The 288,358-nt window shown below is 44.5% G+C and overlaps 1 protein-coding gene and 1 pseudogene across 1 annotated transcript; both read left to right on the top strand.

Annotated features, from left to right (window-relative positions):
- Positions 1-116,672: 116,672 nt before the first annotated feature.
- LOC124622023 (RNA-binding protein MEX3B) lies at positions 116,673-260,205 on the top strand. The gene is made up of 3 exons (XM_047147576.1): positions 116,673-116,788; positions 244,170-244,423; positions 252,805-260,205. Exons 1-3 carry the CDS (start codon positions 116,728-116,730, stop codon positions 253,909-253,911), a joined length of 1,422 nt encoding a protein of 473 aa, XP_047003532.1. The 5' UTR covers positions 116,673-116,727; the 3' UTR covers positions 253,912-260,205.
- On the top strand, positions 230,414-230,531 carry LOC124623207 (annotated as a pseudogene).
- Positions 260,206-288,358: the final 28,153 nt, after the last annotated feature.

Below are 288,358 nucleotides of genomic sequence, written 5' to 3'. Positions count from 1 at the left end.
TATTTCCCACACAGACCATGCTGGTCGACGTTTTTGGAACTGTTGATGTGTGATGCCACACGATGTCTTTCGAACAGGTAATAACTTGTCGTAAGGTTGCGCCTTGAAATCCCTCTTAGCGCTGTGCAGCAGAGGTTTGGGGGCGTGGCTTCCTCGGAGTAGAGCTCCTATTGGCGTCCCGAAGGCTCTGATGGTTCAGCCTTCGGGTTTCTACCAACCTGCACACAATTTTCACGTTCCACTCTTTACATCAAAAGGGAACCAACAGAGATGCTGAAACTTCGCTATCGAATCCCTGTCTCTGTATATCACTATTACGCTTTCATGCGTCTTTAATCGAGAATTAGTATTATTGTTTTGACAGTGTTTTTGTTTGTGCCACTGGCTGTTCTCTCTACGGCCGGAATAAGTTTGCAAATGTCCCACCAGAGTGCACTACAATACGGTAACGTAAGCATCACAACCTAGCGAGAGTTTCACGAATGATATAGGAAAAAGCGTGCGAAATATACCCCTTGCGCGAAATAGTCCCATTACTTCAATTTCCTTGCATGCTGACTACAGGTTAAGTGCAGTATTAGCAAGTTTCTTTTTGCGAATGTTTTATGCATGATTTTAGTGAGTTTTACTACCTTGCGAATAGCAGCAGCATATCACTAGTTCGAAAACAAAACAATACGAATTCAGTGTGCAATTTATCAGATAAAATTTTGGAACATGCGGTTAGGATGAAAGTGAAGGGACTTGGTGCGCCCGTGTTCCATGTAAGCATGAGTCAAGAACAAAAACTGTGTAAATCCGGGTGAGAATATACACAATTTTAACAGAGGTATGTTCAAAGCAGCTGAGTGGTTTTGTGCGCTATATCACTTAAAATTCACATATTTGTAAAACACAAGCAAAAATTCGACAATTAAGGTCTGTATATTTCCACGGCGGTTGCTCAGGCTGTTCATGCAGCAGTACAAGGTCTGTGGCGAAACAGCAGTTTGAGTGCACGAAACATTAAATCTCTGAAGTTTAGAAATTAAAATGTCGAAAACTATAAGCATGCAATTAAACTAACATACACTGCAACAAAGATTTCTTCAAAACGCGGCCTTTAGTAAAATTTGTTGAGATAAGCTACTGGGAAATGTGATGTTGAGGGATAATGAAATACTTATAGATTTTATCTTGGATTTAGCTTTGATGTTATTTAGTATTTAGCCCCCCCCCCTCTCACCGCCCCCCCCCCCTCCCTCTCTCCTGAAATCGTGGTTTTGTTAGCAGCCCGATCTATAGGTTAGCCTGAGGTCTAGGTCAGTTGCGATCGATAAATGTCGCAGCCTTCCCTGGTACAGAAGCCACGAGCCGCGCCTAGGTAGAAACGATGCAATAAGGTGGACATAGTTCGTTGGAAGTGTTTAGGTTTGGAGACCAGAATGTCGTATACCGTCATACGCTTTTTCACTGCCATACATCTTTCCCGAGTTTTAATTCAGTCGCACCTTCTTGCAAAGCGTTTCTTTTCTTTTATTGAGATTTCACTCTGACCACTTCCGTAGCCAAAAGGTTAGCGCCTCTGCCTGGTGCGGAAGGACCCGGGTTCGATACTGAATACCTGAGGTAAGGAGATGCAGAACGGGGCCCACTAAGCCCCGTCAGGCCTCATCAGGATTCATTTACTGGCAAACTATCGCAGATCGCTCCTCGTTCTGCCTCGTAGGTAGCCGTCGGAACAAGACTAAGGCCTAAGCCATGAGTGGTGTTTACGTTTTACATCATTCCGTAGCCCAACAGCGAGGGTGGGCTGGAAGCAAGATCGAAGACATGGTCCTGAATGTGAAAGAACAGCTACTTAAAAGACTGAAAATATCTCCATTTTTTGCCTCGCATTGTGAATATTCTACTGTTAGAACTCAACAATGTCAGTTAACAGTAGACACTAATTTGGAAACAACAGCAAAAGGTTCTGATGTATTAACTGCCATTAATGAATTTTTGGTTCAAAATGGTTTATCTTGAGACAGAGTTTTGGGACTTTGTATTGAGGGAGAGCCACCCACGTCAGGTTCGCTTCCTAGCTGTAGCTAAAGAAAAAAAATCCTAACATTATTGGCTATCACTGTGTGATCCACAGATAAACTTCCAAACCTTTACCTGAGAGACTGAACATTGCACTGACCGTGGATATCAGTGTAGTTAATAAGCGTTATTTATGGATTCTTCCGTTACTTCTTGGTAGAACAGTTCCATACTTAGGCTGAATAACAAGTACCATGTTTTTGATCTACTGATTTTTGTTCACTTCTGACTAGTTTCCAGCGTATTGGGCCATCTTCAGGAATCAACTGACTAGCGTTTATAGTTAACACAATTAAGTCAAGTGCTGTGAATTCTCGTTTTCTCCGAGTCCTACGAATGAACTCAGTGCTGATCACTAATCTTTAGGCCGGCCGAAGTGGCCGTGCGGTTAAAGGCGCTGCAGTCTGGAACCGCAAGACCGCTACGGTCGCAGGTTCGAATCCTGCCTCGGGCATGGATGTGTGTGATGTCCTTAGGTTAGTTAGGTTTAACTAGTTCTAAGTTCTACGGGACTAATGACCTCAGCAGTTGAGTCCCATAGTGCTCAGAGCCATTTGAACCATTTTTGAACTAATCTTTAATCTCTCATACACTCAAAGCGCAGTATGCTGTCAGCCTGTATGAATTAAAATGAGAGGTTAAAGGCTTTCCCTTGAGCCAAGGGAAGGTTGAGCTTCATCATTCATTCACTGATGACAGCTTTATATTTTCTCTAGCATACCTTACAGAGAGCTGTGAATAATCTGAATTTGAAACCACAGGGTAGAAACACCATAATAAAGGAGGCCAAGGATGAAATTTGGGACTTCTCTGAATCGTCGTCTGGATGCTCCCATTACTAGCTTTTCGTCATCCCCTCGATTCAATTAATTTCTGGACAGGCAACAGTGCGGTGTCGACGAGTGGAAAATTATCATGAGTGAACACTTGGAACGCCTTCAAGAAGAGTTCAGACTTTATTTTCCTCGTTTTCATAAGACTGGCAGCGCAAATCAGCAAGCTTGCCCTTCAAATTTAATGTGCATGCACTTCCTAATGAAATACAAGAGGACGGCATTGAATTGGAATGTGATTCGAGTGTTAAAGAACAGTTTCAACAAATGGGGTTGGAAGAATTTTGGCCCAGTTTCCTTCCTATTTATCCACGGTTGGTAAAGGAAGCCTTAAAAGTGCTTGTAGAACATACCTACGTGAGGCTGGGCCATGAAAACAAATGCTGCAGTCGCCTGAACGTGCGGAGAGGCCTTTGGTGTGCTTTAACTACTACCCGACCACCATACTGTTGCACTTGCCTCCCGTGGTCGTTCTGGGAAACATGCAGGCTGACGTTCCACTAAACAAGTACTGTGGTGACTGAGGAAAGGGCGTCGCACTGTCAATGACTGCTACAGAGTTGCGCATATACTATCAGGTGTTTTTTTTCCTTTATTGTTATTTTAACACCTTAAGGTGCAGCTTTCTACACTGCTCTTCAACCACAAGTTTGACAACGAGAATAAAAGAAGACATGTAAGATACTGAACAAAGTGGCGGGCAAAAGACAGTAGACACAGAAACAAATAACACGAGGCCGTTCACACTCGACGAAAAACACACTAAAAAATTGTCGGCAGTGCGCACAAACACTGACGACGTAGACAGAACAGGTGAACGAAGGATCGTGACGGCGAGGAACACTAAGCCACAAGCACGATGGCGCACACACGAGAAACTGATGGCGATGATCTCCGGCAAGCGAATGTCCACTTAACGTGTGCGAGTCCGGGGACCTGCCAAGAGGTGAAGAAGGGGGTGGAGGGGGAGAGGGGAGAACAAAGATGCCAATGGCAGAGGAGATGGTAGGAGAAATGGAGGTATGGGGGTAGGGAAAGCCTGGGGGAGGAGTGGGGAGAAAGGGAGGAGGGAGGGAAGGGGGAGAGAAGGGAGAGAGGGTGCCCTAAGGAAAAAGCACAGGAAGTGGGAGGGGAGGATCAAAGTTGATAGGAGGGGTAGATGGACGGGAGGAGGACATCATCAGGGAGGGGGAGCTGGTGTAAGCCACCTCGGGAGAGGGTAAGGAGGGTGGAGAGATGGAGAGCAGGTGGGACGTGGATATACAGGCGCGGCAGCGGACGAGGGTGGGAGAGGATGTGAGAGACAAGCGGGTGAGGGGGATCTAGTTTACGGGAGGTGTATAGGATCCGTATCCGTTCGAGAAAGAGGAGGAGGTGGGGGAACGGAATAAGATCGTACAGGATCCGTGTGGGGGAGGGGAGACGGATATGATAGATGAGGCGGAGAGCATGGTGTTCAAGGATTTGAAGGGATTTGTAAAAGGTAGGAGGGACGGAGATCCAGGCAGGATGGGCGTAGCAGAGGATAGGGCAGATGAGGGATTTATAGGTGTGGAGGATGGCCAGAAAGGAGCTTGAGGAGTCGGAGCTGGGAGCGTGCCTTGGCTCGGATTGTCCAGAGATGGGGGGGTCCAGAAGAGACGATGGTCGAGGGTGACGCCAAGGTACATAAGGGTGGGGATGAGGGCGATAGGAGGTCATAGATGGTGATACAGAAATCGAGGACGCGGAAGGAACAGGTGGTTTTGCCTACAATGATCGCCTGGGTTTTGGAAGGACTGACCTTAAGCAACCACTGGTTGCATCAAGTGGTGAACCGGTCAAGATGGGATTGGAGACGGTGTTGGGAGCGCTGCAGGGTGGGGGCAAGGGCAAGGAAGGTGGTGTCATCGGGATACTGGAGAAGGTGGATGGGGGGTAAAGGCGGCGGCATGTCCGCACTATACAAAAGGTACAGAAGGGGGGAGAGGACGGAACCTTGGGGCACACCGGCGGAGGGGAAAAAGGTGTAGGAATCCGTGTTGTGGATGGTGACGTAGGAAGGACGTTGGGAAAGAAAGGAGCCGATCAGACGGACGTAGTTAATAGGAAGGGCGAAGGTTTGGAGCTTGAAGAGGAGATCAGAATGCCATACGCGGTCATAGGCTCGTTCAAGGTCAAGGGAGAGGAAGATTGCGGAGCGACGGGAATTAAGCTGGTCGGAAAGGAGATGAGTGAGGTGAAGGAGAAGGTCGTCGGAAGAGAAGGACGGCCTAAAGCCACACTGGGTAACGGGAAGGAGGTGGTGCTGGCGGAGATGCTGGTAGATGCGTCAGGTGAGGATGGATTCCAGTATCAGGTGTTTCAACGTGTCCTTGTTGAATATTACGAGAAAAAGTCGCGATATGCCGACCGAAGCGCCCTCACTCCCAGCTGCAACAATGTTGAGGTCGAGTAATAGTTTGAAACCAAACATTCAGGAGCTGCTTAAAGAAAACAAAATTCAAGGGTGTCACTGATGTTCTGAATTTTTCTTTCGACTTTAATCACACAAAAATGTTAGACGTGAAATGTGTTATTCAAGTGAAAACATTAAGTATTTAAATAAGACACAAAGACATTTCTGTTTCGTAAGTAAGATTCCAGTATCTCTACTTTACACATTTATTGATTATTACGGCACTTGTTTCGGAAGCTTTGCAATTTCAAGTACGTCTTCATTTTCCTGACATTTGTACATCTGGTATGACTGTATCTGTTAATTATTCTCGTTAATTTCAAGTGAAATTCTAAAATTTCGATTTCACATCGATTTTGTGCTGTTTTACACAGTGTGGCGTAATATTCTGATATAATGAAACGAAGTCCCATGTTTCTTGACAGAGCATAGGGGAACGATGCGGGAGACGCATCGCCGTGCTGGACAAGGTCCGAATGGAGGTGGTTTGCCGTTGCCTTCCTCCGACCGTAATGGGGATGAATGGTTATGATGATGAAGACGACACAACAACACCCAGTCATGTCGGGGCAGGTGAAAATGCCTGATCCCGTAGGGAATCGAACCCGCGCCCCTGTGCTCGGGAAGCGAGAACGCTACCGCGAGGCAACGAGCTGTGGACTTTGTTACAATATTGTAATATGTAGGTGTTCTATATTTATATAAAATAAAAAACATCTGTGATGTGAACTGCCAAAAAATTTCGGGAAATTATATCAAAATATTACGCCACACTGTGTAAAATAGCACAAAATCAACGTGAAACCGATATTTTAGAATTTCACTTGAAATATAAAGAAAACAGTCACCAGATACAGTTACACCAAGTGTTGTATATACGTCAGGGCAACATAGACGTATCTGAAAATAAAAATCTTCCGAACCAGCTGTCGTAATAATCAACAAATGTTTTAAGCAGTGATATTGGAACGTTACTTACAATTGTGAATGTATGCTTTCCCGGCGTGTACAGCTGGCGAAGAGTTCTCGGGCTTCCAGCCGGGTGGCGATGTCTTCAAACTGCGACGTTTCGACGAGTGACATACTCATCATTTTCTGGCGGAGTGCCGAGACATTGCGGATGCCGGTCCCCTTTATACCTGCGGTGTGCCCCCCACCACCTGGCCGCGGGAGGCTGGGTCCAGCAGAGCCGGCGGGCGCGGTGGAGGGGGAAGCGGGTGCGCCGTTCGTGTCTCCGTCAGAGCATTCTGATCGCGTCTCGTGAGCTGGACGGTTCTTGTTGCGTTCCTGGCGTACTGCGGCTAATGCTGGATTCCAGGCCGCGCTCAGTTGATAGCCTTCGTCCCTGTTCACAAGATTCTCGTGGACCCGTATTTCTATTGATTCTTTAATGACGCTATCCCAATAGCTCCCGGCTCGGCACAGCACCCTGGTGTTTTCGAAAGCAAAGGTGTGGTTTTCTTTGATGCTATGTTCAGCAATAGCAGATTTCTCTATCTGTCCAAGTCGAACATGCCTGATATGTTCCTCGCACCTTTTAGAGATGCAGCGCTGCGTTTGACCAATGTACTGCACACCACATTCGCAGGCAATGCTGTATATACCAGGTGTGTTTAGTTTGAGTGGGTCTTTAGCTGAGCCCAGCAGCTCTTTCGTCTTCGGCAGTGGTCGGAAGACGGTATTTATGTTCGATTTTCTTAATAGCCTCCCGATTTTGGCTGATGTGGGCCCCAAATGTGGAAGAAAGGCGAGTCTCTTGTTAACTTCCTCTTCCTCTTCCTGGGGCCCACATCAGCCAAAATCGGGAGGCTATTAAGAAAATCGAACATAAATACCGTCTTCCGACCACCGCCGAAGACGAAAGAGCTGCTGGGCTCAGCTAAAGACCCACTCAAACTAAACACACCTGGTATATACAGCATTGCCTGCGAATGTGGTGTGCAGTACTTTGGTCAAACGCAGCGCTGCATCTCTACAAGGTGCGAGGAACATATCAGGCATGTTCGACTTGGACAGATAGATAAATCTGCTATAGCTGAACATAGCATCAAAGAAAACCACACCTTTGATTTCGAAAACACCAGGGTGCTGTGCCGAGCCGGGAGCTATTGGGATAGCGTCATTAAAGAATCAATAGAAACACGGGTCCACGAGAATCTTGTGAACAGGGACGAAGGCTATCAACTGAGCGCGGCCTGGAATCCAGCATTAGCCACAGTACGCCAGGAACGCAACAAGAACCGTCCAGCTCACGATACGCGATCAGAATGCTCTGACGGAGACACGAACGGCGCACCCGCTTCCCCCTCCACCGCGCCCGCCGGCTCCACTGGACCCAGCCTCCCGCGGCCAGGTGGTGGGGGGCACACCGCAGGTATAAAGGGACCGGCATCCGCAAAGTCTCGGCACTTCGCCAGGAGATGATGAGTATGTCACTCGTCGAAACGTCGCAGTTTGAAGACATCGCCACCCGGCTGGAAGCCCGAGAACTCTTCGCCAGTTACTTACAATGTCCTTTCAAGACATATATTTCATTGCAGGCCCAATCATCAAAAAAATTTCTACCTCGGCTACTAAGTACTTTGAAATGCTGTAGTTTTGTATTACTCAACATTGGGTAACCCACTTTTACTTAAGTGTGAGTTGCAGATTATTGAGATTATTATCAAATAACGTTTTCCGAAAGAAGCAAAAAAGCTAAAAAATAAGTAAAAAAGTAAAATAAACAAAGGGGACATGAGATATTGTGTGGTTGCAAAGGAGAGCACTATGCAGAGAAGGTTGGAAACCACTGATTTCAAATAACTAATCGGGAGAGGGAAGGTGGAATGGTCCTTTGGGGTAGTTTAAGTGTTTATGGAGCTACTTTGTTCGTGAGGGTTTGGTTTTGGGGATAGATACAATGTGGGAGTATGGTTGGTACGAAAATGTGATTCAGGAAGCACATACCTTAGATGGGGGCCGGACCAAGGCCAGTTGGAGGAAAGAAAAGGTAGGGATGGTAGGAGAGAGAGCCCTGAAATCGGAAAAGGATAGGGAGCAGTGGATAAAATCTAAGAAGAGGGATAGATGTCAGGGCGAATTTCGTTGTCATGGTGTTGAAGTCTGTTAACACTGGACTGCCAGAGGATACTGAGTGTGTGTAAACGTAGAATGAATGGGGTGTGTTGACGTTCGCCGGAGAGCACATCAGGATGTGTGCTTAGTGGGGAAGCAAGAGGATTGTTCGAGACGAGTTTATGAGAAGTGTAGGATATACAGATGTCTCCAGTGTGTGTGTGAGGGTCCGAGGAAAAGAGACGAGCTGGTGGTGGAGGGTAAGCGGATGCGGAAAGCAAGGCGAAGCACAGAGCATTCGAGGACTTGGAGGAACTGATAGAATGTTGATGGTGAAGATATGCAGGCGACATCTGCGTAGGAAAGGAGAGGTTGGATCAAGACTTTGTACGTGTGGAGTGTGTTGGAGGGTTGCATTATATATATAGGCACCTTTTATTCGGTCCTCTTGTGGAGAACAATGAGCTGCTCTAGAACGTGGTGGGATGGTGGCTCTATTCTGGAATTTTGGCTCTGAGCACTATGGGACTTAACATCTGTGGTCATCAGTCCCCTAGAACTTAGAACTACTTAAACCTAACTAACCTAAGGATATCACACACATCCATGCCCGAGGCAGGATTCGAACCTCCGACCGTAGCAGTCGCGCGGTTCCGGACTGCGCGCCTAGTATTCTGGAATTTTATTCTGACTTGTATCTTTATTATTGGTTTCACTTTATCAATATTTTTCTTAAATTGTGTTTTATCCCCCTTGGCGCACAAGAACTGTCACTGGTACTATCAACCCACAGTCCACCCAAATGATGTATAACATTCATGAACACGGCTAACAGTAAATTAAAATACGAGATTTTTACAAATGGTGTGAAAATTTGTAGAGGAACAGCCAAATGTGTCTTCTCGAAATTTTAATGGAGATTCCGTTTGTAGTGTGTTCAGAACATCAATCAGCAAAAAAAGCATCATCATCTTATGGCTTGGACCTTCTAGCTGGAAGGCAGGTCATGAAAGGCGCTCCATAGAAAACTGGAAAAGAACTGCTTGTTTCTGAGGTTGCGAACAAGTGCACAGTGTCTACCGTTAAGGTACGTCCAATAACCTAGTTCTGATTCCTCATCGGGGCCAAAAAGGTAGCGGCCAGTATGACGGTGGACCCAATTCAAAGCGTTAGTTTTTGTTGCGGGGTAATGAATTACATCTGGGAATAAAAGCGTCAGGAAAGTGATCTGAGCAGGTGTGTGTCAGGTAAGGAAAGCCAAGGTACGCTGCACGAGCCTCCAGGCGTCAGACGACGAACCAAATGAGAATCGATGAGCGTCTGTGTCCTCTACCCCACAGTGAACTCAGAGGGGCGTCTCAGCGAGGCGGATTCGGTGCAAACGAAACCGGTTGACCTGTTTGCCACTGACGGTGATATACCAGGTGGACTGAACCCTGGTGTCGAGATAACCAGCACGCACCGCTTTCCACATACGACGCCATATGATCTGGGGAAACTTGTGTTCGATGGGGTTGGGGGTTCAACACGTTTGTAATGTGACATGTACAGTCTTTGTCTGGAGTTTACGTGGAAGGGATAAGGAGTGGAGGATGTAACTTAATTCAAGAAAGATGTGCCGAAAGTGATGAAAGGGGGGTGGTTAACATGACTGGGGCTGACATGGGGACTGGCGCATATTCGTGAAAAAGCAGTGCGGTCAGGCTCATTGTGCAGCCATGCCAAGCTTTCAGTTGGGAGCTAACAAAAAGTGCCCTAACTCTATCTGGCACATGGAATAAGCCCACTCCACCACGCTCCCGCAGGAGGACAACGGAGGAATATTGAACTTTAAATAACATCCCAATGAAGACAAAGGATCCCATCGCCATCAACAAACGACGCGCGACGATAATCGGAACCGGAAACACTTGTGCCACACGGAGGATGCGAGACGTGTGGTTGACATTCACGTATTGCGCACGCTGTACAATGTCGAAGGATCTAAGCCGGTGGTCCACAAGGCCAGCCCTGATCGTTTGGAGGAGACGTCTACTGTCGGTTGCCGCTGAACGCGGAGGTCATTCGTAAAATCAATGCCCAAAGAGCGGACGCTCGTGGCCACACTTAAAGGGGCGACATATCTCTCAGGTAGACCCTCACCGATGGGCAGAACCTTCGATTTGGAAATGTTAAAGAGAACTGCCCGATGCCTCCCCATATGTCGCCACCCAAGTCGGAGCCGCGCGAGCACCGTCTTCATTGCGGAGGTAGAGGACCAGATCGTCAGCATAGGCTGTAAAACAGAAGCGGTGCCCATGCAATGTCAGGCCCACCAGGCGTTGGCGAAGCCCCTGGAGTAGGGGCTCTAATGCCAAAGCATACAGTATCGTGGAAAGTGGGCAACCCTGTCGGACAGAGCGCTCGATTGCTAGAGATGCGGTGAGGCGACCATTACAGAGTATTCTTGAAGTCGTCCCGCTCAAGAGCCGCATTACCACTGTTACTATACGAGCCGGAAAACCCATGTATTGGAGGACCGCTTTCAGAAAGGTACGGTCGACACGGTCGAATGCCTGACTGAAGTCAAGCGATGCTAACGCGCCAGGTAGATGTTGCGACTGCGCGAGCGCCATCTTGCCCCTGTAATGGCAAAGAGCCGTAACAATGTTGTTGTCACCTCCCAGTGAAGTCTGATCAAGGGAGGTGACGTAACTTGCTGCTTTCTTGAGTCGTGAGGCCAACAAAAGGGTGAAAGTTTTCATGTCACTGTTGAGTACATGATCGCCCATGAGGCTTAGGGACCAGGATGATGACCCCATCAAGGAAGGTGGCTGGGATCGTCGTCGTGGGTGAGATGAGTTCACGACAGATGGACGTCCAAGTAGGTACCAAAAGATAACTAAAACACATGTAAAATTCGAGGGGGAGACCGTCAGGTCGAGGGGCTTGTTGGCAGCGCCCACCTTGATAGCATCTAGGACTTCATCAGAAGTCACTTGTTCCTGAAGTTCTTGAGCCACATCCTCTGGCTTGTTGACAGTCAGTGCTGCTACCTCTTCAATTAAGGTCGGGGGACGTGGGACGGCAGCGTACAGCCAGCGGAAATGAGAATAGAAAGCGTGACCAATGCCGCATTGCGTAGTGTATCGTCGTTCTTCCGCATCGGTGAAGTCGTGGATGAGAGCTCGACGACGACGTCGGCGTTCTGTGAGGAGGTGGTACATCGATTGCATTTCGTGAGGCATATGGTCACAGGTGCAGAATCTGACAAGGGTCCCTTCCAAGCGTCGTCGCACGACTGAAGTGATCTGCGCTTTAGCGCGATGCACTATCGTCTGATGGACAAGAGAGAATACCATCAAAGTGTAGTCACGAAGCACCGCATAATAAAAGTCCACGGTGCACTCTTGCCACGCTTCGAAGTCTTTGTCATATGTCATCAGTGCCTTGTGTAGAGCTGGTTTCATTCAGGATAGCCACGAGGACAGAGGGTCCACTCATTCTCAACGATCCGTTGGCAATAAGGGACAGTCAGGTGGGAAATGTTTAATTTCCACAGGCTGCGGCTGTGTCACACCTGTTGGCGGGCGAGGACGACATCGCAGATGTAGGCGTCGTGGTCAGAGAAAGGCAGAGGCCATACTTTGGCATGACAAGTGTCGGCAGCAAGGGAACGTCTGAGGTATATAGGGTCGAGGCGGCTGGACGAATGCGCCGTATAGTGTGTGAAACCAGCACAGGTGACATGAAACTTTGTCCGTGTCAACAAGCTGAAGTCTGTCGATGATGACGGAGAGAGCCGCACAAGGGGAATGATGTGGAAGTTGGCCAGCAGGCCCTCGTGTGGAGTTGACCGAGGACCATTTCATCCGGGGGACCCTCAAAAAGTGACGTTACCCCTTCATCAAAGAAGGTGTGTCGGTCACGACGTCGACTGGAGCCGGACTGATACGCTGAGGATGCAGACTCCGAACAGCGTGAGAGCCATACCTCTAGCATTAGGAAGGTACGCTACATCTTCAGCAGGCAGTCCAGAACGGAGGAAAATGGCGACTCCACTATTGTTGTCAGAAGCATGGGAGATGTGTGCCGTGTAGGTGGTGGGGGCGTAGAAATCAGCAACGATCACTTCTTAGAGGAGGGCAATGTCGACATCAGCAACATAAATTGTCTCTCGGAACATTGCCAGTTTGTGGGAAGCCCGAATGGTGGCCAGATTCATCGTTGCGATGAGGTAGTGTTGTGGCCGTGCTCCCACCATTTGCACAGATGCTCCAGCAGAGATGTCAGGCTGGTGCGTAACACCCGACGTAGTCACTGTAGCCTCAATCAAACGGTGGTAGGTGGGTCAGGCACCTCCAAGGGGCACTGCCTGACGGGAGGGCCACCGTAGCGATCTGCTCCATCGTCGATATCATCAGCCCAAGAGATTGGAACAAGTGGGAAGCTACTGTCGCACTCACCGAGGGCGAGTTGTGGTGAGACTGCTGTAGTGGGGTCCAGGAACTCTCCCTCCACGGAATCCATCATTGTCGGGTGGGATTGTTCCTCAGATGGGACATCAGGAGCGGCCACTCCTATCGGCAGGGCGCTCGATAGGAGATCACTGTCTTGTATCTGCTCCACTGCCTGTGATGCCACACGAAGAAGTGTGTCGTCGGATGGCGTTTGACTTCAATTCTTCCGTTTTCGGGGTGACAGCTGCTTTCGGAGGTGCTGTACTGTATCAGAATGTAGACGTTCAATGTCCGAGGTCGCGCCCGTCTGAAGAAAAGCAGAGGTAGGGACCGCACTCCTATCGATGTCCATCGCAGCGGACGAGCTGGTCGTCGGGCTTTGTGGTGTGGTAGGCGTAGGAGGAGATGGTGCCGGTCAGGCAGTGGCAGCACCGTGGGGAGGGCGGGGGGGGGGGGGGGGGGAGGGAGAACAGGCGCTTCATGAAGTGACGCATCGGGGCTGCGCACAGCTGTGGCGTAGCTGTCTGGCAAAGAGGTGACCGTCGCTTCGGGAGCTGAGTCACCGGTCGGGACCCGGAGCAAACGTCGGCGGAGACAGTCTCACCGAACGTGGCTCTCGGTGTCAGCAACCGGCACACGTCCGCGGCTGGCCATCATACACAGCGTTGGTTCGCACGCCATCTATCAGCAGATAGGATGGTACCTGTTCGGAGAGTTCGATTTTGATTTGGCGGACACCATTCAATACGTGGTGTGTCGTGAGCGTCTGCCATTTTTCCGCGATGTGCGCCACAACATTGCCGTAGGGTCGGAAAGCTTCGACGACTGCGTCTAGTGGCACTTCGAAAGGGAGCTCGAAGACCCGAATTGTTCGAAGACCGAAACCAGCGTGATCTATCGTTACCTCTCCAATATGCCCGTCAGAATGCTTGAACTTGAGTCCGTGTGCTTGTCGAACTACACTGCTGGCCACCGTAAATGCAACACCCTGAAGGAAGCATCCGAATCAAGTGAAATTTACACCATGGGTTAGCAGCGATGAGATATGCAACTGATTTGAATTTCAGCGCAGACGCACATCACGCGCGCCTGTGGCGCCACCTCATAGCGCCATTTAAGGCTTGGCGATTTCGACGAGTGTACGTTCGGCACGTGTGTTTACCTTGTGGTTGTTTCACAAGACGATCAGTTATGCCTCGTAGACAACAGCGAACATCGTTTGATCAAGTATCCGAGTTGGACAGAGGAAGGATAGTGGCTTACCGAGATTGTGAATTATCATACAGAGAAATCGCTAGTCCTGTTGGACGAAACCAAACAACTGTAATGCGGATATGTGACCGTTGGATGCGGGAGGGTACGACGGACCGACGTGGTCGATCACATTCACCTCGGTGCACCACTGCACGTGCTGATAGGCAAATTGTGCGCATGGCAGTGACGGATCGCTCAGTGTCATCCCGAACCATAGCACAGCACATTGCGTCTGTAACGCATCATCCAGTGTCTGCGCATACCATTCGACGCCGTCTACAGCAGAGTGGTCTGTCCGCAAGACGTCCATTGCTTCGTCTACCATTGACGCAGAACCACAGACGTCTCCGTCGCCAATGGTGTGATGACAGACGGATGTGGACGGCAGAATGGAATGACGTTGTCTTTACTGACGAGGCACGCTTCTGTCTGCAGCACCACGATGGTCGGATTCGAGTGTGGAGACACCGTGGAGAGAGGATGCTGGACAGCTGCATTATGCACCACCACACTGGTCTTGCACCGGGTATTATGGTATGGGGCGGTATTGGATATTACTCTCGCATGCCTCTAGTACGCACTGCCGGTACTTTAAATAGCCGGCGCTACATATCCGAGGTGCTGGAACCAGTTGTCCTTCCTTACCTTCAGGGATCGGCCACAGCCATATTTCAACAGGATAATGCGCGACCACACGAAGGTTCTTCGTCAATAACCAGATTGAATTGCTTCCCTGGCCGGCTCGGTCTCCGGATCTTTCGCCGATAGAAAACATGTGGTCCATGGTTGCTCAACGAGTGACCCAGATTACATCCCCAACTGGCACACCAGATGATCTTTGGCAACGTGTGGAAGCTGCTTGGGCTGCTGTACCCCAGGAACACATCCAACGTCTCTTTGACTCAATGCCGAGACGTGTGGCAGCGGTGATCTCCAACAATGGCGGCTACTCTGGCTACTGATTCTGGCAGGAACCACATGTCACAGACGTCTGTAAACGTAATCATTTGATACTTGGTCAACATGTTATCTACAAAATAAATTTTGTTGTGCTACCTCTTGTCTTTCTTGATGTTGCATTTACGGTGGCCAGCAGTGTACCTCAGCACATGCTTCCTCCGTCGCCATCTTAATATAGACGATACTGCCAGTGATAGAGAAGTGAATACCTATCACCTCCTGGGGGTCCAGACGTAGCTCTTCGCGAATGAATTGTTCAATTTCATAAGCGCGTGGTCGTGCAAGTTCGGCTTGGAGTGTTACTTTAAGAGTCGCTCGCCGGTAACAGTGCGCCATGAGGTGCAGTAGCAATGGACGCTACACAACACAACACGAAATACCGCGACGCGGAAGTAAACAACTGCGGTGCGCTGCCTGGCGCGAGGAGGCGGTCCGCACGTGACCACCGCCGAAAGCCGACTGACCGCTCAGCTACCGAGGGGGACGACAAGTGTAATGAAGATATTATATTACATAAAAAGATTTTATTCAGTATTTAAAAATAGAAAGGAAAATGAAAGGTAGAATGGCAGCAATAAGAATGCATTTAAAACACCATATAAAACTGTTATCTTAGGAAATAAGCCACTGCACTTCACGAAACATCGAAAGACCTGCCCTAGGAAGAATGGTCTGTTATTGGAGGAGAAATGGTTACGTGCTAAACAGGGAAGGAGGGTGTGGGTATAAATATGGAGACTGATTGGTAATATCAATGGAGAAGGAGTTAATGTCGTGAAGCTAGGAAGGGAGAGAAGTTGCTGTCCGTGCATCATCAAGGCTTTAGATAGCATCTCTCCTGCGAAACGCAACTCGTCCTTTTTTCACATGATATTTTCTGAACCAGGGATGAAGGGTATCAGACGGATACCATATTCCTTGACTTCCGGAAAACTTTTGACTCGGTGCCCCACTGCAGACTCCTAACTAAGGTACGAGCATATGGGATTGGTTCCCAAATATGTGACTGGCTCGAAGACTTCTTAAGTAATAGAACCCAGTACGTTGCCCTCGATGGTGAGTGTTCGTCGGAAGTGAGGGTATCATCTGGAGTGCCCCAGGGAAGTGTGGTGGGTCCGCTGTTGTTTTCTGTCTACATAAATGATCTTTTGGATAGGGTGGATAGCAATGTGCGGCTGTTTGCTGATGATGCTGTGCTGTACGGGAAGGTGTCGTTGAGTGACTGTGGGAGGATACAAGATGACTTGGACAGGATTTATGATTGGTGTAAAGAATGGCAGCTAACTCTAAATATAGATAAATGTAAATTAATGCAGATGAATAGGAAAAAGAATCCTGTAATGTTTGAATACTCCATTAGTAGTGTAGCGCTTGACACAGTCACGTCGATTAAATATTTGGGCGTAACATTGCAGAGCGATATGAAGTGCGACAAGCATGTAATGGCAGTTGTGGGGAAGGCGGATAGTCGTCTTCTGTTCATTGGTAGAATTTTGGGAAGATGTGGTTCATCTGTAAAGGAGACCACTTATAAAACACTAATACGACCTATTCTTGAGTACTGCTCGAGCGTTTGGGATCCCTATCAGGTCGGATTGAGGGAGGACATAGAAGCAATTAAGAGATGGGCTGCTAGATTTGTTACTGGTAGGTTTGATCATCACGCGAGTGTTACGGAAATGCTTCAGGAACTCAGGTGGGAGTCTCTAGAGGAAAGGAGGCGTTCTTTTCGTGAATCGCTACTGAGGAACTTTAGAGAACCAGCATTTGAGGCTGGCTGCAGTACAATTTTACTGCCGCCAATTTATATTTCGCGGAAAGACCACAAAGATAAGTTAAGAGAGATTAGTGCTCGTACAGAGGCATATAGGCAGTCATTCTGTTTGGGAGTGGAACAGGGAGAGAAGATGCTAGTTGTGGTACGAGGTACCCTCCGCCACGCACCGTATGGTGGATTGCGGAGTATGTATGTAGATATAGATTGGTTTGGGGTGTCGGTGAAGCCATAATGCGAAGGAGAAAAAGTGGTAGGAAAAGACAGGTGGGGAAGGAGGAGAAGGGGAAAAGGGGTAGGGAAAGATGGGGGAGGAGAGGTAAAGGGCGTAAGCTGTGATGAGTTGGGATGTCACTGTCTGAGAGAGGGACATGGCTAATATTTCGTTGGGAGACTTTGTGGAGAGTGTGTAGGTGTAGGGTTGGTCAACTGCTTCGGTATAGGCGATAGGCGCAGCAGCCTATCACAAATGAAGATTAGAGGGGAGACAAGAGGATTGTTGGAGTCGAGTTTGCGGATAGTGTGGTTTGTTCGAAGGTTTTCAGTGTGAGTGAGGATAGAAGGGAATGCGGTAAGTGTATGAGGAAAGGGAGAGCTGAGTTCATGGCATTCAAGGATTTGGCGGGACTGATAGAACTTAAGTGGAGCAGATATCTTTGTTAACATTTTCAGAGCGGAGGATAGATAAGATAATGGTTTTATAGGTGGGATTCAATTGATCAGAGATTTTACTAGGGTTACATGTATCGTTGATATGACTACCTAGCATGAGATACTTGTTGGATACTCAACTGTACTAGCGATATGCATATCTGACGTTAGTGTCATCAGTCTTCGGACTGGTTTGCTGCAGCCTGCCACAAATTCCTCTGCTGCACTAACCTCTTCATCTCGTAGCAGCACTTGCAACATACGTCCTCAGTTATTTGTTGGATATATTCCAATCTCTGCCTGTAGCACCACCACTCAAGTGCTTCGAATCTCTTCTGTTCCGGTTTTCCAGTCGTCCATGATTCACTACAACACAATGGTGTGCTTCAAATGTACATTCTCAGAAATTTTTTCCACTAGTTAAGGCCTGTACTTATTACCGGTAGACTTCTGTTGGCCAGGCATACCGTCTTGGACCGTGCTATTCCGCTTTCTGTGTCCTCTTTGCTTCGTCCGTCATGAATTACTTAGCTTCCAAGGTAGCGGAATTCCTTAACTTCGTCTACTTTGTGATCATCAATTTTGATGCTGAGTTTGTCGCTATTCTCATTTCTGCTACTTTTCATTACTTCTGTTTTTGTCTTTTCCCGGTTTTCTTACAATCCATATTCTGTACAAATTAGACTGTTCATTCCACCCAACAGATTGTAAAGGCAATAATGATGAAATCTAAATGGAATTTTTATATTTTATGAAGTTGCCAAGACCCTTAATAGTTATAGTTCATTACTGATAACATGATGTAATATCTTTAAAAAAAATTTGTTTATTCTTTGGTAGCAAAGATGTGATGATTCTGGGACAGCTGCTAAGTAAAGTCAATAAAGAAGTCTTAAGCAGGCCAAGTGGCGTGTGTTCTTGGTGATTTAAAATTACACTAAGTATCATCAAGCAACATCTTTTGGCAACTGCCGCAAATATTACGTTACAGGAGTTATATTTGGTGACGCCGACGTGATAATAAGAAGATATGACGACAAACGGGAGCGTTTCCGAAGATCGCCTGGAAGCAAACAAGGTTAGCATCAAAATTCCACCTTTTTGGAGTGAAAACCCCGAAATTTGGTTCTATCAAGTAGAACCACAGTTCAGCATTTGCAAAATTGTCACAGAAGAAACTAAATTTAACCACCTAGTGTTACAATTAGAACCAAAATACATCGAGAATATTAGAGACATTATTTGCGGCACAGATATTCGTTGGCTAAGGAACGTCTAAAATGGCTCTGAGCACTATGGGACTTAACAGCTATGGTCATCAGTTCCCTAGAACTTAGAACTACTTAAACTTAACTAACCTAAGGACAGCACACAACACCCAGCCATCACGAGGCAGAGAAAATCCCTGACCCCGCCGGGAATCGAACCCGGGAACCCGGGCGTGGGAAGCGAGAACGCTACCGCACGACCACGAGATCCGGGCTAGGAACGTCTACTCAATATTTTCAAAGAAAGTGAAGATAAGCGTATTAAGAGATTAGTTACTGGATTTGGGAGACCAAAAACCAGTCAATTATTACGCAAAATGCAAGCCTTGGCAGGTGTAGATGTGTCAGAAAAAGTCCTAAAGACACTTTGGCTAGAAAAACTTCCGGATTCTATAAGGAACATTTTAATTGTCAGTGACGATGGATTCGAAAAGGTGGCTATAATGGCTGACAGAATAAGAGAAATAAATCCCCGTAACGAATTGTTCGTCACAAAAAGTGGTTCTTGTAGCCAACTGGATGTTTCGATAACAGTGAGTGACTTGATGACAAGAATTTCGGGGTTAGAGCAACAAATGACCGCGCTGTCAACTGGTTATCGAGGCAGGTCTCGTAACAGAAGCTGTGAGGGTCAATGTAAAAGAAGTAGTAGTACGTCTCGAAATAAATACACTCCTGGAAATGGAAAAAAGAACACATTGACACCGGTGTGTCAGACCCACCATACTTGCTCCGGACACTGCGAGAGAGCTGTACAAGCAATGATCACACGCACGGCACAGCGGACACACCAGGAACCGCGGTGTTGGCCGTCGAATGGCGCTAGCTGCACAGCATTTGTGCACCGCCGCCGTCAGTGTCAGCCAGTTTGCCGTGGCATACGGAGCTCCATCGCAGTCTTTAACACTGGTAGCATGCCGCGACAGCGTGGACGTGAACCGTATGTGCAGTTGGCCGACTTTGAGCGAGGGCGTATAGTGGGCATGCGGGAGGCCGGGTGGACGTACCGCCGAATTGCTCAACACGTGGGGCGTGAGGTCTCCACAGTACATCGATGTTGTCGCCAGTGGTCGGCGGAAGGTGCACGTGCCCGTCGACCTGGGACCGGACCGCAGCGACGCACGGATGCACGCCAAGACCGTAGGATCCTACGCAGTGCCGTAGGGGACCGCACCGCCACTTCCCAGCAAGTTAGGGACACTGTTGCTCCTGGGGTATCGGCGAGGACCATTCGCAACCGTCTCCATGAAGCTGGGCTACGGTCCCGCACACCGTTAGGCCGTCTTCCGCTCACGCCCCAACATCGCGCAGCCCGCCTCCAGTGGTGTCGCGACAGGCGTGAATGGAGGGACGAATGGAGACGTGTCGTCTTCAGCGATGAGAGTCGCTTGTGCCTTGGTGCCAATGATGGTCGTATGCGTGTTTGGCGCCGTGCAGGTGAGCGCCACAATCAGGACTGCATACGACCGAGGCACACAGGGCCAACACCCGGCATCATGGTGTGGGGAGCGATCTCCTACACTGGCCGTACACCACTGGTGATCGTCGAGGGGACACTGAATAGTGCACGGTACATCCAAACCGTCATCGAACCCATCGTTCTACCATTCCTAGTCCGGCAAGGGAACTTGCTGTTCCAACAGGACAATGCACGTCCGCATGTATCCCGTGCCACCCAACGTGCTCTAGAAGGTGTAAGTCAACTACCCTGGCCAGCAAGATCTCCGGATCTGTCCCCCATTGAGCATGTTTGGGACTGGATGAAGCGTCGTCTCACGCGGTCTGCACGTCCAGCACGAACGCTGGTCCAACTGAGGCGCCAGGTGGAAATGGCATGGCAAGCCGTTCCACAGGACTACATCCAGCATCTCTACGATCGTCTCCATGGGAGAATAGCAGCCTGCATTGCTGCGAAAGGTGGATATACACTGTACTAGTGCCGACATTGTGCATGCTCTGTTGCCTGTGTCTATGTGCCTGTGGTTCTGTCAGTGTGATCATGTGATGTATCTGACCCCAGGAATGTGTCAATAAAGTTTCCCCTTCCTGGGACAATGAATTCACGGTGTTCTTATTTCAATTTCCAGGAGTGTACAACCCCAAGGGCAAGTACTGTTATTATCACTTTCGGTGTGGGCAGAAATGCAAGCGTGAAAAATGCACACCTCCATGTAGCTGGACTGAAAAGGGAAACGCGACCCAGCAGCTGAATTAGCAGCAAGTTCTGCTGCCCAAGTCCATTGCCCCAAAACCCGCTTATTTGTAACCGACAAAAAAAACGGGGTTGCAATTTTTAGTCGACAGTGGGGCGGATGTTTCTGTAATTCCCGCTCACGCAAATGTTAATGGTGAGTCACCACATAAATTGTATGCTGCAAATGGTACCGAAATTCCTACATACGGATTCGAACGTCGTACTATTGATCTGGGACTGCGACGTCAATTTCAATGGCCATTTATAGTTGCGAAGATCAATAAAGCTATATTGGGTGCCGATTTTTTAAATAAATTTCAATTATTAGTAGATGTCCATAACAAAAGATTAATAGATGATGTAACGAAACTCAATGCTGAGGGTAAAGTTATGTCAATCTCAGAGGAAAACGTTCTGAGCACCATGAGCCAAAACACAAAATTTACAGATCTACTGTTATAGTATCCAGACATAACTAAACCTAATTTGGTACCTAGCGAAATTAAACATGATGTCAAACACTATATTACCTCTGGAGGCCCGCCTGTGTTTTCTAGGGCAAGACAATTAGACCCAAAGCGCATGGCGATGGCAAAACAAGAATTTGAATTCATGTTAGACAATGGGATCATTAGACCATCTAAATCTGCGTGGGCAAGTCCTCTCCACATTGCACCTAAGAAGGATGGCTCAATACGTCCGTGTGGAGATTATAGACGGTTAAATGAAAGAACAATTCCAGACCGTTATCCTGTACCCAGAATAGAAGATTTCCATTGTATTCTTCAAGGCAAAAACATATTTTCTAAAATCGATCTCTTTAAGGCCTATTATCAAATACTGATTGCTGAAGAAGATAAGCACAAAACAGCTGTAATCACACCAATTGGACTGCATGAATTTAATGTCATGAGCTTTGGCCTACGGTATGCACCTTCAACATTCCAGTGATTCATTAATGAAGTTATGTTTGGGCTAGATTTTGTGTTTCCTTACCTCGATGACATTTTAATCGCCTCATCCAGTATTGAAGAACGCCGAGCACATCTGAAACTAGTCCTGGAGCGATTGTCTAATTATGTACTTCGAATCAACATATCAAAATCAACCTTTGGAGTAAATGAAATTGAATTCCTGGGGGATCCCGTCCACTACCTGAGCAAGTGCAAGCAATTTTAGAGTATAAGTTACCTGACAAACTGCATGAGCTCCGCAGATTTCTTGGCATTGTCAACTACTACCGTCGCTTCCTTAAAGATGCGGCACAGACTCAAGCTGTTTTGCATGACTATCTTAAGGGAGCAAGAAAGAAGGATAATAGACAAATTCAGTGCACTGAAGAAGCAAAGAAAATGTTTGAGAAATCTAAACAAGATATAGTAAATGCTGCATTATTGGCTTTTCCTAACTCGGAGTTACCCCTAGCATTATGTACAGACGCATCAGATATTGCTGTTGGTTCTGTGCTCCAGCAACTGCAAAATGGAAATTGGAGACCTGTTGCATTCTTTTCACAGAACTGAGTAAATCACAGAAGGGTTACAGTACCTATAACCGAGAATTATTGGGAATTTACCTTTCTGTAAAAAAGTTTAAGCATTTACTGGAAGGAAGAGACTTCACAATCTTCACTGATCATAAGCCACTCACATTTTCTTTCAAGCAGAACAATGATAAGGCATCTCCTCGACAGATGAGACAGTTGCAGTACATTTCACAATTTCCGACCGATATTCGTCGTGTCAGTGGCAATGACAATATTGTTGCAGATGCCCTATCCAGAGTTGATGAAGTAGTAATACTGGACTATGATGAAATTGCCAAAAACTAGCAACGAGGTCAAGAACTCCAGCAACTCCGAACAGGGAACAACTCCTTAAACTTCAAGTCATATCAACTTCCATCAGGGAAAACATTGTGGTGTGACACATCCACTGCAAATATCAGACCTAATATTCCTCAACCTTTTCGTTATCAAATATTTCTTCATTTTCATGGTTTAGCTCATCCTGGCATAAAGATATCAGTGAAACTGTTTGAGTAGCAGAGCTATTTGGTCAAACATCAAAAGTGATGTGCGACAGTGGACTAAATCCTGTGTCAGTTGTCAGAAAACCAAGGTCACACGCCACACAAAATCACCGCTAGAGAAGTTTGAAGAACCTGACGAACGTTTCAGTGTTGTACACATTGACCCCATCGGACATTTTTCCTCCTTTTAATGGCATGACTTATTGTTTAACTTGCATTGACCGTTTCACATCTTGGATGTAAGTCATACCACTTGAAGATATTTCAGCTGAAAAAGTGGCAACGGCCTTCTACCAGCACTGGATTGCAAGATTTGGTATACCATCACAGGTAATCACCGACCAAGGAACACAGTTTAGATCGAAATTGTTTAATAATTTCGGTCTAGTATGTGGAATGAAAATTCAGCACACAACGCCACATCATCCTCAATGTAATGGTAAAATTGAGCGACTACACAGAACTCTGAACTCTGCAATCTAGGCCCATAACGGTTCTAGTTGGACAGAAATTCTGCCTACTGTTCTATTGGGGTTGCACACTGCAGTGCGAGAAACATCGAACCATTCCATTGCACAAATGGTATATGGAAAAACTATAAGACTACCTGGTGAATTTTTTGAAGAGCCCACTACAAAGATTGACCTTGATTCATTTGCATCTAATTTGCAAAAGCAAATGCTTCATCTGAAACCTAGTATGCCTACACAAAGCAAATCAAGATCAGTATTTGTTCCAAAAGATCTGCAAACCTGTTCCCATGTCTTCCTGAGATGTGACATGGTTAGAAAACCATTAGAACCTACATATGATGGTCCCTTTTCTGTCATTTCAAGACATGGAAAATATTTCACTATTAAAAGGAAGTGCAAACACATAAATGGATCAGTGGACAGACTTAAACCAGCGTATCTCCTGCAAGGAAAATAGGAATCAGAGAGGGAACTTCCAAACTTTCCCAAGGACACTGAACCACAACATCCCACAGAGGAACCATCTCCAAATATCAGAGTATCGAAGTCAGGACGGATTATAAGGTTCCCACCTCGATTCTTGAGCAGTTCTCTCTGTGAAGAATTAATCAAATATCATACGAGACATTGTAAAAAGTTTTTGTAATTATTTTGTATCATATCTTTTGTCATTCCAATATGTTTTTTGTTTTGTTTTATGTTAATGTTGTGCTGATTTCTTTTTTTAAAGAAAATACCTTCACCACCATGTATTAATTCGTAACCATGTTACTGGTGAGTGAGTAGTGTAAAGGCAACAGTGATGAAATCTAAATGGAATTCTTATAGTTTATGAAATTGCCAAGACCGTTAATAGTTATAGTTAATTACTGATAACTTGATGTAAAATCTTAAATTTTTTTTTGTTTATTCTTTGGTAGCAAAGATGTGATGATTCTGGGATAGCTGCTAAGTAAAGTCAATAAAGCAGGCCAAGTAGCGTGTGTTCTTTGTGATTTAAAATTAGACTAAATATCGTTAAGCAACATCTTTTGGCAACTGCCGCAAATATTACGTTACAGCAGTCAGTTATAAGGTCCTATAATTCTTCTTCACTTTCACTGAGGGTAGCAGTGCCTTAAGCGAATCTTATCACTGATATCCTTTCACCCTCAATTTTAGTTCCACACTGTTACCTTTCTTTTATTTTCGTCGTTGCTTCTTCGATGCATACATAGGTTGCACAGTAAGGGTGAAAGAATGTTCTTTACACAAGCTCTCTAACGAGATAGTACAACGAGGGCACTCTAGCGGCGGTCTGCGGAAGCATCTGGTCCCCGTGAGAAGTGGGGCCAACTGCCATCTGGCAGTGCGGTCGCTCGCTATCAGGCTGCGCTAACGATGACAGGTCCATACGACATTCACTATCGATACCTCGATAACATCTCAACAAAGGTATATATAACAATAGTACCCCAAAGTACTTGCTGATTTAATTTTTAGTTTTGAGCTTCCATTGAACTCAAGTGCACGTATTTACAATCCAAGACGAAGTACTGAAATTACACAGTTTGAATATATGGTAAACAGCGGCGGCTGTTGTTTGAGAGCACAAGAACACTCAAACGTTTGACACCTTGCGGATTAGTTGGTACTAAATCTACCGCGCTATTCTACATTGCTACTCCTGTAGACGCCGTGAAACTTGGCGTCAGTGTCGCGAGGAAACCTTCATTCAGTTGTGAATGTTGTAAGGAGCTTTTGTGCACGCACAAGTGGCGTGACGTAGTTGCCTTGCGGACCAAATAAATGGGGATTTGATAAACAATGTGCGCAGTTCACGTCTTGCACAAGCTGGCCCGTATTAGTCAACTACAAGTTTAAATCAATGCCACCAGGTGGTAGCACACTGCAGCTGATTTCCATCCCCCTTCGCTTGTCAGTAATCCAGCTAGAAGATAGCAGACCCCTCAGATATGCCAATTCACTCACTATATAGTAAAAGTAGATTGGACGTATTTTATGTTATAGTTACACTGGTAGAGAAACCTATTTTGTGGGATTCTGAATGAGATATAGTATATTAAGTTTTGGATTTTATCATACTGTAATCCATTTGTGGCGCTCAGAACCACAAAGCACGTCATTCTCTATTGTGAGACTGCAGCATTTATTCTTGCTTCTGACATCTGTTGAGCTTATGGTGGGTCAGTTTTATATGTGCAGTGCGTCCACATTGTGTATATCAACATTCACAAAAAGCTGGTTTCTCTTATGTTCATTTAAATGTGGGGTCGACGACGGCGTGCTTTTGGCCCTTATGGTTTTCAGAGCCTCATTTGTGTTCTAGTCAAGAGATCATGTTGATAAAGACAATATTATTTGAATTTAATCATTTCCACAAACGACAGTTTGTGTTTGGAGTTGGTTATTTACAGCGCAGGCTTCGTGTACACTGTCAGCTTGAACTTTGTTAAATCCGTTAAGTGCTAACAGAAAAGAAAATTACCAGGGCCTCTCAGAACAGATCCATTGACTGAGAAAGTGACGAAATGAAGCAAGCGTGACTACAACGAACATTTTACAAAGAAGTCATAATAAGCGTAAGCTGTGTGGCTGCAACGTAAGAATGATTTTCAGCCTGGAAGTTAATTCGTTAACTAATACTTGTCTTAGGGGTCTTGAACGTCTGTCAGGAATAGAGAAAGCACTAAACCTCGCACTTACACACAAATGCGAAACGGAGAGTAGCGAAAGCTTGAACATTATATCACTCTTGTTGTTGTTGTTGTTGTTGTTGGGATGTTTAAGGGGGACTAAACAGCTAAGGTCACTCTTGCCCTAAGCTCTAATTAATTATGTGCAAAACAACAAAATTCCACAAAAACAGTTCTTTCTTTTTTCAGACAAGTTATGCATATTATTATTATTATTGGCAGAGGATAACTGTTATACAGTAGATGCTATTAATTTCACACTCTCATATTTATCTGAACCTGAAAATTTTTGCACGCCCAGAATGCATACTCACGAGCCGCCACTGTTGGTGAACATTAAATAGTGTACTGGACTCACGAGCAGAAGAGCGTTTTTCACAAATAAAACACAGAAATGATCCGCATGAACCACAGTTTAGTTTAGTTCTGTTAGTTTAGTTCAGTTTTTGCATGTTCCGTCAATCAAATTCGCGACAGCCCACCATCACGTGGAACATATCAGTAGGTTCACAAAAAAGAAAATCTTTCTCGGCGAAAACATGATTCCATGCTGGACATTTACTCAGGTGGATGTTTTGTTTCAGTCTTAGTCTACAACACAATTTCTTCACCAACCACATAATAATACACAGAAATTCATCTCTGAAGTAGAAGAAATTGTCAAGGAGACACCTCTTCCCATTTTTTAAAACGCTTCCCGATTACTTGCATCTAATCTTATTGTTCCTGTATCAGTAAACAATAATCGCTCTTAATGACAAAAATCTAGTGAGTCGTTAGGCCCCTGTCCCAACTCGTTCGTTGTTCGATGTTTCGATTACTCTGCTGGAATGTCATTCAGCACTCCACTGGCGTCTCTGGATGGCTGAACACTGTCCAAAAACAGTGTCGCGTTCACTTACAAAAGGCTGCTTTCTTGTGCTTGGTGGTGTTATTGGGTAAAAACCTTCAGTGCTGATGTGCCGTCGCCATTGGATAATATTGAAGTAGAGAGGGAATCCAAAATGTTATTTAACGGAAGAAAGCTTTGTCCTATGGTCTGCACAATTTTCAGTTTACTTACTATTGATCAATTTCGACTTTTTATTCATCATTTAGCTACATTCAGATAACCTCTATGCAACATGTCGTAACAAATGTGATATACAAATAAATCCAGGAGCCCACATTTGGAACCACTTGCGAACATTAAGGGGCTCCGGAAAGGCTCAAAATCATGAAAAGTTCAATTGTTACTTTTTTGCGTTTTCTGAATCTGCAGACTATTACCTTTTAATAGATATATAATTTATTCAATTCCGAAGACTACAACTATTTTTAAATTTTTTTTGAAATGTGTTCTACATGGGCGTGACCCACTGTGGCGCTGTTAAACTGCTGTCAAATGGTGTTATTATTAACGTCCGTGTTCATCAGGTACGTTTTAGTGATGTGAGATAAAGTATGTGTTGTGGCTAACCTGTGATGGTTCAATATATATCGCTGGTGTGATTGTCGATTGTTTCATGTTTATTTACTCTGTCGTTATCTCGAAAATATTCATAATTAATTCTGTTTCTTGAGTCTCTGTTTTGTTGAAGTATAATAATGAGTAAAAGTAAAGTTATTAGAAATCCTCTGAAGGCTTTTAAGAAAAGGAGAAATGTTGGAAAGCCAAAGGTATGTGTTATTACTGTAAACAATAAAGACGATAACCAAGTGAGTGAACCTAACCTCTCAAGTACACCTGCCCATAGCAGTCAAAGTGGGAAAGAAAATACTTCACAGAAGAAGCTTGGTTCAATGAGTGAAAACTATGAATGTTTTATGGGCGAATCGGATGTGAATGAAATATTTGATATGTCGGTTCTCAAAGGAATTTTTTCAAACTGTGTAAGATGTATTCATTGTAGTGAAGTTGGTCTGGAACTCTCCATAATAAAGCACGTAGGACTTGCTAGTGAAATACAACTGAAATGTGATAATTGTTCATACATGACCACCTTTTGGAACAGTGTTGCAGTAACTGCAACTGAAGAAAATGGTAGCAAAATCTACGAACACAACAACGAGCGATGCTTGCTTTAGACAAGGAACGCCTTCGGGCTGCAGACAGGGCTGTAAAGAGTCTAGAAATACAAGCAAGAGTAAAGAGGAGGAGGAACAAGAGGAAGCTGGAGGAGGAGTTTGCAGAGGATGAAGATAATCCATCCTATGGACCTGGAATGCACTAAAAAGTTAATCCAATCTTTGTCGCTCGATTCCCAAAACTTTTATTTTCTCATACTAATTACATGTTTTCTAAGGATCTTCCAAACATATTTGTTTCAAACTTTCAGTAAATGTTACACAATACCTTCTGCATAATTTAACACAGCCTTTTTCCAAAAAACTGTATATTTTTGAATATATAAATAAAAAATTGCAAAAAAATGTTGTGAATTTTCATTACAATTGAAAAAAAATCATCTTTAATAACTGAACTAAAATTTTGTAAAATCCTTCTGTTTAGTTGTAGCCCATATTCCATAAATAATCTGTAAAAAGTTCAACTTCCTACCTCAAATACTTTGTGAGGAAAGATGTAATTTATAAGCGTTATCTTAACATTGCAAGTATAGGGCGTTCCGGAGCCCCTTAACCTGGTCTGTTTTCAATAGCAACACAGTGCTTATAAAACATGTGGTGGAACCACGTACAATATAACTTAAATATACATTTAACATCCAACATCTGAGAAGCCTCATCATCCCATACATGACCATCAACTCATTCTCCCGGCATGTCCACATTCAGAGTCTGCATGTCGAGAGGATGAGTCTGGATGTGAGCATATCGAGAGCATAAGTTGTTATTTGTGTATGGAATGAAGCGCATGTATTTTCAGAGGTTTCTAGTTCTGTACGTACTTAAGAAAATTCTGGTCCTACGTAAAATCTCTAAGCGCATCTGAGCCTTCCACACAGTCCCTGGTTGACTAGTCTGGTGTGGCGGCTGAAGATAGCGAAACTAAAGCCGAGTTTTAAATTTCATGTTCAAGAAATCGTTCAGACGGAAGTATCCTACAAACATACCATCATTTGACCAGTGGACAGATTCCCGCATAAACGACACAGTAATAAGCATCCCTGGCGTAGAGAAACAACTGGAAAGTTTGAAAGCAAATAAGTCACAAGGTCCTGATGGAATCCCAAATCGGTTTTAAAAAAGAGTACTCTACGATATTGGCCCCTTACCAAGCTTAAATTTATTGCGAATCTCTCGCCCAGCACAAAGCTCCAAGCTACTGGAAAAAGTGCAGGAAATCCTATATACAAGAAGGTTAAAAGAAAGGGCCCGCAAAGTTACAGACCAGTATCCCTAACTTCGGTTTGCTGCAGAATGTAATACATTTCCACAGATCAGAATGGTTTCAGAAAGCATCACTCGTGTCAAGCTCAGCTTGCCCTTTTCTCACATGATATACTGGCAACTATGGATGATGGGTAACAGGTGGGTATTATATGAAGTGCATTCAAGTTCTAAGGCCTCCAATTTTTTTTCTAATTAACTATTTACGCGAAATCGATGAAACTGGCGTTACTTCTCGACGTAATCGCCCTGCAGACATACACATTTTTCACAACGCTGACGCCAAGATTCCATGGCAGCGGCGAAGGCTTCTTTAGGAGTCTGTTTTGACCAGTGGAAAATCGCTGAGGCAATAGCAGCACGGCTGGTGAATGTGCGGCCACAGAGAGTGTCTTTCATTGGTGGAAAAAGCCAAGTCACTAGGAGCCAGGTCAGGTGAGTAGGGAGCATGAGGAATCACTTCAAAGTTGTTAATCACGAAGAAACTGTTGCGTAACGTTAGCTCGATGTGGGGGTGCGTTGTCTTGGTGAAACAGCACACGCGCAGCCCTTCCCGGACGTTTTTGTTGCAGTGCAGGAAGGAATTTGTTCCAAAACATTTTCGTAGGATGCACCTGTTACCGTAGTGCCCTTTGGAACGCAATGGGTAAGGATTACGCCCTCGCTGTCCCAGAACATGGACACCATCATTTTTTCTGCACTGGCGGTTACCCGAAATTTTTTTGGTGGCGGTGAATCTGTGTGCTTCCATTGATCTGACTGGCACTTTGTTTCTGGGTTGAAAAATGGCATCCACGTCTCATCCATTGTCACAACCGACGAAAAGAAAGTCCCATTCATGCTGTCGTTGCGTGTCAACATTGCCCGGCAACATGCCACACGGGCAGCCGTGTGGTCGTCCGTCAGCATTCGTGGCACCCACCTGGATGACACTTTTCGCATTTTCAGGTCGTCATGCAGGATTCTGTGCACAGGACCCACAGAAATGCCAACTCTGGAGGCGATCTGTTCAACAGTCATTCAGCGATCCCCCAAAACAATTCTCTCCACTTTCTCGATCGTGTCGTCAGACCGGCTTGTGCGAGCCCGAGGTCGTTTCGGTTTGTTGTCACACGATGTTCTGCCTTCATTAAACTGTCGCACCCACGAACACACTTTCGACACATCCATAACTACATCACCACATGTCTCCTTCAACTGTCGATGAATTTCAGTTGGTTTCACACCAAGCAAATTCAGAAAACTAATGATTGCACGCAGTTCAAGTAAGGAAAACGTCGCCATTTTAAGTATTTAAAACAGTTCTCATTCTCGCCGCTGGCAGTAAAATTCCATCTGCCGTACGGTGCTGCCATCTCTGGGACGTATTGACAATGAACGCGGCCTCATTTTAAAACAATGCGCATGTTTCTATCTCTTTCCAGTCCGGAGAAAAAAATCGGAGGCCTTAGAACTTGAATGCATCTTGTATTTCTAGATTCCCGGAAAGCATTGCACACAGTGCCTCATTGCAGGCTATTAACGAAGGTACGAGCATATGGAATAAGTTCACAGATATGTGAGTGGCTCGAACACGTCTTTGCTAATAGAACCCAGTTTGTTGCCCCGACGGCGAGTGTTAATGAGAGGCAAGGGTATCGCCAAGAGTGCCCCAGGGAAAGTGTGGCAGAACTGCTGAGAAGCTGAGTGACTATAGGAAAATACAAGACGACTTAGACAAAATTTCTAGTTGGTGTGACGAACAGCAGCTAGCTCTAATTGTGGGAAAATGTAAGTTAAAGCGGATGAGTAGGAAAAACAAACCTGTAATGCTCGGTTACGGCATTAGTAGTATCGTGCTTGACACACGTCGTTTGAATGTCTGGTCGTGACACTGGAAAGTGATATGAAATGGAGCAAGCATGTGGGGACAGTGGTAGGGAATGCGACCTGTTCTCGATTACTGTTCTCGTGTTTGGGATCCGTTTCAGTTCGGACTGAAAGAAGACTTCGAAGCATTTTCAGAGGCGAGCTGCTAGATTTGTTACCGGTAGGTTTGATCAGCCTGCAAGTATTACAGATATGCTTCGGGAGCTCAAGTTGGAATCCTTAGAGGGAAGAAGACTTTCATTTCGAATAACACTGCTGAGAGAGCTTAGAGAAGTGGCGTTTGAAGATGGATGCAAAATGATCCTACTGCCGCCAACATACATTGCGCGTAAGTACCACGAATACAAGATACGGAGGCGTATAGATAGTCGTTTTTCCCTCGTTCTATTTACGAATGTAACAGGAAAGGAAATGACTAGTATTGGTACAGGGTAGCTTTCGCCACGCACCGCACGGTCGCTTACGGTGTTCAAAAAATGGCTCTGAGCACTATGGGACTTAACATCTATGGTCATCAGTCCCCTAGATCTTAGAACTACTTAAACCTAACTAACCTAAGGACATCACACAACACCCAGCCCTGCTAGATAATGACTAAAAGTAGTAATTAGCCAACAGCAAATATACTGAAAATTGTACACGCTATAAGGGACAACCTCTTCTTCTGAAAAATCTACCGAGGCTGAGGACCCTTGTGTAAACAAAGTTATGGAAATATTATAGCCGTTGTGCCGCCTCAGTTATTTCCTTTATATCCCGCTGTTTACTTCCGTAATAATGAATAGCTACGAAGATGGAAGCCTGTAGACGCCATTTCCATTTAACGTGTGCAAGTTCTTCGATTTTTCAACTGCTTCGCGAGCTTTCCTTCTATAAATATTAATTTGTTTGACTGGCAGTCGTATGTTCTTAAAATCTATAACCTGGTCACGTTCTTCTAGGTGCTCTGCTACCGCTGATTTTACATTTGATCATAAACACAAGCGACGATCGTGTCCTTTAACGCGCTCTCATATTGTCTTTCCAGTTTCGAGGATGTATACTTTGCTGCAACGAAACGTCACCTCAAATATTCACGCAGTGTGCAGGCGGAATGGCGCGTCCGCTGTAGGCCGGAAGAAGTCTTTTGTCTCGTGTTGACAAACAACAACAACAAAAAATGGCTCTGAGCACTATGGGACTTAACATCTGTGGTCATCAGTCCCCTAGAACTTAGAACTACTTAAACCTAACTAACCTAAGGACATCACATACATCCACGCCCGAGGCAGGACTCGAACCTGCGACCGTAGCAGTCACGCGGTTCCAGACTGAAGCGCCTAGAACCGCACGGCCACACCGGCCGGCCTGACAAACAAAGTGGTGCATTCTTCCGAAGGATTCTGGCTGTGCGGTCGGTACTCTGTTAAAAAACGGTAACCTTGTAGGAACTGCGGGACGTTCCTGAGTCTTCTTCATTGCATTACTGCTGTTACCGCTATGTCCGCGAGGAAACTCGCCTCTGATCGCGAGTTCTGGACCGGAATGGCGCGGAGGGCGATTTGCTTCTGGGCAACGTGGTGGTGGTGCGAAGCGGCTTCTGGGCACCTGTTTGCGTTGCTAGGTTTCCAATAAACTCTCTGCCGTAGAGTATTGTCTCGTCTTCTGCGGATCAACACTTAGAATGGAGGCTGACCTCACTCTACGTCTCCACTGTGAAGCTAATTTTCGAATAAATATTGTTCGCAGAATTGTGGAATTTTTGTAGTTCTTCCCTGTCGTGTGGCTATAAGTCAAACGTCTCACTCACATAGCGGAAGCAGCAATATAATTATAGTTCCCCACAATTTAGTCTCTGTCATTCAAAATGACCCACAAAATTTTCAGCAGCTACACGCAACAAAGATGAGGCATAGTAACCCCGTCACATTAGCCATAAAATTCACTTAGTATTTAAAACTAGCTTAGCTCCCTCTGCTTCGCACGCGTAACCTCTACGGTTCGTACAGATTTTATTGTACTTCTTTAATCAAACTTTTATGTTGAAACTTCCTGGCAGATTAAAACTATATGTCGGACCGATACTCGAACTCGGAACTTTTGCGTTTTGAGGGGCAAGTGCTCTACCGACTGAGCTCTCAAGCACGACTCACGACCCGTTCTCACAGTTTTACTTCCGCCAGTACCTCGTCTCCCACTTCCCAAACTTCGGAGAAGCTCTCCTGCGAACCTTGCAGAACTAGCACACCTGGAAAAAAGGATATTGCGGAGACGTGGCTTAGTCACAGCCTGGGCGATGTTTCCAGAATCAAATTTTCACTTTTCAGCGGGGTGTGCGCTGATATGAAACTTCCTGGCAGATTAAAACTAAGTGCCGGGCCGATAACCGAATTCGGAACAGAGTTCGAGTCTCGGTCCGGCACATCGTCTTAATCTGCCAGGAAGTTTCATATCAGCGCACACTCCGCTGCAGAGTGAAAATTTCATTCTGGAAACTTTTATGTTATTCACAAATTGCAACACTTTCTAAGTTTGTCACTCTAATTGAGGCCATAGAAGCATGGACTTTTCCGAATGTGCTTCCAACCAAGAAACTGTAGTCGAAGGTTTTTCTTAATCATGCTCTTTGCCTTTTTTGTGGTGATATCTGAACAGAAGCTTTCATTCCTTCAAACTTACTTCTTTAAATCTGACAGAAGAAAAATACCAGTTTTCATAGATACAGTTAGTTACCTTTGAGTCTGGTCGTGGTGACTTGATGTTAGTCAACAATGCCTTTAAGGCGACAAAGATGCCATTATAAACATCTCACTGAGTTTGAACGAGGTCGTGTAATAGGCTACGAGGAGCTGGATGTTCCTTTGCGATACTGCAGAAAGACTTGGCAGGAACGTTCCGGCTGTACATGATTGATGTCAGCGGTGATGACGTGATGACGGCACAAGAAATCCGAGCTCCGGACGGCCACGTGGTACTACAGAGAAAGAAGACCACCCGTCCGCCCTATGGTTCTAGCGCATCGCACTGCATTTGCAGCAGCAATTTGAGCAGCAGTTTGCACCGTAGTGACACAAATAACTAAAATGCAGACTTTCACGGCCGGATATATCATGTCCATTATAATTATCCGGGCTGTTATGCCGTGGTCGGTTGATGAATTCTGTGTCAATTCCAAACGTTTCGTCTCCGACTGCGGGAGACATCTTCAAGGGGGTCCGTAGCTCGATGGAAGGTCCAACACACCCACTGGCTCGCTACTGACTGCCGCTAAATTCCGTGTCCGCGCGCTCCCGCGCCGCGGCGTGACGTCACGTGTTTTGAAAACGTCAGTGCAATTGGCCGCTGTCCGTCGCCGTCGATCGCCGTTGCCATCACCCAGTAGTGGACGGGTGGTACACATCTTCTTTAACACCGGCATCCATATACCGTTTAATTTCACACCCACCTCCTTTCGATTGAAATTATTAGGGGGTTTAGCGATTTCGATTGCCTCCCTGTAGAGCCTTTCGTAACATCCGCTTGTGGCCGCTAGTACTTGCGTCTCCTCGAAACGAATATTGTGGATCCCTGGCTGGAAAGCATGCTCCGCAACAGCTGATCGTTCCGTTTCTCCTCTTATACAATTGCCCTTGTGCTCTGCCAAACGTTTAGAAACAGTTCTTTTAGTGGTACCCACATAATGCACTAATGAAGAACGGATATTCGTCCGCCGAAATAAAACGTGCGTTGAGGCAGCCACGCAGAAATCATAGTGACGTACAGGCTACTGCAAAATCTAAGGTTTTCCTGCCGTTTGTTAAAAATGTAACGGAAAGAATAGGGAGGATCTTGACGAAGCGGAATATTACCGCAATTTACAAGCCCAACAGGAAGATACAGGAATACCTTAAGCCTGCCAAGGACGCTCGCAAACCATTGGAAAAAGCTGGAGTGTATAGGATCCCATGCAGCTGTGGAGATGTTTATGTGGGTACCACTAAAAGAACTGTTTCTAAACGTTTGGAAGAGCACAAGGGCAATTGTATAAGAGGAGAAACGGAACGATCAGCTGTTGCGGAGCATGTTTTCCAGCCAGGGAACCACAATATTCGTTTCGAAGAGACGCAAGTACTAGCGTCCACAAGCGGGTATTACGAAAGGCTCTACAGGGAGGCAATCGAAATCGCTAAACACCCAAATAATTTCAACCGAAAGGAGGAGGGCGTGAAATTAAACGGTATATGAATGTCGGTGTTAAAGAAGATGTGTACCACCCGTCCACCACTGGATGATGGCAACGGCGATCGACGGCGACGGACAGCGGCCAATTGCACTGACGTTTTCAAAACACGTGACGTCACACCACGTCGTGGGAGCGCGCGGACACGGAATTTAGCGGCAGTCAGTAGCGAGCCAGTGGGTGTGTTGGACCTTCCATCGAGCTACGGACCCCCTTGAAGATGTCTCCCGCAGTCGGAGACTAAACGTTGGGAATTGACACACAATTCATCAACCGACCACGGTATAACAGCCCGAATAATTATAATGGACATGACACAACTGACTGTTACAAATACGTAGCTTACTTCAAGGACACCTACAAGCCTACTCCCTGTAGCGTGCATTCCACTGACCTCAAATCACCGCAATTTGCTACTTTCGTGCCGACCGCTGTGGCCAAGCGGTTCTAGCCGCTTCAGTCCGGAACCGCGATGCTGCTGCTGCGGTCGCAGGTTCGAATCCTGCCTCGGGTATAGATGTGTGTGATGTCCTTAGGTTAGTTAGGTTTAAATACACTCCTGGAAATTGAAATAAGAACACCGTGAATTCATTTTCCCAGGAAGGGGAAACTTTATTGACACATTCCTGGCGTCAGATACATCACATGATCACACTGACAGAACCACAGGCACATAGACACAGGCAACAGAGCATGCACAATGTCGGCACTAGTACAGTGTATATCCACCTTTCGCAGCAATACAGGCTGCTATTCTCCCATGGAGACGATCGTAGAGATGCTGGATGTAGTCCTGTGGAACGGCTTGCCATGCCATTTCCACCTGGCGCCTCAGTTGGACCAGCGTTCGTGCTGGACGTGCAGACCGCGTGAGACGACGCTTCATCCAGTCCCAAACATGCTCAATGGGGGACAGATCCGGAGATCTTGCTGGCCAGGGTAGTTGACTTACACCTTCTAGAGCACGTTGGGTGGCACGGGATACATGCGGACGTGCATTGTCCTGTTGGAACAGCAAGTTCCCTTGCCGGTCTAGGAATGGTAGAACGATGGGTTCGATGACGGTTTGGGTGTACCGTGCACTATTCAGTGTCCCCTCGACGATCACCAGTGGTGTACGGCCAGTATAGGAGATCGCTCCCCACACCATGATGCCGGGTGTTGGCCCTGTGTGCCTCGGTCGTATGCAGTCCTGCTTGTGGCGCTCACCTGCACAGCGCCAAACACGCATACGACCATCATTGGCACCAAGGCAGAAGCGACTCTCATCGCTGAAGACGACACGTCTCCATTCGTCCCTCCATTCACGCCTGTCGCGACACCACTGGAGACGGGCTGCACGATGTTGGGGCGTGAGCGGAAGACGGCCTAACGGTGTGCGGGACCGTAGCCCAGCTTCATGGAGACGGTTGCGAATGGTCCTCGCCGATACCCCAGGAGCAACAGTGTCCCTAATTTGCTGGGAAGTGGCGGTGCGGTCCCCTACGCCACTGCGTAGGATCCTACGGTCTTGGCGTGCATCCGTGCGTCGCTGCGGTCCGGTCCCAGGTCGACGGGCACGTGCACCTTCCGCCGACCACTGGCGACAACATCGATGTACTGTGGAGACCTCACGCCCCACGTGTTGAGCAATTCGGCGGTACGTCCACCCGGCCTCCCGCATGCCCACTATACGCCCTCGCTCAAAGTCCGTCAACTGCACATACGGTTCACGTCCACGCTGTCGCGGCATGCTACCAGTGTTAAAGACTGCGATGGAGCTCCGTATGCCACGGCAAACTGGCAGACACTGACGGCGGCGGTACACAAATGCTGCGCAGCTAGCGCCATTCGACGGCCAACACCGCGGTTCCTGGTGTGTCCGCTGTGCCGTGCGTGTGATCATTGCTTCTACAGCCCTCTCGCAGTGTTCGGAGCAAGTATGGTGGGTCTGACACACCGGTGTCAATGTGTTCTTTTTTCCATTTCCAGGAGTGTAGTTCTAAGTCTAGGGGACTGATGACCCCAGATGTTAAGTCCCACAGTGCTTAGAGCCATTTGAACCATTTGCGACTTTAGTGGAGTCAAGCAAGAGTTCATCGGAGGTCAGGTTGGAGGTCTGTTGTGTTGTCTGATGAATGCTGGTTTTGCCCGGCGCGGCGACGGTCACGTTTTGGCTAGGAGAAGGGCAGTGGGGCCCTGCAATCAACCTGTCTGCACGCTGGACACATTAGTTGTCCCTGCACTTTACGGTCTGGGGTGCGTATTTGTATGACAGCAGGAGAAATCTCGTGGTTATCTCACGCTCACTGACTAAAAATTTGTACGTCAGTTCGGTGATTCATCCTGTTCTGCTGGCATTCATGAACAGCATTCCAGGGGGTGCTTTCCAACACGATAACGCTCGCCCACAATCCGCTGTTGTAACCCAGCATGCTCTACATAGTGTCGACATGTTGGCTTGGCGTCCTCGATCAACAGATCTGTCTCCAGTCGAGTACATATGGGACACAATCGAGCGAGAACTCCAGCGTCATCCACAAACAGCATTAACCGTTCTTGTGACCTGCATTGGCCGGCCGAGTGCAAATGGCATGCAGCTCCATCCCACAAACTGACATGCGGCGCCTGCACAACACAAATCATGCACATTGCATATTTCTGGCCGCTACAACGGTTATTACCGTAGCTGCATTTCAGATTTTCAATGGCTTACCTAGCGCTTACATTAACCTGTGATCTTGTTATCTTACTCGCTTAAATATGTTACCTGAACAAATATATTCCCGAAATTTAATCGCTCTACATTACTTATTTTTTGGTGTTACGATTTTTTTCCTTCAGTGTATTTACAGTCATACAGGGACCCTAGTGGAATCCTGAAGAAGACGTCTTCAGAAGTATCGAAACGCCGAGCATTGGATAAATTTGAACGACTCAGAGGATTTTACAATCAGTGCCAACGTCTACGAAAGTCTTCACAATTATGCTAATATATCCACTCTCGTTTACTTTCTACGAAATGCTACTGAACGCGAATTCGTAATTACGAAATAAATCCTAAAAAAAATGGTTCAAATGGCTCTGAGCACTATGGGACTTAACTACTGAGGTCATCAGTCCCCTAGAACTTAGAACTACTTAAACCTAACTAACCTAAGGACATCACAAACATCCATGCCCGAGGCAGGATTCGAACCTGCGACCGTAGCGGTCACGCGGTTCCAAACTGACGCGCTTAGAACCGCACGGCCACACTGGCCGGCATAAATCCTATGTGCTTTGAGTGCGAATATTACTAGAGTTTCCAATCGCACTCTGCGTTCTGTTGATCGCCAGTTTCAACTGTATTGGTAAGCTTTCTCGAAAATTAGTCTGAAACTGCAATGCAATGAACTGAGAGCTCGGTGGATGTTAGGGTCCGCAGTTACCGGGCAATCAAACTACCCAACAAACTATACAATCGACAAATGGCGCACACGAAACCACAAGACCCACAACTGTGAACTATCGACGGTAGTTAATCCCTGGAAAGTGCTCGGTGGAGCGTGCTAACGTGTCCGACAAGTTGGAAACATTCGCTAAGCTCCCCTCCGGTGGCCAGCAGAATTAACCCGTGGAGCTCTCCGAGTGCTGCAGAGCCACGATTTGCTGTTTGCACGCGCGCAGACGTACTTTCTGCAGGAGTTGAAACCGGTGGGCGACGGTACCTGTAACCAGTTTCACCGACAGATTCTGCACCGAACGGACAAACACGTCTCCCCAATAACGGTTTCGTTCTACAGTGGACTACAGAACACGTACATGGTGCAGGCGAGAGCCGTAACGTTCAGATTTCTGTCCTGCTGTGTCCTGGAACGTGTATCAGCGTACACTGACCTAAAAGTTTTGGGCGGTTATCTAGTTTGCTTGTTACACATTCCACAGATCATTCAACACTTCTTTGTAATCGAAACGATTGGAACGAGCCAGTTTACAGGTTATGTGTACCTGATTAGTTTTAACATTCCGAGCATATTTTTTTCAGACCTGCTCATGTAGTTACGCTTAAGCCTGGTCTACACATACCGTTTCATCGTCAGTCTTGCATAATCATGCTGACACAAATCGCACAGCTACACCCTTCAAACTTCCGCTCAGTTTTCTTTTTTTTTCTTTTTTTTTTTTTTTTTTTGCTTAGACGTTCCGAAATCAATCATCATCCTATCATGGAGGAAACACTGTGTAACGTCGCGAGTCAATCCGCGGTGGTGTTTCAGTGCAGTACGGGCTCGTAGCTTTGGAGCCGGTGGCGGTGACAGCCGCTTGTATCTCGGCGTGATTCACTCGCACCTGTCGCTAGCACGGCCGTGGGAGGTGCTGCTTGTGTCAGTTCCAGCAACAGAATATTCAAGCCCCTAAGAATCTAAATAAACTATACTAAATATTATTCAATTTTGATAAAACTTAATATGTAGCCTTTTGTTACCAAAAAGTAGCTGGCTGCAAAATCTCAGCTTTCTGGCTGGGGTATTTTCAAAATTAGAGAAAATTACCTAAAATGCCAAAAACCGAGACTTAGGGAATTAAATTCAGTTAGGAACTATAATAGTTTATATTCTGGTATTATTTTAAAACATAAACAGAACTCTCAGTGTGCAAAATTAATTAATTGAGACTTTCATATTAAAACTTTAATTTTCATTTTCGTAATATAAAAGTCAGACAAAATTATTATTTGTGTCTTATGTCGTTGTGGGAATAAATGAGAGTGAGTGAGAGTGTGTATGTGGGACATACGTTAAATCTCAAGATAAATTTCATGTAATACATTACGCAATCATAGCGTGGGAAAGATGTTTGTACCCACATTGCTGATGACGTATATCCAAGCGTACGTGTTTTTGTAAGAAGGCAGCCAGAATGGTTATTTGTAGGGTAATGTTTTCCTAAAGTTATCTCAAGATTAATTTTCGTTTAGTTTCAATTAATAAACGTTATAGAAATAATTTGCTTGTCGAAGTGACGCCAATGAATCTGATGTAGTGATTGGCTCAGAATAGTTTAGGCGCGAATATGATCTTGAAAGACTGATCTGACTGACTGTTCATTTGATCAACCAACCAGAGCGAAATCTTTCTCGCGCTCTATCAAGTAGTATATGCGCTGTGAGCAACGGCACTGAGAGAGTCGTGGACTATCTTTTCAGACGCGAAGGTTATGTTAAATGTGGCCGTCCGTAAAATGTGTAAGATGAAGAAAAGTTCGGTCCTTCACGTTCAGATGGATTTGTAATGGTAGCTTTTGTTGCTACGAACATTTTGTAAAAGTTTGAGAGTCGTGGGATATTTTGTTCGGGAGATATACGCGTGTGACTTGTTGGACTTGGAAAACTCCGCGTAGCGATGTTCTGTGTTCTACTACTGAATATATTTGGCGAGCAATCTTTGTGAAAGAAATCCACTGAATGACTTATGTAAGAAATCAACGTCATGTGCGGAAAGTGACTGTATATTCGCTTGATTATTCTCGGTATGGACGTAGGAGAATTCTGCCTGCTTTACGTGCGACATAAACTGGGAACTTGTAATAGCAGTTTTGCATACTAAATGTGGCCTGATGGCACATGTTTTTGCAAAGAAAATAAAACCTACTTTTACCAGATTTCCGAACTTTCAATGAAGATCAGGACTCCGTTCTCCGCCAGAAAAGTTATTATGAATATTTACAGGAACAATCATAACGAGATTTACGCGGCCTTAGTAATTATAGATATTAGGTGCTGTTTTCATCAACGCTGCTTTTTCATCACCTTGTAAGTATTTACGTTGCAGAGTGAAGGAACACTGAGCAGGCGGCGATCTGAAGTAGGTGAATATCAATTTGCAGCTTGCTTCAATGACAGTGAAACTCAGTTAGCTCGCAACTGCTATTGATGACTGCTGCACTACGTGTTCTTAAACGGAACAAGAAGAAAGTCTGCACGTCGTTCATGATGGTCCTAAGATTGATTATTAAAGAGAGGGACATTCACCCACGTGATTCTTCTCCGAGAACTACGGCAGGAACCAGAAGACAAAAATGGTTCAAATGGCTCTGAGCATTATGGGACTTAACCTCTGTGGTCATTAGTCCCCTAGAACTTAGAACTACATAAACCTAACTAACCTAAGGACACCATACACATCCATGCCCGAGGCAGGATTCGAACCTGCGACCGTAGCAGTCGCGCGGTTCCGGACTGAGCGCCTAGAACCGCTAGACCACCGCGGCCGGCCCAGAAGACAGGCACAATTACTTACGTATGGACATACACTGAAGCGTCAAGAAAAGTGGTACAGGCAAGCGTATTCAAATACAGAGATATGTAAACAGGCAGAATACGGCGCTACGGTTAGCAACGCCTATATAAGACAAGTGTTTGGAGCAGTTTTTAGATCGGCTAGTGCTGCTACAATGGCAGGTTATCAAGACTTGAATGAGTTTGAACTTGGTGTTGTAGTCGGTGCACGAGCAATGGGACCTAGCATCTCCGAGGTAGCTATGAAGTGGAGATTTTCCCGTACGACCATTTGACGAGTGTACCTTGAATATCAGGAATCCGGTAAAACATCAAATCTCCGACATCGCTGCAAGAACGGGACCAACGACGACTTAAGAGAATCGTTCAACGTGACAGAAGTGCAACCCTTCCGCAAATTGCTGCAGACTTCAGTGTTGGGCCATCAACAAATGTCAGCTGCGAATCATTCAACGGAACATCAGCGATATGGGGTTTCGGAGCCGAACGCCCACTCGTGTACCCTTGATGACTGCACGACACGAAGCTTTACGCCTCGCGTGGGCCCGTCAACACCGACATTGGGCTGGATGATGACTGGAAAAATGTTGCCTGGTCGGACAAGTTTCGTTTCAAATAGTATCGAGCGGATGGACGTGTACGGGTATGGAGACAACCTCACGAATCCACAGAGCCTGCATGTCAGCAGAGGACTGTTCAAACTGGTGGAGGCTCTGTAATGGTGTGGGGCACATACAGTTGGAGTGATATGGGACCCCTGACACGTGTAGATACGACTCTGACTGGTGACACGTACATAAGCATCCTGTCCGAACACTTGCATCCATTCACGTCAATTGTGCATTCCCACGGACTTGGGTAATTCCAGCAGAACAGTGCAACACCCCACACGTCCAGCATTGCTACAGTGTGGCACCAGGAACACACTTCCGAGTTGAAACATTTCCGCTGCCACCAGGTTGCCAAGAAATGAATATTATTGATCATATCTGGGATGCTTTGGAACGTACTGTTCAGAAGAGATCTTCACTCTTACGGATTTATGGAGAGTCTTGCAGGATTCATGGTGTCAGTTCCCTCCAGCAGTACTTTAGATATTAGTCGAGTCCATGCCACGTCGTGTTGCGGCACATCTGCGTGCTTGCGGCGGCCCTACACGACATTAGGCAGGTATACCAGTTTCTTTTTGTTTTCAGTGTAGATGCGTACTGTAAACTGTGAGCGCTCGTAACCCCAGAAATTGAAAAAGATGACATGTCATGAGGGTGGCTATCACCCCCCCCCCCCCCCCTTTGGGGGATAAGACTGACGTGCGTCTAAATGTGCAGATTTGTCGGCAGTCTTGCATGTAGACGGAGCTCCAGCCCATCAGCCTTTCAAACTTCATTCACGTCACGGAAGACTGTCAGACTTCCGTCCACACTTGGCGTTTTATTTGGCAAAACTGGCACGATCATGAAAGACTGACGACAAAACAGAGCGTTCGACCAGGCTAAAAAACTACTTTTTTCAGGCAACTAATTTTAAAATAAAAGTCTGTTTATGGAAGCGTTGGAACTATGCACAATAAATGACATTAAGTTCGATTTAAAACCTACTTTGCTACCTGCCAGACATTTTATGTTATTGAAAACAACGAACAAACATTTGTACTGAGCCACACTGAACTACACTACTGGCCATTAAAATTGCTACACCACTAAGAAGACATGCTACAGACGCGAAATTTAATCGACAGGAAGAAGGTGCTGTGATATGCAAACGAATAGCTTTTCAAAGTATTCACAAAAGGCTGGCGCTGGTGGCGACACCTACAACGTGCTCACATGAGGAAAGTTTCCAACCGATTTCTCATACACAAAAAGCAGCTGACCAGGGTTGCCTGGTGAAACGTTGTTGTGATGCCTCGTCTAAGGATGAGAAATGAGTAGATACCATCACATTTCCGACTTTGATAAAGGTCGGATTGTAGCCTGTCGCGATTGCGCTTTATCGTATCGCGACATTGGTGCTCGCGTTGGTCGAGATCCAATGCCTGTTAGCAGAATATGGAATCGGTGGGTTCAGGAGGGTCATACGGAACGCCGTGCAGGATCCCAACGGCCTCGTATCACTAGCAGTCGAGATGACAGGCATCTTATCAGCATGGCTGTAACGGATCGTGCAGCCACGTCTCGATCCCTGAGTCAACAGATGGGGACGTTCGCAAGACAACAACCATCTGCACGAACAGTTAGACGACGTTTGTAGCAGCATGGACTATGAGCTCGGAGACTACGGCTGTGGCTACCCTTGACGCTGCATCACAGACAGGAGCGCCTGCGATGGTGTACTCAACGACGAACCTGGGTGCACGAATGGCAAAACGTCATTTTTTCGGATAAATCCAGGTTCTGTTTACAGCATCATGATGGTGGCATCCGTGTTTGGCGACATCGCGGTGAACGCACATTGGAAGCGTGTATTCGTCATCGCCATACTGGCGTATCACCTCGCGTGATGGTATGGCGTGCCATTTGTTACACGTATCGGTCACCTCTTATTCGCATTGACGGCACTTTGAACAATGGACATTACATTTCAGATGTGTTACGACCCGTGGCTCTACCCTTCAATCGATCCCTGCGAAACCCTACATTTCAGCAGGATAATGCACGACCGCATGTTGCAGGTCCTGTACGGGCCTTTCTGAATACAGAAAATGTTCGACTGCTGCCCTGGCCAGCACATTCTCCAGATCTCTCACCAATTGAAAACGTCTGGTCAATGGTGGCGGAGCAACTGGCTCGTAACAAGATGCCAGTCACTACTCTTGATGAACTGTGGTATTGTGTTAAAGCTGCATGGGCAGCTGTACCTGTACACTCCATCCAGGCTCTGTTTAACTCAATGCCCAGGCGTATCGAGGCGGTTATTACGGCCAGAGGTGGTTGTTCTGGGTACTGATTCCTCAGGATCTATGCACCCAAATTGCGTGAAAATGTAATCACATGTCAGTTGTAGTATAATATATTTGTCCAATGAATACCCGTTTATCATGTGCATTTCTTCTTAGTGTAGCAAATTTAATGGTCAGTAGTGTACTTCCTCAGCCACTGACAGCTTTGATCGTGGGTAACAAAGACAATTTTCCCTTTTGGAGTTGCAGGTATAGACATCAAATTCTTATCAAGTGCAGTTGAACGTGACATGTTATTTTTACCGCTCGCTTTTGTGCAATCGGTGCTTTCTTTCTGCGTGGCAAGCTACACCAGAAAATTATTCCATAAAACATTATCGAGTGGAAATACACAGAAAATGTCAGATTCGAATGGTGTAACTAGGCTCAGCAACATGGACATTGTCCCGGGAGCTTCGAATATGAGGGGCCTCGGCGTTCGAGGAGATTACAAAGAAAAATTAAAATGTAAAGAAAGAAGCTGGCCAGGTATGGGTAGGACTCGCACACTGGGGATTTCGTAAACACTTAATTACGCACGTAGACAGTTCATCCATTTCGCGTATCGAGGATATTGACGATGTCTGTCAGTTTTCGACGTTTACACTGGCAAGATATCGGTCCCACATACTTCAAGACTTTCAAGAATGTTTCTGTTTCACGTATGACGTCGGATAACAAATGCCAAATGAAATGTTTTTTGTGATAATAACAAATTAACAATTTCGGATTTTTCCCTTTATTTGTAGTGTGAAACCTTGCTTCTTGCCAAAATTTATGATTCTAGGTCAATGGGAAGTGCCCTATAAGCTTTTATGAGTTAGTTTTCCAGCATCAAAATATGTGACATAAATGGTCGTATCTTTTCATTGAATTGACTTAGAATTTTTACACCGTCAATGCATCGTACAGCTTAACACGTGAAATAAATTGTAACCTGATAAGTCAACTCGTTCCTGAGCAAAAGGGTTCTTAACAGCTGGACCAAAAGGCAGACACGCAGACATCGTAGCGACGCTGTAAAGGTTCCACTTTCTACAGATTGATGCACAGAACCAACTTCAGAGGTAAAGACATATATATCACATACGGCCTTCTCAAAGATTGATTTGCATTAAGACTCTAACATCAGTGAATTAGATTTATAGAGCGAAGGGGATCAGTTGGAGTACATGATACTGCCGAGGCTTCGAAATGTGTTTGCGAAATACACACTGAAAGGATCTCCACAATACATTTGGTATGAATGAAAACTATAGTATATAACTTAGACACAAGCTTCTTATTTTTGAAAAGAGTTGTCCTAAGTATTAACCTGTGCAACTAGATTAAATGCTACTAAAAGCCGGCCGGCGTGGGCGAGAGGTTGTAGGCGCTTCGGCCTCGAACCGCGCGACCGCTACGGTCCCAGGTTCGAATCCTGCCTCGGTCATGGATGTGTGTGATATACTTAGGTAACCAGAATGAGATTTTCACTCTGCAGCGGAGTGTGCGCTGATATGAAACTTCCTGGCAGATTAAAACTGTGTGTCGGACCGAGACTCGAACTCGGGACCTTTGCCTTTCGCTGGCAAGTGCTCTACCAACTGAGTTACCCAAGCACGACTCACGCCCCCTCCTCACAGCTTTACTTCTGCCAGTATAGCACTTGCCCGCGAAAGGCAAATGTCCCGAGTTCGAGTCTCGGTCTGGCACACAGTTTTAATCTGCCACGAAGTTTCATCCTTAGGTTAGTTAGGTTTAATTAGTAAGTTCTAGGGGACTGATGACCTTAGATGTTAAGTCCCATAGTGCTCAGAGCCATTTGAACCATTTTGCTACTAAATCCCAGACTGCATATAGAATTAAGCAACCATGAATAATAAGCATCTAAAGACTTGCACGATTGCAGTGTTTAGTCACTTTACAGATTGAACTGCAAACTTCGAAACAAAATTGTCATTGAAACAACCTTCATGCATTTTCAAACAAGCAAGAAAGTTTATGATTTAACGTCCGATAGACGACGAGTTCGTTAGAGACGGAGAATAATCTGGGACTGGGGACAGACAAGGAAGAAAATCGGCGTCGTCATTTTCAAGGGAAGCATCCCAGCATTCGTCTTAAGCGACTTTGAGGAAGCAAATAAAATCTAAATCTGGAGGATACAATGGCGATTCGAACCGCCGTCATCCTGAATAGGAGTCCTTTGTGTTACACCCACGTACTTTCATGAAAAAATAAATTCGTTCAGTAACAACATAAAGATTATTTAGAATGTAATACAAAAGTGAGGCAGGAAAACAAAGAACAGGAACGCGAGGAAAAATTTTAAGGCCAACAACAAAGTGATCAAAGGAAGTCCCAGAACTTTGGACATTTTCAGTAAGTTTTTTTTTTATTGTAAACATTAGATAGTGTGAGTCCGAGAACTTCCTTAGACAATAAACTACAGTTTCGAATTAAAAACATTCCAAAATACATTTAATGCCTTCAAGTTCTAGTTTTCAACGAGTATTAGCCAACATACGCAATTTTGCTATAGACAGCAGACAACTGTCGATAAATGAACCTTCCGACGTTACAGCGTTCGGAGTATTGGTTGAGGTAGCTTGGTAAAACCCACGTAAGTTATCGATTTCAGGCGATATTGCCCACGAGATTGCCAGCAATATATCGTTCGAGTTTGGGGAGCTTAATGAGTTCGTCGCCGATGGAACTACACTGACGGGAAAAAAAGCTCATCAAGAAGTCGCGCGAAATAAACGAAAGTTGGTAGGCGCGTTTCTCCATCTGAAAGATGGTCTCTGCTCAAATTTCACTCCAGTGGGATAAGAGTGACGCCAATAGCGCCACCATAAGTACGCAAATCAGGTTTGCCTTAAATGCACGCTTTGAGGTTGAAACTTCCCCCTAGAAAACTTAATGAATTACTGTGCTGATAAACCTCTTACATTATTTGATTTTCAAACAGCTGAGCAGAACTGAACGTACTCAGACATTTCGCTCTTTACCTATTCTGATCAACACTAAACTGACACACAATATTTTTAGCGCAACGCAATCTGACTTTCAATAACCCATACAAAAGAATGGCCCTGACTAACATTAACCTATACCTTTCACAAATCACTTACCTCACAAAAATTTTCGTTACTCGAACTACTGCAATACAGCGAGCACCACTGCTGCCAGCTAAATAAAAGATTCAAACTACTTAAGGCACTAACTACTGATAGGCATAGTTAGCAAATGAAAGATTTTGATAGAGAACAAACAATGTATTTACCTTAACAGTGTTCAAAAGTCATAATATATATAGCAGTTCATGACATCCAGTCTTACAAATTTACTGTCTCTGATGGACACACGTCCAGATCATCCGCTCTCAAAACTCCGCCATTTCTCTCCCCACATCCACCACTGCTGGCGGCTCACCTCCAACTGCGCAACGCTACGCGGTGTTAACAGCCAACTGCCCAACACTACAATAGCGAATATTACAACAATGCCAACCAGCCACAGACTTCACACAGCACAGCCAGTGATTTTCATATAGAGCGCTACATGGCGTTACCAACATAACTACCTAAACAGCCTATTTACAGTGTGTAAACTTTTAGATGGCAGACCTCTCCCTAGTCCTGAATCGGTAGAAGTCGGTAAACGTCGGCAGGCTTCGGTAGGCACCCAGTATCGACTGCTGCCAACATTACGTAGCTGACTGTGTTGTACAAGGTAGCCATTGTCGTCTGCTTCGTTATTGTTTTGCGCTGTACTGTTCTGCGTGTTTTTATTGTGCAGGTGTGCTAAACATAATCAAAATGAGTGAAGAGGCAGTTGCTGGCCCATCTCGGGAGTCGCCAACAACCCCTACCGGTAGCCCTACGGTTAGAAGGTAACCAGTATTACGTAGCGATGCTCGCAAAATTACCGGATGAATGGTTTGTGAGCGCATAGTAGACAAACATGCATACATTCATTTATATATATACTTACTTACTTATCGCGAATGGACCCAGAAGGATCACGCAAAGCTTTCTGACGTCGTTTCTTCCATACTTCTTTCATTCGTTCTCCATGTTTTCTTTTTCTTTCTTCTGTCCATTTTGTTCCTGGTCTCTTTAGTGCTTCCTTCTCCGACAATACAATCCACTTTTCCACCTTATTTCTAAAAGTTTTTCTATCTTTGACATCTTTAAGTTCAATATTTGCTTTTTGTAAATCTAATTTTACTTGGCTAATCCATGGTGTTGTTGATTTGACTTTTTCTATGTAAGTGAGAATTCTGTTGGTGAGTCGTGTGGGGGGAAGTCTAGTGACATGTCCATAAAATTTTAATCTTCGCCTTCTTATGTCTGCTGCCAGGTTTGATATAGTTTCTGTGGTTCTTCTTGATTGTATCCGGTATCCTTCTTCTGTTAATTTTGGACCTAAAATCTTTCTCATAATTTTGCGTTCTTCTTTTAGTATTTTTTCTAAATCACATTTTGTGTGGAGTGTGAGCGTTTCACTAGCATATAGTGCTGCTGGCTTAATTACTGCGCAGTAGTGTCTGATTTTTGTGTTCGAGGAGATGCATTTTTTATTGTATATTTCATGTGTCATACCATATGCTCTCTTCATTTTCTGTTGTCTGATCTTCTGTGCAACTTTCTCTCCTCCGGTTGGCTCCAAAATTTCACCTAGGTATTTAAAATGTTTTACTCTATTTATTTTTCCATATTTTGTATTCAAACTGTGTATATGGAATTTCGTACAGAAAAATTCTGTCTTTTGAAACGAAATTTGTAAACCTACTTTATCCGCGCATTCCTTAAGGATCTCTATTTGTTTGGTGGCGATTTCTTCATCATCTGCAAGTATGGCCAAGTCGTCCGCGAATGCTAAACAAGATATCTCCACGTTGACTTTGGTTCTACCAAGATGGATTGGTTTCCAGTAGGATTGATTTTTTAATTCTTTTTCCCATTCCTTAATGACTTTATCCAGGACTATATTAAACAGAAGTGGAGATAGCCCATCACCTTGACGTACTCCAGTTTTTATGAGAAAAGGTTCAGAGATTTCTCCCCTGAATTTAACTTTAGATACAGTGTCTGTCAGTGATTCTTTGATAAGCCTTAGTGTTTTGGAGTCAAGTCCAAGTTCCTCTAAAATGTTAAACAAAGATTGCCGGTCAATTGAGTCATAGGCTTTCTTAAAATCTACAAATGTACAAATTATGGGGGCATTTCTAATTGCTTTGTGTTTTAATATTGTCTTTAAATTAAATATTTGTTCTATGCATGAGCGACCGGCGCGGAAGCCTGCTTGATAATCACCAATTTAGCGTTCCAGCTGCTCTTGTGTTCTTTTCAGCAGGCATGTTGAGATAACTTTGTAGGTGACTTGTAAAAGTGAGATTCCCCTGTAGTTATTGACATTTGTTCTGTCTCCTTTTTTATGTAACGGGTGAATAAGGGCACATTTCCAATCCTCTGGTAATTTTTCTGTTTCCCATATTTTTGTTATTATTTTTGTGAGCTCTTGCGTCTTTGGTCCTAGGTTTTTTAATAGCTCTGCAACAATGCCATCTTCGCCAGATGTTCTATTATTTTTTAAGTTTTTAATGTGACATTTGATTTCTTCCTGTGTTGGTGGTAATGAATCCGGTTGAGCGTTGGCACTGATTTCTTTGGGAAACCTTAAACTAGGTTCAGGGCAATTTAGTAGGTTAGAAAAATATTGAGCCAATACTTGACAGTTTTCCTGGTTTGTTAGGGCTAATTTACCATCTGGTTTTCTGAAACATAAATTTTGAGGGATATATCCTCGTATTTTATCTGCGAAAGTTCTATAGAAGTCTCTTGTATTATAGTTTTGGAAATTTTCTTCTATGGCATCCAATTGTGCCTTTGTGTACTTTCTTTTTGCTTGCCTAATAGATTTTGAAACCTGTTTTCTAACCTCGTTAAATAAATGTAGACTTTCTTGTGATTTTTTACTGTTATATTCTTGAAATGCCTTTTTTCTCCTTTCCAATGCATTTTCACAGTCTGAATCCCACCAAGGGTGTTTGAATATCTTTTTCAAGGGAATAGTTTCCTTAGCTATTCGCGTGATTTTAGAATGAAATTCTTCCCATGTGTTTGCCTTTTCCTTCTCCCATTCTTCTTTTACTTTAGATTCTTTAATCTTCTTGGTGTCATATTTCTGTATTTCTGTTTTCTTCTGATGACTTCTTCGTGCTGTAAACTTGATTTTAATTCTAGTTAGGTAATGGTCTGAATCAATGTTTGCTCCTCTGTGTACTTGGACGTCGTAAATTTCTTTTTGTACTGGGTATGAAATCGCCACATGATCTATTTGAAACTCGCCAATTTGTTGTATAGGAGATCTCCATGTCTTTTGTTTTCTTGGACATTTTCTTAGAGATGTTGACATTATCTTCAGGTTATTCTGCTTACATAGTTCGACGAGCCTTGTACCATTTTTATTGGTAAATTTATGTGCAGGATATTTGCCTACGGTTTTTTGGTGGATTTTCTCTCTACCAATTTGGGCATTAAAATCGCCGAGTAGAACTTTTGTATCATCTTTTGGAATCTTGGCCATTATATTCTCCAAATTTTCCCAGAACTTTTCTGTTTCTATGGGGTTTTTCTTGTTGTCTCCGTTTGTGGGAGCATGAACATTAGCCACTGTGTATGTTTTGTTGGCACATTGTAAGCGCATCGTCATTATCCTATTATTTACGGGAGTAACTTCCTTGATGGAGCTGAGCACGCTCTTGTGTATGATAAACGCCATCCCGAGATGGGGGGGCTCCTCTTCCGATTCGTTTATCCGTCTTGCTCTTAAAGATGCGATAGTTGCCATAATCTGATGTTTCTTCATCTGTAAAACGTGTCTCCTGTAAAGCTAGTATTACTATCTTTTGCTTTTCAAGTTCTGTTGTAAGGTTTAGAAGTTTTCCTGGTTGGATTAATGTATTTATGTTAAAGGTTCCAATGTATGTAGGTGTTTTAAGTGGAAGTGTGCCAGAGAGCTCCGACTTTCTCTGATGTAATCGTGTAAGTCCAGGTTCCCCAGAATCCGAATTCCTGGTTGCCATCTGTTGATGGGTGGATTGGTTACCACCTGGGGTAATGTTGTTATTACTTGCACGAGTCATACTTGCTTGTAATCAAGTTGGTCCAGTGTTTCCACTGGGTGTTTAGAACCAGGGATTGTTAGTTCCTGGCGCATTATGACCAGCCGCACATTGTGTGAACAGACGCTGACCAGGATGCCGATGGTTCCCACTTCAGACGCGTCCTGGATTTGGGTGTTGACAGTGCTTATTGTAATAGCGGCACTTACTCGCCATGACACAGCAACGTCTTCGGGTTCTGTGGTTTTTGAATGAGTGTGACCCTTGCCAAAAGTCACCCTCCCACACCCTCGTGATGCTGCCGCCTCGGTCCGGGACTGCTTATTTGGGTTTCCCCTTATTCGCAGCTGTCCACCATATCTGATGGATCGTTCGCTATCCGCCACCTGCGACCCGCCCTGTACCTGAGGCTATATATATATATATATATATAGATTTTAATGTACATGACGATTTCAGTTTCGTTTACGAACAACATTTAAAGCGAGTTTTACTTCCAAGCCTTTCGTCTGCTTTCGTGTAAGCATGACGCGCAATTTGTAGTGCCAGCACTGCAACTAGAGATGGGGGATGCACTCTTGAACTAATTCATAGAGTTGAATCTTTCAAAGGAGTGAACAATCAGTGATTCAGAAAAAAAGAACGGTAGCTCCAAACGTTTCCCACGGCAGAGAGAGAGAGAGAGAGAGAGAGAGAGAGAGAGAGAGAGAGACGGAGCATATCAGCGGCGCCTCTGCTGGTCACAGCACAGTGCACGCCACACAACACAGCCAGCGCCGGCCTCTGCCCTGCTTCTACCTTGGCTGCCTCCATTGTGCAGTGCCCCATTGGATTTAGTGTTTCACATATGCCGTGCCGTCTCTGTGCGTCGTCTGCCGCGCGCAGTGTCTGGCGCAGCTTGACTTCGCATCGCACTCTGTCGGCGATCGTTTCAGTCGCACGTCCTGCCCTCTGGGCAGTTGATGCGAGCAACAGGACAGAGAGCCACCTAGCGGATAACATAGGAACTACTTGCAACAACCTGCTCGCAAGAGAACAGACGATTTGTCTCGGAGCGGGTGAGTTCACCGCTCCCCCCACCCTCGGAACTCGCCCGCTCAACGCTCACCCCACCGTCTCGACTCTAGCCAGAGCGTTGAGCAAAGCGACTCAGGTGTCACTCTGGTCTCTGCGGTCTCGGCTCACGCAGTAATACAGCTCGCGGCTCGACCTGCTCGACTCAGCGGCTCGGCATCGGAGTTCGTCTCTACTGGATATTGTTCTTCGTAGTAATACCGCTACGTATATTACATTATTATGTTATGTATACATCATTTGTTTTTATTTTATTTTTATTTGTTTAAACTGATTAGATTAGGTTCCTGACGACTCCTCTTACTATAGGATTTTTATTATGGACACTCGAATTTACGCTTTAATTACGAGCGAACCGATAAACGTATCGCAAAATGTGATACACCAATATTTTCCTTGTTTTATTCTGCGTAAGGCTATATGCAGCACTTTCGTTTTACAGTCAAATTTATAGTTTTTTTCTTATTCTGGTACGGATTTTGCGATTTTAGGCGTCTTCGGAAGGAAACGTTCACTTTAAAAATATATGGCTTGCGATGTATTTGTATGAGGTTAATGAAATGTTAATACATTGTAGCCAAATATATTGTTAATGTAAATCTCAAGTTACAACATTTTCCGATCACCCAAAAAACCACGATAGTGCAAAATAAATCAATAATCAAAAACTTTGTCATATCGTGGAAATTTCAATAAACAATACAAAATTCTTACTCATTATCTGTGTTACTTCAAAATAGGATCAAATAAGATCAAAATACAGGTATAGTACTGGAATAAACCAAGTTTAAAGGGCAATGTGCCTTCCATTTATTTTTTATTGTAAATGAGTGGTGAGTCATGAAAAAGAGCTAATTCATTTCAGGGAGTGAACAGTTCTGATCCGATCTCTGAAAAGAACAGTTTTGCCCATCTCTAACTGCAACTGGTAGGCCTGCCTAGCCCCCCCCCCCCACCCCCCTCCACCCAATGGCTCCACTCCCCTCTCCAGACAATGCTTGCTTCCTCCTCTCCCCGCACTCCCCTCGTCACTCTGCCGTCTTTCAGTTAACACACCGTACAACGTTCGTGAGCGTTAGTTACCTTTGAGACTGGACGCGGTGAGATGATAGTCAAGAATGCGCTTAAGGCGAGAAAGAGACCGTTATGAACTCCTCACTGAGTTTGAACGGGTTCGTGTAATAGGGCTGCGAGAAGCTGGATGTTCCTTCTGCGATACTTCAGAAAGATTTGGCAGGAATGTAACCACTGTACAAGACTGCCGTCAACGGTAATCACGAGGATGTACAGTCGCAAGAAGACCGGGCTTCGAACGGCCACGTGGCTCTGTCGACAGGGAAGACGGCCGTGTTAGGCGTATGGCTGTGGCGCATCGTATACTGCAGCAACGTGGGCAGCAGTTGGCGCCACAGTGACATAATAAACTGTTGCAAATCGGTTACTTCAAGGGCAGCTCCGAGCTAGACTCCCTGTAGCTTGTCTTCCACTGACCCGAAACCACCGCCATTTGCGACTTTAGTGGTGTCAAGCGAGAGCACATTGGAGGGCAGGGTGGAGGTCAGTTGTGTTTTCTGATGAAAGCTCGGTGCCGGTGATGGCCGTCTGTTGGTTATGGCGAGGCCAGTTGAGGGCCTGCAACCAACCTGTCTACATGCTGGATGCACTGGACCTGAGGCTGGAGTTAGGGTCTCGGGTGCGATTTTGTATGACAGCAGGAGCAATCTCGTGTTTATCTCACACACCCTGACTGTAAATTTGTACGTCAGTTGGGTGATCCGACCTGTAGTACTGCCATTCATGAACAGCATTCCACGGCGTGTTTTCCAACACGATAGCGCTCACCCACATACCGCTGTTGTAACCCAATATGCTCTACAGAGTGTCGATATATTGCCTCGGCATCCTCGATCGACAGATCAGTCGAGCACATGTGGGACATAACCGTACGATGACTCCAGCGTTATCGACAAACAGCATTCGTCTCTGTGGCCTATACTGACCGACCAAGTGCAAATGGCATGCAACTCCATCTCACAGACTGACATTCCGCACCTGTGCGGGTCAGTGCATGCGTGTTTGCAGGCTCGCATCCAATATTCTGGCGGTTACAACGGTTATTACTGTAACAGCATTTCAGAATTTCAATGGTGTATCTCGCTCTTACATTGCCACGTTAACCACTTAAATATGTTACCTACACAAATGTATTCCCGAAATTTCATTACTCTACATTAATTATTTTCTGGTGCTGCAATTTTGTTCCGTCAGTGTGTTTGTAGTGTCATATCAGGCGGAACACAATGGTACATCATGTACAGATGCTGCTTACCGTTACAGATCACTCATCACTGCACTGAAGCAGCGCTAAGGAATGGTGACTTTAATTTCGGGGCAATTGCGCATAGTATCACTCGATCGCAACACAGTGTAAAATAAATGTCGTGTGACTAGGGGCGCCGGCCGGGGTGGCCGAGCAGTTCTAGGCGCTACAGTCTGGAACCGCGCGACCGCTACCGTCGCAGGTTCGAATCCTGCCTCGGGCATGGATGTGTGTGATGTCCTTAGGTTAGTTAGGTTTAAGTAGTTCTATATTCTAGGGGACTGATGACCTCAGAAGTTAAGTCCCATAGTGCTCAGAGCCATTTGAACCATCTGATTTGACTAGGGTCCTCCCGTCGGGTAGACCGTTCGCCGGGTGCAAGTCTTTCGATTTGACGCCACTTCGGCGACTTGCGAGTCGATGGGGATGAAATGATGATGATTACGCTAACACATCACCCAGTCCCTGAGCGGATAAAATCTCCGACCCAGCCGGGAATCGAACCCGGGCCCTTAAGATTGACATTCTGTCGCGCTGACCACTTTTTTTTAATCTCACTTTGTACGTTTCCATTCGTTGTATCTGCTCTTGGCGGACGTCGAGACACTCGTTTCAGTTCGTTGTTGATCCATTAACTCAGTTTTTTTTATTACAGAGGGCAGGTAGCCCTCTGACCGAACACGCTGAGTGAGCTACCTTGCCGGCCGGCCGTTTTTTTTTTTTTTTTTTTTTTTGTTCGTTTTCGTTCGTTGCATCTGGTCAGGGCGGACGTCGTAAGGCACCCTTTTAAGTTCGTTGTTGATCTATTAACTCAATTTTTTATTACAGAGGGGGGCTAACCCTCTGATCGGGCACGCTGAGCTATCGTGCCTTCCAAACAACGTGAAACTTCCTGGCAGATTAAAACTGTGTGCCGGACCGAGACTCGAACTCGGGACCTTTGCCTTTCGTGGGCAAGTGCTACCCAAGCGTGCTGACCACTCAGTTATCGGGGGCGGACATCGCAACACCATGATACGTACGTATGGCATTTTTGCCGGCAGTCGCCGTCTGGGGAGTTTGACTGCCTAGTCCACGACTTTTTTTTTATTTCACGCCACTTTTAGTTTATTCATTCAATACGACCCCTATGATACGAGGACTGCCCAGAAAGTAATGCACCGCATTTTTTTTTTCTGAGCCGAAAACAATGCTACGAGTGCGAAACATTACGTATGCAGTACTTGAGTCACCTGAGTTTCCGTCACTTCCGACAGATAGCGTAGCTGCAGGACGGTTTCAAAATGGCGTCTGTAGGTGACGCACGTTACAAGCAACGAGCCGTCATTGGATTTGTCACTGCAGAGAAAGAAACTGTGGAGAATATTCACAAACGCTTGTGCAAAGTCTATGGAGCATCTGCTATCGATAGAAATACAGTTAGTCGCTGGGCACGGAGAGTGGGTTCATCAGAAGGCGGTTCGGCGGAGCTGCACGATTTGCAGCTGTCGGGGAGACCATTCACGGCTGTTACACCTGACCTGTTGCAGCGAGCTGATCTCACTGCTGAGGAAAGACACATTACGACTCGGCAGTTGGTGATGCACCTGTCAATCAGCAATGGAAGTGTGGATGCAATTATCCGCACTCTTGGATATCCAGAAGTGTGTGCAAGATGGATCCCGTGGTAAATATAAATGTCGTGATTCCGCGGTGTGCAACGGTGGATCACAAATCGCACACAATAGACATTTGTTTTGATTTGTTGCTACGTTTTGAAGCTGAGGGGTGGGGGAGGGGGGCATTCTTGTCCCGGATGGTGACAGGTGATTAAACCTGGGTTCATCATTTTGAGCCCGAAACAAAACGACAGTCGATGGAATGGCACCATCCCCATCCCGACACAAAAAAAATTCAAAGAACTGCTTCCGCCGGTAAGTTCATCATCGCCGTGTTCTGGGACTGTGAAGGTGTGATTCTCATTGATATGATGCCAAGAGGCAGTACCATTAATTCGGAAGCAAAAAAATGGTTCAAATGGCTCTGAGCACTGTGGGACTCAACTGCTGAGGTCATTAGTCCCCTAGAACTTAGAGCTAGTTAAACCTAACTAACCTAAGGACATCACAAACATCCATGCCCAAGGCAGGATTCGAACCTGCGACCATAGCGGTCTTGCGGTTCCAGACTGTAGCGCCTTTAACCGCACGGCCACTTCGGCTGGCTATTCGGAAGCAAATGCAACGCATTAACCCTTTCGTGAGCTGTGGGAAACATGCTTCCCACTACAATGAACTCGCTCCTAGTCCCGTGGGATTCACAGGTCCCACCTCTGTACAGTGCTACCACCTAGTGAACAGTATAGGGTACTACTTCCAATCAGAAATTCCCGCCGTTTTTGCTGTACCTTCACGCAGAGGCATTGTATAGCTGAGTGTTGCTCTGTAGAGGAGCCTTTCAGTTCTGTTTGCGTGACGTTTTGTGATTTTTTTTCCTCAAAGCTATAGTATAAGGTAAATACTTTTGATTTACCCGAATTTATGAAGGAAAACGTAAAATTGGAACGAGGAGAATTCCAGTTTGAAAGAAAAGAAGCCATTTCTGCAGTAAAATGGATGGGTAACCGTCCAGTCACTTTCCTGTCCTCAATTCATGACCCATGAGAAACAGCCACAGTGAAAAGGAAAAACAAGGATGGTACTGGTACAGTGATTTCTTGTCCTGAAGTTGTGGCAGAATACAACAAAATAATGGGTGGTGTCGATAAGTTTGATCAATTACGAGAAATGTATGCTATTGGCAGACGTTCTGTAAAATGGTGGCAGAGAATATTTTATTTCCTGGTGGACGTTGCTGCAGTGGAGAGTTTTATCCTGTGGAAAATAAGTAAAAGAGAAAGTGGACAGCATGATCAGCTTACATACAGGATCCATCTAGCCAGACAATTGATCGCTGGCTTCTCATCCCAAAAAAGGCGTGAACAAAAACCTGTCTTTCTGGCAGAGAGGGGTGAAGTACCTGAAGATTTTCGTCATGTGGCTGTAGGGGAGCATCAACCCATTTTAGGAGAAACCTACTGGACGTGTCGTCATTGTTGTACCAAAGCTGCATTTGTACATATTGTCAAATACCACTTTGCATAGACCCATGTTTCATAAAATTTCATGGCAAGTAATTGTGAACAATCATTGTAACAAGAGAAGCAAATTTATCAAATAAATATGAGATATATTGAAAAAGTTGTTTTTGTCATTTAACTCCAAGGAAGGGCAGTGGGAAGAATACTTCCCACCTTGTTGTGTGACCTCACTTACACGGTTGGAGCAAATTTGATATTCTGTATGATAAATATACCTATCTGTTAACTACTATCTGCTCTCCATTCATTAAAAAAACTGCTCAATAATTTTGCCCACGAAATGGTTAACAAAACTCGAGACGCACTTCCGTCGACATCGGCGCCATATCAACCAAAGAGATGTTTTGCTGCAACACGATAACGCTCGGACCCAGTCTGAGGACTGCTGAACACATCGCAAAACAGGGTTGGTTAGCGGTGTTACCGCACCTATCCTACAGCCCTGACCTAGCTTCCTCAGACTTCCACCTGTTTGGGCCATTAAAGGACGCCATGCATGGAAGACATTTTGAGGGAGATGAGAGGGTGATTCACACAGTGAAACACCGGCTCCGCCACCATGACAAGGATTGGTACCGACAGGTCGTACACGCCCTTGTTTCGCACTGGAGGAAGGCCATAGAACGGCATGGAGATTACTTGAAAAAATAGGTTGTGTAGACAAAACATCATTCTTTCGAGTGTGTAATTCTCATTATATTCAATAAAGAATTGTTGAAGAAAGAAAAATGCGATGCATTGTTTTCTGAGCAACCCTCGTATGAAAAGGTAAATTAGCTTTCTGACAAAATACAATGCAATCCGTGAAATCTGTCTACAATGCGTATTCTTATATCATTCTTGTGATATGTACAGGGTTATTACAAATGATTGAAGCGATTTCACAGCTCTACAATAACTTTATTATTTGAGATATTTTCACAATGCTTTGCACACACATACAAAAACTCAAAAAGGTTTTTTAGGCATTCACAAATGTTCGATATGTGCCCCTTTAGTGATTCGGCAGACATCAAGCCGATAATCAAGTTCCTCCCACACTCGGCGCAGCATGTCCCCATCAATGAGTTCAAAAGCATCGTTGATGCGAGCTCGCAGTTCTGGCACGTTTCTTGGTATAGGAGGTTTAAACACTGAATCTTTCACGTAACCCCACAGAAAGAGATCACATGGGGTTAAGTTGGGAGAGCGTGGAGGCCATGACATGAATTGCTGATCATGATCTCCACCACGACCGATCCATCGGTTTTCCAATCTCCTGTTTAAGAAATGCCGAACATCATGATGGAAGTGCGGTGGAGCACCATCCCGTTGAAAGATGAAGTCGGCGCTGTCGGTCGCCAGTTGTGGCATGAGCCAATTTTCCAGCATGTCCAGATACACGTGTCCTGTAACGTTTTTTTCGCAGAAGAAAAAGGGGCCGTAAACTTTAAGCCGTGAGATTGCACAAAACACGTTAACTTTTGGTGAATTGCGAATTTGCTGCACGAATGCGTGAGGATTCTCTACCGCCCAGATTCGCACATTGTGTCTGTTCACTTCACCATTAAGAAAAAAATGTTGCTTCATCACTGAAAACAAGTTTCGCGCTGAACGCATCCTCTTCCACGAGCTGTTGTAACCGCGCCGAAAATTCAAAGCGTTTGACTTTGTCATCGGGTGTCAGGGCTTGTAGCAATTGTAAACGGTAAGGCTTCTGCTTTAGCCTTTTCCGTAAGATTTTCCAAACCGTCGGCTGTGGTACGCTTAGCTCCCTGCTTGCTTTATTCGTCGACTTCCACGGGCTACGCATGAAACTTGCCCGCACGCGTTCAACCGTTTCTTCGCTCACTGCAGGCCGACCTGTTGATTTCCCCTTACAGAGGCATCCAGAAGCTTTAAATTGCGCATACCATCGCCGAATGGAGTTAGCAGTTGATGGATCTTTGTTGAACTGCGTCCTGAAGTGTCGTTGCACTGTTATGACTGACTGATGTGAGTGCATTTCAAGCACGACATACGCTTTCTCGGCTCCTGTCGCCATTTTGTCTCACTGCGCTCTCGAGCGCTCTGGCGGCAGAAACCTGGTGCGGCTTCAGCCGAACAAAGCTTTATGAGTTTTTCTACGTATCTGGAGTGTGTCGTGACCATATGTCAATGAATGGAGCTACAGTGAATTTATGAAATCGCTTCAATCATTTGTAATAGCCCTGTACATACGCGGCCCAGTCACATTAATGTGACCGACGCCTACGTTCGACATCAACGAGCAGTAACCTCTCACAGACGGCAGGTGGCAGCAGTAGCAGTGGATGGAGTATGAAACATGTCGTGGGGACGTGGAAAACAGTGCAGTCGTTGCCATTATGCGGAAACGAAGGTGTTTATCTGACGTTCAAAAGGACGCGATGATTCGCTTTCGAGCCAAGGGTGGAAACATTCCCGAAGCGGCTAACTCTGTAAACGGTTCGCGTGCCGCCGTGGCTAAAGTAGACGGTGCTGGTCAAAATGACTGTCGAAAACTGGAAAAGATAATGGAAATGTCGTGTGGCTAGGGCCTCCAGTCGGGTAGACCGTTCGCCTGGTGCAGGTCTTTCGATTTGACGCCACTTCGGCGACCTGCGCGTCGATGGGGATGAAATGATGATGATTAAGACAACACAACACCCTGTCCCTGAGCAGAGAAAATGTCCGACCCAGCCGGGAATCGAACCCAGGCCCTTAGGATTGACAGTCTGTCATTCAGACCACTCAGATACCGGGGCGGACGACGACAGTAGATGACAGGGGTGAACAACGGCTGAGGAGATGCGTACGGGGGCACAGGTGTGCAACTGTTGGGCAACTGATAGCCCAGATGGACCGAGGGCTACCAACATCTTTCTTGGATATCTCAAACCATTTATGAGAGAAGAGGAATTCACGAATATTCTATTGTAGTTTTTTCACTGACGCACGAATTCGCCATGGAGCGCTTTACGCACATCAAATTTTTTCAAAATTTTCCGCCTGCTTAGCTGGGTGGTAACGTGTTCGCCTCCCACGCAAGCGGGCGCGGATTCGATTCCCGGCCGGGTTGGAGATTTTCGGAGACGGCGATATTCTTACAACCTTGAAGAATAATTCAATATATCGACATTTTATACGCAGCAACATGTAACCTATCACGCATCAAACACAAATTAATAGCGATACATATTTTTCATTGCAAATTGAGAATTCCTCTCACAAGGGAACCTCCCCATCGCACCCCTCTCAAATTTAGTTATAAGTTGGCACAGTGGATAGGCCTTGAAAAACTGAACACAGATTAATCGAGGAAACAGGAAGAAGTTGTGTGGAACTATGAAAAAAATAAGCAAAATATACAAACTGAGTAGTCCATGCTCAACATAGGCAACATCAAGGATAGTATGTGCTCACGAGCACCGTGGTCCCGTGGTTAGCGTGAACAGCTGCGGAGCGAGAGGTCCTGCGTTCAAGTCTTCCCTCGCATTAAAAGTTTATTTCCTTTATTTTCGCAAAGTTATGATCTGTCCGTTCGTTCATTGACGTCTCTGTTCACTGTAATAAGTTTAGTGTCTGTGTTTTGCGACCCCACCGCAAAACCGTGCGATTAGTAGACGAAATGACGTGCCTCTCCAATGGGAACCGCAGGTCAACCGATTCCCCCACAGGAAAACACGTCTGATATATTCTATACGACACTGCTGGACGGCATGTGCGTCACATGACAGGAATATGCTGTCCACCCACCTAACTTGTACACTTGGCGAATGGGTAAAAAGATCTTCTACCTTGCCCGATTTAGGTTTTCTTGTGGATGTGATAATCACTCCCAAAAAAGTGATGAAAACATAAGAGTTTGTCACATAAACTGCAACAAATGAACGCAACAGTTTCACAGTCGCACAGTTTTCCCTGTGCTCTGTCAAAACATATGTTTTTAACGTTTTCAAATTTTTCCGTGTGTAGACCGTCAAATCCTGCATATGTCCAAGCTCATCTGAACATGTCCTGGAATTTTGGAAAGCGAAGTTGATTACGTGTGAGTGCCTGGCTTTGATAATTATCTGAAAATAAAAAACTAAACTTCTCATTCGAGGGAAGATTTGAACCAAGGACCTGTCACTCCGCAGCAGCTCACGCTAACCACGGGACCACGACGCTTCTGAGCTTACGCCATCCTTGATGTTGCCTGTATTGCGCATGGGCTACTCAGTTTGTATATTTTGCTTATTTTTTTCATAGTTCCACTCAACTTCTTCCTGTTTTCTCGATTGATCTGTTTCCAGTTTTTCAAGGCCTGTCCACTGTGCCAACTTATAACTAAATCTGAGGGGGCTGCGAAGGGGAGGTTCCCTTGTCAGTAATTTACATACCGCCGAAGTATCACAAAAACTATGACCATTAACGAAATGATAGCCGGTTCATCATGAAGCTGACGAATCAAGCTTTAAGATGTGCGAGAATCAGACTTTGTTAACGAATAGTATCTTTAAAAACGTTCACGCAGTCAATCGAGCGTGCCAGGTTCCGCGGCGAGTGGTCCTGGCGTTATTAAACTGACACCAGCCGATGCGCCCAGCAGTCGCCGACATCTACGCTTCCCTCCACTCGCTCCCTACTGAACTGTCAAAAGTCGCAACTTACTTTGTGATCACGATCTACCAATAAGAGTTTGGCATTACATCTCTTATTCGAGTCATCTTTAGTCGTCTCCATCCGTATAGCAACAGGCGTCGGCTCCCCCACTTTCCTTGACCTTTTCGTGCACAAATTTCACTGCGTGCAGTTTACGGAACATCGAGTGCAAACACTTGACGTCATTTCATTGTGTGTGTCTCGATAATCAACAGTAAAACTGAAATTTCCTGGCAGATTACAACTGTGTGTCGGACCGCGACTCGAGCCTGGAACCTTTTGTCTGGCGAGCAATGATCTTACCGGCTGAGCTACCCAGGCTCTACTCACAGCCCGGATTCGAGTACCGATCCGGCACACAATTATCGCCTGCCAGGAACTTTCAACACGGCGCAGACTCCGCTGCAGAGTGAAAGATTCTTCCCGGAAACAGTCCACTAGGCTTTGCAATATCGTTTCGCAAGTTATGGAGGAAAACTCCTGCGAATTTTGGAAAGTAGGAGAGAGGTGCACTTCTGTCACGTTGAACAATACTCTTCAGTCGTCGTTGGTCCCGATCTTTACAGGGTGTCAGAGTAAAGGCGCTGCTAACAGTTCGAAATACATTGAAGAGCCCAAGAAACCAGGACACCTGCCTAACTAATATCGTGTGGGGCCCCCGCGAGCACGCACAAGAGCCGCAACATGACGTGGCATGGACTCGATCAATGTCTGTGAAGTAGTGCTGGAGGGAACTGTCACCATCAATCCTGCAGGGCTGTCCATAAATCCGTAAGAGTACGAGGGGGTGGTGATCTCTTCTAAACAGCACGTTGCAAGGCATCCCAGATATGCTCAATAATGTTCATGTCTGGGGAGTCTGGTGGCCGTCGAAAGTGCTTAAACTCAGAAGAGTGATCCTGGAGAGACTCTCGAAATTCTAGAGGTGTGAGGTGTCGTATTCTCCAGCTGGAATTACCCAAGTCCGTCGGAATGTACAATGGACTGAATGGATGCAGGTGGTCGGACAGGATGCTTACGTACGTGTCATCTGTCAGAGTCGCATCTAGACGTATCAGGGGTCCCATATCACTCCAACTGCACACGCCTCACTCCATGATAGAGCCTCCACCAGTTTGAACAGTCCCCTGCTGACATGTAAGGTTCATGAGGTTTCTCCACACCTGTACACGTCCATCCGCTCGATATAATTTGAAACGAGACTCGTGCTACCAGGCAACAATGTTTCCAGTCGTCAACAGTCCAGTGTCGGTGGTGCTGGGCCCAGGCGAGGCGTAAAGCTTTGTGTCGTGCATTTATCAAGGGAGCACGAGTGGGCCCTCGGCTCCGAAAGCCCATATTGATGATGTTTCAATGAATGGTACGCACGCTGGCACTTGATGGCCCAGCACCGAAATCGGCAGCAATTTGCGGTAGGGTTGCACTGGTCCCGTTGGGCCGCAGCGATGTCGGAGATTTGATGTTTTACCGGATTCCCGATATTTATGACACACACGTGAAATGGTCGTTTGGGAAAATCCCCAGTTCATCGCTACCTCGGAAATGCTGTGTCCCGTCGCTCGTGTCCCGACTATAACACCACGTTCAAACTCACTTAAATCATGAAAACCTTGCATTATAGCAGCAGTAAACGATTTAACATTCGTTGACTTATATAGGCGTTGCCGACAGCAGCGCCGTACTCTCCCTTTTTTCATATCTCCGTATTTGAATACACATGCCTATACCAGTTTCTTCGGCACTTCGGTATATAATGCGAATTCACTTCAAAAACGGCCGCATACATGACAGTTCCGAACGTTCTGAACACATCGACGGTAGTAACGAAGCATGTTGGAACGTGGTGCGCCAGGAAGTCACGAAATGGCGGCGAGCTAATAGGATGCCTCCAAATTGTACATTTCGAGAACACTCCACCGTGTGGTTTCCTTTGCTTCTTTATTACCGTCACGCCGTTGGTTTCTGAACAGTTGACGTTAAGCATGTAAGCCAGAAAAGTTCAGAAAAGGTTTGCAATTACGTTTAAAGAATGTTGGAAGCCGCTACGTGCTCTCATTATCAAACAGTGAATCAGTGTAGTCTGGGTAATTTGCCCTTCGTTTTAAGCAAAAGCTGGTTTCCCAGGCATCTCACAGTTTATGGCTAATGTCTACTGAGCAATGTGTCGTACAGTGTTATGATTTTGCAAGTATATTTAGTGGTACATGTTGCTACCGTCTGCAAAAAAATGGTTCAAATGGCTCTGAGCACTATGGGACTTAACATCTGTGGTCATCAGTCCCCTAGAACTTAGAACTACTTAAACCTAACTAACCTAAAGACATCACACAACACCCAGCCATCACGAGGCAGAGAAAATCCCTGACCCCGCCGGGAATCGAACCCGGGAACCCGGGTACCGTCTGCAAAATGTTGGCAGTGGAGAAGTAATAAACTAAAACTTCGTGACTGATGCATGCGCAGCCAAAATTTATTACGCGATAAACTTTTTTCCTTAATTTATGGGCGAGTCAGCGAGGAAAACGTTTGTACAGGTTCGAAATTTTCTTACATTAAGTAAATATGTGCTCTCATTTTCAAACACTTGATTGGTACACCAAGCATAATGCTGCCTCGAGACGTATGCAGAGTTTCTACTGTCATATTTGTCTTCCTGTGTTCCATCTTTAGCATAAGATTATACCTCTTAACAAGTACATTATGACAGTATATTAAACTTTCCGACAATAATCGAATGAATTATTGAAAATCAAACCTTTGTTGTCCGTGGAGGCCGATAGATGGGCAACCTGCAAGTGGATCCGTGCACTCGGTTAGCCATTTGGTAATATACAGCGGTTGGATAAAAATTGTGAAACACCAAAACATAACAGATTACTGTGGTGTAGGAAAACCGTTAGCATTCAGAAGAGCTTCCAGTTTTCTCTGGATGGATAAATACAGGACGTGTACGGTTTTCAAGGGAGTCTCATAGCATATTTCCTGCAAAATGAAGGGAAGTTCTGCTAACGATGATGGAGATGGTTAGCGGTCACGGATCCTTCTATCCTAAGTAGAAGACAAAAGATCAATAATATTGAGATCTGGCTATTGTGGCGGACAGGGTAGACGCGAAGATTCGCCCTCGTGCTCACAAAACCAGTCCTGGACAATGCGACCTGCGTGAACAGGGACCCTTTCGTGCTGGAAACTAGTATCAGTACTGGGAAACCAGTATTGCACCGCGAGATGAACCTGATAAGCCAAAATGTTCACATAACCAACAGCAGTAATACGACCATGCGTAGTAACCATGGAGCCCACGGAATACCACGATATGGCCGCCCAAATCACGACCGAACACCCGCCATATTTCAGTCTCGACTGCGACCAGTCTGCGTCGTAGGCTCGGAACGGCGTGAGCCGGATTTAGACTCGGCCAGAAGTTGGAAAGTGTGAAACAAGGGTCTAAGTGACTTCCTTCCATCGCTCTACAACCCAGGTTTTCTGGCTTCGGCACCACATTTTCCTGTTACAGGCGTTTGCATCACTGCTCAGTGCTTCTGGAACACCAGCACGCCCTCCAGTTCCCAGATTATGGAGCTCCCATCGTGTTATTATGGTGCTGACAGGGTTCCCCTGCGCGACATTTAGTACTGCAGAGGCTTCAGTAGCTGTTTTGCTCAGTTTTCGTCACCATCACTGAACACGAACTTTGGTCCACGTTGTGATTTCGGTAATGATGTTTTTCCAATTTCCCCATACGCGGTACAAATCTTCATACAGTGCCTCTTAAAACACGAAATACTGCGGCTGCCTTAGTTACAGAAACAGCCACCAATTGAGCATCAACAATTAGCTCACATTCGAACTCACATTCGAATTCACTTAGCTCCAACATAATGCACTAACAACTACCCAAAAAATGTTTTGATAACAACCGATACTTACAAATTTATTGAGAACATTGCACAGGTACCTTTCATTGTTAAATACAACAGCCCCACCTGCAGGATGGTAGTTATCCAATGAATGTTCTAGTCACAACTGAGTTATAACCGGTTTCTTATCTCTAAATACGACAAGGACTTCCGGTGTCAGGTGACGCCCCTTTCGCCTCTGCCCAGGGACTCGCGGCCAGTTGTACAAGGTCACCCCGGAGAACCACCGTCCTACCCTTGCACCCACCACCCCGCTCTTCCCCTCTGCACCACGAACATCGAGCATCCACTACACCTATGTTTACATCTACATACATACTCCATAAGGAACCGTGTTGTGCATGGCGGAGGGAACTTGTGCCATTAGTACTTATTCTTTTCCTCATCAACTCACAAATAGAGCAACAGGAAACTGATCCTCTATCTGCCTCTGTATGAGTCCTAATTTCTCTTACCTTATGTTTGTAAGCTTTATGTGAAATGTATGTTGGCAGCAATGGCACCGTTCTGCAGTCAGTTTCAAATGCCGATTCTCTGAAATTTTTCAACAGCATTTCTTGAAAAAAACCTTGCCTTCCCTCCAGCGACTCCCATTTCAGTTCCCGAAGCATCTTCGTAATATGTGAATGTCGATCAGACCTACCGGAAACAAAAATGGCAGCCAGCCTCTGAATTGCTTCAATGTCTTCCTTTAGTCCAACCTGATGGGGATCCCAAACACTCGAGCAGTACTCAAGAATGAGTCGCACTAGTGTTCCGTACGTGGTCTCATTTACCAATGAGCCACACTTTCTCAACGTTCTTCCAATAAACCGAGGTCGTCCATTCACTTTCCCCATTACAGTCGTTACATGCTTGTTCCACTTCACATTATTTTGCATTGTTACACCTAGATATTTAATTGACCTGACTGTGTCAAGTAAAAAACTACTAATGCTGTATATAAACATTATGGGGTTGTTTTTCCTACTCATGTGCATTGACTTACATTTTTCTACATTTAAAGTTAGCTGGCATTCATCACACCAATTAGAAATTTAGTCAAAGTCATCTTGCATCCTCCTACAGTCACTACACGTCGACATCTTACCATACACCACAGCATCATCTGCAAACAGCTGCAGATTGGTACTTACTCTGCCCAAAAAAAAGCAGTTCTATCATTCTTCACCAGGGCACTCCTAACGATATCCTTGCCTCTGATGGATACTCGCCATCAGATGGCAACATACTGAGTCCTATTACTTAGGAGGTTCTTGAGCCTCTCATGTCTGGAAACCTACTCCATATGCTCATATCTTCGTTAAGAGTCTTCAGTGGAGTGCAATGTCAGACGCTTTTCGGAAATCTAGGAGTATGGAATCTCCCTGCTGTCTTTCATCCATAGTTTGCAGGATATCATGTGAGAGGAGGGCAAGATGAGTTTCCCGCGAGCGGTACTTTCTAAAACTGTGTTGATAACTTTATTATGTTCGAACTGAGAATATGATCAAGTGTTCTGTAAGAAAACAATGTTAAGGAAACCTGTCTGTACTTCTGTGAGACAGTTCATTTACCCTTCATATATACATGAGTCACCTACGGCTTGTCCGCCCCGGTAGCTGAGTGGTCAGCGTGACAGACTGTCAATCCAAAGGGCCCGGGTTCGATTCCCGGCTGGGTCGGAAATTTTCTCCGCTCAGGGACTGGGTGTTGTGTTGTCCTAATCATCATCATTTCATCCCCATCGACGCGCAGGTCGCCGAAGTGGCGTCAAATCGAAAGACCTGCACCAGGCGAACGGTCTACCCGACGGGAGGCCCTAGCCACACGACATTTCCATTTTTTACCTACGGTTTTTCCAGTTGCTTCGGACTTTGAAGTGTGTGAGACATTCACGATAAATGGAAGCTAAGTTAGTGGCCAGTACCATAGAGAACTCCTTGTCAAACTGAATTGGGATTCGTTGCATGCATGTCTGAAGGAACGTTGCATCATTCGTCTAAACAACACAGCCACTGCAGCATCGTACACTCCTGGAAATTGAAATAAGAACACCGTGAATTCATTGTCCCAGGAAGGGGAAACTTTATTGACACATTCCTGGGGTCAGATACATCACATGATCACACTGACAGAACCACAGGCACACAGACACAGGCAACAGAGCATGCACAATGTCGGCACTAGTACAGTGTATATCCACCTTTCGCAGCAATGCAGGCTGCTATTCTCCCATGGAGACGATCGTAGAGATGCTGGATGTAGTCCTGTGGAACGGCTTGCCATGCCATTTCCACCTGGCGCCTCAGTTGGACCAGCGTTCGTGCTGGACGTGCAGACCGCGTGAGACGACGCTTCATCCAGTCCCAAACATGCTCAATGGGGGACAGATCCGGAGATCTTGCTGGCCAGGGTAGTTGACTTACACCTTCTAGAGCACGTTGGGTGGCACGGGGTACATGCGGACGTTCATTGTCCTGTTGGAACAGCAAGTTCCCTTGCCGGTCTAGTAATGGTAGAACGATGGGTTCGATGACGGTTTGGATGTACCGTGCACTATTCAGTGTCCCCTCGACGATCACCAGTGGTGTACGGCCAGTGTAGGAGATCGCTCCCCACACCATGATGCCGAGTGTTGGCCCTGTGTGCCTCGGTCGTATGCAGTCCTGATTGTGGCGCTCACCTGCACGGCGCCAAACACGCATACGACCATCATTGGCACCAAGGCAGAAGCGACTCTCATCGCTGAAGACGACACGTCTCCATTCGTCCCTCCATTCACGCCTGTCGCGACACCACTGGAGGCGGGCTGCACGATGTTGGGGCGTGAGCGGAAGACGGCCTAACGGAGTGCGGGACCGTAGCCCAGCTTCATGGAGACGGTTGCGAATGGTCCTCGCCGATACCCCAGGAGCAACAGTGTCCCTAATTTGCTGGGAAGTGGCGGTGCGGTCCCCTACGGCACTGCGTAGGATCCTACGGTCTTGGCGTGCATCCGTGCGTCGCTGCGGTCCGGTCCCAGGTCGACGGGCACGTGCACCTTCCGCCGACCACTGGCGACAACATCGATGTACTGTGGAGACCTCACGCCCCACGTGTTGAGCAATTCGGCGGTACGTCCACCCGGCCTCCCGCATGCCCACTATACGCCCTCGCTCAAAGTCCGTCAACTGCACATACGGTTCACGTCCACGCTGTCGCGGCATGCTACCAGTGTTAAAGACTGCGATGGAGCTCCGTATGCCACGGCAAACTGGCTGACACTGACGGCGGCGGTGCACAAATGCTGCGCAGCTAGCGCCATTCGACGGCCAACACCGCGGTTCCTGGTGTGTCCGCTGTGCCGTGCGTGTGATCATTGCTTGTACAGCCCTCTCGCAGTGTCCGGAGCAAGTATGGTGGGTCTGACACACCGGTGTCAATGTGTTCTTTTTTCCATTTCCAGGAGTGTATTTATCCTGTGATACCAGACAGTGGCTTTCAATTAAAATGCCCTCCCCTATACAGGAATTAGACAATGTTTTTATTCGTACAGGTTTGACCTAGGAACTCAGACATATGGGCCGTGAGTTGTGCATGGCTAACCAAAGAGGTCAGTAAAACAGGAAACCTGGGTTCAAGTTCCATTCCGACACAAACTTTCGCTGTCGCCACTCCCTTATACACAGTCGTGGTTTTTTATATCCACAACTGCGAATACATGTCAGGTGCTTATTACTTTGTCCTCTGTGTCGGAGACACTGTCCACATCCTTTACAAGTACGGCAATTGCAGAGGCCTCTTCATTCGAGGCCTGTGCACCATAGAGATAGATTAAGGTTTGTTTGGCGTCATGGTGTGGGTTTTATTACAAAAAATAGTAATAACAAATTAAAATCATTGTTATTCCACTTACATAAGTTTCGTCATTGTAAGTCAGTGCTCCATAATGAGAGGACCAGGGCGTTGGTATTTGTTATAAATAATAATAATAACAACAAATTAATTTTATTATTATTCCAATTATGTGAGTTTCATCCCACTACACTCAAAGTTATGTCAACGTCACATCTGAATTATTGATCAGCCATGCGCAGTTGCTTCCCATTCGATGTATGTGTTCTGTGGTGAGAAGTGGATATTTGTTATAGAACACAAATTCATTTTATTATTATTCCAGTCGCGTGAATTTCGTAATTTGAAGCTCCAGCAGAGACTAGGCACCACACCCAGGCAGGATAAGATGACGTGCAAGTAATGTTGTACACTACTGGCCATTAAAATTGCTACACCGCGAAGATGACGTGCTACAGACGAGAAATTTAACCGACAGGAAGAAGATGCTGTCATATGTAAATAATTAGCTTTTCAGAGCATTCACATAAGGTTGGCGCCGGTGGCGACACCTACAATGTGCTGACATGAGAAAAGTTTCCAACTGGTTTCTCATACACAAACAGCAGTTGACCGGCGTTGCCTGGTGAAACGTTGTTGTGATGCCTCGTGTAAGGAGGAGAAATGCGTACTATCGCGTTTCCGACTGCTGTCCTGGCCAGCACATTCTCCAGATCTCTCATCAACTGAAAACGACTGGCCGAGCAACTGGCTCGTCACAATACGCCAGTCACTGCTCTTGATGAACTGTGGTATCGTGTTGAAGCCGCATGGGCAGCTGTACCTGTACACGCCATCCAAGCTCTGTTTGACTCAATGCCCAGGCGTTTCAAGGCCGTTATTACGGCCATAGGTGGTTGTTCTGGGTACTGATTTCTCAGGATCTATGCAACCAAATTGCGTGAAAATGTAATCACATGTCAGTTCTAGTATAGTATACAGGGTGTTACAAAAAGGTATGGCCAAACTTTCAGGAAACATTCCTCACACACAAATAAAGAAAAGATGTTATGTTGACATGTGTCCGGAAACGCTTAATTTCCATGTTAGAGCTCATTTTAGTTTCGTCCACCCACGCTCAATAGAGCACGTTATCATGATTTCATACGGGATACTCTACCTGTGCTGCTAGAACATGTGCCTTTACAAGTACGACACGACATGTGGTTCATGCACGATGGAGCTCCTGCACATTTCAGTGGAAGTGTTCGTACGCTTCTCAACAACAGATTCGGTGACCGATGGATTGGTAGAGGCGGACCAATTCCATGGCCTCCACGCTCTCCTGTCCTCAACCCTCTTGACTTTCATTTATGGGGGCATTTGAAAGCTCTTGTCTACGCAACCCCGGCACCAAATATAGAGACTCTTCGTGCTCGTATTGTGGACGGCTGTGATACAATACGCCATTCTCCAGGTCATCAGGGAGTCCATGCGACGGAGGGTGGATGCATGTATCCTCGCTAACGGAGGACATTTTGAACATTTCCTGTAACAAAGTGTTTGAAGTCATCCTGGTACCTTCTGTTGCTGTGTGTTTCCATTCCATGGTTAATGTGATTTGAAGAGAAGTAATAAAATGAACTCAAACATGGAAAGTAAGCGTTTCCGGACACATGTCCACACAACATATTTTCTTTGTTTGTGTGTGAGGAATGTTTCCCGAAAGTTTGGCCGTACCTTTTTGTAACACCCTGTATTTGTCCAATGAATACCCGTTTATCACCTGCATTTCTTCTTGGTGTAGCAATTTTAATGGCCAGTAGCGTAATTAATTTCTATTCTGAATTAATTTCTTACAACTTTTACTAATTGTTTCCACAACCAACATCTCTGTGGTAAATACGATATTAAGCAATCACCGTTTTATTCAGCAACAAATATGCTCAAGCAAAGGCTTTAAAGGTTAAAGACGTACCACAGAGAAATATATAAACAAATTAACTCTTGGTAAGTCATCCCTACATTACTAGTGCGTGTGACATCATAGTGTATGAGTTAAAATAGTACGTTCTCCTGTTTGTTCAAATAATGACGTCACAGCAGAATCCGCAAATTCTTGGGAAATATTAACAAAATGTATGGCGTAAGATACTAGAGTGTGACACAGAAAAATTCTGTAAGCACAATAGGTTTACCAGTTTCCAAGATTGCCGACCAAATACGCATGTAAATATGGCATGTATAAGCATCAGCATAGTGCTATAAATATTCATCTAAAGAGGTAACCAGTACCGACAAGAATGTGCTGATTCTGGCCACAGCGAACGTACCAAATCGTGCAGCTTGCTCATCGTCCAGCTATGGTAGGGAAATCTGCATTATATAAACAACGTACGTGTAATTATTTCTGATTTGGCTGACCTACTTTCTGGCAGAAAATCACTGCTGCTATATCGGGCAATCAGGTAGTGGCAGCAGAATTCTGAGGTCAGCATTACAGAAAAGAGCTGCTAATAGTTAAGCACCCGGTATCCCCCCCCCCCCCCACTCCCCAATTCACTCTGGACCAATAAGAAGCAAGCTCCTCCCCCTTGCCCAACCATCCCGCTTTTAATGCTAGAGCTTATGCGTGGGAAACGTTATTCTCGGTCAGCTACCAGTCTCTGGTAGAATAAATAGGCATATAATTGCAATTAACCAGCAAAAACACAATATTTCAACAAATAATTTCTTGCTACATACCAAATCTAAGCTCACCGACCAAAAAATTAATATCCGCTAGAGAAATCATTATAAGGATCATCTGATGCCGTGTAATTCCGCCCCTTGACATGTTAACCACCTGGACTCGGCTGGGACGTGAGCCCACAAGGTTGTGCAGTTACGTCGCATCCGTGTTGAGCCACTCTCTAAGGATTTGATGGTGCAGTTCCACCAAATTTCACGGTGACGTATTAACTGGTGTTCCGGTATGTCCCACAGATTTTACGAAACGGTATTCATGCTGACCAAATCTCTGGCCATCTCTCCCCAACATACGTTAGACTTCCTCCAAAACTGCCAATTGTAAATATGTCGGAAGCAGTAAATTTCCCACCACTGATACTGTCGGAAGAACAAACGAAAAAATGGTTAAAATTATGATAAATGGATTCAAAATTCGTCAAAGGCTGGGCAGTAATATTAGTTTTCAGTCTACGTCATGTAGTTAAAATGTGTGTACCCATGTTGTGCACAGAGAAGTTTTGTCCTCTTTCAGCAAACTTACGGTGATTTCGTCTGTAGCAGTAGCGTCAGCATGTGACCCATGTGTACCGATTTTCGGTTATGCGGTCACTCCACTTCACACTGCATGCAAATAGTTTTCATGATTCCACGTATAAATGACATGCTGCTCTTATGTGCTGAGAGAGAGTACTATAGTACTCAGACTCCAAATAAAGCCTTTCTTACAAATATTATTCGAGGAAAGAGGACTAAGAGCAGTCTGGAGCTGTTTTCACCCTATATTCCCATGTATAGAACTAGCAGTTTAGCAAACGAATGGATGCCCACAAGTTTACACCATAATAGAATTTTATAGTTGGAAACGTATTATAAACTTTGTGGGGTAATTTAAAAAATACAAATCGCACCTTATTTATAATACTCGTATCACATCCGTATTATAGTCACAAATCAGGGTGAGATCGTTAACACTTGCGATACAAGTATTATACATAAGGTGCGATTTGTATTTTATATATATATATATGTGTGTGTGTGTGTGTGTGTGTGTGTGTGTGTGTGTGTGTGTGTGTGTGTGGTATTGCGGTAGCGTTCCCGCTTCTAGGGCACGGGGTCCTGGGTTCGATTCCCGGCGGGGTCAGGGATTTTCCTGCCGCGAGATGACTGGGTGTTGTTGTGTTGTCTTCATCGTCTTCATTCATCCCCGTTACAGTCGGAGGAAGTCAATGGCAAACCACCTCTGCTACGACATATGACCTTGCCTAGTCGGCGGTGCGGGTCTCCGGCATCGTTCCCTACGCTGCTCGGAGTATGGGACCTCAGCGCCATCATCATCATTTATATATATACTCCCGACGCTGTGAAGTCCTTATCTTATATATATATATTCCTGATGCTGGAAGTCCTTATCTTATCTAGAGATAAAAAAGTGATTATAACCAGATTGTGACTAGAACTCTCACTATCTAACTACTCAGGCTGTATTTATGTTCAAGTATGCATTTCTCGTGGTATTTTCATATTTTTGCCCACTCCCTGTATGTTTCACGCCACTGATTGCCTCTATCTCCGGCCCACTTGTTCGTTCCGTGCTTTAGTTTGTAGTGAGCAAAACACCATAGGAGGCTGCTCGCTCTCAGCTGTTCGCACAATACTCTCAACGTTCTCAGTTCATTTACTCATTGGAAATACGACTGGTAAGTAATTTATAGAGTATGAACCTACTTCGAAACACAGTAAATAGAAACAATTTGAACGGAACTACATGTTAGTTAGGTATGAGGGTCTTCAAAAAGTAAATTACTCGTGTCGTCAACCATTAAAGATCATTTGCGGAAGAAGAACGCCCCATTGCAAGAACAGAGAACGTTCCAAGGGGTTCCTGCAGACGCTGTTCTGCGACGAGACGGATAAACTGTGTTCCACAGTGTGAGAGTGAAATAGCGCAGCAACTGGAAACGCACTCAGAAGTGGAAGTACGCGGGCCAGTATGATTCTTGTGGGAGAAACGCCTAAATTTAAAACAGAAATACTGTGGAATTCTAGTGTTATATTTAAGAAATGCAATGTCGCATTCCGCCGTAGTGGAACGATGCCAACAATTTGTCCAAAGCCATGAATGTTGTTGATGGAGAAGGAAGTCGTCGATCTCGGCCACTGACGACAACGTCCAGGCAGTCGCCGAACTGATTCGCAGCATTCGCAGCATGGTTTTGTGATCAGGAAGCAGACTTTTGCCGTCGAGAAACCGGACGATTGGTAGAAAAATGGTTCAAATGGCTCTGAGCACTATGGGACTTAACTTCTGAGGTCATCAGTCCCCTAGAATTTAGAACTACTTAAACCTAAATAACCTAAGGACATCACACACATCCATGCCCGAGGCAGGATTCGAACCTGCGACCGTAGCGGTCGCGCGGTGATGTCTATAAACTTGGTGACTATGTTGTCAAATAGTGTCTCATATCTGTGTGATTTTGAAATGTATTGCAGCATTCAAAAAATGTTACTTGGTTTGCCATAACAGTGTGTAACTTATTTTTTGAAGTCCCCTCACACATTAACTAACTTCACTAACAAGCCTAAGTATCGATACGTGGTATGTGTTAAATTTTCGTTAGTTTTTCGAATGTGTAATCCGTTCATCGTAAGAATAAACTTGATGTAAACTAACACAAACGCGATGATTGGTCAGAAACCGTAGCACACGTACTCTGGCGTTGTTACGCTCTTGGAAGTAGGTCGTACTTATGTATTAGATATCTTATTACTAAGTTACGTTAAATAAAACTTTAAGATATTCAAATGTTTTAACAAACATCAACGTTTTTCTTAATCACGCTTTAGCTACGTAGTATTTATTTCAAAAATTTTGTGCAGTCACAGCCTTTGCAGCGTTGTGCTCTGATTGTCGGGCTGTAATGAAAATGGCTGTGGCTGCTTTCTGTTCCGTAGTGAAACACGCGCGTGGAACGCGGTTAAAAAATGCCGAGAAATAGGCTGTTCCTAATGTTTTTCGTAAGTTTACGAGAAAATCGGCTTTGAAGTTTTCCCAGCGTTGTATATACTGCAGTACGTTGAACGTGTGGCCGCGCGGGATTAGCCGAGCGGTCTTAGGCGTTGCAGTCATGGACCGAGCGGCTGGTCCCCGCGGAGGTTCGAGTCCTCCATCGGGCATGGGTGTGTGTGTTTGTCCTTAGGATACTTTAGGTTAAGTAGTGTGTAAGCTTCAGGATTGATGACCTTAGCAGTTGAAGTCCCATAAGATATCACACACATTTGAACATTTTTTGAACGTGTAGCGTAGTCTGTAGGGTAATGGACTGTGGACGATATGCGGTTATTCGTGCGTTGGTTCAAAATTTCCCCCCATTATTTTCTTTCTCGTTCAATTTGAAATACCTATATCCCTTAATTATAAAACTCATCATCATTATTAATTAATAATGCACATCTTGTTTCTAATTACATATTGGACGTGAACTTCCTGTTTCCATTGCAAATACAAATTCTTAATTATCCATGTTTTATGAATGACTGTTCATAAAGGTTGTTTGAATTAAGAAGACGTAACAGTTTATTTTTTTAAAGCAAAAATTAAAAACATATCCTCTTTATTTGGACTATGTCCATCTTTTTACACCACAGATGTAGATAAGTATCCTAGAAACATGAAAAACAATCATTTTGACAGCATCGAGCACATCATACAAATGCTGCATTTGTACATTTGTTGCTGTACCATTACAATATGAACCCAACAGAACTGGCATGGAGCAAAGCTGCGGGATTTGGCCCGAGAAGTAACAAAGACTGTTAAGCTGCCAAACGTACTGGAACTAACGCACGCATCCCTCACTTCCGAACGCTGGCGGGATATAGGACGGCTCGTCATAAAAGAAGAAGAGAAAAATGCTGCGCCTGGTTGGCTTCGTGGATTCTGTTGTTGATAGGCTCGTTACCAACGTAGCAGGTGACACTTCCAGGACTGAAATGTATTTCACGGATTCGAATAAGGATGGAGCTAAGAGATTGCCAGACAACTGTAAGCAATACCTTCAGTGTCTTTGATATTTAACTATACAGTGAAATCCTTCAGTACTCTCTTACAATTACCCTGTGGTTAAGTAAGGAATTTTCGTCATCCTTGTTTATAATTACAATAGTACGTTAGCTACAAACGATAACGTGTTGCAGTTTTCGTATAGTGTCTACGGAGAGTATTGTGGGAGATTTGCAGTGTATTATTTCATTCTGCTTGAAAATTAAATGACATTCGTAGCTGCATTGCTCCTCCGCTCGTCTCTTTCTACGTGTGAACTAGTGGTGGGCAGGAAATCGCGTATCTGTTAGAAATCACAGTGACTGAGAAGTCACAGATATCACAGTAGCAACTTTACAGAATCTAACTGCGATTTCAGTCACAGTTAGCAGTGCAAGTAGTATTTCACATTGAAAGACGTGAGCCATCTATTGGTCGAATTTAGCACTGCTTTCTGCGATTTCCGTGACAAGTCGCAACTAAGAGTCGCAAGTAGCAACTAAAAAGCGCGGTTAACAGTGCCATCTGTGGGTCAAAGTTCGTACTACGTCCATCTCTGCGATACGCTATGGAGTCTAACTGCGATTTCCGTGACAAGTCGCAACTAAGAGTCACAAGTAGCAACTAAAAAGCGCAGTTAGCACTGCCATCTGTTGAGCAAAGTTCATATTACGCTATTCGCTACCGAGTCAAACTGCGATTTCTGTGACAAATCGCAACTAAGAGTCGCAAGTAGCAACTAAAAAGCGCAGTTAACATACTTCTCCTAGTGTCATCTGTTGACCGACGTATGTACTTCGTTATGAGAGCCTTGTGCCTCACGAGATCGATGTGCTGTGTGTGCATGTGAAGGGCTTATTTCAATAGTGGTACAAGTCCATTTTTGTTAATTTTGAGATATAGAGTCGTAAAGTTAAATGAGTGCTGAAAAATCTGCAGTTGAGATACCAGAAATATTCAAGCATATGGCTTCTTGCTAGAGATGAACCTTTATTTATGTTTGTTTGGATCACTAATTTCAGAAGCATTATATACAGAAAAGTGTAGGTAATGGACTTGTACCACTATTGAAATAAGCCCTTCATATTATATGACGACATGCACATTCAGCATCAGTTATGGTTGGTCAAATACTGCTGTGACTCTGAATGTATTATATTAATAAGAAGCGACATTGCCTTTTCCTCCTGAAAATATCGAGTAACGTAACAAATGTGTTTGATTCTGCTTCCAATATGACAGTTTTGGTTAATACTCCACATGCCTACAGGACTTCGCAATGTTAACACAGCAGAACTCAGACATCTGAGAAATTAAAACAGTCATATGAATGCCTCACTTTTGTTCCGACACAGTTCAAGACTCGGGAGAAAAGTTTTACACCTGGTGTTCTACATGGCAACTTCACACACAAGAACTTTTTGCCGACACTACTACCACCTACATAAGTAAGCTTTTCCTGTGTCACTTTCAAGTAATGCACTTAAGCTATTCCTGATTTAACTGGAAGATCTGTACTTCCCACTTTCATATCAACAGCCTCAAAATGCATATTGTAGACTTCGGGATATGTTACAGGTCAGTGTCACACCAAGATTGTGGAGAAAGGGGGGGGGGGGGCGGCATGTCACTCTCCAACAAGTGTTTACCAATAAATAAGTGACGGAAAATTACGGGTATAGGACGGCTTAACATGTGGAAAATGAGATTTTTATTATTCACTCAATGTATTTAACATTTATTATTCCTTTAAAATCGCACAACAACTTCAATAAAACACTTTAATCAGTCACACACTTATTTCATAATTATTTCACTTTTAAACTGCAAATCCTCTAAGAGCGGTCTTGAATCTTCACGAGTCTCTCTCAACAGCCTTGATGTGGATAGATATGTACAGCAACCAGTAATCAGTCAGAACTGCGTCTGCAAAAACACAAGGATTATTAAACAATTTTTGCTGTCACTAATTACTAGCAATATAATTGACAGAGTAGATTGCTAATATTTGCTATATCACATTTGCTAATATTTGCTATATCACATTCGCAAGAACGATCTCACTGAAGTAATTAAGTCCATCAAAACGCTTAGAAACTAACCTGTCGTCTGACGAAAACGGTCTAAAGACTGGCAATTTCTTCAGATCTGTTGACAATGATATTTTGAATTATCACTTTACTGAGTGACTGAAATGTAGTTCAGGTACCTATGAACATAACAATATGTTAGAATTCATTTTCTAAACACGAACTATTACGGTACTGTGCGGCTACTTACATATTAATTACACTATTAATATTTTCACAGTTGTTTCTTTAATACAAAATTAAAGCCAACGGAAGAATAAACGTAAAACATACTTACCAATGACAGGTTTGTTGAGATACAATTTTCTGTGTGGACAGATGTAACTTTTTCATACGGTGGTACGTCGCAGCAATCGCAGGAGTCACAGAAATCGCAGAAGTAGCAGAAATCACAGAAATCGCAGAAGTAGCAGAAATCGCAAAAGTCGCAGAAGTAGCAGAAATCGCGGAAGTAGCAGAAGTAGCAGTGGCGGAGGGATACGCGACTTAGGTTCCTTAACTGCGACTCTTAACTGCGACAAATCACAGTTAAGAATAACAGATACTGAAAAGTAGCATTCACAGAAATCACTGATATCGGAAAATCGCAGTTTAGCCCATCACTAGTGTGAACTGCAGCTGGCCATTTCACTGCAGGCTAACTGTACCACCTGACCGGCCAGTGCTGTCCAGGTTAAATGCGGCGGTAAAGCTGTTGTCCCGTATTATAGATGTGCGCGTAACGCACAGCACAAAACGTACCCTTATTATCTTACTTGACAGTAATCGAGACAGCTTGGCTGGTCCCACGTGAAACGGAAATCCAATGAGGTTCCAGCAAACGCGGAAGAATACATAGTGCACTGTTTACATCAGGTTTATTCTTGTGATGAACGGATTATAGTAACAGAATGCTACTATTAATTCAGGCCAAACATTCACTGGAGCGGAAAAGCGTTAACCGGCTATAGTTCCTTAAAAGTTACTGTTTTCACGCTTGTTTGGCACTACTTTCAAATGGCGGCAATGTAATAAAATGTGGAAACGCTATAAGAACTAACATATAGCACTTACCGATCCGTGCACGACAATGTACGATACCAAAATGTTCAACAAAGCTACGCGCAAAAATGCGATTTTTCAGGGGGTCATATCTCGGGGTCAGAGAGGTTGTTGTTGTTGTTGTGGTCTTCAGTCCTGAGACTGGTTTGATGCAGCTCTCCATGCTACTCTATCCTGTGCCAGCTTTTTCATCTCCCAGTACTTACTGCAACCTACATCCTTCTGAATCTGCTTAGTGTATTCATCTCTTGGTCTCCCCCTACGATTTTTACCCTCCACGCTGCCCTCCAATACGAAATTGGTGATCCCTTGATGATGAGGTAACGGGTCAGTTATTTTGGATAGCCTTTGGCATAGAGACTATTTGCATATCTTTCGGAAGAACGGGCATACTATGGCTATCCCACAGAACAGGGTAAAAATTTAAACACTATACACTTCTTCCAGCCCACGCGTCTTGAACTTTAGGTGTGATCTAGGGTGGACCTCAGGCGCATTATAAAAACACCATTTTTTCGTGGGCGGTTCCTGAGGAAACCAAAGAGACCATGAAGTCGGGTATACTGTTGGTAATATTAAGCGCTACTTATTTGTTGTTTATATATGTGAAAGTCCCCCCCCCCCCCCAAGAACCATGAACCTTGCCGTCGGTGGGGAGGCTTGCGTGCCTCAGCGATACAGCCGCACCGTAGGTGCAACCACAACGGAGGGGTATCTGTTGAGAGGCCAGACAAACTTGTGGTTCCTGAAGAGAGGCAGCAGCCTTTTCAGTAGTTGCAGGGGCAACAGTATGGATGATTGACTGATATGGCCTTGTAACACTAACCAAAACAGCCTTGCTGTGCTGGTACTGCGAACGGCTGAAAGCAAGGGGAAACTACGGCCGTAATTTTTCCCGAGGGCACGCAGCTTTACTGTATGGTTAAATGATGATGGCGTCCTCTTGGGTAAAATATTCCGGAGGTAAAATAGTCTCGCATTGGGATCTTCGGGCGGGGACTACTCAGGAGGATGTCGTTATCAGGAGAAAGAAAACTGGCGTTCTACGGATCGGAGCGTGGAATGTCAGATCCCTTAATCGGGCAGGTAGGTTAGAAAATTTAAAAAGGGAAATGGATAGGTTAAAGTTAGATATAGTGGGAATTAGTGAAGTTCGGTGGCAGGAGGAACAAGACTTTTGGTCAGGCGAATACCGGCTTAGAAATACAAAATCAAATAGGCGTAATGCAGGAGTAGGTTTAATAATGAATAAAAAAATAGGAGTGCGGGTAAGCTACTACAAACGGAATGGTGAACGCATTATTGTGGCCAAGATAGACACAAAGCCCACGCCTACCACAGTAGTACAAGTTTATATGCCAACTAGCTCTGCGGATGACCGAGAAATTGAAGAAATGTATGATGAAATAAAAGAAATTATTCAGATAGTGAAGGGAGACGAAAACTTAATAGTCATGGGTGACTGGAATTCGGTAGTAGCAACAGGGAGAGAAGGAAACATAGTAGGTGAATATGGATTGGGGGGAAGAAATGAAAGAGGAAGCCGCCTGGTAGAGTTTTGCACAGAGCACAACTTAATCATAGCTAACACTTGGTTCAAGAACCATAAAAGAAGGTTGTATACATGGAACAAGCCTGGAGATACTGACAGGTTTCAGATAGATTATATAATGGTAAGACAGAGATTTAGGAACCACGTTTTAAATTGTAAGACATTTCCAGGGGCAGATGTGGACTCTGACCACAATCTGTTGGTTATGAACTGTAGATTAAACTGAAGAAACTGCAAAAAGGTGGGAATTTAAGGAGATGGGACCTGGATAAACTGAAAGAACCAGAGGTTGTACAGAGTTTCAAGGAGAGCATAAGGGAACAATTGACAGGAATGGGGGAAAGAAATACAGTAGAAGAAGAATGGGTAGCTTTGAGGGATGAAATAGTGAAGGCAGCAGACGATAAAGTAGGTAAAAAAACGAGGGCTGCTCGAAATCCTTGGGTAACAGAAGAGATAATGAATTTAATTGATGAAAGGAGAAAATACAAAAATGCAGTAAATGAAGCAGGCAAAAAGGAATACAAACGTCTCAAAAATGAGATCGACAGGAAGTGCAAAATGGCTAAGCAGGGATGGCTAGAGGACAAATGTAAGGATGTAGAGGCATATCTCACGGGGGGTAAGATAGATACTGCCTACAGAAAAATTAAAGAGACCTTTGGAGAAAAGAGAACCACTTGTATGAATACCAAGAGCTCAGATGGAAACCCAGTTCTAAGCAAAGAAGGGAAAGCAGGAAGCTGGAAGGAGTATATAGAGGGCCTATACAAGGGCGATGTACTTGAGGACAATATTATGGAAATGGAAGAGGAGGTAGATGAAGATGAAATGGGAGATACGATAATGCGTGAAGACTTTGACGGATCACTGAAAGACCTAAGTCGAAACAAGCCCCCGGGAGTAGACAACATTCCATTAGATCTACTGACAGCCTTGGGAGAGCCAGTCCTGACAAAACTCTACCATCTGGTGAGCAAGATACATGAGGCAGGCGAAATACCCTCAGAGTTCAAGAAGAATATAATAATTCCAATCCCAAAGAAAGCAGGTGTTGACAGATGTGAAAATTACCAAACTATCAGTTTAATAAGTCACGGCTGCAAAATACTAACGCGAATTCTTTACAGACGAATGGAAAAACTAGTAGAAGCCGACCTAGGGGAAGATCAGTTTGGACTCCGTAGAAATATTGAAACACGTGAGGCAATACTGACCCTACGACTTATCTTAGAAGCTAGATTAACGAAGGGCAAACCTACGTTTCTAGCATTTGTAGACTTAGAGGAAGCTTTCGACAATGTTGACTGGAATACTCTCTTTCAAATTCTGAAGATGGCAGGGGTAAAATACAGGGAGCGAAAGGCTATTTACAATTTGTACAGAAACCAGATGGCAGTTATAAGAGTCGAGGGGTATGAAAGGGAAGCAGTGGTTGCGATGGGAGTGAGACAGGGTTTTAGCCTCTCCCCGATGTTATTCAATCTGTATATTGAGCAAGCAGTGAAGGGAACAAAAGAAAAATTCGGAGTAGGTATTAAATTCCATGGAGAAAAAATAAAAACTTTGAGGTTCGCCGATGACATTGTAATTCTGTCAGAGACAGCAAAGGACTTGGAAGGGCAGTTGAACGGAATGGACAGTGTCTTGAAAGGAGGATATAAGATGAACATCAACAAAAGCAAAACGAGGATAATGGAATGTAGTCGAATTAAGTCGGGTGATGCTGAGGGAATCAGATTAGGAAATGAGAGGCTTAAAGTAGTAAAGGAGTTTTGCTATTTGGGGAGCAAAATAACTGATGATGGTCGGAGTAGAGAGGATATAAAATGTAGACTGGCAATGGCAAGGAAAGCGTTTCTGAAGAAGAGAAATTTGTTAACATCGAGTATAGATTTAAGTGTCAGGAAGTAGTTTCTGAAAGTATTTGTATGGAGTGTAGCCATGTATGGAAGTGAAACATGGACGGTAAATAGTTTGGACAAGAAGAGAATAGAAGCTTTCGAAATGTGGTGCTACAGAAGAATGCTGAAGATTAGATGGGTAGATCACATAACTAATGAGGAGGTATTGAATAGGATTGGGGAGAATAGAAGTTTGTGGCACAACTTGACTAGAAGAAGGGATCGGTCGGTAGGACATGTTCTGAGACATCGAGGGATCACCAGTTTAGTATTGGAGGGCAGCGTGGAGGGTAAAAACCGTAGAGGAAGACCAAGAGATGAATACACTAAGCAGATTCAGAAGGATGTAGGTTGCAGTAGTTACTGGGAGACGAAGAAGCTTGCACAGGATAGAGTAGCATGGAGAGCTGCATCAAACCAGTCTCAGGACTGAAGACCACAACAACAACAACATATGTGAAAGTATGTAAATGTGTCGAAGTATATAAATATACTGACAAAACTTTACTGAGCTACAGGTTTCGTTTTATATAAGCAGCACCCCTGCTGTAGCATATAAATGTGTCGAATTATATGAATAAACTGACAAAACTTTACTGAGGTATAGAATTCGTTTTATATAAGCAGCATCCCCTGCTGCAGCAGGGAAAAAAGAGGAAACAGCGGAAAAATGCTCCTTTCGGAGTACAAAAAAGGTGAATACTCCTTTAAAAGACTCTGACAGAAAAGTGGGAAACCAACTACCTCAATCCCCATTCTGCCCTCCTCACCAAAAATTTTGACATGCTAACATATTCGCGCTTTTGTGCTGAAAGAGAGTAGCAGCAAGACAGTAAAGATGGAAGAGAGGGGAGACAGTACCAGCCTTACAGAAAGAGAGAGGAGACACTAATGGTGCGACAGAAAGAGCGGCACTGAAGGAGAAAGAGAGATGGATCAAGACTATAACAGTGGGAGCAAAAGGGAGAGGAGATATTGATGGCCAATGAGAGATAGTGGCAGTAAAAGAGGAAGAGAGATGGATGGGGACACAAGCAGTGGGAGAAAACGAGAGAAGAGGCAACGGAAACGAAAAATACAGGTGAACCGAGACCATACAAAGGCTTTGGAAGGGGGGGGGGGGGGGATCTGGATCCTCCCAGACCGAAATTTGGAACATGTGGGTATAGGAGAAAGGAGCAGTTGGATACCCCAGAATTTTCGAGCTGCCGACGTATGGTGGATTCAGTGGCAGACAGAAAGAAAGACAAAATGAGGCAGTGTAACTGAGAGAGGAGACAATAACAGTGGGATATACTGTATATCAGCGGCGAAGAAGAAGATGGAGGGAGAGAGACATACAGACAGAGTAAGTAAGAGGGACGTGCTGAGTATGAAGGCTTAACTACAAAGGGAGACAGGTTAAAAGGATTTAGAATGTTCTGTGTTAAAAGAGCGCAAATATGTTCGATGCCAAAATTTCTGCTGAGGGAAGTGGACTGAAGATTGAGGCGCCTGGTTCCCTCTTTTCTGTAGGAATCTTTTATAGAGGAACGCCCACTGACGGAAAAAAATCGAAACACTAAAAAGGAGTTGTGCGACTTAAACGTTTATTGGTAGGCGTGTTTCTACATCTGAAAGATCATGTCTACACAAATTTTGCGGCAGTCACATAAGAGTTGCGCTAGGAGCGCAGGTGTTGACAGATGTGAAAATTACCGAACTATCAGTTTAATAAGTCACAGCTGCAAAATACTAACGCGAATTCTTTACAGACGAATGGAAAAACTGATAGAAGCCGACCTCGGGGAAGATCAGTTTGGATTCCGTAGAAATGTTGGAACACGTGAGGCAATACTGACCCTACGACTTATCTTAGAAGAAAGATTAAGGAAAGGCAAACCTATGTTTCTAGCATTTGTAGACTTAGAGAAAGCTTTGGACAATGTTGATTGGAATACTCTCTTTCAAATTCGGAAGGTGGCAGGGCTAAAATACAGGAAGCGAAAGGCTATTTACAATTTGTACAGAAACCAGATGGCAGTTATTAGAGTCGAGGGGTATGAAAGGGAAGCAGTGGTTGGGATGGGAGTGAGACAGGGTTGTAGCCTCTCCCCGATGTTATTCAATCTGTATATTGAGCAAGCAATAAAGGAAACAAAAGTAAAGTTCGGAGTAGGTATTAAAATCCATGGAGAAAAAATAAAAACTTTGAGGTTCACCGATGACATTGTAATTCTGTCAGAGACAGCAAAGGACTTGGAAGGGCAGTTGAACGGAATGGACAGTGTCTTGAAAGGAGGATATAAGATGAACACCAACAAAAGTAAAACGAGGATAATGGAATGTAGTCGAATTAAGTCGGGTGATGCTGCGGGAATTAGATTAGGAAATGAGACACTTAAAGTAGTAAAGGACTTTTGCTATTTGGGAAGCAAAATAACTGATGATAGTCGAAGTAGAGAGGATATAAGGTGTAGACTGGCAAGGGCAAGGAAAGCGTTTCCGAAGAAGAAAAATTTGTTAATATCGAGTACAGATTTAAATGTCAGGAAGTCGTTTCTGAAAGTATTTGTATGGAGTGTAGCCATGTATGGAAGTGAAACGTGGACGATAAATAGTCTAGACAAAAAGAGAATAGAAGTTTTTGAAATGTGGTGCTACAGAAGAATGCTGAAGATTCGATAGGTAGATCAAATAACTAATGAGGAGGTATTGAATAGAACTGGGGAGAAGAGGAGCTTGTGGCACAACTTGACTAGAAGAAGGGATCGGTTGGTAGGTCATGTTCTGAGACATCGAGGGATCACTAGTTTAGTATTGGAGGGCAGCGTGGAGGGTAAAAATCGTAGAGGGAGACCAAGAGATGAAAACACTAAGCAGATTCAGAAGGATGTAGGCTGCAGTAGGTACTGGGAGATGAAGAAGCTTGCACAGGATAGAGTAGCATGGAGAGCTGCATCAAACCAGTCTCAGGACTGAAGACAACAACTACAACAGGAGCGCCACTATGAGGATACCAATCAGGTTAGCTTTAAACACACGCTTTAACGGTCGTGAGCGTTAGTTACCTTTGACATTGGACGTAGTGAGTTGATATTCGTGAAGAATGCATTTAAGGTGACAAAGACGCCGTTACCTACTTCTCACTGAGTTTGAACGTGTTTGGAAGAGAAGCTGGATGTTCCTTCTGCAATAGTACAGGAAGACTTGGCAAGAATGTAGCAAATGTGCATGACTGCTGGCAGCGGTGATAACGAGAATGTATGGTCTCAAGAAGACCGGGTTGCGGACGGCCACGTTACACTACCGAGAAGGGACACCATCGTGTTCGCACTGTATCTGCAACAGCAATTTGAGCAACTGTTGGGACCACAGTGACATATCGAGCAGTTACAAATCGGCTACTTCAACGACAGCTCCGAGCCAGACTCCCCGTAACGTGCGTTCCACTGGCCCCGAATGACGATCATTTGCGACTTCAGTGGTGTCAAGCGAGAGCTTATGGGACATTAGAGTGGAGGTCTGTTGCGTTTTCTGATGAAAGCTGGCTCTGCCTCGGTACCAGTGATGGCCGTGTGTTGGTTGGGAGAAGGGTAGTTGAGGGCCTGCAACCAACATGTCTGCATACCGAACACACTGGAGTTATGATCTGTGGTGTAATTTCGTATGATAGCAGCAGCATTCGTGGTTATCCCACGCATCTTGACAGAAAATTTGTACGTTCGTTCTGTGATTCGATCGGTCGTGCTTCCATTTATGAGCAGCATTCCACAGGCTGTTTTTCAACAGGATAACGCTCGGCCATATACCGCTATTGCAACCCAATATGCTCTACAGAGTGTCGACATGTCTTGGCCTGCTCGATCACCATACCTGTCTCCAGTCGAGCAATTATGGGACATCATTGGATGACAGCTCCATTGTCATCCACAGACAGCAATAACCAACCCTTTATTGACCGAACAAGTGCAAATGACACGCAACTCCATCCCACAAACTGACATCCTGCGACTGTGCGACACAACGCATCCACGTTTGCATGCTCGCATTCGACATTCTGTTAATTACACCGGTTATTAATGTAGCAGCATTTCATATTTGCAATGGCGTATATTGCGCTTCAATTAATCTGTGATCTTGCAGTGTTAATCTTTTAAATATGTTACCTAGACAAATGTATTCCCGAAATTTTTTGGTGTTGCTATTTTTCCCCGTCAGTGTGTTAGGCTTCTTTTGTGTTCCGACAGGAGCATTTTTCTGCTGGTTTAGAATATGTCACAAAACGGCGTTTAACTCTGGTACAATTTGATGGGTGGCACTTGGTGTCCTAAACCTAATACAATGAAATTTAGATAATTTATGATCCAAGGGCCTGCAGCGTTGGAGATCTCCCTTAGAGACATTGTGTAATGAAATCCAAATTTTTGCTGTATTGTGATGAATCAATATCGGCTAGCATTCCATCTTCAGGCCACCTGCGAAAGTTACATAATATTTTTATTTTATTTTATTTTAATTTTGGTTATCTTATTTTCAGATATACAAATTTTGTACATACGTCCATACATCATTAGTGGTAGCCATCACTCTGTATTCTTTACAGTGTGGTGTACAGTTAGATGTTTTATGGTTTGCTGCTGTTAACCGTTCGTTGTCGTTATTTTTATAGTTTAACGTTTTATCCTCTGATTTAACAGCGTGACTGTTGTGACAGTTGGCCAAAGATGCTATATGGTTACAGCTGCTATGATCTGTTGATGTTATCATTCTGGGCTGTGTGTATGAACTTTGTAGTCGATATGCCTGTGGGTAGTTGTTTGTATCTATTCGGTTTGTTTGGTTAGGAATTCATGAAATTTTGTATGAAATGTTTATGTTTTAAATCCAATTGTTCATTTAAAATAGCATCAGAGCGTTGTATTGTGTGTATGTAGATTTCTATCTCTTTAATTACGTTTATTATTGAACCTTCAGGTAACATGTGTAAAATTTTCGTTGCTAACTCAATTCGTTCTGCATTGCATTGTGTATATCGTTTTTTAAGTGGTTGATGAATATAGAGGGATTATTTTGGCTAATTCTCGTGTGCTCTAGTCATCTTATACAGAAGTTGCGCCCTACCTGTCCTATGTAAAATTTATTGCAATCCTGACATTCAGTTTTGTATACGCCTGGGTTTGTGTATTGTCATAAGTGTGTTTTTCATCAGTGAAGTTTACGTAATTTCCAAGAATGATTGCCTATCGAAGTCGCTGGGTCCAAACGATACATATCGAACATGTGACCGCAAATCGATCATGCGACTCTGGTGGTGGGCGTTATAAGTATGTTTACGTTGGTCGCTACAGCAACGACAAAAGAAGAGCGTTACAAAAATACTTGTAATTGCAAAGGAGACGACTTATCTTATTCGTCGTCGGTGTTGTCGTCATTTGGAAATCCATTACGGTGGTCTGGATGGATAATTTGGAAGAGTCGAACCATGTATTCTTCCTGAAACTCTTTCGTATGCCAATTTGATACTTGTGTTCTCCATTAGTGCGTGCCATTTGTTTGCTATTATACCTAAATACGCTGCAGGTATTTATCTCGGTTTAGTCTTGTTTTCTGGATAATTGTATGTCCTTCTGAATTTTTGGTTGTATAAGTGTAGTTTTTCTTCTGTATGTCTGTATTACTGAGTCTGGATTGAAATTATTTTGTTGTGGTTCATAATGTAACGAGTTATCTTTGTATGGCAGCTCGGTTTAGTGGTACATTTTGTACTCTATTGATTAGGGCGTGGAAGTATGCGTGGTTCTGTGCCTTTGGGTGACATGAATTAGCATGTATGATGCGGTTAGTTGTTGTGTGCTTTCTGTAAATTTTGAAAAATTTGTGAATTATTGTTGTTAGTGATTGTGAGGTCCATAAAATTAACTGATTTGTTCGTTTCTGTTTCCATGATGAAGTGTATTTTAGGATGTAGTGCTTGCTGGATATGTTGGATGGCAAGTTCATCTAAATCTATAAGGGCAAACGTTATTCACATCTCTAAAACAATATATAATTTTCTTGATTAGGAAATTTGTGAGTGCAAACGATTTTTCTTGTAACGTATTCAAGAAAATATTTGCTAAGGTGCCGGCATTACAGTAACACGTGGCTATTCCATCTATTCGGGAGTAAATATGTATTATTGTTGAATCCAAAATAATTTCGTGTTATAACTAAACTGAGTAGGTCTTTTATTTTTTGCATGCTTACGACTGTGTTGTGAAAGGCTATTCCAAGCTATGATCAACAGAATAGCTACAAAATACACCACTAAACAAAGCTGCCATAAAAAAGATCTCGATACATTACGATATATAGCAGACCTCTAACACTGTCAAATCTGACGATAAAACATCAAACTACAAAAATTACGAGACAGCACGATTAACAGCATTTTATGTTGTAAGTGTCCTAAATCTGCTCCACATTGTAATAGAATACAGAGTGACAGCGACCCTAATGATATATACAGATAAGTACAAAATTTGTATATTTTAAAATACGTGAACCAGCATTGTAATAAAATAAAAATATTATGTAACTTTCGCAGATGGTCTGAAGATGGCAGTCTAGCCGAAATGGGTCCGTCACGATAAAAACACTTAACTCCTATACCAGAAATTTTGATTTCATTACATAAGGTCTCTAAGAGAAGTATAAATAATTTCATTTATATTATCAGTATAACTGATAGTAGTGATTACAGACACTTTTGATAGACGAATTACGCTGTAAATAGCGACTGCTAAGTCGGAAGGTAATCAGAGGACTGTACTGAGCTAGCTGTGGGCACTCAACTCTGTTGCCGAACTGCTGGTTGGTAACTGTCTGGTGTACACGGAGCGTGCTGTTTTGGTACCTTCTGACGGAAGGATTTCCATGTCTGTCAGTAGAAGGCAGATAGTGGTTGACAGCGTTCCTTGTGGCGGTTGCCTAACTGTTGGCGGACATAACATGTACACAACGCACTGAAGCAAGTAGGTATGGGCTAGACTGCGATTTTCGGATATCAATGAGTTCTGTGAATGCTTCTTTTCGGTAACTGCGAGTCTTAACGGCGATTTGTCGCAGTTGAGAATCGCATTTAACGAATTCACAACGTAATACCTCCGCTATTTCTGCGATTTTTGCTACTTCTGTGGTATCTGTGACTTCTGAGATTTCTACGCTATACGCGATTTCTGCTATTTATCACCGTAGATGTTACACTATCATTAGTCGCAAGTAAGAAATGAACTGTGTCAGCGCAATCGAGAAATATGTTCTCGCCTGTATAGGCGATTATTTGGCAGTGCCTAAGGTTAACGTTTCAGTAACTCAACTCAAAAAAATTACGTGAAATGCTATTATTAATATTTCCAACAATTCTTCCTCAGCTGTTACATGATGTACGAAAGATACGCTTGCCCACAGACAAAATTTCATCGCAACATAATAGTCAGTAGTATGTATATTTTTCCTACGTTCTTCCTTTGGCTTTAATTTTATATTAATGGGACAAGAGTGAAAATATAGTGTTACGTTGAGAATTAAAACACAAATTACCGTACAGTACTATAAGAGTTTATATTTAGAATACGGATTCTAAGCACTTTGTTACGTTTACAAGTATCTGAACCACATTGTCAGTCACTCGATATAGCAATAATACAACATACCAGTGACAGTAGGGCTGGAATTGTTGCCACAGCGTCTTTACGCATTCTTCGTCAGAATTAAGGTTAGTTTTTAAGATTGTGAATGCATGTGGGGGAAATCATTTATGCAACGTGTTAAACCTTCCCCTACTCAAATGCTTTCATTACCAGAAATAGCAGTTGTATAATGTGAATTATATTTTTAATAATTAGTAGCAGTATAACATTATTAATCCTCATGATTTCCCGTACGCAGTTCCCATTTAGATTACTGGCTTATCTATGTACGCATCCACTCTAGAAGAGATAACCGTGAAGATTCAAAACGACTCTTGAAGAAATCGCAGCCTCGAAGAGCCATAATTGATAACATAACTATGCAAAATGAGTACTCCATACTCATCTTGTATAAACCATCCGATACCCCAAAATGTTGTGCAGAGCATTTAGTGACAAAGACTTGCTAGAGTGTGATATTGATCCGTCCATCCCTCCCGCCTTGAATGTTGGTTGTGAAGACAAACTGAGCTGTAGGTCCAGGTTAGGCTGGAAGGTTGTGTGTTTGACGGTGAAAACAGTGGAAAGCACTGATCTTACAGTTAAAAATTGAGATTGGAATAGTATTAATGCAATATTTTAAAATACAGACAAAACTTTAACTGTATACTGTCGGAAAAAAAGATATCCGTCTTGTGAATACTGTTGTTAAACTTTTGGTAAAAGTTACGTAGGAGACATCGTATTGTATTTTAGTAGTGTGTAATAGGCATCAAAATACTCATTAGACCCTTATCCATTGTATGTTTTCTGAAATTGCTCTGCAGATTTAGCTTTTATGATGAAAAAGGTGTTTAAATACGTCACGAAAATTCCAGGCCACGCTATAGGTCTGCACAACCTTTATTCGACGTTCAACTTCCTCAGCTACACCATTTCTCACCGAGTATAAAATTTTTCTCAGAGCAAATTAGCTTCTTGGTTCATTTCTTCGACCGTAATTATGTAATACAACCATGAGACACAAGATTCTTAGGGCGAAGTACGGAAGTAAGTCATCAGAAGGCATACGGCTTCTAATATTAACTGCGGGTTTTAGTTGCGACTTGTAGTTGCGATTTGTCACAGAAATCGCAGTTAAACTCGATAGCGTGTCAAGTACGAACTTTGGCCGTCAGACGGCACACGGCGTTGAACGTTAACTACGCTTTTCAGTTGCTGCTTGCGAGTTGTCACTGAAATCGCAGCCAGACGGAAGGTTCTCAGGAAGAGGTGTGAAATCCGACCAACAGATGGCACACGGCGTTGAATGCTACTTGCGACTCAGTTGTGACTGAAATCGCCGTCTTTCTCCTTTTAGTGTTCAACCCTGAGGTTGGTTTGCAGCAGAGCGCCATTCTTCTCTTCTGTCTGCCTTCCTTTTCATTTCCACGTATATGTTACATCCAACGTCATTCATGATCTGTTGCATGTATGATATCCTCGGTCGCCCCCGCCGATTCCTTCCCTCAATAGCTCCTTCTGCTATTGTTCCAATGATATTGTGCTTTCCTTCCCTCAATAGCTCCTTCTGCTATTGTTCCAATGATATTGTGCTGTAGGATGTGCCCTACAAGTTTATCTCTTCTTGTTTGGGTGTGCCTCCACAGACATCTGGTTTCCTGTACTCTTCTAAGCACCTCTTCATTTGTTACTTTGTCTCTCCAGCTGATCATCATCCTTCTATAGCACCACATCTCCAAGGCCTCTAGCCGTCTTCTCTCTTCTCTTCCAATTACCCAAGTTTCACATCCGTATAGCGCCACACTCCAAACGAAACCTTTTTGTGAAACGTTTCCTTATTTTCGGACTGATGTTGTTGCTGGTGAGTAAGTTCCTTCTCCGATTAAATGCAATTCTGGCCTTTTGTATTCTGGTCGCAATTTCTTTCCGGCTTCTACCATCTCTTGTGATTTTGCTTCCCGGGTAAGTAAATTCCTCTATTACTTCCAGCTCCTCTCTTCCAATTCTTATCCTCAGAGGTTCATATTCTTCTCCTGTATTGCATACCATCACTTTAGTCTTTTTCTTGTTTATTCTCATTCCATACCAATTGCATAGAATTTTTTCCATTGTTCTGAGGACTTCCTCTAGATCATCTTTTGTCTCCGTGACTATAGCAATATCATCTGCATAACGTAGCATGTCTATCTTCTGCCCATTAATTTTGATCCGCACCTCAGTAGTATCCCGAACTTGGTCTATAGCTTCTTGGATGTAAGCGTTGAATATAAGAGGAGAGAGACCACATCCTTGCCTAACACCTTTTCTAATATTTGCTTCTTGTTCATGGTGACAGTTCCTAATCACTGCCACTTCATTCTTATAGAAACTGAGTATCACACGGATGTCTTTGTACTTTATTCCACTTTTCCTCAGTACTCTGAACATCTCTTGCCAGACAACGTTATCAAATGCATTTTCCATGTTTAAAAAGGCAATATAAGTTGGTTTATTTTTCTGTAATTGCTTTTCGATAACGACTCTCAGAGCCAGAATCGCCTCCCTTTGAGAGGTGGCATGAGCCCCCTCTCATATTTCTATCTTACGATTTTCCTCTCTAATTGCATGCGGTGAAAAGTTGCTATTCCTTCACACGCGGACTTCCCACGCAACGTCTCTCGTCACCCGGGTGGTCCGGTGACAGGCGGGATCTGCTGATCTTGAAAGGGTAAGCCGACGGGTGTGAGGGAGTCGAGTGAATGCTTTCCAGACGCCGACATTGTAGAATAGCGGCGGAGACACGCTCGCAGGGGCCTGAAGTAGCGGCTGGGCTAGAGGTTCCGTTACTTCGCAGAAACTTAGCGAAAACACTTTCTGGCGGGCTACCAGCGAGGCGTGGGAATGATTTGTGTACCCAGGCAGTTTTGTCGGGCAAATTCCCGCGCTTTCTGCAAAATCGTAACTGTGATTGGCTTGCTCAGGACATAACTCCGTGACGTAGCAAAATCGGCGCAGAAATTGGCGCCAAGAATCTCCATTGGTGGAATAGTAGTGCTCTGGCAAGAGAGTGGAATTTCCCGCCGGTTTTCGAGTTGCTGATTGGAACAGTTAACAACGGCCACTGTCGTGGGGGCGGGAATGTTCTGTGTTCGGTTTGTATGGGTGCTCTTGTGGGGAGTCGGCTCTCGCCTTACAGTCAGAGTAGGTTACAAGACTGATCTCTCGCTGCTCTGGTCAGCCTGCCTTCCGTTGGCTGTCTAATATACTTTTATTTAATTGTAACTGTTTGACGAAGTTGCTGAAGTTTCGACTTCAACGTAACTTTCCGAGTACAGTTGGCAATTGAGCATTCTGCGTACAAGAGGCCTATGTTGTCTGTCTTGAGCAGTTTTGGCTAAAGTTGACTCTATCGGAGTTACTGGGTGACTTCGCTTGTTAAAATCAATCACTATACCGTCAGTGATTGTGTGGCGAGCCTTCTTCGTCTCCCTCAGAGGCGCATTTGTATTGCTAGGAAGTCTTTAGTCTGGAACAACCAGGCCAGGATAATTTGTTTCGGGGTATACTCGCGACATTATCATCACCACGACGGAACGTCGAAGCAACCAACCATCGCCTCTGGTATGCCAGATCGTGTCCGTGTAGTTAAGAAGACAGCTCGGTAATGTACATCCACAGCACCAGCAAAGCAGGCAATTTTGCTAGGTGATAATCCAAGCTCAGCAGAGTGCGCCTGTTTGTCTTTTCTAACTTTGATCTGTCTTGGGTGTTCATTGTCTGACTTCTCACTAATGTAGCAGCAATTAATGCTGGGTTGGCTGTGTGTTTCTCTTTAGACCTGAGTTGCAAGGAATTGGCTCCACATACCACTTCGTCATTAATGTCACAATCTAGTTTAGGGACAACTTCACCTTCACAGCATTTATTTGAGTATCCAATTTGAGCCAATTTGATGTATTGTAAACGTTTCATGTGTTTTTGTTTATTATTTTGAGTTATAATAAATCATATTGTTATTTTGGACAGAACTTTCATTGTGTTAATCGGTAGAGCAACCCTATCATTTCTCACTACGTTAATGAAACTTTCCTTTATTTAACTTATTTATCAAATGACATTATTGCAGGTGCCAAACTCTTTTCTACTCCACTTGCAGTGTTGATTACAGTCAGTTCGCGCTTCTTTTTAATCCATGTGCAACAGAAAAAGTCGGAGTTAGAATAGGGGGGGGGGGGGCTTAGAGCATGATTTACATATGTAGATTCTAGAAGAATTTAGTGTTAAATACACTGCTAGCCCCGGCACCTCGCATAAAATGGCGACCCTTAGCCTCGGATCTTTCCTGTGAATCACTAATAAGCTAACAGTGTTCTTAATAGGAACATTCAAATTTTTTTTCTCAACTTTTTTTATTGATTAGTGCCCAAGTTCTTTTTCTTGTAATTCCAAGATTAGTTTTTATTAGCGGCGCATGATTTCAGTTTTTGTTTTCAGTGTATATATTTTTTGTTTGTTCATTGTTTTTTGTGTTTCTTTGATGTGGTGTCCGTACCACATCACACTTTGTCGGGTTTGTGTGCAGTTTCTGTACCACAACAAATCGTGATTGTAGTTACAGCGCTGGAACGGCGTTGTTGAAATTTTATGTCTATGTGGAAAAATATTGGGAGTAGATGATTTTTATTGTGAATTTTAGATAAATTTGTTTTTTCATGAATGATCACGAGAAGTAAGGCACGACTATTAGCGAGCGAAACTAAAACAAAAGAGAATAGTATAATGGATAAGAGGCAGATTACTGACGAGGATAGGTTCGGAGATGAGATGGGCACATTTTTAGCAGCACCGGACGACATGGTCATTGATGAGGAAGGTCGCGACCATGATAGTGAGGTAGAGGATGAAACAGAGACAGGCACACAGGTCGAGACGGCAGCAGAAGTTTATAATCAAACGAACGAGAGCAGACAGGGGCCAGCTCGGTCACGCCAGAGCTCTAGCGCCCAGGTGTCCAGAGTTACACCACTCATGTGTGACGAGGATCAAAATGATGACGTAAACCCAATACTGAGCTTCCTACGATCAATGAAAGAAGAAGCTGACGTACAACGTAAGAAGGAGAAGGAAGAAGCTGACGAACAGCGTAAGAAGGACACTCAGGCAATAATTTCGCATATAGGAGAAATTCGAGGAGAATTACTAACAATAAAGAAAGAATGTGGAGAAGTAAAATAAATGTCAATGGCTGCGAAGCAACTTCTAAACTCGCAGGGCGCTTGCGACGTACAACACAATCCCACTCAAAATCCCTAGCGTTCTTAAAAACTCAGGGTAATATCGCGGTTGCGAACAACACGAAACGAATGGGAGAAGTAGCGAGTCGGACAGCAAAACTAGAGCAAATCGGGCACACGAGCACTGCGCGTTCGGATACCAATGATGGAGTACACAGAATTGTGTCTCCGAGGAAAAGCCCGCCGTGCTCTAGCCCAATGACCGAGTGCGGAACTAACAATGCACACGCAGAAACAGCGAGTAATAGCTCCAATAATTGTAGCCCACTTAGGAGACTGAATTCTGAGTGTCACTTCCACTGTGATACAGAGGTAGCAGATTACAGTTATCAGCAAGATAGAACAGGACACTCAGCAGACGTGCAAGTATCGGAAACGAGTGACAACACCAGTGCGAGGATCAGACAGGATTTTGATCACAATCACTTCCTGTCGATACTAAAATTCCAGAAGTTCAAAGAAAATGGAGGGTCGATGCATCCGAAGAGCTGGGTGATGCAGTTTACAAATTCATTACCGGCATCATGGCCAACCCAGGAAAAATTAGATTCATGTGTGGACACATCGAAGGCCAAGCCGCGGAAAAGATGCGAGGTGTGGCAGCGACGTGTCGGACTTATCAGGAATTTGTTGGTGCATTCCTGCGGACCTACTGGTCAAAGAAAACGCAAGACAGGATTAAAGAGGAAATAATATTTTGTCCTGAACTGGAAGTGTCCGGCCATAGGAGTGCAACGAAATTTCTTGATGATTTACTCAAGAAGAATCAATTTTTAGATAGTCCATATAGCAACGGAGAAATCATTAAATTTTGCTTTTCCAAATTGCCAGTTAGGTACCAACAGACACTTGTCGGGAAGTGTGGATCTAACATAGAAGCATTCAAGAGTCTATTGCGCGAACTCGAAGTAGTCTTTGATAAACAAGACGCAAAGGACGGGAAGAAGGGGCAAAGTAACAAATACCACGGGCCCTGGTCAGTTAGGAAACCAGGGTTACGGAAGTCAAGGTTACGCTATTCAAGGTTATGGAAACCAAAGACACGGAAACCAGAACATCAGGGAGCAGGGTCAGTCTAGACAAGGAAACTGGGATAGGAGGAATAACGAACGGCAAAGCGACTGTAATTGGAGAGAGCGAAATCAAGGACAACAGTGGAGCCAGGAGATTGAAACTAGACCCGCAAATCCTAATGCACGTCAGAGGAGGGGGAGCTTAACAAGGGATTGACGCCAGACTAGTGCGAACACAGGCCGCCGGAATTTCGCACGTAATCTCGGACCCGGCCAACTACGGTTGATAAATTATGAAGATTTATCAGAAATCCTGCTCGAAGAACATAAAACAACTCCTCGACAGGATCGGCAGCCTCTTATCACAGTAGCAATAGCTGAAAAGAGTATGAATGCGATAATTGATAGTGGAAGCTACATAACAGCAATATCTGAGGCAGCATACAAGAGGTGCTCTCAGGAGATGGACTGGCCTGTCCTATCGGTTAAGAAAACCAAAATAAAAGGGGCATTAGCGGGTAAATGTACGGAGGTCACCCAACAAACAAGACTGGTATTCTCCTGCCAAGGACACAAAATAGAGTCTAACTTCTGGATCGTGCCAAATCTGGCGATCGACATGATAATAGGAACGGACTTCCTAAATGAACATGAAGCGAAAGTTGATCTAGGACGAGGTGAAGTGGTTTTGAGGAAAGGGAATCCTGTACACATTAAGTTCGACGACCAGTTGATCCCAGCTCAATTACCGTCTAATTTTGTACGGATAAACTATGCGTGTCTGAAAGACAGAAAGGAAGATCAGGTTGACGTTGCGGGTAGGGGAGAGGACACGGATGCGAATGAAGTCGGAATAATGGGAGAAATAAAGGAGAAAAAGTGGAAGCAATAAAGAACATAAGGTGCGACCACCGCAAAGAACTTCATAAATTACTAGTAGAACATGCGGAGGTCTTCATTCCCAAGACATGATCAATAAAGAACTTCCAATATGAATTCCGTGTACGTCCGCACAACCAGTTTCGTGTGCCACCTATGGCATATCGACAGAAAGTAGCAGCTGAAATTACGCGAATGCTGAGTGAAGGAATAATAGAACCTACGGCTTCAGCCTATAACCCGTTAAGAGTAGTCGAGAAGGCAGATGGTAGTATTCGTTTAGTCTTGGACTCGCGACAAATTAATACCATAATAGAACCCGAAACAGACAGACCGGAACGATTAGAGGAACTCTTACAAAACTTCCATGGAATATCAATCTTCTCATCAGTTGATCTAAAATCGAGTTTCTGGCAGATCGAGCTCCATCCAAATTGCAGACAGTACACAGCCTTCTTAGCATTTGGAAGATGTTACCGGTTTCGTCGTCTACCATTTAGTTTGAACATTTCGTCTGCCGCATTCATTCGGGGGCTGGACGACATACCAAGCGATAATTTGAAACGTCATGTCACCAGCTATGTGGACGATTTGCTGATCGCGGGGAAATCTTGGGGAGAGCACAATGCGGTCCTCGGTGAACGCCTTGCGACATTCAAGGAATACGGAGTGACTATCAATATCGAAAAATCGAATTTTGGGACGTCCTCTGTCAAATTTCTAGGACATATCATCACGAGTGAGGGCATTGCGCCCAATCCCGAAAAGATCGAAGCGATTGAAAAGTTTCCCATTCCTACGACAAAGAAGCAGTTAAGGGGGTTCTTGGGGATCATAAATTTTTACAACCGCTTTATACATGTCAAAACTCAGAGCAGTCCTAGGTTGCATCAACTTACTGGAAAGAAGGTTCCTTGGGAATGGGATGAGGCGGCCGAATCCGAATGGAAAGCATTAAAATTCGCATTATTACAAGCACCCATCCTCTCACACCCTAATTTAGCAGAAGAGCTTTGCATAGTCACGGACAGTTCATACTCAGGGCTGGGTGTCATGGTGTTCCAAGACTATGTACATGAGGGAAACAGGGTGTGGAAGACAATTGAGTTTGGTAGCAGAGTATTAGCCAACAGTGAGAGGAATTACTCAGTAACCGAGTTAGAGGCGCTGGCTATTGTATGGGCGTTTAAAAAATTCAGATACCTTCTGTTTGGTCGCAAGATGAGGGTCTACACTGACCACAAGGCACTCGAGTTCCTGATGACTGCAAAGCTTAATCACAGGCGGGTCATTAGGTGGGCATCATATCTGCATCAGTACAATTTTTCGATAGAATATATCCCCGGAAGTCAGAACATTATTGCAGACGTCTTATCATGGTCACCGATCGGATTTGAGCACAACATGAAAGATCTGGAGGAAAATCAGTACTGCCTTTTCTATATGCAGAAAGTAGCCTTTGAAAATTTTATTACCTGTAGTATGCAGGACATCAAGAAGGAGCAAGACAAGGACCCTGCCCTAGTGTTATTGGAACAGAAATGGATAGACAGAAGACACGCCACCGTCAGGCAGTTCTACCTCTTGCGGAAAGGCATAATTTTCCACCGAAATTATGCCAATGACACTGAATGGGGGGTATGCATCCCTGAACACCTAACAAACAAGGTTATATGGCATACCCACCTCAGCTATGGACACTTCGGACCACGTAAGTGCAATCTCAAGCTAAGGACCATGTGTTACTTTCGAAACATGGAGCGTCGAATTCGGAGGGTACTGTCGGTGTGTAAAGACTGCCAAAAGGCTAAGCACACCACTGTGAGCATGCAGGCACCATTATACCCAATCGTACCGACCAAATTAAGACAATTAGCAGCAACAGATTTGATGGGATCTTTGCCAAGAACAAGAAGAGGATATACTTACGTATTAGTGTTTGTTGAATTAACGTCCAAATACGTTACCTTTACGGCACTGAAGAGGGCGACAGGACGAATTGTATCACGAGCCCTAATCCGTGATTTCCTACCACAGGTTGGTCATGTGAGTAGAATTATTTCTGATAACGGACCACAGTTTAAGTCAAAAACATGGAGGGAGACGTTGCGTCGATGTAAAATTGACCCCATTTTTATATCTTCACACCATCCGAGCTCGAATGCTGCAGAACGGGTTATTAAGGAACTCGGAAACTTGTGCCGGTTGTACTGTAACAAACAGCACACGACATGGGACGTTTTCCTTAAAGACTTCCAGGAGGTGATCAATGAGGCACCCCATGGGATAACAAAATTGGCACCCATTACAGTACTGAAAACCGGATTCCTAAGGACTTGATAACCGAAGTCGTAAACTTCCCACCAAGGGCGTGAACACAGCACCGAGCCATAGTGGATTTGGCTCTCAAGAGGATACGGGCTGCAGCAGAGGTCAGGAAGAGACGTGCCGACGGGGGAGCTCGTCTACGACACTTCCAAATTGGACAAAGGGTGCTCGTGAAGTCTTTCCGACTCTCTAACAAACAAAAAATGAAATGCCAAAAATTCTATTCTGTTTACAACGGCCCGTACCTATAAGGAGAGCAGCTCACCACAATGCATATGAATTGGAGACGCTGAAAGGAAAGAAGTCCATAGGACTCCACCACATCTCTCACATAATCCAATCCCCTTCTGAAACCAAACTGATCTTCACTCAGCATATCCTCCACCTTCTCTTCAATTCTCTTCAGAACTATTTTTAAGAGAATTTTTGATGCAGTGATATTAGGCTTAGAGTTCGGTACTGTAAGCATTTTGTAGCTGCTGCCTTCTTTGGTACAGGAACAATGATACATTTCTGGAAGTCTGTCGGTATCTCTATTGTGTTATAGATGGACCTAATAAGTTTAAGCAGCATCGTTTTCATGCTGTCACCAGCATTCTTTATTAGTTCTGCAGGGATGTCATCAATACCCATTCCTTTGTTGTCCCGTAGTTCTTTGAGAGCTCTGTCACATTCTTCTTGCAGAATGTCATCTCCCTTGTCATCTTCGTATACTTGCTCTTCTCTTCCTATTACTTCCTCCGAAAGAAGTGTTCCGGCAAACAACTCCTCTGTGTATTCTTTCCGTCTCTTCACAATGAGCCGGCCGGTGTGGCCGAGCGGTTCTAGGCGCTGCAGTCAGGAACCGCGCGACCGCTACGATCGCAGGTTCGAATCATGCTTCGGGCATGGATGTGTGTGATGTCCTTAAGTTAGTTAGGTTTAGGTAGTTCTAAGTTCTAGGGGACTGATGACCTCAGAAGTTAAGTCCCATAGTGCTCAGAGCCATGTGAACCATTTTTCTTCACCATGTCTTCACCAAACAGCATTTTCCCCTCTTTATTTTCTATTGTGCCTGAGAGTGTTGCTTTACGTTTGCTAAAACATTGATTTGCTGTTCTGTAGGCTAAATCAGTTCCGTTTTGCATATTTTCTTCCACTTCTCTGCACATTTCTTCAAGAAAATTTTCTTTTGCTTTCCTAGCTTTTATATTAACTAAATTCCTTAGTCTTCTGTATACAGCTTTTCCTTGTTCATCAGTTGCATTTTTGTATAATCTCCTGTTTTCTATAAGCTCAATAATATCTGCTGTAATCCATTTCCTCTTGTTTTTGGGTTCAGTTCTTCCAACTATCTTTTCTGCTGCTTTGTATATACCAGATTTAATTTGATCCCAGTCTTCATTTACTCCACCATGCTGAAAATTCTTAGCTAGGTTGTTTGTTTCATGAGCATAGCGCTTTGTCAGTCCCACAGTTTTTAGTTTTTCTAGTTGCCATTTAAGTTTTACTGGCTTCTTCTTCAAACGTTTGAATCTCAGTGAACCAGGTTATGATCACTGTCTATGTCTGCACATGGATAGCTCCTGCAATCTTTTATCTGGTTCCTAAAACGTGCTTTCACTAGAATGTAATCAATCTGTTGTCTCCTCAGGTCCTTCCATGTGTGTCTTCTTCGTTTGTGATGTTGGAAAAATATGTTTGCAACAACTAACTGGTTCCTTGAGCAGAACTCGGTAAGTCGATCTTTTCTTTCATTTCTTCTTCCAAGTCCATATTTGCCAACAATTCCTTCCTCCGGTTCTTCACCCACAATCGCGTTCCAGTCCCCCATGGCAATCAGGTTTTCATCTCCCTTAACATTTCTCATTGCATTATTTATTTCTTCGTATATTTCGTCACTGACTGCATCTTCTTCTTTGGATGTTGGCATGTACATTTGTAATATCACAGTGTCCTTTGGTTTAGTTTCAAGTTTGACAAGTATTATTCGAGAGCTGTCTTGCGAACCATGGATGAAGGGCATCAGACGGATGCCATATTTCTTGACTTCCGGAAAGCGTTTGACTCGGTGCCCCACTGCAGATTCCTAACTAAGGTACGAACATATGGGATTGGTTCCCAAGTATGTGAGTGGCTCGAAGACTTCTTAAGTAATAGAACCCAGTACGTTGTCCTCGATCGTGAGTGTTCATCGGAGGTGAGGGTATCATCTGGAGTGCCACAGGGAAGTGTGGTAGGTCCGCTGTTGTTTTCTGTCTACATGAATGATCTTTTGGATAGGGTCGATAGCAATGTGCGGCTGTTTGCTGATGATGTTGTGGTGTACGGGAAGGTGTCGTCGTTGAGTGACTGTAGGAGGATACACGATGACTTGGACAGGATTTGTGGTTGGTGTAAAGAATGACAGCTAACTCTAAACACAGATAAATGTAAATTAATGCAGATGAATAGGAAAAAGAATCCTGTAATGTCTGAATACTCCCTTAGTAGTGTAGCGCTTGACACAGTCACGTCGATTAAATATCTGGGTGTAACATTGCAGATATGAAGTGGGACAAGCATGTAACGGCAGTTGTGGGGAAGGCGGATAGTCGTCTTCGGTTCATTGGTAGAATTTTGGGAAGATGTGGTTCATCTGTAAAGGAGACCACTTATAAAACACTAATACGACCTATTCTTGAGTTCTACTCGAGCGTTTGGGATCCCTATCAGGTCGGATTGAGGGAGGACATAGAAGCAATTCAGAGATGGGCTGCTAGATTTGTTGCTGGTAGGTTTGATCATCACGCAAGTGTTACGGAAATGCTTCAGGAACTCGGGTGGGAGTCTCTAGAGGAAAGGAGGCGTTCTTTTCGTGAATCGCTACTGAGGAAATTTAGAGAAACAGCATTTGAGGCTGACTGCAGTACAATTTTACTGCTGCCAACTTACATTTCGCGAAATGACCACAAAGATAAAATAAGAAAGATTAGGGCTCGTACAGAGGCATATAGGCAGTCATTCTGTTTGGGAGTGGAACAGGGAGAGAAGATGCTAGTTGTGGTACGAGGTACCCTCCGCCACGCACCGTATGGTGGATTGCGGAGTATGTAGGTAGATGTAGATGCACATATCCCTAGACACGTGAGCCATAGTTTTTCCTCAAAATTATTCCATTTCTTCCCATTCCTGGTCTACCTTGCTCAGTTCCGGTGTGAATGACTCTATTCTCCAGACCAGAAATCACCTGGTTGTGGCCATCTCATCTCCGATATGCCTAGGATACCGATTTCCACTCGTTCCATTTCAAGTTTTACCTTTCCTAGCTTGCTACATTGAAGCAATGTTCTCATTCCAAGTGGCTATGTTAAAATTGGGATTATTTTCCTTCACGTTGTCTGTATCTCTTGCACTCCCCACCAGGATATCCGATTTGGGGACTATTTTATCTCTGGAAAATTTTACAGAAGATACTGACAGATTCTGTAAAACTGTTTTTGTGATATCTGTGACTTCTCAATCACAGTGATTTATAACAAATACGCGATTTCTCGCTCAGCGCTAGAAGCAAGTGATGCTGAAACAGGAAGAGGTCTGGGATTGTGAGCGCCATCTGGAGGCTGCTGCAACGAACTGCGGCGTCACGTGAGGTCGTGGTATTTGTTGTGTCTCTCTTGCGTGGTACACAATAATTAGTAGTCTTAAGAAATGCAAAGCGTATCATTGTAGTTATGGTGCTGCATACATAACCTGTTAGGCCACGCTTCTTGTATTCGGATTTTTTTTGCAGACAAGCTTATGAGTTATAGACGTAAGGACAACTAATGAAAAAATCCAATTTTATGTTTTTATATTGGTGCATTTGATAAACAGAACAGTACTTTAGGGCACAGCTGTACCAGTGTACTAGCTTTGTTCGTAATATTCCTTAAAGAAATAGTTACCTAATGATTGAGAATACATATCTTTCTTGTCTCGACTTTTTGTTTCTGTCTCGATTTTTAAAGGTATCAATCGTTAAACTTAGAGTTTCTGGAAATTCTGTCTGGCGCCTCTAATAGTCGCGTACTTAAATTTGAGTGTGTGGATAGTGAGTCATATGCGGGTGGGCCAGTCCGTACTGTAAAAGGCCAGTTCCCAGGTTCCAGTCTACATCTACATCTACATCGACACTCCGCAAACCACGGTACGGTGCGTGGTTCAGGGTACCCTGTACTACTACTAGTCATTTCCTTTTCTGTTCCACTCAGAAATAAAGAGAGGGAAAAATAACGCCTCCGTATGAGCCCTAATTTCTCGAATGTTATCTTCGTTGCCCATACGCGCAATGCATGTTGGCGGCAGTGGGATTGTTCGATAGTCAGCTTGAAATGCCGGTTCTCTCAATTTTCTCAATAACGTTTCTCGAAAAGAACGTCGCCTTCCGTCCATAGATTCCCATTTGAGTTCCCGTAGCATCCCCGAAACACTAACGTGTTGTTCTAACCTACCGGTAACAAATGTACGCGTAGTGCCTCCCACAGATTGCGTCCTTCATTGGGCCAAACATATGGAAATCCGACGGTGCGAGATCGGGGCTGTAGGGTGCATGAGGAAGAACAGTCCACTGAAGTTTTGTGAGCTCCTCTCGGGTGCGAAGACTTGTGTGAGGTCTTGCGTTGTCATGAAGAAAGAGAAGTTCGTTCAGATTTTTGTGCCTGCGAACACGCTGAAGTCGTTTCTTCAATTTCTGAAGAGTAGCGCAATACACTTCAGAGTTGATCGTTTGACCATGGGGAAGGACATCGAACAGAATAACCCCTTCAGCGTCCCAGAAGACTGTAACCATGACTTTACCGGCTGAGGGTATGGCTTTAAACTTTTTCTTGGTAGGGGAGTGGGTGTGGCGCCACTCCATTGATTGCCGTTTTGTTTCAGGTTCGAAGTGATGAACCCATGTTTCATCGCCTGTAACAATCTTTGACAAGAAATTGTCACCCTCAGCCACATGACGAGCAAACAATTCCGCACAGATGGTTCTCCTTTGCTCTTTATGGTGTTCGGTTAGACAAAGAGGGACCCAGCGGGAACAAACCTTTGAATATCCCAACTGGTGAACAATTGTGACAGCACTACCAACAGAGATGTCAAGTTGAGCACTGAGTTGTTTGATGGTGATCCGTCGATCATCTCGAACGAGTGTGTTCGCACGCTCCGCCATTGCAGGAGTCACAGCTGTGCACGGCCGGCCCGCACACGGGAGATCAGACAGTCTTGCTTGACCTGGCGGCGATGATGACACACGCTTTGCCCAACGACTCACCGTGCTTTTGTCCACTGCCAGATCACCGTAGACTTCTGCAAGCGCCTATGAATATCTGAGATGCCCTGGTTTTCCGCCAGAAGAAACTCGATCACTGCCCGTTGTTTGCAACGCACATCCGTTACAGACGCCATTTTAACAGCTCCGTACAGCGCTGCCACCTGTCGGAAGTCAATGAAACTATGCGAGACGAAGCGGGAATGTTTGAAAATATTCCACAAGAAATTTCCGGTTTTTTCAACCAAAATTGGCCGAGAAAAGAAATGTGTTGCATTACTTATTGAACTGCCCTCGTAGCAACCCGCCTCTGAATTGCGCCGATGTCTTCCTTCGATCCAACCTGGCGCGGATCCGAAACACTCGAGTAGTACTGAAGAATAGGTCGCATCAGCGTCCTACATGTGATCTCCTTTGCAGGTGAACCACATCTTCCTAAAATTCAACCAAAAACCATTCGCCTTCCCTACCACAGTTCCCACATGCTCGTTCCATTTCCGGTTTGATTCCCGGCAGAGTCAGGGATTTTCACCAGCCTCGAGATGACTGGGTGTTTGTGTTGTCCTCATCATTTCATCATCATAGAGAGATTGGACTGAGCAAAGGTTGGGAATTTGTACGGGCGCTGATAACCGCGCAGTAGAGCAACCCACAAACCAAACATCATCGTCAACGTTACGCCCAGATATTTAAAGGACTTGACTGAGTCAAACAGGACACTAGCAGTACTGTATCCGAACATTTATAGGTTTGTTCTTCCTACTCATCCGCATTGACTTACAATTTTCCAAATTTAGAGCTAGCTGTCATTCAGCACACCAACTGGAAATTTTGTCTAAGTCGTCTTGTATCTTCCTACTGTCTGACTTTTGTTTAAATACCCTTGGAAGTCTGAAAACAGCACGTACTCCGCTGCAGGGAGAAAATACATTCATGTTCTTTCTGCATGTATTAGGCATTAGCTTCTTAGCCCTCTTAGTTGAAATCATTGATCTTCGTAAAGATCTTTTTCTCATCGAGTAATAAGTCATCATTTGTGTGACATGACCCAGTTTTTCAGTACTCCTTAATCTGCTCATTTAGGCCTTTCACTCTTAGTTTCTCCGTGATGTCAGTATTCTCCTCCTGCTGGATAGTGTGTACCCAGCTACTCTTCTCGGAATTCGCATCTCCGATGCTGGTATGCCAATAACATCGAATTTTTATTCAAGATACTTCAAGAAAATAAAATAGATATAGTTTCAACAACAAAAAGAAAAAAGAAAATTCATTCTGGAACCCTTAAGGAGAGATTCCGTCCAAAAAATTTGACTCTTCTTCTACTTTACCCATATAAACCTAATATTAGTCATGTCTATCACGTACAGATTTAGCAAATACCCGAGATTGTAAGTCCAGTACTTCATTAGATTTTGAATTTTTGATATTATTGTAATGGTATTTTTGAAAACCAACTTTTGATACTCGGACCTTAATTTTTAATTCCAGATTTTTTAGGAACATTCGCAAGACGTTGTTCAACACCTGTAAGCATTCGTTTTATGAGAAATGTTATTAATACACTCAGTATTTTTTCAAGTTTCAGACATACGTTTTCTGTAATTGTCGGTGCGTAAATGTGATAATAAAATAAACACAGTTTCGTAATGTTAATGCATAAAAGCGTCGAAATACCGCAAGAGTAGTTCCTGCAAAAATTTCATTCAGAATTTTAGGATACAGAAGTTGGCATTGAACTCAGAGAAATAAAGTTACGAGGAGAGAGATTTTCAAATTGTATTAAAAAATGAACTTTGGTATAAGACACAAAACCCACTAAAATTCACAAGCACCTTCTTGGCCCTGTAAGGTTTCTTCTATTTGCGATTTCAAGACCACGATAGCCTTTTTTCCAGGGTGGATCTTGTGGACTGCTTGACCCTCGTTGATCTCTAGATACGGAGATCTTCTTCTTGTAGGGTGATAAAGGAGCGCTGGGACTCCTGCTTTCTCCAGTTTTCAAACATCTCATATCGAACAGAGAAATGTCTTTTGCGAGACCGGAAATTTATTTATTTATTTACTTATTTACTTATTTTATTATTTAAAAAAAATTTTTTTTTGCAAACTTCCATTTGCACAATGTGTCGTGCCATTAGTGTATCTTGGCACTAGTGCATCAGATGCAAATCTCTGATAGACACTTACTATTCTGACCACTTTGGCAGCTGTCTGTCTACCACGGCCCCCGTGCAGTCAATATTTCATTTTTTTCCCTTAAACGTACTTGCCATTCATATACAGCCATACTGTTTCGGGATCTGAGACTAAACATTCCAAAGATATGACTATCCATTAGTTTTTTTGTAATTGAAGTTTTAGGGTGGAGTCTCCTCTTGAGGTTGGTTTGCTACCGCTAACCACTTGAGGACAATATTATGGAAATGGAAGAGGATGTAGATGAAGATGAAATGGGAGATATGATACTGCGTGAAGACTTTGACAGAGCACTGAAGGACCTGAGCCGAAACAAGGCCCCCGGAGTAGACAACATTCTATTAGAACTACTGACAGCCTTGGGAGGGCCAGTCCTGACGAAACTCTGCCTTCTGGTCAGCAAGATGTGTGAGACAGGCGAAATACCCTCAGACTTCAAGAAGAATATAATAATTCCAATCCCAAAGAAAGCAGGTGTTGACAGATGTGAAAATTACCGAACTATCAGTTTAATAAGTCACAGCTGCAAAATACTAACGTGAATTCTTTACAGACGAATGGAAAAACTGATAGAAGCCGACCTCGGGGAAGATCAGTTTGGATTCCGTAGAAATGTTGGAACACGTGAGGCAATACTGACCCTACGACTTATCTTAGAAGAAAGATTAAGGAAAGGCAAACCTACGTTTCTAGCATTTGTAGACTTAGAGAAAGCCTTTGACAATGTTGATTGGAATACTCTCTTTCAAATTCTGAAGGTGGCAGGGGTAAAATACAGGGAGCGAAAGGCTATTTACAATTTGTACAGAAACCAGATGGCAGTTATAAGAGTCGAGGGGCATGAAAGGGACGCAGTGGTTAGGAAGGAAGTGAGACAGGGTTGTAGCGTATCCCCGATGTTATTCAATCTGTATATTGAGCAAGCAGTAAAGGAAACAAAAGAAAAGTTCGGAGTAGGTATTAAAATGCATGGAGAAGAAATAAAAACTTTGAGGTTCGCCGATGACATTGTAATTCTGTCAGAGACAGCAAAGGACTTGGAAGAGCAGTTGAACGGAATGGATAGTGTCTTGAAAGGGTATAAGATGAACATCAACACAAGCAAAACGAGGATAATGGAATGTAGTCGAATTAACTCGGGTGATGCTGAGGGAATTAGATTAGGAAATGAGACACTTAAAGTAGTATAGGAGTTTTGCTATTTGGGGAGCAAAATAACTGATGATGGTCGAAGTAGAGAGGATATAAAATGTAGACTGGCAATGGCAAGGAAAGCGTTTCTGAAAAAGATAAATTTAACATTGAGTATAGATTTAAATGTCAGGAAGTCGTTTCTGAAAGTATTTGTATGCAGTGTAGCCATGCATGGAAGTGAAACGTGGACGATAAATAGTTTAGACAAGAAGAGAATAGAAGCTTTCGAAATGTGGCGCTACATAAGAATGCTGAAGATTAGATGGGTAGATCACATAACTAATGAGGAGGCATTGAATAGAACTGGGGAGAAGAGGAGCTTGTGGCACAACTTGACTAGAAGAAGGGATCAGTTGGTAGGACATGTTCTGAGGCATCTAGGGATCACCAATTTAGTATTGGAGGGCAGCATGGAGGATAAAAATCGTAGAGGGAGGCCAAGAGATGAATACACTAAGCAGATTCAGAAGGATGTAGGCTGCAGTAGGTACTGGGAGATGAAGAGGCTTGCACAGGATAGAGTAGCATGGAGAGCTGCATCAAACCAGTCTCAGGACTGAAGACCACAACAACAACAACAACAACAACAACAACCACTACTCCTGTCGCTTGCTAGCGGTTCCCTTCATTTCGGTGTTACTACTGCACTCCACATGACCGACGATCTGCCTTATATACTCACATCCAGATCTGCCCTTGCGACCCTTTCAATTGTTGCTTTCAGCGACGACTCGTAACGCAATATGTACAGAATCATCCTATCTCTTCATTCCATTATGTTCTGTATTAACCATTTTTACCGATGACTCATTGCAGAGCTGTCGAGACTAGCAGTCTAGTGGTACTAAAAGGAGTGGTGAAGAGGCTGGAAACCGACAGGTCGCTCGATCGAGTTCCAGTCGCACCACGGAAATTATCAGTTTGCCTTCAAACTAACCTTTACATCTCAACGATGTAAGGAGTCGCCACGAACGGGACGTGTTTCGAATTCCACTTTAAACTGTATGTCCCCTTTCCGTCGTTGGATAACTGCGTTAGGGAAATGCTAGACGGCGAAGTGGGGCCCAGTTGAAATACACTGGTGTCAAAAATTGAAGCAACAAACCAACGTTTTCCTGTCCTGCATCCGATTCACGATGTATTCATGCAAACTGTCAACAGATGTCGTTACGGTCGCGTCCTGCACGGAAGATGGCATTCCGGTCAACGGACAACCACGCCAACGATGACATCAGGGCACCTACCAAACGAGAGAGTGTTTGCCGGGTAGTCCAACATCCATAGTCGCTGTGTACACAGTGACAGACGGTGCAGTATGGCCCTGCGATGGAGGGCCGTAGGAAGAATGGAAGCAGGACAGTCGCAGACTGATGCGGCCCGATGACTTAACGTGACTCGTTCTGTTGTTTCTCCGATGTGGCGACAGGTTACAGATATCGAAAATGTATCCTGATGACCAGGGCGGGGCCGATCACGTGTAACATCAGAAAGAGAGAACCGTCATTTGGATGTAAAGGCCCGACGGTATTGCCTCAGTACTGCACGCCAACCTGCATCTGACCTCGCAGGATCCACTGGGTGTGTTGCAGCGAGGCAAACGGTGCACACAAGGCTTCGGCAGAGTTGCTTTTACTACCGGAGACCTGCTGTATGTGTCCTTCTGATGTGTCTTCACAGAAGAGGACGTCTAGAGTGGAGCCGTCAACATCGAACAGGCCAATGCTCTTTACACAGATGAGTCCCAATTTGGCCTGGACAGTGATTCGCATCAAGCGAAACACGATTTCGGGACTCGAACGTTCTTGAAAGAGGCCGATATCGAGGAGGATCTGGAATGGTGTCGGCAGGAATTTGTACTCTTAAATCGGCAATGCTTTACTGCTGCCAGGAATCGTGACGAGATCTCATATGCGGTTGCTGCGAGGTGCTGTGTTCCCAGACTTCGTATTGCTGGACGATAATGCTCAACCTCGAAGAGCATGTGAAGTTGATGTTTCCTTGGAAACGGAAGATATTACACGCATGGCGTGGCCTGCTCGCTTCCCCGATTTGAATCCCATAGAGCATGTCTGGGATACACGAAGGACACGGGTTGCATCACGTAATCATCCACGAACCATTCTCCAAGACTTGCGAACAGCCCTGTAGAGCCGGCCGCGGTGACCGAGCGGTTCTAGGCGCTTCAGTCCGGATGCTATGGTCGCAGGTTCGAATCCTGCCTCGGGAATGGATGTGTGTGATGTCCTTAGGTTAGTTAGGTTTAAGTAGTTCTAGGTTCTAGGGGACTGATGAGCTCAGATGTTAAGTCCCATAGTGCTCAGAGCCATTTTGAGCGCTGCAGAAAGGATGGGTGTTATTGCCTCAACATGAGATTGATGGCATCGTTCACAGCATGCTCCGTCGTTGTCAGGTCTGTACGGCTGCCAGAGGTAGTCAGATCCCATACTGAGCGCATTAAACAGTTGTCGGAATGTGTGTGTAACCCCTCTAAGTTGGAAAAAACGAAGAACATTTTGGTCTAGCGTTATGAATGTTGCGGTTGTTTACATTCTGTGTTCTTTATATTGTTTCTACTTTACTATCACCTGTTTATACCGTTTTGTGGCAGAATAAACGCAACCCTACAAAATTTAGGTTTGTTGCTTTACTTTTGGTCACCAGGACATTGAGCCACACGCAGATTATCACAGGTTTTCTTCGTTCCTTATACAGGCAACCGGATCTTGAATAATTTCCTTAACACCAAGTTTGAACGGTTCCTAATCGTTTCATTTCTGTTGCTCCTATTGTCCACCTTTCGACTCGACCGATGCATTTATGCGCGTTCCCGGCAGCCCGATTTACCAAAGTTCAGTCAGCGTACGCTAGTCTCTACTATCTGTCACCAGCGCGCGGGTTGAGTTGCCTTGTTCCCTCGAAATGGATGCTCATTACGACTTTTTTCCACATGATCAAATATTACTCTGATGTTCGATGTGTTTTTTATAGATGGATGCCTCTTCAGTAGCTAGCTGTAGGTGGCAGCTTTACATGGAGGTGAATGATAATCATCATAAAAGCATTCAAGAAGTTCTTCCGGAAGTCCAAAATGGTCCAAATGGCTCTGAGCTCTATGGGACTTAATTTCTGAGGTCATCAGTCCCCTAGACTTAGAACTACTTAAACCTAACTAACCTAAGGAGCGCCTAGAACCGCTCGGCTACTCCGGCCGACTCTTCTGGAAGTTTCTGTTAATACTTCACTGTTGGTTTTCTTTACTGGTGAAGGTTCATAGTCAGCAGAACTGTTGGCTTCTCTTTGAGGAGGTTTCCAACATTGCCACTAACGCTTCAATCTTGAATACTATTAATCGCGTTGCGTCCATAAAATCGTTTTCTTCGTCCACTGTCTTACCCAATGTAACTTCAGTTGAGCAGTCAAATTACTGTTCATGTTTCTGAATAACTAGATCCAGCAAAAACATTGTGAAAGTTTCACCATTCCTACACCGTCTTCCGTTGGATGATAGCTTATTAACATGGTTGCCACAATACTTAAAACGCTCCAAACATTAGTAGTCGCGTTCATTTTTGCTGTATATGTGTGAAAATGCTGACACAGATACAGTAAACATGTGAACTGCTTGCCTGACCTGCTAAGCCCCGTCCTGCAACACAGCGAACACTGTCGAGTACAAACCAAGAGCAACACTATCACCTGTTGACGCAGGCGTGGTTAAAAATCTGAGATCGATCTGTGTACAAACATTTAAAGACGAATTCCTGTTCGAGCTGAGAGACTTCCCTTGTAAGATCAACCCCCGTCGAAAGGCAGCCGATACTAAGCCATATTCTGCCCCCTGGCCTACAACGAAAAGTAGCCCTTCTGCGTGAGTTTAAACGCATACAAGACAAGCCGCAGCTCTCTATACATCAATACACGGTTATCATAGAAAGAGACCAACTTCATTCAAGAAAACCATTAAAAAAAGAAAAAAAAGCTATGGAAATGCACACGTCTCAAATCAACCTAATCGACTCATGAGAAATGAAACAGGGCAAAACCTTGACATCCAGAGTCTCAAAACATGTCCTGCAGTAGAAAAAGAAAATCCTGTCTTCCATCACTCGCAAAGAACATGGACAATGAGCAACAGAATACGCGCCAGTCATTGCAGAAACGCAGACACTATCCCTAGGTGCGGTAAAGACTCCACTCCAAAATGCGATTACAGGACAGCCAGGCAAACCGTTCGCCGCATTGTTACGGAGGCTTACCGTAGAGCCGGCCGGTTCTAGGCGCTTCACACTGGAACCGCGCGACAGCTACGGTCGCAGGTTCGAATCCTGCCTCGGGCATTGATGTGTGTGATGTCCTTAGGTTGGTTAGGTTCAAGTAGTTCTCAGTCCTATGGGACTGATGACCTCAGATGTTAAGTTCCATAGTGCTCAGAACCAATTGAACCATTTTTGAGCTTACCGTAGACTTTCGACGACTTCCTGATGGCAATGACCGACGCATTTGATATTTAAATGTCTGCTTGTAAATTACACGTGTTACTGTTCGTATTTCGTTTAATATTCTGCTTAAAAATTATTTGATAAATAAATAAATTTAATAATACCGATTTGTAACTACACCAAAAATTAATTTGTAGGAATGTCTTTGTTCTCTTCCAACATCACTCTTATTTCCTGGTGTTAAATACCGGATTAGATCGCGCAGAAGTGGGAAAGAGTAGTATTTATTTCGGAAAGTTCATGCGACTATGTCTCAATGGGCGCAGATTCAGTGATTTTGTACGGAAAGAGGAGATACTCAGTTATTAAAACTGTTGGCACCGGGGTCGTGTAAAATGGAAAACGCTTTCATACGATATACAGTGCGCAACAATTCGTACTACGCATTCAACCGCGACCCAATCATTGACTCATGAGAGATAAGTGTTTGCCATTGTCCTGTGGTCTTTGGAAGTTCCATGTATTCACGAACTTCTACGTGGGGATTTAAAATCGTGCCACCGCTTAACACTTTAGTACAGCCATACTCTGCAAGTCGCTGTCAAGTGCATTATTTGGGCTTCTTTCCGTCCCTGTCACGTATAGAAATGACTGTGAAATGCCTCTGTGCGCGCTGTAATTCATATGACCTTCTCCTCAGAATCACTGCAGCAGCGATACGTAGTGGGTTGTGGTTTATTCTCAAAGCAATCATTTAAAGACGATTCTTGAAACTTTTTAAAGTAGACTTTCTCTTCTGGTGTCTGCCAGTTCACTTTCGAAGCCATTTCGGCACAAGTGATTAGTAGGCAATCTCTCTGTACACTGCATTTCCCTCGTATTCTACCAGAAGTCTGGCACCTGCTTTGCCTATGAGAGAGCTTACGAGATCGTTACATTCCATACACCTAAAAAGCGTTACGTCCATATACAGCGTAGTTGACACACGTAGTGAAAATAGGTAACAAGAAACAATGGTGTTATCCGTACGTCGCTGGGCACTATCGGTGGTGAAAAATCTGAGTGGTCACGTGGAGATCGAAGAAAGCAAACGCCCATAGCAGCGAGTGTGTCATGGGGAGTAACGTACACTAACAAGTGAAAGTGTTGTGCGTGTCTCTCTCCTCTTAGCTCTCGGTTGCGTAACGGAAGAGAACTGCCTCCGACGAAAATACCGGAACGGATATGTCCAGCTTTGCCGTGGGCTCCCGAAAGAAATATTTTTTTCCGCAGGAGGAGGAAGCAGCTGCACAGCCAGCAACAGGGGATCCGAGCTTCCGACCTATTTACTAGGAAATTCTTACAAAACGCCGGGTCCACCGAAGACGGCGCGTACGCACACCGACAGAAAACACGTGTTCGGGCCTCCTTTGTCTGCAGGCTCGGTAATTTTAGCACCGGCCCTAGCGCCCCCTCTGTCGGTTCCTCCTCTCCCCTTCCTCGCCCCTCCCACAGCCGGTCCTCGCTCACGCAGTGCCGCCCATAAGCGAGTCCAGCGGCCCGCAGCAATGGAGGGGGCAGGTGCCGGCGCGGTGCATTGCGCGTGCGCGGGCCGGGTCACGTGGCAGCGGCCTACCGCCAATGGCGAGGCGCGCTTCGAATTTGCCGCCGCGGCGCTACTGTAGCACATGCTGCGCAGCCGGCCGGGCCGCGACGGGACAGTCGCATTGCGTCGCCACCGCAGGGTAGGGGCGCACTCAACTCCTACGTTCATTCGACCTCGCACGCTGTCGACAAACAGACGGGCGACCGGTGCACCTACAGGAGAGACACGACACGCGGTGCGCCAGAGCATTTATATTTTTGTACAGGAGAGTGACAGGCAATCGGACTGGAAGTGCTGTATATTTTTTCGTTCTCTCGCTGCCGAGCGAGCGATTTTGTTTCTACGTGCATGTCATCGAAATAAGGGGTGAGCACCCCCGTGCTTTGAGAGGAGGGCCACTGCCGAACTCCCCTCGCGACCGAGCAGCAGTGTGTCGCCGGACGCCGAACGAGCTCTTCCCGACGACGCCCCCGTTACCCGGTCGGCAGCTGCAGTAGTGTGCGGCGATGCCGGCTAGCCTCTTCTCGGACATGGAAGGCGGCCGGGGTGCCGGCGGCGCGGGCGGCCTCGAGGACCAGCGGGCGCTGCAGCTGGCCTTTGAGCTGTCGATGCTGGGCTTCACGACGGACGTGTCGCCGCCGCCCGGAGTGGTGGGCGGCCCTGCGGGGGCAGGGCCCGGCGGGGGCGGCGCCGCCCCCGACACCTCGACGACGGCGGCGGCCGTGGCCGCAGCAGCCGCCGCCGCCGCTGCCGCCGCCGCCGACGCGGCGCACCACCATCTGCTGGCGCCGCCGCCGCCCGCCGCCGCCTTCCCCGACGACGCCCGCTGCCCGCCGGGCAAGAAGTCGCAGAACATGACGGAGTGCGTGCCCGTGCCCAGCTCGGAGCACGTCGCCGAAATTGTTGGCAGACAAGGTAGGCCACCGCCCTGCTCCTAACTTCTCTATTACTGTGGCAAATCCAGAGCAAGATGCTGATCAGACTGCGGGAGTGATCTTCCTTGACGTAGATCTGCTGTAGTGGCCGTGCACGAGTTAAAGTTCAATCGGTAGGAAGGTATATTTTCCGCTCAATTCTTTCATCTCGATTCCGCCTAGATCTGCTCTATGTCCATTGTTGCTGGGTAGTTTCCACTAGGTTGACGGATATTGCTCAACTTCCGCGGTTGTTACCAGTGTTAAGTGGTATAACATGAACTGCCGATTACTTTTCGAATGAGCAATTTTGGTTCATATCTACCCGTTACTGCCTGGTGCACAACAACTGCATTACGACTCTTTCATGAGTGGAGGGGTATTTTGCAGTAGTGACATGAATACTTGGTCTTCAAAGTTGTCCATTAGTCAGCACGTAGTTTGGATGTAATACTTTTGAGCGTATCATTTGAGTTACAAATGGGTCAAAAGTAGCGAACGAATTATTTATATCCATTGCAGTTGTTTGTAGCTAAGTAGACTTTTTTTATACCGACAGTGACTTCTCAACACTTGTATCGATGATGTTGCCTTTTCACCCAGCATACAACACTTTGCTTGCCAGCTATTAGGTCAGAGTTGATTCGAGTAATTAGATGTACCAACGGAAGAGTTGCCCATTCCACTGTAGTTTACATTGGGGTAGCGAAGCTTTTAGACTAGGCAGATCAGTTTTGTGCAGTGCGCTGAAAGACTTTTCCTCGATTGTTCCTTTCGATGATAAAAAGGTTTGTTTTCAGTGTCAATTTGGAAGTAGTCATTCTGAGTTTCCGCGTTGCCTATAAATGAAACGTAATTTTTCACATGATACAAATATATGGGAAGTTTTTTCAGACGTTCGGGACGGTATGTTAGTGTCGTGTAGATGTTCCATTTAAAACGTAGGTCTTAGCGGAGTGCAGTTTCGGCTGCAGTCTGAAAAAGCTGTCACATGCAAGCATTTTGCATTAGCCCCCACAATTTGTCATTACCGTGACACTAAAGGTGGTTTATAGCTTTCGTACTAAATACGCAAGTTGGGATGACAATATTGCTACTTTGGTCACGAAAGAGGAACCGATGTCGTCGTAATGTGGTTAATGGAAAGTTTTAATGGAATCCCTCGTATACTTAGCGAATTGAAATTTTTTTCTGCTATTGCCTTGTTTCGTGAAGAAAACTAAGCAGCACAGTGTCGGTTTATATTGATATACATGTCACTAAAATCATTTTTCCGTTCTCGTCTGTTGTTTGGAATGCTTTTCATGACGGTGGCGCGGATGGATGTTATTTTGACAGGAGTACCGCGCATTGCGACTTGCATACTCTTAACATCGAAGCTTCTTGGGAATATGAGCTCGTACGGAAACATACAGGTGTTCGTTCTTTCCGTGCGCTATACGAGATTGGAATAATAGAGAATTGTGAAGGTGGTTCGATGAACCCTCTGCTAGGTACTTAAATGTGATTCGCAGAGGATGTGGATTTTGTCTTTTCGCTCATTGTTGGCTTCTATGTTGTGGAATAAACTCTTCAATACAGGTGCCGGCTCGTGTTTGAGGTTGCTTACCACGTTTCCACTTCGAAAATATGCTTGATACGGATCTTTGTGGGTACAAACGCCCACAGATTTGTGACACAAAAGACGTTTTGGTAGAGTTTTCATTATCGAAAATCGGTGAAGCCTCAGGCCACTCGAATAGCTCGAATGCTAGATCACTTCATCACAGGGGACGATCGGGTACGCTTAATGAGCTTGCAGTGACAGTCTGGTATCAGCTGTTGATGAGGTCCGCGGTGTAGGTTAAGCCGCGTGGCGGCGGCGCGCCGGCGACCACGTGGTCGCGCGGGCAGCTCCGTCTGCTGCGTTCGCCTCTCCTCTCCCTACCTAGCTTCCCCGCCGTCCGCTCAGACGCCGACCTTGGAAGCGTTCAGCCAACTTTCTCTGTTCCGCTCTCGTCCGGTGCACCGGGCCGGTCGCCACGGCCGCCACACGAGACCAGAGACACATTGCGTAACAAAAGCAGTCATCGCCGCCGCCGCCGTCTGCTCGCTGCCTCGCCGCGGTAGGTCCCCAGTTCGCGTCCCGACGACCTGTTCTTTTTTTCAATTGTCGAACGTTCTGGGTATGGACTGGCGTATTCGTCGAGGCAGTAAATCGACAACGCTATTCGCTTCAAAGACGATCAGCTCGGAATTGTTAGACATAGCTAGAAGCCACACGATTCTTCGTGTCACGGTGTCACGTAATGTCATATTTCTAAACTCGGGCGCAGCTAGCGGTGCCGTCGGCCGACCTTGCGCTCCATTGAGCGCAATGAACAACTTCCTTATTTTCAGCGAAACTCGCGAGCGATAGGAGGCAACCGCTGTATGCTAGTACAACTCTGCGATGACCGCAATAAAACACAAACATCTCGTTCGATGCTCGAGCTCTGTCGTCGGCTTCTGAAGCCTCGAAGTAATCCACACAATTCCTTGGAACGATAGAAACTGGCAGCACCGAATATTGTTCCGGCTGCGTAACCATTCACAAGCAGAATATGAAGCCTTACGTGCCCTTACTTGCGTGATGCAGATAGGTGACCTGTCTGTAAGCCAAGCATGTCTGTTTAACGTATTATAATCTACACCTGAGAATGGCTACGCAACCGAAACTGCATTATAATGAACATTGTAATAATGGTTTAACCTTAACAATAACAGCTACTTTGGTAGTTATAATTAGACATACCTGTATAGCCTGCTGCAGCTGAAATACGGTAGCAAATTTCATAAAACTTAATGAATTTATTGTATCTAGCGTGTGTAGTCACAAGTTCAAAGGCAGAACTAGTGATTGAAGTACCATTTCTTTTTTGTAGTGGACATCGTAAGATATCCCCCGATTTGTGTACGCAACTTTTCAACCGTAAGTGGTCCTATTTTTCTTTGCTTAGTGCTACGCGTAGGGCCGAATGTCTTGCAGAAGTGATTCCACACAGTTGTGCGTCTGAATTTATACGAAATAACGTGACGTGCGCGTTCCTGCTAATCTTTCAACGAACTGACTGCCGGTTCAAGTAAACAGTGCGCCAGATCAGGACACACTCCGTTAATCTTCTACGCAGTACCATCTTCTACGCAGTGCCATTTAGTATGTAACACGTGAACGTAGAAAGTAATCTGACGCGGGTCCCGCAATACAGGTATAACTTGTATGCAGATAATTGTTCCTTCATGTCGTAATGTTACAAACATGGTTATAGATGTAGGATAACTGACTTTAGGCGGCAATAGCCACAACGAAGTTAATAATTCGGTTGTGTCAAGGCCACGCCACTGGCTCACTTGCACCACAGCTTCCGAGGTCCCACGTACTCTTGACCAGTCAGTTTCCACGGCGACCCTGGCGTCGGAGGGCCGGCTGGCACCCGTTGTCAGACAACAAAGGAGCAGATGGCCGGAAGAGCGGGCCTGCTAGCAGGCACACACGATACCCGAGCTGGCCGGCGTTGTTCGGTTAGGCTCGCCGAGCGACCCCCGAACAAAGCAGCAGATGTTCCGACCTCCGGGCGCTCCTTTTTCCCTTTTTCGTCTTCCTATTCCTTGTGCCCCTTATGTAGGACCTTCTCTTCCTGTCGTCCCGCGCTGCGCGCCAGGTTCTTTGTGTGTTAGTGCCCGGTGGAGGGGGTTCCGACATCCGTTTACCGCCGCGTCGTCTCTACCGGGGTTCCTCTCGTCTCAAAGGACCTTTCAGGTCCCCGAACCAGTCATCTCAATCTCCGCGTACGTCGTTAATACCAAATATACGTGGCTTAAATCTGTACTAAAGGTGGACGTATACACTTAACGAACTGCAAGCCGGAGAAGCATTTACAACATGACAGTTTTACACATAAGTCAGTGTGTGGCTGACGGTTCGTTGAACCACGTTGAGACCCCACAATTCTAGAGTAGCACTTGGGACAAATAAACACTGAAATTCCGTCCGAGCTCGAATTTTATTGCGGTGCCCATTTGCGCAAGGTAACTGGGAATCTTCAAAATAGCAGTAGTGGAGGCCCTCTAGGCCGTCTAGTAAGGTCATCCGAAGACCAGTATCAGTTGCAAAGCGATTTAGAAAAGATTGCTGTATGGTGTGGCAGGTGGCAGTTGACGCTAAATAACGAAAAGTGAGGTGATCCACATGAGTTCCAAAAGAAATCCGTTGGAATTCGATTACTCGATAAATAGTTCAATTCTCAAGGCTGTCAATTCATCTAAGTACAGGGGTGTTAAAATTACGAACAAATTCAGTGGGAAAGACCACATAGATAATACTGTGGTGAAGGCGAGCCAAAGGTTGCGTTTCATTGGCAGGACACTTAAAAGATGCAATAAGTCCACTAAACAGACAGCTTACACTACACTCGTTCGTCCTCTGTTAGAATATAGCTGCGCTGTTTGGGATCCTTACCAGGTGGGATTGACGGGACATCGAAAGGGTGCAAGAAAGGGCAGCTCGTTTTGTATTATCACGTAATAGGGGAGAGTGTGGCAGATATGATACGCGAGTTGGGATGGAAGTCATTAAAGCAAAGACGTTTTTCATCGTGGCGAGATCTATTTACGAAATTTGTCACCAACTTTCTCTTCCGAATGCGAAAATATTTTGTTGAGCCCAACCTACATAGGTAGGAATGATCATCAAAATAAGAGAAATCAGAGCTCCAACAGAAAGGTTTAGGTGTTCGTTTTTCCCGCCCGCTGTTCGGGAGTGGAACGGTAGAGAGATAGTATGCTTGTGGTTCGATGAACCCTCTGCCAAGCACTTAAATGTGAATTGCAGAGTAGTCATGTAGATGTAATAGATTCGTTATCACTATCTACCGTCTGGAACCACGCGACCGCTACGGTCGGAGGTTTGAGTCCTGCCTCGGGCATGGATGTGTGTGATGTCCTTAGGTTAGTTGTTAGGTTTTGGTAGTTCTAAGTGACTGATGACCTCAGATGTTAAGTCCCGTAGTGCTCAGAGCCATTTGAACAATCACTTTCAACCAGTAAAACGCAAAATTTGATTCGCCTTCCCCAGTACATTTTTTGTGATGGTTCCAATTTGTTGTTAGTGATAAGCTCCAGGTATTTGGTTGAATGGACAGTTTCAAGAAACGTTGTCCCCATAGTTTTGCAATTCGTTCTTATCTTCTGACGACTTTGTTATACAAATGTGACAGCATCACCTGCAAAAAATGAGAGCTGCTCAAATTGTTGTAAATAGTTTCTGTATATTTGGAGCGGCAGGGGCGTCAACATTTCCATGCGGAACCGCAGATATCACTTTCTCGGTGACTTCCCGGCAATTACAACCAATCCAGTCGCACAATTGGGACCATGCTCATTAGAAGCTGATTGTCAGCAAAGGCGTGAAAACCCTCCTTCGAATTTAGAAACATGATAGCAACCTCACATTCCATCACGATAACTGCCATTACATCGTGTGATTTAAGATCCGGTTTTTTGATAACAACGAAATTTTCTGCGCCAGTACTGGTTGTGATAGTTTCGGTGAAGTATTTCGTACGTTCGAACGCAGTAGATGTTCCAAAATCCCACTGAAAATAGGTACATCAGGTGCAAGCGTACGCGACCGTCTGTAGGATAAGATTTGCGCTGTTAAAGCTGCTTTTGACTTGCGATTTTGAGTTACGCAAGCTCGTGAACGTACACACTTGCACGTGTTTGTATGCAGGCTTGTATAAGCAAACGTCAGTTGTGAGGCAGTCTTCGTAGCAGAAAATGTCCAGCGATGTTAGCAAATAAATTGCAGATTGCTCCTAGAGGTTCTTTTGGAGAATTTTGTACGTGTACTAAATCGAAAGCGTTTTACGATAAGCGAAGAGCATTTCCGCATACGTTGTATTTGGAAAATTATACAAAGCAATTGGCCGTCGCAGACGTATCGTTATTAAAAAGTGGAATGAACGTACGGCCTGACCATGTAAACGTGAACCGTGAGACCGTTATAAGCAGTTCTTTCAATTATCTTGCTCAGACACCGAAGGACCGCGATACACGTTCCTGGGAGCTTTGTCAAGGTTCCATTGTCGTAGAGCAAGCATGAGCTATTAAATGTGCTTGAAAACACTTTTGGGCGAAAAAGAAAATGTAAGATAACTACAGATATGTCGCATCACAGGCCTGTATGATGTCAAACTTTCTTTATGAAAGTGACATAAGGTTCAAATAAATTTTCCGTATATCCTAACATAATTCTGCTAATAACTTAAGTTGGCATAGGAATCTGGACAGAGCTGTACTGATTTGAAAACAAAGGCAGTTAATAAATTCTCTTGTTGTTGAATATCGTCAATTTCTTTATGTAACAGTACTCGCAGATGTATTGCAGCATGTTCCCGGTAATTTTGACTAATGTAGTGAATTTAACTTGCACCACCCTTTGCACATTAAGATCCATTGACAGACAGTGGACAATGTTCCCTCTTCACCATACCTTAATTAGCCGTAAACTGCGATACGTCAATGTAGATTCAAAATTCTATAACTAAAGGGTGTAGAAGTTTCTAAGAGGTATTCTACTCCTGCCATTCTGATGTCTTCTTTTGCGGGATTTTTGATAATAAAAAATACTTTAATGTTTGGCTGACCCTTCAATAATTGTAGGGACTGATATGCCCTCTTCAGCAGTTTACATGTTAATGAGACTTGAAACAGATTGTAAATACCTGATCGACCTCCATTTCAGATTTTTACTACCTATCTTCCGGTACAGTTCTATTATAGATAACTCAAGCTAATCCAGAGCTTCCTGGTGCAATATTTTATTTACATGTTTATTGCATAAAATCTTTCTTGTGATCAGAATTACGTAGTAAAAGGATAGCTGCTGGTTTAGGGAAATCATACGCACACTGACATTACGTGTAATGCGATGCTTTGTCGTACAGTTAATTCTTCAGATCTGGACATGTGCATTCCAGATCGTTATATGCTCGCGCCTTTTATTTTAAAATATGCAAATATCGCTGCGAAAGTTCTCATTTGCTTTTGGCGGCATCCAGTGGATGCGCCGTTAATCTCGCACACTGCGGTCTGTTGCTGTACAGCACTCTTCTTGTGATAAAGCCTATGCCAACAGCTTTTCGAAACTATAAAGTGCGTTTTCTCGATGTTTTTCATTTGTCGTTGCTACGAAGGGTCACCCTTCACGGATCATCTTAAAGAAAACGCCAGTGTTCGAATTCTGACATTGTTGCGAAACATTTAAAACCTGAAAAAATAAATGACAGAAATGATCCATACGCACTTACCTCCATAATCTACTAACCAGTGTGAAGTGCACGGAGTACGGGAAGAATATGTAAACATGACTGTACGAGCTGTACAAGAGATATACGTAGAGGTTGTAGTAATTCTATATTGATCAAATAAAACTGGTGAACATCCCGTATTAGTCATATTTGGTACGGGTCCCCATAGACTTAGGAACGCACAATTACCATTACCATGTACGCAATCTCCTTTGTAGACAGACGTTTTCCTAGTATTCCACTAATTTTGCTCCGCTTTGAAGTCCTATCATAATCCGTGAATGTTATTGCAGTGTTTTAAGCGAATAATTGTAAAACTGTCACCGGTGAAGTCTGTTGTTACTGTTAAGTGTCTGGAAGGTCATTAATATACAACACGAACGAGAAGGGTCGCAACACAAGTGCAGTTCGTCTGAAACTTTCCATCCAAGATCATCCTGCGTCTCCCTTTCCAAGAAATAGTGCAGTAAGAAATTTCGCTTGATAAGAGCAAAACGAGGATCATGGAATGTAGTCGAATCAAGTCTGGTGATGCTGAGGGAATTGAGATTAGGAAATGAGACACTTAAAGTAGTAAGAGTTTTGCTATTTGGGGAGCAAAATAACTGATGATGGTCGAAGTAGAGAGGATATAAAATGTAGACTGGCAATGGCAAGGAAAGCGTTTCTGAAGAAGAGAAATTTGTTAACATCGAATATTGATTTAAGTGTCAGGATGTCGTTTCTGAAAGTATTTGTATGGAGTGTAGCCATGTATGGAAGTGAAACATGGACAATAAATAGTTTGGAAAAGAAGAGAATAGAAGCTTTCGAAATGTGGTGCTACAGAAGAATGCTGAAGATTAGATGGGTAGATCACATAACTAACGAGGAGGTATTGAACAGAATTGGGGAGAAGAGGAGTTTGTGGCACAACTTGACTAGAAGAAGGGACCAGTAGAGGGAGACCAAGAGATGAATACACTAAATAGATTCAGAAGGATGTAGGTTGCAGTAAGTACTGGGAGACGAAGCAGCTTGCACGGGATAGAGTAGCAAGGAGCGCTGCATCAAACCAGTCTCAGGGCCAGATCACAACAACTGCATATGATAGTACTTTCGTTAATAAGCGTACAAAGTCAAATCCCTTTCGAAAATAAAGAATTAGTGCATATACCTTGATCCGTGGCTTTCAGGATGTCTTGAGAGATTTCACGTGATATTTTCGGAACTGATAATTGCCATGGGGAATATATATAGACGTATATCATTGTCTGAGCAGATAGTTTTTGTGTAGCAGCGATTTTATTTGGGTTCCAGCATAAATTATTTGCAGCGTGGTGCTCAACATATTGTGGCACGGACAGTGTGTCAGATGCAGTGGGTTAGTTTGGCTCTCGGCCGCGGAGCCGGCCGGCGCAGACAGGTCCTTTATTCCGCAGTCAAGGCCGCCGGCGAGGAGAAACCGCGTCCGTGGCGCACACGTGGGAGGAATTCTGTTAACGCAGAGTCGCGGGTGCGAGACTTCCTGCCCCCGGACCCCGGCCCTTATCACGCAGATAGCCCACCCGCTCCCTGTGCATACTTGTTTTCGCGTACTGCGAGGCCCTAATCTTCCCCGTTCCAGGAATCCGCCACCTGCCTTTTGCTGGGCCCTGGACGCCGCCTCCAGCGTGCCGGCGTGTTTGGCAACAGCGCGGCGTCGATTCATTGCCTCTATCCTGTCCGCTGATAGGATTGCATCGCGCCGATCCCAGTAGCTCAACTCGGCCCGTGCCACACGTAGGCTGCGCCCGCATTCGTGTCGGCGCAGTTCGGAGCAGTCTTCTGCTGTGTGTCCCATCGACTGACCTCCACGACTGCATAAACACATCGTACAGAACCTACCGAGCGAGGTCGTACGTTCGGGAAAATGGATTCGGCCATCCTGATTTTGGGGTACCTTAATTTCCTTAAGTATTTTCCACCTTAATTCCTTAAATACCGGGTGATCAAAAAGTCGGCATAAATTTGAAAACTCAATAAATCACGGAATATTGTAGATAGATGTACAAATTGACACTCATGCTTGGAATGACATGGGGTTTTATTAGAACCAAAAAATATAACGTCCAAAAAAGTCACACATGGTGCTTCATCTGATCAGAATAGCAATAATTATCATAACAAAGTAAGACAAAGCAAAGATAATGACCTTTACAGGAAATGCTCAATATATCCACCATCATTCGTCATCAATAGCTGTAGTCGAGGAATAATGTGAACAGCACTATAAAGCATGTCCGGAGTTATGGTGAGGCATTGGCGTCGGATGTTGTCTTTCAGCATCCCTAGAGATATCGGTCGATCACGATACACTTAAGACTTCAAGTAACCCAAAAGCCAATAATCGCACGGACTGTGGTCTGGGGACCTTGGAGGCCAAGCATGACGAAAGTGGCGGCTGAGCACACGATCATCACCAAACGACGCGCGCAAGAGATCTTTCACGCGTCTACCAATATGGGGTGGAGCGCCATCCTGCATAAACATCGTACGTTCCAGCAGGTGTTTATCAGCCAGGCTGGGGATGATGCGATTCTGTAACATATCGGCGTACCTCTCACCCGTCACGGTAGCAGTTTTGCTGTCCAGCGCAATCTGTCGGACATTTAGTGAACTTTTTTTGTTCTAATAAAACCCTATGTCATTCCAAGCATGTGTCAATTTTTACCTCTCGATGTACATTATTCCGTGGTTTATTAAGTCTTCAAATTTATACTGACTTTTTGATCACCCTGTATTTTCCGCAAAAAAAAAAAAGAGGTTGGTTCCTTCCTCCATTCCTGTCTCGATTTCACATACCGACAGCTGATGGGAAGGAAAACCCCCATCTTGGTACTTTCCTCAGTCTCGTGTATGCTTTATGGTCCCTTATCTGTAAGCATTACGATCTCTGGTGCTGCTGTTGGTTTTTAATATCCACTCACCTTCTGTTACGACGTTCCGTTCTTTTAACTACTGGAATCCGGCAAACCACTTTATTTCGGAAGAAAATTATCTTACGTTCCACAGATACCCCTATTCGCTTCACTGTCTTCGATAAATCAGTAATCTTAAGAAGCCTGCCAAATTAGAGGTATTACAGATCATTAGATCTTAGCTTCGTGTAAAATATAGTAAGTCTCGCACAGAAACTTTCTGAGCAGTCGTCAATAACTTATTCACAGAAACATTGTCATATGTTCGTATTGCATGTAATTATTGTAACCACCGACAAATTAATAATTTAGAGGATGAACCACATTTGTGTATACGTCGAGCGGTTGTTCCAGCAGTGGAAGTTGTAATTATCCGTTCTCCTGGTTTTATGACCTGTACTGCTCAGTATCTTACTCATTATCCTTAAGTCTTCTACTCGAACATGTTCCTTGACACGTTAGTTCATTTTCCTGTTTCGTAAAAATTAGCAACATGCACAGCTCCAGTGATTTGCAGAGCAACCTTGTTTACAGAATAGTTTTCATACCGGAAGCCCCGGTCTGCCTTTTGTCAAAACAGGTGATGAACAATGATTTTTAATTGTGATTGACATCTTAGATGTACGGCATCAGTATTTATAGTTAGTCTGATAGCCTTGTAAGCCGGAAACAGTTTGACTAAATAAGTTCTCTAGAACATGTACAATATTCTGCTTTTCATTTGTAGTTCTGTTTTCCCAAGAAGCGATAAGACAGTTAACATACTGCATTCAGTTCAGACGAGAAAGGATATAAAATTACAATTACATCAGAACATTCTATCAAATGTTACACCTGCGACAAATGTTGGCCAAATTAACCCCCGACGAAAGCTTGTCACTTCTGGTAAATTCTAAACATGTTCTGTTTCCAGAATCCTGCACATATATTTATGTGGATTGTTGTGTTCCTCTGTTAAGATCTAAATAAAGGTTTATAAATGATGAAAAATAAATCTTTTGAAATTTCTAGCCCTTGTTTTGCCAGCATTACCTCTAGTGTGGTGCACAACACGAATGTAAATGTAAACCCTTAAAATAATTGTCCGGAAGGGAGGCGTAAAGTCACTTTCAAACATATAATTATGTAACAATCAAAACTATACTAAGATATAATGTGCGTACGTAAATTAAATGTTTTGTAGAGTGATGTATTTAGAAATTACAAGGTGAGCCGTAAGACAAAACAACTATTGAATTAGGAATATTGTTGGACGTGCCGTTTTGTGTCGGTACGTCGTAGCTTATTGTTCAGGTAACAATTACATTTTGTAATGTACCCAACAGTAACTGCGACGCAGTTAATATCAAGACTGGCAGCTTTGTTGAAATGCATATGCTTTATTAAATAGTCAGAAACATTGGCCGAACTTACATGTTAGTTTTGATGGATTTGTCACAACCATTCATCTTTCAAGTGAGAGTAATGAAGATTCCTGCGACGCTACGTTCTTCTAAGTTGCGTAGAAATTAAAATACTCAGTTGTGAAGGAACAGCTAGCCCTTTATAAATGTCACCAAGCTATATCTAGAAAAGGATTAATCTTAAGTAGGCAGTAATCATGCTACGTTTAGCAACCATAGATTGGCTGAATATGGGAGTACCGTTTCACTATGCGCGTATACACACAGGTCGCAGAAATTATTGAACTTTTGTCTCATTAGTGCAGAGAACATTGATAGGAATGATGTCTTAACTTTCACCGTTTGGAAATCTTTCTCTTCACGAAATTGCTGATAAAATTTTGTATCTGAACTTTTTCGGCTGAGATGGTCTTACGTTATCGGTGCAGTTAGACATTCTCATCTAACCAGAGCTGCTTTAGGTTGCCTTCAAATTGATTACCACGTATATACCGTTTAATCTTGCTTCCTCGCAACTAGAACATTTGTACAGTGCTTTGGTCGAAGGGAGTGTAATGGGGTCGTAAAGTTTAATTTACTTAGCGTGTAGTATTAGCTACAAACTGAGGCTTTACGTAGATGAAATTACCGGGAATTCTGACGTGTATGAAATAAAAGCAATACGCAGTTAAGACATCGATGAAATAGCTATCAGGTACTGAGCAACCAACTGTGGAAAGGAACGCGTAGCTGTTACACGAAATATACAAGCGTAGTGTCATTTCAGTAGTGAGGTATAAGAGCTCGTGTCATGAATATGTAGGATTGGCTGTGTATAGAGTAAGTTGAACGATTGCATCGAGCAAACGGGCGACTAAGAGTAATTGCAGTATGTCTACAAGAGGGGTTACTAACTAAACACGGGTACAGCTCACACATGATTACTATTAGTGTAAATATCTTGCAACACTTAACCCGTAGAGATCATGCAAATAGCTCGAAAAGAGGCGTTCAGTCTCTTCCCAAGCCCCGTCCTTAAGTAGAACAGCAGAAATTTTAATATGTAACGGTTTAATACATAGCATACTACAAAGTACCACTGTAACGCACTTAACGTTCAAGGGACTCCGTGAAAAATTTGAATAATTGAGTTAGCTTAAATGAATGTGACTGATACAGGAGGAATAGTCTAAGGGTATCTGTCTAAAAAGTAAAAATATTATTGTAGTTTCAATGACATGCCGTATTATTGCTCAAAGGATCAGTCAGAGCTCTGATGTATATTCTTCAGTAAGGTTATTTAATTTTTATTTTCCAATTTCTAACTACTACTGCTGCTGTTACTACGGATATCCGGAAAACAAGAAAATCGAGTCTTCTTCTGCTTCCATGTCCTCGAGCTTGCTTGGTCAATCGGATTTTCTATTGCCACCACTGCCGAAAATACGCATTCGCAGTGTTTCCAATGACGACTGATGAAGTTACAGATGGACTCTACTCTTTTAATTTGCTTCTTCAAAACTCCGAATACGTTTTCGATTTATCATTTAATTCGATGTGAGGTTCGAATTAGGAGTTTGAAACACCGCTTCTCCTTCCAAAAACTCATCTGTCAAACAACGAGACTGCGACACAGCTAGACTTATTATTAGTACTTTCTCGTCACACGATTCCATGTCTTTGCGGACGGGCAATATTTGCAAGGTGTACACTTTAAGAGTGCGAGGCAGACTAAACAGTCGCGTGAAGTTCACAAGAGAGCTGGAATAGTATGGACGTCAGCGCGTAGCGTCGGTTGCCGCCGTATGCTAAGTTAGCGCAAGAAGTTACGTCTTTCATTGTCCATACAAGTAAATGTTATATTATGCTATACCACGATTATTGAGGTTAAGCTTCACAACTTTCAAGTTCACCAGTTTCGTGAATTTATCAGTAAGAACACGAGGGTTTTTAATACCTCGAACCCAAAAGTATGCATATTCGCCTGTGTAATTTAAGTGCCATAGTGAAATCTATGAACCGTACAGTAACGGTCGTCGAGAACCTAGCTGAAAGCACGACCCCCGTAATCCTGCTCTTTTCGGGACGTATTGCCCGTTTCTGGAGCGGAGCAGTTCGGCTGGCCGGGTTTTGGGCCGAAGGGGGCGTGCGTCAACGAGCTGTAATCCGGATGCCGGCGTCAGCACCGGCTGGCGCCAGTATCGCCTGGCACGACTGCGGCCCGCTCCGCGACCTTGGCCGTGGTGGGCAGAGGGAGGGGTTCAAGACCCGGTCAGCGCCAAGGCCCTCGTCTGAGCCGTGGGGCTCCGGCAAGCTGTACTAGCGTGACGGTAAACTGTTAAACTGCTTGAGGCCTAATAGTTTGGGCGAGTATTACCAACGTGCACAATGTTTGTACCGACAATGTGCAGGCATTTTACAAGCAAATACCATTTGTGTCGTAATGTTCACTATGGCACTTTCAGAACAGTGTGGGCCACATCAGTTGTAAATGTTAGTGTCTGCGAGGCAGCCTTCCATCATGAACACCAAATCTATGGCCTATTGTGAGAAAAAGTGCGATGTTGAGAACGTTATACTTCTAATGAAATAAGGCAATTGTCTTTGTTAAGAGTGTCAGGTGATTTATTAGGAAGATAAATTCTCATTAGCAAACTACTCGAGGAAAAACGGTATTAATAAATGTGGCCCAGGAGGCAGATAAAACACGCAAATTGTTTCTGTGGTGTTAGCTGCTTTTAAAGTGTTAAGTGGTTCGAGGTTAAAATGTTTCTCAACTGATCGTGATATTATTGTACCAATCCTGTGCATACATCTGAACCCAGTCAGTTCCTAACATTGTTTCATCAACAAAACAAACATGTACGTGATGTCCGACGAAGACTGACAAGTACTCAGGGATACGAGAAGAAAGATAATTCGAAGCAAGAAGTCTAGTAATCATGGGCTCTAGAATACACACCTTACGAGCTGTGACCACTTGTTAATCTTGGCTAATGTTAAACTCATCTCTTCTACTGAAAAAAATGCCATAGCTCTTTAGGTGTGCATTTTAGAGGCCATTTCACTAGGTTTTTTTTGTGGGGGAGGGGGGAAATCGTTCCTGTAATATCCCTAAATGGTGCCATTTTCCTTGTACACCCTTTATAACTTGTCATTTCTTTTTTCGCGTCACAGTAGCAGATCAGGCCAAAATTAGCAACTTGGTTTCAGAGCGCCATAATCTGAAGCACACAAAGTTGAAGTATTCTTAAATCATGTGGCTGTGAAGGAAACTGCATGCGTGTTACGTTCAGTCGCCATTATGCAATGTTGTGTTGACTCGTAGAAGCAAATGTCAGTGGAACTTAGTGATTTTTCTGAAAATAGTTTTAATTTACTTGCCAGCCCGCAGTAGGTATTTTCTAATTCTGACCTTTTTACAGAATGGTTATTTTCACAGAATGGTTATTATATCTGTTGCCTTACTTCGTAGCAAACATATCAAATCTTAATATGTGTCGTATCAGTAGGTACGTGCTATTGTGGTAAGTAGTCTAATTGGCATTTGGAAGTTGCCCATTCAGCCAGCTCAAGAGTGGACTGTCGATTACGAAGATATGAATGTAAGGACAACAGAACACACTGGCACGAGCGGAGAAAATCTACCCCGCATGGAACTGAACCCCTGTGGTAAGTAATTTCTCAGAACACAGCCAATAAAACAAAATTGCTGCTACGGGGAGTCGAATCGCGATAGCAGGGTTCCGGGAAAGCCCCAGTCCGGTACATAATTACAACCTGGCAGGAAACTTCGAAACAGTGCTGACCACACTGGAATGCTAGCCAAGAATGTTAGGTCTGAAAGATGTAAACCGACCATAGTTTTTCAGTACTATAAAAAAAATATCATTGTGATATTTTACACCTAAGACAGCTACAAACAACTCGCAATTTCTATAGCTTACGCACATTTGTACTTCACGAAAACCACTTGAAAATGCAAATCTTAATTTGTCGTAAAAATTCAGAGCCACACAGCTGTGACAAACATTCTACTTAGCTCTTGTGTTGACAATAGAGGCACAGTGGTTTTATGTTGATGCGTCACCGAGATAAATCAGTATTGACGATAATATAACAGATTCGCGTATTAGTCCTATCCGAGCGCGCTCTCTCTCTCTCTCTCTCTCTCTCTCTCTCTCTCTCTGTGTGTGTGTGTGTGTGTGTGTGTGTGTGTGTGTGTGTGTGTGTGTGTAGTACTATAATTGGCCAGTCGAGCGAGTTCTTTGTTTCGGAATTAGGTGTAAACAGTTTAGAAACAGCGAGACTAAAAAAGTTCATGCGGGAGGGTACTTGCGTTATCAAATCGTTAGTTAAGTGATTTTGTTAAGGTCCATATAGGTGTCAGGGAATAGATCTTTCGAGAAAGTTGGTGGATTTTGAGTTTTGTTTGTGCAATTTGCCTTAGAAAATACTGGGAGAGAACCTGATGTTCAGAAGGGCTGAAGTGAAAATCGTTGCTCTCTGATGATTCAATAAACAATCATTGACACTAAAAAGAATTGGGCTAATTCTGGTCAACTCTATCCCGTAGAAGCTTCGTCATCTCTTCTGAGGCAACATCAACATACCTAGTTCTACTTGATTATTGTATTCATCCCTTCGTCTCCCTCTACAATTTTAACCCCCCCCCCCCCCCCCCCACACACACACACACACACACACACACACACACATACCAGATTTGTAGAGTCATTGAGTCCTGTCAACTGATCATTTATTTCCGTCAATTTACTTCCTTTTTCCAAATTCAATTCAGCACCTCCTCATTAGTTATTCGATCTACCAATCTAATACTCTGCATTCTTTTGTAGTAAGACATTTCAAGAGCTTCTATTCTCTTCTTGTCTCAGCTGCTGACTTTGACGCGTTACATGCGCACAAGGCTAGTCTCCAAACACTTAGCTTCAGAAAAGAATTCTTAAAGATACTTTAATTTCTGATTCCCAGAAAAGTTTTTTCTTGCTAGAACGGTTATTTTGCTGCGCAAATAGCGGAACTCCTCTGTTTTTAGTGTCCAATACAGCGAAAGGCGTTACCGCGTTGGTAACACCCGATGGATGACCGCCCAGGGAAAAATGGGCGCCATTGGCTAACGGACCCGCAAGTCGACCAACTGGCATCCTATTGAAAGACTTGCACCAGGGCTTGGTGCCACTTGTTGTTGTTGTTGTGCCTAGTATCTTAATAAAATTTCCTCCATACCTCCTGGTTTAATTCAACTAAAATTCATTATCTTCGTTTGACTTTTGATATCTATCTAACAACCTCTTTCCAAGACACTATCCATTCCGTCCAACTGGTTTTGAAAGCCCTTTCAAGTCTCTTGACATAAATAAATATAACCGCCAAACTTTAAAATTCTTATTTGTTCTCTCTGCACCTTAAGTCACTCTCCTTGGTCACCCTTACAGTTTGAAAAACATCGGCGACGGGCTGCAACTCTCTTCCTAGTCAACAAGTGCTTGGTTTCTGTAGGTCTAAAAGTTGTAAACAATCTTTCGCTCCTTGCGTATTATGCCTCACGCCTTCAAAATGTCACTGTATTCCACTCGACAAGCATTTGTCGTGGTCTAGAGGCTAGCGTTGCCTTTTTCTCGATCATAGGATCCCGGGTTGGATTCCTGTCCGGATCGGGGTTTTTCTTCACCCGGGGACTGGGTGTTTTGTGTTGTCATCATTTCATCATTCGGGAAAGGGGCAAAATCGGACAGGGAAAAGATTCAGACTTCGTACAGACGCTGATAACCGCGTGGTTGAGCGCCCCCCCCCCCCCCCCCCCCCCCATACACACACACAAACCAAATGTCATCGACAAGCATTTATCTAAATTTACAAATGCCATAAACGTAGGTTTACCATTCCCCCCAACCTATCTCCTAAGAAACTCTTAGGGTGAATTATGCTTCACTTGTTGCTAAATTTCGCTGGAGCCCAAACTTGTAGTTCTCCGATGTCAACATCTACCAGCTCTCCTATTCTTCTGTAAATAAGTCTGTGTTATGACTCTTTAAAGTGATAGTCTGGTAATATTCATATGCCAGAATGAGGTTTTCAATCTGCAGCGGAGTGTGCGCCGATATGAAACTTCGTGGCAGTTCAAAACTGCGCGCCGGGCCGAGATTCGAACTCGGGTCCTTAGCTTTTCGCCGGTAAGTGCTCTAGCATCTGCTAGTTCTGCAAGTTTCGCAGGAGAGCTTCTGTGAAGTTTGGAAAGTAGGAGACGAGGTACTGGCGGAAGTAGAGCTTCGAGGAGGGGTCGGAGTCGTGCTTGGGTAGCTCAGTTGGTAGAGCACTTGCGCGCGAAAGGCAAGGGTCCAGAGATCGGGTCTCGGTCCGGCACACAGTTTTAATCTGCCCGGAAGTTTCATTATTCATGTGTGTGTCAGAGCTTTGTTTGGAATTAGAATTACTACTTTCTTCATGAAGGCTGAGGATATTTGGCGCGTCTGATGTCTTCAACAGGCGTAATAGTTCGATAATGCTTAGAGAATATGGGAGAAAATGGATTGGAATAAGGAAACGGCATGCTTTTCCCGAGTGGGTCATGAATTACTTATGGCAAACACAGCGAATCGGTATTTATTCAGTGGCGACTGCATACGAGCTGCAGAATCGGAGTAGTGAGGGCGTGACGTGATGTGGTGCGGGCAGGGCTGGCTGCGGCGCGCTGGCCCGGCCACGGGCGGGCAGGAAGCGCGGCGTGGGAGGAGGTATTTTCCGGCAGGCTGGCGGCTGCAGGATCAATGTCCTCGCGCCAGCGCCGAGCCGCGCCGCGCCGACTGCGCTCACGGGCGGCCCCTCCCCGAGCGAGGGGTTTAACCCTTGTGTGTCTAGTCCTCACTGGAACTACTACTAAGAGGGTCGTCCAATAAGTAACGCCCCACTTTCTTTCTCAGAACGTATTTATTGTTGTTGTTGCGGTCTTCAGTCCTGAGACTGGTTTGATGCAGCTCTCCATGCTACTCTATCCTGTGCAAGCTTCATCTCCCAGTACCTACCGCAACCCACATCCTTCTGAATCTGTTTAGTGTATTCATCTCTTGGTCTCCCTCTAAGATTTTTACCCTCCACGCTGCCCTCCAATGCTAAATTTATGATCCCTTGATGCCTCGGAACATGTCCTACCAACCCTTCTTGTCAAGTTATGCCGCAAACTCCTCTTCTCCCCAGTTCTATTCAATACCTCCTCATTAGTTATGTGATCTACCCATCTAATCTTCAGCATTCTTCTATAGCATCACATTTCGAAAGCTCATATTCCCTTCTTGTCGAAACCATTTATCGTCCATGTTTCACTTCCATACATGGCTACACTCCATACAAATACTTTCAGAAGCGACTTCCTGACACTTAAATCTATACTCGATGCTAACAAATTTCTCTTCTTCAGAAACGCTTTCCTTACCATTACCAGCCTACATTTTATATCTTCTCTACTTCGACCATCATCAGTTGTTTTGCTCCCCAAATAGCAAAACCCTTTACTGCTTAAAGTGTCTCATTTCCTAATCTAATTCCCTCAGCATCATCTGACTTAATTCGACTACATCCCATTATCGTCGTTTCGCTTTTGTTGATGTTCATTTTATACCCTCCTTTCTAGACACTATCCATTCCGTTCAACTGCTCTTCCAAGTCCTTTGCTGTCTCTGACAGAATTACAATGTCATCGGCGAACATCAAACTTTTTATTTCTTCTCCATGGATTTTAATACCTACACCGAATTTTTCTTTTGTTTCCTTCACTGCTTGCTTAGTATACAGATTGAATAACATCGGGGACAGGCTACAACCCTGTCTCACTCCCTTCCCAACCACTGCTTCCCTTTCATGTCCCTCGACTCTTATAACTGCCATCTGCTTTCTGTACAAATTGTAAATAGCCTTCTGCTCCCTGTATTTTACCCCTGCCACCTTCAGAATTTGAAACAGAGTATTCCAGTCAACATTGTCAAAAGCTTTCTCTAAGTCTACAAATGCTGGAAGCGTAGGTTTGCCTTTCCTTAATCTATTTTCTAACATTTCTACGGAATCCAAACTGATCTTCCCCGAGGTTGGCTTCTACCAGTTTTCCCATTCGTCTGTAAAGAATTCGTGTTAGTATTATGCAGCCGTGGCTTATTAAACTGATAGTTCGGTAATTTTCATATATGTCGAACACTTGCTTTCTTTGGGATTGGAATTATTATATTCTTCTTGAAGTCTGAGGGTATTTCGCCTGTCTCATACATCTTGCTCACCAGATGGTAGAGTTTTGTCAGGACTGGCTCTCTCAAGGCCGTCAGTAGTTCTAACGGAATGTTGTCTACTCCCGGGGCCTTGTTTCGACTCACGTGTCTCAGTGCTCTGTCAAACTCTTCACGCAGTATCCTATCTCCCATTTCGTCTTCATCTACATTCTTTTCCATTTCCAGAATATTGTCCTAAAGTACGTCGCCCTCTATTTTCTGCTTTCCCTTCTTTGCTTAGAACTGGATTTCCATCTGAGCTCTTGATATTCATACAAGTGGTTCTCTTTTCTCCAAAGGTCTTTAATTTTCCTGTAGCCAGTATCTATCTTACCCCTAGTGAGATAGGCGTCTACATCCTTACATTTGTCCTCTAGCCATCCCTGCTTAGCCATTTTGCACTTCCTGTCGATCTCATTTTTGAGACGTTTGTATTCCTTTTTGCCTGCTTCATTTACTGCATTTTTATATTTTCTCCTTTCATCAATTAAATTCAATACTTCTGTTACCCAAGGATTTCTACTAGCCCTCGTCTTTTTACCTACTTGATCCTCTGCTGCCTTCACTACTTCATCCCTCAGATCTACCCATTCTTCTTTACACTTTCGTGATCTTCAAAGTGTTTTTCCCGTAGAGAATCTTAAAGCGCCGCAGAGAGATGGAAATCCGAGGGTGCCAGACCTGGACTGTTGGTTGGATGAGGCGATGATGTCCAACCCAATTTGGTGGTGTTTCCCGGGTTCTCAGACTTGTGTGTGAGCGTGCATTTTCCTGTTGGAGTAAGATTTCTGCTGCATTCTTGTCCGATAGTTTGAGTCATTTATTGAGTCTTCACGTATGCCTCAGAATTGATGGTTGACCCTCTTGGTATCAGATCCACGAGAATGACGCCATCACAATCCCAGAAGACTGTCACCATGACGTTTTCGGCAAAGGGGTTATCTCGAATTTCTTCTTCTGAGATGAATTAGGATGATGCCGCTCCATGGACTGCTGTTCTATTTCCAGCGGAGACTGGTGCACCCAGCGTTCGTGCCCCGTAATCATCCGTGACAATATCAGAGTTTAGACCATTGCAGACGTACTTCCAATGCTGACCGACAACTGTAGAGCCAATTGTCGAGTTGATGCGCCAGTCGGCACGAATAATGGTATCCGCACGATTCAGCACGACTCGAGCAGTGGCTAGGAGAGGACGTCCTAAATGTGGCTGGAGCTCTGTTTCAGCGTTTCCTGAGGCCGGAACCTTCTTTACCCACCGCCCAACTGTACTACGGCTCTGGTATCTGCCAGAACGGTTCGAAACTTCACTGGCGCACAAAACAAACATCTATGTGAAGCACCAAGAAGGGCCTTTTGTCTATGTATATCAGTGGCTTTTTAAAAAATGCGGGGCATTGCTTATTGAACGACCTCGTAGACATGGAAAAAAGTGAAGATACTTCTTGATACCGAGTACATTTACTTAGATACTGGGACTTTGTCACTCCCCCTCGGCGGGACTTTTTCACTCCCTCCTCCCCCCCACCCCTCACCCCCGGCGAACTGCTTTGTTAGCTGACGCAGTTACTGCGATTTTACGAATCAGTTGAACTGCAGGTTGTAGTGCGCAGAAGCAATAGGAAAGTAATATCAGAGATAGGAACAGCTGCTCATGATGAGATCCACGTCAGAATAGCCTATAAATGGAGAGGACGTTGGAATGGGGTGTTAAAATAAGTGGTAGTCACTAGCGAAAACCTCGTAACTCTATTTTCTTAAATTGTTCATGTGAAGCCAAAACGGTTTCTTAAGATAGTGATACATAAAGATGCTACTAGCGTAACTGTATAGTAGGAGCCTAGTCATTGACAAATTAGATAAATCCATGCACTTTCACATCTCCTTCGTAAAAACTTGTAATACCAGTAACTCCATAATCAGACAGATGCAGTTATGAGGTTTAAATTGCCTACGATCGGTATGTGCTTCGTAGCGTGTGGCGGGTGATAGAAAACGTACAGGTTTGTGTACCAGAAGGAAAACGTACAGGTTTGTGTACCAGAAGCCCAGATAGCCCACCTTTGGGACGGCAGTAAGGTAAGGCGAGACGCAGAGGGCGCTGTAGAGGCCGCCGAAGCTCACCAGCGGCGGTAATGGGATCGCGGGGGTGGAGGCCGTTCTGGACGACGAACTGCGCCGCCTCTTGTGCTCTGCCTCTGCCTCTGGCCTGCGTGTGCCGAGGTAAGGTGCACGTAAAGCACGACGAAAAAAATCAAGTCATATCGACTGTCAGGTCACTGTTGTGCCATCAAATTATTGTTGAACTGAAACTTCCTGGCAGGTGAGAACTGTGTGCGGGACCGAGAATCAAACTCGGTACCTTGCCTTTCGCGGGCAAGTGCTCTACCATCTGAGCTACCCATGCACGACACACGACCCGTCCTCACAGCTGCAATTCTGTCAGTACCTCGTCTCCTACCTTCCAGACTTCACAGCTCCTCTCCTGCAGACCTTGCGAAACTAGCACTATTGCGGAGAGGGTTGGGTTGTTTGGGGAAGGAGACCAGACAGCGTGGTCATTGGTCTCATCGGATTGGGGAAGGAAGTCGGCCGTGCCCTTTCAAAGGAACCATCCCGGCATTTGCCTGGAGCGATTTAGGGAAATCACGGAAAAGCTAAATCAAGATGGCCGGACGCGGGATTGAACCGTCGTCCTCCCGAATGCGAGTCCAGTGTCTAACCACTGCGCCACCTCGCTCGGTATTGCGGAGACATGGCTTAGCCACGGCCAGGGGGATGTTGCCAGTATGAAATTTCCACTCTGCAGCGGAGTGTGCGCTGATATGGAACTTCCTGACAATAAAACTGTAAGCCGGACCGAGACTCGAACTCGAGACCTTTGCCTTTCTCGGTCCGGCATACAGTTTTTAATCTGCCAGGAAGTTTCATATCAGCACATACAATCAGCTGCAGAATGAAAATTTCGTTGCGTTGTTAAACTGTCGGTCGACGGCCGTATGTATATGGCCATATATTGGCTGCTGCGTACACTCTCCGAAATAGCCGATCCGCTGTTCAGATGCGTTTTAACTGTCGGAGCTGAAGCTAAATCTTTGTCAAAGCTCTCAGAACGGCGAGAATCATCGCCGACTGGGAGATATTTTAGGGAAAGATTGTATACGTAGGTTTCAAATCTGTTGCGTATTTCAAATGAGTCCAAGGGGAGTAAAAACTGATAAAGGTTGAGAAATGTCAAGCTAAGATAGTAACCCGTCAATTAATGCTGCACAACCATTTCTTAGATGCATGTGTGCAGAATGAAGCAGCTAATGAAAATTTGTTCAAAGGCCGGGATTCGAACCAGGGTCTCCTGTTCAATAGGCAGATGAGTTAACAACGCCAATCTGCACAGTGGCTTTGCACAAGTTCTCTGACTACTGTAGCACGCCTCAGCCTGCTGTGTGTACACATCAGATGTTTTGAGACTTGAAAAGGTCTCTGTAACTGTATAGTTTCATTTAATGCTTGCTTTTAAACTACATAGTCTAAAAAATTTGCTCTCAGGCTTTCGTGACTAATTACCCAACACTAAAAAGTTTTATTTCATTGTAATGATTTGCAATATTTTTAATTGAATTAATAACTAAAAAAAAATGGTTCAAATGGCTCTGAGCACTATGGGACGTAACAGCTATGGTCATCAGTCCCCTAGAACTTCACGACCACGAGATGCGGGCGAATTAATAACTAAAATATTTGATTTACCTTAAGAATAACAATCTGTCCTCAGCGGGGGCAGAGTATAGCTTAATGGTGTGTTAAAGACGTTCCATTTATGGACCCATTACTGACAGTATCCATAAAATTTTTCTTGAGATTGAAAAGTAACGTGTGGAATTTTGCGTCATATGTCACTAATAATTATATATATCTTAATCTTATTTCTTTAGTTTTGTGGGTTATGCAAAGCATAAATCAAAGATATAAGTTCGTTTCAGCTTATGAAGAAGACAATTTCCTAGCGTTCTTTTCTCTGTACCTGTAATGTATAGTGCCCTCGTCAGCTAAAAGCACGAGACTGTTAGTAGCGTGTAGAGATGTCTCCGTTCAAAAGTGGTCAGATACCATGCGCTTCAACTCACTGCTCCGTTTCAGTACCAAAAACTCATTATATAAAAAAATTATTCCACCCGGCTGTATTTGAAAGCTGATCTTTGTTCAGCACTATTGATTTTGGGCATGGCTTTTTTTTTCAGGTGCCTCTCTAACGGATGTGGACACATCGCCCACACGTCGTCACATAAAAATCGCAAGGCATGCGTAATTGTACATAGCACGGTCGTCAGTGTAATCCCGTAATGCATAGCTACAACACGCAATTTTTTAATAGCACAGTACTACAAATAGTTTTCATATTTGCTATGTGTAACTACGCATGGTACACGATTTCTGTATGACGAGCCGAGGACGATATATTCACATCTGTTCTAGATGCAGTTGAAAATGGGCCTTCCTGGAACTACTTGTGCAATTTTACAACACAGAATCTTTTTCAGATTTGTCGAAGATGAGGTGCCCACCCAGAAGAAAACTGATTACTTACCCCACGGAGGAGCTAAAACGTTCCGAAAAAACTAGCAGTCGTGTTCCTCGTGCAAATAACATAACTGACAGACGGAAAGAAGAAAATAAGTGACTGCTACGGTCGCAGGTTCGAATCCTGCCTCGGGCATGGGTGTGTGTGTGACGTCCTTAGGTTAGTTAGGTTTAAGTAGTTCTAAGTTCTAGGGGACTGATGACCATAGATGTTGAGTCCCATAGTGCTCAGAGCCATTTGAACCACTTTTGAAGAAAATAAGTATTTGTATCGAAGTGCCTGTAGTGTAGGGATTTTTCGCCTCGTAGTAGCATCTTATCAGTTTTTTGAATATATTTGAAGAAAGACTGCACAGCTCTTATGCTCAATTTATTTTACTTAATACTACGTGGTAAAAGCTCCAGTAAACACTACAGCTTTTAACATTTTAATGTTCCGATAATAAATTGCAGTCTCTTTAATCTAAGAATAGATGATCAATGCAGCTAGCCGCTATCTCTGTGTAATGTCTTGTCTGTATAGACGTGTATCTGTTGTCTTTAAGAACCCTTCACCTTCACACACAAATCTATACAGTAAAGTAAGGCCCTCCCAGTTCTTGGCTGATCCGTGATAAGACAGGCGAAAAATTAGACTAATGGAGGATTATTAGTAATATCTCTCTCTCTCTCTCCTTTCTTTCTTTCCTTTATATTTATATATGTAGTTTTCAATATAAGGTTTCATTACGTGATTTAGTGATGATCAGCCAAACAGAATCTTTGGTGGAGTCCTTCGTTTTGGTAATCAGCGGCTGGCTTGCTGTAAGAGATCTTTACATTTATTATTACTGTTAAACACTGCAGTCAGTCGGGAGAATCAATCGTTTGGACAATTTGTTCCTTTTACGGAAGATTGCGAATTCCAGATGTGTACGAAGCCTTTTTGGACGATTAAACACTCTGTGATTGCAGGCTCTCTTCGACACAGCTGAAACTTCCCCACTAATTACAGGGCCAACGTGATCAACAAATGATTCAGAAAAAACTCATTCGTTCATTCGCTCCATAACAAAAAAGTCACAAACTTTATTTACGGAGGAAATCGTGTATTAAATCCATCTCGATTACATGTCCAGATCTCCGTTGATTCCACGCCTTAATTATTTTCCTTTTACAATCTCTTTTTCTTCAAAACAAACCGCTAGCGGCACAAATGTTAAGTGGCTCGCTTTAGCGAGAAGAAAAGCAGAATATGTATCTCTCAGAAACACGTCAATCCCTCAACAGATACTCCAGAGGCTGTCCTAGTTACCCCTCTAAGAACCATGGAGAATGCATATATGCATCTGTTATTTCAAAGAATAAATGCACTAGAAAATACTTTGGCGTCGACGAGCTGTCGCCGCATATATTACGAGAAAATCAGATCAGATAACTTTTCCAAAGTGAATGTGGATGGTTTGATTGAAAATGATTAATTGGTGCGTGGTAGAGGGTATTTGCTGTGGGGTCATCACAACCTGTTGTGCAGAAACACAGTTCCGGCGCTAAGGAACAGAAAATAACAACGATTTGTGCTGTAGGGGAGGAGGGATAAAACGGCAGGGAAGATAAACCCTGGCAGCTGACGCTTGTGTCGACTGACAGGAGCTGCGCGGCGGCATCCGGCGGGTGGGCGTGTCGCGCGCCGCGCCGCTGTATACATGTGACGTCATCGCGGTGACCTTGACCGGCAGCGGCCCTGTTGCGGGACTAAATAGTCGCAGCGCCACCCTCCCAACCACGGGGTACCGACGCGGTCATTATTTCGACTTAAACTACCGGTGTGAACGCGGCACCGGCCGTTACTACGTCCAGGGAAAGCATATCACAGAACGGTGTTTGGAGGAGGGTGCAAATTGCGCTAGTGTCATTCCCCTTCCATTCAAAGATGGTACGCGAGAAGGAACGCTACCAGTATGCCACCGGGTGAGCCAAAATTTCTTCAATTTTAGCAGTCTGGTCGTTACGGGATGTTGTTGCCGGACATTCCTTGAAACGGAGTCTATTATTTTTGTATGTAGTGACCAGCTGTCTAGTAGCGTCTGCTACTGCCGCACGGTTAGCAGAACGGTCTTAAGCACTGCTTTCCGGAGTGGGAAGGAACGCCTGGTCCCCGGCACGAATCTGCCCGGCGGACTTGTGTCGAGGTCCGGTGAGCTGGCCAGTCTGTGGATGGTTTTTAGGCGGTTTTCCATTTGTCTCGAATGCGGCCTGGTCCCCTTATTGCGCCTCAGCGACACTATGTCGGCGACTGCTGCGCAAACACATTCTCTACGTACGCATACGCCACCATTACTCTACCACGCAAACATAGGGGTCACATTCGTTTGGTGTTCCCTGGGAGGGGGGCTCCACCGGGGGGGGGGGGGGGCAGACCATAGAGAAAATATCTATGGAGTGAGCATTCACATGCGCAGAGCAGATTTTGTGTTGTCAACATACATTGCCGGCCTGGTCACGTGTTCTCGGGACGTCGTGACTCATGTATTTGTCCGTATAGCGCCCTGTGTATGTAGAATGTCACTACATCCCTAGTATAGACGGATTCTTTTCGTACGTGTCGTGGATTATTTATATATGTTGCGCAGACATTTTAACAGTATTAGATACCGAAAATAAACCAGCTATGTAACTTTTTAAGGGCAAGTGATATTACATCTTGCTTCTTTGCGATGGGTGTTACAGTTCAGATGCAATCGATTTTTGGTAGTTATCGGTATGATACGGCACTTAATACAGAGCAAAATGGCTCTGAGCACTATGGGACTCAACTGCTGTGGTCATAAGTCCCCTAGAACTTAGAACTACTTAAACCGAACTAACCTAAGGACAGCACCAACACCCAGCCATCACGAGGTAGAGAAAATCCCTGACCCCGCCGGGAATCGAACCCGGGAACCCGGGCGTGGGAAGCGAGAACGCTACCGCACGACCACGAGATGCGGGCAATACAGAGCATGACGTACATTTTTGCAGTGGTAGTCTTGCAAAACGACTTGACAGTACGCTAGTACTTTCGCAAGTGCCCGAAAAACACCGAATTTGCCACACATTGGCGAGTATATCCCTGCTAATTCGTCGTTTTTTCCTGCCATTTTTGTGTATTTATTTTCTCGTTTTTGCGACCTAAAGCACAGTTTTTATTACTGGTGACACTTTGAAGTATTTAACGAGTTTTACGTACTTGCTCCCAGTTTATCCAATAAATAGTAGACTGAGTAATAATCGACAAGTCACTGGTAAATGCATGGAGGATAGTATTTGCTGAAACAACCAACCAGTCCCTTTCCTGTTCCACTAGGAAATTTACGAGAAGAAGCGATTGTTTGTAAGCTTTTGTACGAGCCGTAATATCTATTATATAGTCATAAAATCGTAGAAAAATAGGTCTACAGAATCAAGCCTTAATTATAATGCGTCTCGAAATTTTTAAACATATACAGTATCTCTTACTAATATAACTATAATTAGAGCTACATGGTATGTACCCATGAAAAGTTACTATCCCTCCTTTCACATATTTTTCTTTGCATCCGCAGCAACAACAGTAATTCACCATCGCTATTACACTATCAACAAACGGTGGAACACAACAAAAAACTCTTGATATTATAAACTTCAAACGCTGCAGAAAGCACACACGCACAGCCAAGTCCCGAAAACACGTGGCAATCCTAGTTTGATGTTGACAACATGCGCAGAGCGCAGTGCTCACTCTAGAGATATTTACTCTATGGGCCGAACCGCACAATAACCTTGAAAGAGTTGTTCGGTGTGGAGCGGGGGAGGGGCGAAGTGGATCACTGCAGCTACGGCGGGGACGGAGCCTCTCCGTCGTTTCTAGGTCCGAGGTTAACATACAACAACGTCTGCTGTTGCTGTTTGATTTTTTTGTCAGTGTTACTGCTACTATTTTTGGTCACTATTATTGCTGACTACCCGAGCAGGTGATGAATCGAGCAGCTGTTCTTTGAATCATAAGTTGGTAAGGGTGCACTTTTTCATTCTTAACAAGAGACTTTGCAACTATTCTGAGTGCTCACTTGGATTAATTTTTCATACGATGTTTATTGGACCTCTGCAGTAACGAATAATATAAAACAGCCTGCGAGGTAATTTGACGATCTGGTGAAGCATTATCCGTCAAAATAGGTTCATCAAGAGGTAAAAGAGTAAATACAGAAACAACTTAGTAGCTCAATAAACTAGAGGAACAATTGTATCCTGATGACGTTTTATATTTGCTATCGTCGTTTACAGGTCAGCATACTATTTATAACAAAAAGACCATAGTATTAGAGAAAAGAAAAGTTGATAACATATTAAGTCTATATTACATGAAACTGGGTGCCACTAATACATTTCACGTGTCGTCCTATAACAATTGTGGAAGTACCAAATTGTAAGTGGACAGAATGTCAACATGGTGCGCTTACTTCCAACCTAATGTAGTGGAGAGACATGTAGAATCCTGCACATGACACGACGTAACAATTGGACCTGTATTGACATCTTAATTGTCATACAGTACATAATAGGAAAGAGGAAGGAAAAAGTTAATGCTGTTTTTTTTCGATGCAAGTAATTACAGTTGTCAGTTAACTCATGGTGTACAGGGACTTAAAGTTCTGTAAGAGACGCCTGTGCAGAGTATATTGGAACAGTATTAGAATGTAGACTCCTCACCAGCTTGTACTAATGTGAAATGATGGATGTTTGCTGATTAAATATTTGGCGAGAACATTGTTCAAAAACGTAAAACAGATACGAACAGTACTGGTCAACAAATACTTTGGGAAGGCGTTAAACAGTAAGGCACATGGATTGTTACGAAGGCAACGATTATATCGAGTATCTTGAGGTGTCTGATTAGCTAGAATATTTTTTTTGGTTGATAGAACAATGACTGTTAGAATCAAAAATGTATAATAGCCGTTAGTTGGATGTATACATACACAGTAGATACTGTCTGAAACGCTCTGTTTGTGCCGGAAGCATCATATGCGCGTAAATAAAAAATAAATAGTATGAGTTTGCGGCGTTAGTGGTTGACTTTGTCAGTAATATCACCGCCATACCTCGTAGTAACACTATGAAACGGTTGAAATGTAATTATCAGTTGTCTCCGGATGGTACGATGTACCTGTTAACGGCGCGTACACAATAGGCCAACGAAGACAAACGACGGAGACTGGGTTATGCCGAATGTTGGTCGCCAGTGCTTTGGGGTTCGGCTTGTCATCCACACCAAACGGAGGGCTTGGGGCCAAAGGATTAGACTACACGTAATCACAATTGGCTCTGATAACTTGCCGACGTCACTCTCGTCTTGTTACTGGTATAAAGTGGCGTTTCAATTAAAATTTCACGGGCAGAAATTAAGAGGGAGGAAGGGGATTCAGCAATCTCGCATGTGCAGCGTTTATTTTACTGCAAGAAGCTAATCATAAGAAGACATTGGTGGACGACCTGTCTTTCAAAACATGGGAGCAGTACTGTGGGACAAAATTACTCGTAAAATCTACCGTAAAGCTGAATTGGAATATGCGGTTTGCCATAACTTTCCCTAACGAAAGCTGCAGACGTCTAATTGTTGAACTTTGTAGCCCTCAAATTCCCAAAGATAACCTCTTTTAGGACGGCAGAAAGTTAAGTCACTCTCACTTTTGTATGTTTCTCTTTGTCGTTCACGGCGATAAGATGAATCATAGGTTGTAGTGGCTCATAAATTTCACGATAAAACTCTATCGGAGTTAATGCTCTCTCCACATTCCACTCTATACTACAGTATTTTTACACATAATAAATACACGCCCTTAGTTGTTTGGCACTGTAAAAGATCTTACAAAATTGAGTTCGTTTTGCACGAGCGACTTCGTGGTGAGAATCGACTACTCGAAGAGCGTGCGCCTTTCGTGTCTGCTCGCAAATCTTCAACCAACCCCGACGCGAGTCAATCGTGTTTAGATTGTGCAGTGTGGACTTCCAAATTGTCGAGTGTGCTGCACGCTACGCACGCCCAGGAACAAGGACTTGGTGGCGACTGACGTAGCTTCAGCCTGTTTTGGCAGGGCTCATTCCTATTTAGGACATGATTTTGTGCTTTTCTTGGTTGTTCGCTTTGTATTCTTACCTTTCCTACAAAAAGGAGCAAAATGATATTTACGTATTACGAAGAAAATGCCTACTCGAAGCATAAATAAGAACGTAAATACGTACTTTAATGTAAATTATTTCAACATTTAAAATCTGAGTCCGACGAAAATAATAATTTTCGATGTTATTTGGCACTTAGCAAATAAGAAAGGTGGAATGTACAAAACAAAAAGGCGTCGTTCGCTTGTTCTGGATATTGTTTGATGGGTATAAAAGTGTATATTTACCCGAGCAAATATATATCTCCTGAAATGTTTGTATGACACAAAAATAGCTCTGAGCGCTATGGGACTTAATTTCTGAGGTCATCAGTCCCCTAGAACTTACAACTACTTAAACCTAACTAACCTAAGGACATCACGCACATCCATGCCCGAGGCAGGATTCGAACCTGCGATCCTAGCGGTCGCGCGTCATTACTTGTCCCACTTTCTTAATCTCTTTAGATTTTTTCGCAAAAAGGGATTCTCCCTCATAACCTCACTTCCTCACTTTCTCACGTGTCATCAGCTGACGGATTTCACGCCACACGCAATTTTGATGCTGACGTGTAAACGAAAATGATCACGGCAGTGAATGCGCGTACTCACTAGGTCAACGAAGGCCAGCGATCGAGAGCCAACCGCTTCGTTGGCGGAGATTTTCATTGTGTAGTGCGGCAAATCGGAGGCAAGGAAGCGGTTGGCCTTGGTTGCGGTTCGGTCTACTGGCGGTAACATCAAAGCGTTGGCGGTTGATAGGAGCTGAGACCCTCCTTATTGTGGACTCCGGGTCGAGTCTTCGTTGGCTCAGTAATGAGTTGTCTGTAGAACGGGTATGCATTCAAGTTTTTCAGGACAGCAAAAGTCTCACTTGCATTGATCGGTTTCGGTCTTCAATAAGAGCATCACCAGAAACTCTTTAATTCAGTTTTAAGTACAGTAATTAGGTGTTATAGCTAAACCAGTCAATAAATCTGTTTCTACTGCAGACAGTACCTACTCTGGCTAGGGATGTGCATTTGTGTTAAAAAATAATGGAGTATGGAGTGGAATCTGGAGAGAGCATGAAAGTTGGAGTTATATCGTGAAAGGGAAAGTTTGAGCCCCTATGAGCTGCGATCGTAAAAACAAACTGAAAATACTGGATGCTTGCAGGAAAATATCTCGGCTATTATAAAGTGATACACACGATGTGAAAAAGAAAATGTCTATCATCTTTTCGCCGTGAACGACAGAGGAACGTACAGAACTGGAAATAACTATTGGCTTTCCGCTGCAGGTACAGCTCTCTTTAAAGAGGTTTTAGCTTCGGAAATCTTAATGTCTAGACATTTTTTTTAAAAAATTGAAATCTGTGGAGAAGAGGTGGCCCACCAGCGTCGTTTCTTTTTCTGATCAGCTTTCTGCAGTGAAATAAATGCTGCTCATACGAAGACTGCTAAATCCCGTTCTTGACTCATGATATCGGCCGGTGAAATTGCGTAATTAAAACGCTACTTTAGAACAGTAATAAAACGGGAGCCGTGTCGGTAGGTTATTAGAGCCAATTGCGATTCCACACGGTCGGAACCTTTGGCCACAAGCCTTCGGTTTGTTGTGGATGAAAAGGTGAACGCCAACGCATTGGCGGTAAACGTTCGGCCGAATCCAGACTCCGTCCTTCGTTGCCCTAGTTATGGTATGAACGCCCCATCAGACGAAACGCAGTACGTGAATAAAACGCCAGGAGCGCTGCAGTAGACTCACGTGACAGTGGATTGTGTAAAATCGGCCAGGCAGCGTTCGCGATGCTGACAGATTAACATCGGCGCGGTGTGGCTTTCCTTTGTCTACGCGTGGCGCACCTGCGGCGGGGACTGGGCGGCTGGAGGCGGCTGGCCAGCCGTGACCTTGGCGAGCGCGTCCTTGAGACGGTAGCGGCGACCAGCTGTGGCCAAACTTGGTCGCGGGCCGCCCCGCCAGACACCTCACCGCTCGCTCCTCGTGCCGACTGCTGCCGGAATGTCGGCCGCGCCGGCGCCGCTGTCCGTAGGAGGAGAAATGTAAAAGTAGGTCATTCCGCCCTAAAAAAATTCACCGATTCCACTCACTAGCCTGCTACTGAGTAGTGGATCCAGAAGCGTGCAGCAAAACTAGCACACTGTCGAGACTAAATCAAAATTACGATGTTGATGCTTGAAATATCGATATTTCAAACATTGCAATATCGATTTTAAAGTATCGATCTTCGATGCAGGCAAGAAAACAAGGCTACTCGGTACAGATGCCAATACTTGTTTCCGTTGAAAGGAATGTTTTATCGGAAAAAATCATTTAAAGACACCAGTGCAGCGCATCCACGATTTGACAAGCATGGTCAAGGGGGCGGGGGGTGGAAAGGAGTACTGTTTTTGAAGGGACAACGCAAGATCATTGGATATGTACGTGGCTCAGAATAACAAAGCGATTGTCAGTTGAGCGTGGAGCGGTTGGATGTTGCCTGTTCGCCATTACGTGCAATCTCGACAGGGCTCCGGCAGCGTCAGCTATTCAGTTCCGTGCTGATGGACTCCTTACGTCTACCATCAACGTGCAGTACTGAGTTTCCTTTGCAGGACGAGAAATCGTGTTACTTTCCTAATCAGTTTATCAGCTTCACAGATTACATAAATGCACTGAGAAACAAAGCACACAGCTAAAAATCGTAGCAGTTGTTACAGACCGCAGTTGTCCGCAGCTGATTGTGATCTGCACCCGCGGTCTAGACCGATATGAGAACTGTGCACAGGACAGAAGGTACGACCAAACTCGTAATCTGACTGTTTCTATGGTAATGTCCTGTAAACAATTGTCCGCAGCTAGCTTTGCTGCATCTTGATCACGGGGTCCCGAGTTCGAATCCCGGCCTGGTTGGGGATTTTCTCTGCCCAGGAACTTGGTGTTTGTGTTGTCTTCATTTCATCCTCATTCGTCGATCGGATTCTGTAAAAAAATTGTAATGTGTAAAAATTGGAACACCTGTAAACAATTGCCATTCACTCATTTTATTCTGATCCAGGTACAGGTATGGACTAATAACTTTCATTGTTCTTTCATTTAATGCTTTCGTGGTGTCCAGTAGCGTAGACAACATTTAGGCGATCAGAGTAAAACTCTACGAAAACTGTCTAGAGACGAGAGGCGTAGTACACTGTGAGTTGGAGGACATCTTCCCGCAGACTAGTGAATGAAGTCACTATTTGAATTGTATGGTGCCAGGTGGCAGCAGTTTACTTGGCAGCTGACACACTTGTTAATTATTTCATACAAGTGAAATATGTCCACACTACTTGCTGCATTTCAAACTGTTCATAAGAAGATGAAGGTAACCTAATGAAATCCAAAACATAAGCCACGTTTTTTCACTTACACCACTTACTTGTATACGTGGTTTGACAACAACATAACCTGTTTTGAAATGGCTAATGCAGTATAATCCACTTACGTGTCTCGCATTTTTCTTTTGATGTTTGTAATAGCTATTGTTGTTATAGGGCTGAGAGACGCAGTCGCAGAGAATAGTCGGTCACCATTAAAGCATACAGGAAGAAAACGTACACGGAATGTGGAGATCTGGAAGACAAACGAAAGGAAAATCCTCCGAAAGACAAGAGTATACAGGGTGTTACAAAAAGGTACGGCCAAACTTTCAGGAAACATTCCTCACACACAAATAAAGAGAAGACGTTATGGCGACATGTGTCCGGAAACGCTTAATTTCCATGTTGGAGCTCATTTTAGTTTCGTCCACCTACGCTCAATGGAGCACGTTATCGTGATTTCATACGGGATACTCTACCTGTGCAGCTAGAACATGTGCCTTTACAAGTACGACACAACATGTGGTTCATGCATGATGGAGCTCCTGCACATTTCAGTCGAAGTGTTCGTACGCTTCTCAACAACAGATTCGGTGACCGATGGATTGGTAGAGGCGGACCAATTCCATGGCCTCCACGCTCTCCTGACCTCAACCCTCTTGACTTTCATTTATGGGGGCATTTGAAAGCTCTTGTCTACGCAACCTCGGTACCAAATGTAGACTCTTCGTGCTCGTATTGTGGACGTCTGTGATACAATACGCCATTCTCCAGGGCTGCATCGGCGCATCAAGGATTCCATGCGACGGAGGGTGGATGCACGTATCCTCGCTAACGGAGGACATTTTGAGCATTTCCTGTAACAAAGTCTTTGAAGTCACGCTGGTACGTTCTGTTGCTGTGTTTCCATTCCATTATTGTGATTTGAAGAGAAGTAATAAAATGACCTCTAGCATAGAAAGTAAGCGTTTCCGGACACATGTCCACATAACATATTTTCTTTGTGTGTGAGGAATGTTTCCTGAAAGTTTGGCCGTACCTTTTTGTAACACCCTGTATAACCAGAGAAAGGGCAGTTCGTTAAAGGACAACATTTTACCAACAGAATCGTATAAAATAGCCTGCAAGAACAACGGAAGAACAATCTAGGAAATTCTTTGATTCATTCTGGAGCCTAGGTAATATTCACAGCAAAATATTTCTTCGGGGAACAGTGCAAGCATTCATTGTGTAGAGGAGACGCCCACGAAGCAGAAATCAATGCCATTGAGGTATTTCGTAGAGGTGGAAAACCAGAGCGTTCCAGGTTTGTAAAGCCTTCTTCCCGAACACATTTCAGATATCCGATGGATGACTCAACTAGTGGTCTGCAAAAGAGGATTGAAGACGGCTTCGGATTAATCTATAAGATCTTTTCTTATTTCGTTTCTTCATTTATACCTGCAAGTTTCAGTGGAACAAGTGAAGCGAAAATGAAAACTTGCTTCTGAAATATTCGAATCCGAAAACCTCGCATTTTATACGTGGTTTGCCCGGAAGCTCCGTTGAAGCCCCCACTTACAAATAAAAGCCATATTAGGTATTTCTGAATCACAGGTACAATGTAGTCTCGTTTCAGCAGTAGAACACGTTGAACGGTGTGGTCTAACAAAGCGTGCAACCGTACCTCAGCTTTTGATTCGGTAAAAGTGAGGGTTTCGTCTGGAGGGCAGCAAGCTTGTTTTGCTGCCAAAACAGCTAAGTAATGTGGATAGTGTGTGTTTAAGCCTTTTCCTTTAGCTACGTTTGTCAAATGCTGGTAAGATTCTTTTGACAATTTAAAGTGTAAAAGAAGTGCTACCCTAAATTTGCATCATAAGAGGATGGCGACGGTGTTGACAATCGCAAACCTGCCTTGTATTTTTTCGCCTTGAATGGACTTGAGGGTGTGACGTTCACAATCTTCGCAGCATCTGGGTGCCCCGAAGATCGAACTCATTTGCGCATCGACCGATAATTCGACAAGACTGATCTTCGTACGAATCTCCTCAGTTCTAATCCTTTTGGACCTATCACATGCTTCAAATTTTGTTGCAGGTCGGCCTGTGGATTTAGTCAGACTTGCAGATTTCGCTTTAATCAGAACATACACTATTGAATTTAATCAGCTCTCGTTCTTCTTCAGAAAATCTTGTCGAAGAGTTGCTTCCTTATATTTGCTTATGAACTTTGTCAACAGACCGAAATGGTACGCCTAATATCATCGGGAACTGTAATTATATGTCCACTTTCTTTCTGTCAGACTTTTCCAAATGTTCTATGACCGCCTCTGAATCGTTAAACGAATGCTCTTTTTAGATTAGAAAAAATCTTACCTCGAAAATCTGATTCTGTAATACGCTCGATCAGGTGAAACTGAAATTTATAAAAAAAATCTGGTACAGTTTGTCGTGTTCTAATTATTTTATTCTTTACAATTCTACGCGTCGATTATAATTTAAATCGTACAAATGCAGCTCATAATTAATTGTATTGTCGTTTTTGAAGATGTCTCAATGGCATTTTGCAAGCGTCGTTTAAAACGTGGCTCAAAGAGTAGCAAGCAGTAGCAGGATTTGAAGCTTAATTTACAGGTATATTTGCGGACACAGCGCAAAAGAAAGCGGAATGTCGTGGAATTCATAACTCTTCTCTTTTTAACCGCAATTTACAATCTTCTCGTCCATTTTCAGTAGTACGTTAATTGAAAGATAAACATACGTAATTGATGAGTTAATGTTTCTCATTACTACATACCTCCTGGAATACCTTCCATATTGAAAGTATTGGCTTCACTTGGATACAAAACACAAATAACTATCTACAACAACAGGACGGTTTTTGTAGTCTGGCCAGCTGCACTCACGCTAACAATGAACTGCCGCATTTGACCTGAGATATAACCGAAGAAATGAATATGTGGTTGTCCGCACAGGCCGGCGTTCAGTTGTCTCAGCATTGCTGCAGTCAACCTGATAGTTCAGAATTTCCATCTATAAACTTTTTTCCTAATTGGCCACGTTTTCAAGATTCTGGCCCACTGTACGACGCAGTTATTAGTTGCGCGAAAAATAGATGTAGATACATACAGCGGATAGCAATGTTGTCTACGTAGCGACACGTAGGGTGTGTGTGTGTGTGTGTGTGTGTGTGTGTGTGTGTGTGTGTGTGTGTAGGGAGGTGGTTTTTTAAGGTCGCAAGCGACGTAGCTTACGCACAGTGCAGCAGCGCTAGCTGGCAGTAGCGGTCGTATATGACCACTCGCGTTCATCTGTCTGAAAATTGGACAGCGTGGCTAGGTGAGCGAGCGGTGGTGCAGCGGGCTGCGCGGACCGACGTCGAAGCAGATAACCCAGACTGTTGCTGCCCGTCTTGTAAGGGTACACATTAGCAGCTCGTGACTTGAGAAGAATACCGTATGCTTAAAAGGCATTACGCAATGTCTGTAGGTCTTGTGAAAGATTACAGGCGCGCGGCTTGGGTAAAATGCTTCAAGAAGTATGAGATTGATGAGCTTCAGCGAGAATCCCGCAGAAACGTTTCCTTGTGAATGTTTCATGTATTAAAAAGTAGCTCTGGTACCAATCAGTGTGTGTTCCGTACGTCGCGTATGCCGTAGCGCATCTTTCGTGACGTACGTGTCACGTACTTCTTAACGCTCGGGACCTTCCTAGATACGCCACTGCACCGCTCTCGGCGCATGAACTCAAAACAATAACGTGCGTGAGTTTATGGCGTAACGCACCTATGAGTGGTACTCATTGTGGCCACGCCAAGAAATTATCTCAAAACACGTGTTTTTGAGAGAACATTCATTTTATGTTAGCTCCCTCTCCAGATGCTTACCTTTATTAACGCTTCGTGAAAATTCTTTAATTGCTTTGTACAACAGCTGCGTTCACAATTTCCGTGCAAAATTCTGTGCCACTTCGCTCTCTGTCCCACGAATTTCTTTCACGGACCGGATTGAAACCTGTCGTGGGCTAGATCCGGCTCGCACGCCCCCAGTGGCCCACACGTGCTATCCGATCGTCTCCCCCTTCCCCATCAGTGTATGAAGAATGTTAAAGATAAAATACCAAACTGTTTCACATGCCTTTTCAGTTTCTTCTTGTACGATCGACGTTCCGACTCGTCGAATGGTATCTTCAGCGTCTTAGTGTGTTTCTGGTTAGTTGAACACAGAACACTGTCCTGAAGATTCCAAGTTAGAGGGCTCGGAACGTTGATCACGTGAGAAGAAACTGGATGTGACGTCGACGAAGAACGTAAAAGATTTAGACTCGAATTACACTGACCACAAAAGCCTCCAGGCTTAACCTAAATTATATATACATATCACCGAACAGCTGTTGTCGTTACGGCAAGTGGAAAACCCCTGACGGTAAAGTATTGACATCCGCCGCTGCCGAAGAGTACCGCTATTGCTTTACGTTTCTATGGCAACGTCTGTATTGCAGCGTTGTGATTGACTGCTGCACCGTCAGTAGTACTACAGGCTGCAGTAATATTATTTTACGATGTACCGACTGTTCGTCTAAAATATTGTGCAGTATTTATTATGGTCCGAAATCTTGGACGATCAAGCTGCTGCTGCTGCAGTCACTTCACCTTGCTGCAAGCAAAGGAAAAGGTTGAATTAACGTGAAAAAATGCCATGTGGTGAGAGAATTGACGTCGAGATTATCTTTTCACACGGTCATGGCTGTGACAAGCGCTTTCGAAATCTTAAATTCCGAACTTTGTGCACTTAAGAGGCCTATTTTTCTTTCTCCTGAGCAACGTAATATGCCGCGTTATATTTACACAGAGGTGTAAATCTGTTTCACTGCCGTACAGGAAGAACGTAGAATTCAAATAACGGAGGTAGAGAAAGATAGCGTGCTCATGGAGAGAGGTTAGTCCACCACTTAAATGCTCAGCAAATCAAACTGAACTCGCCAAACGTAATGGAAGCGACTTACTGGTTCAGACACTGGGATGGCAGCAATGCAACACAAATGCGATTGTGTCGTACACCTCGGCTGGTTGCTGCACGCGGCCATATCGTACGGGGAGGGGAATTGCCATGTGATGTGCGTCAAATGTTCGTGGATGATACAAAGCTATATCCATCTCCGTAGTTAGTGAAACTTCAGCTTTTCGCTTAAAAAAATTAAAAACCATTGTTTTGGGATTCACGCAAGTTCTCTGCTGTGCAATTTTTCTCCTTCGGTTTCGGAGAAACTGTTAGGTACAAACTCTTTTTTCCGCCTTTAAAGTCACATATCAGAGCTTGTTAATTAACTGGTTTCATTTTCGCTGTTACTGTTGTTGTTGTTGTTGTTGTTGTTGTGGTGGTCTTCAGTCCTGAGACTGGTTTGATACAGCTCTCCATGCTACTATATCCTGTGCAAGCTTCTTCATCTCCCAGTACCTACTGCAACCTACATCCTTCTGAATTTGCTTAGTGTATTCATCTCTTGGTCTCCCTCTGCGATTTTTACCCCCCACGCTGCCCACCAATGCTAAATTTGTGATCCCTTGATGCCTCAAAACATGTCCTACCAACCGATCCCTTCTTCTAATCAAGTTGTGCCGCAAACTTCTCTTCTCCCCAATCCTATTCAATACCTCCTCATTAGTTACGTGATCTACCCACTTTATCTTCAGCATTCTTCTGTAGCACCACATTTCGAAAGCTTCTGTTGTACGTTTCGGAAAATTGCAATAAAAAATGTTCGCTGAACATTCTACATTTAGTGCATTTTAGGTGGTAACGACGTTGCGTATCAAATATAGTTAACATATCAACATAGTTTTTAATGCCGGAAGGAGAGTCCTGCCTCCTTCCAGTCTCTAGTGAATTTGTGAGGACAGGTTGCCGGACACTTGTAGTTTGAGCAGCGAGCCCTTAGGCAGGGGAGGCCCTTCCTTCCTCGTACTTAGTGTCTGCTTTCAACCCGCCGACTCCGCATCTTACCGGCACAGTCAGTACGTAATGTGCCCCCTCCTAAGACATCACTTCTTCTTGAAATCACGTTGCTAAATGAAAATACTGATACAATTATTGATGGTGCTCCACTACATATAATACTAGATATCGTAGTTGCATCTACTACCAACCTATTTCCAACTAACGTTCCCCTAAACTGCAATATAGAGTTCTTTTCAATATCCACAAATAGAAATATTTAAAATTTCTGGAAAACGAAAGCAATACCATCGACTATGTATGTAACCAGTTCTGCCAACCATAAATGCAGCTGCAGCCTCCCTCCGTCTGTACGGTAGGACCTAGCTTCTTTCAACACTTGACTATGATAGGAACAGCATCTCCATGGAACAGTATAAGAACGATCGTAAAAGAATGCGAATCATTTTGAGCGCTACGTTTGTAACTACTTTAATTACTATGACTGACAGTCCAAAAACAATAAGGAAAGAAGAAATAGTTGAAAAGACGTGCTCCATGTTAATGTACTCATCCCTTGCGGCCTAAAATTAATTCATTTGTCGTGAGACAACGTTCAGAGCGGGAAAGTAAATGTCACTGAGTAGGATATTACATTAACTTTAAAAGATCTAAGGGCAATTTCAGGTGCCAAGAGGGTGATTTTGAGTGACGTTTACTGCTGGCTTAGTTGAACCAAATCCCAGTGTTTATTTATCAGTTCTGCGGCCAACTCGTATCATCACCGATCTAGTTAGGGGTACTGTTGAGGTCTGAAGGAGTCTCTAATTTTTGTAACTAAAAAACGCCGATTGCAAGCACACTTTCTCAGGCTTTGAACTGTCACAATCACAAATGATAATTTATGATTTTGGCGTGTTAAAATAAGCCGAAATAGGCTTCACAGTAATTGGGTATCGTGGAATGCTCGGTGCTAGTGCGATGGCTTATGTAAGTCATAAGGGTGCGTCGCCCATTGTGGGAGGCTGTGCGGATTCTGTTTGTGCAAAATTTGGCTCCCTCGCTGTTGTCCACTGAGTGGGTGTCATTAGACAAAGCTATCCGACGCTTCGGAGCAGGTAAAACCGCTAACGTCCGGGGTCGCAAGTGTCTGAACACACGCAACGAATGTGTCTACAATTTGGTTGACCTCGGGACCACGGTGCCCCTTTTATCTACATACTGTTCCGATCCCAAAGAAAGCAGGTGTTGACAGATGTGAAAATTACCGAACTATCAGTTTAATAAGTGACAGCTGCAAAATACTAACACGAATTCTTTACAGGCGAATGGAAAAATTGGTAGAAGCCGACCTCGGCGTAGATCAGTTTGGATTCTGGAGAAATGTTGGAACACGAGACGCAATACTGACCCTACGACTTATCTTAGAAGCTAGATTAAGGAAAGGCAAACCTACATTTCTAGCATTTGTAGACTTAGAGAAAGCTTTTGACAATGTTAACTGGAATACTCTTTCAAATTCTAAAGGTGGCAGGGGTAAAATAGAGGGAGCGAAAGGCTATTTACAATTTGTACAGAAACCAGACGGTAGTTAAGAGTCGAGGGACATGAAAGGGAAGCAGCGGTTGGGAAGGGAGTGAGACAGGGTTGTAGCATGTCCCCGATATTATTCAATCTGTATATTGAGCAAGCTGTAAAGGAAACAAAAGAAAAATTAGGAGTAGGTATTAAAGTCCATGGAGAAGAAATAAAAACGTTGAGGTTCGCCGATGACATTGTAATTCTGTCAGAGACAGTAAAGGACTTGGAAGAGCAGTTGAATGGAATGGACAGTGTCTTGAAAGGAGGATATAAGATGAACATCAACAAAAGCAAAACGGGGATAATGGAATGTAGTCGAATCAAGTCGGGTGATGCTGAGGGAATTAGATTAGGAAATGAGACACTTAAAGTAGTAAAGGAGTTTTGCTATTTAGGGAGTAAAATAACTGGTGATGGTCGAAGTAGAGAGGATATAAAATGTAGACTGGCAATGGCAAGGAAAGCGTTTCTGAAGAAGAGAAATTTGTTAACATCGAGTATAGATTTAAGTGTCAGGAAATCGTTTCTGAAAGTATTTGTATGGAGTGTAGCCATGTATGGAAGTGAAACATGGACGATAAATAGTTTGGTCAAGAAGAGAATAGAAGCTTTCGAAATGTGGTGCTACACAAGAATGCTGAAGATGAGATGGGTGGATCATATAACTAATGTGGAAGTATTGAACAGGATTGGGGAGAAGAGGAGTTCGGGGCGCAACTTGACTAGAAGAAGGGATCGGTTGGTAGGACATGTTCTGAGGCATCAAGGGATCAGCAATTTGATACTGGAGGGCAGCGTGGAGAGTAAAAATCGTAGAGGGAGACAGAGATGAATACACTAAGCAGATTCAGGGGGATGTAGGCTGCAGTAGGTACTGGGAGATGAAGAAGCTTGCACAGGATAGAGTAGCAAGGAGAGCTGCATCAAACTAGTCTCAGGACTGAAGACAACAACTACTGTTCGTGTAGGGGTGTTGAAGCTGCAGTGTGGCACAGAGTGGACTGGAGTGCGGCTGGGGCCCGCACGCTGTCACCTCGCGGTCGCCGGAGTTTTTTGTGGGGCGGCGGCAGCTGGCGGCGGCTTCCGCTGGGTCTGGCCGGGCCGGGCGCGTGCTGCGGCAGCTGCTCAGACCAGGCCCGCGGCGGCGCCCCTCTTTGTCCTCGCCGTTTTCCGGACTTCCTCAGACCTGCTAAGTGTCCACCAGTCCAAATATACACGTCTGTTCGTCGCTCCCCAAAGCCACGTACTTACTACACCAAAATCAACAACTAGGGTGTTCGACAGTTTGTAAATCTGGTTACGTCGAGTTTTTTCCATCGGTTTACCAAGTAGGCCATCCCTCCGTACTGTATCGTGTGCTGTTAGATCCGTCAAGACGACGCCAGATTCTATTTATCGACGTAGCCATTCTCGATAAAATTTGAGGGTAAATTTCTTCTAGGTCAAAAACTCTACCACCACCGGTACGGAAGGCTTTATGTTTAAAGTCAGCCTGATCATCAAAATTCTCTCAAATAATTTGTAAACAGAACATAAAAGGGAAGTCGGTCAGAAAGTTTGGGGTTGATTCCAGTCTTCCCACGTCTCATGATGGCGAATATCTTAGCCTCTTTCCAACAGATACAGCACGCCCTGAAATCAGAAGTCGTTCACTGTTCAGAGAATGTAGTAAAATACTGCCGAACCCAAGTCATCCTATACACCAGGAGCCGAACCAAATAACCGCTTGAAAACAAAGTCATCCCTATGACAGTGTGTTTCTGTACGAGGCAGGAAACGACTTGCTTAAAAGTGTCTTAGTGTGCAAAATTTTATGTAATGCTGAATCTGTTACCTTGTAATTTAATCTTCTTTAACATTCCACTTTCAAATGACGAACGAATAAAAAAATAATAATATTTATTATAATAGTATGGCCATAGGATTGAGTAAACGGACCATTAACCGAACTTAACATTATGGTGGTTGTTGTGCAGAACACCCCACGCTATTCTGTTGTGTGCCCCTTCATCTCTGCACATCCTACATCCACCTAAACATGCCTCCTGAATTGAACCCTTCAGTTTCCCTCGACATTTTTGAACCCTCCATCACCAAATTGATGATTCCTTGATGCCTTAGGATGCGTCCTATCAACTTACCCCTTCTTTTAGTCAAGATGTCATAAATTTTCTGTATTCGATGAGCTATTCGATCTACTCACCAAATCTTCAGCAATCTCCTGTAGCAACGCATTTCGTTTTTTGGCTTCTCTGAACTGTTTAGCCACGTTTCGCTTCCGCCCAAGAAGACTCCGCTAAAATAACCTCAACAAAAACCAAACATTCAAATACATGTATTGGATGTAAACAAACTTCTCTTTTTCAGAAATATTTACCTCGCTATTGTCGGGTTTCATTTTATCTCCATTTTACGGTGGCAGTCGTCACTTTGCCACCCAAATAGCAGGACTCACCTAGTTGTCCGCCCCCGGTCGCTGAGTGGTCAGCGCGACAGAATGTCACTCCTAAGGGCCCGGGTTCGATTCCCGGCTGGGTCGGAGATTTTCTCCGCTCACGGACTGGGTGTTGTATCGTCCTAATCACCATTATTTCATCCCCATTGACGCGCAAGTCGCCGAAGTGGCGTCTAATGGAAAGATTTGCACCCGGCGAACGGTCTACCCGTTTAGAAATGACACCTTTCTATCGCTTGCTTTTATTACAGTACGTTCCAGTGATACCTGGTATATCTTCATTGATACTTGTAACCTACCAAGGTGCCATCTTTTCCATCCAACTGCTCTTCAGAGCCAGTGTATTTAAATCAACATTGTCAAATGTTGGATACTGCCGTGCCTTTGTTGGATTGCACCCTAAATCAGAGCCTTAAAGTCCGATCTACCACAATGGTCCACAGTAAAATTTCACTATTATTGCCATCTTCTTAGTTTATAAGGGTCGTCTTTTTATGTTAATGAGGTACTTAATTCATATAATTTATGCAGATCTTAAAAAAAACGCATGATCCAATGTGATCGTAAATTACTTGCAATTGGTGGAATCTTAATAAAAGTTACTACTCGCCCCTCGATAATATGATGCGAAAAGGAACATCTACTAGTTTGTAACTAGGTGAAAGCTGAACGTTGGCTTTCTCTTTCTGAGTGACAATACTTTCAACGACTCTGAAGTGATGAGTTTGTCTCAAAACGATAATTGCTGAGGTTAGTGAAATGTATCGCGAATCAGACGGAAGTTCTTCGATTTCATTCGGGGTCCGTTTCACAACAGATTAACTTAACCGTTTCTCTAGTGGAACATAGTAAAGAAAACCTTGCAACAAATAACATGTTCCGTCGCAGAGACTAACCTTGCTTTCCTATGACAAAGTTAGCTAGTAAGGGATGACCGAAGATATTATGAAAGTAAGTTGTTATTGTCCATTTGACTTATCGCCGGACACGGCTTAAGAGATATTAGAAACGAATGAGGAAAACCGTCGAAAACCTGAGTTCAGTCAGTAAAGCAGATGGTCGTTAAAGAAGTGGGATCGATATCGCTGTGACTCAGCGCGCCGCCTCGCTAGTTGTCTACGCGTTACGTTTCAATCGCTGAGTAAATGTTTTGAACTAGATTCAGTGTTCACATGGTGGACATTGTGCAATTGTTCGTAAGCAACACATCAGTCTATACTTAAGTCATGCCATAAAGTTTCGTTAATATTCTAGTCTCACTTAAGAGGTCGATCTGTACTGTTTGGTGTGACTATTTCCCTTCACATTCACTGCCTGGTGTTTCGGTTACTTGATATTTGAATTAAAGGTAGCAAAGTTACTTCCGTACTATGGTTACAGCATGTCGTCGTATCCTTACATTCCACAGCATACAAATTAGCTTATGGTTGCTCCTAATTGACTCTGTTCTTCAGTTTCCCACTCAAATGCGTTCCCTTTGCCAATCTTTTACCTTTCCTCTGTCATGGTGTCTGGTGGACTGCTTGCTAAGGCTCGACCGCCATATTTTCAGATTGCAACTCTCGCGTCTGCTTCACACGGCCAGGAGCTTATGGCATATCGTGGGCTTATGGCGGTACTGATTGAACGTCACTTATAAATACTTAGTGCTTGGCATAACTACGTCGATTGGGTTGATTGCACCTAGATTTCAGTGATTCAGATGTGTCCTTCGTCATCGTGGGATGCAGAACGTCAGCAAACGCTGAATGTATTCATCTCTACGCAACGATGTCTCTAGATGGAATTTGAATTGGATAAGAAGAGGCGTGGAAGAGGATCGGAAAAAGTTGTATCCTCAAAATTGATGGGAATCAAAGCGTAACTTCTTCAATTTTGTCCCAAATATTAGGTTGCTTCGTTTACTGAAACCACTAATTTACATATTCAGTTAGTCGCTTTTAGTGCTAGGAGTACTGGCCAGAAAGCAAACGCGGGATAAACGAAGAGACGAAAATAACCCTAGAAAATAGGATTAATAAAGTCGACGTTTTAGTAACGAATGTAGTCTCAAATCTTCGTAATTCCTAAACAGTCGTTTTGTTAATGTCTTGTGAAGCGCAGGCTCTCCTTGACTGGGCGGAAACGATGATTGAAAGTCTCTCAGGACAGAATTGTGACGAGAGAAGCGGACACTGACAGGCTATGGACAAGAGGCGGAGTAGACGAGAAGGAAATTAAGTCGTAATTCAGTGATAAGATAGGTGACAGTGAAGCAGCTGGAAGGAAGTGGGGAGTGGGCCAGTTTCTCGGGAAGCCGCGTGCGAGGCAGTCGTTGTTCCTCGCGCCCCCGGCTGGGGTGTGGGAGGCAGATGCGCAGCGGCGGCGTGGGGCGGCAGATAGCAGCTGCCGCCGCCGGAAGTGGTCGGAGCTTCCCTCCTACCCCGCTGTCGGCGCTGGCGTAGCCCTGTCCGTGACCTTCCTTCCGTTGCTCGCCTGGGCGTTCCAACTGCGGAGAAGAGCCTAACGCCGTGTCGAACATCGGCTGTCTGGGCGTGCGTCGATCAGAGCGCTTCTACAGGGTGACCGCGGTGTCGTAGCTAATCGAGGAACGATGTCAGTAGAACATAAGAGATAAAGCTTAACCGCTTGTGCACCCAGATTAATTATTTCGGGTGTTCCCGGATTTCTGAAAAACGAAAAGTTTCAAAAACTGTTCATATATTGAGAGAATAAACGACTAATGTCATAATTTTATAGACTGTGAAAGCCAGTCACTAAAAATAAAGACAGGTGTCGTGGGAAACATTTTTCTTGTTGCATATGTGGTCTGCAACATTACATAACATCAGAAAACACGTGTCTGACACACATTTTGGGAAAAAGCGACGACAGAAGCTATAATTTCTAACAGTAAAGTTTCTAGTGGAACTCCCGTAGCGAAAGGCCCTGTCTTGATATTAGTAATGATTGACGTGCCGACCACTTTATAGTGGCGCCAGGGATCCTGCGGAAAGGATGTGAGTAAACAGCGAGGTGTCCGGCGCAGCCGTGGAAACAATCCCAGGAAACGGTCTGCGTGCGCCGCATCCCGATAACCGCGTCTTTTAACAGGCTGCGATAAGGCCGGCAGGTCGTTCGTCTTCCTCATTCTGTTGTGCGAACGGCACAGCTTTACCTGAGCTGTAGACATGTTGACGTCATTCTTGGCGCGTAACTGAACAGTAGTAGTAGTACAGTGCGGCGTAAAGAGCGTGCGCTAAACTGCAGATCTAAAAGGTCCAGGGTTCGATCATCCGTTTTTGTCACTTAGACTCGTTTATTGGTGTGAAAACAGCCAAGTTGTACAGTGCTTGAAAGCCATGGTCAGTGCTCTCCACTACATCATGGCAGTGTTCAAACCTACCTTAGAGTTGAGGGATGTCTTACCGTTTAATATGAGAATTTCTCGGTGATGGCAGTGTTACTTCAGGACGATTCACAGAAACCAAATACTCGTAAACTGCTGCTGAGGAACTGTAAAATTTCATGATTTGTGAATGGTCCCTGGTCGATGACTGTGATAAAGTGATTCGCACTGAAATTATTTGGACTGCGTAAAATGGATCACTTTTATTATTTGCGTTACACTAATTCGTTTTCACTTATTAAAATAATCACTGGCAAATGCCAGTTACACGCCGCTATTGGTAATTAACTTTGTGAATTTCCGTAGATGGTGGCAATTAACTTATCTTTTGCAGACCAAATGTAGGTTACCACTGTTTGTAATCGCCTTCGTGAACCCTTAGGTTGCTGTCATTATCGATGAATTTGCGCCACTAAAACCTAGATTTCGTAAACATTAAATTTTTCATACAAGGACAAAAACTAGTATAATTTTCAGGTGATTCCGCCTGTAAAGTTTCCGGACGATTAACTATGTAGAGTTCATCGTTGTGCCAGCGAAAACCTTGTAAATGCCAATGTTAGCAGAATAGAACTAGTAGCTGCTGAACTACCAACTTTTTGGAATGGCTAACAGACTTCGTCGTCCTGGACATTTCGTGAGAAGATTCCGCCGCAATGAAAAACGCCCTTTACACATGTCCACCCAAAGTTCTGTATCACGTCACTGATACTCTCCCCCATTTCGTGATTATGCAAAACGTGCTGCCGTTCATTGCAATTTCTCGATGTACTCCGTTATTCCTACCGGGTATGAATCCCACACCGTGCAGCAGTGTTTTGACAATAAATCGGTGGTTTCCTTTCTCCACAACATTTTATATAGTTTCTTTCAGTTTAAATTGTTCGTAATTGTAATTCGTAGGTATTCAATTCAATTTACGACCTTTAGATTTCATTGATGTATCGTGTAGCGGAAGTTGAACGGATTCCTTTTAGCATTCATGTTGACCAACTCACACTTTTCATTATTTAGGGTTAGTTGTAAATTCCACACCAAAACCATACCTTTCTAAATCGTTTTGAATCAGCGAGAAGTTTCGTAAAGGTTTGATATGGTGTGTGAAGTCCGTTGGAAGTCGCTACTCTCAAATACAGGATAAATAGTCTTGGAAAATGGCATGCCGGGAGTTAACAGTGCATAAAGACGTATACACAGTTTATAATTGTGATATTTAACTTACTGTATTAAACCGACGGCATAGGATTATAGGTCTTGAAAAGTGACAGCGTTTATATTTTTTAAATTCGGACAGTGTGTGAAAACAAAATTGAAAATTTTGTTGCCTCTAGAAGCCATTAGGTACGCAACTTCAAACTGGGACTTTGTCCAGAATTAGCCGTTTGACAGTATAGACGTTGTGGCAGTTGCATTGTCTAAAATCTTGGTGAGAAACGTGAAACTCCTTGCTTCATATTTTACATGGTATGAGTAAACACGGAGGGTGTGGCTGTGAGAAACTGCTGGCTCTGCTTTGGAACACACGGACGGTGATCGTGCCCGGAAGTGCCAGGGTCGCGCGTGGCGCAGCATGGGCGACCATTCCGCTGCGTGCGCTGGTTGCGACTGCTGGATCGCATGTACAGCCGCTGACATCCGCCTCCCCACCCCTCTCCACAGGAGCACTTCCCCTCCCGCGCAGCTCCCCACTCCCCCCATTAAGCTTTGTCGGTCGTTTATTAGCGGGCGTATGGCGCTGATACGCGATACACCAGCTCTGCGGGACGCTCGCAACACTGCCGTCCCCGCGCACTCTTCCCGGAGTAAACTGTGCAAGCAGGCGCGTCCCTCGCCAGTTTCTGCTTCCTCGGCGTTCCGGGCCAGATAAGAGGCGCTGCCGGCTGTATCGCTGTTTGTAACCGCAAAGTGTTCCTGAGAACGTGAATGCTCGATGCGCACATGCGCCGTTTTCCGCTACCGGGTGAGATTACACGCGCCACGTGACGCAATATGTACCGAGCTGGCTGGCAGTGTGAGAGATAGAGCAGTAATGTATCAGTATGTTGCGTCTCATTCAGTGCGCGTGATTCCATCTTTTTTCCGAGGTTGGCACAGCTCTTGTCAATGTTTTGACTCTCCCCGAGGTTTGTAGAGCTGAAAATGAATGTTCAAGGTGTGTTTTCCGAGTTGTGATTTTCCGACCGAGTAAGAACTGCGTGCCAAACCGGAAGTCGAACCCGTAACCTTTTGCAGGCACTGGCCATAAGAACTGTTAATAGCTGTGGTGGTGCATTGGTTACCACGCAGGACTCCCGTCTTATTTCTGAAATTTTTCTGCTTCAGCAGGTCGCGCACACAACCTCTTTCCATGATGTGTCGGTGATCTTCCAATTGGTCGTCTTTTCAAATTATGTCCATTCCAAAGCTTTTCTTGGCGTTCTTTTATCGTGGAGAAACCATTACAGCCTATTTCTCTCCATAGTTCCTTCGTTTTGTATTCTTTCATTTCCTATCGTGTCCATTCTTTCTGTTAGAAAGTCCGTCTCCGTCACTTTTGTATTGTACTCGGCTCTTTTTGCAGGTCCAACAATCTTATCCATAGTTCAAAATTCTTATATGATAATACAAATATTATCTCTGCTTTGGCTGTATTTACCATTCCCTAATTATGTCTGATACAAAAATTCCTTCCTCAGTGTTTCCGTGATTTGCGTTTATGGGACAGTTCCTTACTAAGACGAGACAGATTTCCTGCAGCATATAATAATTCAAACTTATTAACTGTTCCTGATGACCCTGTCATTCATTTTCTGAGTTATGCAGGTAAATACAGCTATGATGCTGTTATCCCCTTAACTATCAAACACACAAGCTACTCTCCTGCAAGGTACTAGTGTTTATCTAGACAATGTTAACTATATCACACTGTCTTCTTAGATATAAATCTTCGAAATGGCTTCCACATCAATAACGAGACACGATGCGGCTTTGACGCCAGAATCTGCTGCCCAGCTACCAACCACAGGTGTATTCTCCAACTGTTGCTGCACTTAGATTCGCCAACTACCGAAATCTGGGACTACGTCCCTCAAATAGATACATGCAGCGTTGCGAGAAAGAGAAGCCTGGTTAGTATTTCACTATTTAGAAAAGAATGGAACTTGGATTGATTGGAGTGTTAAATGGAGAAAGGGTGCGAAGGGGGAGTACACAAAGAACTAAATATTGTTAACATCTCACTTCGATCGATTAGCAGTAACATACATGTAATATCACAGCTGTAAATTAATGAAAGTTTGTAGTCGAATTAAGTCGGGTGACGCTGAGGGAATTGGGTTAGGAAATGAGACAAAGTAGTGAAGGAGTTTTGCTATTTGGGGAGCAAAATAACTGATGGTCGAAGTAGAGAGGATATAAAATGTGCGTTTCTGAAGAAGAGAAATTTGTTACCATCGAGTGTAAATTTGCCAGGAAGTCGTTTCTGAAAGTATTTGTATGGAGTGTAGCCATTTACGGAAGTGAAACGTGGACGATAAATAGTTTAGACAAGAAGAGAATAGAAGCTTTCGAAATGTGATGCTACAGAAGAATGCTGAAGATTAGATGGATAGATCACATAACTAATGAGGAAGTATTGAACAGAATTGGGGAGAAGAGGAGCTTGTGGCACAACTTGGCTAGAAGAAGGGATCGGTTGGTAGGATATGTTCAGAGACATCGAGGGATTACCAATTTAGTATTGGAGGGCAGCGTGGAGGGTAAAAATCGTAGAGGGAGACAGAGATGAATACACTAAGCAGATTCAGAAGGATGTAGGTTGCAGTAGGTGCTGGGAGATGAAGCAGCTTGCACAGGATAGAGTAGCATGGAGAGCTGCATCAAACCAGTCTCAGGACTGAAGACCACAACATCACAATACACTTCAGACCGGTCGTTGCACGATGAGTGAGGACATGAAGCAGATGACAGGCGTCTCGCCCAACGACTCGTGTTTCTGTTCACTGCCAGATCTCCGAAGCTCCTAACGTGATGCTCTGGTTTTCCGCCAAGAGAAACTCGATGACATCTCTCTGCTTATAACGTACTTCAGTTATAGACGCCATTTTAAGTCTGCGTATAGCGCCGCCACCTATCGGAACTTCATGAAACTATAGGGTCTGAAGTGGTAATATTCCACAATAAATTCCGCATTAGTTCAACCGAAATTGGTCCAGGAAAAACGTGTTGCATTACTCATTTAATGCTTCTCGCACAAGTCGCCAAATCACGCACAAGAAATAAATGAAATTACACTGTCCGATTCCACGAACGATGGCGGTTCGCGCTTGTTGAGGCACATTGTTGCCGATTCCAACCGACAGTTGCGACCCGCGCATGGGCGTGCTATGCGCTTGAAGAGAGCGTATCTCCTGCAAATTGTCTCTAGCTTCCTTACGCTGAATTAGCGACTTACTGCCACCATCGGCGATGGCAACACGCAACAAATTGAATAAATAATGCTCTAAACAACTCGCTACGATCACGTTTAATGCTCGAATCTGCTACGGCATTCACAGTAGAGCGCTGAGAACACTATTGAACGTTCATTGGCTATCGGAGAATGCGTGACGTAGATGCGCAGAACGAGCCTAAAGGCGACCACCATCGTTCTTGACTCAAGAGTGTACAGGGTGTTTAAAAAACAACTTCACAACTTCAAAAAATATAAATTCATTCAAACAAGATATAGAGCTGAGTTTACTGGTTTTGTAGGCCAGCATTTTTTTTTTTTTTTTTGCCCTAAACTAAGGATGATGTATGTGGTTTCTGTTGGTTATCGTGCACACATCCTATAGGAATTAAGTTTCTTCCAAAACTTGCTGTAGCCTTGTAACTTGTAGGTGTAACTTGCTCAGTGGCGGCGTAAATTCTTGCTCAAAGTTCAGGTAGAGAAGACGGCACAGGAGGTAGAAACGGAAAGCTGTCACCGAGCAATTCCCGGATATCAGCCAGGTAGTGAGGTGGTGCACCATCTTGCGTGAAGTGAACATTTCGTTCTTGGTCATCCTCATCGATTTACGTTAACAACAGTTGTTGTAACACATTCAGGTAAAGTATCCCCTTGATGGTTCTCTGACGGAAAAAAAGGGGCCGTACACTTTGTTCTTGCTCAACGCACAAAAAACGTTCAGTTTAGGGCTATCAAGTACATGTTGCAATGTTTGATGTGGATTTTCACTGCGCCAAATGCTACAGTTGTGTGTGTTAACATTGCCACGTAAGTGAAAAGTCGACTCGTCAGAAAAGTTTATTTTGTCCAAGAAATATTCATCCTCATGTAAGCGGTTTAACATCAGCACAGACTTCCTTGCGAGCAATTTTATCAGTGTCTTTTATTGAATGTACGATCGTCAATCTGTACGGTTTCAAATGCTAGCGGTTTCTCAACATACGCAAAACAGTCGTATGTGAGATTTACAGTTCACGACTTGCACGCCGGGTCGATTTCGTAGGGCTGTTGTCAAAACTGTTTCGCTCGCTCAACGACGTCGTCAGATGTGCTCGGACAACCTGATGATTTCCCATGTCTTACCGAGCACCCTGCTCCTGCAAAATATTTATGCCACTAATAAATTGTAGACCAACTAGGAGAATGTTCAGCGCACTCGGTACGGAATTTAAGCTGAACTGTTGTCGCCGACGTCGATTCTTCAAACAAAAACACACAGCTTGCACATAGAGTAAATATCTCCGGAGTGAGCATTCACATGCGCAGAACAGATTTTCTGTTGTCAACGTACATTGCCGGCCTGGTCACGTGTTCTCGGGACGTCGTGTGTTTGTCCGTATAGCGCCGTGAATATTTAGAATGTCACTACATCCCTAGTACAGACATTATTTTCGTACGTGTCGTCGATTATTTATATATGTTGCGCAGACATTTTAACAGTATCCATTTGACACCAGGAATAAACCAGCTACGTAACATTTCACGGCAAGTGATATTCCACTCTGCTTCTTTACGATAGGTGTCACAGTTCAGATGCACTCGATTTTTGGTAGTTTTTGGTATGATACGGCACTTTATAGTATTACAGAGCCTGGCGTACATCATTTTCTCGTTTTTGCGACGTAAAGCACAATTTTTCTTACTGGTGACATTTTGAAGTATTTATTTAACGCATTTTACGTACTTTCTCCCAGTTTATTAAATAAATAGTAGACTGAGTAATCTGTATACATAATCGACAAGTCACTGATAAATGCATGGAGGATAGTATTTGCTGAAACAACCAGCCATTCCCTTTCCTGTTCCACTAGGAAATTTACGAGAGGAAGCGATTGTTTGTAAGCTTTTGTACGAGCCATAATATCTATTATAGTCATAAAATCGTAGAAAAATAGGTCTACAGAATCAAGCCTTAATTATAATGAGTCTCGAAATTTTTAAACATATACTGTGTCTCTTACTAATATAACTATAATTAGAGCTACATGGTATGTACCCATGAAAAGTTACTATCCCTCTTTTCACATAATTTTCTTTGCACCGGTAGCAACAACAGTAATTCACCATCGCTATTACACTTTCAACAAACGGTGAAACAACAAAAACTCTTGATATAAACTTCAAACGCTTGCAGAAAGCACACACGCAGAGCGAAGTCCCGAAACACGTGACAATCCTGGTTTAATGTTGACAACATGCGCAGAACGCAATGCTCTCTCCAGAGATATTTACTCTGAGCTTGCACGCTCGGATCCAATGAAAGCAGCCATCTTTAACCCAATTGCCGCTAGCGCTCCTTACGGTGCGATTCGGCACTAGCGAACTACGCGAGACAAGACTTTGTATGTTCCCTTGCAAACGGGCACTAAAATCGCCACTGTAGGTACTACGAATTAATTTATATGAATTCCCAAGGCTGTAAAGGCCTTTTGGAAGTACCTGTAGTTGATGCAATTACCGCGATATTATTTGTCGCAGCAATTCGAAATGTGCACCAGATTGCGGTTACAAGCCTAATCTGTCGCCGGTCGTAGACAGTCCTCCGAAATACATTCGTGTAGTTGAGTTTGGTATCAGCAATAGAGGGGAGAGGGCTGAGGGGGTGAGAGCAGTGGCAGTGGGACAGCCGAGGCGTGTCCGGTGCTGTGCTGCATTGCGGCTCGGCGCGCCCCTGCCGCCTATCGATCGTCAGCCAAGGGCGACGGCGCCGCAGTCGGCAGTGACTGCTGCAGCCGACCCTCGCCAATAACGTGCAACTGGTCTGTGGGGAAGAAAAGCTGCATCATGGACAAGCGACCGTTTTCGTCAAGGATACCATGGTATTACGTTAAAGGAAGGTTGCTGGGTGGAGGAAAAAAAAGGTTGCAGATCTGAAACTTCTACATATACACGATTACTCTGCAATTCACATTTAAGTGCTTGGCAGAGGGTTCATCGAACCACAATCATACTATCTCTCTATCATTCCACTCCCGAACAGCGCGGGGGACTGATAATCCGCATTTCGCGATCGAGAAGTCTCCTGACGCTCAACGGATGACTGTGGTGTGCAATGTCCAGTCACGGAATAATCGGTGCGGTATTCCTTGATGGCACCGTAACTACCTAACGGCACCTGAAGGTTTCGGAAGATGACTTCGTCCCCATTATCCAAAGTGTCCCTGATTTCGACAAGATGTGGTTCATGGAAGACTGAGTTCGACCCTTTTGAAGCAGGAGTGTTTTTCATGTCCTGGGGAGCACTTCAGGGACCGCATTCTGGCTCTGCGGCATCCAGAGGTCACTGGAGTGCGCCTCGATTGGCTGCCATATTCTCCGGATCTGAATACAAGCGACTCTGTTTCATGGGGACAGCAATAATCTCGAAACCATTGCTGAGCTGAAAACAGCCATTTAGGTGACCACCGACGGCATCAATGATCCGACACTTCAGCGGGTCATGTAAAATTTCGCTATTCGTCTGAGCCACATCTTCGCCAATGATGGCAGGCATATCGAGCATTTCGTAACCGAAATCCGAATATCTGTAGTGACGTTTACGTATTAAATAAGGTGTGTGCACGCCGTAGTTTGCAACTAATTTATGTTGTGTTTAATATAGTTCAGTAATTGTCACCCTGTGACTGCCTTAGGGGAGTCGCAAGTCACTGGAATAGCTCGCTTGGTAGTCGGTTTCCGTAAACGAAGACTATGCTGGGATGCTGCTGTTTGGTACCGTGTTAAGTCCGGTCTTAATGCTGGAGAAGTCCGGCATGTGGCAAATGTGCGAGCCGGCTGTTGTCTCCGTTGAGATGAGACGTATGACATATTAGAGTTGAGGTCACGCACGATTCCGTGGTGTGGGACGAGCAGTAAAAACAGGCGCCTACTGCGAGACGGGGTCGCCTTTGACGCGCGTTTCCTGACCCACTGAGCAAGGCTCGTCTCCATATAATCCTTCTCCACTCCTTCCCGCAACCCACGCAACATGTAACGGCAGGCGAAGTATGTAAATACCGTGACAGTTGTACCCCGACACACGAATTATTCTGCTTATCTCAACTACTTGCGCTATATTCATTGCATCTCACGAATATAAACTAATTACAAAACATTCTTAAAACGTGAAACTGCCGATATGATTTTGACTGAAGGGGTGGAGCGATACGTGAGGAAATCACCTGTTTGTTCTCGGACGTATGGATTTAAATCTCCACGATGACGAAGGCAATGGTCCACATACCGCTTCCAAAGTTATACAAAAATCTGTTAAAAAATCTATTTTACCGAACGACGAATCGGGCTAGCGACACTGACTGCACTGTACCTGCGCAACTGCCATAGTAATCTCGTTCCGTAAATGAGATATACGAGCAGTGTAATTTAGTCGAAATGTGATAGTTGGTAGTGTCTTTTTTTTCCGAGTGTCTAAGCATGGGAGCAACGGTGTACCGAGAAAGTCTGATGAAGTGGTTGGAACGGCTCACCAAGTGAGCGTAGACTCTACGGTCAGGAAGACCTTCCCTCCGATGACAATAGTTCCGCGCTTCCGATCTTTGCTTGAAAGGTCAGCAACTCGTAAGAGTGAAAGTTTCGGCAATAATGCCCAATTAAATCTGCAAATGCAGGCCACAGTTGTGGCAGGAGTGTTTGATATATCACCGCGACAGTGTACCATCATCTTCACCAGTTCGCCAATTCGGCGTGAGTAATAATAATAAATGGCTGTCGTTCGTCACCCGCTCTAATCGGCAGTCCTTGCTCTACGCAGATTTTTCCGAAAGTGACAAACGAAAGCGCGGAATAGAAGTCGTTCAGATACCATGTATGGCATTAAGTACCCTGTGCTGGATCGTGCGCCTTTAATACGAACCCCCGCGTCAGATTACATACATTTCTGACGCTCCGTAAACTGAAGGGCGAGCAGCCTTCGTGGTAGGGGAGGCGGCTTTTCCCGGAAGAACGCTAAAACTGCCGTCGTGTTTGGCTGGGAATAAGTTTCTCGCTCAGTGGTGCGGTACAGCGCGCGGCGATTCACGTAATCGTTAGTGTGCTCTTGAGCCGGTTACTGCTGATTTGTAAGTCCGGTGTACTGTTAACCCATTTAGTGGAAAATAAGTCGTCCGAATCTGCGCACTGCAATTCAAATGCCGCGCTAAGAAAGGCTCACAGCTTTATGAAACAGCCTGTCGTTGACTCTTCTGACGCAGCAGCGTAGGAATGCGAACTCTCATGTTCTCGCTGCAGTTTGCTGACTGAGTATATTGCGACGAGCCACGTAACTGGTAGCCCAGGACTCTCTCGTAAGTAGAACGAAACGAAAATACTGGACTATTGCAGGAGTCAGTGTTAGCCTCTATACTTTCAGACTTCGTTTCTGATATGCCTGAAACCAATGGAAAGAAGTCTGGATGTGGCGGCGATCTAGGACTTGGGATTCAGCGTAAGAAGTTCAAAGGTGCCAAAAACAGTAATGACGTCGTTAAACTGTATTATTCCCCATGTGGAGACTCATACCTAATGTTTCTGTAAACGAAGTTAGTAGTTCCCACTTAGAAAGAGAACAGCAGAGTAAATTTGATGTTTTTACGAACGACACAGTGCTGCCCTTAGTCATCCAGATTGTCTTGGAATGATAATTGACAAGTCACTATCAGTATACGTTACGAAAAAACTCATTGGAAAAGAGAACCTGAGAGACACCCTTATTGGAAAATCGATATCTGAGACGCCCTTATCCAGAAATCCTTCAGTACTAACTGGGGAGCATGAGCAGACATGCGTAAAATTTCTGCCCCCAGGTTAGTGTTCTGCGGATGAAAGTTGTGCTTTGGTGAGGTTGAGCAGCCCTCTGATAAGAGATACTGGGCTCAGTACAAATAATGCTGATCATTTCTGGATACTTAAGAACTGCTCAACTATACTGGCCTCCAACACTCTGCCATACGACCCCTCCTCTGTGAAAACAAGAAGCCCTGTTGAGAGAGTATTGTAATTCAGTGATAATTTCACCCCTGAAGATATTTACGGGTTCACAAGACATTTCTTTAGGAAGATCCAAGCCAGCGACTGGCGCAACAGCTTGCTGAACTAGGAATGCTCCGTCTGCAGTGCGATGTCTTATTAGCCCTCCAGAGACACAAGGGCTTTGAACTCCCACGGGATGAGTGGAAGAAAATACACAGCGTCCGAACAGTACGTGGAGTGAGTGCCTACAACCTGTACAGCAATCCAGCACAAGCTATGATCGTGGAGCACCAAACGGCGCCATCCAGCATATTGTGAAAGACTGTACATTGAGAGACTATCTGGATGAGCCAAATTACTTTCTCATGATTATAGTCAGCCCTCGACTGGATAGGGGGACTTGACAGTACCATAGAAAAACTGTTTGCAAATCACACTTAAGTGCCTGGCAGAAGGTGAACGAAACATCTTCACAATAATTCTCTAGTATTCCAAACTCAGTGCGCGGGAAAAACGAACACCTAGATCTTTCCGTTTGAGCTCTGATTTCCGTTATTTTTTTTAGGATGATCGTTTCTCCTGATTTAGGTAGGCGTCAACAAAATATTTTCGCATTCGGAGAAAAAAATTCGTGTTTGAAATTTCGTGAAAATATTCCATCGCAACGAAAAAGGCCTTAATGATGTTCATACCAAATACTATTTTATGTTGTTGACACTCTCTCCTCTGTTTCGCGATAATACAAAACGTGCAGATCTTCCTTGAACTTTCTCGATGTACTCCCTGTTAAAGGATCCCAGACCGTGCAGCAGTACTCCAAAACAGGACGGACAAGCGTACTGTAGGCAGTCTATTTAGCCTGCTACATTTTCTTTCTGCCAATAAAGCGCAGTCTCTGGTTTTTGTTCGTTATTGTAATTCATACGTATATAATTGAATGTACGGCTTTTAGATTTAACTGATTTATCGTGTAACCGAAATTAAACGGATTCCTTTCAGCGCTCCCGTGGAGGACTTTCCAGATAGCGTTATTTAATGGTCAGTTGCCAATTTTCGGGCCATACAGATTCTTCTCCAAATCTTTTTGCTATTTGTTTTGATATTCCGAGGACTTCACTAGGCCATAAACGACAGCTTCATCTGCAAACAATCTTTAATGTTAGTAAGGAACAGCGAAAAGCCTAAAACACCTTGTGGAAACGCCAGAAATCACTCCCGTTTTACTCGATGTCTTTCCGCCAGTTGCTACGAACTGTGACCCCTCTGACAGGAAATCATGAATCCAGTCACAGAAGTGAGACGATATTCCATAAGCACGCAATTTCACAAGACGCTTGTATGGTGTAGTGCCAAGAGCCATCCGGAAATGTAGAAATACGATCTCAGTTTGAAATCCCTTGGACACAACTCTTGCGAGATGTTTCACAAGAACTGTGTTTCCTAAATCCGTGTTAACTGTGTGTCAATAGACCGTTTTCTTAGTGGTAATCCGTAGTGTTCGAACTCAATATATGTTACAGAATTCTGCAGCATATCGAAGTTAATAACATGGGGTTGTAATTTGGTGGCTTACTCCTACTGGCTTTCTCGAATATTGTGACCTGTGCAAATTTCCATTCTTTGGGTACGAATATTTCCTCGAGCTAGCGGCTGTATATAAATAGTATGGAGATATTGCCTAAGGAAACTTAGGAGGGAGCGTAATTGGTATACAGTCAGGACCGGAAGACTTGATTTTATTGAGTGATTTAAGTTGCTTGATTACGCCGATGACACCTACTTCTAAACTACTGATGGTGGCAGATGTTCTTGGCTAGAGTTCTGGAATATTTACTTTGTCTTAATTGGTGAAGAAATTTCTAAAGGCTGTGTTTAGTAACTCTTTCGCAGCACTGTCGTCGATAGTATTTGCATTGCTATATAAATGTATATGGTATATAAATAAACGACCGATTATCTCTCTTTAAAAAAAATAATGTAACTTTTTGAGAGGAAACACTCTCCTAGTAAATTTGTTTCTTTGATTTATCGTGATCTGTTACTGATTTTTTGTGAAGTGTTGAAGTTTAGCTTTCAAAAAATACAAAAGAGATAATAAACAAAATAATGAATTTCGTAGGTTGCCAATTACGTATATCTGGTTTTATCGAGCGCCAGGCTCCCTACAAATTACTGTAAATGCAGTAGCGTAGTATTACTCAACTCCAGTTCACTGATTTGAAATTACTACTATCACAGAAAATAGACAAGTTTTAATAAAATAATCTCACTGGATTCCTTCAATTAATCTCCCTGAATATTTTTACATAATTTCTTCCGCTCCGGCTATCAGACATTGTGCTGTGAAAAAATATTTTTATATGTACCGCGTAATGGCGACTAATTGTTAAGTCAGAGATCACTGTTACTCGCTCCGCAGCAGCTGGAAGCATGCTAAATAATTTTCATTAAATATTCTTTTCATAAGATAAATGTGGCGTAGGTTCTTGAAATAACACACGGAGATCACTTTATACTAATATATTCTTACTAGGACACAGTTTACACCATTAAATATTTGCAATTACGTTACGACAGAAACAAATGCTAGCGCAGCACAACAGCTTGCGTACCATATTCCAGCTAACATCAGAACAAAACAGACTAGACAGAAGAATGAGCATTGCATTGTGTTTTATACTCTTACAAAGATAATAATACTTCTTTTAATTACTTACACATTATAATCTCATACAATAAAAATGTCTTTTCTGCATCTATCGATCTGTTTGTTGTTGTGGTCTTCAGTCCTGAGACTGGTTTTATGCAGCTCTCCATGCTGCTCTATCCTGTGCAAGCTTCTTGATCCCCCACTACTTACTGCAGCCTACATCCTTCTGAATCTGCTTAGTGTATTCATCTCTTGGTCTCCCTCTACGATTTTTACCCTCCACGCTGCCCTCCAATGATAAATTGGTGATCCCTTGATGCCTCAGAACATGTCCTACCAACCGATCCTTTCTTCTAGTCAAGTTGTGCCACAAACTCCTCCCCAATCCTATTCAATACCTCCTCATTAGTTATGTGATGTACCCATCTAATCTTCAGCATTCTTCTGTAGCACAGTATTCCGAAAGCTTCTATTCTCTTCTTGTCAAAACTATTTATCGTCCATGTTTCACTTCCATACATGGCTATACTCGATACAAATACTTTCAGAAACGACTTCCTGACACTTAAATTTATACTCGGCTTTCAGAAACGCTTTCCTTGCCATTGCCACTCTACATTATATATCCCCTCTACTTCGACCATCATCAGTTATTTTGCTCCCCAAATAGCAAAACTCCTTTACTACTTTAAGTGTCTCATTTCCTAATTAATTCCCTCAGCATCACCCGACTTAATTTGACTACATTCCATTATTCTCGTTTTGCTTTTGATGATGTTCATCTTATATCCTCCTTTCAAGACACTGTTCATTCCGTTCAACTGCTCTGTATGTTTTTACAGTTAGTGTTATTACCTTTCGTAGATAAATAGATGTTCGCAGTTCATTTTAAGTCTCATACAGTCATTTTTATTTGCTTCACCTCGATAATGGTGAATATTGCAAAAGGGACACTACACACTCAATGGAATTCTGTTCAATCCATGTTGTAAGGTAAGTTGTACGGTCAGTATCGCGTCGCGTCGTCCTCCTGCATTGGTTCGAACCCAAGTCGACGCTCCCCACATACTGTCAAAGTGTCGTCCCAGTCTTGCGGCAGCCCTCAGATTTCTCCTGCCGACTCGAGTCTGTCGAGCGGTCGGGCAAACAGACGGTTGCAGAGCGGTGTCGCGCTGAAGAATCGATAAAGCCGCAGAAGGCCCTGCGCGCCTTGTTACGTAAGCGGCGCGGCTCCTGGGATGGGCGCGTGCATTCCTTCCGGCACAAAGCGCTCTTGTCAGCACCGCGCCTCCTATCTCGCCCGCTCGTGTCCACAGCACGGCGAGCTCTGCCGTGCCGGTTTATCGCGAATCACGGCGCCAGACCAGAACACACACGCACTCCGTCAGCGCTCGTTTGCGCCCCGCCCCGAAGAGCTCAATGATACACCTCGGCTTCACCGAGATATTGTCGCTCGTAAGAGAAGATACCTCTGTGCGTATTTACACTTTTCCTTTTAACGCACAACAGGAGTCTGGCGAAGATGGCGCAGACTGCCTTCAAACATTCTATCCCAGCGTTGTTGTTGCGTGGTGCACGGAACTGCGTGAGAGAACGCACAAGGTGTTGCACTAATGCTGCCGATAGAAGCGGAAGCGTCGCTTACTCACATGCGTGTTCTAAAGATTTAGATTCTAACGTACTGCTTTTGCGAAAAAGGAATAGGTACAATTTTTGAGCGAACTTCAGTGGTGAACATCGGTGTGGTCTGTGTAAATAATTAGTAAATTGAGGAGAGATCCAGTATTGTAAATTTGGTTAGCCATGTACGTGAAAATCATTTGTCTCGAAGCTTTTCTCTTGATTCCCATCATTTAATACTTGATTTTGAAGACCGCGCGTCACACGATCTTGAATTTAAAAAAACTCTTGGGGGCATGAAAGGGAAGCAGTGGTTGGGAAGGGAGTGAGACATGGTTGTAGCCTCTCCCCAAAATTATTCAATCTGTATGTTGAACAAGCAGTGAAGGAAACAAAAAAGTTCGGAGTAGGTATTAAAATCCATGGAGAAGAAATAAAAACCTTAAGGTTCGCCGATGACATTGTAATTCTTTGAGACAGGAAAGGACTTGGAAGAGCAGTTGAACAGAATGGGCAGTGTCTTGAAAGGCGGATATAAGATCAATATCAACAAAAGCAAAATAAGGATTATGGAATGTAGTCGAATTAAGTCGGGTGATGCTGAGGAATTAGATTAGGAAATGAGACACTTAAAGTAGTAAAGGGGTTTTGCTATTTGGGGAGCAAAATAGCTGATGATGCTCGAAGTAGAGAAGATATAAAATGTAGACTGGTAATGGTAAGGAAAGCGTTTCTGAAGAAGAGAAATGTTAACATCGAGTATAGATTTAAGTGTCAGGAAGTAGTTTCTGAAAGTATTTGTATGGAGTGAAACATGGGCGTTAAATAGTACGGACAAGAAGAGAATAGAAGCTTTCAAAATGTGGTGCTACAGAAGAATGCTGAAGAATAGATGGGTAGACCACGTAACTAATGAGGAGGTATTGAATAGGATTGGGGAGAAGAGGAGTTCGTGACACAACTTGACAGGAAGAAGGGACCGGTTAGTAGGACATGTTCCGAGGCATCAAGGGATCACCAATTTAGCATTGGAGGGCAGCGTGGAGGGTAAAAATCGTAGAGGGAGACCAAGAGATCAATACAGCAAGCAGATTCAGAAGGATGTAGGTTGCAGTATGTACTGGGAGATGAAGCAGCTTACACAGGATATAGTAACATGGAGAGCTGCATCAGTCCAGTCTCAGGACTGAAGACCACAATAACAACACCCCCCTCAAGAAGAAAAAACTTAAAACGCGGCAAAAAGACTAAAGATCAGTGCTGTATTTTCCTGTACAAAGTACGTATAAAATGTTACTTTTAGTATTTCACTCTTGTGCGAAATTACTCATTACATGTTTTTTATATATGAGTATGACCAAATTAAACTTTACCAATCGTTTAAAACGTAAATTGAAATTTTCTGTTGTGCGAAAAAAATGTTTCGGATTGGGACTTCCTGAACGTATAGAGCTGTGTACTAAAGTTAAATGTCTCTGACGAGTTGCATTGTAAACTACACACTTCAGAGCTCCCGCTTCGTTCTCAAAGTGATGTCGAGGAGAAAGGAACTAGAATATGCAGACTTGATGCTAAGAATCAGTCAGTATTTTAACAGACTTGAGCTGTAGCGGTGTATTACAATAGGAACTGTAGCAGTGCCTGACAAAAGATTTATAACAGGTACAAATGTATACAGGTTCAAACATAAATACGAACTGGGACGCCTTGTCACGGATTTCGTGGCCTCTCCCGCCTGACTTTAGTCCTCCCTCTGGCGCGTGTGTATGTGTGTTGTTCTTAGGATAAGTTAGTTTAAGTAGTATGTAAGTGTAGGGACTTATGACCTTAGCAGTTTGTCCCTTAGGAATTCACATACATTTGAACATACGTTAAGAGCAAACAACAGTAAAGGAAATAAAAGCTCTTCCCGAGAGACACGATATTCAGGCTTCGAAGAGTATTGTTGGTGCTGCAGTGAGAAAGCTTACGTACATTTTTGTGTACCTGTATAAATGACTTCGATTCACTGTGACAAAAACTGGTAACTTTTAGGCAGAGGTAATGCTTTTTTTTTCTCGTCAGTCTCATGTTCGGTAAATTTGTTGTAAAAATAAATCGATAATTATACTCGCGCATCCACAATTTCGGAAGAGTTCTTGGCATCGTTAGAACTTAACAAGGAAACCTGCCAAGCCTCTCCTCTCGTCCCATCTGCTCATGGGTTCACCTCTGCTGTTCGCATTAACAAGAATTTATTGCGTTTGGCGCGGTTGGCCTATTTCGCTATTTGGACCTTAACAGGTCATTAGCAAGTAGTGCGGCTACCGGCAGCACCGCCGCTTGATCACCGAGCTCAGCACTTGGCAGTCGTGTGTAAGGGCGGAATTGACGTATCGTGTGATACGCAACAAAGCAAATACGTGTCAATTAAGCTGCAGCTGACGTGGGACTATCGCACAGTTTCAACATATTCACACGGCTGTGGTATCCTACAATGACCGAAAGCGGTAATTGCTGATTTCCTTTCAGCTGTGGAGGCCGCGATAGCTTGCCGCCGCCCCCCCCCCCCCCGCCCCCCCCCCCCCCGGCCCCTGTGCGTGCAGTATCGACAAGCGCCTCGTGGCGCTTATAACCACAAACCACTTTATCCCTTTTGCTTTGGCACGAGGTTAACGTGTAAATAGGCCCTGCAGAGGAAACTGTCTGCAACTAGAAGGTTGGTTTCCTCACTGTTCTGACCCATGTTACTTACAGATGGGATACAGATAAGCGAACGTGGACCCAGGATGCTACTTGGCATTTTCACGTACACGAATAATTGCCAGAGACGAAAGAAGCGTTGACAGAACGAATTCTGGAACTTTACTGGTAATAAAACTCCGAATATTAGGCTCTGTAGCCCTACAATACAAAACAATATTACACACCAAATAGAAAAAAAGATGTCAGTGAGAATGTAGCCTCTACTAATGCAAAAATTAACACCAGTTTGGAATCAAAATCAGTGGAAAAAGAGAATCAAATGATGACGCCCCACACGCCTGTCCTTACACATTTATAATGGCGCTGCAGATCAAATAATGTAAAAAATAAATTTCCTTCTGGACTGACAAAATTGCGGTTAAGTTCGCGTTTTGAAATAGTACTGTAGCTTGTTATGCAGTAAGATGAATATGCCCTGTGTGCTGTCTGTTTCCTTAGGCCCAAATATTCCAACCACTTTGCGATGCGACGTAGTATTTAATAAAAAATTACTTATGTAAAACAGCGACGGTTAAAAACTCGACGAAATGCGAACAATGTATATGAGTGGGGCATATCGCAGGTACTCAACTTGTGATAAGCTCGTTGTCTTTTCATTGCGTATTTATTGCACAACATGACATGGGTGGTAAGCCACAAAATCTCTAAAACATCTGACGAAAAATAAGTCAGCGAGCTGGCTTTCTCCCTTATATATCACATCAAACAGTGTTTTCATTATTGCTGTTACAGATTTTCCATATTACAATTAAAAATAATTAAGCTCAGTCGAAGTAGCTCGTGTACATTGTAGTTCTAAATAGTCTCATCAGCTTAACCCACACAGTTCAGCCAAATTACAGGAATTTATATGAAAGATATGACAAACTGTGAATTTATTGGTTTTCATAACTACGTGAAGACTAAATTAGCATGAATCTCTCACCATGTTACAGAGATAAATTTTAATAGCGCTTTTTGGTAGCGTTAACAGCAATTCTCTTTTTACACGGAAAGTATTTTTTGTTTTGTTGACATGTCAGGTTATATAATACCATAAATTGACTTGCTTTGATATCAGCTACTTTGGTTGCGGCTAGAGATTACTGATTAATTGTTCTGATATTCTAATTATTTCGTTAATGGAAATTTGGGCGATTACTTGGCCTAAATGAAATGTTGAACAGTGCAGTATGCTCCCAAAACTGGTTTGTTATGTATCATCACACTTATCAGTATAATTTCTCCAATGCAAGGCTGCTCGATGGAGAAGCTTCATAAACTTTAACCCCTTGAAGACGGATCTTTCCCTCCGAAGTGCATATAGGCTCATTGACAATAAATTTCAGGCGGTTGACTGGATTTTACTAAGACATATATCACGCTGTTTGTTTGCCAATTGGGATGCGGTTTTGCTTCAGACCCTATCATGGAGCTGGATTCTTAAGCCTGTACTGCAGTATTTAGAACATACGCGGACTTCCTTGCGTCGCTTGCAGCTTCTTTCGTCCCTGGTAAATATTTCTCTATGATGGGTTTGGAATAAGCGTTAGCGTGAAGTTCCCCCGTAGCTGGCCAGTCAGTTCAGAGACGGGGGGAAGGCTCCCCTAGTAGAGCGACCGTTAGGACACCAGTGCGGTGTTCTGGTTGAAGACAACAGACGATTAACTGAGCTCCCTTAACAAGTTAGCTGAATAGTTTGTGTCGGAGGAAGCGTTCATGTTAGTATTTCCCACAAAACACTTCGTACTTTGGTGAACTGCAACAGTTGAAACGAATAAATGTAGCCATACTTGTTAACCCCCTCGTATTTAATCTCCCATTTAGTGATACGGTATTGGGTCGTCAATGTAGGAAAGGCTGTAATTAGGCATACTTCACCTGAATCTGTTTCGTCCGATCTGTTTCGTGTGCTGTATTGTGCGTCTCTTTTGTAGCGGCGGAAGTGTAGAGCTGAACCGCGTTGAAAAGACCAAAAAATGGCCCCCTTTGGCCAGCGCGTATGGTGCCGGCCGTTAATCAGCCAGGCGCGTCCCGTGCCAACTATTTAAGCAGAGGGCTGCGTTGGCCGCGACTCCGCTAAAGTGGATGCCTCAGTTTTCCGCCGCAGACTTCTGTCCCTTCTCACGTCTGCAACACTCCGTACCGCAGTTTTCTGAGGTTGGCAGTTGTGCACATGGAATACGGGTGATGGTTTTTATCAGAGCGTAGGAACAATCTTCTGTACGATTAATGCAAAACTGTCGAGATTTCTCTTTCCCGACACGTAAATGCCACAATTGCTGTTCCTATTCGCATTCCACGGAAGTTTTTCACTCAAGTAATAATAGATGTCGCTTTTTGTTGGTTAATAGACAAATAACTTTGACCTAACGTCAGTGTTTTGGCACAAACTGCCTGAGAAACTTTCAAACATTATACCAAGTTTTCAGTGTGAGCTTGTGGACTGTAAATCATCGATGTCGAAAAGTGGCGAGTGCGCAGCTTGTACACTGTAGATTCGCTACAGTCGAAGGGAAGTATACTTGGCAATGTTTGGCGTTCTGCGTTGGAGGGAAGCAGTTGGCGCTGTTTATTTTTGCAGTTGGCATTTGTCACACCAAAGAGGGGAAAATAAAGCTCAAAATGACAGCGGAGATCCTAGGTCTGCAAACAGTTCCGCAGTGCTCAGCATTGCTTCCATCATGATCCTTCCTCGGACAGAGCAGAAACTGTCAGTGTATTCTAGCTGCCCCTGTAAGGCAACTGCAACTTTACTGCTGACTGATGTTGCAGAAATTAACGTGAGAAGTTCCAAGCCATTGTACAAGCGCGAGATGCAGTAGGCGCAGGCGATTGGCTTCCCTGTTAAATGGAAGTTCAGTCGGAGGCCGGTTATCGATCCCGTGGGCCGCAGCTGCGAGCTCTCGCAAAGTATCGATTTTCGCCCTCCTCCCCCGCCAACTGCTCCCTCGAGCAACGGCGGGGTTTGTCTCGCCACGGCACAGTTGCCGCGTCTCGCAACGTGCTAGTCGCACATTATAGCAGAAACGTTTCTCGCCAAGTTTAAAACTACATTAATTTCTGTAACCATAAACATATTTTAGAGAAGGTTATCGTCTTGACTCACAAAAGTCAAATGCGTTTTTGGATCTGTTTGTTGACGTACTGTCAGTTGCCAGGGTTCCGATTCGTCTTAATTCACTATAGATATAATACTGTTCTGTTTTCCTAATTTGATTGTTGACTTGGATGCAACAACCTTAGACTTCCCCTGCTTTACACAATTTATGCTCGAAGGAAATGCAAATACATAAACTTGTACTTTACATTAACAATTGTTCTGACACACACGTGTGTGAAAACATTTAGTACTTACCAGATAACAAGACTTGTTACAATATTCAACTCTGAACAAGACTGGAGTTACAATATTCAACTCGGAAATACAAAGTAGTTCATTTTACCTAACCTGAAGGATTCAGAAAGAAATTGCGATAGACGGTTAATTTGTTGGAGTATTAATTCAGCCATTGCCACGGTGTATTTGGTTTTTTGTGAGGATGACAGGTTTATCCAACGTAGTTCGCCGATTCACGGAGTTCCTACATTGCGCCCCTGCGCACATAGTTTCTATTGCCATCCCACCTTGAAGACACGCCTCTGCCCTTGGTCTAGTTCGCCAGATGCAAATAAAACAACAAATCAACAAAGTAGTTTTGCTATATAATTACTTTTCATTATTTAGTTTGCAAGTCTCGCTTCGGTAAGAAAAATGGTTAAAATGGCTCTGAGCACCATGGGACTTTGAACCTGCGACCGTAGCGGTCTCGCGGTTCCAGACTGTAGCGCCTAGAACCGCACGGCAACTCCGGCCGGCGCTTCGGTGAGAAGTACGTAAGGACGGCATCTCTCCTGAAGTAATATTTAACAGTTAACCATTCTTTTGATAGCAAAATGTTTCTTCCACACTTGTGAAGAAACTTGAGCGCTTATATCAGAATGATCTAACGTTGCCATGCAGCCGTCGTTACTACGAAGAGTGGTACTATGCAGCTCTGCACACTTGCTTATGCTGAGCAAATCTCGTCATCTCCCCGTAATTACTGCAACCTTCATAAATTTTAATCGCGCTGAGTGGAAAGATGTACTAGTAAGGTTCATAATACTCAGCAAAATGACTTGCCAAATATTTCTTGGATAAGAGGCTGTCTAAAAAATCTTGGACTGCGCACTGGAACACTTGCATATCCGTTAAAGAAATTAGCATGTGCTCAAAGCTTTTACAGAAAATCCGTCAGATTGTTCAGTGTTAGGGGCCAAGACGTTAGTATGGTGATTCGAATTCCTCCGCAGCTCCCCCCTCTCCAGCCATCCAATTTTCGGTTCTGCATGGCTTTCTTACATCGCCAAAAACAAATGCAGGGATCGTTCCTAAGGAAAGGCGCCGTCTCGAAAAGGTTAACATAAGGACAAAACGAATCAAACAAGAACGGAACAACCGCCATATTTTCAGTGACTTGAAAACCCTGCCACATTACCCGTCTTAACAGATCTTACGATGTTACTGCGACTGGAATCTTCCTCAGAAACAAAAACATTGAGTCATCCGGATCTTCATTCCAATTAGGAACATCTCGGTAATCGTCATAATCCTCAAAGTACTTCATTCGTTATTTCCTTCAGTTTTCTGAATATGGCCATCTAAGTTAAAGGGCTAAGTTAAAAGTCGAATGCAATAACTGTTCCAAACATAAAGCTAAATAAGCAAAAAGAACATGAAGGTAGTAAAGTTCAATACACTGAATACTGGTGTAAATACCAACACAAACAATAGTTCGAATATATCACAGCACATGTCATCTACAGGCAGCATGTAGAAAACTATTTACCTCGAGATCGGCCCAGAACGGATGGGTGAAACACGAGTAAACACGGGACCTGCCCACACTGTGTTAATCTGAGAGCCTTGGTCTTGCCCGGCAATTACACCACTGACTCTCCTCAAGGACAAATTTACCTGTCGATGCCTTGGTATGTCTTGCCAACTCCTCTCTCTTCCTGTCGTGTAATAAAGCTCATGTCAATAAAATTCTATTCAAGCAGCACCCGTTCTGCGGTTACACGATGTACAAATGGTCTTGTGTCTATATAAGTCTGTATTGTCTTTCCGTAGTACTGTTTCCTGTTGATCAAACAGTAAGAGTAATACAGTACAAACCTAACCGTTGGTGGGGGACATAGAGCCCCTGATAAATACACTTGCTGCCGAGCTGGTAGTAACAGCTGCCGTACGTGGAAATGGGACTGCACATTAAATTCATAAACCGGACACTCGATTTAGTAAATTTTAACTCGCATGGCATAATCGTGTTGCTACATGGAAGAGCTCATAACGTAAATTTTATTTTTTGCGTGGCTTTTCTCACTGAGGGTTGCTAATAAGTCAGACTTTCTTCTTCCCTGTTGTATGCGAAGTTGTGCTCAGTCGTCAATGATAAGTCGTGGGTAGGAAGTGAACCCCTAATCCTTCCTTTGGACTGTTGCTTCAAAGTTGGCAATAGATTTCATTCTAACTCGTTTGTATAAGTCACGGATTGTTTGTCCGCAGGTTTCGCCTGCACGATCAACTTCATACTAACATTACGACCGCTCCCCACCGCGGCTTTGGATGCTGCCTGGAGGCGTTGACGCCGTAACAAAAGTATGTAAGCGTAGCAGAAACGAACGGGGATCACCCTAGCGAAGATATGAGCTGTAAATGGGGAAATACATTGAAATAAAAGACTATGACAAAGAGCAGATTATTATCAGGCTGAGACTGTGAAAGAGTATCACGAAAACCTCGAGGCAGATCGAATGTTCGCGTGCTTCTAACGTGAGCATATACGGAAAGAGGTAGCATAGAGAAATGACCACGGTCCTGAATGGTTGGACGTCACGACTCTTCACAGAACGTTGCGTTCGGATGCTCGTCTGCCCTGTAAAGTAGGATAGATTCTGATATGTGGCATCTCTACCGAAAGAGCGCAATGCTGAGGCACGCAAAAGTGTTTCGGTGCACACCGTTCATCGTTGAACAGAAGGCTCCGCAGCAGACTACCCCCCCCCCCACCCCCACCCCCCACCCCCCACCCCACCCCCATTACGTGTTCACGTTTTGACCCGACTACATCGTAAATTAAGACTGTAGTGGGCTCGGGGCCATCGGGATTCGGCTGTCTATCGAGAACTACCTGTATAGCTTGATGTCTTTCCTGACGGCGGTGTAAGATTTCAGCAGAATAGTCGTCCGTGTCTCGCAGCCAGAACCGTGCTACAGTCATTTCAGGAGCATTATTGTGAATTCACGGTGATGTCTTGGAGACCAAATCTTATGGAACCCATCCGGGTTGCTACCGGGCGCCATCACTGCGTACGCAAATTAGCGGCCCATTATTTATGCGAATTACGTGACCTCGATGCCACATACCTCCACGACCAACAAATTTTCGGATCCACGACGAAGAGTCGGTGATTTATTTCGTTCCAATGACAAACAAACATGCTGTTAAGCATATGGTCATACTGTTTCGGTACATCAGTGTGTTCAGTACGCAAAGGGCTGCTAAATTAATAATTTACCTTCGCAGACATTCACTTCCATGGTTTCTCTGGGTTACGTCTTTCAAGTGTGTCCAGTGCAAGCACTGGTTGCAATATTGACTGATAAAGCTGCCCATTAGTGCTGCCGGGAAATGAAAGTGCACTCAAGGATTAGATATAAATAGAAAATGTGTATATGAATGGAACGTTGTCATACAAGGTGCGTCTACCTTTGCAGTTGAATTTCGGTCGAGTGGGGGAATAAGCAGAACACACAAATTTAGCTTGATAGAAGTGCAGTTTCACATCCACTGGCATAAGAAAATCAAACGGAGCAGGGAACTTGATAAACCTGTCGATTTCTGCAGACCATTCGGAAAGTAGCGTCAGATCTAAATGAAGTGCCGGCCGCTGTGGCAGAGTGCTTCTAGACGCTTCAGTCCGGAACCGCGCTACTGCTGCGGTCGCAGGTTCGAATCCTGCCTCGGGCATGGATGTGTGTGCTGTCCTTCGGTTAGTTAGGTTCAAGTACTTCTAAGATCTAGGGGACTGATGACCTTAGAAGTTGGGTCCCATAGTGCTCAGAGCCTAAATGAAGTATTAAGTTTGTTACAAACGTGGGGTTGCCAGTTGTAAAAGTAACGTAGGTCCTCTCTGGTGTGAAATGCGCGTAATGACACGCCGAAATAAAGTGAGAATCAATCCGACCAGAAGGTTTACAGTACATAACCACTTTATAACCAAAATTTCAGTAAGACAAGATCCCATCGGCTAATTCAGAAATGTGCTGATTCATTGTTGCGCAATAGACTAAGGTGAAGGTAATACGTATTGCGTCGCAAACACAGGCCGAACTCGATTCTAAAACATATTCTACACCTACTACCGGTAGGTGTTGTAGCATAAAAAGAGAATCAGTGAATTACATGAACAATCTTATTCCTGAAACAGTGCATCGGCAAGTGTTGTGTTAGAAGCAGCCCGTGCCTCGTGATGTTGTAGCAAGTAAACATGCAGCAGTATTCTTTGTTGCCAGCTGTACAGACAGCAGACACCCGCCGCCCACAGCGGCGGTCCGGCCTCGTGCCGTCCCCCGCGCGCTGCGCTGAGTCACACGCGCGCGCGTGTGTGTGTGTGTGTGTGTGTGTCGGTGCCTCCCGCTGAGCAGAGGGTCGCAGCTGCCAGGCGCCACTGTCCCATACGACGGGCGAGCTTAATGGTGCCGTCACAAAGTACTCCACATCCAATGCCGGGTAACTTGTTGTTGTGTCCAGTCCTGAGACTGGTTTGATGCAGCTCTCCATGCAACCTGCATGCTTCTGAATCTGCTTAGTATTTTCATCTATTGGTCTCCCTCTACGATTTTTACCCTCCACGCTGCCCTCCAATGCTAAATTTGTGATCCCCCTGATGCCTCAGAACATGTCCTACTAACCGGTCCCAAACTCCTCTTCTCCCAATTCTATTAAATACCTCCTCATTAGTTACGTGATCTACCCATCTAATCTTCAGCATTCTCCTGTAGCACCATATTTCGAAAGCTTCTATTCTCTTCTTGTCCGTACTATTTATCGTCCATGTTTCACTTCCATACATGGCTACACTCCATACAAATACTTCCAGAAACGACTTCCTGACACTTAAATCTCTACTCAATGTTAACAAATTTCTCTTCTTCAGAAACGCTTTCCTTGCCATTGCCAGTCTACATTTTATATCCTCTCTACTTCGACCATCGTCAGTTATTTTGTTCCCTAAATAGCAAACCTCATTTATTACTTTAAGCGTCTCATTTCCTAACCTAATTCCCTCAGCATCACCCAAGTTAATTCGACTACATTTCACTATCGTCGTTTTGCTTTTGATGATGTTCATCTTATATCCTCCTTTCAAGACACTGTCCATTCTGTTCAACTGCTCTTCCAAGTCCTTTGCTGTCTCTGACAGAATTACGATGTCATCGGCGAACCTCAGTTTTTATTTCTCCGTGGATTTTAATACCTACTCCGAACTTTTTTGTTACCTTTACTGCTTCCTCAATATACAGATTGAGTAACATTGGGGATACGCTACAACCCTGTCTCACTTCCTTCCCAACCACTGCGTCCCTTTCATGCCCCTCGACTCTTATAACTGCCATCTGGTTTCTGTACAAATTGTAAATAGCCTTTCGCTCCCTGTATTTTACCCCTGCCACCTTCAGAATTTGAAAGAGAGTATTCCAGTCAGCATTGTCAAAAGCTTTCTCTAAGTCTACAAATGCTAGAAACGTAGGTTTGCCTTTTCTTAATCTAGCTTCTAAGATTAGTCGTAAGGTCAGTATTGCCTCACGTGTTCAAACATTTCTACGGAATCCAAGCTGGTCTTCCCCATAGATTTCCACACGCTCGAAAGTCTTCAGCCACAAACACGTTACTCCTCGATCTTTTTCCATGTTAGCCCTCCATCTTTCATTTGGTCGTCGTTCAATGATTTCCTCATCTCTTGAATCCATGGTCCATATACCATCCATCTGCCCTGGTAAATGTTCCACCTACCTCCATTTTTACTAAGTTTCCATTAGTCGTCCTCGTCTTCCACTCTCGTCTGTACCGGAATGCACATACATGTCTGCCTGTCCGCATATTTCACACCGTCCACATCTCCATCCACGTTTGGGTCCTGTTGGACCTAGCGATGTAAAAGTAACGAAGCAAAGCTATGGTGTTCTGGCCACAGTCGGTCCAGTAGGAACCTACCGCTGTGTCAGCGTCAACCAATGGTGTCGCTTGAATGCAGTTTGGAAGGTCACGGGCTCAGCACACAGCTCTCCCGACTTTGCCGCTACTTCTAATTGAAGTACCTCCTCGGTTAGCATCACGTGGCTGAGTGGACACCAGGTTAACCTGGTTGGTTCCATGCTTCTAAAATGCCTGTAGAAACGTAGCTGCGTTTTTCCTTAATTGAATAAATAGTAGCGTATGTTTAAATTTAATTCCTCGTAGTCTGCTTTTCCGTTCTTCAGCACAATTGGGATCTAAATTACTCCTGATTACTTAACGTTCTCTTCTGGATTTCTTCAGTGTCCACTTTCAGTTCAAAATGACTGCTACAGCTCCATGAAGATGCTCTTGTTTGAGGACCACCGTATTATCTACTTTCGTTATAGATGTCTTAAAGTTGAAAGTTGTTTCCATTTTCTGACAATTAATTTCGTAACTAATTACTTAAAAGTTTCTTGGATGGTGTGGCCTAAATATTTTTCATACACACTCCAGTTTCTCCTGCAGTTTTTACGATTTTGGGTACCAGGCAGTTGCTAGACATGCTTGGTTTCTTTCAAGTGATGTTTGGATCTCGTTTGATGATCTTTACGAACATCTGATTGCTCTAGCGTTGTTTTTGTCCTGACATCTCCCGCAGTGTGTCAGTTTCTTCTACCCGGCGTCAGATGGCGCTACACGTTCACCAGTCGTGTACCAGCGTTAGCGCACGACACACTACCAAGATCTGTACGCTGTAGTTTCTTTATTGGCCTCTGGAACATATCCATACAGCCACCCTAACACTGGAAATGACGTAGTACAGTTTGTTTCGACAAATCAGGGTGTACATCAGTATAAGTCGTTCCCTGGTACGAAGTTACATAGGCTTAACAAAGGACAGATTCAGACATGAAACAAATTCGACACACACTGGATATTAAAGAGTAAACAAGACGAAAATGTAACATAGGATACACGGATGTATTATGTCATAAAAATTCTCATTACTAGCTTTCTCCTCTGAATGCGAAAATATTTTGTTGACACGGACCTACATAGCGAGAACCGATCACCACGATAAAATAAGGGAAATCAGAGCTCGTGGAGAAAGATGTTCTTTCCGCGCGCTATAAGACATCGGGATAATAGGAATTGTGAAGGTGGTTCGATGAACCCTCTGCCAGGCACTCTAATGTGATTTGCAGAGTATCCATGTAGATGTACTGGGAACAGAATAAGAAATGATGTATCGCCGTTGGGACGCATTTTGGGTCTTTCCAATACAATCCATAGTAATGACTATGTAAATTAACAATAAAATGTTCTTTTTTTATGTCGTGTAAGAATTGTTTCAGAAGCTGCGGAAAGGTAATTGAATTATTGTTCACGTCCGTAAGCATCTATAGACCGAACGTAAGTGTAACAGACCCAGATTTTGATATAGTTACACTAGTATTCTGCAAATACATACAGGAGATACGTATCCACATAAATTTATAGACTGAACGTTTCACATCCTGCTGATAAGCACGTGAGAATGTAGTCGCTTAATTGTGCGTTGGTCTTCTGGCGTTGTCATTACCAAGAGCATTATATTAGCAGCGCAGGGAGTTGTATCTGGATGTTGGTGGTCTAGACGAACTGCACAGTATTCAAACGTTGCTCTAGCGTTGGATGCTAGGGAACTGACGACCAACAGCCCGAAGATTACTTGAAAGTACGTTTCCAGAGGACCTAGTAGAAATAGTGAGTAATAAGGACTTTAGTTTTGTAGCAAAGAACCTCAAGGTTCACGTGAAGTGTAAAATGTTCTTCTTCGATGTGACCGCATTTGTAATGCGGCGAACATTCTACCGGTAGTAAATTTCGTCCCACACTCGTTGTAACGGCAGCGTAGATTAGATTTCCCACGTCAGCTAAATTGTTCAATAGGGGAGGAACATACACACGCTGTTTAATGGGGGGATATATTCACTAGTATCAAGTCTAGGGAGCGAGGTGGCCATGCGATTCTAAAACTACGTGGTTGCTCTGCAATTCACACTAAAGTGCCTGGCAGAGGGTTCATAGAACCATATTCATACTAATTCCCTACCATTCCACTCTCGAATGGCGCATGGGAAAAAGGAACACCTAAATCTTTCCGTTCGAGCTCTGATTTATTTTATTGTATTATGATGATCATTCCTCCCTACGTAGGTGGGTGTCAACAAAATATCTTCGCCTTCGGAAGAGAAAGTTGGTGACGGAAATTTCGTAAATAGATCTCGCCGTAAAGAAAACAGCCTTTGTCTAAGTTTTCTGCCAACAAAGCGCAGTCTTTGTTTCGCTTTCCCCACAGTATTATCCGTGTGGTCTCTCCCATTTAGGCCGGCCGCGGCGACCGAGCGCTTCTAGGCGCTAGTCTGGAGCCGCCCGGCCACTACGGTCGCAGGATCGAATCCTGCCTCGGGCATGGATGTGTGTGATTTCCTTAGGTTAGTTAGGTTTACGTAGAACTAAGTTCTAGGCGACTGATGACCTCGGAAGTCGCATAGTGCTCTGAGCCATCTCTCTCCCTCGGACTCCACACGTGCCGTGGAGGTATGTGGCATTCCCCGTAATTGTTTCTTCACCCTAAGGCGGTGTTCACAGTAGCGATAGCTGTGGCTTATAAGGGCGATGAGCGGCGTGTTTGGGAGAGAGCAGGCAGATGGACGTGGACCTGCCTGCGTGGCCTTTGTCTGCGCCGGCCGGCCGGTATACCTGCCGCTGCTGGCGGCGCTCGCCTCGGCATTCGCGGAATGCGCACAAGAAGCGGCCGTGAACGTGGGCCCAGCGCCCCGCAGTCACTGTTCTCACTGCGGCTGCTGCTGCTTAGCGCAATGATGCGTCAGGCGGGAGGGGGGCTAACTAGCTGGCGGATTCTGCAGTGTGGCGGGCAGAGATCGGCTGTAGCCTAGCTGGGATATGGCGCCAAGCGTGAACCGATGGACTGGCTTTTAACTAACGTGCCTGCTGCCTGCGTGGGAAACTGCAGTTGTACTAGCGTAACGTGAATTCATCACAGCGAAGAAATGCCGAGGTGAGAATTTTCGCCCAAAAGTTTGCCAGAACGTAGCAATTTTTTATTTCTTCTTTTTTAATCTACTGTGCAGTGTAGACGCATTGGGTTTGGAGATGGAAAATGTCATAATTAATAAAATGTTAAGAGCTATTTATGAAAGGGAGGAGAAGGGTAATCAACCTCAAAAACCTGGAAGAACATTCCTCGAAATTCCAAGAAGTCCTCCAAAGCAAGTTACTCGTAACTAAAGATGGTGATTTGGCGGAAATGATTGTTTAAAGTGCCCAAGAAGTCAGTGGCCAATGCAAAAAAAAATAACCAAAGAAATTCAGTGCCAAAACTGAAACCCTTTTACAACAGAGGAGAGAAATGAAAATCCAAACTGATCGTGACATGGTAGCGTATTCCGAACTGTGTAAGGCTGTGCGAAGAGAGATGAAAACTGACACACAGAAATTCACTGAAGACACCTTACGAGCAAGCTTGGAGAACAAGACAAGTTTAAAATCAGCCAAACGCAAACTCACTATCGGCAAAAAGCAGATTATAGCACTCAATGGAAATGAGTCGAATCGCTGAAAAGAGGTGGTTTTGAAGTTCATCAGACTTTTATAGCTATTTGTATAGCAATCCAAGGGAAAATTTGAGTGTATTTAAATTAAATGATGTACATAGTGTTCCAGATATACTCCCATCGGAAGAAAAGTGTGCTCTAGATAGCGTGAAGAAGGGAACAGTGCCGGGTGATGTCAGTGTCGACATCCTCAAACTGGCAGGAGAGGTAACAATAAATCACTTGGCAAAAGTATTTACTTCCTACCTGCACTATGCTTCAATCCCACTATCGTGGAACAAGGTTAAGATTATTTTGATACACAAGAAAGGAAGTATTCACAATATTAAAAACTACCGTCCTGTTAGCTTGCTCTCAATTTTGTACAAAATTTTCACAATCTTGTTAAACCGAATTAGTACCACCCTAGACTCTGCCCAACCTATAGAGCAAGCAGGATTCCGAAGCAATTTTAGCACTATTGACACATTCTGACCGTTAGTGGAGTAATAAGCAGAGCGAATGAATACCAACTGCCTCTCTGCATTGCCTTTGTTGACTTTGAAAAGGCATTTGACTCCGTTAGCCATGTAGCTGTCTTCCAAGCTTTGAGTGAGCAAGGAGCGGGAGCAGCATACATTGAAGTGCTCAGGAAAATCTACGGGAATTCTTCAGCTTATGTTAACATCAGCGAATGAACTCAAGAATTCGGCATCATGAGGGGTGTCAAGCAAGGCGATCCCATCTCCCCAAAACTGTTCTCTGCTGTATTGGAAACGGCTATGTCAAAGCTGAACTGGGAAGGTAAGGGAATTAGAATTAATGAAAGAAGGCTTACCAACATGAGATTTGCTGATGATATTGCCTTACTGGCCAAAGACTTCGCTGAGCTCCAAAACTTAGTTACAGATCTTGCATCGGAATGTCCACTGGTTGGCTTGAACATGAACCTTTCCAAAACAAAAGTAATGCCCGACAAATGGGTCCCAGCCGGAGATGCGAAAGTCAAGGACACTATTAGAAGAGGTCAGTGAATATGTCTACCTTGGCCAGACTATAAATATGAAGGGAGACATAAGGGCAGAACTCTATCGACGCATCAAGCTTGGCTGGCAAGCATTTGGGAAGAATTAAACAGTATTGAGATCAAAAATGCCAGTAAATCTGAAGAAAGCAGTATTTGATCAATTAATTCTTCCTGTGATGACGTATGGCTGCGAGGCATGGACACAGAACTCATTTACAAACAAACTTAGGACAGCATGGAGAGATCAATGCTGGGCTATACAAGGAAGGATAGGAAAACGGCAGATGACATCCGGTCTGTGACGAAGGTTAATGACACCTTAGAGACAGTAGGTTCCTTGAAATGGCAGTGGGATGGCCACGTCGCAAGAAGAAAAGACAACAGATGGACGAAGCTAGTACTGGAGTGGAGTCCGAGAGAGCACCTGAGGCCTAGAGGAAGACCACCAGACAGATGGAACAAAGACATCAAGAAGATCGCTGGTAACACCGGGCGGAGAACTGCCCGTCCCACTTCGAGAATTAAACGCAAGCACGTGAATCGAAACGTAGACGAGTAGTGGATTTTGATGAGGCTTAATTTTCCGCGAACGAAGAGGTCTTAAGACTGAACAGAAGATTTGATGGAATTACGGAGGACGTAATGCGCCAAGACCTTTTGCAAGTAATTGACCGTACTGGCCTTAATATATGCAAGGTACGTGAGTTTCTGGCGTTAGTTTCACTCTCAAAAGATGTCGTCTTGCAACGTGCGCCTCCTTTAATGTTCCCTTTAGGAAACCGTGAATAAAAAGTGAGCATCCCCAAGTTAGCCGTCGTTACAACTTACAAGGGAACCTCCCCATCGCACCCCCATCAGATTTAGTTATAAGTTGGCACAGTGGATAGTCCTTGGAAAAACTGAACACAGATCAATCGAGTAAACGGGAAGAAGTTGTGTGGAACTACGAAATATATATATATATCTCTGTTCACTGTAATAAGTTTAGTGTCTGTGTTTTGCGACCGCACCGCAAAAGCGTGCGATTAATAGACGACAGGACGTGCTTCTCCAATGGGAACCGAAAACATTTGATCGCAAGGTCATAGGTCAACCGATTCCTCCACAGGAAAACACGTCTGATATATTCTATACGACACTGGTGACGGCATGTGCATCACATGACAGGAATACGTTGTCGACCCACCTAGCTTGCACACTTGGCGAATGGGTAAAAAGATTCTTCTATCTTGCCTGATTTAGGTTTTCTTGTGTATGTGATAATCACTCCCAAAAAGTGATGAAAACATAAGGTTGTCAGATAATAGTCTGAAAATAAAAAATTAAACTTTTCACTCGAGGGAAGACTTGAACCAAGGACCTATCGCTCCGCAGCTGCTCACGCTAACCACGGCGCTCCTGGGCTCATACTGTCGTTGAAGTTGCCTATCTTGCCATGGACTACCCAGTATGTATATATTGCGTATTTCTTTCATAGTTCCACACAACTTCTTCCTGTTTTCTCGATTGATCTGTGTTCAGTTTTTCATGGCCTATCCACCGTGCCAACTTATAACCAAATCTGGGGGAGGGGATGGGGAGGTTCCCTTGTTAGTAGAGGTCGCCTCTGTAGTCTTTCAGGGCAGGCCACTGACAAGTTTCCGACTTGGGGCATAAGCCGCGATGGCAACGCGTGTAACAGTGCTACAGGTCTGAGAGACGAGTTTGTTGTACACTCGTAGTACTAGCTACTTGGCGAGGACCACATCTACCTCGGAGGTTCTAGAGGCCGGAGCTTGCAGCCTCCACTCGGACGGAAAACGTATTAGCACCAGACTGCTACTAGTTTTCGGAGAGGCGCCTGTGTCTTCAGTGACGCAATCCGTTGATGCTCTTCTGCTTACGGTGAAAGTGGTCGGCACTTCGAAGAGGTGGTAGCTTCGCAGCGCTAGACGCTCACCGACTCTGGTCATCGTCGGTTTTTTCCTTCGAATGGTCTTCTCTACATCCATACGTAGCTCAGCACGACACTGTAAAGTGATGGCGGAGGCATTAAATACCGGTATTAGGGAAGTTCGAGCCTAGTCCAGTAGCGTATGAGGTGAGGACAAGACTGATAGTGGTATACTTCGCAATGCATCATTTTGGATCCGAGGCGCCACATAAGATCTTTGGCAGCTAAATTGTCACGCAGTCTTCATAGAAAACTGCCTCCCCCGTTTTATTTATTCAACAGGATTTTACCAGATCTTCCATTAGCTTTTTACACTTTCGTGCCGACCATATCGATCAGGTAAGATCCCAAATTCTTTCGACGTTGGCTCTCGTGCTCCAAACGATGAGCAGTACTGTTGAATTGGTCCCACCAGCGTCTTGTACGAGATTATTTACGGTACAGATCCTCGACATTTTCTCAAAAGTCTGCGGACATACATCTTCCATTTGCCTCCTTCATGCTTGTTTCAGTTTTTGTTCTCATTTCATATTGATGTTTTGTTGTGGTGCTTTGTAATGCACCGCCGGCCAGTGTGGCCAAGCGCTTCTAGGCGCTTCAGTCTGGAACTACGGTTGAAGGTTCGAATCCTGCCTCGGGCATGGATGTGCGTGATGTCCTTAGGTTACTTAGGTTTAATTAGTTCTAAGTTCTAGGGGACTGATGACCTCAGATATGTTGAGTCCCATAGTGCTCAGAACCATTTATAGTGCACCAGTATTGACGTCACGGTTTATATAGCTGGATGTCACGGATGTCTCGTTTTTGGGTATTACCGTATACCTACAATTACGGCCGCAGTTCATTTCAGTTAGTGAAAGTATGGTCTTCAATCTTTCTGCGTTGCTTACAATAATTGTGCACATACAGCACTGATTATATGAATGTGATACTATAACACCGGGGGGGTCTTTGTTGTGGAAAGGGATCTTAACAAGCGAAACATATTCGTGACAAACATCCTGTCGATTTTGGTGTTAACAGACAAAACAACCAAATCTCGCCCGAAGGTATTTCAAAATTCTAGTCAGCCAGCAATTTTGCAGCAAGTTACTACTGTGGAATTTGATGTCACTAAGGAACGAAGGCATGAAAGATGTTTCACAGCTGTCCATGCTTGCGTTATAGAGCGTGACCCCACGACAGCTACATCATTACTGTTGGTCTGCAACGTGCTGTTTAACAGAGTAGGGGAAGAAACAGAGGACTCTCGTTGTCTCGCCAAAGGAACTGCCGCAGCATTCATCAGCTGGTGTGTTGAGGAATCGTGTAAACAAGTCAGGATGTTGAAACGATTATTGAACTTTCTCGTATGTCACCGTAATAATTTAAGGACGACGTAACGGTATTACTTTCCACATGGAGAAGTGAATCGAGGCAGGATCTTAATTTGAAGTATGGAAGACGGTTAAGTTGAACCGGTTTCCAAACTGCTGTAGGCCTGTGGCAACCGTGAGAGAGACTACATTCATAAAGCTCGCAATGCCACGAGGTCTAGACTGGCGGATTGATAACTTCTAGGAAAAAGATATCGTTGTCGCAGATTGTGCGTAGTTCCTTCGGCCGAGACTGGTGGAAGTAGTAGAGATAAAGCGCTGTGTTGATGCGGAGGCTTTCATTCGGTTTTCCACTGTAGTTAACGCTTTAAAGTATCTGGAAGTAAACCATCATGCAAGCGTAACTGCTTTTAACATTACCTATGTATGGACAGTTATTTGGCTGTAAATCGGAAGGATTCTTACCGGCTGCACTGTGTCGCAACCTTAACTTTATTCTAATTTCCTACTTAGTTTACCATTTTTCGGATGCAGGTTTGCTAATATACAGGGTGTATCAAAAAGAACTATCCGATTTGGCACTTCTATGTTTCTGAAACTATTAAAGATACGCAATGAATTTTGTTTTCTGATGAACGAAAATCCGCTTTTTCACACTTTTTCATAGGTGCTCAACATGCCTCCCTTGAGATGCACGGCATATGTCTATGCGGTATTCAAATGTTCCCACGCTGCATCGAGCATGTCTTGAGTTACAGCCTCCACAGCTGCTATCTCAGTTCATTCATTGTTGTTGGTAATGAAGGCACATATACAGTGTCTTCTATACACCCCCACGAAAAAATTAGTCAGGTCTGGTGACCTTGGAGGCCAGCAATATAAGGCTGAATCGTTTGGTCCAGTGCGATCGATCCATCGTTCAGTAATCCTTTGATTTAAAACTTCCCACATTAGAGATGGCAGTGTGGTGATGCTCAATCATGTTGGTAAATGAAGCCTTTCGAATGTCTCCAGCTGTGGGAAAAGAAAGTTCACAAGCGTATCGAGATATGTGCTCCATGTAACAGAAAAGAAAAATGGACCAAACACTTTTCTCCGTGAAACTGCACAAAACATTAAATTTTACCCCATATTCTCACATTAGGACAGTTCCTTCCCATTTAAATGGAATGTTGCTTTGTCACGGAGCACTAAGCGTGGAAGCAGACTTTCATCCTCCATCTTGTCAAGGACAAAATTACAGAACTCTACAGGTTCTTTGTAACCTTCACGGAGAGCTTGCAGTAGATGAATTTTGTATGGTTTCATATGTAAACAGCGACGCAACACACGCCAGACGGACATCGGGGGCATATTGAGCTGTCTAGCTGCACGGCGAACGGATTTCTGGGAAGTCGTTGTGCAACTACAGGGGATGTGTTCGACGTCTGTATCAGACACTCTGGGACGGCCCGGCGATTTGTCTTTACACGAAGAACCTGTTTCTCGGAATTGTTCATGCCATCTTCTAATGCACTGTTCTGTAGGAGGGTCCGTACCATACCTACTACGGAAGGCAGGCTGGACAATTATTTATTACTGGCGTGATTTGTACTAGAACTGAAGTGACCCCTAGCGGGAACCATGTAAAACTCGAGTTTGCTGCTTCCAACGCTAAGTTGTTGACGCACATACCTCAAATAACGTAATAGTTCCGATTTTTTGAAATCGGATAATTCTTTCTGATACACAACGTATTGCGTAGCGTTGCCTATTTGACGAAAGGAACTGGATAGTAGAAGTGTGCGAACTTTGGTGCATTGTGGCAGGATGACTTCCCAACCTTTCATGCAACACAATGTAAAGTAGGCAACAAGACAGTGAGGATTTCAAACAAATTTTCGTAATTTTTACTTACTTGCCGAAAAGCTTGTTTATCAGACAGTAATTATGATGTAACCTTCTCTAGAAAGTAGTTCTGTAAAGTGCGTACTACTTTCTAGAACCGTGAAGCAGAAGGGAACAATCCGAAAAATCGTCAACTTCGTTGATATGCTAAGCAGTTTTGTCTGTATGCCTATTTAAAGTAGGTGGCGTCCCCTTAAAGTGAACTAGAGTAGTATGCAGTCATAAAATTTTATATTTTTCTAGTTTATCAACATTGCAAGGTTTAGGAATCGGCTCCTGCACTTTCAAGGAGAAATATGCAGTTGAATACGAACGCGTCCGTACTTCGCGTTCTCGTTCCATATGAAGGACGTTGAATAGTTAAACTGCAGATGCAAAAATGAAGAGATCTGGAATTTTAAATAAGGCTATTACCTGCCTACGATGTGGCTGAGTCAATACACTTGATAGTGTGTTAAATATAACACGAATTAACTATTGAGCCAAATGTTGTGCAAGATTGTTATATTGTTAAATGAAGCTAAAAGCATTTGAATTAAGAAAATTTAATCTGTTACGTTTGGGATCTTTTTAAGCAGTTTGCAATGAATTTTGACCTGATTTTACGGTAGACGATTGTTTGCAGTGCCTAGTACTACAAACGAAACAACAGTGGGGAAACACTGGGCGGAAGCCGCAGCCCTCCCACGTAAAGCGCCAATGGTTGCAGGGGTGCGAAAGAGATTATCTTATGCCGTAGCAAAAGCTTTGTCTATAAAACAAGCGGAGCGTTTACCGGAAGTAGAGGTGATTTGAAAATACGCATTGATATCTGAAGTAATGAAAAGTTACAGAAGTGTTAGATCCTTAAAAGAATTGACGGCTTTCTGGTGTTCCGCTAAGTGTAGTGTACATGCCCAGTTTCGACCGTTTCGGACGGCTATGGACTTTAGTAGTTATATCAAGGGAGCGCGGTGAGCTTTCAGTGGAACGGTCATCAATCTTGTGTTCACGGAGAGGCAATCTCCGCGTTGAGCCTAGTCTCTGTTTCGCTTGGGGGCTTGCACTGTCGTTGTCTTACTACATGCCAACACCTACGAAACATTTTTGTAGTAGCAGTATAGTGACTGGTTGCTGTTTTCGATACCGTGCCAGATGATTCCAAAGCATGAAAGTAATGGACAGATAACAAGGCTATGTTCTTGGTCTGCAAATACCGAATCACTGTGTGTGTGTGTGTGTGTGTGTGTGTGTGTGTGTGTGTGTGTGTGTGTCGATCGATAGTATGCAGGAATTCTTTTTTTTCTTCTTTTTTTTTGTACATTCGTTGCTATTTTGGAAACTATTCTTCGCTTTTCTTTCAGTGTATTACGAAAAGTACTTAAAAGCTTCCCTAATGGTGTAAGTGCGCAAGCTGTGTGAAAAAGAGCTGCTATTTTAGCACTTGAAAAGTGAAAATGAGAAAAAACAGCAGGTACATTCCTGTACCAGGCCCACACACATTTCGTCTACATATGTGAAAGATATTCGTGTTTGGCAAAGAAGTCTCCTGGAATTACCAGCTTGTAAATTTTCTTTTTATACTTTATAGATGACTGGGATGTTACCTTTTAATTTTTTTTTCATGTGTCTTTCTCTGCTTTTTGTTTTGATTGGTACTTCGGTTGGTCATCTGGTAAAACAAACTGTTTCGAATATTTACGGACATTTTCGTCTTTCGTGCTTAATTTCGAAATTGACAGGGACAACACACTCGTCGGGGAGCGCTTTTGTCTGTATTGTGTAACACTTTACTTAAATTAATGGCCCGGAGCGAAGGGGGGGGGGGGAGAGTAGCAGGACGCGAACCGATGTACCAGCTATACTTTGGTTCATAACCCTACGTACCGGCCGCTATGCCACTGTGGACACATTCTGCTTCGATGTCTTGTTTCCTATTTAGAAACTGTTGAGTTTCCAGCTTAAATATAGGAGATACGGTGTAACTTAAAACGCATAAAACTGTGCTTCTTCGACAACTGAAAATTCCATACGACCACGAAAGTCGATAGACGATCGTCGACGGTCGAAAATGGGCGTGTACTAGTCATAGTGACGTCACCGAACTGAATCTCGCGTCTCCATCGTACAGTCGGGTCTCTCCGCTCGCAGCCGGCGCTGTCAGTTTGGCAGAGCGAGTGACACATGGCGTGGTATCGACCCGGCCCCGAGGGTGGCTGGGATTTGGCAACAGCGCGCGGCCGCGGTACCTGGGTAGGGTGCTGCCAGAACTGGAGGCCCTCAAACGGCGCCGACAGAATGGTTGGTGGTTCTCCTCTCCGGAACAAGGCATTCCTGCCTGGGTCCCGCAGCGGCCTTGCCCCGTTTCTCCCCAGAATCCGGCCTCGGTCCCCCCACCGCCCGCGGACGCTTTGAACGGACCCCTTGTAGCGCCTGAGTACCTGCCGGCTTGTCAATGGCATTGTGTTCGCTGTCACACTGGTCATCTGGACCCACGGGCGCTTAGCCAACCAGAGACGGAGGGTCACCAATCAGGGATGGGAAAAACCTACCAGTTAAAACCGGTACCGGGTATCTTATTCTGAATAATTGGTATTTTTCTGTGTTTAGTGCGGTTATATCAAGTGTTTTTATTTAGAGCTGGGTAAAAAATCGAAATATCGATCAGCCACAACTGTGATCAAATTTTGCGTTTTTAAATAAGCCTTTTTTAAAAGAACGAGTGATTCTTATTAGTAACATTTGCATTACTTTGAAATATTGATATTACAGAAAAAAATTGGAAATGTTATCAGCACTATTAAATAACAATGCCAACAGAAACGAGCAACAAAAAAATGGTTCAAATGGCTCTGAGCACTATGGGACTTAACGTCTGAGGTCATCAGTCCCCTAGAACTTAGAACTACTTAAACCTAACTAACCTAAGGACATCACACACATCCATGCCCAATGCAGGATTCGAACCTGCGACCGTAGCGGTTGCGTGGTTCCAGACTGAAGCGCCTAGAACCGCTAGGTCACACTGGCCGGCCAAACGACACACACACACACACACACACACACACACACACACACACACACACACACACGGCATAAGAATGGGTGAGACAATAATGTACGTGTTAGCATGTGGCATGGCCTATTAGATAGTACGGCTGTACATTTTTCCCATCTGGTCGGTACAATAGTTTCTCGCTGATGTCGTCGGACATCAGTTAAATTACAAAAGACATCTCTAGTCTGAAAATATTTAAAAGTGTGATGTCCGTGAAGTGCAATGCACCATTTGCTTTACAAGTTAAACGGAGAAGCAACGACCAACTTGTGGCATAATATAAGGAGAGAACTTGAACAGTTCATACTATGCAATAAAAACTGAAAGCATCTGATTTGCTGTTTGTGTGTACATAACACGTCTGTATCTGCCTGAAGCCCTTGAGAATGCTCAAATTAATAAGAAAAATACAGTTCAGCCTCAGTTTTCATCCTTTAGTACTGACTATTCTTAATCAACAAATAGTGGTATGGTCCCCGATTACAACATTTTTGAGCAGAGTTTCAAGAAATTTAATACAATATTTTAGAGAGTTTTTCAGCGGTTTTAAGCCCAGTTTAACTGGCGTTGGAAAAATCGACGTAGCCGAAAACTGGTTATTTCATTAGTAACCAACCGCCTTCCCTACTTCAACGTGCATTGCACAGACATGGTTAGTGAACTCTAGAATAGGGGTGGCTGTTCTCCCTGAAACAACTGGTTTTCGGTTACACCGGTTTTCTTCACAGAATTTAACCTGAGTGTTACAACCGCTCAAAATAACCAGTCCTTCAAATCGATCTACGGTTTTTGAAAAAATCTACTTGAGATGAGAGTACGAGATCGCCATCTATAGTATAGTGTTGAGGCTGTAGCAGAAATGTGTCTCCAGCAGATATTGCGAAGGTGAAAGAGATGAAAGACATAGTGAAAGAAGCTGACGATTTCCCGGCATAGTTACTATTGGATGGCATAAATTTTTCACCCTAAAGCAAGCACAAATTGAGGGCTCAGTTATTATACCAAGTTGTAGCCTGTCAATAAAATTGTAGATATATCAATTAACTTTACCTTCTCTCCCAAGGGATATTGTGGTTACTTCTTTCTCCTTGTATGATGTCGCAGTTTTGTAATGCCTTCCTCCTATTTACAGCTCGTTTTACAGCTAATGAAACATTTTGCTTCATTGCCATTGCTCTTCGTAAAATATTTCCAAACTAGAGATGGTTAATTCCGCAATGCGACGGGTGTTAAAGGGCCTACAGCGAAAAGAAACGGCCTCGTAGATAAAGTGGGAACGAGGCTTGCACCGTGTATGTGCACCTGTTCCGTCTCATAGGCTACACGTCATCTGGTGGTGTCGTTGGTTTCTAACTATGGTAGGTCATTAAAATAGTGCTGATCGCTTTTCCCAGTTTTCATAATCCAATACTCCAAATCAATAGAAATTTTACGAATAAAAATTAATCACTTAACAAAAGTTAAATATGGAAACCAAATACTTTTGGCAAGCTGCTGTGGCTATATGCCACTTACTTAGCCAGTTATTAGGGTAATCAGTAAAATATGAAAAGACGTATTATAACAGACCAAAAATCTAAAAATGTGTTATGCAGGACTAAAATACAGGTATCGGTTTTAACCGGTCGGTTTTTCCCATCCCTACTCCAGAAACGTTCGCACGGCAATCGCGCAAAGATGTTCAGTGTGTCCAAGGTCGTCTTGCTGGAGCTTTTGTCAAAGGTAGATTCACACTGCGCCACTGGACCAGGAACCAAACAGAAGGGAAGGGAACGGAAAGGAAGAGACAGGAAAATGACCGTAAGAATTTGTATGTGCATTCCGTTTAGTTTGAGCACAACTAAACGTCAAACGATATTTAGGGGACAGTACATACTGCCATTTTACTTCTTCATCGTGTTCTCGAAATGCCAAATCACAAACTTCCCTGCCTTAAACAGTAAAGAGAATTTCCTTCACCGATGAAAGGTGTTCTTTTTTTTTATTATTATTAAAAGTTGTCTAACCCAGTTATCCACATTGAAGACTATTCCTTTGTCCACACATTATAAAACGCATAAGATTTTCGCTTTCCTATATTTGGCGATACTTTTATAAGGACATTAATAGGGACAAAGTATTAAGTCCTCATCGTACCTTCGCAGGGTCAAGACAAGAAAGCGAGCAATAAAAATTAAGACAAATTAGCAGCTTCAGTTTCAGTAGGGAGAAACTGAAGTCAGTAGAAGTACTGAGAAAGGGGGATGGGAGGAGGAGAGTGTATCACCATAAAAAAACCTTAACAAAAGCGGAAACGTTGAAAGTAACACTATACTGGCGTGTGTGGTGTCCTGACAACGCTGCCAGGGGAGCGCGGATTATTTCAAATAAGATTGCATCCACTATTGGGTAGATACCTACCTAATCAAGGGTTAGCTGGAACCTGATAACAGCACTGCCATCTTTTAGAAATATATAAAGGAAAAAATGACTTTCGGCATACGGTACCGCGTCATAGTATTTCAAAGTTTAAAAAGAAGTTCCCCGTTTATTGCGTCGTTTTCAGTGACTTCACGATTTAGATAGTATGCACGGGGAAAAGACGCCGTATATGCTCTTGTTTACTCGCAGGCGCGTATGTCGATAATATTTCTTTCACATATTGCATCTGCTTCGCGAGAAAATACTAGCATTTAACACGGTCGAGAGAACAGAAAGCAGTGACATAAAAATTAACAAAAGATGAAATCTTCAACGATAAGAAATCGGCGGCGAGACTGACGTGGCCGAAACAGCGCTTTTATTTCCGTTGAAGGCTACAGCGAAAACAGCCATTTCTTTTACGTTCGCGGTGGCGTGACGCGACTGCAAGTTTGAACACACTTCCTTATAGTTTTGTACGTAAGGCACAGAATTCCATGAAGAGTATTCATACCTGATTCAGTGACAGGATTTGAAACAGCAATGTACTATAGACATTAATTTGCTCGGTTTACTGAGAGGACTGGGCAGCTATGTTTGGCTGTCTTTATTAAGAATCTGTAATGAAAGTGACTTTAGTCATCACAAAATTAGTAAGAAACAGTGCCCTCATGACTAAAACATCCTTGAAACAACCGCAAATTAAGTTTGGAGAATAATGTCGGTTGCACCCTTAGTCGTAGCGAGGCTCACATTGTTTACATAACCAAAACTTTGTGCCGAAGACTATATGTGGCGGGAGACAAAGTGATGGATGCCTTGAACTGCGGAGCGGATGGAGGACCGCGGACTAGCTCCGCCAGTCCCTTGCGGTCGTGCACTCTGCTTCGTCAGTTGCTGTCTGTTCCTAATGTTTTATCTACCGCTGGATGTTACTTGCATGGGAGGTTTCCAAGAAAAGTCTCTGAGAAAGCCGTTCAACTTCGACTGGCGAGTGAGTCGTCCTATACTTGCCTCTGGTTCTTAAATCTCGGACCAGATACGTGACACTACTATAAAAATCTTCGCTTCGCATACATATTTAGCGTCTCATCTTTTTTGTCAGTCAGATTAAATTTAATCATTGATATAGAGCGCGAATTCATTACAGACGAATGGAAAAACTAGTAGAAGCCGACCTCGGGGAAGATCTGTTTGGATTCCGTAGAAATATTGTAACACGTGAGGCAATACTGACCCTACGGCTTAAAGACAAACCTATGTTTCTAGCATTTGTGGACTTAGAGAAAGCTTTTGACAATGTTGACTGGAATACTCTTTCAAATTCTGAAGGTGGCAGGGGTAAAATACAGAGAGCGAAAGGCTATTTACAATTCGTACAGAAACCAGATGGTGGTCATAAGAGTCGAGGGGTATGAAAGGGAAGCAATGGTTGGGAAGAGAGTGAGACAGGGTTGTAGCCTCTCCCCAATGTTATTCTATCCGTATATTGAGCAAGCAATAATGGAAACAAAAGTTCGGAGTATGTATTAAAATCCATGGAGATGAAACAAACTTCGAGGTTCGCCGATGACATTGTAATTCTGTCAGAGACGGCAAAGGACCTGAAAGAGCAGTTGAATGGAATGAACAGTGTCTTGAAAGGAGGATATAAGATGAACATCAACAAAAGCAAAACGAGGGTAATGGAATATAGTCGAATCAAGTCGGGTGATGCTGAGGGAATTAGATTAGGAAATAAGGCACTTAAAGTAGTAAAGGAGTTTTGCTATTTAGGGAGCAAAATAACTGATGATGGTCGAAGTAGAGAGGATATAAAATGTAGACTGGCAATGGCAAGGAAAGCGTTTCTGAAGAAGAGAAATTTGTTAACATACAGTATAGATTTAAATGTCAGGAAGTCGTTTCTGAAAGTATTTGTATGGAGTATAGCAATGTAGGGAAGAGAAAAGTGGACGATAAATAGTTTAGACAAGAAGAGAATAGAAGCTTTCGAAATGTGGTGTTATAGAAGAATGCTGAAGATTGGATGGGTAGATCAGATAACAAATGAGGTGGTATGATATAGAATTGGGGAGAAGAGGAGTTTGTGGCCCAACTTGACTAGAAGAAGGGACCGGTTGGTAGGACATGTTCTGAGGCATCAAGGGATCACAAATTTAGCATTGGAGGGCAGCGTGGAGGGTAAAAATCGTAGAGGGAGACAAAGAGATGAATACACTAAACAGATTCAGAAGGATGTCGGTTGCAGTAGGTACTGGGAGATGAAGCAGCTTGCACAGCATAGAGTAGCATGGAGAGCTGCATCAAACCAGTCTCAGGACTGAAGACAACAACATAGAGCGCTTTAACCCTTTCTTGGCGAAACTGTGAAAAACTGCTCCAAAAGTTTTAATATCTGGGGAGAATACTGCCAAAGCAGCTAAAAATATATTTTCAGTTTATTTGCAGAAGTAACGAAGTGGGACTTTAGAGCTCAATTAGGCTGTAAACATCGTATCTGATAGTATTTACTTATTGCATTTGTAATATCAGTTTACATTAACCAAAACAAGACGGAACCAAACTATAACAATTAAAAAGCGATTAAGTTCTTTCACTTTAGAAGGATACGTATAACACCAATAAGTGTGTCGTATGTGTTTCGTTTTTGGGTGACACTTATATATTCCAGTCACTTTGGGAAGTAAAGCATTATTCTTTAAATGAAAATCTATTTAAGTAATCGATGAAATATAAAGTCTGTTCGGGTAGCGTAACTCAGTATCATAGAACACTCGAGAAACGCTCGTTGTCCTGGAATTCTTGCCGAGAACGGTTTTCACATCGTAGGTTCGAACTGTCTGTAATGTGATATAAGGGACAAATACGTCTTTTTATTTCTCATTGTAAATTTATTGCAGAAAATGATTATTGCGTCACAAAGCGTCGGATCAACAATGATCCGCCAGCGAAGTGGTTACAGTTCTCTTAGAGCGTCCTAAACAATGTTTTCATCATTGCTATTGTAGATTTTCGATATTACTCTTTTAAAGAATTACATCCAGTTGATCTGACTCGCGAACATAGTTGTTCCAAACATTCTCATCAGTTGTAGATACACAGTTAACCAAAATTTCATGTTATTACAGGAATTCGAAGTAAATACGTAATCTGTTAACTCGTGTTTTCTTAATTACATGAAGACTAAATTACATTGGAAATTCTACGATGCGTGTGGCTTATGAAGTTTTGTTCTCTTACATAAAGGTTGCGTTTGACAATTTGTTCATACATTTCAGTGTGTATTATTTAGTGAATTATTTTAATTATATCCACAATTGACTCATTATATACATTTGTATAAAACGTTGACACTACCAAATCACCTGTTACTTCGGGTGTTTAGACCAAATGACGAAAATTAAGAAAAATTCCATTATACGACGTTATTCGATAATTAGAGCAGAATCCGATAATTTTCAACTGTAACTACCAGTCAACCAAGCTCTATAGGTTTGTTATTGAAAGGTAATATAAATTTCATATCATTCACAATGTAGGAATTACTGGTATGAACATTGTATTTTCGTTATCATATTGTTAATTGGAAATAGACTTACTACACGTCGTAAATGAACTAAGTGTTCAATAGGTGCAATAAACCTAAACTGGTATGTGACCCATCGTGTGCTTACAGACAGGATGCCACAGCAACTCTATGCTGTTTTCCGATTCTAGAAAGTGTCCTGACCTAGGTACCGGCGGGCAGGAAAGAATTAAAGCAGAGCTTCGTTATCCTCAGATCCTATGTCAATTGTTGGGCTACCCAATTGCAGCACACATTACGAAACAGTAATATTTTAGTTACCTTCTGTATTTCGCAAAGTATGTTTACGAAACCACAACCTGCTTGTGTCAAAATCAGTGTTAAACGGAACAAAACATTTACAGCCCTCCTGGTCGCATAAGGATGAGGAATGAAATAATGTACACGAAACGGTAAAATATGTTCTTGGGATCTTCCAATATCAGATTCGATGTAATATCTGGCATAGATACTTTAAATGGTATCAGTACTTAGACGTCTGTACAAAAAATAGGTATAGGTATTTCACAATATTGAATTCCGCCCTATGTTTTAAAGTAATTTCTTGAATGCAAACGGTTTCATTTAGAACAAGTGAAAATACGAAAATACGAGTTTTCAGAAACGAACTAGAGTGTAAAATAAGTCATGTGTCCAACATCAGAACGTCCCTGTCCAGTATGACACTTTTCGGCTCGCACACCTTTGACGGATCTGGTGTGCCGTAGACAGGTTGCAGCCAGTGGCCTACGTTGCACCAGCCCTTCAATGTTGGTGACCCCCTCCTGTAAACGGTACATCATAGGCTCGTTAGTGACGTAATCTCCGTACGCCATCTGTAGCCTTCGGTGGATATCTGAGCAGGTTCCACACGTCACGCGCCACTGACTCGATGGCAGAATACTGTCTGCTGGAAATCCATTCTTCGCCTGCAAAGGGTGGAAGACCGAATCACTGGTGAACACTGCTAACCAGTGCAGCACAGTGAAGGTGGCATGCAACAAACGTCAAACTGGCGAGCTCAGATGTGCAAATATTACTTCAGTGCAATTGCACAAATTAAGTAGGAGTATATCCATCCATATATATTGTATATGACATGTTGCGCAGCGGATTCCTCGTTGAGAAGTCGCATTGGAATGTTTCTGGAAATGTGTTGAATGTGTTAGCACTGGTGCAAGAACGTATATTTGAATCAGAGCGCGCAGAAATCGTGCACTATAGAGAATTCAGTTTCTCTGCTCGCGTTGTTTGTAACCCCACGACTGTGTTGGGATTATGGACGCGATGGATTCAGGAGTGCCACGTTCACCATGCAGCGTCTCGGTGGCCATCGCGACTAACGCCCACTTTCTGCTGGGATGAGCAGGATCGCACAGCCACGTTACGCAGTTTGCTTCCGACAACCTGACCCTCTGTCAAAGTATTGACGCTTTGCTTCCAGCTGAGAGCTCGCCGGGACATCTTGAGGTGCGGCTATGAAACGAAGTGAAAAAAAATTATTAACATTCTCGGTACACAATTACATGAAACTTGTTGCGGCAGAAGTAGTGGTATACCGAATTTTTCGGAAGATTTCACCCTTTCCAGCAAGTTTTTCCCCCCCTTGTGCGTATTTATAAAATTCCATACCAGTGTGCTTGCAGCTGAACTGGCACTCTTAAGAAAGATTCATTCTACAGTTACTGGTAGCAGTCCATTTCTTTAATCAGTCCACTGGACCGACATCAGCGAAAGTACTCATTCCACAGCGGCATTGTGTGCGAGAATAGAAAACAAATACTAGCATAATTTGCAGTTGGCATTTGTGTTCAGGATTTTTGGTTTCCTTAAGAAAGTAAATCGACCTTTCTCACACGGAGTATTTGGACACATTATTCAGAGTCGTGCTTAGTTTCTAAAAAGCTCTTGATCGATATACATATGATTCATATATTTCTGAAAGTCGCCTGAAATCTTTACACCATTTTTGTCAGGTGTAGAAGAGTTTTTAATCACCCAACCTGGGGTTTCAGATGGCGTCATACAATCAAATACTTTGTTTCATTTAATACCAGCGCCATGTGCGAGACGACCTTGTCATCATAAACTTATTGACGTAAATAAAACTCAGCTGAGGCCCCATTTACATGTTGCGCTAACAGACGGTGTTACTTCAGTACTCCAACCAAGCCCGTAACAGTATTTTGCAAAATTGGCTCACGTCGGGGTAAGATGACCCGTAGCGGCGGGTCCCGATCCATCTGGACTGATGGCAACCGTGGCTGTGCTACGATGCCCGCAGCACCACAGCGACATTCGGGCGGCTTCCTTTGCGACCAGCAACAAAATTGAACCGGTAGTAGTAGTAGTAGTAGTAGTAGTAGTAGTAGTAGTAGTAGCAGTAGCAGCAGCAGCAGCAGCATGCCTTCTTTTCGGAAGAGTCCCAGCTCAGTGTACAGAATCACGATGTACCACCCGTGTGTGGAAATTCAGAGAACGAACGAACGTTGCGAGACTGCACTCGTCATGGTCATCCCAACACTAGCTGCGATGGCATGTGTAATCACGGAATACACGAGAACGACCACTCCTGGTTCGCATAGCCGACATTGTGAATAGCAGTGGTTAAGCTTGTGACGCGTTTAGGCTGGGGAGCTTGCCATATCCTCGCGGTCTTAGTGACATCTGTCAGCAAGGTAACTAAAGCCCGCCTGTTTCCGTACTGAACTGTGCTGTGCTGTCGATACAGAGGGTTTTCTGCTGACGCACTGTCCACATCCCTCGCGCACCTGGTCGTGTGATGCAGAGACCAGCTTGTCACCACTCACCAGGCTGTGTGGGTTTCCAGCGACATGGAGTGACGCACCAGTATTCTTCACTAAAGCTCTGTGAAACTGTACATCCAGCTAGGTAACAGCTGCTGTTGCTGACAAAGGCAGCAGCTCTGGGTACTAAATTTTTCACTCTGTATACTACCAAATCACTTGATTTAACCATGTGCACCTATCACTGTGCTGTACACGCACAATAAGATAATTCTCATCATTTATTATCCATCCCGCGGTCACAATTTTAATGGCTGGCCATGTACAAGACACCACTCACAAGGGGACTATACGACAAGCTGATTTTATAATTTTTTTATGTTTAATACGTGAAGTTCAGAACTCAAATATCAGTCCCCAAAAAGTAGTTCAATGTAACTCTCAAATTTTTTAGGAAATACTTTGAAATTTTCAATGTGCTAAAGAAAGGCGCATTTTTCTAGACATGCTGTGTGGTAGATTGCTCGCCTGTGCGTTAGGGCTGTTACGTTCGATTTCCCAGCTGATCAGCCTCTAAGAAGGGGTGCCCTAGTAATAATTCTGTGAACTTTAAAATACGTAAGATGGAAAGAAATCAGTAGAGGTCGAGATTGGTAACGGCTGTTTAGGGCATTTTTTCGGTCATTATTTTTTCGTATTCTCTGTTGAATTAGAATGCGTACGTCATTAAAATATAAAATTTATCGAATGTATGCTATCAGATATCACAATTTCTAATATTATGGAAAGAGCTCGTCTTCTTTCTAATTATATATTGCACAGAGAAATTCATTTTTCGTTGCAAGTAAAGAGACTTAATTACTGCTCCTTTATAAAAGATTGCTTAAATTAAAAAGACAGAAATTAAATTTTGTTTCAGCCTTACTATGGTCCTGGCTCTTGATGTAGCTAAATAGTTAGATTTTACCAACACATTAGTGATGGGTTCAGGCAGGTTCCAGTCCAGTAAATGGAGTCGTCGCCCCTGCCTTGATCAGTGTGCATGTTTATCGCCTGACTACTGGGTGACCAGTTTACTGTGTCGTTTTCGCCTAGTCTCATTGAGGATTGATTCCATTGTACGCCGCCCAGCGATCTCGTTGCAGGGGCTGATGGACTGCCGAGCTACCTGGCCGTTGAGCCTACTCGCTAGCACGACATTTAGGTTGCATTCCGGTGAGGAGTGGGGGAGACCTAGGCGCTGGGCGTGTTGATCGCCGTGGGGCAGACAGCGGCGTGGCGTCGCCGCCTGTGTACAGGTTTGGCGCCGGCCGTCTGCGGCCTCAGCCTAAACAAGAGGGGCGGCTGCGTGACGGCTCCCAGCCTGCCCTGGTGCTGTCCCGGCCGGGGTGTCATAAGACACTGTGTCCAAAATTAAAGCAAGAAACCACTATTTCCCCGTATTGTTGTCTAATTCGTGATCTAACCATTCAGACTGCCAACGGATGCCCGTACGATCGTATCCTGCACGGAAGATGGCATTCCGGTCAAAGGACAACGACGCCAATGATGACGTCAGGGCACCTGTCAAACGAGGTAGTGTTTGCCGGGTAGCCGCACATTCACAATCGCAGCGTGACAGTCACGGATGCTGCAGCATGGCGCAGAGAAGACACCCACGAGGCGCTCTGCTATGGAGGGTCATACGAAGAATGGAAGCAGAACGGTCGCAGACTGACGTGGCTCGAAGGCTTGACGTGAATCATTTATAGAGATCGAAGACGAGGGGGGCCGACCCCTGTAACATCACAGAGAACCGTTATTTGGCTGTAAGGGCACGACGGTGCCACCTTTGTACTGCACGGCAACTGGCATCTCACCTCGCAGCATCCACTGGCCGTGTTGTTGCGAGGCAAACGGTGTACACAAGGCTTCGGCAGAACGGCCTTAATTGTCGAAGACCTACTCTTTGTGCACCACTGACGCCTTTTCACAGGACGGGACGTAGAGAGTGGAGCCTTACATAAACAATGAAACAGTCAAATGACGTTGTACTTACATAAACAAAGACAGTTAAATGGCGGTGTGTTCCTTTAAAAGAACTGTGATCCAAGTTTGTTATGCATTAAAAAGTTACGTTGTGTATTGTTCGTCGCGTATGTAAGGGGGAAAACGCCAAAAGCTCCTCATTTCAACCAGAGATTGGAAAATGTCATGAGGGTAGCGCGGAGAGAACGTCGCTTCAGCTCCACTTGGCACGGAGACAATGGAGTCTTCGTCTTGTTGTACAGAAAGAGAAGGACAGGACATTCCTCGGAGCACGCTCACCTGGGCTAATTTAGAACGGAGCACACGCGGAAGAGCTTTCGAACACACACAGGCAACAAACTGGCTTACACTGCAAGGTCAGCCGCGAAACAAGCTGGAGCACGCGGCTTGTGAACTCGCAAGTACTGCAGAAAATGTTGGGGCAGTTTAGATACGAGGCGATGCCTAGATACTTCGTACAAATAAGGCAATCTGTAGTATACGGACACCTATTAATGGACCTTGCGGAGAGTGTCAACGGTTCGCCTTTATGACGGCTCAGTCTCCTGGGAACAGTGTTCATTGTCTGGCAGTCCATTCTTCCCCCAGAGCCAAAACCAGAGGTTGTCGTGATTTTGGACGCTACGATTTATCCCAAAAGTGTTCCATAGGGTGAAAGTTCTGGACTTACTGTAGGACAGTCCATTTAAGGAATGTCACTGTTAGCGAAACATGCTGCTTTGACGCGGCTCAGTGTCATGCTGGCACATTCTGTCCTCACAAGGGAACCTCCCCATCGCACCCCCCTCAGATTTAGTTATAAGATGGCACAGTGGATAGGCCTTGATAAACTGAACACAGATCAATTGAGAAAACAGGAAGAAGTTGTGTGGAACTGTGAAAAAATAAGCAAAATATACAAACTGGTCATCAGTCTTGGCCACATAGGCAACATAAAGGACAAAGTGAGCTCAGGAGCGCCGTGGTCCCGTGGTAAAGTGAGCAGCTGCAGAAGGAGAGGTCCTTGGTTCAAGTCTTCCCACGAGCGAAAATTTTACTTTCTTTATTTTTGCATAGTTATTATTTGTCCGTTCGTTCATTGACGTCTCTGTTCACTGTAATAAGTTTAGTGTCTGTTTTGCGACCGCATCGCAAAACCGTGCGATTAGTAGACGAAAGGACGTGCCTCTCCAATCGGAACCGAAAACATTTGATCGCAAGGTCATAGGTCAACCGATTCCTCCACAGGAAAACACATCTGATATATTCTATACGACACTGGTGACGACATGTGCGTCATAGGACAGGAATATGTTGTCGACCCACCTAACTTGTACACTTGGCGAATGGGTAAAAAGATTCTTCTATCTTGCCCGATTTAGGTTTTCTTGTGGATGTGATAATCACTCCCAAAAAAGTGATGAAAACATAAGTTTGTCACATAAACTGAAAATAAAAAAGTAAAGTTTTTCACCCGATGGAAGATTTGAACCAAGGACCTTCCGTTCCGCAGCTGCTCACGTTACCACGAGACCACTACGCTGCTGCGGTCCCAGCGTCCTTAATGTTGCCTATCTTGCCATGAACTACTCAGTTTGTATATTTTGCTTATTTTTTCACAGTTCCACACAACTTCTTCCTGTTTTCTCAATTGATCTGTGTTCAGTTTTTCAAGGCCTATCCACTGTGCCAACTTATAACTAAATCGGAGGGGGGTGAGATGGGGAGGTTCCCTTGTCAGCACCTCAAGGGTCGCTTAGCATTCACTTCGGAAATGTGTGCCTTATGAGGAATTGTTCGACCCTGTACCCCATTTTCTTCACTCCCTACGCACAATCAATCCGGTAGCTGGACTTTCGTAGCATATGACTAGCTAGTGATACCTTACGCTGATATTTTTGCTTTCCGTCCGTCACTAAACGTCTGATTCTTCGTAGTATCGCTGCGGTTACCCTTTGAATTTCCACTTCAGACGTATCACAGTCTACGTTGTAGTTTTAAATCGTGGGGTTCGCAGGCTTGTCTGTTCTATAAAGTGGGACACAGTGATATGTGGCATACCTGCCGAAAGAGCACGTTGCTGGTGCATGCACAAGTGTTTCGGAGCACACCGTTCCTCGTACATTGTTGAACATCGAGCTCCGCAGCCGACCACACTTGTTTTTTGACATGTCTGTTGAATGACATTGTCAGTTAAGATTGCAGTAGGCACAGGACCATCGGGATTCGACCGTCGATCGATGAAAACGTGCCGGCTCTTGGGAGGAATAATATCTTCGCTGGAGTAGGTGGCTGGGCGTCTCCATGGCAGCGGTCATTCACGTCAAGGGCGGCTTGAAACGTGCAGTGCGCAATGGTCACAGGCTGGTGGGAGCAGTATTAACTCTGTTGGTAGCATTCTCCTTCGCTTGCGTGGGCCCTCTGGTAATAATCGAAGACACGTTGACAGTTGCCAACCACCTGCTTCCCTTCATACTTAATGTCTTCCCCGGCGGCGATGTCTTTCAGCATTATAAGTGTTCGTGTTCCGGATCCAGAACCGTGCTAAACGTGCGACAGTGGTTTGACGAGCATTATAGTGATGTCTCGGCGACCAGATTCTCCTGATGTAAATCCTTGGAACGCGTATGGGTCACTATCGAGCGCCTGCACCGTGTACGCGAATGGACGGCCCTTTACGCGAATTATGTGACCTGTGCGTAGACTACTGATGCCAAAAAACTTTGGGATCCCTGATAGTCTGTGATGTATTTCGTTCCACCGACGGACAAACAAGGTGTTAAGCAACTGGTCAAATGTGTATTTGATATGCGTAGCGGCCTGTAAATTATTGAATTGCGTTTCGCAGACATCCAGTTCCGTGGGGTCTTCGGGTTACGTGTTCCAAATGAGTCTGCTACTAGCACTGGTTGCAATGTTAACTGAAAAAGTTGGCCATTAGTGCTGCCGGAAATTTAAGTGCACGCCTCTTTTTTTCCGAAAACGTGCACTACATTGCAGCTGAGAGCTATATAAAAGGAACAAGGCGTAATGTCTAGCCTGACAGAAGCACCAAAGAAATAGCCATGGGTATTCAAATACAGAGATGTGTAAACAGGCAGAATACGGCGCTGCGGTCGGCAACGCCTATATAAATAAAATGTCGTGTGACTAGGGCCACCCGTGAGGTAGACCGTGCGTCGGGTGCAAGCCTTTACGTTTGACGCCACTTCGGCGACTTAAGCGTCGATGTCGATGAAAGGATGATGATTAGGACAACACAATCCCCAATCCCTGAGCGGAGAAAATCTTCGACCCAGCCGGGAATCGAACCCGGGTCCTTAGGAGTGACATTCTGTCGCGCTGACTACTCAGCTACCGGGGGCGGACAACGCCTATGTAAGACAAGTGTCTGGCGCAGATGTTAGATCGGTTACTGCTGCTGAAATGGGAGGTTATCAAGATTTACGTGAGTTTGAACGTGGTATTCGCACGAGCGATGGGACACCGCATCTCAGAGATAGCGGTGAAGTGGGGATTTCCTCGTATGACCATTTCACGAGTGTACCGTGAACATCAGGAATCCGACTAAACGTCAAACTCCGACATGGCTGCGGCTCCTGCAAGAATGTGACGAACGACGACTGAAGATAATCATTCAACATGACAGAAGTGCAAACTTTCAGCAAATTGGTGCAGATTTAAGTGCTAGGCCAGCAAAAAGTGTCAGCGTGCGAACCATTCGCCGGCCGGGGTAGCCGAGCGGTTCTAGGCGCTACAGTCTGGAACCGCGCGACCGCTACGGTCGCAGGTTCGAATCCTGCCTCGGGCATGGATGTGTGTGATGTCCTTAGGCTAGTTAGGTTCAAGTAGTTCTAAGTTCTACGGGACTGATGACCTCAGAAGTTAAGCCCCATAGTGCTCAGAGCCATTTGAACGAACCATTCAACGAAAAGTCATCTATATGGACTTTCGGAGCCGAAGGCCTACTCGTGTAGCCTTGACGACTGCACGACACAAAGCTTTACACCTCGCCTGGAACCATTAACACTGACATTGCACTGTTGACGACTGGAAACGCATTGCCTGCTCGGACGAGTTTCGTTTCAAATAATATCGAGTGGATAGACGTCTGTGGTTCTGGAGACGACCTCTAGAATCCACGGTTCCTGCATGTCAGCAGGGACTGTCGAAGGTGGTGGAGGCTCTGTAATGGTGTGGGGCGTGTGCATGTAGAGTGGTATGGGACCCTTGATACGATAAGACTCTGACAGGTGGCACGTACATGAGCATCTTGTCTGATCAGTTGCATCGTCGAGTCCATGCCACGTCGTGTTGCGGCACTTCTGCGTGGCTACGGGGCCCCACGCAACATTAGGCAGATGTACCAGTTCCTTTGGCCCATCAGTGTGTTACTGTTGACTAGCTGTAGTACAACTTGCAATACCACAGAAGTTACCGAGCAGTGGTGTGGTTCGGTGTGCTCCACTGTACTGGACAAGTAGCGTTTCCGAGCCGGCGATCAGCTGTGCTGTGCCAGACGGCACGTGGTGGCCGTCAGCTGAGGTGGGGGACGGCCGCTGCTAATATTAGGCACCTGGCTGGCCGAGCCGGAAGGACTTCGCCGCTGTACACAGGAGGAAGTGGCGTGGTGTACATTCAGAAACTGTCTCATGTCTTCGGAGATTGTACGATATTTGCTGAATATTTTGGTGTAACGGACAAGTGGTCTCCAGTGGCTCCGTTCAGAGTAATGATGTAATTATGAAACTTTTGATTAGTCACCCAAACAACCTTCACTTGTGTTTAAAAAAAAATCACAGGAGTCAGAAGCCCGACTCAATGCCGATTGAAGGTGGAAATGTGAAGTTGGCATTACAGTTGTTAGTAGCAAGTATTGTGAATGATGGAACTATTTTGTTCAAAAATAAGACGCGACGCCAAATGTGGAAATTTGCACGATTGTAAAGATACGGTATTCAGTTAGGTGTAGTTAAAGCTGCCTTTTCTTGTGTCCTTGACCTGCATCGGCGCAGGGTCGCCATACTTAGAAACTCAAATTTAGTGGTAAGATGGATCAGTGGATGGCCCGTCAAAAACTGATCACAGGTAAAGCAAGAAAACAGTAAGAATGTGTACAGAACCGTGAAAAAGAAGCAAAATAGAAAAAGTGAAGGGTCATCACAGTGATGGACTTGCAAACGGGGAGATCCGTGTTAGCCCTCGTGATACACAGGGGGTTACAAAAAGGTACGGCCAAACTTTCAGGAAACATTCCTCACCCAAGTAAAGAAAAGATGTTATGTGGACATGTGTCCGGAAACGCTTAATTTCCATGTTAGAGCCCATTTTAGTTTCGTCAGTATGTACTGTTCTTCCTCGATTAACCGCCATGATTTCATACGGGATACTCTACCTGTGCTGCTAGAACATGTGCCTTCACAAGTACGACACATGTGGTTCATGCACGATGGAGCTCCTGCACGTTTCAGTCCAAGTGTTCGTACGCTTCTCAACAACAGATTCGGTGACCGATGGATTGGTAGAGGCGGACCAATTCCATGGCCTCCACGCTCTCCTGACCTCAACCCTCTTGACTTTCATTTATGGGGGCATTTGAAAGCTCTTGTCTACGCAACCCCAGTAGAGACTCTTAGTGCTCGTATTGAGGACGGCTGTGATACAATACGCCATTCTCCAGGGCTGCATCAGCGCATCAGCTATTCCATGCGACGGAGGGTGGATGCACGTATCCTCGCTAACGGAGGACATTTTGAGCATTTCCTGTAACAAAGTGTTTGAAGTCACGCTGGTACGTTCTGTTGCTGTTTTTCCATTCCATGATTAATGTGATTTGAAGAGAAGTAATAAAATGAGCTCTAACATGGAAAGTAAGCGTTTCTGGACACATGTCCACATAACATATTTTCTTTCTCTGTGTGTGGGGAATGTTTCCTTGAAAGTTTGGCCGTACCTTTTTGTAACACACATATATATATATATATATCTCCGGTTATTGACGTATCTGTTCGCTGAATGCAGATTTGTGTCTGTATCGTGGTGTAACGTCAGCTTGGATCAGTGAGGTATAAGGAAGGGACCTGTAGACGTACTTGCCTCTTATTCGTTCTACACAAGTATCACATGTTGTACGACAATTGCTACATTTTCCTTCCTGTTTTTATGCTTGATCTGTTTGTTCAGTTTTTGACGAACTTTTGAGGGGGGCGGGGGCGGGCGGGGTTCGGATATCCTTGTTATCGCGACACTGTTACGCTCGCCCCCTGACGCGAATGTGTATGGCCCTACTATCTGCGTGTAGTGTTCTGCATGTCAAAGGGAGCGAAAGTTCTCTGAACGTTGGCGAATCGTGTAACTGAGGTGGGGTTGGGTATTAGTTCCGTACTCTCCCAGTGGGATGTGGAAAACCGCCTAAAAACCACATGCGGCCATCCCAGCACACCGACCCTTTGGTATATTCGATCCGGGGCCGGCGCACTTTTCCGTTCCGGAAACTGCTCGTCAACACGCACGCCTACCCGAGCGAGTCCATTACGGATGGGTAAATTAACGAATTCGAGTTAACACTGTAACGAGCCACGGGAGACCAAGGTTCCGTTACACGAAACTTGAGATAATTATTGGAACTCGGATTCACTCAGAATTCCTACCTGCATCTATCTCCCCCCCACCTCCTCTCTCTCTCTCTCTCTCTCTCTCTCTCTCTCTCTCTCTCTCTCTCTCTCTCTCTCGCGCATTCCAGAATGGTGTACGTGATAATATAGATAAGCCTGCGAATGCCTTCAAATTTTTCAGTTTCCTGTCCTGGTCATTTCGAGAGAGACGGGGTAAGACATGATGTCGCATGATACTGTCTGAATTTTCACCGAAGACCACTCCGTGATGAGCAAGACATATGGTACCTTAACTAGTCTGAGTTGCCGCACCGAAGTGTGTCAAGAAAAGACAGTAAACGGGAGCTTTCCGGCAGCGCATTCTGTCAACACAACAGTGTGAAAATATTGTCCTGTTATCGATTTGCTTGCGTATGTGGAGTACGTAACGCTGAGCAAGACAGTGTGCGTTAAAGTAAATCATTTGAGAACGATTATACGCAATAAACGGGAACTATTATGAGGTCTCGTAACTCGAAAACATTTCCGTGCCTGTCGTAGATAAGAGCTCATTATTGTTGCACAAAGCTGTTGTAATTATTGATCACTATTTTATTGTACGCCTTGTACCTGAACAAGCAGTTTTTTTTTTTTTTTTTTTTAGAGAACGGCTTGCTTGAATTTTGATGGAATTCTCGGATGGTGCTAGGTAACGCACTGCAGCCATGTGGCCAATGCCCTCGACTGTGGACCTTAAGACCTTCCTGCGAAATCCCATAAAAACGTCGGACGATCGCCCACTCTGTTTCACTGCTGAGAAAACTCGTTGCGCGTCCGAGAATATTGTGATTGCTACACGGACCTCGTTAACGGTGGCGCTTAAAGTTGAAAGCTGCCGCCGCAAGCCGTGGTGCCTTTTAGTTCCTCCAGGTGGTACATTCTGGACAAAGCGCGAGTTGTGTGCTGAACACGGGGCTATTCGGTTTGTTGATAGCGGGCGGGCGGCAGGCGGTGCTGGCGTGTGACTGAGCTGCAGCGGCGAGAGGCGCCGGTGCTGCCGCTGGCGGCCGCCGCGCGAACTGAGCGTGTCAGCTGTCTAGTGGAACCGCGCACGTGTTCCCTCCGCCGGCCTAGTCATATCGCGTGCCGTGCGCGTTGTTCAATTCATTGGGTCCACCGCAGTGGCGTTTCATGCTGAATGGAGAAAGTGATTCAGCGCGTAACTACGCAGTAACTTGGGGGGAGCGGGTGGGGGGGGGGGGGGGGGGGGGGGGGAGGGAGTAGTAGCAATTTCCGCTGTTCATTTGGATTTTGAGAACCTCTGTGACCTCAGCTTCGGGCTCGGTGGCTCATCGAGATGGTAGAATTAGACGAGCAACGCGTTTGCATGAAATTTTGCGTGAAATTTTGCGTGAAACTCAAGAAAACCTTCGCAGAGACACCCAGTAATACAGTAAGCGTGCTATGAGTCTCGAATGGCTAACATAGTTTAAAAATCTCCAGACAGAAGTTAAAGATGACACGCATTCAGGACATTCTTCGGCGTGTACCGGCGACGCTTATGTCGAGGAACGTCAACGAAATTGTGTGCGCCAATCGAAAACTGATTGTCGGAGAAATTTCAGAAGAATTTAATGTTTCAGTTGAATCGTGTCATGAAATCCTTACACAGCATCTTGGAATTTGTCGTGTTACCGCCAAGTTCGTCCCACGGCTCATGAGTCAGGACCAGAAAGACATACGCCTCGCAATCTGTAAAGAGTTTTTGGATAGCTCAAGTGAGAACGAGATGATCCTTAAAGAGAACCATACGATCCCAGCAGACTTCGGAAATAAGAAAGTTGAAATAACTCGTTGAAACGAAGATTTGTAACGATAGAAGAGAGAAAAGAGAATTCGCAGAGGGCGTTTTGCGCGATCCAGCAAGAGGCGTACGAATACTGCTTCCGGAAGTGGAAACGGATCTGGTACTGGTGAATCAATTGTGGACGAAAGTGTTTAGGAGGAGGCCATGCACAATAAGTAAAAGGTAAACGTAGAAAAATTTTGAGGACAAAATTCCGGAATTTTTTGAATAGACCTCGTATCCGTACCGAGTTAAGTTATCGTGTGAACGGATATTACCACTTTGCAATGAAATTTATGTCGTCTAAAGACTGAAGTATCACGACGACGGTCTCATGAACGGTGGTAATTCCACAGTGCATACACGAGAAAGCAGAAACTGACACATTAAATTTATCCAAAACAAATGTACAGAGAACGAAGCCTTTACACGGCTTTCGCAATGTCTGTGTGAAGCACAGCTTGACATTGTACTGAAACTTTCAACATTGAAGATTTAAGCATAACACTTCCTGTATGAAAAGGGACTTTTCTTCTGTGGCTAGTGAAGAAATGTTGAAAAAACGTGTTCATGGAAATTGAAGGGTATAATTTGCATTTGCTTTTTTTTATATATGGGTCTACTCAGCCATAATTGCCAGTTCCCGCCCAGAAATTCATGTTACTGCCCGCTATAATAGATTTCACGAAGTTCATTTGCCTGAAATTTACCACAGATCAGCACTACGTTTTCTGTGCGAATTTGTTAGTTTCCTTCACTTGCAAGTTGCTCAGTTGCTCCGGTTTTATTGAAAGTAAACATTTCACACATGGATGAAAAAATTTTGTTCCTATTTCAACATTTTCAAAGATTGTGGGATGTGTTGAAGCCGCGACGACGTAGAGTTGTGACCTAACAGTCTGGATCCAGGTGCGCAGGTTACAGTAATATTCGCGCAAAGTTGGCATTCGGCGCGCTGGCTGCTGGGAGCGACTGTAAATGGGAAAAGTCTTTACGGTCGCTCCCGTGCGCCGAGCAACTTCACACGTGGAGTATATCGGTTGTTTACACACCATGCGAACGCTAAGCTTATCTCCGCCATAAAGTTCGTCTGATCATCGCCGCACTTAACGAGGCGTGTTAGAAATGGAGTGGTGCGCCCTAGCCCTTCCTCGAAAGTTTTGATCTGACGTACCCAGCAAGTTATTGGGGATCTTACCTGAACTTAGATTCCAAACTATGGAGTTGCAAGGGTTGAAAGAAGCTGTGTGTGATAGAATTTGTGGCTGTGACAATCTGGGTTTGGCATGTCCAGTGTGGCATTACCTGCTGAGCCGCAGAGCTTACGGCTTCACACACGTGTTGTTCTCTGGACCGGCGTCGCGCTGTGGACATCCCTGTGCGCCTGTGAAAGGCGCCGCGGGTGCACGGAAGGGCCGATTGTGGGCACTTGCGAAACGGTGCCGCGCCGGCTCCCCCAAGGGCGCGGGAAGGGCCTGGCTGGGTGCTGTCGCCTGCAGCGTGCTGTAGCCGATGCCACACGTTCGCGTCTATTTCCAGCGGCCGCGGTAAAAATATGTCGGCTCCCCCAGCGTGGCGTGGTGTGGTGTGTCGCTCTCTTGGCGTACACAGGCCAGCAGCTATACAGTCCCTGCTAGTAAACGAGTGACTGGGGGCGCGCTCCTTCTCTCCTTGGCCGTCCCTGGAAGTACGCACCAGCCGAGCAGCGGTAAATGGGGCGGGCGACGCAACTGAGCACTGCTGTTGTGGTTGCAGAATCTCGAATAAAATGGGTTGCTGACTGCAGCTGATGTGAACAGAACAGTGTTGCCAACGTGCTGCCAGCCGTTCTTAGCAGGGAATTGCATTTGTCTACGTAGCAGCCAACACGGGGAGTACGCGGCGCCCGAGAAAGCTTTGAGCTAGGTGGCAGCTGGTCCTCTACCGCACGATATGCTGAAATGTCACTCATTTTCCTTAAAATTCAGCATTCATCTGGTGGCGAGCGATGACCGTCTCTTACGGAAGGGCAGTCACGTCAGTCCAGTTAGTTTGGCGTGCGATGACAGAAAATGTTCGTCCAAGGTAATCTTCTTTGTATTAAGGTGTCTGTCAGGTCCCGACACATTAAACTGCTCTTCTTTGTTCGTTATCAGTTAACAAACTGATAGCACAGTGTTCCGGTAGCATTTTCTGGTGATCGGCCCGTGGTGTGTTTGGATTGTTTCTGGATGGCCCAACTCCTACCTCGTCGTCTTAAGTGGCTGAATGAGTGTTTAGTGTAATGTACTTAATCTGCATACCTACATATTCTGCAGGTCACCACATGTTGGATTGCGGGCGGTTCTGGTTCCACTGGTACTCACTTTCTTTTTCGGCTAGTAAAAAGACTGTCAGATATGCGTCAGTTTCTCTGGTCCTAACGGAGGTGCATAGCCCGCACAGGATACAGTGCAGTGACAGGTTTACGTCCGAAGCGCTGTGCGAGTTCATTCATTCATTCATTCATTCATTCATTCATTCATTCGTTTGGAAGGGGAAGCCCACACATTGCTGGTCAACTACCGGCCGGTCGGCGACACATTGCGAAGCAGAGTCGAGGCGCGCGCCCTGTAATCATTCTCAAACGATTTTACGAAATCTGTTTGGTTAAAAAATCGAATTTTTGCGTTTGTCTTTTTTGGCAGCTTCATGTTGACACGCCCATCATTTACGTAATGGTCATAGTAATTGTGCGCGAAATTCGAAAAAGTATGCAATGAAAAATAGAGGTCGCTATGATTTTGCGTTTGGTGCATAATTTTTAATATGTTGCCGTGTATGGAATTTAGCCGAGGTCTTACATTTTTCTTAAGACTTTGGTGGAGGTTTGTCTGTCGCCAATCTCGAGAAAACTGACCTGTTGTAGCACACTCATTTGCGATCGCGCGGGCACCAGCGATAGAATGAAGTAATCACAACATTCCTTATATTTCATGAACAGTTTGACATAACGAAATGATATTTTAGCAAATGATAGCGTGACAAGAGGACGGTATTTTGTCATTATTATACAAAACTTGTTAATCCACTTATTACAAACTTTTTCGGTCGAGGAATGTAATTTTTAAGGGCCATCAATAGCTGGTGAAATGAAATTCTGTGGGCTTCGGAACAGCATAAGTTATGACATTACACATATACTTTTCTACCAAGGATGTGCATTTTCGTATGCTATTGATCTTACTTGTCAGTTTGTCAGCTAACAAACAAAAGTTTCAGAATTCTCTCAAAATTGCTTCGCCACGACATATTAGTGAGGTGACATTCTGTAAACTCCGCCGCAGGTTCGAATCCTGCCTCGGGCATGGGTGTGTGTGATGTCCTTAAGTTAGTTAGGTTTAAGTAGTTCTAAGTTCTAGGGGACTTATGACCTAAGATCTTGAGTCCCATAGTGCTCAGAGCCATTTGAACTGACACCATGAATCCTGCAGGGCTGCGGAGAGTACGAGGGGGTGGATATCTCCTCTGAACAGCACGTTGCAAGGCATCCCAGATACGCTCAATGACGTTCGTGTCAGGGGAGTTTGGTGGCCAGCGGAAGTGTTTAAACTCAGAAGAGCGTTCCTGGAGCCACTCTGCAGCAATTCTGGACGTGGGGGCGTGTCCTAGGAACCAATTACCTTGTTACACGTAGAGAAGTTACAATGAAATGAACACCCTTAGCTGCTTACAGGCGTTGATATACATCAACGGGGACAGATGGAAATGTGTGCTCCGACCGGCACTCGAACCCGGGATCTCCTGCTTAGAAGGCAGACGCTCTATCCATCTGAGCCACCGAGGACACAGAGGATAGCACGGCTGCAGGGATTTATCTCTGGCACGCCTCCCGCGAAACCCACATTCTCAACGTACTGTCCCGCACTACATATCCTACAGGGAAACCTCCCCATCGCACCCCCCCCCCCCCCCCCCCCCCCCCCCGAACTCAGATTTAGTTATAACTTGGCACAGTGGATAGGCCTTGAAGAACTGAACACAGATCAATCGAGAAAACAGGAGGAGTTGTGTGGAACTATGAAAAAAAATCAAAATATACAAACTGAGTAGTTTATGCTCAAGATAAGCAACATCAAGGATAGTGTGGGCTCGGGAGCGCTGTGGTCTCGTGGATAGCGTGAGCAGCTGCGGTATGAAAGGTCCTTGGTTCAAGTCTGCCCTCCAGTGAAATATTTTAATTTTTTTATTTTCAGACAATTATTCTGTCCGTCCGATGCGAGGTAACTGCGCCGTAGTATGGGGACGCTACGCCTAAACAAACATCGAAACACACGACGTCAGTCGACTACAGCGCACGGAAGAGATTATTCCTGCTAACGAGGCTCCCTGGCTGGCAGTTGACTGTTCGCTACTTTCGACGAGAGTGCATTAAATACGTGAGATGTATTCCGTGGGCAATATGAATCCAGCAAATAGAGCGGACGAATGGACAGATAATAATTGTCTGAAAATAAAAAGTTCAACTATTCACCCAAGGGAAGACTCGAACCAAGAACCCCCCGTTCTGCATCTGCGCACGCTAACCACGGGACCACGACGCTCTTGAGCTCACACTCTCCTCTCTTGCGCATGGACTATTCAGTTTCTATATTTTGCTTATTTTTTTTTCATAGTTCCACACAACTTCTTCCTGTTTTCTCGATTGATCTGTGTTCAAGGCCTATCCACTGTACCAACTTATAACTAAATCTGAGGGGGGTGCGATGGGGAGGTTCCCTTGTTAGTAAATACATAGTTAAGGCTCACCGGCCACTCCACCATATTCTTCTTCTGTGCGAATGCACGAACAGTGCCCGAACTCTTACGGGAATCTGCAACGCGCTGCGAGTAATGAGTATAATGTGCGGGGACACTACGAATATAGTGCGGGACGGTACGTTGAGAATGTGGGTTTCGTGGGAGGCGTGCCAGAGATAAATCCCTGCAGCCGCGCTATCCTCTGTGTCCTCGGTGGCTCACATGGATACAGCGTCTGCCATGTAAGCAGGAGATCCCGGGTTCGAGTCCCAGTCGGGGCACACATTTTCATCTGCCCCGTTGACGTATGCCAACGCCTGTACGCAGCTAAGGGTGTTCATTTCATTGTAGTTTCATTCTAACGAGCTGCTTGGTCACCGATGGTATCTGTCCTTTCAGACATGTCCGACAGAACAGATACGTATCTTAGTAAATGCGTAGAGAAGTTTCTCAGTTTTCTCGGTCCACAAAACATTTTTCTCGATCGGACGTTAGGTATCCACCGCTTCATTGCCTGTATGCCGCCGCATCAGGTGTGGAGACTTCGGGGGCGTATGCTGTGCCCCCGCCGGGCAGAGTGCGTTCGCCCAGGCCGGCCGTTGAACGCGCCGGCGCGCCGCCTCACGTGGGTTCGCTTCCGGCCCCGACGTCACCAGCGCGAGACCACCGACCGGCGCCCGGAGCGAAGCCGCGCCGCAGACAGGCCGGCTGCAACTGCAGGTGTAAAAACTGAACTACGGTGAAACTCTTAGGAGGCGCCGTGTCGTTTCTCACTGCCGGGGACGAAGGAAGCTGCACACGGCAATAGTAGTGTAGAAACTACTGGGATGGAACCACGAGTATCAAAAATGAACACCTGGATTCAGGGACGCCTCTAGTTCTTATCTTTTAAACGGCCGCATAACTAGGTTGTTGTTGTGGTCTTCAGTCCTGAGACTGGTTCGATGCAGCTCTCCATGCTACTCTATCCTGTGCAAGCTTCATCTCCCAGTACCTACTGCAGCCTACATCTTCCTGAATCTGCTTTGTGTATTCATCTCTTGGTCTTCCTCTGCGATTTTTACCCTCCACGCTGCCCTCCATAGAGTAAAACTGAAGTGATATCGGCTGTTCCCCAGGGAAGCGTCCTGGGACCTCTGCTGTTCCTGAGCTATGTAAATGACCTGGGTGACAATCTGAGTAGTTCTCTTAAGTTGTTCGCAGATGCTGTAATTTACCGTTTAGTAAGGTCATCCGAAGACCAGTACCACTTGCAAAGCGATTTAGAAAAGATTGCTATATAGTGTGGCAGATGGCAGTTCACGCTAAATAACGAAAAGTGAGGTGATCCATAAGAGTTCCAAAAGAAATACGTTGGAATTAGATTATTCGATAAACAGTACAATTCTCAAGGCTGTCAATTCAACTAAGTACCTTGGTGTAAAAATTACGAACAAGTTCATTTGGAAAGACCACATAGATAATATTGTGGGGGAAGGCGAGCCAAAGGTAACGTTTCATTGGCAGGACACTTAGAAGATGCAACAAGTCCACTAAAGAGACAGCTTACGCTACACTCGTTCGTCCTCTGTTAGAATATTGCTGCGCGGTGTGGGATCCTTACCAGGTGGGATTGACGGAGGACATCGAAAGGGTGCAAAAAAGGTCAGCTCGTTTTGTATTATCACGTAATAGGGGAGAGAGTGTGGCAGATATGATAAGCGAGTTGGGATGGAAGTCATTAAAGCAAAGACGTTTTTCGTCGATCAGTTATTTTGCTCCCCAAATAGCAACTACTTTAAGTGTCTCATTTCCTAATCTAATTCCCTCAGCATCACCCGACTTGATTCGACTACATTCCATTATCCTAGTTTTGCTTTTGTTGATGTTCATCTTATATCCTCCTTTCAAGACACTGTTCATTCCGTTCAACTGCTCTTTCAGGTCCTTTGCCGTCTCTGACAGAATTAAAATGTCATCGACGAACCTCGTAGTTTGTTTCATCTCCATGGATTTTAATACCTACTCCGAACTTTTCTTTTGTTTCCTTTATTGCTTGCTCAATATAGAGATTGAATAACATCGGGGAGTGGCTACAACCCTGTCTCACTCCCTTCCCAACCACTGCTTCCCTTTGATGTCCCTCGACTGCCATCTGGTTTCTGTACAAATCGTAAATAGCCTTTCGCTCCCTGTATTTTACCCCTGCCACCTTTAGAATTTGAAAGAGAGTATTCCAGTCAACATTGTCAAAAGCTTTCTCCAAGTCTACAAATTCTAGAATCGTAGGTTTGCCTTTCCTTAATCTTTCTTCTAAGATAAGTCGTAAGGTCAGTATTGCCTCACGGGTTCAGACATTTCTACGGAATCCAAACTGATCTTAATGACTGACACACTGTTTTATACAAGTGACGTAATTTATTGTATTCATACATTATATAAAAAGTTGTTAAGACTGTCAGTATTCTCATTAGAAGACTACCGTGCTTACCAATGATCCATCATGAGGAGAAAGACGGCTGCGGTCAGGTGGCGCTCGATGAGAGTTTGGATCGGCCGTGAGGCCAGCCGAGGTGGTCCGTGCAGTTGTTCCCGCTCCTGCCTAGTAAGCGGTCGATCCCGGATTCCAATCCCGGTCCGTTACAGATTTCTCTCGTCGCCACCAATTCTGCGTAATGTGCCGATGTAGCTGACACTAGTGATAGCTTTCCTATCCACCTTCAATTTACATATTGAGACGGCTTAAGCTCTATCGTACATATTTATGATCTCACTTTGTTCATTGCGTTAGAGCCACATCTTCGGCGATACGTCAGTGTATAAATAAGAACAAGATCCTGCTTTGGTTAAAATTTAGTTGAATTGTGTGAGGTAGGAAAGGCAACGGCCTTGCCGCAGTGGATACACCGGTTCCCGTGAGATCACCGAAGTTAAGCGCTGTCGGGCGTGGTCGGCACTTGGATGGGTGACCATCCAGGTCGCCATGCGCTGTTGCCATTTTTCGGGGTGCACTCAGCCTCGTGATGCCAATTGAGGAGCTACTCGACCGAATAGTAGCGGCTTCGGTCAAGAATACCATCTTACGACCGGGAGAGCGGTGTGCTGACCCCACGCCCCTCCTATCCGCATCCTCCACTGAGGATGACACGGCGGTCGGATGGTTCCGGTAGGCCACACGTGGCCTGAAGACGGAGTGTATGAGGTAGGAAAACTGTGTACCCACATCTACTTCGTAACTTGAAAGCGATAATCAGTACACGACCCACCGTTCTCTGTCCAGTAGTAATAAAAATGTTCGGCCGTCAGAGAGGTTGGTGGGCAAGTTAAAATACGGCACAATTTAGGGAAAATCATTGCGGTAACGGAAGCCTGGAATAGATCGAATTGATTCAATGTCTAACGGATTCCATTCCTAATAACTATTAACTGTTCAGCATTAGAGATCGAATGATTTCTGATATTGCATTTCAACTCTGTGCGCTTGTCCATCTCGGCATGAGCAAGCCTCTCCATTTCGACGTAACTACTGCTACCAGTTTACTTCATTAAAGCCGTGCTCTCCTTCCGCAATTTTAGCACCCCAAATTCACGACTGATTCATTGCTGCCTTCTGTGCCGCCCAAAAACTTTTTTTCCCCCGAAAATTTTTCTGCTTTTGCTGTTCAATCTGTTCACCTATAGAGAACTGAGACTTGGACGATATAGGCTCCACTTAAAATAGAGAGACTTCCTAACACGTGCAATTTATTCGCTGTTAAAATTCTTTCAGGAAAGCTTTCCTTTCCAGTCTAACAGAATCAGTCTATTTTCATCGAGCTATTTCCTAATTCAACTCCTGATTTAATTGTACTGAGGTAGATTTACATTTCCAATCGGAGTAATAGTTCAAAAAATGGTTCAAATGGCTCTGAGTATTATGGGACTTTGTCTGAGGTCATCAGTCCCCTAAAACTTAGAACTACTTAAACCTAACTAACCTCGAGGACATCACACACATCCATGCCCGAGGCAGGATTAGAACGTGCGACCGTAGCGGTCACGCGATTTCAAACTGAAGCGCTTAGAACCGCACGGCCACACCGGCCGGCAATAGTTCATAAATGTACATGTCCACGAAATGTCTAGTCCTGTTAGCCTCTACCAGATCGCTGTAGTTTGGTTACATGGCGTGAGTCGAACGAGCTGACGATGTCTGCAGGCCAAATTGCTATGAGAAAAACCAGATACGTAGGTCACATTTTATATTAAAGCCTAACGTGATTTACGAATCAATTCAAAATTCAGATGCTTGGCTAACTATAACGGGTCGCGACTTTTCCGTGCTTGCTGCACATTGGGAAGCTGACAGCTCTACCAGTAGATGGTGTTACTTGAACCGGTTTCGATTTACAGTTTCTGCTGAACCATTCGCTCTACAGTAGTACGTGACTCCATAACGTAGTTTCCCTTTTACATTTTTTGGCCTTTTCCCTTTTATCGTTCAGACTTTCCTGAGATGATACACTATCGGAATGGACCACATTTGAAACAAGGGACTGATGACCTTTCTATTTGGTCCCTTCAACCCCAACCAACCATAACGTAGTTAGGTGGATGCCTTCTTGCGTGAGTGAATAGTGGTAAGTCTGTGGTCGCAGGCACTATTTCGCTCCCCCTAGAATTCCTTTCATGTGCCGAGCGCTCAACTTGTAATATTGACGGACATTTACACAGAGTTATCGGTGGCATTCCGTTCCATATTTTCCGATTTTGGACAAGTTTTGGGCACGCGTGGAAAACTTTACTGCCGCGACAGTGGCTGCGTACCATGTTAGCGCCGTGCGTTAGTGCGTGGTGTAGGTGCGGTGCCGAGAATAAATCCGACCTTTCTGTGGGCGGCGGCAGAGCCCTCGAGACAGCCATCTGTCTGAGCCGCGGCATTCCAAAGATAGCCGCGCCTCGATCCAGGAAACGCCCCGGCGTCGCATCATTGTGCGCCTCCAAGTGACGAGAGGGCGTGGCCACAGCACACGCGCGTTCGCAGAAGCCTGCTGGCTACATCGCTCGTATTTGTGTGCGTGCGGGCACGAAACTGTCAGCGTGAGTACACAGCAAACCGCTTCAGTCACGGAACTGCAGAGAAGCGTGTTTTGTTATTACCAGTAGCTTTGGAAAGATGAACGGAAATGAACTGCTCAAAAGAATTAGGGGAACACAACTTTGTGTGTGTGTGTGTGTGTGTGTGTGTGTGTGTGTGTGTGTGTGTGTGTATTCACTGAGAAGTTACTGACGACTGGGTGGTTGTTGTGGTCTTCAGTCGAGAGACTGGTTGGATGCAGCTCTCCACGCAACTCTTATCCAGTGCAAGCTTCATCTCCAAGCACTACTGCAACCTAGGCCCGCCTGCTTACCTGGATGGGAACGTGCTTGCCTCCCATGCACTGGGCCTGGGTTAGATTCCCGGCCGGGAATTTGTTACCGAATTATACCTTTACATTTCACAAATTGATTAAATTACATCCTACATCGTTTATGTAAAAAGAAATTTTCGACGCGTGTTCAAAACGAAATGGAAAGACCCACTCGACCCATCATCCCTGACTACTGCGTCTCCACACACGAACACTGCCATAATCTTGCGTCAGAGAAAATGTAGACCACTCTGTGAATAACTCGTTTCCCCAGTAACAAAGCTGTCGGTTGATACGGAAACGGCAGAACCTGAAAGAGTAGTGCGAGATGTTGCCGCGTCAGCAGGGACAGGGACAGTCTGGGTCCTAACCTTCCTTCCTCGTAGCCTCTCCATTATGGTCTGATAGGACGCAGCAGTTCCAGTAGCCCATCAGAGATGCGGTACTCAGGCAGTATCAGTACCACGCCGCATCACAGATACCGCCAGATATTGCTCTTGACGTGGGGTTGCAATGCGTTCCAACTTGCCTACTGTTGCATATTCACAACCTATGGATGACACACGGCGAAGCATTGGCATCTGCAGCGAAAGGACGAAGTCCATTTTTGATCGAACAGCTCGACCTTGCAAGTTGCACTTAAAGATGTCGCATTGCACGCGCTTGGTTGAATACAACATTCACAAATAACTGGCATGTCTCGGCCTGCCTCAGCAGAGTAAACTGGGACACCTGTACTTCTGAGTGAGTGTGGATTTGAAATCGTCTGCAGCATAACCAACCTCTCCACCAGCACACGATTAATAGCGTGCGTTGTGCCTTCTTCCTCACCCCCCACCCGCGTCAAAGCAAGGTTATTAAAAACACGTAGGAACACACCAGCTAAAACTTGCAGGTATTTTTACAAATACATTACAGACGTCGGGTAACTGTAGCGATGCCACCGCCTGAAGCTGTTAATTCCACATTGCGGTGAACGGGGAACAAACGACTGTTTTGATCAAACGTTGGCGAGGCCTTTTAAGGTACCTGATTGCAGATCATAGACATGGTGGTAACAAGCAAATAATACTATTTCTAGTTTATTGAAGAAAACCGTGAAACCGGTTTTACTGTTGTCGTTCTCTTAAATTTACCCACCTAATCCTCGGTTTTCTTCTCTAGTACCACATTTCGAGCCGGCCGTAGTGGCCGTGCGGTTCTAGGCGCTACAGTCTGGAACCGAGCGACCGCTACGGTCGCAGGTTCGAATCCTGCCTCGGGCATGGATGTGTGTGACGTCCTTGCGTTAGTTAAGTTTAATTAGTTCAAAGTTCTAGGCGACTGATGACCTCAGAAGTTAAGTCGCATAGTGCTCAGAACCATTTGAACCATTTGAATCACATTTCGAAATTTTCTATTCTGTTGTTCTCAGAACTGCTTATGGTCTGTGTTTCACTTTCTTTAAAGGCTCACTCCAGAGAAATACCTTCAGAAAGAAAGAAAGAAAGAAAGAGAGAGAGAGAGAGAGAGAGAGAGAGAGAGAGAGAGACGCCACGAATACTAACAAGTTAGCGAAACATTAGTATCTTTCTGTTTGTGCTATACCCCCGAAATATGCATGTCGTCATCGTAAGGCGTTAAGAGATACAGATGAAGAGACGGCGGAGGCAGCGGAGCGCTCGCCAGGCGAGAACAAAGATGTGAATGGCGCCAGAGTTGAAAGACACGCTCCAAGGTGAGCTGTGTTGTGGTTTGCTGAGTCCTGAAGGGCATCGCTAGGACGTCGGCCTGCAGCGCCTCCTTGGCCTCCGCCGCCTTTCTCCCTCGTGCCCGCGTCTGCGCTGTGACGTCACCACCTCTTCGTTGCTCGAACGTGTCTGCGGCACTTATTCGAGTTCATTACCAGCAGTTTCCGAAAACGTGTCGTGCCTTGGTCACATCTTGTGGCCGTCGATTACGCAAATCGCTCGAAAAGTTGCATACAAGTATAAATAGCCGGAAGAAGTATGAAATGAATACAGAGGACAGAAAATACATCCGTGAAACGTGCAGATTTCACCGGTTAGTACACACTGAAACGCCAAAGAAAGTGGTATAGGTATGCGTATTCAAATACACAGATATGTAAACAGACAGAATACGGCGCTGCGGTCGGCAACGCCTATATAAGACAAAGTGTCTGACGCAATTGGTAGATCGGTTACTGCATCTGCGATGGCAGGTTATCAAGATTTGAGTGAGTTTGAACACGGAGTTAGTCGGCGCACGAGCGATGCGACACAGCATCTCCGAGGCAGCGATGAAGTGATTTCCCGTACAACCATTTCTTCAGGAATCCGGTAAAACACCAAATCTCAGACATCGCTAAGGCTGGAAAAAGATCCTGCAAGAACGGGACCAACGACGGCTGCAATTCAATGTGACAGAAGTGCAAACCTCCCGCAAATTGCTGCAGATTTCAATGCTGGGCCATCAAAAAGTGTCAGCTGCGAACCATTTAATGAAAAATCATCGATATGGGCTTTCGGAGCTGAATGCCCACTCGTGTACCCTTAGTGACTGCACGACACAAAGCTTTACCTCGCCCGGGGCTCTCAATACTGACATTGGGCTGTCTATGACTGGAAACATGTAGCCTAGTCGGAGTAGTCTCGGTTCAAATTGTATCGAGCGGATGGACCTGTACGTGTATGGAGACAACCTCATGAATCAGTATTCCCTGCAGGTCAAAAGGGGACTGTTAAAGCTGGTGGAGGCACTGTAATGGTGTGGAGCGTGTGCAGTTGGAGTGATAAAGGACCACCGTTACGTCTGGAAAAGACTCTAGTGACACGTACGTTAGCATCTTGTCTGATGACTTGCATCCGTTCATGTCCATTGTGTATTCAGACTGACTTGAGTAATTCCACCAGGATAATGACACCTCCCCCCCCCCCCCCCACACACACACGTCAATAATTGCTCCAGAGTGATTCCAGGAACACTTGTCAGAGTTTAAACGCTTCCGCTGGCCACCAAACTCCCCCAGAAATGAACATTTACGGATTTATGGGCAGCCTTGCTGGATTCATGGTGTCTGTTCCCTCCAGTACTACTTTGGACATTAGTCCAGCCCATACCACGTCGTGTTGCAGCAAGTCTGTGCTCCCGGGGGCCTTGAGCGATATTAGGCAGGCGTACCAGTTTCTTTGGCTCTTCAGTATAATTCAGTTTACGTTAGTTGAATTCCACTGTCGCGTCCATAACCCAGGCTCATAGACAGGTGTGGTTCCATGATTTGGTTCGAAGAGCAAAAGGGGAGGGGGCTGTGTGGTTAAATCATGTTAAGGTCTCCTTCGCCGCCCCCCCCCCTCTACTAGTAGTACTCTCCTCCTCCTCCCCCCCCCCCCCCTTTCCTTTAACATCATTCTGTTACATGTTCCGTAGATGACCCTTTTATCGAAATGTCGGACGAAGACGAGGGTACGTATTCATGATTTGCGTTAACATTAATGAACAGTTATTTAGCCCCCCCTCCATTGTATTGGCTACTGACTTCACTGTTGTCCAGGACAGACGATTTTTAGGTCAGATTCAAAACTGCTTTGCTACCTGTGAGACATTTTATATTATTGGGCAAACGATTGAAGATTTTTGTGCCGTATATTGAATTCCTTTGAGGGAGTGACAGCTTTAATAAAAGTAATTTCCTTCCGCTAATGATATAGGTATGGAATAACTTATTTTAAAACTGTGATGCGTCATTTGTGACGAATTTCAATAGCGAATACGAGGTGCTATCCATAATTTTCGGGATTGGTGCTACCATCTGTTGAAAATCTTATCTTTGGACTAATGGTCACATCACACTTGAAGTAGTTTCCATCCGCACGTACACACCGGTCCCAGCAGCACTTCTGCCACTTGTCAAACGTTTTCTGGAAGTCCATTTCTTTGAGGGTTATCACTGCCAGCGTTGCTTCTTGAATCCTCTCTCGAGTGTCGAACCGACGGCCATTCAACTTAAGTTTCAATTTGGGAATAACGCGAAGTCGCAAGGCGCCAAATCGGGCGAGTACGGTGGGTGGGGTACAACCGCCATTTTTGACAAAATGGTCCTGACGAGCAAGGACGGAGCGCGTTGTGATGCAGCAGCCAGTTCCCTTGACGCGAAAGTTGGGGCCTTCGTCGCCGCAAGTTTTCACGGAGCCGTCGCAAAACGTCACAGTAGTACGCGGAATTCACTGTTCGGTTGGGTGGGACAAATTCTTTGTGCACAATTCCCTTGGTATGAAAGAAAACGATGATCGTGCTCTTCACTTTGCTCTTCACTTTGCTCTTCACTTTGCTCTTCACTTTGCTCTTCACTTTGCTCTTCACTTTGCTCTTCACTTTGCTCTTCACTTTGCTCTTCACTTTGCTCTTCACTTTGCTCTTCACTTTGCTCTTCACTTTGCTCTTCACTTTGCTCTTCACTTTGCTCTTCACTTTGCTCTTCACTTTGCTCTTCACTTTGCTCTTCACTTTGCTCTTCACTTTGCTCTTCACTTTGCTCTTCACTTTGCTCTTCACTTTGCTCTTCACTTTGCTCTTCACTTTGCTCTTCACTTTGCTCTTCACTTTGCTCTTCACTTTGCTCTTCACTTTGCTCTTCACTTTGCTCTTCACTTTGCTCTTCACTTTGCTCTTCACTTTGCTCTTCACTTTGCTCTTCACTTTGCTCTTCACTTTGCTCTTCACTTTGCTCTTCACTTTGCTCTTCACTTTGCTCTTCACTTTGCTCTTCACTTTGCTCTTCACTTTGCTCTTCACTTTGCTCTTCACTTTGCTCTTCACTTTGCTCTTCACTTTGCTCTTCACTTTGCTCTTCGCTGTCTCGCCTCTTTGGGTCTTGGACAGCCCAGGCTCTCCACTGGGACGATTGTTGCTTTGTCTCTGGGTCATAACCGTAAATCCAGCTCTCGTCGCCGGTGGTACCCCGTGACAAGAATGTTGGATCAGATGTGGTCTGACGAAGGTCCGTGCACACTACGCTGTGCCTTCTGATCGCCAGTCAAGATCCTTGGCACAAATTTTGCGGCAACACGATGCATGCCCAATTCATCAGTCAACATTCATTGATATGTCCCATAACCAATACACATTTCATCCGCAAGGTCTGGAATGGTTCGACGTCGATCTGCAAGAACCAATTACTGAAGTTTGGCACCAATGTCTGGCGTTGTGCGGCTAACGGGCCTTCCAGTGTGAGCATCATCTTCGAAGTCTGTACGGCCGGCCCTGAACCGAGCATGCCACTCAAAACACGCGTACGGCTCATGCTGTGTCCCCCAAACACTTGTCGAATCAATGCAAGGGTCTCCGTAGCATTTCGCACAGAATTTGATACACACCCGCTGTTCTGTTTCCATCGTAAAATCGTCACACACTAAACACGGAGTATTACAGAAGTCACTGTGAACACGCAACACGCGGTCCAGCTGAATGGCACTCCGCTATCTGACTCATCAGATATGCAGCTCTCGCCACCTACCGAACTAGATGCAAAGGTTTACTACTCCTACTTTGCAGATGGCAGCACCAGCCCCGAAAATTTTGGATTCCACCACGTATATGTATTGTGACGGCGCAGTTAAAATGCTTAGCTCCTTGAATGGGTACCTACATGACGTCAGTAGACGAACACACCTTATTCTTGACACTCGCTTTTGTGCAATGCGAATTTTTTTCATTAAGTGACGAACGCCACAAAATTATTCCATAAGGCGTTATTAAGTGGAGATATGAAACTGCTTCAGGAGAATCGATTCGTTTGTTTCCGAGATTAGCGGGTAACACGAAGAGCAAAAGTAGCTCAACTTGTTCGAGAAGCTCACTGACTTTCTCATGGGCTACATCGATTGTTGGTAAGACTTAGAAAAACACACTATAATTATTCCTGTTCAAAGATTATGGATAATCCATTTTCTGATAACCACTTTATAATTCTTCGGAAAACGTCATTTACCATATCTTCTTTTGCTTTGTCTCTGATGAGCCAAAACATTATGACCACCTACTTCCGATTGTGCGTGCCGTGAATTCGACAATACTTGATCGGTTTCCAGACATATGCGCACACTCCCAATTTATGGGCGGTCGGTTTGTGGGCGCGGAGATGGCGTCCGATGGCGTACCAGTTGGGTTTCATCGGATTCATGTAAACGGAATCTGATGGCAAAGACATCAACGTGAGTCTACTGTCATACTCCTCAAGCCATTGTAGCGCGGCTGTGGCTTTCTGACACGAACAGTTATTCTACTGGGAGATGCCGTCGTTGTTGAGGACGTTCGTCTGGGTGACGGCGTATCTGCACGCGGCCATCGACATGGTTTAACAGTAAACGGGATCCATCCAATCAGGCGACACCGCGGTCCAATCTCGACCATCCCGTGCCCACAGTAATAATGTTGTTGAGTCAACACGAGAACACATCGCAGTCCTCTGCTGCGGAACGCCATTTTCGCCAAGCTAGTCTTGTCGTCATATCTGCCACAGATAGCTCCTATCGTGTTTTAGAGAATGGGCAAGCCTCCGACCCGTATGTGGTGCGAATGCCCAACTTGTCGTCGCCTGCTCGTGGTTTCAGCATTGTTCAACCACTTCCCGTAGATGCTCACGGCAGTGACACGCGAACAGCTGACCAGCTTTGCCATTTCAGAGATCCTTCCCCCCCCCTCTCCCCCCCCCCCCCCCTCTCCCATACACCAGAGGACAACAGTCTGGCTTAAGTCTACGGATATTCGCATTTGCGCCACTCAACGTGCCCTCAGCGCCAGTGTTCATAATGTACAAATTCTACTTGCTGAAAGGGGGAGTTAGCACAAAATTGAACCTTTTTAGACGCCTCTTGCGATTTCTTCCCAGTCACTAAAATTTTCTGATCTGCCATCCTTGTTTGAATTATTACGTCCTCAGGTATTATGTTAAGTATGTTTCAAACTACCTATTCGTAAAGCCGTATATTCCATAAAAGTTGTTTTTCCAAGGAAGTAACGTGACCTGCAGAGTCAAAAATGCCTTCAAAGATAACAAAAATATCAACTGGCGATGTATTATTATTGAAGGCTTGTACTATTTGACGAGTCAGTGTGGAAACTGCTTTCTAAGTCCAGCAAACCTTCTGGAACCTGAACTTCGATATACTAGGTTATTTCTACTTACGCGTGAGACTAAATGTCGAGTACATTAGTCTCGCTAATACTTTTAAAGATGTCAGTAATGAAATGGACTGTAATTGTTCGTCACTTGCCTTCTGAAGAGGTTTCAAATGGCTCTGAGCACTATGGGACTTAACTTCTGAGGTCATCAGTACCCTAGAACTTAGAACTACTGAAACCTAACCAACCTAAGGGCGTCACACACATACATGTCCGAGGCAGGATTCGAACCTGCGACCGTAGCGGTCGCGCGGTTCCAGACTGTAGCGCCTAGAACCGCTTTGCCACTCCGGCCGGCTCAGAAGAGGTTTAACAATTGATATTGTACCCTGTTTGGAAAAACCCCTAAGATAATAATCTTTCATCCCAGAAAAATGTAGTATGGCCCATTCAGATGAAAAACTGCGCACTACCACTGTACACGTCTGAATGATAAACTATTCAAACTCTAAGGCCGTCGTTACTCACTTCTCTGGCTAAATGGCTAAAGCCAGAGGCCAGTAAATTACGATGGTGGTTTGAAAAGTTCTCAGAACAGAATAGGAAAAAGTACTTCAAACACTGAAACTTGATTTTTCAATGTAGTCTCGTTGTAGATTAATGCACTTGGTTCAAGGATGTTGCAGTGCCTTGATACCACCTCGAGAAAGAGTTTACTCCAGGCCTGCAAAATAGTTGTCAACTCCGGCCATCAATTCCTCGTTTGAAGTGAATCTTCGTCCACCAAGAAAAATTTTCAGTTTTGGGCAGTCTGACGGAGACATATCAGGTGAATAAGGCGGGTGTGCCAACAGTTCATACCTTAGATCGTGTAATTTTGCCATGGCGACGACACATGCGATTTTGATCGAGCGTCAAGAGTAGCGGCTCCCGTCTTGCAGATCATTTTTTTTTTTTTCATTTCTAATTGTTCAGTTAAAATGTCATATACCCTTTCAGATGACATGTGGCAAATGTGAGCAATTTCACGCACTTTCAATCGGTGATCCTCCATGACCGTTTTGTGCACTTTTGCATTGATTTCTGGAGTGGTGACGGATCTTGGCCGACCACCGCGCGGATCATCTAACCCCTTCCGACCAAATTTAAATTCATTTGTCCCCTTGGCAACAGTTTAATATGGAGGAACAGAGTCCCCCAGTGTGTTCTGGAAATCGGCATGAATGTCTTTTACTTTCATACCTTTCTTTAGGACGTACGTAATCACTGGTCGAATCTTTATTTTTTTTTCAGTCTTCGCAAATCATTAAGCGGGAACAAAAGAGCCACGTCACCGCCAGCTCTTTTCGAAGAGTACTGACATGGCACGTGTTTACAGGCTACAGTCCAATGAATATCACTTGAACAACTTGTGGCGTTAGCGCTGACCTCTCGTGGTGGTTTCAAGAACTTCCCAAACCACCCTCCTAAAAAACAGTTATATATAATTCAAGGTCTGATAGGGACACGAGTAACGCAGAGAAACAAAATATCGATATAATAGGACCAAAACACACATTTCGATGCTGTTTGTACTCCCTATATTTCCTCCTGCTTCAAATTAATCTAAACAAAATTTTTTCTACTAACGTGGTTGTGTGGTATAACCATTCAGTCTTTAAAGTGCAGGTGTGGCATTACAATCAAAGGTTCAAAGCAAAGTTCAAACGAATAATACGAACACACCACTGAAGTACGATGCTCTTTTGAAGATAGGTTATGACATTGGTGTGGCAATGTCATCTTTGAAAATTCAGTTAGTGCAGCATTTGATACCGCATTGCTTGGATGTACAAGTGTTGTACAATGTGGAAAATGTGGCTTCAGTCAGATTTGCATGCTCCGTTTTGCTTTGACTATATTATTAAAATCCGACACCAGCACTTTGAATATCTGTGCAACACCATAAAATCAGTAACGAAAAATTTGAAGGTAGTGCATTTATTTCAAACAGAGGGATAGATTTTGGTGCTGTCCTGAGCGTTAAAGGTCATAAACTCATTAGTGGAGGAACTTCCCGTTTCTGTCTTTACTATGCTCAATTTCTGGTCGTTCGCGGGTTTTGCCTTTAGACTGAGTACCTGTGTTGCATTTGTTATTGGCAGCAGGTGTGGGCGACTTTCCGTATTATATATAATTTTCTGCATTGAAGACTAGGTACACTGTGCCATACCCAAAGTAGTTTGAGGTACATTGCAATTACGTTGTGTGCTCATTACGAAGTGTAATTCTGGCCATCTAGAATACATTCCAAAAATGCATTTATTTTGGCAAATACAGAGAACTACCCAAACTTCAGCACTCGAGGCATCAATAAAATAGTTTATTTTGCCTAAGGAAAATTAATGTGTTACTGATAGAAAGATTGTTCTCAGAAACAATGTAAGATCCGTTTTATCATACTGATTTTTGTCTTGTTGGAGCATTATCTAATGTGCTAATCCTGAAGCAATTGTCTTGTTTCATGCAACATCTATCGCTCGTTCATATTTACATGCTTCACAGCTAGTTCTCAACTATATACAGAGTTCCGTTCACTTGAGTACGTTATTGACAGATGCGTGAAAAGTAAATGAAGTGTTCATCCAACATCTGCGGTTAGCAAGGCAAATACTGCATTCCAGTGTCTTGAGAGTAATATGTCAGCAGTCTGTTTGCAGTTGCCCTCAACAAACATCTTTGAATCATTCACCGTATGATACTTACTTAACGTCTGTCAACATCATGGATTATACCCTGAGGTGACAAGTAATGGGGTACCTCTGAATACTGTTGGATCTCCTTTTGCCCGACATAGTGTAGCAACTTGACGTGGCATGGTCTCAACAAGGTGTTGGAAGTCCCCTTCAGAAATATAGAGCCATTCTGCCTTTGCAGCCGTCTGTAATTGTGAGTGTGGCCAGTGCAGTATTTTTTACACAAACTGACCTCTAGATTACGTCCCATAAATGTTCAGTGGTGTTCACGTCAGGTGATCAGGGTGGCCAAACCGTTCACTCCAATTGTCCAGCATGGTCTTTAAACCATTGATGAACAGCTGGGTCCCAGTGAAATGGTGAATTGTCATCCATAAAAATTCCATCTTTGTTTGAGAACATGAAGTCCACGAATGGCTGAGAAAGGTCTCCTACTACCTGAACATAACCATTTCTAGTCAGTGATTGGTTCAGTTGGACTCAGTAGATTCCGTGTAAACACGGACCAAACCATTATGGAGCCACCATCAGCTTCACAGTGGCTTGTTGACAACTTGGATCATCGTCTCGTGGGATCTACACCACACTTGAGCCCTACTTCGAGCTCTTGCCAATTGATGTTGGGACTCGTATGCCGGGCCACAGTTTTCCATGTAGGATTCAACTGCAGTCGTGGTTACGTTCATAACATTTCCCAAAATTGATTTCTGCTGTTATTTCATGTAATGTTGCGTGTCTTACCACCGACAAATCTAGGCTAATGCCAGTGCTCTGTTACGTGAAGACTGTTGGCCATTACTAATTCCTGAAATTTGGTAGTCTCGGCGCACTACGCTGTGGATCTCAGAATATTGAATTCTCTAATGATTTCCAAAATGTAATGTCAAATGTATCTACCTCCGACCACCATTCCGCATTAAAAGTCTGCTAATTCCTATCGTGCAGCCATAACAGTGTTGGAGGGCACTGCTGTTATACCATGTGTGCATAGTACTACTGCCACCTGCATATGTGCGTATTGCTGTCCCGTGAGTCTCGTCACCTTAGTGCATTTTGTGAACATATAAACTAGAAGATTTGTATTTAAAGATGGTGAATTGAAGATGTTTGGCATAGCCTTAATGTACCTTATTGGCAGTTACCTGAAATGAAATGTCCTATCAGCTGAGTCTTAAAACATTATGCTTATTATGAACTAAGTATGAATATTACTTGAAACATGCTGAGTGCATGGTTCCACATATACATATCAAAAGTAAAGGTAAAAAATTTCTTCTCAGCAGTTTTGTACACTTGGCCATATTTAGGTGACACTTCCGAATATTCTGTAGATATATTTAGCGATATCAATTTTAGTAGGAAGTTGTTAGAGCTGATGCTTGAAGGATTGTGTTGTTCTGTATGTGCAGGGTGCAAGATCAAGGCGCTGCGGGCCAAGACGAACACTTACATCAAGACACCTGTGAGGGGCGAAGAACCGGTGTTTGTTGTGACTGGCCGCAAGGAGGACGTGGCCAAAGCAAAGAGGGAGATCCTGTCTGCAGCAGAACACTTCTCGCAGATTCGTGCTTCGCGCAAGAGTAATCTTGGGGGCGGTGGGGGTGGGTCTGGCTCTGCACCCCCAGGACCCCCTGCTGCTGTGCCTGGGCATGTCACTATACAGGTGAGGACCACTCCTCTCTCTCTCTCTCTCTCTCTCTCTACTTTCTGTAATGGTAATATCATCTGTTCCAAATCTTGGTAAATGAAAATTATTGCTGTGTAATAGTCCACTAAATCTGTAGGTTCACTTGATTTAGTGTACTATTATCTCTTTTGTACAAAAATGGGGAATTTATGAAACTGCTGGAGGTTATCATTAAACCACTTTTTTTTTTTTTTTTTCTTCCAAGTACTGCTTTAAACTGTATACTGTGCAGGCGAATCCTCTGGATAGAAATATGGCAGCACTGTGTTGGGGATGTATGGGCTGTTAATCAGTAGTGCCCCATCAAGCTGGCAACTCTTCTGAACTGTTGTGACTGTGTGCACAGTACGCTGTCTCGAATGGTTGTAATTCAATAGATATTCCTCCTGTCTGTTTTTTTAGAGTAAAATGTACAATGCTTCCAGAGCGACCACTTGTTTTGGTGGAAGGTCAGCACGAAGCAACTCCTGAACAGGAGTGATTCTGTACGGATAGCAGTGCAGGAAGTTCTGTAGGATTTTATGCATCTTGCTCACAGGCATGTCCAGTGTTTCGGCAATTACCTGTGTACAGCACGTTTGCACCACTTGTCTGTTTCTGCAGTTCTCTGGCTACATCTTCGCCAGATATCAGATCAATTGCTTTCCTCCCTTTTCCACATAGCACTTCAAAAAAACATTCTCTCAGTTTTTTGTGATAATTTTCTTCAGACCCTCAGACTAAAGTCAATGCCTCTTTCTGTCATACCCTTGAGTGTTGGAATTTTTTGCAGGGTTAGTGGCACACAGTCACCATTCTTTTAAGAGCGTTGCCGGTAGCATGTGATCCTTCATACAATCAGTCAAGTAGACATCTGGGATGCAAACTGAGGAACAGCTGTGTGCTGCCTATCTGTTGGTGTGCATATCCAGCTGCTTACATTACCATGTATTGGTCAAGTTCCCACTGCCCCTGCCAAGCACAGTTTCCCTGTGTGAATAATATGCTGTTAAAGTTTAATGTCATTCTGAGATGTGGTTGTCTTTGTACAGCATGGCCAGTAAATGTATCTAACACTGTTGCAGTAGACCATTACGCATTATCCCTAATGTGAATCATTTCCTCTGCTCCCCCTGCGGGTCCGGGGTAAGAATAGGCGCGAGGTATTCCTGCCTGTCGTAAGAGGAGACTAAAAGGAGTTTCAACCGTTTCGGCCTTCCATGTGATGGTCCCCCTTGGGGTTTGACCTCCATTTTTCAAAATTCTACAGAAGTACGAGCCTTTTGGGGAAGGACGCCTTACGTGGTGTACCACTGGTCCTCAGTGCACTAAGACCTTGGCACTCAGCATTGTACCGGCGTTGTAACCATACCCACTATCCCTCAAATTGGGCCTAAACGCCTGATGGGTTGTACAAGTTACGCCCATAGTGAGTCCCCATCTGCACCTACGATCATGGACTTTCCATGGCACCAGAAATCCAGCACGGTAGCCAACCCGTTGTGGTGGGGTCGTCATGTACCCTCTAGGTTGTAGCCCCCTGTCAACACAGGGATCGTACTGCCGATACCTGAGCTGCACCCTCCCCACGTCAGCCAAGGAGTAGATGCCCGTCTCCTTGGGGCATCAGGACTCCCGGCAACGGTCATCCTGCCAGGTGGCTCTTGCTGAGGCTGGGTGGCGCCCGTGGGGAGAGCCCCTGGTCGGAGTGGGTGGTATCGGAGCGGACGTTTCGCAGATGAAACGTCAACACGTATCAGGTCGCTCTGCGGCAGAGTCTTTCAAAAGGAAAGGTACTGTCTCTAGTTGTGGTTCTCCTGCCCTTTCCCCCTTGGCCACTCCCTGGGAGGAGGGACAAGCCCGCCGGCTTGGGGCGAAGTACTTCCCCCGCTATTTGGTCTGTTCTCGAACCAATGGGGGGACGTTCGCCACCTCCAAGCCCATGTTCTTTGTTCAGCACATTGAGGACATCTTCGGGGAAATCGAGGCTCTCAGTAAGATGCGTTCAGGGTCCGTTCTTATAAATACCACCTCCGCCACACAGTCGGCGGCGCTCCAGGCGTGCGACCGCCTAGGGGACATCCCAGTGTCCATTGTCCCGCTTTTGGCACTAAATAGGACGCAGGGGGCTATTTTTCATCGGGACCTCCTGCTGCAATCTGATGAGGAGCTCAGGCCAACCTGGAGCGCCGAGGCGTGCATTTCGTCCGGCGAGTCCAGCGCGGCCCCAAAGACCGTCGCATCGACACCGGGGCCTTTATCCTCGCCTTCGAGGGGGACGTTCTCCCGGAGAAGGTAAAGGTGATGTGCTACCGGTGCGACGTGCGACCTTACGTCCCGCCCCCTATGCGCTGTTTTCGGTGTTTGCGCTTTGGGCACATATTGTCACGGTGTGAGGCTGAGCCCCTTTGTGGCGATTGTGGACGTCCTCTTCGTGAGGAACATACATGCACCCCACCACCTCGGTGCGTTAATTGTCCTGGCATCCACTCGCGTAGATCCTCCGATTGCCCCGCATATCAGAAGGAGAAGAAGGTACAAGAACTCAAAACTTTGGATCGTCTCTTATTCTGAGGCCAGGAAGAAGTATGACCACCTCCATCCTGTGCCGTTGACCACTTCGTTTGCCTCAGTTGTGTCCACTCCTTCCGCGGTATCCTCACCCCTATCCTGTCCCCCCTCCACCTCCTCCCCCATCCGGGGTCTCTGCCTCCGCCTCCCAAATTCCTCCCTTCCAAATCCTCCTCCCCTGTGGCCCCCGCCCCCTCTGCCCCAGGCCCCTCCCCCCCCCCCCCCCCTCGCCGCCTGAGAAGTGATCCTCTTCTCAGGCGTCCATTGGGGAAACGTTCCGGACCCCAGCTTCCGAGGTCCGGCGTTCCAAAACGGGTCCCGCGCGTGAGGACCTTCTTCGGGTCCAGACCACCATCCTTGTGCCTCCTAGGACTTCCAAGAAGGCCTCCAAGAAGTAGTCTCTATCCCCCTCTCCACCCCGGCGCGTTTCGTCTGACGCTCCATCCGTGAGTCGCTGCTCCCGGCCATCCTCAGTTTCGCCGGGACGCTTTGCTGCCAGGCGCTCAGCTGGCCTCTCGTCGGTAAATGATGCTGCCCCTCCTACACAACCAGGGACAGCGGCCGCAGCTGGCGACGACTCGATGGAACAGGATCCGCCTCCCGCCGGATGTAGCGTTGTTCTCTCGAAACCTGGCCCTTCGCGGCCGTCGAGGTGACCAGCTCTTCCCCCGTCTCGTTCCCCCTTTTTTTTGACTAGCGATGGCCTTGTTACATTGGAACATAAGAGGTATTCGATCTAATCGGGAGGAATTAAAACTGCTCCTCCGCCTGCACTGTCTGCTCGTCCTTGGTCTCCAGGAAAGCAAGTTGCGCCCGACTGACCTTATTGCCTTTCCCCACTATACCTCGGAGCGGTATGACCTCCCCCCTGTGGACGGTATCCCAGCTCATGGTGGGGTCATGTTGCTCGTTCGGGACGATGTCTATTACCATCCCATCCCATTGACCACCCCACTCCAAGCAACAGCTGTCCGTATTACTCTTTCTGCTTTTACTTTTTCAGTTTGTACCATCAACACTCCATCGTCATCCGCTGTTAGTCGGGCTGACATGATGCACCTGATTGTTCAGCTTCCCCTGCCGTTTTTATTGTATGGAGACTTCAATGCCGATCATCCCCTTTGGGGCTCTCCTGCATCCTGTCAAAGAGGCTCACTCTTGGCGGATGTCTTCAACCATCTCAATCTTGTCTGCCTCAATACCGGCGCCCCGACTTTCCTCTCGGACTCTACTCATACCTACTCCCACTTGGACCTCTCGATCTGTTCTACCACTCTTGCCCGTCGGATCGAGTGGTATGTCCTTTCTGACACCTATTCGAGCGACCACTTCCCGTGTCGTTTGTCTCCTGCACCACACCCCATCCCCACGTCCTTCGAGCTGGAGCATACCGAATGCTGACAGGGGACTTTACTCCTCCCTGGCGACCTTTCCGGACCACGATTTTCTCGTTTGTGACAGTCAGGTCGAATACCTCACGGCTGTTATCATCAATGCTGCCGAACGTTCCATTCCTCGTACTACCTCTTCTTCACGTTGCGTTTCCGTCCCCTGGTGGAACGAGGCTTTTAGAGACGCTATCTGTGCTCGACGACGTGCTTTACGCACCTTTCGCCACCATCCTACGTTGGCGAATTGTATTGGATACAAACGACTCCGAGCGCAATGCCGTAGAGTCATCAAAGACAGCAAAAAGCTTGTTGGACCTCTTTCACCAGCTCCTTTAACAGTTTTACTCCCTCTTCTGTCGTATGGGGTGGCCTGCGCCGGCTGTCGGGCATTAAGGCCCACACCTCGGTACCTGGCCTGACCTCAGGTAATGAGGTCCTCGTTGATCCTGTGGCTGTCTCCAACGCCTTCGGCCGGTTTTTCGCGGAGGTTTCAAGCTCCGCCCATTACCACCCTGCCTTCCTTCCCAGGAAAGAGGCAGAAGACGCTCGGCGACCTTCCTTCCATTCGCTGAATCTGGAAACTTATAATGCCCCCTTTACTATGCGGGAACTCGAACGTGCGCTTGCACTGTCCCGGTCCTCTGCTCCGGGGCCAGATGCCATTCACGTTCAGATGCTGGCACACCTTTCTCCGGCGGGGAAAAGCTTCCTTCTTCGTACCTACAATCGTGTCTGGACCGAAGGTCAGGTCCCCATGCGTTGGCGTGATGCCGTCGTTGTTCCTATACCCAAACCCGGGAAGGATAGACACCTTCCTTCTAGTTACCGCCCCATTTCTCTTACAAGCTGTGTCCGTAAGGTGATGGAGCGCATGGTTCATGCTCGGTTAGTTTGAATTCTTGGATCTCGACAGCTCCTTACCAATGTCCAATGTGGCTTTCGTCGCCGCCGCTCCGCTGTTGACCACCTTGTGACCTTGTCGACATTCATCAAGAACAACTTTTTGCGAAGGCGCCAAACGGTAGCCGTGTTCTTCGATTTGGAGAAGGCTTATGATACCTGTTGGAGAGGAAGTATCCTCCGCACTATGCACAGGTGGGGTCTACGCGGTCGGCTGCCCCTTTTTATTGATTCCTTTTTAACAGATCGAAAGTTTAGGGTACATGTGGGTTCCGTATTGTCCGACATCTTCCTCCAGGAGAACGGAGTGCCTCAGGGCTCCGTCTTGAGCGTAGCCCTTTTTGCCATAGCAATCAATCCAATTATGGATTGCATTCCACCTAATGTCTCAGGCTCTCTTTTTGTCGATGACTTCGCGATCTACTGCAGTGCCCAGCGAACATGCCTCCTGGAGTGCTGCCTTCAGTGCTGTCTAGACAGCCTATACTCATGGAGCGTGGCAAATGGCTTCCGGTTCTCTGAAGAGAAGACGGTTTGTGTCAACTTTGGGCGATATAAAGCGTTCCTTCCGCCATCCTTACATCTCGGTCCCGTTGTTCTCCCATTCGTGGAAACAACTAAGTTTCTAGGGCTCACGTTGGACAGGAAACTGTGTTGGTCTCCACATGTCTCTTATTTGGTGGCCCGTTGTACACGTTCCCTTAATGTCCTCAGTTCTTAGTGGTTCATCTTGGGGAGCGGATCGCACTGTCCTGCTTCGCTTGTATCGGTCCATAGTCCGATCGAAGCTGGATTATGGGAGCTTCGTCTACTCGTCTGCTCGGCCATCCTTCTTACGCCATCTCAACTTCATCCACCATCGGGGGTTACGTCTTGCGACCGGAGCTCTCTACACTAGTCCTGTCGAGTGTCTTTATGCTGAAGCTGCCGAATTACCATTGACCTACCGGCGCGACGTACTGCTGTGTCGGTATGCATGCCGGCTGTTGTCTATGCCCGACCACCCCTCTTACCAGTCCTTCTTCGCCGATTCTCTCGACCGTCAGTACGGGTTGTATGTGTCTGCCCTGCTGCCCCCCCCGGAGTCCGCTTCCGTCGCCTGCTTCGACAATTGGATTTTGCCCTCCCTACCATCTTCAGAGAGGCTGAGAGCCCGACACCACCTTGGCTCCAGGCTCCGGTTCATATTTATCTCGACCTCAGCTCACTCCCGAAGGAGGGTACTCCGGCTGCAGTGTATTGCTCACGGTTTGTCGAACTTCGTGCTCGACTTGCCGGTCACACCTTTATTTACACCGATAGCTCCAAAACTGACGATGGTGTCGGCTGTGCCTTTGTCGTAGGGGCCGCCACCTTTAAATACCGGCTCCTCGACCAATGTTCCAGCTTTACGGCCGAGCTTCTTGCTCTCCATCAGGCCGTTCAGTATGCCCGCCACCACCGCCATTCATCGTATGTACTCTGCTCTGACTCACTCAGTGCTCTTCAGAGCTTTGGAGCTCCCTATCCGGTCCATCCCTTGGTTCAACGGATGCAGCAGTCCCTCTATTCTTTCGCTGATAATGGTTCTTCTGTCAGCTTTCTGTGGGTTCCCGGACATGTAGGAGTGCCTGGGAATGAGGCTGCGGATGCTGCATCCAAGGCTGCAGTCCTCCTGCCTCGGCCAGCCTCCCATTGTGTCCTGTCATCTGACGTTCGTGGGGATGTTTGTAAGAGGCTTGTGTCGTTGTGGTGGGATGCTTGGTCATCCCTCCAAGGAAACAAGCTCCGGGCAGTAAAACCGCTCCCAACTTCTTGGACAACCTCCTCCCGACCATCTCGGTGAGAGGAGGTCCTTCTGACCAGGTTGCGGATTGGGCATTGCCGGTTTAGCCACCCCTACCTGCTCTCTGGTGACCCAGCCCCGCAGTGCCCTTGTGGTCAGGCATTAACAGTGCGCCATGTTTTATTGTCGTGTCCCCGCTTTAGTCAATCTCGTGTTGTCCTGTCCCTGCCATCTACTTTAACGGATATTTTAGCTGACGACGCTCGAGCAGCTGCTCGTGTTCTGCGTTTTATAACTTTGACTGGCTTGTCCAAAGACATCTAACCTTTTTACTTATTTTATCTGCATCTTTGCCAGGTCTTTCTGGTGTCCCCCCCTCCCCTTGAGTTTTACTAGATTCCATGTGCTCTAACAACAGTGACTGGGCGCTAATGACCTCAGTAGTTGAGCCTCCTTAAACCCCACAAAAAAAAAAAAAAAAATTCCTCTGCTAAGAACATTCAGATACAACAACAACATTTAAAAGATCTGATACAAGAAAAATGGTTGTGGCAAAAGAAATGGCATTTTTTGACTGTGCTCCATAATGACGGAAACCAGTGAAGTTCCAATAGCAAAAGCATTATTGCTATTAAATGCTATTGCTAGATTTGTAGACTTAAAATGCGTCATATTCATCATATTAAGACATAACATAGCAAAGCAGCTTGTTACTGCATTGAAAGATTTCAAGAGTTCAGTCAAACATAAAATTCTTGGAAGCTGCATTAGGATTGTCCCTCATGTCTAGTTTCGTCATCTCCAGTGGCTCATGTACTGTAAACATACAGAGCAAAAATGAGTCACATTAATTTTGATTCATTTCATCCTTTGGTTTTTGGTTGATTTCATAATTTCAGTCAGTTGCCATACATTGCACAAGTTTACCTAATGCTGACATCTGAGCCACATATTGTATAATGAATGCATTTATGTTTATATTGATAACTTTGATACTAGTTTTCTGCAGTGTCATCTTCCTAAAAGGTAGAGTGTGTGTGTGTGTGTGTGTGTGTGTGTGTGTGTGTGTGTGTGTGTGTGTGTGTGTGTGTGTGGCGCACATCTGCATGTTGGGGGACACGCATAATTAGTTTGCATCATTTGTTCACAAATATGTACCTTATGTAACAAATGTCATAATTTGCATGCAGGATGATAATACCAAAGTTAAATCAATTTTTACTTTTATCAATATAATAGAATGAAACATTCCACGTGGGAAATAATATATCTAAAACAAAGATGATGTGACTTGCCAAACGAAAGTGCTGCCCAAACTCTTTGCCTCTGTATGTATGTATGTGCGCGTGCGCGCGCGCATACCTGTCCTTTTTTCCCCCCTAAGGTAAGTCTTTCCGGGATTGGAATGACTCCTTACCCTCTCCCTTAAAACCCAAATCCTTTCGTCTTTCCCTCTCCTTCCCTTTTTCCTGATGAGGCAACCGTTGGTTGCGAAAGCTAGAATTTTGTGTGTATGTTTGTGTTTGTGTGTCTATAGACGTGCCAGCACTTTCATTTGGTAAGTCACATCATCTTTGTTTTTAGATATATTTACTTTTATCAAAATATACAATATGCTATTAATTACACAGTAAGAAACCTTCTTCACTGTAGGGAGGTAAGAGTTAACATCTTTCCTGTAAAGCATAATTGTACCACAAATAAGCACCACAGTTGCACTCATTTAAGGTGCTCTCTCTCTCTTTGAACAGGTTCGTGTGCCATACCGTGTTGTGGGCCTGGTGGTGGGCCCCAAAGGTGCCACAATCAAGCGTATCCAGCATCAGACGCACACATACATCGTGACACCATCTAGAGACAAAGAGCCAGTCTTTGAAGTTACGGGGCTGCCAGACAGCGTGGAAACGGCACGTCGGGAAATAGAGGCACACATTGCGATGCGCACTGGTGGCGCTGCTGGAGCGGCTGTAGGCGTCGGAGGTGGTGTCGGCGGTGGGCACGGTGCACTCGCTGGTGTCGGCGGTGTTTCTGTAGGCTCTCTGGTGGACGATTCACCAGACCTGCTCGCCTCGCTGTATAAATCTGGCCTCGGCTCGCTCTTCAACTACCTCGACGGCGGTGCAGATGCGTCGGGGCTGGGCGGCTTTCACGGGCCGGCAAATGGAATTGGCGGTGGTGGCATTGGCGTCGGAGGTGGTGCCGGCATCAGTGTCGGGGGCGGTGGAGTCCTTCCTGGTGGGTCGGCTTCTTCAGTGGGCAGTTCCTCGTCCTCTGGTGCTTTCTCGTCATGTTCCAGCTCTAGCTCTTCCAGCAGTGGAGGTGGCGGCGGTCGTCTAGGAGACCTGGTGTCCATATGGGGTAGCAGTGCCGGCTCAGTCGGAGGCAGTGCCGGGGGTGGCAGCACGGGATCGGTGGGTGGCAGTGGCAGTGGAGGTGGTAGCCTCGAGCGAGACGAGGGTTTGGGCGATTCGCCGTCCTTCGAAACGGCGCCTACATCCATCTGGTCTTATGGCACGACGGGGCTGGCAGGGCGGCCTTCACCTGCTACGTCGGTGTCTCCCGACTCTGCCGGTGGAGGTAACGGTGGTCAAGTGCTGCCACCCGTGACCTCTACCACCGGAGGTGGTGCAGGTGCCATCGTGTCCACCGCAGTGACGACTGCCACAGGTGGCGGAGGTGGGCAGAGTGGACGGCGCGACTGTGTGGTGTGTGCGGAGCGCGAGGTGGATGCGGCGCTGGTGCCGTGCGGTCACAACTTGTTTTGCCTGGACTGCGCGTCACACGTGTGTGAGCGTGGAGATGCACTCTGCCCGGCGTGTCAGCTGCCAGTGGCGCAGGCCATCCGCATTTTTTCATAAGTCGCCACAGCCGCTCCTCCCCGGCCTTCGGCTCGGCTCTGCTTGGCCCGGCCACACTCACACACACAACCTTTCGTACAACGAACGAGAGAAATATTTAAATCTATATCTTATGTTGAGTTATAGTTTGTGTGTTTAAATTTTTTCTTTTTTGAATGTGTACGTCCGCTTCCCGGCTTCCTCCACCTCGCTCCCGGCACTGACAACCCGCCCGAAAGGACCCTTCCCGCCCGATTTTCCCACCCCCGGGATTCGCCGATCCCGCCACCTGCGTCGGGAAAAGTCCGCCGGGGGGTCGGCATTTCTAGCAGATTGTCTATATTATATATATATATATAAATATCGATATATCACACATTTTAAGAGTATTAAAAATATTTTAACGAGATTAGATTTTTGTATTATGTGTAAAGGATGTATGCTTTGTGTGTGTGTGTGTGTGTGTGTGTGTGTGTGTGTGTGTGTGTGTGTGTGTGTGTGTGATCGAGTGAGTGTATCAGCTCGTCGAAGCGGGGTGAATGGAGATGGCGTTTCTGAGGGCGGAATGCAAATTCAGAAAGAGGTGGTTGCAGAAGAAGAAAGCTGATGTGTCCTTCGGAAGACATCCACTTTGCCGATCTGTAAGTGTTAGTGTGGAATTTTGATGATTATTAGCACTCTGGAGAGGCCGGGATGGTGAGGTGGGAGCGCATCAATTGCATTCCTATCGGTGTGTAGCCTTTGCTGTCAGATATTTAGTTTCCGCTGCACATTATAATTTTGCCAGATATCTGAAAGGGAGTCCGAAGGTACAGCAGCTCGGTCGTGAGTACTATTTTCGTTGTTGGCGGAGCTGTCCCTTCTCCTATACGTACACTACTGCCTGCACTCCTACCTCCTCACTTTGCCTGTATCTCCTCCCGAGTGCAATGTGCCTCACAAATGTTCAGTATTTGTTTTTTATTACTATTATTGTTCACAAGAGAAGATTATATTGTATATTATGTTCTCTGCTAAATGTAGTTTGTACTGTCATGTGTTGAGATTTTTTGTGGAAGCTGAAAATCCACTGTAGGAAATGTACAAGATCTTTATTTTTATTTTTCTTCTCATTGTAATTAAATAAATAAATTTTTATTTTTTTATGCGTATTGTAGTTTTTCACGTGTTGTTCTAAATATGAAAATAGGTAAAACTCAGTTCAGGGGTAAACGAGGAAATTGCTAAGCTCGTCACTTGGAAACAGAGGGTTGAGGTCAGATGTATGACCATGTGAGCACTGTTCAGCCCCTGGGAATTTTTTGAAGGTCGGGCACCTGCTTCATAAAGCTTTTACTTTTTCTCGAGTGTATGCCATTACTGCAAAGAATGTGCCGATATCGGCTGCACTATTTGCGGAGTTTACACTGTTTACTTTAAACTTGGAAGTGAGAGGGATAGGTGTTAGATCTCCAAAGGAGAAAAGAAGCGAGAGTTTGCATTTCCCCCCCCCTCCCCCCCCCCCCCCCAAACAACTTTTGAGGAGAAAAATCTTAGCGCGAATTATGCATTTTGTAGATATGGAATTAGGAAAAATTGCAGAATGGTATACTGTTATTTCTCCCCCTTCATGAGTTTGCACAATATGTAATAATACATTGAGAATAGTAGTGGTAGTGTTTTTCTATTTTATTATGATCCTAAATACATATATATATTATACTACTATATATTATATAATGACATAGCTAGAAAGAGAAATATAGACACTGGAGAGTTATTTTTTATGTTAGTCTGCTCAAAATGAGAAGGGCCAGAGTGAAATAATAGTTTAATTTGATGAGACTGTGGTGCCCATCTAGTATTGAATTTTAAGTTTTTTTAAATATGAAAGGAACTATTTTTGTCTTCCCAGAGGTAAACCCTCATTTCATTGTTTAATACCAAACAGGTTTTTTAGTTAAGAATTTTCGTGAAAGTCAGGGTTTGAATTTTTTTGTTATTAAATTGTTCCTTTTTATTTATGAAGGGTTATAATGACCTGTGGACTTTCTTTAAATTTTCAGGCCCAATTATGTACATGCTATTTTCTTTCCTTTAAAATAGATGAAAATCATTACTACTTTTCACGCAATAAATGAACGTCAGAACAGCTGTTCGTGCAAGTAAAATTTATTTAAATACTAGAGTTTGCTATCCTATTTGCATCCCCCATGAAATAAGGTTAGTCACAAGGTATTAGACAATTTTCGTATTCTTGGGCCCCGTTATTGTGAGGAGGGGAATAAGAATAAATAGCTTTGACTGATTGAGGTGTCAACTTTTAGCATTGTTGTCATTATTTGTGTAAAGGTCCAGGCCTAATTATATATAATATATTTAAATAAAAGAAAATCTTCAAAGAAATGTTAATACTGTGTTTCCCAAACCTGGAGGCACAAAAATGACATTTACTAATATAACAATTCTTATAGACGTCTGATGTTTTTGTTAACTTGCTACCGAATGTGCCAGCATTCATACCTACTGCCCATATAACCAGGAATCGGCAGCATTGTGGGTTCTTGCCTTGCAAAATTGATATATATTTAAAAAGTAACATTTTTCTATCTCTGAAAGCAATAATTACATAGTGAGGGCTGTTGGTTTGTTTGCTGGCATGTGAGAGTTATCAAAGATGAAACCTGCTCAGCATTATAATATTTAGTGAATGTTTGGAGAGTGTATGTGGGTGCGTGTGTTGTCATTGTATGAATGCATCATAGACTGTTTTCATATACAGTACATTGTAGTTGTAGATCTTGTGTTTAAAGAATCTTGACCGGAATGTAGTTTTCGAAATGGAAAATAATTATAACAGTTGAAAATATATGTATTTTCTCTTTTATACAATTTTAAAATATTGTTTTCCATATTTTTTCATTTTAATATATATTTCATGTTTCAAGAATATTTCAATCTATGCTGCATGCCAAAAATAGTATATTAAGGTGATTTAGTATTGAAACCTGTGTGTTAATTTGAATTTCGTGTAAACCTTATTATATCAAACCATCATTCCAGACATAAGACTTATGTTGACCCACAAAAGTTAGCAAATGCCCACAGCCAAGTTTTTATAAACACAAGGTCCACGGGGAATCCTGTATTTGTATAGCTGCCTTATAACAGGGGTCAGGAAATTGAAGACCACCTTGCTGTTGGCAGAATGAAATTGACACATTTTTGCCATGGAAATGTTAGAGGTTGTGGATTTGCTGAAATGAGACAACTTTGGTTACAGAGAATAAAGCATTTATTACCCCAATGACTTCCCCTCCCTGGACAGTGTGACACTCATTCTATGAAGAGCTAAATTCCTAAAATAAGATATTTTGAAATACAGGTCAACTCTGCTTACCTTGGAGCCAATCTAGGCATTTGAATTCAATAATTTCCTTTGCATTAAGATAGACCCATATCAAAGCTTCACTGTGATTGGAAAGACTGATTATGTGTTTATTTTCCTGAGGAATAAGATGAAAATGTGAAATTGCCAGTGTTTGTGGACTTAAGAGATTATTCCTCGCATTGCTGAGTGAATGTTGTGCAGTCATCTTCTCTCAATAAGACTTTCTAGATAAAATATTTTTAAAATGCGCCAACAGCAAAGATGGGTCGGTTATTTTCTGCTTAAATGCCATTTGAAGAAATTGGATACAGTAGTTGGGAGACTTTTATAATCGTGGAGAATAGTTATAGATGTTAAAATTTTGCACTATCCCAGATTTTTTGGTAACGAGAGTTTCTAGTTTTGTTCAGAAATCTAAAGAGAAGCCTCCAAATTCTTTTGAACAATAAAGTACTTGTATGCTGTGAACTGATATGCTGAAATCTAGAAACTTTGAAGCATACACTGCAATAATTCCTTAAATGTTGCGAGAATTCCTTACTCATCTTTTTTTCCCACGTTTGTCAGTTCCGTGCATTGTGCTGATTTCTCCCAGTCTCCATGTCACGGTTGTAAAAAGTGCTGATAGATTATATATAATATATTAGATTGGAAAAGAAACTACTATAAAGCAAAAGCTTATGTGTTCTGAGGTGCATTGTTGTGGCAAGTTTGCTTGTTCAGATTTAATATAATTATGGATTCTAGAGACCAGTTTTTTTATAGCTAAAATTATCGCATTTTCAGTCTTGTTTTATATATATATGAGATATAAATGAGATATTAAAGTTGGGTTTGGGATTGTGTGAACTGGAAGTCTTTTGTATTTTTGTTATTTTTGTGAAACATATTGAAAGTATTTTATGTAAATGGTATGCATGTGGCAGTTCTGCCGTACATTCTCAGCCACAGATTCTAAAAATGAATCGGGTGCCAAAACAAAGTAATATATTATTATAAGTGTATCCCAAGCCTGGCATTGTTTTATCTCTTAAAATTCTATGGTGAATAATATTTATCTGAGGATAGTGATTTCTTCCTTCAATCTGTTATTCGGCTGGGAGAGATGATTTCTGTCCCTCTGCTCCCTCGGTTTTAATTTCACAAACTCGTTATAACCTACTTTTAAAATTACTTTAATACAAATGTACATTCACAGAATACAAACTTGGATGTTACAGATTGAAGGTGGAAACTTGATACTTGGTTGTATTATTGTGCGTTTTGAGAATGATGTGATTGTCTTCATACTTAATAAATAAATATATATTTACACTCATCACATCTAGATTGATGCATTCTCTCATAATATTAAATATATCTATTACCACATTGAAGAGTTAAATAATATTCCCTAATGTGCTCAGTATAATAAAAAAAACATCAAGTATTTTCCCTTTTTAAAACTCAAATCCAGAACTATCAGGGTTGTGTGTTTCATGTATTTTACAAACAAGAGTTTTATGTATTTAATGAAAAATAATTAAAAAATTGTAAAATAGGTTTGTTCATTTGAGATATGTTTATACCCGAAGAGAAAGAAATATACTCAGCCTAATACCTAGATAGTTCCATGCAAAATTCTTCACATATATTTTTATTATACATGTTTTAATGTGCGTAAGATAATCTTTGAACAAATGTATTTTGAAGTTCAACATATTACCTCCTTTTTGGGTAAAAAAAGAGTACTTAAAAAGATACTGTATGTTAATTTTTCATGTTTGCTGATATTTTATTTTCAGAATTGTGAAGAAATATTCAGTAGGATTGATTCTCTAGAAAATAAATTGTATTTGTAATTGGATCTGTTATTTTCTTTCCCTTGTAATTCCTGGAATGTCCTGTTGTTCTTAACTCCTGTTGAATCATTCTTTAGAGGAACTAATCTTCGGTGTATTTTCACATTGTATTTTAAACTTTCATTCTGATGAAAGCAGCACAAATAAACTTGGCCAGTTGTCTGAGCAAGTTGCAAAACGTTCTGCAGTTCATGCACTGGGAAAAAGTTTCTCTAATTTAGCTCTTTCACTGGAAGTGTACAGTGAGCTTGAAGTGGTAACATTAAGCTTCCATATTTTTACATTTTGTGTAAAAGTTCATTCTCAAAATACAGCAGCAGAACGAAACAATTCGTGATGATTTCTCAAAATTTTTTGCTTTCCCAGAAGCACTAATTGAGAAGGAATGTGTAGGTACTATAGTAGTAGGTCAGGTAACGTATGTCACTTGCTTTTAGAATTGGTATGTGCTATGATTTATCTGACAAGATTAAAATACGAAGCTGTATATGGGAAAGAAATTATGTAAGGCTCTGTGGTTAACGAAATGTTTGCCGAGCTAAAATTTTGCAGCTCGATTTAATGCTGTAGACGATTTCTCGATGCCAGCTGCTACTGCCTATGTATTCATTCCGTACATTAACTACAACAGGAGTGCCCTCTAAAATAAATAAAACTGCAATGGAAATATTTTTAAAATCCGAGATGTTTGTAATGGAAATGCAGTTATAAAGTCTTCAACACTCAATGCTTTCTTGCTGTTAGGTAGCTGTATAAATATAAGAACAATAGCTGTACGATACAAAAGGAATTGCAAATGTACTAAGTAATTTGTAAGTAAAATCTCATTAAAGATTATAAAGTATGTAACAAAATATAAAGACTGCATGTTTCCAATGTACTGCACGCTAGATTTAGTGATTGCCCCCCCCGAACACATCAAATATTTGAATTTCAGAAGCCAACCCAATTTTGTAAAATGATTGTATATCTTGTCATATTTATTTTATATTCTTAATGGATTGATATATAATTTATATAACTAATGTTTATATTTATAGCAACAGTTGCAATACTTTTGAATATAATTAATTTATTCTAAGAATAAAATGTCATAGTAATCAACAGAGATTTATACTTGTATCGTAGTAACCTGTTAGTCATCCCTTAATGTTGATAAGACTGCCATACTGTACCTAGAAAGTGTGTAGTTTTGAGCTACAAAGGTGTGTGTGTGTGTGTGTGTGTGTGTGTGTGTGTGTGTGTGTGTGTGTGTGTGTGTGTGTGTGAGAGAGAGAGAGAGAGAGAGAGAGAGAGAGAGAGAGAGAGAGAGAGAGATTCAAATACTCCGGTAGTCAACGTTCATGTCTAGGAGTGGAGAACTTGACAAAAAGAAGTAATTTTTGCTAGGATTACAGCTAGGGTTGACTCCTGTTAGGAACAGAGAACAAGCCTGGAATTGACTAAAATAGACCAGAATAGACCAGAAATCACAAAGTTTTCTTAGATTTTGCACAGTGTCCTGAATGAGAGTGGCTAGAAAAACATTTGACATGTCATGCACCAGAATGGGATGGGTAGATTCTGGTTTAATCTGTGAGAGTTTGTTTACTCTTTCCCTTTCAAAAGTACTTTAGTGCATAATACACAAGATATCTTAACAATATCCGGCAAAAAGTGACATTAAAAAGAGTGCAATATAGTTGATTTGAAAGTACTTGAATTTTTACATAGATAAAAAAAATGTGGCAGCACAGTTGATTTAGAGGTCAAAATATACTCACTTTTAATAAAAGTTCGGTCGTGTGTTTGCTCACAAGAATTGCAGAAACTTTAAACAGAGCCTGTATCGGGGCTCCAAATTCAGGACAGATCCCTTGCCTTGACGTACAGCATCTGTCGTATATAAACTGCTGTGTCGATCTGACACACTGGTGACTTCTCAGTCGAGAAAGTTGTGTGTTAAGGAGTAGTGTCAAACATGGAAGTGGGTACTGAACGGAGTGAGGTTTGACGTCCTGCAGTGGTAAAGGTACTGAAAAAGTTGTGCGATAGTAGTCATTTTATCACGGGATGTCTGTGACTGTAGCTTCTAGCTTAGTCATCTTTTTATTAATGATGTCTGCCCTTCAGTCATAATATTTTTCACTAAGGTCCAACACTTTAGGTGGTGCAACAACCATTTCAAGGATGTCACTGACGTTTTTTGGCCTCCGTATCTCGTCCGCCGAGTACCCGGCCGAGGGTGACCACGTGGTAGTTCACGGGGAGAGTGGTTTAGACTTGGGGGTGTGGAGTACTTTTAATATTGTGGAAGACGAATAGTGGTTTGTAAGTAGCCACCAAAGTTCCACTTATGACCCCATGAAACATCTGCGTAAAGCTTGCTTTTAAATTTTCTCGAAAAGCACACACGACACTGTTCCTTTTTCGTATCCCAGAGAACTGGGAAGAGGAGGGGGAGGTGGCACTTGCCTGCAGGTCTGGGTGTCCTTATACTCGAAAGTATGTATGTATGTATGATACCAGTATGAAGAAATATGAAACTACTCTCACAGGATACTGACTAGTAGTAAGTGTATCAGAAACTTCTATGCCAGCCATCGCAAAATTGGGTTTGTCGTCGGGCTGCTCACATCCGACCTACCCCCCCTCCCTCCCTCCCCCCCCCCCCCTCCCCCCAAACTTCAGATCCTGGGCAGGTTCGTGGCTGCCTTTGTTTACCTTCTGGCAGTAACCTCTGCAGCCCGCTTACAAATGTGGTTCCAAGTATTTTAACTGTTTTATGCTGACAGGGAACAAGATTTCATTAAATCGAGAGCACGATCTTCTGCTGGTAACTATTGACTTCATCGACAAGATTAGCCGAGATAGTCAGCACTCCTGTAAAGCTTGCATTCCCATATTGGGAGTGTATTTGAACATTAATTAAGTGTCGTTGCGGCTGAAGAGGCTAGCGTTCTGGTAAGTTGTTTTGCTTAAGTAACAGTTAAGTCATAAAGATGTCAAAAGAGGGCAGTTTTGTATATTTCGTTTTTCTTTCTTCCCTCCATCCCTTCGCGATAATGTGTCGGTGTAAATGTTGATGCCGTAATGCAGACTACGTTGATACGCGATATCGCTTACTTGTCGAGAGAGACTAGCTATTGTGGCGTAGTACGTGCAGTGGGTGTTAACAGGCTGGGAGGGGAACCCCTGCGCGAACTTTTCAACCAGGGTGTGGCGCGGGAGTCGTCGCCGGGCGGGTCGATAGCGGACAGCCATGCGCAGCCCGGGACGGCCTTAAAGTGGATGGCGTAGCGCGCGGAAGGGAGCCTATGGTTTGTGTGTGTGTTGCGTACATGAAGGGCAGGCCCGTTTACCGGGATCAGCAGGCTGCTGAGCTCGTTCAACTTTGACTGGATGGATCGTAGTAACAAATTTCTAGTTAAAAGCAAATAAAAACTTCAAACTCATTTTTATTTTCAAAATTGTGCTGAATCTCTTCTAGGTATCATTATTTCGGGAACTATGCATAAGAATACCGTTTTCAACATTCTTTCATAGAATCGTTATGAATAAATCGTTTTTTAAAAAGAAAAATCGTAAATGTGCGCAGATCTAGTAAACCTGGAATCTACAGTAGGCTGAAGTAATAACTGCATACTATTGTTTCCATCCTATGTTTGACGGGTTTGTACTTTTTTTTTTACGTAACGCTATCTGAAGTCTGTAGGGATTAAATTGCTAGCACACACAAATCCACAGACCTTCAAAGAACGTCAATACGTCCGAAAATTTGCACCTTAAAGAGAAGTTTGTGACAGTCGCAGGCATTACCCAGTACTGAACGACGAATGCGATATAGACCATTCATTTGGATTTCGTCCAGCATCAAGGAATTATCAATGGTACAGGTTATATTTATTAAGGTCCAACAAAAGTCCCGTAAGAGATGTATTTCTGTGGCAAATTCTACACATTGCAACGCTGCGAGAGGGCAAACGTGATGGAAAAAGAGAAAAGTAAGACTCAGGAAGTTCAATTGTTTCATAAAGTACTTCACTAGTGTAGGGGATAACAATACTTCGAAGGCAGGCAGCTTACGACACTTTTATGCCCTGCTTCTTGTGTTCGTTCCTTCGTCACTGTCTGTGACAGTTGCTCTAGCGAAACAATTTCCACAAAAAAAAAAAAATGGACTTTGGTTTGAGTTCTGTACCATGTAAAGGCTTTTTCTTTCATACTCTTGAACATGTAAATAATCTCTCTTGAAAAGTTCAAAACAGGGATCATATAGCAGACTAAAGGAAGCGTTTCCCATGCCCATGTTGTGAGAATAAATTCGAGCCCCCATCTATTACAAAGTTCTTTACATGTTACATTCATCACTCATTGTCATTAGGGGATTATGTCTGTGACATGTTACCACTGAATAGTGATCACGTAGATGTTTCCTTGCAAATGAATAGCGCGACAGTTTAAACGAATGGGGCGGCTTGCGGTAAACTCAGTATCATAACGTTGTCGGCACTGGTTCATCACCACCTCAACTACCAGCGGCTGTAAGTCGCTAAAACCAATTTATTACTTGCATGTAACCCTTTTTGTACCTCGCAGTGGTCTACACATGGCTTGTTGCAAATTAAACTTGATATGCTCTTAAAATGTCTCGTCCAAAGCATGAGGATTTCCACAAGTTTCACAGCATTCGACCCTATAAGGAAGTAACGATGGACTGTTCCAAGAGACATTTAAGAAGTGGGGTGTTTAGCATAGCAGAACTTCCATATACAGGTATATTAAAATCAGTTATGTGGGATACATGGTGCTCCTTAAGCGGCGTAAAGTTTTGTGCTCCCAGTAAATCTACTGCATAAGAGGAACAGGTACAACTCACCCTCTTCCATACCTCAAACACAACTTACGTTCTCTTTGTTGATGGTTTATAGTTAATACACACAGAATACATAGAAAGTTTTATTTAAGAATTTTTCTTTTGTTGAAGAGAAGATACTCTTTAGACACCCCAGAAAGTCTTCCAAGAACCTGAGGAACTTCATGACTGAACTAATGGAAATCGATATTGTAGATGAGAGCAATTATTTTTAAAAGCTATCTGCGTCTAGTAAAAGCGGAAATAAGTAAATATCAGGATAAATTGCGATAACTGCTTGATGGATTTCAGCATTAAAGCTGATGCCAATAGAAAAATTCCCCTGTCTTTAACAGAACGTAACACATACGTTTTCCACTGGTTGTCGTTTTGATGAAAGTTAACACTGGAAGTATTCGCCTCCAGTAACATTGCTTGTTACGTAAAGATACTGTATCTTGAGGCACTTCCATTCATTGCCCTCGTTTGATGGAAAACGTAAAAGGTATGCACCTTGAAGCTCAAAAGTGCACGGATCTGTGGTGGCTCCATGTGGCCATGTTTGTAGATTCCCAAGGTCACCAGAACACAGTCCTTACGTGTGTGAATTCATCTGGATTTTCATCTTTCTTACTGACTGTTTGTCGGATCGCATTTTGACCTATCGGGCATTGTCTTAAATAAGAAAAAAATTAATCCGAGCAGTGCGACTGCAAGACAGAGACAATGTTTCTGTATTTTAACATAGGCTTCAGTGTTTTTGAAATTACACCCCCCATCTTAAACTGCATATTTCTTAACAATACGATTTAGCTGAAGTATCACAATGTTTAGTTCATGAATAACACACAATCAATAAACATTTGCTAAGAATATAAAAACGTGAGATTTTATTTTAGAGTTCAGCATACAACAATATAAAAATATGCAAAGCAACAATGCTGCAAAAACTGAAGTGCACAACAGTGTGTACTTTATCGAGAACTCGAAGGAAAGATTACGAAAGGTAAGTGGTACGAGACAGACGCTTGGAAGTGGAAATGACAGTTTGCTGCACAGCCTCCGCTTCACCGAAACAAAGTTACATGTGAGAAAATTGGACATGAAGACAAAAAAGTGAATTATTGGCCATGTATCTACAGTCGTGTTCACAATAAACACACAAAATGAATAACGTGCATGAGCTGCAATTATTTTTTCAAGCCTACTTGTCACATAAAATCAGTAAAATTGTAGACAGGCCGTGCTATCATTTCAATACAGCATTGGGCGTTAAGGTGCTGTGACTAGAGGGCAATAAAACGAGAAATCGCGAGTGAAAAATCAACAGCTCTCAATAAATGGCTACTGAAAGGTACTATATGCGTGACAAATGGATTACTAAGAATAAATTTTGTAGGAAAGAATGATGACTGAAGTAAAACCTACCCCTTTACCTGGGGATGTGAGGTGTTCATTGCACCACAGGTGTGACAGTTTACTGAAGCATGTTGGTCACTCTGTTCAGCACCTTTTTATCTTTGTTCAAAGGGATGCTCATTGTTGCGAAACCATTGTTCGTGTTTTTAAAAGTACGCAACACTGTACACAGCACGTTTTAAACGCTGGGGTGCTGCTGATAACTCCCCACCTGGCTAGCGGTGCGACTTTCTGTATTGAGGAGTGTACATCAGGAGGAGCAAAAACGCCTTAGAAGGCTGTTGGAGGAAGTTTTTAAAGAAGATGAAGACCGTGAGATTCCAGAGTTTGAAGATTCTGATGACAATAACGATGAACAGCGCGAAGAAAGCGATCACGCAACTGCAAGTGATCAATCTGATGACGATGCCAGTGAATATGCGGCTTCCTCCTTTCCAACAACACCGGAGAAGTTTATGCTTGGTAAAGACAATGTAACTAAATGGATTACTACACCTAAGCCTAATAATATCAGAACAAGGAAGCAAAATATAGTAACTCAGCTTCCTGGTACCAAACTAATTGCTAAAGACTGCTGTAGAATGCTTTGCTGTTCCCATAAATGAGGAAATAATTTGCTCAATAGTAGAGTGCACCAACCTTTATATTGATCGTATTGAGGCCTTCTACAAGAACAAAAATAGATGCCGAAAAACAGATGTAATAGAAATACGCTCTTTCATTGGACTACTTATAATTGCTGGTTCTTGCAGAGCAACTAAAATGAATTTACAAGATTTGTTTTCTTCACAGGGACTAGGAGTAGAAATATTTCACACCGCTAGGTCATTGGACAGATTTTTGTTGCTTATGAGGTGTTTGAGATTTGATAATTTCATGAGGACGACGTAAGGAACTGGATACGGGAAGTAATGACGTTGTTCAACGAAAACTGCAGAAATTCATACAGCCTTGGAATATGCCCCACTTGATGAACAGCTGGTTCCCTTCAGAGGTAAATGCCTCTTTTTGGTGGCCGTGCGGTTAAAGGCGCTGCAGTCTGGAACCGCAGGACCGCTACGGTCGCAGGTTCGAATCCTGCCTCGGGCATGGATGTTTGTGATGTCCTTAGGTTAGTTAGGTTTAACTAGTTCTAAGCTCTAGGGGACTAATGACCTCAGCAGTTGAGTCCCATAGTGCTCAGAGCCATTTGAACCATTTTTTAGCCTCTTTTTGGTGTATATTCCTAGCAAACCTGCTAAATACGGAATAAAATCACAGACATTACCTGATGCAAGGACATGGTATACATCTCAAATGGGAGTGTATGCGGGAAAACAGCCTGAAGGGCCTCTCCAAGTTTCTGACTCAGGTAAAGACTTCGTTTTGAGACTTATTGAGGGGTTTCAAGAAACTGGACGAAATATAACAGATAACTGGTACTCTAGTATCTTGCTTAATGAAGAATTACTGAAAAAGCCGCTAACACTTGTTGACACGATAAGAAAAAGTAGGCCTCAGCTTCCTGCTGCATTGACTGTCGTAAAAGGGAGAGAAACTGCAAGCATATGTTTTGCTTACAAAGGGGACATCACTTCCCTTTCGTATGTACCTAAAAAAGGTAAAAATGTTATACTGCTGTCAACATTGCATCCGAATTCCAAGAGTATTGACACTTCAGCAGGTGACAAAAAGGAACCTGAGATCAGTATCTTCTACAACCTTACAAAAGGTGGAGTTGACAAGTTGTGTGCAACATACACTGTAGCAAGAAGAACAAAACGATGACCATTAGTGGTATTCTTTAGGATGGTAGATATTGCTTGCATTGCTCAAGTTAATGAAGAGCAAAATCCCCAGTTTTGGTGTGGAAAGAAGGCAATTTGTAAGACAGGTGGAGCAGGAGGTTGTGCATCCTCAGGTTTTAAAAAGAGCTTCAAACTCGGCTGTACCAAGATCCATCCGGCTAAAGGCAGCTAAGATCTCAAATACGGAAGAGTTTATTCCAGCAGTTCAAAGTAGTAAAGGCACGTAAGGAAGATACACAGTTTGTCCAAGAACTGCTGACAAAAAAAACCAAGTTCTTCTGCTGCAAGTGTAACCAATTTATGTGTTTAAATAATATGAAAAACATCTGCTGTAAATGTATCAATTCAGAATCTTCTTCCAGTGATGATGAAAGTGTTCAGTGTTGAAATGTGATTTTTTTTTCTAGACTTCTGACATGAATGATTGCTTTAAGCTATTTAAATATGTCTGTTGCTTTGTCTGTTAACATCTCCCTATAATTTTAAAACGGTTAAAGCTTTTCTTATTGGATTAATTTGAAAAATGGTATATATATACGAACATTTGAAATCATTTCACACTTGTTATTGATTTATCAGTTACGGATAATAAATTTTCTCAGCATGTTATAGTCTTAGGTGGAGATTTCAATTTACCAGATATAGACTGGGACACTCAGATGTTTAGGACGGGTGGTAGGGACAGAGCATCGAGTGACATCATACTGAGTGCACTATCCGAAAATTACCTCGAGCAATTAAACAGAGAACCGACTCGTGGAGATAACATCTTGGACCTACTGATAACAAACAGACCCGAACTTTTCGAATCTGTATGTACAGAACAGGGAATCAGTGATCATAAGGCCGTTGCAGCATCCCTGAATATGGAAGTTAATAGGAATATAAAAAAGGGAGGAAGGTTTATCTGTTTAGCAAGAGTAATAGAAGGCAGATTTCAGACTACCTAACAGATCAAAACGAAAATTTCTGTTCCGACACTGACAATGTTGAGTGTTTATGGAAAAAGTTCAAGGCAATCGTAAAATGCGTTTTAGACAGGTACGTGCCGAGTAAAACTGTGAGGGACGGGAAAAACCCACCGTGGTACAACAACAAAGTTAGGAAACTACTGCGAAAGCAAAGAGAGCTCCACTCCAAGTTTAAACGCAGCCAAAACCTCTCAGACAAACTGAAGCTAAACGATGTCAAAGTTAGCGTAAGGAGGGCTATGCGTGAAGCGTTCATTGAATTCGAAAGTAAAATTCTATGTACCGACTTGACAGAAAATCCTAGGAAGTTCTGGTCTTACGTTAAATCAGTAAGTGGCTCGAAACAGCATATCCAGACACTACGGGATGATGATGGCATTGAAACAGAGGATGACACGCGTAAAGCTGAAATACTAAACACCTTTTTCCAAAGCTGTTTCACAGAGGAAGACCGCACTGCAGTTCCTTCTCTAAATCCTCGCACAAACGAAAAAATGGCTGACATCGAAATAAGTGTCCAAGGAATAGAAAAGCAACTGGAATCACTCAATAGAGGAAAGTCCACTGGACCTGACGGGATACCAATTCGATTCTACACAGAGTACGCGAAAGAACTTGCCCCCCTTCTAACAGCCGTGTACCGCAAGTCTCTAGAGGAACGGAGGGTTCCAAATGATTGGAAAAGAGCACAGATAGTCCCAGTCTTCAAGAAGGGTCGTCGAGCAGATGCGCAAAACTATAGACCTATATCTCTTACGTCGATCTCTTGTAGAATTTTAGAACATGTTTCTTGCTCGCGTATCATGTCATTTCTGGAAACCCAGAATCTACTCTGTCGGAATCAACATGGATTCCGGAAACAGCGAGACCCGACCTGCTTTATTGTTCATGAGACCCAGAAAATATTAGATACAGGCTCCCAGGTAGATGCTATTTTTCTTGACTTCCGGAAGGCGTTCGATACAGTTCCGCACTGTCGCCTGATAAACAAAGTAAGAGCCTACGGAATATCAGACCAGCTGTGTGGCTGGATTGAAGAGTTTTTAGCAAACAGAACACAGCATGTTGTTATCAATGGAGAGACGTCTACAGACGTTAAAGTAACCTCTGGCGTCCCACAGGGGAGTGTTATGGGACCATTGCTTTTCACAATATATATAAATGACTTAGTAGATAGTGTCGGAAGTTCCATGCGGCTTTTCGCGGATGATGCTGTAGTATACAGAGAAGTTGCAGCATTAGAAAATTGTAGCGAAATACAGGAAGATCTGCAGCGGATAGGCACTTGGTGCAGGGAGTGGCAACTGACCCTTAATGTATTGCGAATACATAGAAAGAAGGATCCTTTATTGTATGATTATATGATAGCGGAACAAACACTGGTAGCAGTTACTTCTGTAAAATATCTGGGAGTATGCGTACGGAACGATTTGAAGTGGAATGATCATATAAAACTAATTGTTGGTAAGGCGGGTACCAGGTTGAGATTCATTAGGAGAGTGCTTAGAAAATGTAGTCCATCAACAAAGGAGGTGGCTTACAAAACACTCGTTCGACCTATACTTGAGTATTGCTCATCAGTGTGGGATCCGTACCAGGTCGGGTTGACGGAGGAGATAGAGAAGATCCAAAGAAGAGCGGCGCGTTTCGTCACTGGGTTATTTGGTAACCGTGATAGCGTTACGGAGATGTTTAATAAACTCAAGTGGCAGACTCTGCAAGAGAGGCGCTCTGCATCGCGGTGTAGCTTGCTCGCCAGGTTTCGAGAGGGTGCGTTTCTGGATGAGGTATCGAATATATTGCTTCCCCCTACTTATACTTCCCGAGGAGATCACGAATGTAAAATTAGAGAGATTAGAGCGCGCACGGAGGCTTTCAGACAGTCGTTCTTCCCGCGAACCATACGCGACTGGAACAGGAAAGGGAGGTAATGACAGTGGCACGTAAAGTGCCCTCCGCCACACACCGTTGGGTGGCTTGCGGAGTATCAATGTAGATGTAGATGTAGATGTAGATAATTATTCGAGTACCTCAGTGATTAAAATTGCACTTATATCAATTAATAAAAGCCTAAATGCAATGTTTATTGTGTAATAAACAATTTAAGAAAAAATCGAGAGATCAGTATCAAATTTATGTAGGGTGCTGTGAACACCCCACGTCCCTAGTTATGTTATGAATGCGCACTTCCCCAATTAAAGGTTAATCACTTCCGGTGCCTATTTGCAAGTTCGTGCTTATGATCCAATGAATTTCTCCAGACATTTTGGGGATACTTCACAACTGTGAAGTATCATTTATCTAAAAATTCTTGTTCTCCTTTGTTCTTGATAAAGGCACAAATAAGCTCAGCAGCGTTGAGTACTCAGTGCGCCACAGTAACCACACAAGTTTAATTTCCTTGTCCACAGAGTGCAACACGCTTTTGAAAAGGTGTTGTTTGGACCCGAACTGTAGCGGTGCGAGTTCCAGTAAGCCTGCTTTAGTGAACTGAACGTACTACGTGGAAGCCCTACGTTACTGATTTCCATCCATCCAATAGCAGAATCGTTCCTCCATTTCACAGTTCGATTAGGTTATTCTGGACTTACCGTATGAAGCCTGATTTGTAACATTGGTAGACCTGTTTGGTAATTTTTAGAGAACGCTCCTAATGACTCTTTGTAGTGTCTGGCATTCATTTCAGAATGGTGATCGACTGCTCCTATTTGCCAAATAAGACATACGCCAGCATTTTCGTTGTCAATGTGGTACATTATAATCCTGTATCCAGACCTGGACGGTGTCTGGATTTCTCCTTTCCATCCATTCCACTCTTGAGTGCTTCCTCTGTGGTAAACCATGTTCTGATGCATAATGTCATTTTTTGTTCCTGCCTTCCAAGCTTTCTGGGATGATTTGCATCACACCAACTCTCACGAGTGTAATAGATAGTCAATCCAGTGTTTCGCAACTGTCTTTATTTCCAGCAATAACTCGTCTCTTCTTTGGTGCTACTCGGTTATTTTCCACCAGCACAGGTTTTTGTTGATTGTTTTGTATCTAAGGTCAATTTCCGAATAGCACACCTATCGATTGTTTCACTCATATCAGTTTTTAATCTTTCCAATACAGCTGCTACTGTTGGAAACTGCTTTTCCGCATAGATGTCGCAGATTTTCCTTCTTATAAATGGTTCAAATGGCTCTGAGCACTGTGGGACTTAACTTCTAAGGTCACAGTCCCCTAGAACTTAGAACTACTTAAACCTAACTAACCTTAGGACATCACAAGCAGCCATGCCCGAGGCAGGATTCGAACCTGCGACCGTAGCGGTCGCGTGGTTCCGGACTGTAGCGCCTAGAACCGCTCGGCCACCCTGGCCGGCCTTCTTATAAATCCCCGTGTAAACTCGTCCAGTGCAAACTTCGGTTGCCCTTTATTTATTTATTTATTTTTAATGATGCCAGACATGAAGTACCTCTATGTTCTTACGAAATTCGCTTAACTATACTTTCACTAATACCGAGATATTAGAAAGTTCTCTTTACTGGCTGTGATACGGAACTGCAAGCGCCCTGTTCTTCTTCGGCCTCGAATAAGCACGTGCGCTGATCACCACGGACTAGTCACAACTCCGTGAATATTGCACAGTTCCACACAACTACAATGGAAGTAATTAAATCACGAAGACTGTCCCACGCAAGTACGCAACAACATAAGGCGGCACAACGTCCCGATGTCGCTCCTGCCGCTATGAACAATGAATGCAAACACTGTTCAGAGGCCCAGTAACATAGCATAAGCGGCGCGTGACGACCTGATATTAACGCTCTACTTACATGAGAACCTCTTCATCGCACCCCCCTCAGATTTAGTTATAAGTTGGCACAGTGGATAGGCCTTGGAAAACTGAACACAGATCAATCGAGAAAACAGGAAGAACTTGTGTGGAACTATGAAAAAAATAAGCAAACTATACAAACTGAGTAGACCATGTGCAACATAGGCAACATCAAGAAAAGTGTGAGCTCAAGAACGCTGTGGTCCCGTGGTTAGCGTGAGCAGCTACGAAGCGAGAGGTCCTTGGTTCAAGTCGTCCCTCGAGTGGAAAGTTTACTTTTTTTATTTTGGCAAAGTTATGATTTGTCCGTTCGTTCATTGACGTCTCTGTTCACTGTAATAAGTTTAGTGTCTGTGTTTTGCGACCGCACCGCAAAACCGTGCGATTAATAGACGACAGGACGTGCTTCTCCAATGGGAACCGAGAACATTTGATCGCAAGGTCATAGGTCAACCGATTCCTCCACAGGAAAACACGTCTGATATATTCTATACGACACTGGTGACGGCATGTGCGTCACATGACAGGAATATGTTGTCGACCCACCTAACTTGTACACTTGGCGAATGGGTGAAAAGATTCTTCGACTTTGCCCGATTTAGGTTTTCTTGTGGATGTGATAATCACTCCCAAAAAGTGATGAAAACATAAGAGTTTGTCAGATAATAATTGTCTGAAAACAAAAAATTAAACTTTTCACTCGAGGGAAGACTTGAACCAAGGACCTCTCGTTCCGCAGCTGCTCACGCTAACCACGGGACCACGGCGCTCCCGAGCTCACATTATCCTTGATGTTGCCTATCTTGCCATGGACTACTCGGTTTGTATATTTTGCTTATTTTTTTCATAGTTCCACACCACTTCTTCCTGTTTTCTCGATTGATCTGTGTTAAGTTTTTCAAGGCCTATCCACTGTGCCAAATTATAACTAAATCTGAGGGGGGTGCGATGGGGAGGTTCCCTTGTTAGATTGAGATGCATAAAAACAACAGAGCTACGCTTTACTTATTTCGTCTTGTTCATACATTGACGGAAAAAAGTAACATCCGAAGAAGAAGTCGTGCGACATAAACAAAAAGCTGGTATGCGTATTTCTACATATGAAATATGATTTCTGTTCAATTTTCGCACTAGCCACTTGAGAGTGGCACTAGTAGATCCTCGATGAGGATGCAAATCAGGTTTGCTTTAAATACGTGCAGTAACATGTGTTGTCTGGTGTCAGAGATGGCCGTGTGTTGGTTAGTTGAGGACCTGCAGCCAACCTTAGATTAGATTAGATTAGTACTTGTTCCATAGATCGTGAATACGACACTTCGTGTTGATGTGGAACGCGTCAGGTTAATAAAAGGTGTCTATACAAGATATTACATTCGACAAAATATTACATGACACTCAATAATATTTTTTTTTTTTTGTGGAGGTTGGGAAATTACCCACTTACTATATCAAAAAATTCATCTAATGAGTAGAAGGAGTTGCCATTAAGAAATTCTTTTAATTTCCTTTTAAATGCTATTTGGCTATCTGTCAGACTTTTGATGCTATTAGGTAAGTGTCCAAAGACTTTTGTGGCAGCATAATTTACCCCCTTCTGAGCCAAAGTTAGATTTAACCATCAGTAGTGAAGATCATCCTTTCTCCTAGTGTTGTAGCCATGTACACTGCTATTACTTTTCAATTCGTTCGGATTGTTAATAACAAATTTCGTAAGTGAATATACAGGGTGTTACAAAAAGGTATGCCCAAACTTTCAGGAAACATTCCTCACACACAAAGAAAGAAAATATGTTATGTGGACATGTGTCCGGAAATGCTTACTTTCCATGTTAGAGCTCATTTTATTACGTCTCTTCAAATCACGTTAATCATGGAATGGAAACACACAGCAACAGAACGTACCAGCGTGACTTCAAACACTTTTTTACAGGAAATGTTCAAAATGTCCTCCGTTAGCGAGGATACATGCATCCACCCCCCGTGGCATGGAATCCCTGATGCGCTGATGCAGCCCTGGAGAATGGCGTATTGTATCACACCCGTCCACAATACGAGCATGAAGAGTCTCTACATTTGGTACCGGGGTTGCGTAGACAAGAGCTTTCAAATGCTCCCATAAATGAAAGTCAAGAGGGTTGAGGTCAGGAGAGCGTGGAGGCCATGGAATTGGTCCGCCTCTACCAATCCATCGGTCACCGAATCTGTTGTCGAGAAGCATACGAACAGTTCGACTGAAATGTGCGGGAGCTCCATCGTGCATGAACCACATGTTGTGTCGTACTTGTAAAGGCACATGTTCTAGCAGCACAGGTAGAGTATCCCGTGTGAAATCATGATAACGTGCTCCATTGAGCATAGGTGGACGAAACTAAAATGAGTTCTAACATGGAAATTAAGCTTTTCCGGACCCATGTCCACATAACATCTTTTCTTTATTTGTGTGTGAGGAATGTTTCCTGAAAGTTTGGCAGTACCTTTTTGTAACACCCTGTATATACTGTGTTTTGTCAAAGTTTAATGAGAGCCCATTTGCAGAGAACTACTTAATGATTTTCTTGAAAACATCGTTTACAATTTCACTAGTTAATTCTTGTCTGTCGTCTGTGATAGCTGTACTTGTATCATCGGCAAAAAGTACCAGCTTTGCATCTTCGTGAATATAGAATGGCAAGTCATTAATATACACTCCTGGAAATTGAAATAAGAACACCGTGAATTCATTGTCCCAGGAAGGGGAAACTTTATTGACACATTCCTGGGGTCAGATACATCACATGATCACACTGACAGAACCACAGGCACATAGACACAGGCAACAGAGCATGCACAATGTCGGCACTAGTACAGTGTATATCCACCTTTCGCAGCAATGCAGGCTGCTATTCTCCCATGGAGGCGATCGTAGAGATGCTGGATGTAGTCCTGTGGAACGGCTTGCCATGCCATTTCCACCTGGCGCCTCAGTTAGACCAGCGTTCGTGCTGTACGTGCAGACCGCGTGAGACGACGCTTCATCCAGTCCCAAACATGCTCAATGGGGGACAGATCCGGAGATCTTGCTGGCCAGGGTAGTTGACTTACACCTTCTAGAGCACGTTGGGTGGCACGGGATGCATGCGGACGTGCATTGTCCTGTTGGAACAGCAAGTTCCCTTGCCGGTCTAGGAATGGTGGAACGATGGGTTCGATGACGGTTTGGATGTACCGTGCACTATTCAGTGTCCCCTCGACGATCACCAGAGGTGTACGGCCAGTGTAGGAGATCGCTCCCCACACCATGATGCCGGGTGTTGGCCCTGTGTGCCTCGGTCGTATGCAGTCCTGATTGTGGCGCTCACCTGCACGGCGCCAAACACGCATACGACCATCATTGGCACCAAGGCAGAAGCGACTCTCATCGCTGAAGACGACACGTCTCCATTCGTCCCTCCATTCACGCCTGTCGCGACACCACTGGAGGCGGGCTGCACGATGTTGGGGCGTGAGCGGAAGACGGCCTAACGGTGTGCGGGACCGTAGCCCAGCTTCATGGAGACGGTTGCGAATGGTCCTCGCCGATACCCCAGGAGCAACAGTGTCCCTAATTTGCTGGGAAGTGGCGGTGCGGTCCCCTACGGCACTGCGTAGGATCCTACGGTCTTGGCGTGCATCCGTGCGTCGCTGCGGTCCGGTCCCAGGTCGACGGGCACGTGCACCTTCCGCCGACCACTGGCGACAACATCGATGTACTGTGGAGACCTCACGCCCCACGTGTTGAGCAATTCGGCGGTACGTCCACCCGGCCTCCCGCATGCCCGCTACACGCCCTCGCTCAAAGTCCGTCAACTGCACATACGGTTCACGTCCACGCTGTCGCGGCATGCTACCAGTGTTAAAGACTGCGATGGAGCTCCGTATGCCACGGCAAACTGGCTGACACTGACTGCGGCGGTGCACAAATGCTGCGCAGCTAGCGCCATTCGACGGCCAACACCGCGGTTCCTGGTGTGTCCGCTGTGCCGTGCGTGTGATCATTGCTTGTACAGCCCTCTCGCCGTGTCCGGAGCAAGTATGGTGGGTCTGACACACCGGTGTCAATGTGTTCTTTTTTCCATTTCCAGGAGTGTATATTAAGAACCCGTCTGTGTGCCAGACACATTGGACGTACACCTGACCTGTGGTTCGGGGAGCTATTTTGTGTGACAGGAGGAACACTCTCGTGGTCATCCCACGCACCCTGACTGCAAAGTTGTACGTCAATCTGGTGCTTCGACCTGTTGTGCTGCCATTCGAGAACAGCATCCCATCGAGCGAGATGGCGCAGTAGTTAGCACACTGGACTCGCGTCCGCCCATTCTTATTTAACATCTACATCTACATCTACATCTACATTGATACTCCGCAAGCCAACCAACGGTGTGTGGCGGAGGGCACTTTACGTGCCACTGTCATTACCTCCCTTTCCTGTTCCAGTCGCGTATGGTTCGCGGGAAGAACGACTGTCTGAAAGCCTCCGTGCGCGCTCTAATCTCTCTAATTTTACATTCGTGATCTCCTCGGGAGGTATAAGTAGGGGGAAGCAATATATTCGATACCTCATCCAGAAACGCACCCTCTCGAAACCTGGACAGCAAGCTACACCGCGATGCAGAGCGCCTCTCTTGCAGAGTCTGCCACTTGAGTTTATTAAACATCTCCGTAACGCTATCACGGTTACCAAATAACCCGGTGACGAAACGCGCCGCTCTTCTTTGGATCTTTTCTATCTCCTCCGTCAACCCGACCTGGTACGGATCCCACACTGATGAGCAATACTCAAGTATAGGTCGAACGAGTGTTTTGTAAGCCACCTCCTTTGTTGATGGACTACATTTTCTAAGCACTCTCCCAATGAATCTCAACCTGGTACCCGCCTTACCAACAATTAATTTTATATGATCATTCCACTTCAAATCGTTCCGTACGCATACTCCCAGATATTTTACAGAAGTAACTGCTACCAGTGTTTGTTCCGCTATCATATAATCATACAATAAAGGATTTCCCTAAATCGCTTCAGGCAAATGCCAGGATGGTTTCTTTGATAGGGCACGGCCGATTTCCGTCCCTCATCCGATGGGACCGGTGACCTCGCTGTTTGGTCCCCTTCTCCAACCAACCAACACCTTTCCAGCGTGTATTTTCCAACAGGATGCTGCTCGACCACGTAACCGTTGTTGTAAACCGGCATGCTCTACTGAGTGTCGACAAGTTGCCTCGGCCTGTTGGAGCAGCAGATCACTCACTAATCGAACACATGCGGAACTCCAGTGTCGTCCACATACGGCACTGACTGTCCCTGTATTGACCGACCAAGTGAAACACATATGGAACTCCACCCAACAAACTGACATCCCCTGGGCAACACAATGCATTCTTGCTTGCATTCAACATCAAATGGTTCAAATGGCTCTGAGCACTATGGGACTTAACATCTGAGGTCATCAGTCGCCAAGAACTTAGATCTACTTAAAGCTAACTAACCTAAGGACATCACACACATCCATGCCCGAGGCAGGATTCGAACCTGTGACCGTTGCAGTCGCGCGGTTTCGGACTGAAGCGCCTAGAACCACTTGGCCACTGCGGCCGGCCATTCAACATGCTGGCTGTTAACACCGGTTCTTAATGTAACAGCAGTTCACATTTGCAATGGCTTATCTCGCGCTTATATTAACCTGTGGTCTTGCAATATTAATCACTGAAATATGTTACCCAGACAAATTTATTCCCGAAATTTCATTACTCTACATTAATTATTTTGTGGTGCAACGATTTTCATTCTGTCAGTGTGTACCCAGTGGGTGACCTGCGGCAATCTACATCCACAGTTGTTATGACTATTCAGAAAGCAAGAAAAAACCGCCTTTAAGTACAGAATGGTGGTATCTTTAAATTGTGCGAAGGAAATTGTTAACATAATTACCGTCTTGCTTGTGAGATTCATCAAAGTTGACACTCGCCAAAAGAAATGCTCGAAAATGCACACTTTCTCTTAAATATTACCCCCGTTTTTAAACCAAAAAATTATATACATAAAATAAATAAAAGCAGATATTTCCACGATTTCGGCAAGGTACAACACAGCGATGTAACCAGCTCGAAGTCGTTATGAAGTGGACAGCAGTCCACATTCGAAACCACGGAGCTCTCCTGGCCGTTACTGCTGCTCTACTGACGGCACAGTAGTTCCAGCACCCTTCTATATTGCTGGATTCGCCGCTCTAGACGTCTAGTGGTCAGTGCCGCATTACATAGGAGTATCCGATACTTCTGATGAGACAGTGCATCGAACTACTCTCGGGGAAGACTGCAAGGTCTGACCACTGCAGTGGGATACGTTCGCCGGTAACGGTCCATACACCAACTCCCGCCGGTTCCTAACAATTTCCGCCTATTACAAAATAGGAATACAATTTAAAACCAGTAGAAAATAACTGCTTCAATAAACCTCGCCAAGTCTGGCTTCGGACAGCGAACTGTTCCACTCTCTGATACAAGACGCCCCATCTTACTCGCACTGTCACTAAAAGGCAACAGTCGCCTAGAAAACCGAACATTAACTAAACAAAATTACATGCCCGTAATTGGGAATGTGCTTCGGATTCTTGTAGTCCTTCAGTACATGAAAAGTAACTTTATTGATGGCAAGGATCACTAACTCCTTACTTCAGTATTTTAACAGTTAAAACCACTAACTCTATCCTCTAAGCCCGCATCTCGTGGTCGTGCGGTAGCGTTCTCGCTTCCCACGCCCGGGTTCCCGGGTTCGATTCCCGGCGGGGTCAGGGATTTTCTCTGCCTCGTGATGGCTGGGTGTTGTGTGCTGTCCTTAGGTTAGTTAGGTTTAAGTAGTTCTAAGTTCTAGGGGACTGATGACCATAGCTGTTAAGTCCCATAGTGGTCAGAGCCATTTGAACCATCTATCCTCTAATGCCCACGACTTGTAACATCAAACGCCGGCCGCGGTGGCCGAGCGGTTCTAGGCGCTACAGTCTGGAACCGCGCGACCGCTACGGTCGCAGGTTCGAATCCTGCCTCGGGCATGGATGTGTGTGATGTCCTTAGGTCAGTTAGCTTTAAGTAGTTCTAAGTTCTAGGGGACTGATGACCTCAGAAGTTAAGTCCCATAGTGCTCAGAGCCATTTGAACCATTTTTGTAACATCAAACCCATGGTGCGGATGGGTTTTGTGAACTCCAGACAAGCGTCACGAAAATTATTTCAATAGTCAGGCCTTTCGGTCAGTCAGGGTACTCACATACAGACCATTCCTTACTCACACTAATAATACTCAACTGCAGAATGCTGTTTCTTGTCAAGGCTTTTAAAAAGCCTCGTATGCGCCCACCACAACCTATTTAGGAGGATTAGGGGAATACTGACACATCATCTCCAGCCCTGTCATCTCCAGGCTGAAGAAAACTCGTCCACCACGATAACGAACATGTCTTTGGCTTATGAGTAAACATTGTCAAGCACACAGTCAAGGCAAGGAAATATTATTTCTAGGGTAACAAATGAAAATTTTTACATAATCTATTGTAAGAGTACAATATAGTGGGAAGAATACATTATTAAATTTGGTAGGTTATTTAGGGATGTACGAAGTGCGAAATATAGTATGCAGAACTGCCACTTCTGACAGCAAAATGACTTTGACTTCTGAGAGACACAGCTGTATCATTCTATATTGTTTCAACTCTCAGCTAGAGTCCTTGTATCATAATGGCTGGGAATCCCTCAGCAACCCATGACCAGATGATTTCAATGGTTCACTGATCTGCCCGCATTGAGGCTGATCCCTCACCTGTGGTAGAGTGGGAGGTCGTCTCAAGATGTGGCAGGGGGCGAAAGACATTCCGGAGGGCTGAACGGAAGGCCTCTCCAGTTTGTCTGACGAACCGGTTTCAGGCTCTGTCTCAGGCTGATACTGATCTTCGGCCTGACATGGCTGCTTGTCCTGTTCCAGAGGTTGCCCCTCTGTCTGCAAGATCCGGGCGGTCGCAGAGGGTGGGCTTACTGGTAGTTGGGAGCTCCAACGTCAGGCGCGTAATGGGGCCCCTTAGGGAAATGGCAGCAAGAGAGGGGAAGAAAACCAATGTGCACTCCGTGTGCATACCGTGGGGAGTCATTCCAGATGTGGAAAGGGTCCTTCCGGATGCCATGAAGGGTACAGGGTGCACCCATCTGCAGGTGGTCGCTCATGTCGGCACCAATGATGTGTGTCGCTATGGATCGGAGGAAATCCTCTCTGACTTCCGGCGACTATCTGATTTGGTGAAGACTGCCAGTCCCGCTAGCGGGATGAAAGCATCTGCAGCATCGTCGACAGGACTGACTGCGGACCTTTGGTACAGAGCAGAGTGGGGGGTCTGAATCAGAGGCTGAGACGGTTCTGCGACCGTGTGGGCTGCAGATTCCTCGACTTGCGCCATAGGGTGGTGGGGTTTCGGGTTCCGCTGGATAGATCAGGAGTCCACTACACGCAACAAGCGGCTACACGGGTAGCAGGGGTTGTGTGGCGTGGGCTGGGCAGTTTTTTAGGTTAGATGGCCTTGGGCAAGTACAGAAAGGGCAACAGCCTCAACGGGTGCGGGGCAAAGTCAGGACATGCGGGGACCAAGCAGCAATCGGTATTGTAATTGTCAACTGTCGAAGCTGCGTTGGTAAAGTACCAGAACTTCAAGCGCTGATAGAAAGCACCGAAGCTGAAATCGTTATAGGTACAGAAAGCTGGCTTAAGCCAGAGATAAATTCTGCCGAAATTTTTACAAAGGTACAGACGGTGCTTAGAAAGGATAGATTGCATGCAACCGGTGGTGGAGTGTTCGTCGCTGTTAGTAGTAGTTTATCCTGTAGTGAAGTAGAAGTGGATAGTTCCTGTGAATTATTATGGGTGGAGGCTACACTCAACAACCGAGCTAAGTTAATAATTGGCCCCTTTTACCGACCTCCCGACTCAGCAGTATTAGTGGCAGAACAACTAAGAGAAAATTTGGAATACATTTCACATAAATATTCTCAGCATGTTATAGTCTTAGGTGGAGATTTCAATTTACCAGATATAGACTGGGACACTCAGATGTTTAGGACGGGTGGTAGGGACAGAGCATCGAGTGACATTATACTGAGTGCACTATCCGAAAATTACCTCGAGCAATTAAACAGAGAACCGACTCGTGGAGATAACATCTTGGACCTACTGATAACAAACAGACCCGAACTTTTCGACTCTTTAAGTGCAGAACAGGGAATCAGTGATCATAAGGCCGTTGCAGCATCCCTGAATATGGAAGTTAATAGGAATATAAAAAAAGGGAGGAAGGTTTATCTGTTTAGCAAGAGTAATAGAAGGCAGATTTCAGACTACCTAACAGATCAAAACGAAAATTTCTGTTCCGACACTGACAATGTTGAGTGTTTATGGAAAAAGTTCAAGGCAATCGTAAAATGCGTTTTAGACAGGTACGTGCCGAGTAAAACTGTGAGGGACGGGAAAAACCCACCGTGGTACAACAACAAAGTTAGGAAACTACTGCGAAAGCAAAGAGAGCTTCACTCCAAGTTTAAACGCAGCCACAACCTCTCAGACAAACAGAAGCTAAACGATGTCAAAGTTAGCGTAAGGAGGGCTATGCGTGAAGCGTTCAGTGAATTCGAAAGTAAAATTCTATGTACCGACTTGACAGAAAATCCTAGGAAGTTCTGGTCTTACGTTAAATCAGTAAGTGGCTCGAAACAGCATATCCAGACACTCCGGGATGATGATGGCATTGAAACAGAGGATGACACGCGTAAAGCTGAAATACTAAATTTTGTGGCGGCGTTCGTAGGGACAAACAATTCGCTGTAGAAACGGCTTACGAAGTCACCGCCACACTTTTAATAGCGGGCCGACCGGTCCGCTGGAACAGTGAACAGAAAGATGAAAACCCAAACACTCTGATTAAATAAAAGTCGGTACTTATCTTTATTAACGAAGATACAGAAACACAGTAGTGAACTCCGTGTCTACAGAAATCTGTCTAGTTCGAGTCGGAGCGGCTAGGTCAACGTCGGCTGACGACAAACAACAACTCTGCTGCGATGAACACACAACTGACTAGCAAGTACACAATTCGGTGGCGAGTATACAACTGAGCGGCGAATACAGAACTGTCCTAGCGCTCGCGACTCCAGCGCTTAAGAACCCAGAAGCCAGCGGTGGCGCGCGCAGACTTGCGGCGATTTCCCGTCTCGCTGGCGCTGCTTATGCGGACGGCGTCCGGACTTTGATGCTGCCAACCTTTTGGCAGCGGGCTCGGGTGGCATTACTGGCTAGGATATAACACTAAACACCTTTTTCCAAAGCTGTTTTACAGAGGAAGACAGCACTGCAGTTCCTTCTCTAAATCCTCGCACAAACGAAAAAATGGCTGACATCGAAATAAGTGTCCAAGGAATAGAAAAGCAACTGGAATCACTCAATAGAGGAAAGTCCACTGGACCTGACGGGATACCAATTCGACTCTACACAGAGTACGCGAAAGAACTTGCCCCCCTTCTAACAGCCGCGTACCGCAAGTCTCTAGAGGAACGGAGGGTTCCAAATGATTGGAAAAGAGCACAGGTAGTCCCAGTCTTCAAGAAGGGTCGTCGAGCAGATGCGCAAAACTATAGACCTATATCTCTGACGTCGATCTGTTGTAGAATTTCAGAACATGTTTTTTGCTCGAGTATCATGTCGTTTTTGGAAACCCAGAATCTACTATGTAGGAATCAACATGGATTCCGGAAACAGCGATCGTGTGAGACCCAACTCGCTTTATTTGTTCATGAGACCCACAAAATATTAGATACAGGCTCCCAGGTAGATGCTATTTTTCTTGACTTCCGGAAGGCGTTCGATACAGTTCCGCACTGTCGCCTGATAAACAAAGTAAGAGCCTATGGAATATCAGACCAGCTGTGTGGCTGGATTGAAGAGTTTTTAGCAAACAGAACACAGCATGTTGTTATCAATGGAGAGACGTCTACAGACGTTAAAGTAACCTCTGGCGTGCCACAGGGGAGTGTTATGGGACCATTGCTTTTCACAATATATATAAATGACCTAGTAAATAGTGTCGGAAGTTCCATGCGGCTTTTCGCGGATGATGCTGTAGTATACAGAGAAGTTGCAGCATTAGAAAATTGTAGCGAAATGCAGGAAGATCTGCAGCGGATAGGCACTTGGTGCAGGGAGTGGCAACTGTCCCTTAATATAGACAAATGTAATGCATTGCGAATACATAGAAAGAAGGATCCTTTGTTGTATGATTATATGATAGCGGAACAAACACTGGTAGCAGTTACTTCTGTAAAATATCTGGGAGTATGCGTGCGGAACGATTTGAAGTGGAATGATCATATAAAATTAATTGTTGGTAAGGCGGGTACGAGGTTGAGATTCATTGGGAGAGTGCTTAGAAAATGTAGTCCATCAACAAAGGAGGTGGCTTACAAAACACTCGTTCGACCTATACTTGAGTATTGCTCATCAGTGTGGGATCCGTACCAGATCGGTTTGACGGAGGAGATAGAGAAGATCCAAAGAAGAGCGGCGCGTTTCGTCACAGGGTTATTTGGTAACCGTGATAGCGTTACGGAGATGTTTAATAAACTCAAGTGGCAGACTCTGCAAGAGAGGCGCTCTGCATCGCGGTGTAGGTTTCGAGAGGGTGCGTTTCTGGATGAGGTATCGAATATATTGCTTCCCCCTACTTATACCTCCCGAGGAGTTGACGAATGCAAAATTAGAGAGATTAGAGCGCGCATGGAGGCTTTCAGACAGTCGCTCTTCCCACGAACCATACGCGACTGGAACAGGAAAGGGAGGTAATGACAGTGGCACGTAAAGTGCCCTCCGCCACACACCGTTGGGTGGCTTGCGGAGTATAAATGTAGATGTAGATCTGGAGAACCTACTGGCCATAGCAAAAGTCAAACACCTCTGTATTCAGGTAAGTTAAGACAGCAAGACATTCTTTTGTATCTTCGCAGAGACCTCTAAGATAGGACACAGACAGCAGCCTTAATGTATTGGAAATGTAACACCTGCATTCCATATTACTGGGTCTATAAACCCGAGGTGGTCGGGTTGTGTACCCGACTGACACCACGTATCGTCATGCCAGATGCGCAGTACCACTGTGAAAATGACAAATGCAATGTGGCAACGTTCAATCTCCTCAAACCATCACAAACGGATGAAGGCATTGTGCTGCTGCACACATAACTGGGACCATCTGAAAATATGATGTGGTGATACTCTTGTGTCCAGACTTGCCATGGCATTTCTCAGCTGCCATATCGAGAGGAGCTGTAGCAATGATCATTTGGTGACAGTCCTTGGCATTCTAGAAGTCATCACACTGTTCCTTTGGGTATCTGTATAGAGGGCCAGAGCTGTGGTGTCTACAGTTGCCAGGATGACGTGGAGCAGAGTGCAATGGTGAGGATTTGCCGACTGCTGGGAGGCACTAGCAAGACATTTAACAGAACACACATGTATTATTCATGAATCTACAGTCATCTTCTTTCGTGGCTGCCAGTAGCTGGGTGAGCAGAAGGGCACTAGCCACGGCCGTATGTGCTGACGTCTTCACGTTGCGGCCAGCACAATGATGGCGCTCTACACGCAGTACTGTGAAAGTTGCCCTAGTTTCCTGGTGGCCAGCAGCGTGGTTAACAGATTACAAGAGTGCTCTCACTCAGGTCTTAGGTAGTCCCCTTTAAAGACACCCAACAGCTCTATATGAGGTGGCCGTGGTCGTGGAGTCACACGTGGTCTCTCAACCAGTGTCTGCTCAATGATGCAGGTCTGTTGAGGCAGCTACTGTACTTCCCTAGGGTGATGGTAGTTTTAGCAACCCACCAGGTAGCATTAGCTAGGCCACCAGGGGGCCTGGTCATAGAAAACACTCAAGTTGTCTCATCAGTGAAGGTGGCAGAAGCTCATGACCCATGCCAGCCAAGTCCTTCAGGCCAGGGTGGCAATTTCATCAAAGACTGAAGTGATCTAGGTGGACTGTGGATGGAGTTTCTCAGGTCCCATCTTGGGACTGATAAGCTGCAACTGGGAACTGGGCTTTGGAATTCAGATTATTCGTAGCAGTCGGTTTATGACAATGATGTTATCATGTGGTAAGAATGACCAAATGCGGCCTAGTTTTCTGGACCTGTCAGCACTCTTCCCCACACTGTTGTGTCACAACTACTCTCTTCAAGCTTTCAGTTTCGTTGTTTCTGCAGTGTGTGTGCTGAAAAACGACTCTTGCATACAACATGTGCACTGTTACTTCACTGTGGATGGTCAAAATACTGACATTATATTTCCATCCCTGTGTGGTCACTCTGTTGCATTGGTAACTCGGTTATCCAGCTTGGGTGGTTTCTGGCAATTAGCTCAGTGGTGAGCCTATACTACATGCAATATCAGCTGTTCTTCCTTGTTGGCATTCCAATCAAGCATGAAAGCAGTAAGGTCTTAGTAGGTCGATGGAGGGAGTTGGCCCCACATCTACACAAATAAGTCACCTAAATCCGCTAATACCACAGAGGGGACGATGAACTCTGATGCCACGTTCAGTCACATCCCAGATGTGTTCGATTGGGTTCAGATCTGGCGAATTGGAGGGCCATCACATCAATTGGAACTCGCCACTGTGTTCCTTGAACCACTCCAACCCACTCCTGGCCTTGTGACATCGCACATTATGTTGCTGAAAAATCCCACTGCCATCGTTAAAGATTATCATCATGAAGGAGTGTATGTTGTCTGCAACCAGTGTACAACACTCCTTGGCTGTCATGGTACCTTGTATGAGCTTCACCAGAGCTGTGAATGTTCCCCAGAGCATACTGGAGCTACCGGCAGTTTTTCTCCATCCAGCAGTACGGATGTCAAGGAGCTGTTCCCTTGGAAGACGACAGATTCGCGCCCTCCTATATGCATGATTGAAGAAGGGATTGGAATTCAACAGACCATACAGTGCTCTGCCCCCGACCAACATCCAGTACCGTTCCCATTTCTGTCGTAGTTGCCCTCGTCAAGGTGTTAACATTGGCACGTGCACGGGTCATCGGCTGCGAAGCCCTTCATTAGAAGAGTTGGTGCAGTGTGTGTTCAGACACACTTGTACTGTGCCCAGCATTCAAGTCTCATGTTAGTTCCGCCACAGTTTGCTGCCTGTCCTGTTTTACCAATCTGCCCGGCCTATGACATCCGACATCAGTAATGAGGGGGGGCTGCCCATCCCCATAACGTTGGGATACGGTTACACCTCGGTTTCGCCACATGTCGAAGACACTCACTGCAGCACTCCTCGACCACCAGACAAGTTGAGCAGTTTCCGAAAAGCTGGTGTCGAGCCTCTGGACCCTCACACTCTGCCCTCGGTCAAACTCAGACAGATCGCATACCTTCCCCATTCTACACACAGACAGCGCGCCTACTGATACTGCATGCACTGTGGTTATGTCTGACTAGCTGTCATTCCTAGCCAGGTGATGTTGCTGTCTCCTGGGTGGGTCTATACCGATAGTAGGTCGGTGGTCATAATGTTCTGCGTGATCAGTGTATGTTGCCGTCATATGATGCAGTTTTTATGGCCAGAAGTAAATACAGGGTGAGTCACCTAACGTTACCGCTGGACATATTTCGTAAACCACATCAAATACTGACGAACCGATTCCACAGACCGAACGTGAGGAGAGGGGCTAGTGTAATTGTTTAATACAAACCGTACAAAAATGCACGGAAGTATGTTTTTTAACACAAACCTACTTTTTTTTAAATGGAACCCCGTTAGTTTTGTTAGCACATCTGAACATATAAATAAATACGTAATCAGTGCCGTTTGTTGCATTGTAAAATGTTAATTACGTCCGGAGATATTGTAACCTAAAGTTGACGCTTGAGTAACACTCCTCCACTGTTCGATCGTGTGTATCGGAGAGCACCGAATTACGTAGGGATCCAAAGGGAACGGTGATGGACCTTAGGTACAGAAGAGACTGGAACAGCACATTACGTCCACATGCTAACACCTTTTTATTGGTCTTTTTCACTGACGCACATGTACATTACCATGAGGGGTGAGGTACACGTACACACGTGGTTTCCGTTTTCAATTACGGAGTGGAATAGAGTGTGTCCCGACATGTCAGGCCAATAGATGTTCAATGTGGTTGCCAACATTTGCTGCACACAATTGCAATCTCTGGCGTAATGAATGTCGTATACGCCGCAGTACATCTGGTGTAATGTCGCCGCAGGCTGCCACAATACGTTGTTTCATATCCTCTGGGGTTGTAGGCACATCACGGTACACATTCTCCTTCAACGTACTCCACAGAAAGAAGTCCAGAGGTGTAAGATCAGGAGAACGGGGTGGCCAATTTGTGCGTCCTCCACGTCATGGTAATGTAAATGTGCGTCAGTGAAAAAGACCAATAAAAAGGTGTTAGCAAGTGGACGTAATGTGCTGTTACAGTCTCTTTTGTACCTAAGGTCCATCACCGTCCCCTTTGGATCCCTACGTAATTCGGTGCTCTCCGATACACACGATCGAACAGCGGAGGAGTGGTACTCGAGCGTCAACTTTAGGTTACAATATCTCCGGATTTAATTAACATTTTACAATGCAACAAACGGCACTGATTACGTATTTATTTATATGTTCAGATGTGCTAACAAAACTAACGGGGTTCCACTTAAAAAAACGTAGGTTTGTGTTAAAAACATACTTCCATGCATTTTTGTATGGTTTGTATTAAACAATTGCACTAGCCCCTCTCCTCACGTTCGGTCTGTGGAATCGGTTCGTCAGTATTTGATGTGGTTTACGAAATATATCCAGCGGTAACGTTAAGTGACTCACCCAGTATATTCGAAAAGAGAACATTTGGCTAGGCTAATTTAGGCCAGAACCAACAGCCTTCCCGTAGTGGTAACACCGGTTCCCACCAAACCACTGAAGGTAAGTGCTGTCAGGCTTGGCTAGTACTTGGATGCGTGACGGTCTGGATCTGCCAAGCACTGTCTGCAAGCAGGCTGCACTCAGCCTTTGTGAGGTCAAGAGAGGAACTGCTTAATTGAGAAGTGGCAGCTCTGGTCACAAAAACTGACAATGGCCGAGAGAGTGGTGTGCTGACCACATCCCCCTCCATATCCACATCCGGTGACGCCTGTTGGCTGAGAATGTCACGGCGGACGGTCGGTATCGTTGGGCATCTGAGGCCTGTTTGGATGTAGTTAGCTTAGGCGAGATGCGGGCGACATCAGTTTATTGTTCCACACCAACCTCAAGATCAAAAATATTGGGACAAGTGATCACAGAACACACAATCAACTGCAATCGCTCGACAGTGAAACGGCACGT

The sequence above is a fragment of the Schistocerca americana genome, chromosome 7, assembly GCF_021461395.2.
Source record: "Schistocerca americana isolate TAMUIC-IGC-003095 chromosome 7, iqSchAmer2.1, whole genome shotgun sequence".
NCBI lineage: Eukaryota > Metazoa > Arthropoda > Insecta > Orthoptera > Acrididae > Schistocerca > Schistocerca americana.
The sequence above is the reverse complement of the archived record's forward strand: the minus strand, read 5'-3'. Positions and strand labels throughout refer to the sequence as shown.

Coding starts and splice junctions, on each gene's coding strand:
- LOC124622023 (XM_047147576.1), top strand. CDS start 116,728: ATGACGGAGTGCGTGCCCGTGCCCAGCTCGGAGCACGTCGCCGAAATT. Junction 116,789..244,169: donor CGAAATTGTTGGCAGACAAG/GTAGGCCACCGC, acceptor CTGTATGTGCAG/GGTGCAAGATCAAGGCGCTG. Junction 244,424..252,804: donor CTGGGCATGTCACTATACAG/GTGAGGACCACT, acceptor CTCTTTGAACAG/GTTCGTGTGCCATACCGTGT.